General features: G+C 48.5%; 6 protein-coding genes and 2 long non-coding RNA genes across 33 annotated transcripts; 1 reads left to right on the top strand and 7 right to left on the bottom strand.

Annotated features, from left to right (window-relative positions):
• Nucleotides 1–3,334: 3,334 nt before the first annotated feature.
• RPL10A (ribosomal protein L10a) lies at nucleotides 3,335–6,129 on the bottom strand. Its single transcript, XM_077904303.1, has 6 exons — nucleotides 6,049–6,129; nucleotides 5,703–5,777; nucleotides 5,546–5,626; nucleotides 5,057–5,205; nucleotides 4,210–4,382; nucleotides 3,335–3,910 (listed from the first exon to the last, which is right to left on the bottom strand). Exons 1-6 carry the CDS (start codon nucleotides 6,051–6,053, stop codon nucleotides 3,740–3,742), a joined length of 654 nt encoding a protein of 217 aa, XP_077760429.1. The 5' UTR covers nucleotides 6,054–6,129; the 3' UTR covers nucleotides 3,335–3,739.
• Nucleotides 6,130–7,021: 892 nt separating this feature from the next.
• On the bottom strand, nucleotides 7,022–20,346 carry FANCE (FA complementation group E). Of its 7 annotated transcripts, XR_013383640.1 has the most exons (11): nucleotides 19,911–20,342; nucleotides 15,173–15,797; nucleotides 14,559–14,603; nucleotides 14,225–14,284; nucleotides 13,779–13,922; nucleotides 12,864–12,987; nucleotides 12,577–12,655; nucleotides 10,769–10,835; nucleotides 9,238–9,363; nucleotides 7,456–7,685; nucleotides 7,022–7,329 (listed from the first exon to the last, which is right to left on the bottom strand). XR_013383640.1 is itself a non-coding variant. In XM_077904300.1 (10 exons), exons 1-10 carry the CDS (start codon nucleotides 20,156–20,158, stop codon nucleotides 7,584–7,586), a joined length of 1,620 nt encoding a protein of 539 aa, XP_077760426.1. In that variant the 5' UTR covers nucleotides 20,159–20,342; the 3' UTR covers nucleotides 7,022–7,583. The 7 variants fall into 7 exon arrangements, 3 of the variants coding, with proteins under 3 accessions (XP_077760426.1, XP_077760428.1, XP_077760427.1); XM_077904300.1 differs by having other exon boundaries at nucleotides 7,022–7,685; XM_077904302.1 differs by lacking the exon at nucleotides 19,911–20,342 and adding an exon at nucleotides 18,073–18,513 and having other exon boundaries at nucleotides 7,022–7,685.
• LOC144317640 (uncharacterized) lies at nucleotides 16,496–16,919 on the bottom strand. Its single transcript, XR_013383645.1, has 2 exons — nucleotides 16,589–16,919; nucleotides 16,496–16,556 (listed from the first exon to the last, which is right to left on the bottom strand). It is a non-coding gene; the product is annotated as an uncharacterized LOC144317640 (long non-coding RNA).
• Nucleotides 20,347–26,450: 6,104 nt separating the features above from the next.
• PPARD (peroxisome proliferator activated receptor delta) lies at nucleotides 26,451–113,415 on the bottom strand. 7 transcript variants are annotated; one of them, XM_077904308.1, is made up of 9 exons: nucleotides 60,902–61,081; nucleotides 60,365–60,470; nucleotides 59,708–59,861; nucleotides 40,646–40,876; nucleotides 32,384–32,538; nucleotides 31,528–31,666; nucleotides 29,967–30,169; nucleotides 29,342–29,792; nucleotides 26,451–28,586 (listed from the first exon to the last, which is right to left on the bottom strand). In XM_077904308.1, exons 4-9 carry the CDS (start codon nucleotides 40,773–40,775, stop codon nucleotides 28,339–28,341), a joined length of 1,326 nt encoding a protein of 441 aa, XP_077760434.1. In that variant the 5' UTR covers nucleotides 40,776–40,876; nucleotides 59,708–59,861; nucleotides 60,365–60,470; nucleotides 60,902–61,081; the 3' UTR covers nucleotides 26,451–28,338. The 7 variants fall into 7 exon arrangements, with proteins under 7 accessions (XP_077760434.1, XP_077760430.1, XP_077760432.1 ...); XM_077904304.1 differs by lacking the exons at nucleotides 59,708–59,861; nucleotides 60,365–60,470; nucleotides 60,902–61,081 and adding exons at nucleotides 109,273–109,356; nucleotides 113,273–113,415; XM_077904306.1 differs by lacking the exons at nucleotides 60,365–60,470; nucleotides 60,902–61,081 and adding an exon at nucleotides 61,458–61,575.
• A 9,243-nt stretch (nucleotides 113,416–122,658) lies between these two features.
• Nucleotides 122,659–143,516, bottom strand: DEF6 (DEF6 guanine nucleotide exchange factor). 7 transcript variants are annotated; one of them, XM_077904316.1, is made up of 13 exons: nucleotides 142,927–143,516; nucleotides 142,328–142,428; nucleotides 141,804–141,967; nucleotides 132,284–132,424; nucleotides 131,506–131,703; nucleotides 129,637–129,876; nucleotides 129,396–129,542; nucleotides 126,931–127,039; nucleotides 126,484–126,782; nucleotides 125,258–125,424; nucleotides 124,937–125,135; nucleotides 123,445–123,535; nucleotides 122,659–123,241 (listed from the first exon to the last, which is right to left on the bottom strand). In XM_077904316.1, exons 3-13 carry the CDS (start codon nucleotides 141,897–141,899, stop codon nucleotides 123,018–123,020), a joined length of 1,911 nt encoding a protein of 636 aa, XP_077760442.1. In that variant the 5' UTR covers nucleotides 141,900–141,967; nucleotides 142,328–142,428; nucleotides 142,927–143,516; the 3' UTR covers nucleotides 122,659–123,017. The 7 variants fall into 7 exon arrangements, with proteins under 7 accessions (XP_077760442.1, XP_077760444.1, XP_077760445.1 ...); XM_077904318.1 differs by having other exon boundaries at nucleotides 141,804–142,120; XM_077904319.1 differs by having other exon boundaries at nucleotides 131,506–131,691; nucleotides 142,328–143,516.
• Nucleotides 143,517–143,664: 148 nt separating this feature from the next.
• On the bottom strand, nucleotides 143,665–178,611 carry ZNF76 (zinc finger protein 76). 4 transcript variants are annotated; one of them, XM_077904325.1, is made up of 14 exons: nucleotides 178,413–178,611; nucleotides 159,272–159,440; nucleotides 154,117–154,197; nucleotides 153,924–154,001; nucleotides 152,596–152,795; nucleotides 149,467–149,583; nucleotides 149,066–149,141; nucleotides 148,398–148,523; nucleotides 148,116–148,295; nucleotides 147,086–147,319; nucleotides 146,827–146,990; nucleotides 145,873–146,037; nucleotides 145,068–145,181; nucleotides 143,665–144,525 (listed from the first exon to the last, which is right to left on the bottom strand). In XM_077904325.1, the coding sequence occupies exons 2-14, from the start codon at nucleotides 159,342–159,344 to the stop codon at nucleotides 144,421–144,423; spliced, it is 1,713 nt and encodes a 570-aa protein (XP_077760451.1). In that variant the 5' UTR covers nucleotides 159,345–159,440; nucleotides 178,413–178,611; the 3' UTR covers nucleotides 143,665–144,420. The 4 variants fall into 4 exon arrangements, 3 of the variants coding, with proteins under 3 accessions (XP_077760451.1, XP_077760450.1, XP_077760449.1); XM_077904324.1 differs by having other exon boundaries at nucleotides 178,299–178,611; XM_077904323.1 differs by lacking the exon at nucleotides 178,413–178,611 and adding an exon at nucleotides 157,240–157,364 and having other exon boundaries at nucleotides 159,272–159,422.
• A 58-nt stretch (nucleotides 178,612–178,669) lies between these two features.
• Nucleotides 178,670–230,162, top strand: LOC144317646 (uncharacterized). Of its 3 annotated transcripts, XR_013383653.1 has the most exons (6): nucleotides 178,670–179,075; nucleotides 205,008–205,134; nucleotides 206,907–206,994; nucleotides 221,127–221,250; nucleotides 229,049–229,160; nucleotides 229,626–230,162. It is a non-coding gene; the product is annotated as an uncharacterized LOC144317646 (long non-coding RNA). The 3 variants fall into 3 exon arrangements; XR_013383654.1 differs by lacking the exons at nucleotides 205,008–205,134; nucleotides 206,907–206,994 and adding an exon at nucleotides 192,645–192,726 and having other exon boundaries at nucleotides 178,671–179,075; XR_013383652.1 differs by lacking the exons at nucleotides 205,008–205,134; nucleotides 206,907–206,994 and having other exon boundaries at nucleotides 178,674–179,075; nucleotides 229,626–230,161.
• Nucleotides 188,042–221,664, bottom strand: SCUBE3 (signal peptide, CUB domain and EGF like domain containing 3). 3 transcript variants are annotated; one of them, XM_077904312.1, is made up of 23 exons: nucleotides 221,553–221,664; nucleotides 208,817–208,939; nucleotides 207,556–207,681; nucleotides 204,988–205,122; nucleotides 203,704–203,829; nucleotides 203,406–203,522; nucleotides 201,276–201,323; nucleotides 198,840–198,956; nucleotides 197,020–197,142; nucleotides 196,423–196,539; nucleotides 195,802–195,927; nucleotides 195,410–195,526; nucleotides 195,167–195,271; nucleotides 194,760–194,876; nucleotides 194,260–194,418; nucleotides 193,810–194,025; nucleotides 193,302–193,463; nucleotides 192,947–193,114; nucleotides 192,259–192,420; nucleotides 191,636–191,833; nucleotides 190,991–191,143; nucleotides 190,775–190,854; nucleotides 188,042–189,094 (listed from the first exon to the last, which is right to left on the bottom strand). In XM_077904312.1, exons 1-23 carry the CDS (start codon nucleotides 221,635–221,637, stop codon nucleotides 188,945–188,947), a joined length of 3,030 nt encoding a protein of 1,009 aa, XP_077760438.1. In that variant the 5' UTR covers nucleotides 221,638–221,664; the 3' UTR covers nucleotides 188,042–188,944. The 3 variants fall into 3 exon arrangements, with proteins under 3 accessions (XP_077760438.1, XP_077760439.1, XP_077760440.1); XM_077904313.1 differs by lacking the exon at nucleotides 201,276–201,323; XM_077904314.1 differs by lacking the exon at nucleotides 193,302–193,463.
• Nucleotides 230,163–268,311: the final 38,149 nt, after the last annotated feature.

The raw sequence follows: 268,311 nt of genomic DNA on the forward strand, positions 1-268,311 counted from the left end.
AGGCTCCATGCACCGGGAGCCCGACGTGGGATTCGATCCCGAGTCTCCAGGATCGCGCCCCGGGCCAAAGGCAGGCGCCAAACCGCTGCGCCACCCAGGGTTCCCAATGAGTGGGTTTTAAAGCCAGGTGATTCAAGTCAATATCCAGGAAGGCTCAAGTTCCCAAATTGGGCTTTTTTTTTTTTTTTTTTAAGATTTTATTTGAGCGAGAGCGCGCACCTGTGCGCAGTAGTGGGGAGGGCAGGGGCAGACCACGTGGAGCCGCGAGCCCCGGGCAGGCTCAACCTCGGACCAGGACAGGAGCCAAGGCAGATGCTTAACTGACTGAGCCACCCAGGCGCCCCTCAAGTTCCCGAATATTTCTAAGGCATCCACTACCTTCCCCTAGAGTTTCCAAATCTATTTAAAAATGTTTAATCCTTGGCTCATTTCAAACGGGAGGGCGTGACTAGTTCTGAAGCCACCTTTTCTCCCCGTTCATCGTTCATCCGCACCCAAACAGCTCGCTGTGCGCCGGCCGCCCCGGACGTGCGCCGCCCGCGGGATTGCCCGCTTACGGCTGCCGTCTGAGTACGAAGTGCCCGGCACCGTGCAAAGCGTGTCATCCTTTGATTTTGGTACTACGGTCTTTTAAGCATCATCATCTGCGCTTTCAGGTGAGAAAACAGCGATTAGAGAATAGACGGGCTCCACAGGCTCCAGGGCCTCCTGAATGGGAGAACTGGGATTCAAACTCAGGCGCGGGAGGGGCCCCGCCCGCAGGCAACCACGTGGCTGGTCTCCTCGCAGCCAGTCGGCTGTAGGTACCCGTGAGGTCAGGAGACACCGCCCCGGAAACCCTTGGCTCCAGCTATTGGCAGGACAGCACGGTTTCTGGCAGGAACAGAAACGTCTCCCTGGTCTTGGCTCAGGCCCCCTGTCCCCCCCGCCGCCCCCCTGAGGATTGGCAGCTAAGGTGCAGCTAGGACCCATCTTAGCCAACTTGAGGGGGTACTTCAGTTTTAGGCTTCCGCCCCATGGCTCTCAGACCTGCTCTCTTGCTGTACTCAGTGCCTAAGAGCAGGAGGCTGGCAGGTGTATTCACGTTTGTAACCTGCTTACATGCCTCCAGTCATCAAAATACCTGATTTTCTTTAGTAATGTCTTCTGTTTTGTGATTAGGTGCCTTCGCTGTTAAATGTCTTCAGCTCAGGTCATGATCCTGAGGTCCTGGAATCGAGCCCTGTGTCAGGTTATCTGCTTCGCAGGACAGTCAGCCTCTCCCTCTACCCTTTCCCCAGCTTGTGCTCTCAAGCACTCTCAGAATCTTACAGAACTTCAGAAAATCCCAGATAATTTTTTTTCCTCCCAGAATTAAGCATGGCCAACATTCTGATAAACTTCCACTTTTACTGTGCCTAAACTTTTTCCTTTCAATAGCACTGGGTCCTAATTAGTTTTGTTTTTCTTCTTTTTAAGATTTTGAGGGGCACCTCGGTGGTTCAGTGGTTGAGCATCTATCTGCCTTGGGCTCTGGTCGTGATCCCGGGATCCAGGAGTCCGACGTCAGGCTCCCTGCATGGAGCCTGCTTCTCCCTCTGCCTGTGTCTCTGCCTCTCTCTCTGTCTCTCATGAATAAATAAAATCTTAAAAAAAAAAAAAAAAAGATTTTGAGAGAGAACAAAAGCAGGGAGGAGGGGCAGAGGGAGGAGAAGCAGACTCCCACTGAGCACGGAGCCTGAGCCCAAAGCTGGGATTGAGGCCAGAGCCTAAGGCAGACACACTCAACAGAGTAAAGCCACCCAGGCGCAATAGATCCTAGCTAGTTCTTTTTGTTTTTAAGACTTTTTATTTATTCCTGAGAGACACACAGAGAGAGGCAGAGACACAGGCAGAGGGAGAAGCAGGCTCCATGCAGGGAGCCCGATGCAGGACTCGATCCTGAGTCTCCAAGATCTGGCCCTGGGCTGAAGGCAGCGCTAAACCGCTGAGCCACCTGGGCTGCCCTCTATCTAGTTTTTTTTTTTTTTTTTTTTTTTAGGATTTTATTTACTTATTCATAGAAATGCAGAGGCAGAGACACAGGCGGAGGGAGAAGCAGGCTCCACGCAGGGAGCCCCACATGGGACTCGATCCAGGGTCTCCAGGATCACGCCCTGGGCTGCAGGCGGCGCTAAACCGCTGTGCCACCGGGGGCTGCCCCCCCTAGCTAGTTCTTATACGCCAACTTTTCCCTTTCCTTACCCATCTGGAACATTGACAAGCCTAGATATTTTATCACTCCTAATACTGTAGTAACAGACCAGAAGGAGCAACTATGCCCAGTAACCTTGAGAAACCAAATTCAGGGCTCATCCCAAGATTAGGTTATAACTATTTTACCTGTAAGCAAAATTACTAAATTATTAAAAGCTAAAATAGAAAAAAGAAAACCACCCCAAGATCTTTGGCAAAAGCCTTGTGTTCTTTGTTCGAGCTTGTTTTGAGGTACATTTTATTTATGCTTTGGATTAGCCTTTTTAAAATTTATTCATCGGGATCCCCGAGTGGCTCGGCGGTTTAGTGCCGCCTTCTGCCCAGGGCGTGATCCCGGGGTCCTGGGATGGAGTCCCACATTGGGCTCTCCACAGGGAGCCTGCTTCTCCCGATGTTTCTCATGAATAAATAGAACCTTAAAAACAAAATTAAAAATTTTATTCATGAGAGAGGAGGGAGGCAGAGACAGAAGGAGAAGCAGGCTCCATGTAGGGAGCCCGATTTAGGACTGGATCCCAGGACTCCAGGATCACGCCCTGGGCTAAAGGCAACGCTAAACCGCTGAGCCACCCAGGCTGCCCTGGATTAGCCTTTTTTAAAGGAGACTCCACCTCAGCCTGGAGCCTGACAAGGGACTCAATCTTACAACCTAAGGTCATGACCTGAGCCAAAACCAAGTGTGAGGTCTGTAGCCTTTCAACTATATTAAAAGATGGAGGGATGAACTTGTCTCGGCTGGTCTCTCGGGAATAAAATGAAGTCTTAAAAACCAAACAAACCTACCAACAGGGAAGTGCCTCAGGTCAGGAGGATGGAGGGCCTGGAAGTTTCCATAGCCTAATTCTGCCCCATTTGCTAATAAGCTCCTAGAAAACAGCAGTAGTGAATTCAGCAGCATCGTACAGGTCTCCTACTTGTGTTTCCCCAAACATGAGTAAATCACTACCCTCGATATGGTGTATTTGAGGCCAGACAAGCAAATCAAGTTGTGGATCAATCCTATCTGAACAATCTAGGAACCCAATCTCCATTTGGAACTTTGTGATTCCTACAGACGAGCCCAAATGCACAACTTAGCACAAAACAAGAAGCCATGGAGTAAGGAGAAGCAGGCCATATATTAAGCATGCTGTGAAGGACTGAGTCTATGTCCTCCACGTGTGGGTCCAACCCCTCCTTCCAGGAGTCGGCAGCAGGAGCACAAGACTTGGGAGCACTAGCTCAGATCTGCCTCTCAGGATTCAGACCAGCTTCAACCCCGGTTAGCAGGTTATCATCAAGTATCCAAGAGACCCGAACTGGAGTCTTACTAGACTACACAATTCTGAAGGTAGATGGAATGCACTTCCTGGTTTGCAGTATGCAGAACAGGCCCACCCACACTGGGTGCCAGAACCTTCCTTCATCAGTGTACCGCTACGGAAGGTCAGTCAGTTCACAGAGCACCCCCCCCCCCCAGTCACAGGCAGATAGTAACGGTAGCACTAGGATTTATTAAATGGTCTCAGTAAAGGCGCTGGGGTTTGCCCATGGTGCTCTTGATGTACAAAGCCCGGACGTTCTGCCAATTCTTCTTGAGCAAGGACACCAGGAAATTGACAGCTAAGTGGATGTTGTACACAAGCTCATCGTCCGTCATCTTCACGTGGCCAACAGCCACTGCCAGACATAGCACCTGTGAGAGAGTCCAGTCAAATCAGGCCGGCGGCCAAACCGAAGAGTCAGAGTAGGCACATCTAGAAGCCAAATGACCCATCCCTCCCCACTCCGATGACCTAGTGAACAGTACCCGGACCCCAGGGCAGGAAAACCACAGGCACGTGGAAAGCCTCAACCCTGCTCAGTGACTGTCACATGTCCTATGTATCTGTAGAAATGTGACCTGGGACTCCCATTCAGAGAACATGGATGAACTTTGGGACTGGTAGTGCCACCATCACCAAAGCTTAATCTCTGCAACCCAGACCTTCTTACCTTCTTCATCTGGAATTTGATGGTGGACTTCACTTCATCCACTTTGGCCACCATGTTCTCATTGTGGGTCAGCAAGGAAGGGAACTTGCCAGCTTTATTCAGGCCTGGACCCAGGATTCGTGGAATCTGCTTGATCAGAGATTCTGAAGCCAAAAAGGCATCATACTTCTTGGCTGGTAAAAAGAAGCCATCGGATGCTCAGGATCCGGCCCCCAAAAGCAACCTCTGAACGGAGTTTTGTCAACCAACCACCAAAGTAGCCTCTAACCAATTACTGTACTCTCTCCACGTACAACGTCTTTTTAATCCTCTCCTTATTCCAGCTTGTCCCTATCCCCTGGCCTTTTACTGGCCCGACATTCATAGAAAACCTAGCTTTGGAAACCCAGGCTGACCGGCTCTCTTCACGTTCCAATAGTAGATGCACACGCTGGTTAAGACTCCTGGGGTTCAATGCCTGCAACTTTTCTATTACATGAAAAGTGGGGCACCTACTTCCTTTTTGTAAAATGCTTAGACTACTTATGATAAAGATGCGTGGGGAGAAAAAAAAAAAAAGAACTTTAACTAGAAATCCCAATTCAGAACATAGCAGCACCTCACTAGTCGACTTAGGGGAACTTGCCTGTTCAGAAAGACTCCTCAAAGCAAATAATAAAAAGGAACCTTAAAAGATTATATATAAAAGCATCACTCACTCAAGGGACCCCCCCCCCCATAACAGATCCTTTCCATGATTCTGCCCCCGCCCCCCAATCATTTTAAAATCCAAATGGCAATGTCACTTTTCTACCACTCCGGTGACAACTGTCTGCCGGAAAACAAAGCCACCCCAAGCCACACTCACCCAGCTTTTTGACTAGTTTTTTATTCTTGTTGAGTTTCTTCAGCGCTTCAATGTCCATGTGGGGAATGTCCACTGCCTTGGCCTCATCACAGTGTTGCTGGTCCCCCAAAACACACACAGAAAACTTGGGGCGGGGGGTGGACTTAAGCCTGCGTTTGCGGGGAGGGGAACAGCACCGGTCAGGCCCAGCCCGGAGCTCCAGAGGCAGGCGAAGGGGTCCGGGGCCGCTGCAGTTACAGAGCCTTACCCAGCACGTCCACTTTCACCAACAGCTAGTCTGGCTTCTCAAACTAGCCGGCGGGCTTGGCCAAGGCCTCCCCACGCCTCCCCTCTTATTTTAAGACCCAGGGTGGGGGTCCGTCCAGCCACGGCTGCCCGGGGCAGGGGGTCTGAACTGCCCGGGCGCGTCCGTGCCCGCCCGCCTCAAGCTCAACAGGAGGCCCAGGCGGGAGGGCCCGGAGGGCCGGGTGGGGGCAGAACGGTGCCAACCTGACGGTGCCCGAGAAGCGTTTGTCCTTCTGAGGGTCATAGTTCTTCAGGCTGATCTGCAGCTCCACCGTCTCCAGAAACCTTAGGGAACGCAACAGAATCAGGCCGCCGCCCCTCCACCCGAGCCCCACCCCCACCCCGCCGAGGCCCGGCTTACTTCCGGCGCTTGCGCTGGTTCCCGTGCAGGACCTCCCGCACCGCCTCGTACAGGGTGTCGCGGGAGACTTTGCTGCTGCGAGACAGAAGCCAGGCGAGCGCTCAGCACCTGGGCGGCCCGCATCAACACCCTCGGCGTGGCCGGAACGCCCCCCACGGGGAATCCGGGCACCACGTCCGGCGACCTAGGTGCGACCGATGCAGGCTCCGAGCAAGAGACACCTTACCAGAAATGCCTCTCGGCGAAGCAGGGGCACGGACCCCCCGATTCGGCCCGCAAGCCTCCCTCCCTACCAAGGTGCCAGTAACCGCGGATGACGGTGGATGGCTCCCCAAGCGCCACTCACCTCATGGTAGCTCGCGCCGCAGTAACCGGAAAAGAGAGTGCTTCAACTCGCGCATGCGCTCAAATAAGGCTCTTGTTCTCGCGAGATGCCTTTGCCCGTGGTTTCCCTCCGGAGCGCGGCCAGGCCGCTCAATCTCGGGTCGCGCCGCCGTCCATGGCCGCTGGAGGGCGCTGCCGCGCGTAGCACAGCTAGGCTGGCTCCGAGGCCAGGCGGGGCGGGGCGGGGCGGGGCGGGGCGGGGCGGCGGTCCTGTGCGCCCCGTGGCACCCGGAGACTGTCCCCAGTGGCGCCCGCTGCTGCCAGGCACGTAAGAGGCTGGCCCTGGGTACCTCACCGGGATGGCCACTGAGAGCATGTAGCTCCCGCCTATTTGTCCCTTCACGCCTTCGCGCGCCTGCTTCGTCTCAAAAGCAGGCTTTCCCCCTAACCTCTCCCTCATCTTGCTCTGGGGCTCATGCTTTCAGAGCAAATCGTTAAGAAGGGAAATGTCATGAAAGTTCTGTCCCGGGCACACTTCCCCTACTCAAAAAACAGCCCTGATAGGGCAGAAGTGAGTGGTGTCACACAATGCCGCACAGAACATGAATAAATGAACTGGACAACTCTGGCACCTTCCCCTTGCAGAATGGTTCACCAGGAAAGATGCCCCCTGTCACCAAGTAGGGTGAGTGGTGGTGGTGTCTGTTGGTTTTCCACAAATACCCAGAGTTAATAGGAAGGCATACCTGTTTTGTTTTGTTTTTTAAGATTTTATTTGAGAGAAAGTAAGTGCACACAAGCAGAAGGATGGGGAGGGGGAGAAGCGACTCCCCACTGAGCAGGAAGCCCAGACTGGGGGCTCTATCCCAGGACCCTGGGATAATGACCTGAGTCTAAGGCAGACACTTAGCCAACTGAGCCACCCAGGTGCCCCAAACCCCTGCTTTTTAATAAATTATCATCCAAGTCAGAACACAGAGGGTCGTAACATATACTTGAGTGCAAAATATATTTTTTTAATGATTATTTATTTGAGAGAGAGCGAGTGCACAAGCACAGAGGGAAAGGGAGAAGCAGATTCCTTGCTGAGCAAAGAGCCAGATGCAGGGCTCGATCCCAGGACCCTGAGATCATGACTTGAGCCAAAGGCAAACACTTAACCAACTGAGCCATCCAGGCGCCCCTGTGCAAGATATTCATGCTGAGCACACAGGTCATCTCAGGGCTCCAGAAGCATCATTCATCTACTCTTGGTCTGCTCTGACCCTACTGAGGCCTTTCAGAAAGTTTCTGTCCCCATCACCTGATGAAAAAGTGACAAAGAGTGAGCCCAAAGGTCAGCAGCCCTGGGAAATAAAGCTCATCCAGCCCCCTCAGCCCAGGAAGCACCCCCCAAGTGGCCTCTCTGCATCCTGGAGCAGGAAGGCACCTGACACTTGGGATGGCCAGCCTCAGCCTTTTTCCCCAGACAAGGGGTCAGGGGATGGTGCTGAGGGCAAAAGTATTCTTCAGGCAGCTGGTGGGGGAGCTCCAGGAGTGTGGTCTCTTGGTGGATGGTCAGGGGCCCAGATGTCTCAGGGCGGCCTGCAGGGACTTCCTCAGGAAAGTGGTGTTGAGCTCTAGGGCTGTGGCCAGGCCCAGCCTCTGGATCTCAGTGATCTGGGGAGAAGGAAGAATCATATCAGGACTCCAGCAGCTGATCCTTCCCCTTTCCCCTCTGCCCATGTCCCTGTTTAGGAAGGAGAGAGGAATCCAGGACACAAGGACAATGGAGGAGATATCTAAATGCATTACTTCATGATTATGCAAGGTCTTTGTATTCAAGTGGACCTGGGACCAAATATGAACTATACAACTATACTAACTTACTAAGTCAGCTGCATTAATAACATTAATAACACTTGACAATGATTGGGTGCTTACTATGTAGCAACACTTTATAAACATAACTTCATGTAATCTGCACAACCCTCCCATTTTAGAGATGAGAAAACTGAGGGACAGAGATACTCTACTGTGGCTGCCACATTTCTTCAGGGCCACACTATATCTTCCCTGACCTTTTGCTACAGCCTCCTGACAGGTCTCTGCCCTATATCTTCTCTCCGATTCCCACTCCTTAGAGATGCCAGAGGCTTCTTTCTAAAATGCAAATATGACCAAGTCACCCCAGCTTCAGCTGGGCCCTGGGGTAACTATAAATGTCTCATATTGGATGCCCTTCCTCCAGGATCTACAGGGTCTCCAGAGGATCCAGGATTCTCCTGAAATTGTGCATAACATGTGTTCAGATTTTTCATTTTTCTTGGAGGATCTATAGCTTTCATTAAATCATCAAATGAGCCTGTGACTCCCCCAAAAAGGTAGGGACACTTGACCTTCAAGATAAAGTCCACGATCCTCCTCATAACCTAGAGGGTCTTCCATATGATGATGGCACGGCCTGGCCATGTCATCCTAGGCAGGTCACTTTAACCTCTCTGGATCTCAATTTCCTCATCTATAAAATGGAGCTGTTAATAGTATCTTCTCATTGGGCTAACACCTGAAATAAACTAGCAAGGCCACATAAGCAAAGGGCTTTAAACAGTGCCTAAGACATAGCAGAGGCTCTGCAATATTACCTCGCGGTGTTTTAACTCTGACCTAGAACCTCACCCCTACCATCATCCACTCTCATGTTTTCAGGCCGAAGCTACCATCTGTAGATCCCCCTGGATGCTCACAGTTTATACTGTTTCCTTTGCCTGAAATGTCCTTTCCTCAGTCTTGGCCCTTGACCACTACTCACCCTTTCAGAATTGAGAAGCCTGTCCCAACCACAAACAAGGTTTAGTTGCTTCCTCCACCACCACCACCACCACCAAAAGCACCCTCCGCCCCCACCTCTCATCTTTCCAGATGTGATGCCAATCTGGTTATCATCTCTCCTACCTCACTAGCCTGGCACTGGTGGAGAATGTCAAGTCAAGGACAGGAACTGTGCTATGGTCACTGTCGATTCCCCAGTGCTTCACTCACCATCTGGCCCACGGCAGTGTTGCCTGCATTAACGACCTCCTAGCAGTCTCATTCCCCACTCTGAAGCTTGAATTTGTAGTTTCCCTGGCTAACATTCAGGGTGTCTTCCCTGGCCAACATCTAGATGTACACCCTCGTGGGCACACTCAAGAGCAGCAGGACCAGCCCTCATGGCCCTTCTAGTACTCACACTGGCCTGATACTTGGTCATCACTGTCAGCATGAGCTTGGCATAGGCCATGGAAGTGGTGGCTGCTGGCCCCTCTCTACAGAGCTTCTCCATCAACACACTGAACTTCTCGGGAGTTATCTCCACCTGCACACATTGGAAGACGGGACAACAGAATAAGAAAGGGCTCCAGATTCAATTTCAAACTCTACCACTTCCAGCCTAGGTAACCCCAGGCAGGTCACATAACCAAACTGAAGCCTCAGTTTCTGCATCTGTAAAATGGGGCTCATGACATCTAACGCTAAAGATGATGAAAAATATTAAATGAGATAATGCACATAAAGCCTGGCATATACATCTCAGCCCTGTTTGGAGTCCCAGGGGGTACTGCCAGCATAACAATAGTTGTCCTTAATAATTTAATAAATACTTATCATGCACAGGGCACTGTTCTGAGCACTTACACTAATTATCCATTTCAACATCACCCTGGCCTTGTGTGGCAGGTATGATCATCATTCTCCTTTTGCAGATGGGGAGACTGAGGCATAAAAAGGTTAGGTCAACCACCTAAGTTATAAACAAATGAGGCAAAACTTTAGGTAGTGATATGGAAACATTGCCAAAATATACTGCTAGGTTAAAAAAGCAAAGTACAGAGCACTGAGCTTGGTATGTTGCCACCCATGAAAAAAGTAGAGAAAAAGTAGGGGCATGTGGCTGGCACAGTTGGTTGAGCATCCGACTCTTGGTTTCGGCTCAGTTATGATCTTAGGGTCAGGAGATTGAGCCCCAAGTCAGGCTCCCACACTCAGCAGAGTTTGCTTGGAGTTTCTCTTTACCTCTGACTCCCCACCCCCTGCTACTGCCCCATGCTGTCTCTAAAATAAATAAATGTTGGGGCACCTGGGTGGCTCAGTCAGTTAAGTGTCTGCCTTTGGGTCGGGTAATGATCTCAGGGTCCTGGGATCAAGCTCCACATCAGGCTCCCCGCTCAGTGAGGAGTCTGTTTCTCCTTCTCCTTCTGCCATTTCCCCTTCTTCTGCTCTCTCTCTCTCTCTCTCGAATAAATTAATTAAATATTTTTAAAAATAAAGAAAAGAAATAAATCTTAAAAAAAAAAAGCAGGGAAAAAGTAAACTTAAACATGTGTCCTTGTACATAAAAGCACCTCTGGGAGGGTTCCCCTGAAACTAGTAACAGTGATGAGCCCTGGAGAGGGGAACCTAGATGGATGGTTCACTGTATCCTTTGAGCTTGAAAACTTGTGAACATAGGAATCTATGATGTACTCAACAATAAAAGAAAATTCACACACACACATCAAAAGGTCCCTCCCCAAGGCCACGCAGCTAGTAGGTAGCAGAGCCAGGATGTACAGTGTGGTCAGCTTTCTGCTCTCAGCTTTTTAAGCCCCAGGACTCACCCACCGTGTAACATACCTTGCTGTGGGGCAGCTGCTCTGCTCGCCACCCCTGGAGGGATCAGCAACCCGGGAGGCCCATGCCTGTCCATAGCATTGGACTACCCTTCAAGGCAGTCTGCTCACCTGCCGTTCCAGGAGTGACTGCAACACCAAGAAAGTCTCCTCCTTCCAGGGCAGCTCTAAGATCTGTCTGCAAAAAGCACAGGCCCCGCTGAGAACAGTGCACGCCTGGGTACCTACTGTTCCTACCTTAAGGCAGGGCAAGGCCCTGGGGACAGCCTAGATCCCCAGCCAACAGAGGAAATAGTCAGAGCCCCCTGATGCTGGCAGCAGCCAGCCACTACTCGGTGCTAGGAAGGCTACAATACAAGACTCCTGGAGAGGATAACGGAGGATCTGATGTGAAGTGTATAAGGTTCCCTAAAAAATGAGCAGGAGTGAAGAGTGCCTCTTGAGTACAAAAGGTGAGGGTGACCCAGGGAAGAGGATGATGGTGCAGTGAGATATCTACAAGGCTTTCTAGAAAGGGCAGCCTTCCCTGCAGAGCCCAATCCACGGGGAGGCCCACTCCAGCAGTGCTTCCCAAGCTACAGCGCCATCTTCCACTTGTGTGGAGAGGCAGTGTGTCACACAGAAGAAGTGTGGCTTCTTGGGTGCTGGGCCTTGAATCTGATCCCAGGCTTTAATACTTGCTGGCTGTGTGACCTTTGTCCCATGTCCCTTAGCAGCTCTGAGCTTTAGGTTTTCTGTCTCTAATAGCACCCACCTGACAGCACTGCATGAGCACTTCCTGAGAAAATGAATCTAAAGCACAGAGAAGGGAGCAGCCTGGGTGGCTCAGAGGTTTAGCCTGCCTTTGGCCCAGGGTGTGATCCTGGGGACCCAGGATCAAGTCCCACATCAGGCTCCCTGCATGGAGCCTGCTTCTCCCTCTGCCTCTCTCTCTCTCTCTCTCTCTGTGTGTGTCTCTCATGAATAAATACATTCTTTAAAAAATAAATAAAGCACAGAGAAAGGACTCGGTAAGTGGTGGCTGACATTTAAACAACTGTTCCCTTCTCGTGTGAGAGTTAGTGTTTATTTTATTTTTAAAAAAAATATTTTATTTATTTGACAGAGAGGGGGAGCAGTAGGCAGAGGGAGAGGGAGAAGCAGGCTCCCCACTGATCAGGGAGCCTGACATGGGACCTGATCCCAGGACCCTAGGATCATGACCTGAGTAGAAGGCAGATGCTTAACCTATTGAGCCACCCAGGTGCCCCAGAGAGTTAGCATTTATATTTCATGTTAGTGTCAATTGGGTCTTAGCTACTCATTTGTTTCTACATGGCTGGATCTTGACTCCCCAGTTTTAATACCCAAATTTAACACAAATTTAATAACAATTTTTGAGCACTTACTGTGCTGAGGTCTATATGCATTATCACATTTAACATCTAGAAAAATCCTAGAGTGAATATTATGCCCATTTTTCTTTTTTTTTTTTTTTTTTTTATGCCCATTTTTCATATGAGGAAACAGAAGACTCAGAGAGATGGAGAAACCTGTCTGAATTCACACAAGGCAAGGCTGGGATTTAAAATCCTGTCTTCCCGGATCCACAGCCAGTGCCTTAACCACTGTGCCATGTTCCAGCTACGCTGTGAACGGCTCAAGTGGGGACCACCAGCCCCTTCTCTGTGTCCCCCCAGGCATCTGGCCTGGAATGCTGGAAGAACCTGGGGCTTGGGCAGGGTCACAGAGTGGCAACTGTGGCGGGGAGGCACAAAGCCCGGCTCAGGCAACAGCGAGAGGGGCCTCCGCTGTGCCGCCACCTGTCTTTCAGGTACAGGGCCTGGTATCCAGGCAGCTCCAACTCCAGAATGCCAAGAGCAGGCTTGGCCAGTGGGAGGGGGTAGGGGCGGGGACAGCATGGAGGCGTGTACACTCACCCCAGCATGAGAACCTGTGCGTCTGGCTCCAGGGCCTCTTCCTTCATAAGGCAACACAGTAACTCTGTTTGAGCTGGACCTGGGAAGGGGACAACAGGGCGGGAAGTCTGGGGAAAAATGGCAGGAGAGGATAGAACACAATGCCTGGCTCATTACAGGGGAGCATAGTCAGGGAAGCAAGGCAGCCTTATTGACTGAATACACAACTGCCAGGGCCCCCCAGGAGTGAAGGGTGGTGGGAAGAGAAAGGGCAGAGCTACTGGGCCCAGGGCTGGTTCCAGAATTACCTGTTCCCGGGGCCTGGAGCACAGGGCCAAGGAGGGCTCTGCAGACAGGATAGGCATACTTGGCACAGAAGGCGGTCAGCGCAGTCATGAGCAGGCGGGAGGCTGAGGAAGTCAGGGAGAGAATCTACAGCCAATGGGGAAGGAAATATTAATTAATTCATTTCTTCCTTCCTTGAATGAATGTTTGTCAGACACATATTTCAGACGGTGATACATGTTACAAAGAAAACACAAAAGTTCGGGACACCTGGGTGGCTCAGCAGTTGAGCATCTGCCTTCGGCTCGGATCTGATCCCAGAGTTCCAGGATCAAGTCCAACGTTGGGTTTCCTGCGTGGAGCCTGCTTCTCCCTCTGCCTGTGTCTCTGCCTCTCTCTGTGTGTCTCTCATGAATAAATAAATAAAATCTTAAAAAAAAAAAAAAAGAACTTTTGTGTTTTGTTTTTAAAGATTTTATTTATTTATTTATTCATGAGACACACAGAGAGAGAGAGGCAGAGACACAGGTGGAAGGAGAAGCAGTCTCCATGCAGGGAGCCGGGCATGGAAATGGATCCTCGGACTCCGGGATCATGCCCTAAGCCAAAGGCAGATGCTCAACTGCTGAGCCACCCAGGTGTCCCATACAAAAGTTCTTTTATCTAGAACTCACATGGATTCACCCATTGGAAATGACACTGAGCTCCCAAATCCCTTCAGCTCCTGGAAGGATCTGGAGCTCAAGAGAGAGGAATTAGATGGCATGTGGATAGATGGCCTGGAGGTCCATGCCCTCCGCCTGCCCCAGGCTGCCTCTGAGAGTCCAGATGCCTTACAAGGTGGGGAACCCCTCTCCCAAGCACCACCCTTCTGAGGGCTCAGATGCTCTTCTTCCCCATAGTCCCTACCATGCCAGGTGTATCACAATGCCACCTACCCGTCTAAGAAAGAGGCTCTTGGTCAGAACAGTAGCATTGCTGAGGCTGAGATCTGGGGAAAGGGACAGAAGCCAGGTGCAGAGCTGCAGGAGAGCTGGATCGGAGAGCTGTGGGAGCTGCAGCTGGGCACACAGCAGGTCCACCTACCAAGCAGGAGAGGCCACAGACACACTCAGTCTGCCTCTGCTAGGCTGTCTCAAGCCAAATGGGGAGCAGAATGAGTAAGGCAAGGACACTCCCAAGGTAATGTAAGGCAGGGAGAGCTGCCCTATGAGGAGGATCCAAGGTCTAAAGCACAAAGGATGACCTTTACCCAAGAGACCACAGAACCCAACAAAATCCGCTCCCCAAATTCCCACACAAGGCAAGGAAACACAGACCTAAATGGAACAAGGCTGGGGAGAGGGGATGTACCCTCAGGGCCAGGCAGTCTTCCTGGACTCACCTGGCTGGGACTGCATTCATGGAGAAGCTGTAGCTCAACCGGCAGGGCACCCTCCAACCCCTGGAAAAGGCAAATCTCATGTCCTGGCTCTGACAAGTCAGAGACCACCCCTTGGTCTGGCAGAGTGGGGGGTGAGGAGCCTGGACACTACCAGAGGAGAAGGACTTGTCTGGGGTTAGATGACATATCTGTCCTTGGGCCAAGAGAAGCCCTTGCAGTGATTGTCTTCAGACCTTCACTCTGACCCCCATTGTCCAAACAGCCTGTGCTTCCCTGGGCCTGGCTAAGGTCTAGACAGAAAGTGGAAGGGCGATGGTGAGCAGGGGCCAGTTACCTCCCCCAACGTCTTGAGCAGCTGCTGCAGTCTGGGAACCTGGTCCTGCAGAGAAAAGCCCAGTCACTGCCAAGTCCCTGTCAACACAGTGTGGTCCCGGGGCCCAGTCCTAGCCCCCTCCCCCGAGAAGGCTCCGGATCAGTGGGAGCTAATGGGCAAGGATGATTCAAGAGAGTCAAGAAAGCGAAGCCTAAACCTTGAGAGGAGCTTAAGAACTCAAAGTATAGTAGACAAGGCCCGTGGTAACCCAGCTGTCTAGACTTGTCCCCTCTGCACTCATCCTAATGGGGGTAGACCCAGGGCTTAGGTTGGGAAGACACGCTGGATGCTGGCATGATTCCACACCCTCTGCGCAGAGGAGCTTCTCTTCTTGCCTGGCATCCTTTAACCTCATGTTGTAGATTAGGGCCAAAGGTTTCCCCCTCCACTAACTCTTCCCACCTCCTGCTTGGGAGTCCATGGAGCAGAAACTATATTCCCTGAACCCCACACCCCTACCCCTGCTCCATAGACTTGTTACCCCAGTTGGGAAATAGTCTCCCACCGAGCCCTCACCTGGATAAACCCCCCACTCCTGGAGGATCACTCTAAACCCAGCCTCCCCATTCTAGTACCTGGACAGGTTTGGGCAACTCCAAACACTCAGGTAGGTCCTTAGCAGCCTCCAGACTCTGACCAGCCTCACTGGGCTTGGCCCTGACACTCTGGTTCTTAATGGGTAGGGCATCTCCTCCATCTGCCAGGGGTTCCAAAGATTCAGGTTCACATCTCTCCTCCTCCTGACCTTCTTCCTCTTCCCCTTCCAAACACCGGAACTTTTTGGGGGCACACTCGCCCTCAGGACTGGTAGGTCCTTCCTCTCGCCCCTTTCTGCGTTTCCCAGGTTGCTGAGCGTCCCTGTCCTCCTTGTCCTCCTCTTCTTCCTCTTCAGGCTCTGGAACCTGGAGCAACTTCAGCCTCCTGCCTCCCCGGCCCAGCCGCCTACACAGGCCTTGGAGCCGTCCCTGGCAGCTCTTAGACAGCACAGACACGCCCTCAGTCAATACCCCACCGTTCAAATCCCTCCGCAGCAATTCCCCCAGGACCCAGAGCCAGGCATCAGGGTCAGGGCTTTGGTTTTGTTGTGCAATCTGCAGCACAGGGAGTAGTCCATTTTCAGGCAACAATGGCCGAACAGCCATCAGCAGGGACATCAGATTCCTCTGGCATAACGGGGGCAAGCGCAGCAGCAGTGGCTTCCTGGGCAGAAGGACAAGCAGTTAAGAATATCTTGCTGGAAGGAGCACAGGGAAGACTGGGTAAAGCTGGGTGGCAATGGACAGACAGGGTGGCTAGGAGGCAGTACCCTTAGGTCAGGGTGGATGGAAGGGGTCAGCAGGAGAGCCATTCATTTTTATTTTTTTTAAGATTTTATTTATTTATTCATGAGAGACAGAGAGAGAGAGAGAGAGAGACAGAGAGAGAGACAGAGACACAGGCAGAGGGAGAAGCAGGCTCCATGCAGGGAGCCCGACGTGGGACTCAATCCCAGGTCTCCAGGATCAGGCCCTGGGTTGAAGGTGGCACTAAACCGCCGAGCCACCAGGGCTGCCCAGGAGAGTCATTCAAAAGGCATTCATCGAGCATGTATTTTTTGTTGTGGTGGTTAAGCCAGTTTGAGTTCATTTTACTATTCCTAAACAGCCAAAAGTTCTCTGAACAATTCAAATTTTTTTTAACAATTCTTTTTTTAATTGAGCATGTATTCATATATTTTGGGCTAGGTTCTGTTTTGTGACGTGTCCTATTTTGGCTCAAAAAAATCCACATTGAGGGGTACCTGGGTGGCTCAGTGGTTGAGCAGCTGCCTTCAACTCAGGTAGTGATCCTGGGGTCCTGGATAAAGTCCCATATCAGGCTCCTCCCAGGGAACCTGCATCTCCCTCTGCCTAGGTCTCTGCCTCTCTCTCTGTCTCTCATGAATAAATAAAATCTTAAAAAAAAAATCCACATTGAAACCTACTCTAAAAAAAAAAAAAAAAGAAAGAAACCTACTCTATAAAAGATCCATGCTTGTTTTACATAAAAAAAACTCCCTTCCCAAACTTTGCATAAAAATAATCCTTCAGGGATCCCTGGGTGGCTCAGTGGTTTAGCGCCTGACTTTGGCCCAGGGCGTGATCCTGGAGACCCCGGATTGAATCCGGGCATGGAGCCTGCTTCTCCCTCCTCCTGTGTCTCTGCCTCTCTTTCTATGTCTATCATAAATAATAAATAAATCTTTAAAAAAAAAAATCCTTCAGGGGCGCCTGGTTGGTTCAGTATGTGACTCTGTTTTGTGTGTGTGTGTGTGTGTGTGTGTGTGTTTAAGAGTTTAATTATTTTTTTTTTTTAATTTATTTATTCATGACAGTCACAGAGAGAGAGAGAGAGAGGCAGAGACATAGGCAGAGGGAGAAGCAGGCTCCATGCCGGGAGCCCGATGTGGGATTCGATCCCGGGTCTCCAGGATCGCGCCCTGGGCCAAAGGCAGGCGCCAAACCGCTGCGCCACCCAGGGATCCCAAGAGTTTAATTATTTATTTAAAGTAAACTCTACACCCAATACAGGGCTCAAACTCAGGACCCTGAGATTATGAATCACATACTCCACCGGCTGAGCCAGCCAGGCAAACCTGGAGCATGTGACTTGTGATTTCAAGGTCATGAGTTCAAGCTCCACATGGGGGGGGTGGGTGGAAGCTTACTTAAAAATATTAAAAAAGGGGCAGTCGGGATCCCTGGGTGGCGCAGCGGTTTAGCGCCTGTCTTTGGCCCAGGGCGCAATCCTGGAGACCCGAGATCGAATCCCACATCAGGCTCCCGGTGCATGGAGCCTGCTTCTCCCTCTGCCTGTGTCTCTGCCTCTCTCTCTCTCTCTCTCTCTCTGTGACTATCATAAATAAATAAAAATTAAAAAAAAAAAAGGGGCAGTCTAGGTGGCTCAGAGGTTTAGCGTTGCCTTCAGTCCAGGGCCTGATCCTGGAGACTCGGGATCGAGTCCCACGTCGGGCTCCCTGCATGGGGCCTGCTTCTCCCTCTGCCTGTGTCTCTGCCTCTCTCTCTCTCTGTGTCTCTCATGAATAAATAACTAAAATCTTAAAAAAAAAAAAAAAAAAAAGATAGATTAAGGCCCAAAATAAAAATAGTAATATTCCAGGATGTGGTGCAGCGCTTACTCTGCAGCCCTGTACTCCCCTTAGCAATCCCCTGGAACTTACAAGGTCACATCTAGCTCTGACATTCCTGTCACCTGAGTTCCTGAGAGGCAGAGGCAGTCTCCTTCCTCCATGTCCCAGTACCCAGCACAGCGTCAGTCCATAGCAGGCAACGGGTACACATTTACTGAATGAATTAACTCTCTGAGGATAAGTCCAGAGATAAGCAAGGGCTACTTTGGACAGAGCAATGTAGCTGTCTGTCATGCACAAATCCAGATGCTGTGTGACCTGAGGCTTACTGGTGTGGCAAGCAAGTCATGGGTACACCAAGCCCACCTGGCATCACACCTCTGCTCCTCCCTATGTGATTCCTCAGGGCTGCTTGTCATTACATACAAGGGGCATCTGGGATGTGTGAAAGAGAAAAAAATATTTGACTTTGATTTCTTTGTGAAAAACACTAAGTGAGAGAGAAAACTAAGGTAAAAGTTCAAAAGATGGTCAATTTGTGGTAGAGGATATTTAGAAGCACAGAGCTGGGGGAAAACCCTACTTCAAAGGCTCTTAACTTTTTTGTGTGCATGAATCCCCTTATCAGAGTGTTAAATGCAGAAAATAAAATACACGGGATTATGAAAGAAACCAATTATACTGAAATAAAGTTCTAACCAGGGACCCCAAATTAAGTTCCCCTCCTCTTATTCTGTCCAGAAAAAGCCAGACAGCTGAATATGTTTATGGCCTCCAATTTGGGGATGCAGAAAGCTCCCCTGACCCATTTCTTTCTTTCTTTTTTTTTTTTTTTTAAGTAGGCTCCATGCCCAGCCTGGAGTTCACTGTGGGACTTAAACTCAGGACACTGAGATGGAGACCCTGAGATCAAGACCTGAGCAGAGATCAAGAGCCCTAAGCTCAACTGACTAGCCACCCAGGGGCCCCTCTCCTGACCCATTTCTCAAAACAAATTCAAAGTAGGGTGTGTGAAGACAATATTAGAATTTCCACTTCTACTTATCTAAAACATGAGAAATTAAGTATTACAAATATTTAATGTATGGAATGGCCCTTCATAGTCCAGTCTCCAGCCTAATTCTGAGAGGAGCATCTGAGTGCAAAGACGGCTCTTCAGCCCTCTAGAGGCTGAAGGGGACACTTCTGTCACTTTTTCTACTTCCAGTATTTTGGTTACTTAGGATAATTAAATGAATTTATGGATACTGAATTATGTTCTCTAACAAAACCAACCTCACTAAATGGACACACAGCTTATAAAGATGACCGAAAAGGAACTGAATACCAGTAAGGGAAGCCCATCAAATAAGAAAATGGCAGAGCTGACCCTTCTGCTCCTAGCAGAAATTCAGTCACATAGAGGCAAAAAAGAAACAGGAAAGAAACAGGAAAGAAGAAAGAAAGAAAAGAGAGAAAAGAAAGAAAAGAAAGAAAAAGAAAGAAAGAAAGAAAGAAAGAAAGAAAGAAAGAAAGAAAGAAAAGAAAGATAAGAAAAGTTAAGTTCAAAGTCACCTCAAAGACTGTAAATTATCAAGAACACCATCCTTAAGAAAAGTGATTTTGCCCTAAAATGTATACTGCGCTTTGAAAATTTGACATCATAAAGCCACTCCTTCAGATGTCCGTTCTGTCACCACAGCTTAAATTTCTTCTTTTTGGGACACCTGGGTGGCTCAGTGGTTTAGCGCCTGCCTTCGGCTCAGGGCGTGATCCTGGAGACCCGGGATCGAGTCCCGCATCGTGCTCCCTGTATGGAGCCTGCTTCTCCCTCTGCCTGCGTCTCTGCCTGTCTGTGACTCTTATGAATAAATAAATAAAATATTTTTAAAAATCAATTTCTACTTTTGTATACTTTACAACGTACGTATTTTTACTCCCGTGTACACTAGAGGTATGAGTGCGATTGCCTTGGAGCGGGAAGCATACGGTCAGATCCTTAGAGTCCACCGGCTTCCAGCTCCTCATCCACGCGCAGGCTGCAGGCTGGCGGCTCCCGCCGCACCCAGGCGGTCCTCCACCAAGGCCCGTGGGATGCGCTCCTCCTCCCGGGGTGCGCGGCAGGGATGCCGGGCTGCGGGCCTCGATCTCCTCATCTAGAAAGTGGGTGGCGCCACCCCCCGCCTCACGGCCGGAACGCGGCGCTCCGCGAGCAGGCGACTTACAGCTCCAGGCGACAGTCCGGGCCCTCCACGACGGGCTCCTCCCGGCACAGCGCCTCGAGGATGCGGCCCCCACCGAAGGGCTCCCCGCCGCGACTGGCCAGCGCCCGCAGCAGCCCCAGGCCGCGCCGCGCCCCGTCGGGCCCCGCCTGCAGCGCCCGCAGCAGGAGCTGGGCGGGGGCCTCCAGCTGTGCCCAGGGCGCCGAGTCTGCGCCCTCCGCCGGAGCGGGTGCCGCCCCCGAGGCCGCCATGCCCGGAGCCGCCGCCGCTCTGGTTCCTGACCTCGGTCTCGAGGACCCGGGAAAGGGCGCAGGACGCCAGCGCCTGCCCTGACGCGGCGACGAGCCTCTTCCGGCACCTGCCACCTGCGAGCCTGAGGGCTCCGCGGCCGAGAGCCAGCCGGATTCCCGCGCGGCCTCAGAAAGGCACGAAGGAGGCGTGGCTAGGGGCGGGGCCGGACGTGAAGCGAGGGGCGAGAGCAGGCCGGAAGGGGCGGGGCCACAAACGGTCCTGACCATAGAGGCGGAGGAACGGAGTGAAGGGGCGGGACGAAGGCCGAGGGAGATCCGCGGGTGGGGCGGGGCCACTGTGGGGGCGGGGCCACAACGAGGGGGGTTGCTTGTGGGCGGGGCCATGCTGGAGATGGCGGGGCGGGGCGGGGCGGGGCGGGGCGGGGCTCGGTGGAGGGACGTATTAACCCTCACCTTTGTTCCTCTCCTGCTCTCTGAAGTGAGGAGGCCGGGGAAGGAGTGCAGAAAGGATGTCAGGGATCCTGTTGTTCGGGAGCCAAGCATCATTTAATCTTAGCTGATGTCCATGTTATGCGCATCATGGATTTTTTTTTTCCGCATCATGGATTTTAAGATAAGATTTTTTTTAATTTATTTTTTATTGGTGTTCAATTTACTAACATACAGAATAACACCCAGTGCCCGTCACCCATTCACTCCCACCCCCCGCCCTCCTCCCCTTCTACCACCCCTAGTTCGTTTCCCAGAGTTAGCAGTCTTTACGTTCTGTCTCCCTTTCTGATATTTCCCACACATTTCTTCTCCCTTCCCTTATATTCCCTTTCACTATTATTTATATTCCCCACATGAATGAGAACATATAATGTTTGTCCTTCTCCGACTGACTTACTTCACTCAGCATAATACCCTCCAGAAGATAAGATTTTTTTAATGTATTTATTCTTGAGAGACCCAGAGAGAGGCAGAGACATAGGCAGAGGGAGACGTTTATTCTGACGTGGGACTCGATCCCAGAACTCCAGGATCACGACCTGAGCCAAAGACAGATGCTCAACCACTGAGCCATCCACATGCCCCCTTGCAATAAGATTTAGTCACAGTTTACCACCCCACATTGACATCACCTCTTCCACAGGCCATCAACTGTCATCACCAGGTTTCAGTCCTCTCCAGAAATATTTGATACACTATGCCTGAGAATAGGTTGGTAAAACACTCTATGGCCAAAGGCTTTGCTGAGAACTTCCTCCCCAAGTCCAAGAAGCCAACTTGTCTTGTGTTGTTTATAAGGGCCCAGGAGGACTCTATCTCCCAAGGTTTCAGTGTAAAGAAATCTGCTGGAGAAGGCAAGCTTCTAGTGAAGTGGGGGGAGAAGAGGAATCACTGCAGAAGATAAGAATATATAGAGAGGGGAGAAGAGCCCCCCCCCAGGATCCATCAACCCTACTTTGGGTTCCAGTCTGCATTTACCATTCTCCCAACTTCTGCAGCTACACACATTCATTCATTCAATAAATTTTTACTGATCACCTAGGGTTGGGGACTCAGGGAGCAAAACAAAGTGACCCTCCTCATTGTTGCTGACGCTCTAGAGAGGAGAGACAACTAATAAGTTAACGATAGAATGTTTGATTGTTATTAGTGCTTTCAAGAAGAATACAGCAAGGAAGCGAGACACAGTGAGGTAATCTTTAAGTAGGTAGTCAGGCGAGATGAACTGAAGAAGATAAGGAGGCAAAACAGATAGACATCTGTGGGGAGGTCATTTCAGGCAGAGGAAAGAGCACATGCAAAGGCCCTGAGACATAAGTGTGGCTGGAGCAGAATGTACTTCCTGGGGAGTAATCAGAGAAGAGGTCAGAGAGGTAACTGGGCCAGCTCTTGTGAAACCTTGATGCAATACTTTGGTTTTCACTCTAAATAGTATGTAAGCCAAAGGAATATCTTGTTTGTTTTTAAGTAATCTCTACATCCAATGTGGGGCTTGAACTCATGACCCTGAGATCAAGAGTTGCATGCTCTACCAACTGAGCCAGCCAGGCGCCCCTGAACAGTATGATAAGTCATAGGAATGTTTTGAGCTGGATCTGATTTCCATTGCAGCCAAATTTTTTTTTCCCCAAAATAATTTTAAGGTAGCTAGGGTCTGATCCTGGAGACCTGGGGTCGAGTCCCACGTCGGGCTCCCTGCGTGGAGCCTGCTTCTCCCTCTGCCTATGTCTCTGTCTCTCTCTCTCTGTGTCTCTCATGAATAAATAAATAGAATCTTAAAAAAAAAAAAAGAATTACTGGGACCTAGTAAGAGTTCTGAACTCCAGAAGGCCATGGCCAGGGCACAGTCCATGAAGAACACTTCGTCTTCCTGCTGTTCTGTGCCTCCTAGGAACACTGTTGGGCCCTGGGAGTAGAGAAAGAAATCAATGAAAATCCATCAGCTTCATCCCCATTACCCCAGGAACAAGAGAGTCAAGGCTGACACGTAAGGTCGGGCAGGTTGTACATAGCACAAAGATGCCTCATCTTAGCAGGCACCATTATCATTATGGACATCATGTATGGGTTTTACATTTATCACAGACATTTATGATAAACATGACCAGCAGCCTCCCTGTCCCATATGCCTGCTGTTACCACCTCACTCCCAGAGGTCAGCTGCGTACTCTCAGTCCAGCGAGGATCAGAGGTGAGGGCTTTATCTGGTAGCTGGTGCAGATAAATACAATCAGACTTGAAGGGGCAGCAGCCATTCCCTTGCTTGAAGAATCAGCATCGGATCTGGCTATGAGAGGGCAGAAGGAGAGAAGACCATTGCCTTCAAGCCCCGTTGCTCCAGGAACAAGGAAAACTCAAGGCTGGCATGTAAGGTTGGATAGGTTGTACATAACACAAAAGGCACTACTCCTACTCAGCCACCACTGGGATCACTGCATAGATTTTACTACATTTATTACAACTATTTTCCAGAAGATGGCAGTGAAGTGTCTTAAGGGATGCCTTTCTCTAAGTCCCACAAGGTCTATTTGGGCCAGCAGAGTGACCCTGGGAATCTGTTTCCTTCTTTGAACTGAGTTTTTTTTTTTTTTTTTTTGCTTTAGTTTTAGTTTTAAAGATTTTATTCATGAGAGACAGAGAGAGGCAGAGACATAGGTAAAGGGAGAAGCAGGCTCCCTGAGGGGAGCCTGATGCGGGACCCCATCCCAGGAATCCTAGGACCTGAACCAAAGGCAGACGCTCAACCACTGAGCCACCCAGGTGCCTGTGAACTAAGTTTTAATAATACCAGCAAAGGAGATAATCCCAAAATGTGTCTCTATAACCAAGTTAGAACAATGTCCAGTTCTGAAGAGAGGGTTTAGGATTTGCTAATTTCTAGCTAATGAAATTAGGAAGTTCTCCACAACCGAAATTTCAGCTTTTCACTCTGTGAAAGGTCAGGTACAGGAGAGGTTTGTGGGCAACCTGTGATCAGCTTACATAGGACCAGCTTCCTTCTTGCAGAGAAAGATGGATGAGAGGGAGAAAAAAAAGGATACAGTGTTAATAGCCTTTTCTCTGCATTATCACTGCCTGCTCAACATCTTTGAGTCTTGCCCTCTTCCTGGAATCCCAGTGTGAATGCAGGATCCCACCGATCCACCAAGCTGGAAGTCTGGGAATCCCTCTAAATGACCAGCCCTTTCTCTTCCTCCTCCTTCTATTTACCCGAACCTCGCGTCAGTGAGGACCTGCTCCTTAGACAGCCTACAAACCCCACACTCAACCTGTTCACATTCCCCATCAGCCTCTCTGCTCATGTGACAATGCCAGTTCTGTGGCCACCTATGCTGAAAATATTAGTCATCTTATTTTTTTTAAGATTTCATTTATTTGAGAGAGAGCGAGCAGGAGAGAGAGCACAGACAGAGGGAGGGGGCGAGGGAGAGGGCGAGGAAGAGGGAGAAGCAGGCTCCCCCACCGAGCAGGGAGCTGGATGCAGTGCTGGATCCCAGGGCTCCGGGATCATGACTTGAGCCGAAGGCAGACGCTAAACCACTGAGCCACCCCAGGATCCCATGCCCCATCTTTTTAAAATAAACTTATTGCAGAAGTTTTAATTTTATTTTTTAAAAGAGTTTAAAAATTAATTTGACAGAGAGAGAGGAAGAGAGAGTGCCCAAACAAGCAGGGAGAGAGCCAGGTAGAGGGAGAGGTACAAGGAGGCTCACCGCTGATGGAGGAGCCCGATGCAGGGCTCAATCCCTGACCTGAGCTGAAGGCAGTCACTTAACCAACTGAGCCACCCAGGTGCCCTTATTGCATTGGTTTTAAAGAGCTATTACAAAGATAGTAACTTCTCATTCTCTTAAGGTTGCTTTCTTCTCTTTTAAATATTTGATTCATTTGTCCTGAGCAACATTGAAAAGAGATCGACTTGCTCCCCAAGTTTTCCTCATGGGTAAAACAGCAGAGGTCCTAGGGCCCTGAATGAATATGCCTTTTCCAAGCTGAGTGACCAGGCACACTCACTAATGTCTCTCATTGTGCATCCTCACTGGTGAAATGGCAGGTGATAATATTTACCTTTAGGGTAGTGGTGAGAATTAAGAGATGATGCATGCAGGATACCTGACAACAGAATAGGTGCTTAATAAAGAATATCACTTAGTGATACTAATAATAAGGTACTGGAGCAAAGTGATGCTGTTTGCAGCACCAGAAGCCAGGTAACAACAAAAACAGACTTACTTTCTCCTCCCTGAACTAAGCGCCAGCTAGTTATTTGGCATCCCATATTCTTAACTCTTTAGTGCTGGGAAGAGGACTAGCCATTAACAGCTGAGCCAGTCTTCGACTTGATGTGAGCGAAGGATACTTGGTGAGCCAAATACACCAAGCAAACCACAAGTTTCCATCATAAGCAAGGCTATTAGTTTCAGAGATGCCCCTGTTCCAAGCATTCCTCTTCCTCCTCCTCCATCCTCTTATTCACCTGGGACTGTCACTCTCCTGGCTGAGATGAACCCTATGGGACTTGATGGAGTTCACATCGCTCTGGCCAGCAAGAGACAAGAGGGAGGCTAGAGTCAGACTTGACCATGGCCTTAAGCTTGCGTCTCCTGGGGCCGCCCCCTCCAGCTGGCGGCTAGTTAATCACTGGCTCTGGGCTCTCATCTGGGCTCCATTCCCACTCCCCCTCGCGCTCCTCTGTACCTTGGGGGCTGGAAGTCTGCAAACTACATTCCCTAGCCTCCCTTGAGGTGCTTTTTTTCAACGGGAGGTCCAGGCAGCCGACTGGAAGACAGGAGGGAGGAGGTCCCCAGGGCAGAGCGGCGGTGGTGGTCCAGGCCACCCAGCAGCCCTAGGTGTCGTGTGCAAGGACTCCGGTTCTACGGTCACGCCGGACAGTGGCTTTGGGCTCCTGGTTTCTGCAGTGTCCGTGGGTATCCTATGGCTGCTAGATGATCCCATTGCCCACACGGCCCTGGGAGTGACGGTGTCTGCCCAGTTACTAATGTCTGGATGACCTCAGTTTCCCCCTTTTTGATCTTTCAGGCCTTTCAATCCTTTTGTCACTATTTCCCATACTAAATCCCCCATTTTGAAATGTGTTGGGGTGTCTGTTTTCCTGGCTGGACGAGCACTGAAACCCATCTTGAGGTTGCCTCACCAGCTGCCGAGGGCTGGGCTCTCGGGGAGTCTCTACGAGCATGGCCCCCCTGGAAGCAGAGGAGAAAACCGGGGTGATGGGATCCCCGGGTGGCGCAGCGGTTTGGCGCCTGCCTTTGGCCCGGGGCGTGATCCTGGAGACCCGGGATCGAATCCCACGTCGGGCTCCCGGTGCATGGAGCCTGCTTCTCCCTCTGCCTGTGTCTCTGCCTCTCTCTTTCTCTCTCTGTGTGACTATCATAAATAAATAAAAATTAAAAAAAAAAAAAAAAAAAAAAAAAAGAAAACCGGGGTGTTGGCCAAGGAAAGGCTGGGTCTCACGTGCAGGGACTGCTTCCTCCAGGGCCCTCCTCACCCCGGCCTGGTTTGTGCCACGGCACCAAGGGCACGCGTACCTGTTCTCCCCCTCGTGCCACAGATGCTCTGCGCGGGGTAGGGCAGTGTCTTCTCGGTCCTCCACCCTCGCTGACTGAGAAGTGCTGAGCAGCCAGGTGGCGGGGGAGCCCGATCAACCCTCCTGGCCTGTGCCCCAAAGTCTCCTTCGCGCGGCCCCGTTTCCCCCTTCGTGCACTATAGGGGCAGGGGGACAAGTCCCATCAGCCCCCAGGAAGAACATGCAGGAAACCGAGGCAGCCTCAATCGAGTCTTAAATATTTAATTCCCATTTATTTAAAGTTCTGTCAGTCTGTGTACACTATTTATATTAAAAACACAGGAAGCTGGGACTCCTAGCAAAAATATACATTTCAGTTTTGGAGATTGTGTTCAGACACTGAAAAGAGCTAGATCCTCAGCACCAGGCCTGGGTGCGGGAGGGGGTGTGGGGGGGTCAGGCACAGCATCTTTCCCTTCACAGCGCTGGCTCAGAGGGAGCACCCCAACCCCAATCCTTGGTCAGCTGAGGGTGGGGGCAGGTGAGGGAAGAGTCTCGTCCATAGAGAATGATCCCAGGGCACGGAAAGTGGGGGGAGATGGACAGGACCCAGGAAGCCTGGGCTCTAACCTCAGGTCTTCCCCACCTTTCTCAGAGACCCTCCCCAGTCCCTCATCCCTCCAGGCCAGTTTCCTTCCTGGAGAAGCAGGCTGTGGGGGGGCTCTCTGCCTTCCTGCTCAGACACAGCATCCAAGTTGGGCTTTGGTCCCTCCTCTGAGGCCGGGTACTTCACCTGGGAGGAGGGGAAGGGTAGAGGCAAGGGCCAGAGGAGCCGTCCTGGGCCTGGCAAGATCCTCTGGGCCTGGCAAGATCCTCGGTCACCAGAAGCTGTGTGGGGTGAGTTCCAGGTGGTTGGCGGGGCTGAATACAGGGGAGGGGAGCACAGAACTGCGGGGACAAAGGGATGTCACACCGGGTGGGATCAGTTTATTCCTGGCATGCCCTCCATGAGCAGGTTCTGGGCTGGTTCAACAGGGCACCCCTGCCCGCTCGCTCACCTGTAGGCCCGGCTGGCCCATCTACCTCAGGGAAAGGAGGGTGAGGGTGAGGGGAGAGGAACAGGTAAAGTGATTCAGTGCTTGCTTGTGCTGGAGTGGCAGCTCCAGGGAGTGTTGGGTGGGGTGTGTGTGGGGGTGTGTGTGTGTGCATGAGCTTTTGGCTGTGCTCCTGTTTGGAGCCGAGGCCAAGCCCTGGCACTGGGTGAAGAAATAGGAGCTGTGGTTGGTGGCTGCTGCAGGGTGGTGGGAGAGGGGCTGCCGACGACCCCAACACCTGGGGTCAGAATTAAGTATGCTGCTTGCTGTCTTTCCTGCCAGCCTCTGCCTCTCTTGAGGCTTGCTCCTCTTCGGTGGGGGGCCCAGGAGGGAAGCCCACCTCCTTCCAGGCTGGAGGTGTCCCCCAGCGGCCAGCGCAGGGGACCATTAATGACACTGGCCTGGAAGACTGGTAAAAGAACAGAGAGGGTGTTGGTATTGGTGGGGCTGGGGCGTGCTGCTGGAGAGGGGTTGGCTGCAGAGGGGAGGGTGGCAACAGTGTGGGGGAGGTGTTCCGGCCCTCAAGGCAGGGCCCCGGTGACTTGGGGGGCTGTGACTGCAGTCAGCCCCAGGAAGCCGGGCCCAGAGAGCTTAGTGTTTCTTTGGCTGGCCCAAGTCCTTTGCTGTGAAGACAGAAGCAAGGCCCCTACCCTTGCAGGTAAAATGTTCATACAGAGGGAAGGCCCATTCCCCCCCGCTCCTGGGGGACAGGGGATGAGGCGGACGAAAGCAGAGGACCCGTTTCATGCTGCTGGTGAAGTAACACAAACTGTCTCACAGAGAGAAAGAGGGGCACACAAAGGGATGGGGAGACACAGAGGGAAGGTGAGAGAAGGCGAGGGAGGAAGGAAGGCGGAAACCCATAGAAAGGGGGAGAGAGAGCGCGCAAAGAAATGAGAAAAGAAAGAGGGTCTGAGAAAGAGGCGGATGGAAAAGGTGGGGGTAGGGGAAGGCAGGGAACAAGTGGCCGTGTGTCTGCGCACAGGACTGATCCCATGGCTCGGGGGTTATTCCACAGAAAGTCCTGGCTCTGTCCGTTCACCCCTGGAGGCCCCGGGCGCACACCCTTAGTACATGTCCTTGTAGATCTCCTGGAGCAGGGGGTGCAGCGAGGTCTCCGTCTCGGTCTTCTTGATGCGCTGCATCATCTGCGCGTGCTCGGTGACCAACTGCCGCAGGTCGGCCATCTTCTGCAGCAGCTTGGGGAAGAGGTACTGGGCGTAGGGGTGGTTGGCCTGCAGGTGGAACTCGAGGGCACGCAGGATGGTGTCCTGGATGGCCTCCACCTGGGGCACGTTTATGAGGCCTGGTCGGTCTGTGGGGACACAGGGTAGAGGTTGTGGGAGGGAGCAGGGGAGCTCCCCTATCTCTACCTCTACCCCGTGTGGGTGACCTGGCCCAGGGAGCAGCAGCCCTACTGATGTGACAGACCAAGCCCTGTCCCGTCAGTGACTGTTCCACAGAGTATTCTAGTCCCTCCACCCCTGGTCCTGGCCTGTCTCCTTCATTTTGTTTTTCCTGCTGAGAAAGGCAGTATGACCTCATGGTTAAGAGACTCACTGCCTAGATCCAATTCCCATCCCTACGACAGACCAGTGACAAGGCTGTGGGTAGGCCACTCAGCCTCTCTGACCTCAGTTTGTGCATCTGTAAAATGGGGTGATGCATCCACTGTGTTGAGTGGGATCAAATGAGTTATAATCTAGGAAAAGGAACCAGAACAGTGCCTGGTGTGAAGTAAGCTCTATGGCACTGTCAGCATGATGATTATTCTATTTATTGTACCAGAATCTGAAAAACGCGGGTAAAATATGGAGAACTTCTCCACCATCAGAAATCATCCCCATTAACATGCTGGCATATTTCTTTTCAGTCTTTTTTCTGTCTCCTCTCCATCTATAAGAGGGAGCTGGTCCTCCATGTGGTTGGTGCCTCGGAGGTTGCACTGCCATCCTCACATGGGCACCTCCCCATGCTGTTCGGGCTCCAGCCTGGTGCCCCACAGTGAGGGCCCAAGCCCCGGAAGGGCTGGGTGTGGGGGGCAGGCCCGCCTGCCCCCCCCTCACTTACCTCCACAGAGAATGATGGCTGCAATGAAGAGAGCCAAGTCACTGTCATCAAGTTCCAGGGCATTGAACTTGACAGCAAACTCAAACTTGGGCTCGATGATGTCACTGAAGGGTTTTCGGAGGCTTCGCAAGAACTCACGGGTGACAAAACCGGTGCCATTGGCCACCAGTAAGCCGTCCTTGTTGACGATGGAGGCCAGCATGGCGAATATGGCCTCGTGTACACCATACTTGAGAAGGGTCACCTGGTCGTTGAGGAAGAGGTTGCTGAAGCTGGGGATGCTCTTGGCAAACTCCGTAAGCTCACGCACAGTCTCGACTGTGGTGCACTGGCAGCGGTAGAAGACGTGCACGCTGATCTCCTTGTAGGGTGGCAGGCCGTTCACCAGCTGCTTCCACACCAGGCCCTTCTCTGCTTGCCACAACGTCTCGATGTCGTGGATGACAAAGGGCTGCAAACCAGGCCCTGTTAGAGGCCGGGCCTTGGGGAGACCCACCCATACACTCCCCGAACCCCTGCCTGGGCCAAGGCGCAAGGGGAGGGAGAAGGCCCGGTTCCCCCAGAAGTTAGGCAGGCAGCACAGAGCCTGGAGCCTGGGACTGCTGGGGCAAGCAGTGACACTCACCGCCGTGTGGCTGGCCTTGCCCGTAAGGATGCCACGGGCCTTCTTTTTGGTCATGTTGAAGTTTTTCAGGTAGGCGTTGTAGATATGCTTGGAGAAGGCCTTCAGGTCAGCCACCTGTGGGTTGTGCTGAGTCCCCTCGTTTGCTGTCAGCCCTGCCACCAGCTTCCTCTTCTCGGCCTCTGGCATCCGGCCAAAGCGGATGGCTGTATTGAGGGGGATGGGTCATCGAGGAGCCCGGGCAGGAGCTGGCACCCCTGACCTCCTTGTCTCACTACAGGTACGTGGACCAGAAATGGAGACACACTTTTTGAGCCCAGGACCCTCAGAAGCTCTACAGCCAGCACACTGGAATGTTGGGGAACCCCGCTAGAATGTAAGCTCCAGGGGGATAGGGCTTCTGTCTTGTTCACAGTGCCTGGCATACAAGGAACCCTAACTCAGGGAGCTGACTGAGCCACTGTAGCTGGAAGGCAGTGGGGCAGTGTGACAGGCGGGAAGACAGCCTGTGGTGTCAAAGGCTGGTGCTCGAGCTCTAGCTTGGCAGCTTACTGGCCGTGTGACTTAAGGCAGGCTATTTCACCTTTATTGGTAAGAAAAATGGGCTAATACTTAAATCTCACTGGACTGTCTGAACAATTAAATAAGAATATTCACAGAGTAAGCACTAAAAAATTAGTCATTAGAAATGGAGCAGGATCCAAGTCTGGTTTCTCTTAAGAGAAAAAGTGAGAAATGAGCTGGCCCTGAGATCTCCTAGGAAATCCCCTCAGCCTACCCAAGGAATGGAGCCTGGGCAGATACACACTGAAGGGAGGGACCAAACCCCAGACCCGCCAGCCCCCATCACCTAGGAAAATCTTCCGATGGAGGGCTTGGGTCCTGCCACCATCTAAAATGCAAGACAGGGTGGAGACATTTAAATAAGAGGCTCTCCCCAGCCCTCGGTGGGGACAGTGGGGGGGCAGTGTCTGACCCAGACAGGCAAAGAGGGGGCAGGTGAGGTTTCTCAAAATCCTACTGTATGGGGTCTGAAGACTCTGTAGGAGGCCCGAGTTCAGGGCAGGCTGTGTCTCCTGGGAGTGGCTGGCCTCCAGGAAATTCCTGTCTGGCTCCCGGCAGCTGACACGTGCAGTCACTTACTGGCTCCTGCCTGCCTTCAATAACTAAGAAGGGCCAAGGTGATCCCAGGCTTTAGCAGTGGCTCCTGACACCGTGTCAGGTCAGCTGAGACAGGCTTGAGGTTCTGGGAGTGGTGTTTCCAATGCTACTGGAGCTGGGGTCAATTCCCAGTTCCCGTCTGGGCCAGCGAGGGTAAGCCTCAGGTACTGGGAGGAGGTGACTGCCCCAGGCCCCAGACCCACAGCGGATGCTGAGCAGTCTGGGGAAGGCAGATCTGGGGAAGGACGGCTGATGCTGGCTCCAAGGCTCCAGAGTTGACCTTTACTCTGCGCCTGTGTGCCAGGCACTGCTCTGAGGGCTCTCCCTTCCTGGGCTCCCCTGATTCTGGTCTCAGGCTGTGTGGAGCCAGCATCTCCTGTGTCTGGCTCGGGGTGGCTCTCACCATTATGCGACATGCCCAGTGCCACGCATTTCTGGAAGCGGCAGTACTGGCACTTGTTGCGGTTCTTCTTCTGGATCTTGCAGATCCGCTCGCACTTCTCATATTCCAGCTTCATGCGGATCGTCCGACGGAAGAAGCCCTGAGGGACAGTGAAGAGGTGAGAAGAAGCCACAAAATGTGGAGAATCCTGTTCTGCCCAATGGGTTATGTTAAGTCAGGGGCCCCAGTTCTATGTGAAGATGTAGAAATTCCTGAAATTTGGAAGTAATGCAGGGAAATTTCCTTTGGAGAGGAGGAGGAGAGTAAACAATTCTAAAACCTTTGAGAGTTACATACATCCTTTAAATGCTTGTTAGTTTGGTAACATAAAATTGTATCATGGCTAACCTGATATCTTCATAAATGTATCTGGTTCTTGGCATTTTCTAGACAGTGGTTTAGTAAAATAATATATAAAATTTTGATGGGTGTGCAGTTGGGAGGATGAGCCCCAAAGCAGCCCTGGAAATAGGAATGTTAAGTTTCCTTTTTTCCCTCAGAGAGACTCTTTCAGGTGCAGGAAACACTGAGGTCAGGGTGATGGTTCAGCCCAAGACCCTCACTGGGTGCTGCCGGTGTTCGAGAGCTACATCCCCAGGGGGTGCTGGCAGCCAGACAGCCCAGGAGAGTGACTGGGGTGGTGCCCTGCAGGGAGGGACCAGAGGGACCAGGGCTGAGGCCTGGAATGGTCCCCAGGACCTGGCTGCCTCCCAGGTGGGAAGTATAGTAGGTTCTGTCAGGGCCTGGCCTCTCTGGCAGGTCATCTCACCATGTAAATACAGCCCCGACTGCCAGCCACCACTTGCCACGGCCTCACCTTGCACCCCTCACACGCATGGACACCGTAGTGGAAGCCCGATGCCTTGTCCCCGCACACACGGCACTCCATGTTGAGGCTGCCACACGATGCCCCATCACCGCCCATCTGTAACTGGTCCAGCAGTGATGGTGGCGAGGAGCTCCGGGAGAGGTCTGCGAACACACAACATGGGGGTGGCTTCACCTTCTGCCATGATGGGGGCCCAAGGAAGTGACTGGGGCCCACGGGGGCAGAGCAGATGGTAGGAAGAGCCCATGTTTCTGAATCACACAGCTCTCACTCAGCTCATTAAGAGCTATGTGCCTCAAGGAGTCAACCTTTCTGAGGATCAGTTCCTTCATCTAGAACCCAGGGCTTTTCCCTAGACCTGACATACAGCAGGTGTTTGGGAAATGGCAGCTTATCAGTATTGGGGGAAGTCAGAGCCTGCCTGGGCTGTACTCACCATCGGGGAGGAGAGGGGTATGGGTGTGTGTGTGTCCTGCCTCAGCAATGCTGGCCTGCCCATCTGCCCTTCTCTGCTCTGTCCTGATGCTCGAGCAACCTCCTCAGGGGCAGGGGTTAAGTCCCCAGACCAGAGAATCAGTGGCTCAGAGTAGGACGGTACCTTAGGCAGACCCATGCCATGGAGCCGCGCCCGGACTTAACATTTCCCAGGCTGCCGTTCCTCCCTTTCTATAATCCAGATAAAGGTCACTCCACAAATTATCTTGAGTTCCCTCCTAAGGCGTAACCCACCCTCCCCAGAGTGTACCCCACCCTTCTCACACCTTCCTCAGCTCCCCCCCTGTGGTACTCGGAGTGACAGGAAGAAAGCCTTCAGCCAAGCCCTATCTCAGCCACAGAGAGGGGAGCACGAACACCAGACCAGACCACAGTGGAGAGGATCAGGCAGCCTGCCCCCCGCCCTGGGCTGGCAAGGGCAGGGGAGCCACAAGTCCCTGATTCCTAAAATTGGCCTGTCCTGTTCCAGGGCCTTAGCTCCCAACCTTCAGCCATTCCACAGATGAGGGAGAGTGGGCTGCCTGGGAGGGCACAGTGCTCCTGTGGGAGGGCAGAGCCACTATGGTTTCCTCCAAAGCCTCAGCCACAACATGACAGTCTGTATGTGCTGACCCAGTGTTGGATGTCCTCCACCAGGGTGTGAGGGCCCTTGGGCAGGAACTCTGCCCCCAGGGTGCCGCTTCTGCATAGGGAGCAGGCTCTGAGCAGTGACTGTGACATAAGGGGTTCTCAGGCTCCCTGGGCGTCCTGCACTTGGCACCACCTGGCTGTAGGGGCCGGGCAGATCCTGGGGGCACAGTGATGGGGGCCACAGAGCTCATGTTATGAGCTGCTGGAAGAAAATGAGATCACACATAAAACCCCTTCGTAGACACCTGTGCACTTCCTTCTCCAATCTGTGTGGTCTGTGTGCAGGTTCACTTTGTGTCACTTCTTTCAAGCAGTTTTGTTTTTGTGGCTTACATGTCTGCCTCCTCTGCTAGACATGGGACATCTCTAATCACATTGCCTTTGGATCTCAAAGCCCACCTCCACCACCGAATCTCAGCTGCAGTAAACCAACCTCTCGCAGTGCCCGCCTTCTTCTCCCTCCTGGCCCTGGATGCTGGGCAGGTGTCTGGTCATTTGCACCACAGGAGGCAATACCATCCTCTCTTTTCATTCAACAGGCATCTGATGAGCACCTGCTGCATGCAAGGCAGGATCCAGGCCCTGCCCTCGACTAGCTGAAGTAAGAACGAGGTAAGAAAACTGAGACACAACACAGCGAGTGGCAACACCGGCCGAGGGGCAGGCAGATGGTGCAGGACTTCGAAGGAGCCACCACTCAAGAATGAGGCTGTCAGGGAAGGCGACTGCTGCTCTCTCTGGGCTCCAAGGTGAGAGCTTTGGAAGACTTCCAGGTTGGCTTCCAGATGCTCAGAAAGAGCAGGCATGAAGGTTAAGAATGTGACTGAGTTCAAACTGGTGTTTTGGGCTCAACACCCAGTTTTGCCCTCTGGGCCCCAGTTTCCTTCTCTAAAATGAAAGTCATGGTGAAAAGTAACACAGTTACTATAGAGAGAAGTCCTAGAACTTGGAAGTGCATGTGAATATCAGTGTGAATTAGGGCTGTGCCTATCAGAAAGCCATAATTCTGCATACTCCAAGCTGTGTACCCCACGCAGGCAGGGACTGTGACTTGTCCTCTTTCTGGCTGGTTGTATCCCTTCCCCTACAGCTTCACATAAATCTAAGGGGGGTGGCGGTGTCTCTGCTTATGAGGCCCAGAGAACCCCTAGAACCAGACCAAGCCTCCTTTCACTTCCCCTGACCTGCCACTGGCCCCTGGCTCAGGGGCCTCAGGATCACTGGGAACCCTGGGAGAAGCTGAGATGTTCAAGCCTCACCAGCCCCCAAAGCAGTCTGAGCTCAGAATCCTGGGGACAGACCCAGGACGAGTGTCTCAGAGGGAAGTGCTGCAAATGGGACTGTGGAGAAACAGACTCAGGGCAGTGTCAGGGTGCTGGATCACACCATCCTGCCCCTGGGTGGTAAACAGACACAAGCTGCAGAACCCAAAAGCAGTTGGCAATGCTTGGTAGTGGCAGGCTAATAGGACAAGGGCACCCCTCCCCCTGCCCATTTGGAATAAGAGAACAAAAGTAACTGAGACACACGGCAGAGAGGCAGAGGGGATGAGGTGCTAGGGTGGGCAGAAGTGTATGCATCCTCCAGGGGTAGGCTTCGTGGTGGAGTGCATGTGCAGCGGGGATACTGAGGTGGTGGTGGTTTGGGAGTCAGTTTTCTAAAGATAAAGGTTCTGTTTCTTCCTGGCTGACCAAATGGCTCAAGGATTTACCTTTGAACCACCATCCTACCCAAAAGCAATGATAGCAGAATGCTCCCCCATTCTGGGGACCAGGTTCTGAAGGTCCTACCACCTTGTCCATGACCTCCTGGTGGGAGACTAGGGTTTCGAGAGGCCCTCCCCCTTATCAAGAGTCTCTGCCTTGGTGCCCCTCAGATATGCTGGCTGGAGACACAGGCCATGCCAGTTTGAGGGCCAGCTGCCTGCACAGCTGCTCTTCTGAGCCAGCCCAGTGCCGTCCTCCCCCCAGTTCCTCCTCTGCTCTCAGGAAATATACTTGCTCACCTGATGGCCATCATCTGGCACTGAGCTCTGCCTCTGAACTTCTACTCCAGCCACGCCCTGCCTGACTCCCCAGGCATCTCCTAAGGGCCCACCTCTAGCTCTCCCTCAGGAAGGGGGAAAGAACCAGCATTTATCAGCCACCCCCCGCCCCCCCAAGAGCTTGTCAGTATCATTCTATATCACCTTGGAGGATAGTAACTTGCACCATTTAAGATGAGGAACTTGAACCAGGGCATGTTCCTGGAGACCCGGGATCGAGTCCCAGGTCGGGTTCCCAGCATGGAGCCTGCTTCTCCCTCTGCCTGTGTCTCTGCCTCTCTCTCTCTCTCTCTGTGTGTGTGTGTGCGCCTCTCATGAATGAATAAAATCTTTAAAAAAAAAAAAAAAAGGATGAGGAACCTGAAGCTTGGTGAGGTTAAGGAACCTGCCCAAAGTCATCTGTCTCATACTTGGTGGGACTGGGACTTGAACCTAAACCTGATTTCCCTGTAAAGACTGTGTGTCTATACAAATAATATCTTTTTTGTGCATGCCTACTGTGTGCCAGGGGCTCTGCTGGATACTGTATACCATTAATCTCATGTGAACCTTAAAATAACCCTTTGAGCAGGTCTTCTGACCCTTTTATAGGTGAGGTTAAGTAACATGCTGACAGTGGCATTAACCAGATTGTTAATTTTATGTGTCATCTTGGCCAGGCCATCATATCCATACTGACCAGTTTTTGGTCAAATATCAGTCTAGATGTTGCCGTGAAGATAATTTTTTAGATGTGATTAACACTGAAATCGTTACTCTCCATAACATGAGTAGGCCTCAGCTAATCAGTTGAAGGAAGGAGGAATTCCGCCTCCAGACTGCCTTCAGACTCGAGCTACAGCATCAGCTTCCCTGGGTCTCCAGTCTGGTGGCCTGTCCTGAGGAATTTCAACTTGCCAGCCCTCACAGTTGTGTGAGCCAGTCCTTAAAGACAGACACACTCTATGTATGCACACAACCTATTGGTTCTGTTTCTCTAGAGAACCCTGACTAATACAGTGCAGAGTAAGAATTCTAACCTAGAACCACCCAACCCCTGGGGCTGAGCTCTTACTGTACTCTATAACTTTCCATATGTATGTATATATTCATTACCACTAATCAATAATTCATGAATATGATGAATGATGAGACATGTCATTGCTGAGGATGACACCATGCCATTACTCAAATGTTTAGACTCAGAGTAAACACTAACCCCAACACCCAGAGAGCAAACCATCTGTTGCACCATCTTGGATTACAAGTTCAGCAAACAGACACTATTGACCTCATTTACATCATTTATGTATAGATGAGAGTTCTCTTGTATATCTAGGCTCCATTGCTGGCAGTATACTGTTGTCCTGGCTGGGAGGGTGGCCAGGAGGGGTCAACATTATTTACTTTGCTGGCAGAGCCAGCAAATAGCTTCTGAAGTCAGGGTCAGTTCTGTGGGACTCTGGATCTGGGTTACTGAGCACCCTCCTTACTTCTGTTGTCCTATTCACTTGCACAGTGGGCTTCTCAGGGCTGGCATGCAGTCTTGTCCTCAACTGAACAGCCAGCCCCTGCCTGGACACCCACTGAGTGCTTGCTAGGAGAGGAGGTACCAAGGCCAGGAGGAATGGCACTTTATCCTCCTCAGCCCCAGCCCCACAGATCCCTGACCTCTTCCTTGGGTGTGGATGGGATGCCCATCACCAAAGCAGGAGGGGACAGCTGCCCCGATCCCTCCCCAGCTGGGGGACCCCGGGCATGTGAGTTGCCTCGCTGCTGTGTGCTAATAGTGAGGCCTGTCCTGCCTGCCTCTTTTGTCAGATCTTGAGCTCGGTACAGAGATGCAGAACCTTAGAAGGTCAGAGGGAAACAAACTGTGTGATCTTCCTGCCGTTTCAGGGTTTGAGACTGGGTCTCATCCTCCTGAATTCCTGAGGGGACTCCAGAGGCTCATGCGGTAGGGGAGAGAACCTCACCCAGCCAGCCTTTGAGGTGGGCAGACTAAAGGTAGAGACTGAGATTAGAGAAATGAAGGCACCAGCAAAAGCCACAGCTCAGAGTCACAGACTTGAGATTTCTGCCCTGGTTGATGTGATCCCCAATACAGGATGAGCTCTGTCTCCAGGGCTCCTCACCTACTGGCCTTTTTTTTGGGAAACAAAATTGCATTAACTTTCTAAAGCGACGCGTTTGCTTCTTAAATGATGAGAGTACCATAGATTGAGGATAATACATAATGGCATGCACCATCTTATAAGGCATCCTCTCTGCCACGATCCTACTCCTCTGAGTTAATGGCACAGTCCTTTGTGTGTATACTCTTCAGCGCCTTCCATGATACTGAAAGATTTTTAAGCAATGGGACCCCCAACTTGGCAGGAGCTCTTTTTCCCGTCAGTGTGTTCAGACCTACCCTATCCTTACTAATGACTACACAGCATTCCACAGTGTGGCTCTACCACAGTTTACATAACCAATTCCCCACAGATGGGTGCTTGCCAATTCTTTGCTTCTCTGAGCAGTGCTGCAGTAAGTAAGTGTGGAAATCTCTGTGCGCTCTGAGCGAGTATTTACATGGGATACATTCCTAGGAGGGGAGCTGCAGGGTCAAAGGAATGAAAGAAGTGACAGCCTGCATAGCCCAGCTGCCCTTCCACTTTTGTGGCTGGAGGGCCATGTCTTCCCCCTCTGGCCAAAACAGTTCTCTTTGCTAATCTGACAGGCTAAATGACATCTCATCTTGAAGATGGCTTCTTTGATTAGTGAGTAGACTGGAAAACATTTTGTTTTCCAGCCATTTGTATTTGTCCTACCACAAACTCACTGTTTCTATTTTTCTGTTGCTTATCTTGCAGAGTTTGTGGGAACTTTTTATATACTTTGGCTTTAACACATAATGGTTATTCTCGATTCTTTTTTTAAAAGATTTTTATTAAAATCTAAAAAAAAAAAAAGATTTTTATTAAAATCTTAAATATTTTTATTAAAATCTTAAAAAAAAGAGACATGAAGAGAGAGGCAGAGGTAAAGGCAGAGGAAGAAGCAGGCTCCACGCAGGGAGGCCGATGTGGGACCCAGTCCCAGGACTACAGGATCATACCCTGGGTGGAAGGCAGGTGCTAAACCACTGAGCCACGCAGGCATTCCCTAGTCTCAATTGTTCAACAATTGAAGTCTTTCTACCTCTACTTCATCAATTTATTGGTAAATGGAATCCATTAAATATCATATCACACATACCACTGCAAGGGTAGTTGGGCAAATTTCTTCCCAGACATCTCCCTGTGTGCCCTAAATCTCGCTGATAAAGCTCCCCAAGATGCCATCACCATGTCCACCTCACCCCACCTGTACACCCAGCACTGCACCCTGGTCTGCATGTGAACAGGAGTATCATGTAGGGGTGTGTCCCCACAAGGGTGTGTAGAAAACTCCAGAACAGGTCATTACTCTCCAGGTAATTTCTATGTGGCTGACCCAGATGTGGGGATAGGGTGGGCCAGGCCAGGTGGTGAGGCCACAAATTCCATCACCTTCTCTTCCCTTTTCACTCTTCCTCAGTGACAGACCTTGCTCATTCTTAATCCCTGGTGTTTTCCTTCTGCTGCCTAACCGCCCCCGCCCCCGCCCATCTCAATTTTATTTTATTTTATTTTATTTTATTTTATTTTATTTTATTTTATTTTATTTTATTTTATTTTATTTTATTATTTTTTTTTCCATCTCAATTTTAGAACAGTATGTGTTATTAGCTCTGAGTGACCAATCACCTTTGGTCAGCCATTCCTCTTCTGAGAAAGGCTGGGTCTCTGAATTCATCCCAGTCACCAACACATAGGGAATGGTTACGCTGGGGGTTGGGAGATACTTTCTCTTGAGTCCTGAAATCACACCAAGCCCATTTTGGTCATTCCTGGGTATATGAGTGGGATCAGAGGGATGGGATGATGACCTTCCCCTTATCCTATCCACCACATGCCCCGAAGAAAAAACTGCAAAATCCAGAAACTCGTTTTGCAGGTTCAAATTAGTGTGGCTTGAGGATTTGGGCCTTTCTTAAATATAGGCCAGGCAGGAATCTGTTCTACTCAGCAGCCCCTGCCCTACCTTAACTCTGATACCATTTACCTCCTCCCCATGCAGACACAGGGCTTCAGAGATCATCCCGTGGGGTGGGTCTGCTCCCCTGCCCTTAATCACCTGTGGCCAGGATTTCCTCCAGCTGAAACCAGCAGCAAGATCAGGGTGTCCCCTGCCAGAAATACATCCTCTTGTGATCCTAAGTCCCTTCTGTGGGTAAGGGAGCAAGAATCAGGTGAACATTGGCACTTGAGGGGGAAAGAGAGAAGCTGGTGAGGAAAGGGTTGGGAATAGGGAAGCGGCAGCAGCAGCAGGGAAAACCAGGGGCTAAGGAGTGGATTCTGGGTGCCCCTAAGATGGACATAACATGATGCTAAAGAAGATGGAAAGAGAATAGTACAGGGTCCCAGAGAAGAATGTCTACACTGCTACTAACAGTGGATAAACAAATGGGGAACTGACAGTGATATAAGAGAAGCTAGAAACTGCCTGAATGCACAAAATTAGTCTTAATTACAGTCATTCAGACTAACCGCTTAGCATTTATGCCTAATTACAGCACAGCTCGATGATGTGTATAATTAGCACCAGATCAATGGAGCTGGGTGTTGTGACTGATCATTACAATCACAGGTACAGTTGATCTTTCCCGTGTGCTGTTCATGCAGATTGGCTCCAGATTCCTTGGGCGGCAGCAGTGGGAATAATACTGATGACGACATGTATTACAAATGCTAACTCATTTAATTTTCACAAAAGCCCCAGTCCACATCCCCTTCAAGCCCTGTCTGTTTCACAGAAAGAAGAAGTGCAACTTGCCCAAGGTCCCGCAGCACTGATGAGCAACAGAAGAGGGGTGTGACTATCGGCTCCAGTTCTTTTTTTTTTTTTTTTTTTCCGGCTCCAGTTCTTAACCATTCTGCCCCTCTGCACCCCATGCTGCTGGCTGCAGAGGGCAGGTTTTCGGTTAGGCCTGCTCTGCTTCCTCTACCATGTGTCCCCCACCGCCGCCCCCTCTTCACCTGTATAGCTGCTGGAAGGAAGCGAGCGCTCTGGTCCTCCATTGAGCTCTGGGGCTCCTTCTGCCTCTGCCACTTCCTTTTTCTCCTCCTCTTCCCGGACCTCAGGGGCTTCCCCCGGTGGCTGCTCCATGGCTGATTTCCCCTCGGCGCCACGCCTGCAGGCCCGGTCATAGCTCTGGCATCATCTGGGTCTGAATGCAGCTGGACCTCTACAGGGCAGTTCCCATCAGCCTGAACCAAGGGGCAGACAGGAAGAGGATGAGAGGGTGAGAGAGCAGGACATGCCAGGGGGCTATCACCTCGGGGACAGGATGGAGGGAACTCCCCTGTTCCTGCTTCTTCATGGCAGGAATGCCTCCTCCCTGGAGTGCTATCCCACGGTCTCTGCTCCTTGTACCACAAGTCACTTTTCCTCCTGCCCTTTGTCTACTTGGTTCCTAAGGCCAGTCTGTGGGGTTCAGAGCAGTATCCACGATCCAGATAGGGTGACACACCACTGTATCACCTTTCTCTGGCTCCTCGGCCCCTTCCTCCTCTTTGAGCCAGATCAAAATGACTTCAGGGTCTTTTTCCAACTCTGTGTTCCTCCTGGAGATTCTGATAGGCATTGTACCTCCGAATCCCCTCCCCATCCCCTCCAGCACTCAGGCTCTCCTAGGCTGCAATTCTTGAAGGGAGTAGGTCCTATCCTTTCTGTGTCTGGGTGTGGGGAAACAAAAAGATACAAGCCTCTGCTGTGCTAGGCTGACAGTTGACAGCAGATCTGCAACTAGACCCTCAACAGCATAGCCATCAGGCAAGCGGAGATGCATTCTGTCTAGGAATTTTTCCAAAGGGGGTTCCTGGGTGCTGACTCCCATGTGGAAGAGGCAGTTCCAACCCTTGGCAAGTCATATATTGCCCACAAACACCACAGTCAGTGGTGGTAACATCATGAAGTGTTGTGGGGGCGTCATCCTGTCAGGGAACAGTAGGGAGACACCTTGAGAGTGGGGTGGATTTTGATTAGAGATGGCATGGGACTTGTCTTGGGGACACAGCATGAGAAAAGACTCAGAGGCAGCACAGTGGGGAGCAGTGAGGAGTCCTGGTGGCCAATGGAGTGAGTGCTGTAGGATAGAGGATTTGGAAGGATGGCTGGGAAGGTGGGTTGCATCCAGGCATATAGGCACGACTGACTCTATCCTTAGGCAGTACAGGCTGTGGGAGGATCGAGAGCAGAGAAAACCTGCTTTAGGGAAATTCAAGCGTTTGTGGGACTTCTGGATGTGCCACAGGCAGCTCAAACTCAACCTATCCAAACAGAACCCACTGTCTGCCCCCAAACCCGTTCTTCCTCTGGTAATTCCTACTTAGTGACTTGCATGCTCATCTACCCACTTATCAAAGCCACAAGGCAGGAGTCAACTGAGATTTTTCCCTCCCCCATGCTGTTCTACACTTAAAAAGTTGGCTGTATGCTAGAACGGCTGGGGAGTTTTTAAAAATATGGATGTCTGAGCCTGTCCCCAGAGATTCTCATCTGATAGTCTGGGGAGCTGCTTGGGCACTGGGATCTTTATTTTTAATTCTCCTGGTGATTATTATAATGTGCAGCCACGCTTGAGAATCACTGCTCCAGAGCAAAGCCACTTCCAATGGACAGTAAATCTTCCCTCTCATCATTCTTTTCCAGCAGGCTTTCATTTTCCCTTGTTTGGACTGACAACAACCTCTCCAAGTGTCAACGAAAGGCAGTTTGGAAACTCAACTCTAGTGTCTAAGAGCTGGGGAGTTAGGGATATGGAGATGTGGGGGCAATCTGTAGATGTGGGGAACATCCGAACATCCTTGTTGATTTGACAGCCACAGGAAGGGATTCAATTCACCAAAGGAGAAAGCAACACAACAAGGAAGGTCAAAATAGGCATCAGAGGGCAGCCCTGGTGGTGCAGCGGTTTAGCGCCACCTGCAGCCCGGGGTGTGATCCTGGAGACCCAGGATTGAGTCCCATGTCAGGCTCCCTGCATGGAGCCTGCTTCTCCCTCTGCCTGTGTCTCTGCCTCCCTCTCTCTCTTTCTCTCTCTGCCTCCCTCCCTCTCTCTCTCTGTCTCTCTGCCTCCCTCCCTCTCTCTCTCTCTCTGCCTCTCTCTCTCCATATTAATAAATGAATGGAATCTTAAAAAAAAAAAAAAAGAATAGGCATCAGAGCAGACAACAGGGCACTGGCCAGAGGCAAGAGAGACATGGGACAGACACCTCAGAGTCATGGGAAGGGCCGTTTCACGGGAGATGGCTCAACCGTCTCAAATGCTGCAGGTTGAAGGGTGATAAACTGGTACATGACCCCTGGAGTCAGTGATCGCCAGGTCATCAGTGACTTGGGAGACAAGTTTCAGTCAAGTGGTTAGGATGGAAACGTGCTCTGAAGAAGAAATTTGGTAGTAAGGAAGGCAGGACAGTGAATAGAGACTAGTTTTTCGGTAAATGCCAATGTACTACCTAGAGAAAGTAGCAAAGCCAGAAAGGGTTTTCGACTAGAGAGACTCAAGTAAGCCATGGACAGAGGACAGGTCTACAGAGAAAGACGGTCTGAAGACTCAAGGAGAAGCTGGGGCAGAATGAGAGACAGGAGGCGAATAATTCAAGGGCACAGGATGAGGAAAATATGAACTATCGTGGCAGCTGGGGAGGGGGTGGTTAAAGCTCACACAGGCTGGCCTCACTCTTTTCATTAATAAAGCAGGGAGAAAAGTCAACTGAGAGTAAAAGCAAAGAGGCTGGATGGAGGCACTTTGGCAACCACGACAGGGAATCAGCTGGAAAGGAATACAAAGAATTAGAGCAAAGCCACAACAAAAATTAAAAGTGTAATGACACATGAATAGACAATCAATGAAAGAGAATACAAAGAGTCTATATAAATAGATGCAAACACATATGGAACTGTATTACGTTATAAAGACAGTACTTCAAAGAGAAAAAAAAATAGATTCTCCAATAAATGGTAAGTAATGGGGACAACTGAGTAGCCATCTGGAAAAATCTGGATGGACCCCTACCTCAAACCTTATATCATTTTTTTTTAAAAAAGATTTACTTATTTATTCATGAGAGACACACAGAGAGAGAGAGGCAGAGACAAAAGAAGAGGGAGAAGCAGGCTCCTTACAGGAACCCAATGCAGGATTCAATCCTGGATCCTGGGATCACAACCTGAGCCAAAGGCAGCCGCCCAACCGCTGAACCACTCAGGCGTCCCTCAAACCTTATATCAAGACGAGATCCAGATAAATAAAAAACATTTTTTTAAAGTTAAAAATATATACATTATCAGGCACCTGCTGGCTCAGTCTGTGGAGCATGCAACTCTTGATCTCAGGGTCATGGGTTTGAGCCCCGTGTTGGGCATAAGGACTACTGAAAAAAATTTATACACACACACACGCACACACATACCTCCTTCATGGTAGAAAAAATCATAACAAAAAACATAATAAACTGGGAAAAATATTTGCAACTCTTATCCAAGGGCTAATTTCTCTAAAACATTCCCCTAAATAAGGAAAAGGCCGGCAATCTAAAAGAGAAACAGGCTTGGGATATGAAACATGTATACAGAAAAGGCACCCATTTGAAAAGCTGCTAAACACTCAGAAAAAAAATACAAAGTAAAACAATACTGAAATACAGTTTTTACGATATTAACATATTGCTAAACATAATCTCACACATCCCTGGTGGAGAGGTAAACTGGCACAACCTCTGAAGAGAGTAATTTGCCTACATTTACCTAAATTACAGGTACACATTCCCTTTGACCTAGAAATGCCACTTTTTTTTTTTAAGATTTTATTTATTTATTCATGAGAAACACAGAATGAGAGGCAGACATAGGCAGAGGGAGAAGTAGGCTCCTCACAGGGAGCCTGATGCGGAACTTGATACAAGACTGGGATCACACCCTGACCGCAAAGGCAGACGCTCAACCGAAGAGCCACCAAGGTGGCCCTAGAAATGCCACTTTTGAGTTGTATCCACCAGCTATGTTTCAACTTCAGTAAAATGACAAGAAGTATTAGTACAAGGTTATTCATTACAGTATTATTTGACTAGTAAGAGGCAGGGGATAAGCAGAATGTCTATTAACAGGGGCTTTAGTAAATAAATTATGACATGGGAACAGGAATTCTATGTGGCCACAAACAAGAATCATGTTTATAGATAGGACTCTCTAAAATATATTAACAATGGAAGAGAAGAACTTGCAGAATGAAGTGAAAGGCTACACTTCGTGCAAAAAAAGATAAACTGAAGCTGTGTGTGTGTGTGTGTGTGTGTGTGTGTGTGTGTGTGTTTAAGACAGGAAGGCTACAGAAGAACTGGGAATGTTGGTTGCCTCCAGGTCACTAAAGAGGAGAGGTTTTTTTCATGGTACCTTTTGTGTTTTTTATTTTTTTAAAAAGATTTTATTTATTTATTTGACAGAGAGCCAGTGAGCAAGAGAGAGAACACAAGTAGGGGGAGTGGCAGAGACAGAGGGAGAAGCAGGCTCCCTGCTGAGCAGGAAGCCAGATGTGGGGCTTCATCCCCAAAAGGCAGATACTTAACTAACTGAGCCACCCAGGTGCCTCCTTTCGTGCCTTTTAAACTCTGAACTACAGACATTTGTCTGTTCTAAAAATAATTTAAACTGGAATAAAATAAAGAGGCAAAACCTACAAACGATAATGTAGAAGATGAGAGGGAGACAGCTGGAGGTGCTCAGGCAAATACACATGGAAAAATGTCTGGGATAACCACTAAGGTACCATGGATAGCACGTTTGATTTCCAAATTATTTCAGTAGAACAGAAGAACTTAGAAGTCATGTAAAAGTCTAACTTTCTGAGAAAGTCTCACAGATGGGGAGACGATGGAGACATAAAAACTATGATGTGACGTAGGATGGACTGGATCCTGGAACAGAAAGAGGACAGCGGTGGAAGAACTGGTAGAACTGGTAGGATCTGAATAAAATCTGCTTAGTTTGTAGTACTGAACCAGTGTTCATTTCTTAGTATGGCTAAGTGTCTAGCGTTTATGTAAGATATACCCAGTAGGGGAAACTAGATAAAGGGCATTTGGGGACTCCGTACTATCTTGTGAGATTTCTGTAACCTCTCAGTTTTTTTCAAAATAGAGTTCTTGTTTTTGTTTTTTAAAAGATTTTATTTATTCATGAGAGACACAGAGACACAGGCAGAGGGAGAAGCAGGTTCCATGCAGGGAGCCCAATGCGGGATTCGATTCCGGGAGTTCGGGATCATGCTCTGAGCCAAAGGCAGATTTTTAACTGCTGAGCCACCCAGGCGTCCCTGTTTTTTTTTTTTTTTTTTTTTTTTTAAGATTTATTTATTTATTTTTTCATGAGAGAGAGAGAGAGGCAGAGACATAGGCAGAAGGAGAAGCAGGCTCCATGCCGGGAGCCCGATGCAGGACTCGATCCTGGGACTCCAGGATTGCACCCTGGGCTAAAGGCAGGCACCAAACCGCTGAGCCACCCAGGGATCCCCATGTTTTTTGTTCTTTAAAGCTAAAAAAAAAAAAAAATTCTGGATTTCTGGCTTCTCTTGAAAATTTGGGCAGACCTGGCCACTGGGTGCCTGCGTGCCCGACACCACCCTTTACCCGGACAGGTGTTCACCACTGGCACCCATCATCTTGGCTACTCCCTGCTGTCATTCCCTAGGCTGCTTCACTCATGTGGCACGTCATGAGGTGTCCCCTCCTGTGGGAATCTGAGTTGGGTTAGCAGACCTCAGTTCCTCAAGGAACAATCCCTGATCTTCCAACCTGACAAAGACTAGACCCAGAGCAAGGCAGTTCCCGTCATGTGGCTCTGATTACAAGTGGCAGCCTGGGGCAGTCACTTCTCATTGTTTACCTAACTCTACTCTACCCCTTACTGACGGAGGCCCAGTTTCTTTGGATCAGCCACGTGCTTAGCTAAACACTCCATTTCCCAAGCTCTCCTGCAGCTACTGTGTTCATGTGATACAATGCTGACCAATACGTAAATAGACATCTATTGGAAAAGCCTTCTGAAAATAGTTTCTTGATCAAAAGAGATGTTTGCCCTCTCCTCTTCCTCCCTGGGCTAGGAATACTGGGCCCGGAGGTGGAACAGCTTCCTTTGGAGCAGGACAGGTTAAGAGGGTGGGGCGAAAAGCAAGAAGGGGGCCCAAGCAGTTGCTGAACTAGCCCTGGAACACCTGTCTCCAGACTACTGGCTACGGGTGACAACGAAATGCCTGTTTTATGAGGCCTTGTTTGCCACACTTCAGCTGCAGGCTGCTGAATACAATCCTAACTGAAACAACACGGGGCACCTGGGTGGCTCAGTTGGTGAAGCATCTGCCTTTGGCTCAGGTCATGGTCCCGGGGTCCTGGGATCAAGCCCTGTATTGGGCTCCCCGCTTACTGGGGAGTCTGCTTCTCCTTCTCCCTCTGTCCCCGCGTGTGTGGGCGCGCGCGCTCTCTCTCTCTCTCACACACACACACAAATAAATCTTAGAAAAAAGAAGAAACAACACAATATATAGGACACCTACCTAAATAGGAGAACGGGGTTGTGGAGAGGGGGTTGGCGACAACACTGGGGAAAGGACCTTGGTGATTACCAGAAACAGTCTGTGACAGTTGTAGCAAGAAGTACACTCTCTGAAAAAAGTAGTTATTCTCTGAATAACCGAGACCAGATACCCTGATGCTTTGTGCTCCACAGGACTGAAAAGTCTGGGGCAGGTGAGGAGTGAGAAACCCTTAGCCAGGCCTGTGGCTGAAGGGGCTATAGGAGGCTTCTGCGGAGTAGCATCAAGAGTATGGGGAGCATGGTGACAGAAGGCTCAGACAGCATGACTTCCAAGAGCTCCAAGCACAGCGGTGGCCACGACCACATGGTAAGCGATGTGAGGCTGATCAGAACAAACTGTTTCTGGCTCTGTGGAGCTTGGCTGTCAGTGGACACGGGGTAATGCACACCAGACTGTGGTGATGAGAGGGGCATGAAGATCTGGGGTCCCCCTTAGCAGCTGGAATCAGAGGAGAGAAAACCACAGCACTGCCTCGTAGAGATACTAACAAAATATTTTCTCGCCCATTCCCTCGTACCCTCTGATCCTCTGAGTGACTCTGGGGGGATGGGACGGGGTTCATTGTCAGTACTGAGTTCTGGAAGGAGGGGTGGGAGCTGACTGAGCTCCCCCTACACATCATATCTGTTCAATCCTCCAGAGCTCCCACAGGTGAGCCTTGTGAGCTCCCCTGGGGAGACGAGGGAAGTGACAAAAAGCTCTGGCCTCAGGAGCCTGACAGGGTGTCTCTCGGAGAAGACACAAAGGATAAAGCAGAAGACAGAGGGGTTCAGACACGATGGGGTGTGGGGCTGGCCAGGCTTCTGAGGAGCTGCATGGACTGGGCCACCTTATGCATCTCTGACACCTGGAGCCTCAGCTTCTGTTTCTATATACTAACTGGTAGAAGGTTCTTTCACATGAACAGAGGAACAGTCAGCAGTTGCAGAGGGTGCAAGTAGATGCCTTTAGAAACAGATGTGGCTCTGGGCTCTGGCTGGAGTTCTGAATTTGGGGCCAGACCAGGATCCTTGGATTCCAGGCAGATGTTCCTCCCCAGACTGGAGTTGTCTCTTCTGGCTGTGACCAGCGGAGGGGGGAGGGGAGCATCAGTCTGGCTGTTCTAAAACCCACACACATCCCTTGGGCTGTTTCATATTTAGATGTAACTGCTGTGCTGCAGCCCATCCCTGCATTTTGCCAGAAACCATCCATTTTCACACAGCCCTGGCTGTTCCATTTACAGCGGAAGCCTGACCATCTTCCAGAAACCAACGCCGCCCCACCTCCACCACTCTCGGCCTGCTGGGTCAGGAGATACTCTGATCCCCAGGGCCCTGCCCTCACCCCACTGGGCCCAGGCCCGCAGGCTGGACATTTCACAGGGGGCTGCCTCCCCATTACCACTAGCCCTGCAATGGACCTTATTTCCTTTCCTTTCTTCAGCTCTAGCACTAAGAGTAGCACACCCTGGCACAAGGTATAACTTTTATGTGGCTGAGAAGCCCGGTTTTTGCTACTGCCACCCTCAATACTGTGCCAGAGCCAGAAACCTTCTGATTGTGTCCCAGTTTCCCCCCACTTAAGAGGTCGGTACTGTCATCATACAGAACACAGGTCCTGTAGCCAGAACGAGGAGGTGCCGCTCTGCTGTGCTTGGACAAAAAATGGAGTCTCGAGCAAAGGAATTTCTTATAAAACAAATGCCCTGACAGCCCTGATTCTAGCACGCACATGTGTCTATTGTATGGATACATGCTCACACAAGCCTGCTGTGCAAGCAAGCCCCGTGCTCCCACTCCAGTACCCACTCTCTTTTTTGTTAAGACTATTTATTTATTTATTTTAGAGGGAGAGAATGTGAGTGAGCAGGGGGAGGGGCAGAGGAGGGAGAGAGAATCTAAGCAGATCCCCCACAGAGTATGGAGCCTGATGAGGCACTCGATCCCACGACCCTGAGATCATGACCTGAACAGAAATCAAAAGTTGGGTGCTTGACTGAGCCACCCAGGTGCCTCTCCAGCACCCACTCTCTTGTCACAGATGAATGGCAGGCCTTCTGGGAGTGGAGGTGGGGGAGGGCCACACTCCATTTGCCATTGGACAAGTCTGTTTCATGGGAAGAGGTAGCTAGGAGCTTAATCCAAATGATCCTAAGCTCTAGACAGGTCTGGTCTGGGACCCAAGCAATCAACCAAGCCACCTGGGGCCCTCATCCATCCCACAAGGTCTAGACATCCTCAAGAGGTAGAGCACCCCTGCCACCCACCCCAGGCAGTGTGCTGGAGCCCCATGCATCTCTCAAAGGTGTGGTGCAGCCTGAGAGGCTTCTCCCTGAACCAGAGCCCAAGCTGGGTCATAGCTATAAGCCTCCAGCTCACCAGCCCCATTGCAATGGTTCTGGCTTCCATTCTCCCAGGGCTTACATACCAGGCTCCGTGTGGATGGACATATAATCCTCAAAACAACCCTAAGAAAAAAACAAAACAAAACAAAAAAAAACCACAAAAAAACAACCCTAAGAGTCAGGTACTATTAATGATTTCCAACTAACTGATGAGGAACTTGCACACAGAGAGGGGAAGTAACTGACTCAAGGTTGCACAGTAATTGGAACAGCAGGATTGGCGCCCACACAGATTGATTCAAGTGTTAGTCTCTGTACTGCGTGCCTTGCATATGGGGATATGTAAGACTGCTATGTCTAGAAGGTGGTATGTCCCTGACCTGTTGGATTTAGAAGCTGCTCTTAGCCTTGGTCTGGAGCCATTACTGCTGAATTCTTGGTCTAGCTGCCAATCCCCAACTGTTTTTCCATCAAGAATACCCTGGGTCAAGGTCCTTTTGGATACTCCCTGTCAGAAAATGACTGCTATATGCCGAAGACAGCCACAGGCTCTGGTCCCTGTCTCCTTCTCCAGCCCCATCCCACTTACCCTGTGTTCCAGCATCACCCTCTGACCCTAGAGGCTCGTACTGGCCTCAGCCTGAAATGTTGCCCCTTCCACTCCTCTCCTTCAAGAGCGGGCTCTCCTGTACCTCCTCCCTTAGGAAGTTCTGGCTGACCAGCCTCATTCTGTTCCTTCCTAAGGCAAATGTGAGCCAGGCCCTCAGATCTGCGATCACTGCAGCAAACTGCAAAGTCAGGCAACGGGTCTGGCCTCACCAGGCCACTATCAGTTTCCCAGACGATGCCCTCTCGCTTGCCAAGGTAGGTCCCCAGCATCTGGCATAGTGTCTGGTACATAGTGGGCACTCTGCACACACTTGCTGAATGAAGACACAGATATTAGCCTCAGGCACAGTGTTTTCAGTCTCAGCATTGCTGCTGTATCAGTTTTTGTGTATTAACTCCTGAGATGCAATACTCCGTAGAAGTGAATTCCAGGGGCTTCTGTGTCAGGGTGGCTCTGCGCCACCCTCTCTGTGACACTAACTCTTCAGAGTTCCTCAGCCCACATCTTTATGTGAACATAACGTCTTTATGAACAGACGTCATAAAGGTTAAATAACCACATAGCCAGTGCCAAGTAGTGCTGAGTATATAGTCCATGTCCAACAAACAGGGACTGTGGCCACTGCTACGATTGTTGCCATGGGTTCATCTTAAGATATTATACGGAGCAAGTGACATTCCAGGTCTAGAAATGTGCCAGCCTATTAGAATTCCAGAGACCCAAACAGACCCAGAATTTCCCAGTTCCCTGCCTCATCATCAACTGGGTAGAAGAGAACTGACAAGGAGCTCCCTGCTCTGGGCACATGCTTCTCCTTCAGAGAACCGGGCCCAACTCTTCCTCCACTTCTTGGGCTCCTTTGCCTCGATGCAGATGACCCAGCTGCTGCCCTCTCCTCCCTCATGCCACTGCAGGGGGATGAGGGTCAGCAGTCTCCAGAGAAAGGGCAGAGGTTGCCCCATTTCCCTGGCAAGCGCTTTCAGGGTCAGCAGTGAGAGAGGCCATGCGAGAATGAGCCTGCTTGACTCTGTCCTGAGCTTCCAAATCAATCATTTATCTGGGTAATGACCCAGTGCCCTGGTTTTCCAGACCAGCAACTCCACAGGGCTCTTTGCTCCCCATTTGCCAATCCAGGTCACCCCACTCCTCTCAGAGTACAGGAGAGGCCTTTGTGGCCTTCTTGTTGGAAGCCACCAGAAGCCAATCTCCAGAAGTAGCCTGGGGGCTGGTTTTATTCAGAGAGATCTTGAACCAGAGAAAAGGCAGTCAGGTCACTCTTGTCCTGCATATTATGTAATTTTTCTAGTTCCATCAAGGGTCAGTCCCTAAGCCCTGTGGAGCGGAGCTGAACTAAAAAAAAAAAGGAAAAGCTGCCTCAGGAAGCTACCGAGAGCGTAACAGGGAAGAGACGTGAGTGGGAAAAAGAGGGCTCTTTACCCGGGATCAGTGGGGCTCAGATGCCCGCCATCACCACTCCTGCAAGGTTAACACGCTGATCACTGCCCTAGCTGCCTTGGACTGGAGCCACTGAAGACTGAAGAGACAGCAAAACTCTCCAGTCTGGGGGTACCTGGGGGCTCAGTCCGTTAAATGTCTGCCTGTGGCTCTGGTCGTGACCCCAGGATCCTGGGATCGAGCCCCGAGTTGTGTTGGGCTCCCTGCTCAGCAAGGGACCTGCTTCTCCCCCACCCCCCCACCATCATGCTCTCTCTCTCTCAAATAAATAAATAATATCTTTAAAAACAATCTCCAGTTTTCATAAACAATAGAATCTCAGCAATGTTTAACCATGTACATAAGGCACACAAACAAAACTGGAGACATGGCTCAAACTCTGAATGGTACTTTTCTCTGAGGGCTCCAGTTATGGGGAATTCTTGTTTTCTTATCTTTTTCTGTGTTCTCCAATTTCTTCACCATGAGCATAGGTTACCTTAATGATGGGAGGAGGGAGGAAGATTTTACAGAAGTGTCATGAACAAAGAAAACTGAATAATATGCTCAGATACTGCTGAGGTAAAAGAAAGGCCTGCTCAGAAGAGACCCAGATCTTTCCTTTCTACTGCAAGCCTGAGGAAGGAAGGAAGACCCATCATTGCTCAGAGAAGGCTCCTGAGGTAAGGGTGTTTGTGCCAGCGGGCAGAGGGCCACGCTGGGGACCTTTCCAGAACACTTCTCACCTGAGGACCTCAGGTGCTATGGCTGCTGAGGCCGTCAATGCCCCTCCACTCTTCTTCTAGGCCCTGCCAGCTGTTGCCAGCTGCTTGCATTCACTCATTCAACAAATATTTGTTAAGTACCTACTATCATGTACCAGTCTACATCAGGCAACTAACCAACACAAATATGTAACTAGGAACCACAACCAGGGCTCTAAAAGACAAAGGCCAAGCACAGTGGGGGCATACTCAGAGTATGCTAGCCTAGTGGGGTGGCCAGGGGAGGCCTCTGACTGAGAGGTGGGCCAATGGGGTCCTGGGACCACCGGAAACAGGGATGTGAAAAGGCCTCACAGAGAGAGGAAGATGGCATGGCCCCTCTGAGAGCATAGCACAGGAAGCCTGGTCTAGCTGAGGCTAGAGATCACTTGGGGCTTCAAAGGGCAAGCTGAGGATGTGGGTGTTTATCCACAGAGCAGCAGAGAGGGTTATGAAGAGGATGGGCAGGGATCAGAGCCACACTTAAAGCTAAACTTCTCTGGCTGCTGTGGACAGGTTGGAGATGATTTCAGCAGGGCTCGGAGAAGCCAGGGTTCCAGCAAACCCTAGCTGGGGCACTCATGGAAGGGGAAGGCCACCTCCCAGAGCCCTGGAAGGCTGGGCATGGGAAGCACCCACATTCATTCCAGGGAAGACCCGCGCTCAAGAGTGGAGGGGAGAGGCCCTTACAGAGCTGTATGCTTCTCCAGTTGCGCCACTTGTGCTCTCGGAGTAAACATCAGAGCAAGGTTAGATGGCCTCCAAGGCCCCCTTCCTGCTCTGGCCTCCTTGGCTCCAGCCTCCTAGCACTGTCCTCGCTTAGTGATTCCCAGCTGTGACATACACACAGATCTGGGGAACAGATGTGGCACTTAGCAATGCCTGGCAGGAGGCTGATTGACACGTTCCTGGGCCTGTCAACTCCATACAAGCACCCCAAATTCCTGACACAGCTCTCGTAGCCAGGGCACCAAACTGGGGACCAGTGGCCCTGCTCTGAGAGCTATGTGGTTATGGGACACAGACTAGATGCCACTACACATACTCTTTCCTTTTTATTTTTATTTATTAAATATTTTTAATTAATTAATTAATTAATTAATGACAGCGAGAGAGAGAAAGAGAGGCAGAGACACAGAAGGAGCAGGCTCCATGCAGGGAGCCCGACGTGGAACTCGATCCCGGAACCCCAGGACCACGCCCTGGGCCAAAGGCAGGCGCTTAAATCCCTGAGCCACCCAAGCTGCTCTACCCTTTCCTTTTTATTTTTTAAAGATTATTTATTTATTCATGAAAGAAACAGAGAGATAGGCAGAGACACAGGCAGAGGGAGAAGCAGGCTCCACGCAGGAAGCCCGACGCGGGACTCAATCCCAGGACTCTAGGATCACACCCTGGGCCGAAGGCAAGGGCTAAACCACTGAGCCACCCAGGGATCCTATACCCTTTCCTTTTTAAACAACTAAGACCAGGACATTGGTCTGTCCTTTAAAGTTCACAAAGAGGGTGGCCTGGGTGACTCAGCGGTTTAGTGCTGCCTTCAGCCCGGGGCCTGATCCTGGAAACCCGGTATCGAGTCCCATGTCAGGCTTCCTGCATGGAGCCTCCTTCTCCCTCTGCCTGTGTCTCTGTGTCTCTCTGTCTCTCTCTCTCTCGTGTCTCTCCTGAATAAATAAATAAAATCATAAAAAGAAAAAAAAAGTTCACAAAGAGTCTTCATGTCTGCAACTCCACTGGATCAACCCAGAGGGAGGAGGGCAGACAGGACTCATGTGTTAAGCGCTAGAATGGATTATTTCCTTTGAACACCACGATGACCCTCTGAGGGAAGCTCTAGCTCCTGCTGGCCATGTTAACAAATTAGGTGAGCGAACAGAGGCTGGCAGCAAGTGGGGGACAGCGCACTGAGGGGGGTGGCCAGGCCTAGTGAGAGGGAATAAAACTCACCAGGCTGGGAAAAATGGGACTCACACCTGGAAAGGGAGGCAGAATTGGGGGTCAGAGGGGCCCAGTGACTTCTGAACCTCCCCAAGCGGAGGGGAGGCATGGGAGCACCATCTGGCTAAGCCAGGGTTGGTCAGTCCTGCCCAGGACAAACTGTGACTCCCAAGTATAAGCTTTACCTTTAACAGCATTCATGTCCTTTGACCCTGGTAATTACCTCACAGGAAAATGCACTGGGCTGTTCAGTGCAGTGTTATTTACAATAATGAAATCAACTTTTTAGAATGAGAAATATTTATAATAACGGAAGAGAAGAGAAATAATTCCATGCCCAGTGAAGGAATGGTTCAATAAATTAGGCAGCCCCTGGAAAATGGTGTACTATGTTTCTGTATAATATTTCATAGCTTTTTAAAGTGAAAAAATAGTAACATTCAGAACTATATAGCATAATTCCCATAAAAATGGCTACAGAAAGAATGGAAGGAAGTTTCCTTGTATGAATAGGGTGGTAGGCGATTTACTGCTTTTATGTTGCTGCACTTATTGAACTTGATGTTCCAAACAGGTATTATCTTCATCTTACTTGACCCATTAGAGTATGTGATACTATTGCTGGATCCTCCTCCTCCCTCCCACCTTTTCTTACTTGGCTTCCAGGCTTCCTGGCTGTTCCCACGCAATCTGGTCCCAGTCAACTCCCAGTCTGAAGGTCTCTTTCATTCTCCAGCTACACTCGCTCCCTGCATGATCTGAAACTGGCTGTGGCTTTCAATACCTTCAATAAATATGCTTTTGCCTCCCATATTTATTTCTTCAGTTCCAGCTTCTCTGACATCTCCACGTGGATGCCTAATGGTATCCAAATGGAGTCCCTGACCTTCCCCCCGACCCAGGTCTTTTCCATCTCAGTAAATGGCATCTCCAACCTTCTAGTTGGTCAGGCCACAGCACTGGAGTCCGTGAATCCTGTGGGCTCTCCCTTTAACAAATACCCAGAATCTAATCACTTCTCACCACCTCCACTGCTATGATCCTGGCCCAAGTCAACATCCTCTCTTGCCTGGATTATTCCAACAGCCTCCCAACTGCCTTCTCTGCTTTTGGCTTTGCCCCCTACTCTCTACACAGCAGAGTGATACTTTTAAGTCAGATTCTGTCCTTCCTGTGACCAAATCGCTCCAGGAGCTTCCTGCCCATCTCTAGAGTGGCCTGTGGGGCCTTCCGGCACAGGTGCCCTGCCTACCGCTCCCTTCCTGGCATACTGTGCACAGGCACATGGTGTCCTTGCTGGTCTTGAACACAGCAGGCATATCTTGCTGCAGAGCCTTTGCAGCTTTTTCCCTTCAGCCGAAAATGTACTTCCTCAGGGCTTTGGTCCCATATGACCGTCAACTTGATGTTGGGGAGGGTCATCAGAAATGATATGCTATAACCAGCAATTGGCCCATGAACTGGACCCAGGTAACTGAAAGCTCCTCACACTCTCCCCAGTCTATGGAATATGGGTTCTGCTTCCTTTCTCGCTCCCCAGAGGCTGTTCCAAGGACACAGCCTTGAGATAGCAAGGTGGTACTGAAAACACCTGCGTGGTATACATGACTGAGTCCAGGGAAGGCTTCTTTGTAAGCTTTTAAGATTTGTTGGGTGGGTGTGGGGATCCATTTGTCTCGCTGCCACCCAATATAAGCCATATATGTAAGCTCCCTTTATTAAAACTGCCACCTGCTAACCTGGAGTGGCCTCTTTGGTCTCTTGTCTGCTCTCTGCTCCAAGTGACACCTGACCATTCAATTTAAAACCAGCCCAGCTCACCTTCAGGTACTTCCATTTCCCTTCCTGCTTCAATTTTCTCCACAGCTCTTGCCACTGTCTGGAATTGCATGTCTGCATGCGTGCATATATGGATATAAGTAAGTATTTTTTAAAATGCCTTTGTTTACTGATTGTCTCTCCCCAAGAATAAAAACCCCACATGGGCAAAAATTTTCACCTGTTAGATTCACAGTGATCTTCAACTTTTAGAGCAGCGACTGGCAGATAGTCACTGCTCAATAAATATGTACTGAATGAATAACTTTTTATAATTGGAAAAAAAAAAAAAAAAAGACTTCCATTCATGGCCCAGCCTGAAACAGCCCCACACAGATCATTTGTCCTTGGATTCTGTTTTCTAGGAGTGGAGAGACCACTCCAGTCAAAAGAGTAGCTCATCAGGATTACAATAAACTGGCAGAAATGCAGCATAGGGGAGACATCGAGTCCAGAAACAGCTGGCTGAAGGTACTTAGTTGACATCCAGCCCAGCTCTTTTTGCTAATCTGTCAGGTGATTTAGGAGGAGGTGGTTCTTTTTCCTTGGCTTAATTTTCCCCACAGGAAGGGAGTGTTGGGTGCATCTATCCCCACCTTCCTTTTGATTCTAAAATCCTCTCACTGAGCAGACCCCGAGGGTAGTAGTCAACGGAAAAAGGCCTAGGTGTCTCACAGGCCTCAGCTCCTCTCAGAGTAGGGGTGGGGAGGTGGTGACACGTCCTTGGGTGCCCTGTAAGTGTTTATACTCCAATCAAAGAGGAAGATAAGCCGTCACTACAACAACCCCGTCAGGGAAACCAGGAAGCAGAAGCGGTGGGGGGAGAGGGGCTAAGTCTGGAGGAAGAGGAAATGGCTTCAGGCCAGAGGCCTTGGGGAAGGTTCAAGGCTAAGGAGAGCTGGGCTGTCCAGAAATGATCTTAAAAGTAAAATATGTTCATCAGTGAAAACATTTAAGAATTTAGAGAAGAAAATAAAATCAAGGAGTGGGGAGATTGCTTTTTAAATACAGACTGAGGGGTAGGGTATTCTAGGTTGGGGAAATGCAGGGTCTTAGGCCCAGGAGGGGGGCAGGGACCAGAAGAGGCTGGGGAAGGAGATCACAGAGAGAACCTCTTATAACTCTCACAAGGAGCCTACCCAACTTCTCCGTGAATCACATCGTAAGAAGTGTTTCTATGTGCTGGGCATTACTGTAAGCTCCTTACATGTGGTGACTCCTTACATGTGGTGACTCACAAGTGAGAACTGTGAAGCAGGTACTATTATCATTCCCATTTACTAATGAGAAAACGGAGCCAGGGAAGGTTACATAATTTCCACGTCCCACTGAGCCAGGATGCAGAGCCGTGAACCAGGCTGCCTTCAGGGTGGGAGCTCTCAACCTCTCCACTGCTTCTTGCCTCCCCTCTAATGCTAAAAAGTCTCCTGCATCTGGCAAGTGGACCCACTCCGACGAACCTCCATTCTTGATTCTGTCCCTGCCTGATGTCTGGTCACCAGGTCCCGACCTGCACCTCTCCCCCCATCAGGTCATCCTGTCCAGGTGAGACCTTTCAGGTGCCACACCAATTGTCACTGGCCCCATTCCCGACCCTCCTCCTCCTCTGTTTATCATGCCCTCCTAATGCGTGGCTCCTAAAACCCCCAATGGTCAAGATGAAGCTGGAATGTTGAGGTGGGCAATTCTTTAAAATCTATCTTTTCTCCTAAGTCAGTAAGGGGCCAAAGTGTCATGAGATGGTTTCCTTTAGGTGCTGTTTATTAACCTTTGGATAAGGTAATTTCTACAAACAACGGTGACTGCCTGGGTCCTGCTGAAATCCAGATCCCCAGCATGACTCTTCTTTGTCTGGAGGTGAGAGGAGAGCGGATACGATGGAGAGTGTTAATGCTGGGCTATATGTACTCCCAGGTCGGTCTTTAACATGTTGCTGGGTTCCTCTGGACAACCTTCTAACCACCCTGTGGTTCAGTTTTCCCATCTGTGAGATGGGATTAGTATCCATATGCCTCTCCTAACGGAGGAAGCAAGGCTCAGGTGAGATATTAAATGTGAAAAAACATTTGTATTATACAATTTACACACCAAAATATCAATGGTGGTTATCTCTTAAGGTGATATTTATTTCTTCTCTTATTGCTTATCCAATTTTTCTAAATTTTCTATAATGAACATGCGCTGTATTTAGCAAGCAAAAAGAAAAAGAAGTTTAAAAGGCCTGATACAAACATGAGACATCATTATTTTAGATGTCTAAGCAGAAGATGAAGCAGAAGAAGCCGAAGGAGTCATCTCATGATGCAACATTCTGGCACATTCCTGCCATGGAACTCTCTGCAGACTCTCCAGAGCAGCAGGTGGAACACATGTGGTGCCACGGCAGGATGGCCTGGATATGCTGCTGGGAGGGAAGGGCGAGGAGTCACACTGCACATCTGCCTCACAAACATTTTGTTTAAGACAGTGGAACAGAGCCGACACACGTTTGCCCAGTAACACAACAACTGCAGAGAGAAAATAGTCTGGAATGGGAGAGAGAAAGGTGGTGGAGAGATTACTAGTTTTTACCTGTGTGTAGTTGTAATTGTTTTTAAAACAGGCAACAATGTCTTTTGCTATGAAGCTGAGAAGAGCCAGGAGCCTCCTTCAAAAACTTCTTGCTGGGGATCCCTGGGTGGCGCAGCGGTTTGGCGCCTGCCTTTGGCCCAGGGCGCGATCCTGGAGACTCGGGATCGAATCCCACATCGGGCTCCTGGTGCATGGAGCCTGCTTCTCCCTCTGCCTGTGTCTCTGCGCCTCTCTCTCTCTCTCTGTGACTATCATAAATAAATAAATAATTAAAAAAAAAAAAAACTTATTGCTTTCTCCCTTACAAAAGCTCTGAATCTCACTTGAGTGAAACCAGTTTGGGCACTAAGGGTGAAGGTGGACACTGGAGAAAGCCAAGCTTGCCTGGTGTTGGATCTCAAAAGACATTTTCAGAACTTGCATTATGTTCTTCCTTTCCTTTCCTTTCCTTTTTTTTTTTTTTTTCTTTTAAGATCTATTTATCTGAGGGGGGGGTGGGAGGAGAGAGGAGGAGAGTAGAGGAGGGACAGAGAAAGACTCACCCGGAGCGTGGAGCCCAACACAGGGCTGGGTCTCATGACCTGGAGATCCTGACCTGAGCTGAAACCAAGGGTTGGACGCTGAACGGACTGAGCCACCCAGGGGCCCCTCTCCCTGGCTTTCCTTTTCAAGCACACACCTATGTGGCTGCTCTCTCATGTCCCAGATAAGGCCTCATTAACAAATATTCAAAAAGCATGAAGTCCCCCAAAATGGGGAAGGGAGAACCAGAGGTGAAGAAATGAAAGGACAAATCGAACAAGAGTATTTAAATCTCAGGAATACCTGATTTTTAAACATCAAAGCACCATGAGAGTCAGAAAACTGGCCCCTGCCCTCACCTTCGAATTCACATATCATTTTGACACAGATTCTAGCTTTTACGCCTGCATGACAGACAGCCTTCGAGAGCTCTGTGAGAAAGCTAGTCAAAAATCTGTCACTTACTTCTCAGAACGCAGAGCCAGGATGAGGGATGTGCAGAATGAGATGGGGAAATACCAGGCCTGGAGTGACTTAGGGATGACACCTGGGGAATTCATTCAGCGAGCAGAAGGCCTCACATGCAGGTCACGTCAGGCTCCTAGTATGGATTTCTGCCCTATCAGCAGGAGGAAGAAGGGGTTCCCTCTAAAGAATGAAGTAAAGCACTGCCACCGTTCCCCAAGTATCACAACCAGTGACAATGGGGAGTCTTGTCTATAAACACCGCTGTTCCTGAGGTTCTCTCCAGGGGCCCCCTCTGTCCCTGCCGACCTGGATGCCAGGACCCTGGGGATGTCTCTAAGATGCAGGGCCTAGGGAAGCCATCAACCAGGGAAGAAGTGTTCCCCAGAACTAACCTCTGGGCCTACGAGGCACAGCATGCTCCTGGTCAGGCCACTTTGGCCCTGCCCTGAATTTGGCCACTTCCTGGGAGGCCTGTGAAGGTGAGCAATTCAAGGAGAACCACTGGGAACTTAGGAAGGCTGACTCTCCTGGACTCTAAGTTCCACAGCAACAGGACAATGTGGCCCTGACAAACCAAATCCTGACTGAGCCAGAGCTACAGTTTTCCTCAAAACAACACTCCAAAGAATGGCATGAGGAACAGACATTACTCACCAAGTACTTAAAGTGCTGCTACTTGCTTTGGAGAGAGCTGCTAACTGGGAAGATGTCAGTTTGGTGGGCTGGTGAGCCGCCCAAACAGAGGGCCAGCAGAGTAGTCCTGGAATATTCCAGAGTCACTGCTGTAGCCTTTCTTTCTGGTTGCCTCCTTGAGAACCTCCACCCAAATCCTAGGGCATCCAGAGCATGCACACAGTGTCTCCCCACCCACAATGACCTGCTTGGCAAGGTTCTGCACACCTTTCCCCCATTAATACTTCCTGTCTTCCTCCCTCCCCCCCAGGAACTCAGGCAGGCTGAGGCAGTACCCTCTCCATCTATCTAGACTGCCCTTGGAATTCATGGGCCAATCTGGGGATCCTGGGCACTAACCCTAGCCTGAGCCAAGCCCAGGTACGCGAAACCTGAACTTCCCTGTCTGGGGAGGTGGAGGCTGGAACGGGGCCAGTAGCTCAACTTTGTAACATCCACACAAAAGCATTTATTCCAAAGGTGGCTGAGGAGAGTCCAACAGCCCGCCTACAAGCTTACCTGAGGTGCCCAGGCCTTCCTACAATACAGCCTGCCACATGCAGGAGAGGAACCTGGGCAGGAGAGGCACCTCTCTCTTGCTTCTCACTTCAGATCCTACAAGGGCTAATGTTCTGCTTGATTCTGAGCATTAGTCCCCAGAGCTTGGTGCCACCATAAGGATGATGGGTCAGTTCAGAGGAGGCAGACTGACATAAGGGCAAGGGCCCCAAAAGAACAGCTTATGATTCCTAGCTCTGCCACTCACTAGCTGAGTGGCCCTGGGCAAATTGCTTCACCTCTCTGAGTTTCTATTTCCTTTTATGTATAACTACGCAGCCCAGAGAGATGATGTAACTTGTCTACGGTTTTGGGGAGAGACGGTTGTAGAGCCTGGTCCCCTATCCCAGTTCCTTGGCTTCCAGGGCCTTCTTGACTACACCAAGATGCTTCTCAATAGCAAGTACAACTGACAGAGAAACAAATCAGCGAAAGGTTCCTTCCAAAGTTCTCTGCCTTTAAACCAAAGTAGCCTTCCCAGACACCAGTTTAAACAGGTGATTAAAGTTATCATCACCTTTACTGCGGCCAGCTGGGACCATTATGCTTCCCGATGTGGAGCAACAGGGAGCATTTGTTACCTATGCGGATTCCCACCAAAAAAATGATAACCAGAATCTAATGACAAGGAAATGATGGAACAAAGATGGAATGTGGACAATCGATGACACACTGTCAACTGTTAGCAACTGGTGAATCTTAGTGAAGGAAATACAGATGTTCACCACACTATTCTTTCAACTTGCCTATAGCTTGGGCCTTTTATTAAACAAAAAAGAGAGGAAAAGGGCTATTCTCTTTCAGCTCACTCCGTAGCTCTCAACAAAGACTCAGCTGCATCATGTTTGCTTCTCTATCCAGTGTCCAGAATATAAAAAGCTTCTCTGTTTGTCACTCAAGCTTGGCACAAGAGGGATCTCAGTTTTCTAAGTGCATCTTTCCATAAAACTCTACAACCTGAACCACCTTCATCAGCCACAGCTGTTTACACACTGCTTCCAAACAGCCATTAGTTGGAAACTCGTTTGTTGAGGCAACAACTTTCATGGAGTACTCTTCATGGGTCATGCACCCACCTTGGGTAAGGCACCAAGCCGGGCCCCAGAGACATTGTAATGGATGAGACTCAGTGGCTGCCCTGTGGAGCTTACCTGCCAGGGAACCCTATGGTAGTTGGCACAATAGCAGTCTTGCCTTATGATCTTTCTCTGTCTCTCTCTCTCTCTCTCTCTTTTAAAGTAGGCTCTACACCCAGCGTGTAGCCTAGTGCGGGGCTTGAACTCACAACCCTGAGATCAAAAGTTGGATGCTTAACTGACTGAGCCACCTAGGTCCTCCCTGCCTTGTGATATCTCTTGACTGTACAGCAATACAAGACTTCCTTCCCAACATCTCTTGGGAAATTTATCTGTTTTATTTAATCCCCAAACCCGAGAAACACCAATCGAGAAGTTGGGAAAATGGGAAAAAGTATGATAATCCTCTGGTGAGAATTAAAGCTTAACAATCAATCTAGGGATGTTATTGGTTCGAAGGAATCCACTGACTTCAAGTCAAAGCAAGAGCAAGAAGCTAACACACAGAATTGAAGGTTAAGGCTGGCATCTCAGAACCAAGACAGGCGTGTGAAGGAGAGCAGTCAAAATCTAATCAAGTCTTGCTTATAGCCACTGCCATGCCCTAAGTGTGTGTTACATTAACCTGTTTGCCACTAAGGGTGAGTCATTCTTGCAAATATGTATTTATATATTTATATACATACTATGCACAAATCCTACAAGTACTATTCTAAGAAATAAGTTTGGATAGCTAAATAAGTCCCTAACTTGGCAATTTTGACACATGATTTTGTGTAGTGTTCTTAATTTCATCCACCTGTTAGGTTTTTCAAATACTACTCAATAATGTTCACTGGCAGAGTGCTTAGGTGGCTCGGTCGGTTGAGTGTCTGACTCTTGATTTCAATTCAGGTCATGATCTCAGGGTCCTTGGATAGAGCCCCTTGTCAAGCTCACCGCTCAATATGGAGTGCTTGTTGCTTGTCTCCCTTTCCCTCTGCTCACTCCCCTCCCCGCTCAAGTGCATGCTCATGACCTACACTTTACATAACTCTCATAAAACTTAACTAGAAATGAATCCTAAATCTAAATGTAAAATAAAAAGCTATCAACTATAGAAGAAAATACAGGAGAAAAATCTTTGTGACCTTTGGTTAGGCAAAAAGTCCTTAGGTAGGACTTCAAAAGAACAACTCATTAAACAAACTGATAAACTGGACTTCATTAAAATTAAGAACCAGGACGCCTCGGTGGCTCAGAGGTTGAGTGTCTGCCTTCGGCTCAGGTCATGATCCTGGAGACCCGGGATCAAGTCCCACATCATGCTCCCTGCATGAAGCCTGCTTCTCCCTCTGCCTCTCCCTCTCTCTCTATCTCTAATGAGTAAATAAATAAAATCTTAAAATAAAATTAAATAAATAAAATTAAGAACCTATGCTCTTTGAAAGACACCAGTGAGAGAATGACAAGATGGCCACTAACTGAGAGAAAATATTTGCAAATCACATATCTCACAAAGGACTTATACCCAATATATATATATATATATATATATATATATATATATTTTTTTTTTTTTTATGATAGGCACAGAGTGAGAGAGAGAGGCAGAGACACTAGCAGAGGGAGAAGCAGGCTCCTCCATGCACCGGGAGCCCGACGTGGGACTCGATCACGGGTCTCCAGGATCGCGCCCTGGGCCAAAGGCAGGCGCTAAACTGCTGCGCCACCCAGGGATCCCTACCCAAAATATATTAAAGACTCCCCAAACTCAGCAATAAGTAAACAAATATCTCAGGGCACCTGGCTGGCTCAGTCTGTGGAGAGCATGACTCTTGATCTCAGGGTTGTGAGTTCGAGCCCCACATTGGGTGTAGGGATTACTTAAAAATGAAATCTTTTAAAAAATTAAAAAAAAAAAACCTCAATTAAGAAATGGGCAAAATATTGAACAGATACTTCACCAAAGAAGACAGAACAGATGACAAATGAGCACACACAAAAGATGCTCAACATCCTTAGTCATTAGGGAAAAGCAAATTAAAACTAGTGAGATACCATTACATACCTATTAGAATGGCCAAAATGAAACAAAAAGTGACAATAAAGGTTGTAGAGAAACTGAAACTCTCATTATTGGCAAGGGATTCAAAATGGCACAGCCACTTTGGAAAGGAAAATGGCAGTTAAACATATTCTTACCATAGATCCAGCAATCCACTCCTAGGTATTTACCTAAGTGAAATGAAAATCTTTGTTCAAAGCAACATATAAATGCTTAACTCAAAATTGTCAGGAACTGAAAACAACCCAAACATTCCTCAACTGAAGAATGGATAAGCAAACTGTGGTCCATCCCTACAATGGACCACTATTCAGGACGCCTGGGTGGCTCAGTGGTTGAGCATCTGCCTTTGGCTCAGGGCGTGATCCTAGGGTCCAGGATAGAGTCCCATATCAGGCTCCTTACTGGGAGCCTGCCTCTACCTCTGCCGGTGTCTCTGCCTCTCTGTGTTGTGTCTCTCATGAATAAATAAATAAATCTTTAAGAAACCAAAACAATGGACAACTAATCAATAAAAAGGAACAAACCCATGCAATAAAAACAGATAAATTTCAAAACATTATGCTCAATGAGAGATTTAAAAGTTCTACGTACATTATGATTCCATTCATATGACATTCTGCAAGAGGCAGAACTACAGGAAAGGATAGGTACAGCGAGGTTAATTGATATGGGGAGGTCTGACTACAAAGGAGTAGCCCAAGGGAATGGCATTGTTTTGGGGGATGATAGCACAGTTCTTTATCTGGATCGTAGTGGTGGTTTATGACTATAAATTTGCCAAAACTCACAGAACTGCACACCAAAACAGGGGAATTTTAGTGTCTGGAAATATAAATATAAAAATGTATAGTTATTTAAGAATATTAAATAGTTATTAAATATTTAATTTTTAAAACATTAACTGTGGTATTATCCTTAAATCATTCAATGATTTCTATTTGGCATTCATTCTGTGTTACTGTTTTCATCCTTTAACATTTTCTATTATCAAATATCTGCATCAGGTAGAGATCATTTTTACATGTTAATAAAATATATAATTTTGTCACAATACAGTGTTCCTAATAATAATAATAAATCATGCATTTACTATATCTTTTTTCTTCTTTTACAAAAAAAACCTCTGAAACTTTTGCCACAGAAAAATAATTCAGTTTATTATGGTCTCTCATTCTTATTTAAAAACTCATAAATGCAGGGGCAGTCTGGGTGGCTCAGCGGTTTGGCGCTGCCATCAGCCCAGGGCGTGATCCTGGAGACCTGGGATTGAGTCCCAAGTCAGGCTCCCTGCATGGAGCCTGCTTCTCCCTCTGCCTGTGTCTCTGCCTCTCTCTCTCTATCATAAATAAATAAATAAATAAATAAATAAATAAATAAATAAATAAATCTTAAAAAAAAAGAAACCCTCATAAATGCAAGAAACAGTAAGTGTTGGTGAGGATATGGAGAAAAGGGAATCCTCTTGCACTGCTGGAGAGAATGTTAGCTGGTGCAGCCACAGTGGAAACCAGCATGAAATGGAGGTTCCTCAGAGTTAAAAATAGAACTACCCTACAATCCAGTAATTCTACAACCGGGTATTTACCCAAAGAATACAAAAATGGTAATTCAAAAGGATATATACACCATATGTTTATAGCAGCATTATCTACAATAGCCAAGTTATGGAAGCAGCCCGTGTCCACTGACTGATGAATGGATAAAAGAGATGTGGTATATATACACAATGGAATATTATTCAGCCATAAAAAAGAATGTCATCCTACCATTTGCAACATGGATGGAGCTAAAGAATATAATGCTAAGTGAAATAAATCAGAGAAAGACAAGTACCATATGATCTCATTCATGTGTGGAATTTAAGAAACAAAACAAAAGAACAAATGGGGAAAAAAGAGAGAAAGGCAAACCATGAAACAGATTCTTTTTTTTTTTTTTTTTTTTTTATGAAACAGATTCTTAACTCTAGAGAATAATCTGGTGGTTACCAGAGGGGGGGATGGGTGAAATAAGTGAAGGGGATTAAACAGTGCACTTATCATGATGAGCACAAAGTATAGGGTTGCTGAATGATTGTATTGTATACCTGAAACTAATATAACACTGTATGTTAGCTATACTGGAATTAAAATGAAAAACTTAATAAAATTCTAAAAAATAATACAAAGCTTTAAATGAAGTGTTATGAAAGATAAAGAGTAGCCTGTGATTTGAGGAATTCCCCGGAAGTTCAATTTCTTGTTCTCAAGTCCTGAATACGTAGTAGCTGCCTGGGAATTTGGAAGTACCAGAGTCTTAACATCTTCCCAGGCAACCTTCGCTCTGACCCCCATTGTAAACTTCCACTCACCTCTAGCCAAAAGCCCTTCAGTTAAAAAATAATTTATGGGACTGATTTGGGAACTATGTGCACTAGCACTGACCTACACTCCTATAGAGAGAGATGCCAAAAGGAGTAAGTCAGAAACTGCCCGTGAAGACAGTGAGCACACAGAGTTGTGTGATGGGAGGTGGACACTTCGAGGAAGAAATATTTCCGGCTCGGGAAAAGCAGGGATAGTTTGGGAGTAGTTGTTATAGCCCTTCTTCTAACAGAGCCAGAAAGTTGGGAAAGGCACTCCCAGGGAAGGCCAAGGTGTGCCATGCAAGGCAGCTGAAAACAGAGCACGTCTGGGAATGGAGAGCTTCCCTGGCTGGGGAGTCCACCTCTCCCATGGACAGCTAAGGAGCCCCGATACAGCCAGCCTGAACTTCCTACTTACTAAGTGGGATTTAGTTCTGAGGTGAGGAGAAGGGCAGAATCCGAATGGTGCTTTGGTTCCAAAGCCTGTAAGACCAGAGAGAGGCTGAGACTCTCACCAGGGGCCTTCTGGAACAACACAGTGATAGAGGGAGAGGTTCTGAAATCTCATCTCAAATCCCTTCCAAACGCTACACTATGTTCACCTGGAACTTTCCAGCACATCAGGCTCTCTGCCTCTGGCCCTCCACACAGGCTGTTCCTTCCACCTGGGACACTTCACCCCCTTCTTTTTTTTTTTTTTTTTTCCCCTTCTTAATCTAACACCTCCTCATCCTTTAAATCTCAGCAAATAGAACACTTCCTCAGATAAGCCTCCTGCAACATGTTCCTAAAGTCCCTATATTTCCTCAAGCACAGCCCTTTGCCACACTTTGCTACTGCATTTTACTCATTGATTTATTCTGGGGATGTGCTATTTATTTATTTGCCTGTGTCCTTGCTTTATAAGAGGAGTATAACATACCCACGGTTACAGGGTACGGTCTGCATTAACCTTCAGTGTGTAGCTCCATCAAGTCTTATCTATTTACATACTACCACAGCATCATCACCCCACTCAAGATATCAAAGGTTTCCAGCACCCCAGAAGGTTCTTCATGCCCCTTCCCACTCAGTGCTCCACCAATAAGAGGTAACCACCAGTGTCTATCTCTACCAACATCAACTAGTTTTGCCTGTCATGCACACAGTGTCTCCTGTCTGAAAGCCCATGGAGTTGTTCCTGCTACTCTCTGGATCCCAAAAGGCCCGAGCATGGAGCAGGCATGTGAACGTCTGCTAACTGAATGAGGAGACCAGGCTAGAGGGGGAAGCCAGAGTGCCTGGGGCCCTGAGTCCTGGCCCTGTTTGCATCTCTGCCCACCTCTGCTCCTGCACTGTCCTGCCTGAAATGCCCTCCTTTTTATCAGTCTCATCCCACCCCCCCTCTTTTATTAGAGAGGTGTGGCTCAAGTTCCATGCCCTTTGGGGAAGCTGGCCCCACAGCATCCTATCCCGCTGCATTCATTCCACAGACGCTACTTCATACATCCTTTCTAGGTAGATGTGTGTATGCCTTTTAATCTTGTTCCCCAAACAATCGGAGTCTCTCAAAGGAAAGATGCTGTTTTACTCTTCATGAAATGAGAGTCAACCTCTCATCTCCTCACTGTTCACAGAATATCCTGAGCTGCAAAAAATTTCTTCTGGCCTGTCTTCCTCATAGGGCTAGGAGGTTAATACCAGGGAACAATGGTGAGGATGTTTTATAAGCCACAGTTCGTTCACTTGACAAATCAAAGGCACTGTAATGTCTAGTTATATGAGTGTTTGCTGGAAAATTATTGGCTAAACTATACATGCATCATATGCACAAAAAGATTAAAAAAAAGAAGAAGAAGAATGCAGAGGATCTGTGTGTGCTAATGTGGAAAGATTTCAAACATATACTTAAGTGAAGAGCTAGGTGTCCAAACAATTTAGTGTGCTCCCTGCTGCCACAGGGCATAGGAGGAGGAAAAGGAAACGTACATTCACACTTGAGTCTGGGGAAGGGGGGAGTTTTGAAGAACACACAGGAAACTGATCACCCGCACCAGGACCCCTGGGGAGTGGGGCTGCAGGCCTCCAGACAGTCGCCTTTTGGCCATAGAACTGTCTCATCAGTCCAGGGAGTATTTTTATGTTAATAGGCATTTTAACATAAAAATAAGGTAAAATGACTAAAATTCACCCTTAGGATAAACTGAGGGCAGCCTCCAGACACCTGGACTCAGGCCCCAGAAGCCAGGCAGACCCTGCAACAGACCTGGAGACGGAATCTGGCACAAGTCAGAGAGATGACAACAGCCTGTGAGCTCACTTAGAGCAACCCCTGGGGCCTTGTAAAGAGCAACATCTGATGCAATTGTACCTTTTGCTTAGCAGCCAAGAGCTGGGAGCTGAGAGCCTAGGGCCAGAGGTATCAAGGGGTCTGGGGCCACAAGGGGCCAAATGTCACCCACCCTGCCCCTTAGCTCAAATTGATGTGGGGCTGGGCGGGGCCTGGCTTCCCCACCTCCTGACAATCATGGACATCTAATGGTTGGGAGAAGCCACCCAAGGGAGAAGGGCAGAAGGACCCCAGCTCCCAGGGGCCTGCTGAACTTCGCAGCTCTGAGTGCTCCACAAGGCACAGGCAGGGCTTCCCAGTGGGTGTGGGGAGAAACAGTACAGCAACGTTTCTGCAAGGCCACGTCTATCTCTGTTTCTCCTCTCTCATCTGTAGGACTGCCATGTTGAAGCCTCACCCTTGACCTTGAGGAGTTACAGGACCACCTTCAGGGTCAACCAACCAATTCCAGCTGCCAAGTTAGCAGTGAGGTAGATTCTGTTCTCACCATCCTGGTTTATATTTGGATGGGCTCTTTGGTTGACCTTGAAGTTAGACTCCTTGAAGCCATCCCCTTACCCCCTAATGAGACCCCAAGATCCAAACAGTCCCAAGTACCCAATGAACCACGTACTATTCATCCAAGTGCCAAACACCTCCCTGGTTCACCTCAGCTGAATTACTTCAACAATGTCTAAGAGGGTCCCCTGCCTCCATTCTTTGCCCCCCGTCCCTGGGCTGCAGCCAGAATGACCGCTGAAATCACAAATTGAATCATATCTACTTCCGTGCTTAGAACTCCTCAAAAACTTTCTGCTCCTCCAAGAACACACCCAAGCTTCTGGCTGTGCCATATGAGGCCCTTCTTGATTTGGGCTCTGCCCCCCTCTCTCCAGCCTTCCTAGGGACTGTCCACTCTGCTGCTTGTTCTTCCTTCACCAGCCTTTAAAACGATAACTCTCCCTCGCACACACTCCTCCCTGGTTTCATCCCTGGCTGGCTCCTCTACTCGTAGCACAAACCATCACTGCTGTTTTCACACACTGTGACCACATCCCGTATCTCTGTCCCAGGCTTCTCACCTACTGACTGCCTAAACGCCATGCAGAGCTCCATCACGCCTCCCAAACCCAGTGATCCTCATGTCAGGCCCCAGGCAGCGCTGCCCCTCATGCCCAGCAGATGGCAGGTACTCAGTTTCCTCTCCTGCCACCTCTACCTGCAACTCCTCTGATGCTTCTGGTAGCTGTTGGTGGGATGCCATTCCCTGTGCCACACAGGCTGAAATACTATCAGGTCCTCCCTCACTCCTGACTTTTTATTTTTTATTTATTTATTTATTTATTTATTTATTTATTTATTTATTTATTTATTTTTTTTACTCCTGACTTTTTAACCATCTGTTGTCCCCACGCCCCAACTTTGCGAGCTCAGGCCCGGCCCTGTGCACCCCCACTGGAACTGCTTCTAGGCACTCCCCTGCTCCAGTCCAGCCTCCCTTCTCTCGCTGGTGATATTTCTTAAGCCCAGACATGATTTGTCACAACCCTGCCCACAAATCTCCTGCAGCTTGCTGTGCTGCAAGAACAGAATCCATCTACTTCGTGTGGCATCCAAGGCCTCCCACACTCTGGCCCCAATCTATTGCTCCAACCACAGTGGGTAAGAGCAGTCCTAAGAACTGGCATGTACCGGGTGCTTTCCATGTGCCTCCTAATCTCTGTAACAACCAGGATTACAATTTGGCAGATGAGGAAACCAAGGACAGAGGGTTAAGTCACTCACCCAGGGTCACAGCCAAGCTCATAAGATGAGTGTACAGGATCATAAATGACAACCTTTTAACCCATTAGTGTTTCCTGACAGATTACATCCTTGAAGGCCACGATACACCTTTAAAAATAATCTTTGCAACAAGCTTCCTGTTGCCTCCTTGACATCCCACAGGGAATTGGGCAAGGGCTAGAGGAGGAGGGAGGGCAAGTGGTGTTTCTGAGATCAAAAATCAAAGAGACCACAGGTCAAAGGGACTCCTGATTACTTAATACAGATAAAATATTCACACCTAGCCGAAGCCAGGTGCCTGGTAAGGAACACTCCTCCTGATGACGACCCTGTTCCTGGAGCGATGTCTCCTGGCAGTGCCACAGCTTGTACCAGAGTAGGATATGTTCCTGCCACTAACCTCTAATTGCCCCAGGGCCTGAGGATCTCCAGACATGTGGCCTCAGCCCAGAGGTTTCTACTTCCTTGGGTCCTAGGGGCTATTGCTGGGGCCAGAATGAAGGGGCAAAATAAACCTAGCAATGATGATGATGGCAGTACAAGGGAGAGAGAACAGAGAGGACAGAGAAGAACGGAGCAGCAGAGAATAATGTTGGTGTGACAAACTCAGGAGATTGCCTGGGTGGCCCTGATGTGTGTGAGGTTGGAGAGTGCGCTTTCTCGTGCCTTCTTCCACTCCACCCCCCTTTTTCTATCACCCTCACTCGGTGCTGTACTCCTTTATGTATCCATGCCTCCCTTCTGGAATGGGGACTCCCTTGCTGGTCTAATAACCAGCAGACCACAGGTGCTAAATTCATGCTGAATGAATTGTGGCAGACCTTCCATACAAGTTGTTAACCCAGTATCTACTCTTCCCCTTCCACCCTAGTTATAGAGTCCCAATTTTATTTCAGGTGGTAACATGTCCAGTTGAAAGACTTCTCAGCCTCACCTGTAGCTACAGGAGGGGACAGTGGAAGCTACTGGGTGGGAGTTCCAAGAAAGCTCCTGAAGAGGGAGAAAGACAGCTTGGTGTAGGTCTTTTCTGTCTGCCCAGGCCCCCCCATCCCCCTACCCACCCACTCCCCTGCCTGGCGCTTCCTGGAAACCTGTCTTGATGGCTGGAGCTCCCGCAGCCACCATGACACAGCCCTGGGCTTGGAAGCCCCACAGGAAGAATGACAGAACAGAGAAGTTGGCCCTAGGCTGCCTTCCCCAGATTTCTTTTAAAAACCTAACAGAGAATAAACTTGTACTGTTTTAAGCCACTGCTCCTTCTGATCTCTGCTTACCAGCTGCCAGATGCAATTAATTGATTCATGAATGAGCCAATTAAACATGCTAACTTACTCGTTGCTGACTTGCAGTTCAAAGGCCAGTCACCAACTCTGATCTCTCTGGTCCTTGCATACAACAATGATTTGCCATTAATCCAGGACATCAGGAAGACAGAGGGACGGAAACAATACAAGGATGAGGTTGTACAAGGTGGGAGAGTAGGGAGAGAGGGCAGGCACGTGAGGGGCAGAGAAGAGAGGGATGTGGGGGGCAGACAAGGGGAACAGAGGGCAAAGTGTGTCAGAGAATAGTAAAGGATAGTAAAGGCCTTCCCATGGAGGGAAGGGGAAGGTGATGGTGTCAAGACGTGAAGCAGCAGTCACCATTTAGAGAGCACTCTCTGTGGCCCAGGCATTATGCCAGACACTGGATGATTCTCTCTAGTCCTCATCCCCCTGAGGTAAGTGCTATCACACCCATTTTACAAATGAAGTAACTGTGGCTCTGAGATATTAAATAATTTCCCCTCAGTCACAAAAAGTGGTAGAGGCAGAAGACTTTCCTGAAGTAGCCTTAAAAGGTAGGAAGCGAGGGAGGGAGATATCATCCTTCCCTCTTTCTTTCTGTGCCTTACTGCCTGGAATGCAGATGTGATAGCTCAATCCATGGCAGCCATGTTGTACAAATGAGAACAGCCACACCCTAAGAATGACACAGCAAGGAACTGGAGGGAGCTTGGGTCCTTTATAACCTAGTGGAGCTTCCACAACTACCTGAGATTGTCTAACTTACTTGGAATCCCTATCCATAAATCCACTTGTAATGGTTTTAGATCTCAACTTGCTCAATTTTCCTCTAATTCTCAATAACAGATTCCAAGGCCCACTCCCAGAGATCCCGATTCAGCAATCACTTTGGGATGTACTCCCCTAGAAAAATAGAGTCAGTCTATAAAAAACAAAGAAACAATCTGAGAGTCCACAGGAAAAAACCTGATGCCTCAAAAGCAGCAAATGTTGGTTGGTGATCTGCCCCAGGAAACCAACAAGTGCCACTGTTAAACTAATCTGTCATTATTTAAAGAAACAGAAGGAAGGAAAAGTTCATAAAAACACATTTGGGCCATTCCTCAGAAATATAAAAAGTGGCCCTCATGACCTCAGATCACTTTGTAATGGTGCTAGCAGATCATCCAAGAAAAAAGTAAACTGCTGGTCCAAAACTCTTAAAGAGAATAGCTCCTTTTGAACAAAAGAACCAGGCTGTCAGAGACGTCTGGGTGGCTCAGCAGTTGAGTGTCTGCCTTCCGCCCAGGGCATGATCCTGGGGTCCTAGGATTGAGTCCTGCGTCGGGCTTTGTGCATGGAGCCTGCGTCCCCCTCTGCCTGTGTCTCTGCCTCTCTCTCTGTGTCTCTTATGAATAAATAAAATCTAAAAAAAAAAAAAAAAAAAAGAACCAAGCTGTTGTGAGAGACAGATTTGCATAGAGAACATTACTGGGAATTGGTCTTTCACAGCTGGCTGCAGCTTCCTGTGTGTTAGAAATTTTCTCCAACTAGTCTCTCAAGAGAGGGGCTGTGTTTCACTGTTTCAGTGTCTTCAGCAAGAGGGCCTAGCATAGTAGTGAGCACATAAATGCTTGATCCACAGCTACAAAGAGTCATCAGAAAAGAACTAAGGGAATTGTGGGTATTGGCCACACGGTCCACCAACCCCTAGCCCTGTGCCTACCAGAGTTGAGGTTGATTCCTGAAACCCCAGCCAAGGGGACTGAGAGTCAGTGTTGTCACGGTTCACCATTCCCACCAGACTACTGTCTGTCAGACACCCTCCAGGGATCTTCAAAGACCAAGTTCCCTTCTCTTCTGAAGCTATTCCTGTTTTGGAGTCCAGGAGTCCTGAGAATTCAGGCAAAGCTAAAGAGAGCCAGCACAGGCCTGGTTTAGCTCTGCCCCAGGCCTATTTAACACCCTTTCTAAGGGGTAGAAATCTTAACTGGGTGTAAACCATGGGCATAGGTGACACGTAACTCTGAACACCAGAGCTATCACATCTGTGATCTCCTTGGAGTCCCCAGCACAGAAAAATCCATTCCTAAAGCAACTGACCCTTTCAGAGGTGCAGCCTTATTCTAAAGTTAAAGATTCAGGGATCCCTGGGTGGCGCAGCGGTTTGGCGCCTGCCTTTGGCCCAGGGCGCAATCCTGGAGACCCGGGATCGAATGCCACATCGGGCTCCCAGTGCATGGAGCCTGCTTCTCCCTCTGCCTGTGTCTCTGCCTCTCTCTCTCTCTCTGTGTGACTATCATAAATAAATAAAAATTTTAAAAAATTTTTCTAAAGTTAAAGATTCTTAGGGTCCACTAAGGATTATAAGTTTGTGCTACTCTGCCTGGCACCCAGAGGAGCCAAGTTTGGGGATGGAACATGGGCATGTATCCTCAAGGCTGGAAACCACTTTATTTTGCATGATTTTGTGGCTTTTTCTGGCTGCTGTCTTGCTTTAAGTTTCTGGCACCATCAGCTAGACTGACACTACTACTTTGTGTCCCCACCACACTTCTGGCAACCTGGCATAAAACGTGCCAGAAAGACCAACGTCCTGCTCTCCTGCTCATTCTCTCTCTGCATTTGTGTCTCCTGCCACATCCAGATTCTTCTATTCAACCAGAGAAATTTAATGCAGTTCAACTCCACAGGCAATACTGAACAGGAGCTTCAAGCACCAGGAAAAACAAGACCCTGTTCCCAAGGGGCTCAGAGACTGGTACAGAGACACATAAACAAGCAGCCACTTACAGAGTGATAATTACTATAGAAAGAGACCCCAAGCACAGAAAGACCAATGGCCACTCTGTCAAGGGGGATCAAGGAAGGAAGTTGAGGGGAGATATGCACTCCTTGGGAGGAACAAGCATGTGCAAAAGTGCAGAAGTCTGAGAGTGTGGCCTACTGGAGAGCACAACCATGGTGGGAGTTAATAGGGATTAGCTTACTATATGCCAGATACTGCCATTTTAGATGAGAAAACTTGAGGCACAGAGAGGGTAAGTAACTTGACCAAAATCACATTTACAAAAGGATGAAGACAGGTTGCAAAACAAATAGTTGAGCTTTAAAACTTAAGCTTTCAAATGTTACATTATATAGTATGCAAAGAGTTCAACTTGCTGAAATACAAAATTTAAGAGCTAAATTTATGCAGAGACGCCTGGGTGTCTGACTCTTGATTTTGGCTCTGGTCTGATCTAAGGGTTGTGAGATTGAGCCCCACATCGTGAAGACTGCTTAAGATTCTCTGCCCCTCCCTCTACATGTGTGCGCGCACTCTCTCTCCAAAAACAAACAAAAGCAAAAACACAAATTAAAGAGTTGAGTTTACACAGGACAGGTAGAGACTGGATATCATGAAGGGTTTCATACACAATGCTAAGAATGTGGACTTGAACTTTCAGCAGTGCAGCGAATAATGAATTATTATGAGAGCTTCCCCTTTCCACTACAGTTACACAGAAATATTAGATAAAACAATACATATCCTTAAACATACAGCCAAATTTGAAAGAGAGAGAGATACCCCATGTGCCAGAAATGACAAGAAAAACGGAAACATGAATGGTAAGTGGAAATGACACCACAATGACCCATGGACTTCTGAACCCACATCTGAAGTGGTTCTAATGGCTGGCTATGGCTTTGAGCCCCAATACCAAGACAAGAGCTTCAGAGGGCTGCCTGGTTTAGGAAAGCGACAAGAAGCTGGCAACTTCTCTGAGGCCTGATGGAGGGTAGGAGATCACCTCTAATAAGCTAAACTACTAAGTTAGCCCCACCCATGGAAATGACTGATCTGACCACTAACAGAATGGTGAAGAGGTACCAAACTAAGAAATGAACATGAAAACTGATCCAAGACCACCACAACACCAATGGCCCCACCAGAAGCAAATTGCTCTTAGGGATACTTTCCTTTCACCACCTAAGACACAACATTTACCCATAAAATAGTCCTTTCTAAAGATGAGCTCATGAACCAAAGTTATAAACCACACAAGGAAATACTCCACTAACAGGAACAGACCCCCCACCCCCCCAAAAAAGAGTATCATCCCCAAAATCAGAAATAATAATCTAAGACTAAGAAACAAGAACATTTAGATCACTGAAAAGATAAACAGCAAAGAAAAAAACAGATACAGAGGCTTGGATGGTAGAACACCCAACATATATCTAAGAGGAATTCTAGAAGGCCAGCATAGAGAAAATGAGAGAACAAAAGAGCTAAATGACTGAGAATTTCCTAGAATTTATCTTATTTTTATTTATTTTTTTAATTTTAAGTAGGTTCCACACCCAATGTGGGGCTTGAATTCATGACCCTAAGATCTCAAGAGTTATATGCTCTACTGACTGAGCCAGCCGGGTGCTTCTGAGAATTTCCCAGAATTTAAAACAGAATTAAATGAAAGATGTTAAGGGGTGCCTGGGTGACTCAGTTAAGCATCAACCTTCAGCTCAGGTCATGATCTCAGGGTCCTGGGATTGAGTCCTGGGTCCAGTCAGGGTGTCTGAGCAGCAGGAGTACGCTTCTCTTTCTCCCTCTGCCCCCTCTCCTATGCTTACATGTGCTCGCTCTAAAATAATAAATAAAATCTTAAAAATAAATAAATAAATAAACAATAAGATGTTAAGTATCCTGGACTTCAAGAGCCGCATGTTCTTCCAACTAAATCAGTCAGGCACCCCAAGATGTCTAATTTTCAAACCAGTAAAGTGAATAAAGAAAACTCAAGCAATGTAACAGAGGGCAGGAAAGGAGAAAAATTGGCAAAAAAGGAAGGTATATGGAAAGTATGCAAAAACATGATATATATAAGTCAAATACCAAAAATGTAAATAAATTATACTGATTTAAGATAGATTTTCAGATTTGACTTAGAAATTTAAATGCAGGGCAGCCCTGGTGGCGCAGCAGTTTAGCGCCGCCTGCAGCCCAAGGTGTGATCCTGGAGACCCGGGATCAAGTCCCACGTCAGGCTCTCTGTATGATGCCTGCTTCTCCCTATGCCTGTGTCTCTGCCTCTCCCTCTCTCTCTGTCTCTATGAATAAATAAATAAAATCTTTAAAATAAAAAAAAAGAAATTTAAATGCAGCCATATTCTATTTATGAAAGAAAACTCCTGAACATGAAGACACAGAGGTTGAAAATTCAATGCAAATAACAGCCCCACACTGAGGTAGCTCTAGCATCATCTGACTTTAAGGCAAAAAGCAGAAAAGAAATTTAGAAGGAAGAATTAACAAGACTTGGTGACTGAATAAAAGAGGCATTGGAAGGAGGAAAAAAAATGAAGGGCCATCATCAGGTGACCAGAGGAATGGGGACACTCCCAATAAGGCAGGGACTCTGGGAAGAGGAGGTCTGACAAAAAATATAGGGGTCATTTTGGGGCATGTTGAGTTTCAGGAACTTTAGAGGCTCCCCGGTGACAATGTCCCATGAACAGTTACAGATACAGTCACAAACTGAAGTTTTCCAGAGAAGATTCTTAACACTCAGTATGAAGAATGTACATAATTCCTGGGGCACTTGGTTGGCTCAGTTGGTTAGGCATCCAACTCCTGATTTCAGCTCAGGTCATGATCTCAGAGTTGTGAGATCTAGCCTTGCATCAGGCTCTGCACTTGGCATGGAGTCGGCTTCTCTCCCTCTCTCTGCCTCTCCCCACTCCCTCCCTCTCAAAAAACAAAAAAGCAAACAAATAAAAAACCCTCAAAAAACAAACAACAAGAAGAAGAATGTACATAATTCTTGTTTCTTTCTTAAAAAAGAAATCCAGGAGGGATCCCTGGGTGGCTCAGCGGTTTAGCTCCTGCTTTCGGCCCAGGGTGTGATCCTGGGGTCCCATGTCGGGCTCCCTGCTTGGGGCCTGCTTCTCTCTGCCTCTGTCTCTGCCTCTCGCTCTGTGGCTCTCATGAATAAATAAATAAAATCTTAAAAAAAAAAAAAAAGAGAAAGAAATCCAGGGGCATCTGGGTAGCTCAGTTGAGCATCTGCCTTTGGCTCAGGGCATGATCTCGGGGTCCTGGGATGAATCCCACATGGGGCTCCCTGCAGGAAGCCTGCTTCTCCCTCTTCCTATGTCTCTGCCCCTCTCTCTGAGTAAATAAATGGAATCTTAAAAAAAAAAAATCCAAAAAACAACCAAACCCCAAGTACCAGTCCTGAGACTTACAATGACCTTGGCAGTAACCTGCATCTCCTTTTGATACCTGGCCCATCCAAACAATGCCTCTGTTGAATGGAAAGAGAGGCAGTGACAGACTCCAAGAGTGGTGGTACCCAGGGCTTCTGGAGACACAAGTCCCAAGTGCAGAGTAGAAAGATCTTTGGAAGAAGGAACCCTGCATCTCACAGCCATGAGAAAAAGACTTGCTAGAAGTGGGGGTCAGGAGCCAGAGGATCCCTATGGTTTGTTACCAGTAGGTTGACTACTTCCACTGCTGAATTCCAAGGTTCAATTCCAGTATCAAATAACTACCTAGTGCCCAATCCCATTCCCAGGGGGTGTGTGGTGGTATAAAGGATAGCCATAATACAAGAAAGACCATAACAACTCCCGTAAGAGAAATGCCAAGAGCTCTGGCTTTGAAGAATGACAAGCCCCCCTGTGCAGTTCAGGGGAAGAGTCATGAATTCATGGAAGAGGTGACATTGGAAATTTTTTTCTCTATGTCCCCCTGTTATATCATTCCAGGGGCACCAGAATTTCTGCAAGTGTGCCTCCCAACTCAGGCCTTCAATGCACTTACTGCTTTCCACAGTGGAAGCTGGTCATTTCTAACAATGTTTATTAAGTGCTTACAAAGAGGCAGGCACGTGCTGAATGTTTTATGAGCATTCTTTCATTTAATCCTCTCAATTACCTTCTAAGGTGTGCCTCCCAGTTCACAGAAGAGGAAACCGAGGCTTAAAAAGGCAAAGGAAACTTTCCCAAGGTCACTGAGGTACAGTCACAGGGCCAGTTGAACCCAGGTCAATCTCAAGAGCCTACATTCTTTTTTTTTTTAAGATTTTATGTATTTATTTGAGAGAAAGAGCACGCGTGCATGAGTAGGGAGGGGGCAGAGGGGGAGAGAGGAGGAGAGAGAACCTCAAGCAGGCTCTACATGGGGCTCGATCCCATGACCCCGAGATCATGACCTGAGCTGAAACCAAGAGTCGGAAGCTCAACCAACTGAGCCACCCAGGCACCCCTCCAGAGCCCACATTTTAACTGCTTTGTCATACCATGTCACATACTACATGCTCTGCTTACCCTCCTGGACGATCATGTCATCATAGCTCCCTGCCATGACGAGCACCAAACACAGTACACAGCTGTAGCAGGATGATAGAGGGAGGAGCTGGATTTGAGTCAGAGCTCCTGGGCTTGTCCCAGCTTGAGTGCTCCCTGTGGAGGTTGAGTGAATCTCTCCAATTATAAAGCAAACAGTGTCAGGCACAATGATAGACAATACTACATAATCTAATCCACACAACAATCCATCAATCCCATTTTCCAGAAGAGGAAACCAAAGCTCAGAAGGGTTCATAATCTGTCAAAGGCCCTCAGCTAATGAGTGAGAGAACCAGGATTCGAACCCAGACCTACCTCCAAGGGCTGAATTTGTAGCTGCGGTACAAATAGCCTTGAACATCTCTAGACCTAGAAGTGAGGGGGAAGAGGAAGGCAGAGAACCCTGCCTGTGGACTTAAGAAGACCAAATGCAGTAGTGAACATGGGAACACTGACCCTGTTTCAGGCCAAAGGAAGGCCTAGAGAGGAGGTCAATGACCACAGGTTTGTACACAGCCGCAGTGTAGGCAAGAATCCTATAAAGAGCCTTTTTCCAAATAAGATCACATCCACAGGTTCTAGAGATTAGGACGTGGACCTATCGCTTGGGCAGCCACTATCCAACCCATTAGAGGTGGAATCAGAAGAATGGAGACATATATGGAGAGAATGAGGGAGGGAAAACCTCTGGATGGAGAGGAAAGAAGGGTTCAAGCTGTCCCGCGGCTCCCAGGAACTAACTGAATGGCGTATTATGAATAGGAACAGAGGCGTGGGAAAAGGGGAGAAGGGCGAGCTCTGCCTTGAAAACTGAGCATTCCAGGAGCCAGGCGGACATGTGGGTCTGGCACTCAGCAGAAGAGGATCTGTGGCAAGTCGTTCAGTATTTGTGCCTATAAGGGAAGAAGCTGTGAGAGGAGCAGAGAAAGGGCAGAAGTCAAAGCACACTGTGTGGAAGCAGAGGAGAGCAGAAGAGGAAGAAGGGCAGCAAAGGCACAGAGAGGAAGGAAACCCAGGCCAAGCAAGATGAGCCAGTTCACCTTGGAGCGGGCAGGGCCAATCTCTTTCTGCTTCGTGTTTCTGCAGCTGCAGGCTACTATGGCAGTGGGCATAGAGAGGGCTAAAGTAAGAATCAAACAGTGAACAACTGAGTGAGAAACCAAGTAGAAGAGATTTCAGAGACGCAAAGAAAAGAAGTTATGGCATCTGTAGAGCTTGTGATGTCCGTGGTTCCAAGGGGCAGCATCCCAGGAGAGAGATACAGGCGAGTGGAAGAAGGCTTAGTGCACATTGTACATGGACTATGGAGATGAAAGCTGTGGGGGATGACTAAAAGGATGAGCAGCCAGTTGCCCTGGAGAAGGTGAATTTCTAGGGCTCCAAGTGACTCCCACACAAGGTCACATGCACTCTCTGCCACACACAAGCACAACCCTGGCCATTGGGCTCTGCTTTCAAACCCCATGTATGTTCCATATGCTTCTCCACAGAAGATACACAGATGCCACAGCTCATCTGTGAAAAATAGGGGGGCTGTGAACCCCTGAGTCAGAGGCTGCCGCCCTGGCCTGGGAAGACCCGCCTGCACCCCTGGCAGCCCTCGGTGGGGAGGGCAGATAGCAGGCTCTCCCAGACAGGAGCTGTGTGGAAAGCAGGGACTGCTACCAGCGGGTGACTCAGGCCATGTTTGCCAGCCCTCTCAGTGCCCACCAGCCTCAGAGGGGGCAGACTGGGCTGACTATGTCACACTTCCTTTCCTCAGTTCTATTTTTGAAGACACAACTTACAGAGTGACAGTTCTCCTGATGACTTTGAAAGGCCTTTCGATCAGCAGCCAGAACCAACATCCTATACATACTTGTATATGTGTCTGTGTGTGTGTGTGTGTGTGTATACACACACAACTCTGCTCACACCCCAACACGTCTACCCGCGACAAGGGAAGTGGCCAGAAAATGCCTTATGGCCTCTCTAAGGGCAACAGGGAACAGTGCAGTCTCACAGTCCCTGAGTACCCAGGAGGTCAGAGCCACCACCTTACCCAACAGACAGGACTTCTATGGCCCACAGAAGGGGGCATGTGAGCACGGACTCTGCAACTAACTGGTTCACAGGTCAGAGAGTGCTGTATTACAAAAGATCACAGAGCTTCCTTTAAAAATTAACTTTATAAAGTCAAGAACTCTCATAGACTGCAGAGAGAGGGTAAATTAGTATAACTCTCTGGAATGTGGCAGTTTGGTAAAGTTTACCAAGAGTCTTAACATTTTGGTTCATTCAAAACTATATAAACACACATACACTCTTAAAACCGAATACCTACCAAGTAGCCAGGAAGGATGCCGAGTAGTGGGGAAACAATGTTCACAAGACAAAGTAGAGGCCCTCAAAGGACTTCTGTTCTAGTCAGGAATTCAGACAGTTAAGCAATTAAAAAAAAAAAAAAAAATTAAAGATTTATCTATTTATTTATTTTAGAGAAAGAGAGCATGTGTGTGCAAGTGAGGGGAGGAGCAGAGTGGGGAGATAGGGAAGGGAGAAGAGTCTCAAGCAGACTCCCTGCTGTGGCTCAATCCCATGACCCCAAGATCATGACCCAAGCAGAAAACAAGAGTCAGATACTCAACCAACTGAGCCTCTCAGGCGCCCCAACAGTTAAGCAATAAATTAACAAACAAGATGATTTCTGAGTACAGGAAGCATTAGATATAACAGCATAAGATGATAAATAACCATCAGGAGGACCGGTTAAATAATTAAGTTCAGATACCCTCATAAGATGAATACTGCTCTGCTTTGTTAAAAATAAATTCTTGAAAACTGTGTTCAAATTACTAGTGATATAAATGTTTAATGTAGGTTAAAAAACAGTATCACAGGGGATCCCTGGGTGGCTCAGCGGTTTGGCGCCTGCCTTCGGCCTAGGGCATGATCCTGGAGTCCTGGGATCCAGTCCCACATTGGGCTCCCTGCGTAGAGCCTGCTTCTCCCTCTGCTTGTGTCTCTGCCTCTTTCTCTGTGTTTCTCATGAATAATTGGATAAAATCTTAAACAAAACAAAACAAAACAAAAAACAGTATCACAATTATGTTCCGTGAAAGAGAAAAATCACAAAAGACCACATATTATATAACCTCATTTCTATGAAATGTCCAGAGAAGGCAAATCTGTGGAAACAGAAAGTAGATGAATGGTTGCCTCAGGCTGGGGGCAGGGGAGGAGATAATGGGGAATGAATGCTAATGGATAAAAGAATGCCTTCTGGGATGATGAAAAGGTTCTAAAATTAAATTATACCAAAGTTTTCACAACTCTGCAAATATACTCAAAACCATGAAATTATACATTTAAACTAGTGAACTTGGGGACACCTGAGTGGCTCAGTGGTTTGGTGCCTGCCTTCGGCCCAGGGTGTGGTCCTGGAGTCCCAGGATGGAGTCCTGCATTGGGCTCCCTGCAGAGAGCCTGCTTCTCCCTCTGCCTGTGTCCCTGCCTCTCTCTCTGTGTGTCTCTCATGAATAAATAAAAGCTTTAAAAAAAAAAAAAAAACAAAACTAGTGAACTTTATGGTATCTCAATTATATCTCAGCAAAGCTGCTAAATAATAGTATCACAATATGACTTTTTTTTAAAAGATTTATTTTTATTTATTTATGATAGACATAGAGAGAGAGAGAGAGAGAGAGAGAGAGAGAGAGAGAGAGGCAGAGACACAGGCAGAGGGAGAAGCAGGCTCCATGCCGGGAGCCCGATGCGGGATTCCATCCTGGGACTCCAGAATCGCGCCCTGGGCCAAAGGCAGGCACGAAACCGCTGAGCCACCCAGGGATCCCCCACAATATGACTTTAATGTGGCTTTCAAAAATAGGGTATAGGAAGGTGTATGTGAACGTGAGAGCGTGAGAGCATGAGAGAGAGAGAGAGAGAGAGAGTTACAAATGAATGAATATCCATCAAAATATTAACCGGGTAGTTTCCTGGGAGGAAGATTCTAAGGTAGCTTTTATTTTCTTCTTTATATTTCTCTGTATTTTCCAAATATTCTAAAATGATGTTAGTTGTTTAACTGACCAATCAGCTAGGGTTTTAAAGGCTACAAGAGGACCTTACGTAGATCCAAGACACAGAACTAGAAAGGTCTGACTATTGTCTCCACTTGGATGTATCGAGGATGGTCAGTCACAGTCTTTACACCAAAGATAACCAGAGAGCTAAGCAAACAAATTTTGTATTCCAGATAAATCAGACCAAATAGGTACCAGTTAAGAAGGGTTGCCAACTGCTGGCAGAGCTTATTTCCCACTGCAAATGCTTTAAAAGAAAACCAGGGAGGTGCCTAGGTTGCTCAAGTCGGTTAAGCATACAACCTTGTTTTTGGCTCAGGTTATGATCTCAGGGTCCTGGGACAGAGTCCTGCACCTGGCTCCATGCTGGGTGTGGAATCTGTTTATCCCCCTCTCTCTTTCCCTCTGCCCCTCTCCACCCCCCACTCTCGAAAGAAAGAGAGAAAAAATGAGAAAACCAGCTGTCACCATAAAGTTCAGATACTATCAACAAATGCAAATAAATATGAAAGATTTGAGCAGATGCAGTCAGAAATCTCCTGGACATGTTTGGGAGTCATTTCCTGGTTGTGAAGCGTGAGGCCCCCAGGACAATCGCTGTCAGGCCCCACTGACTCCTCTGATCAGAGACCTCAAGGGCACTTTTCTGAGAAGTCAGTGGTTCCCCCAATCAGGCTTGCAGCCTCAAGACAACGGGGAGCTTTAAAATGGAGATTTCTGGACATCATTCCTGGAATTCTAATTCAAGAGGCCTGAAGCAAGGCCCAGGAATCTACATTTCTTTTCCCAAAATTCCCTGGCGAATATGCCAGCTGAGCCATGCCTGGGAATCACTGGACTAGATACTATCTGCGACAACTAGCAACAAGGCCAGCCTGCACATCTGGCGGCAAAGCCACAAGGATCCTACAGGGCTAGCGCTGGGGATCAAAAGGCTACTAAGTGCAGAAAGGTAAACTCCATGGGGAAATTCCATACATGTCTAGCAATGAATGCTGGAGCCTAGGGAGGCAGCTAGCAAATCTCTATGAAAAAGCCTATTTTGGAAGATTCACTCAGGCCTGGTGATCGTGGATGCTCACCTGGGAAAAAGGGGTAAACAGTGCAACATCTTCCCTGGGAAACTAAAAGAATCATTGCCCTCCAACAACACAAACACCAATTAGTAAGCTTTGCAGCCCCCAAGGAATCAGAAGCAGAAAGAGACACGGTGTGGTGTGGCAGAAAGAGCTCTAGGTCCGAGTCACACAGATTTGAGTTCAAATCCCTGTTCTCCAATACTAGCTATCTGTGGATTAAAGATGGCTATGATCCTTTTGCTATTCCTCCCATCAAGATGTGGAGTCTAGTTCCCTTCTTGAATCTGAGCTGGCCAATGACTGCTTTGACCAGCAGACTTTGGCAGAGGCCCCACCACAGAGCGTATAGGCTGCTGAGAGAATGTGTAAACCTAGTGTTCAAATAAACAACATCCCTACAGTAAGTACCCTTTCATCAATAAGCTCCCACTCTTGGAGCTCTTTTTGGCCAAGGGTGCCTCTTCATACACAAAGTACAGGAACTATTTACAATCCCCCTCCAATTGGGAAAGGACCCTGCCAACAAGTGCCCAAGTTCCAAGGATGACTCACCTTCCCCCACCACACTAGCATCCCCTCTCAGATGCCTCTGTCTCTCTTCAGCATCCAGGAACAGCCAAGACATTCCCATGACCCCCAAAAGGCAGTCTTGAAGGCCAGGGAGATCTAAGCACTGCTCAGCAACTTACTAGCTGTGGACCACACACAGCTTATCACTTTGAGGCTTAGTCTCCTCAGCTGCGAACTAAATTTGTGGTTATTTCAAAGATAAGAAAAACTAGAGCCAAAATACATAGTACAGAGAAGGTGCTCAATGTAAAGCAACTGTAACTACAGACCAGCTTTTCACCTAAGTTAATACAGACATCTCCTCATCTAATTCTCTTGCTGTGTATCTCTCTCCATTTTGACCCCTCTAGTATAATGCTAGCATATTCATTGTCCCAGATGACAGCTACCACATTATTCTCTCACTCAAGGGCCTTCCACTGGTTCCCGCTGTTCTTACATCAATCTCAATCTTGGCTTCTCAACCAACTGTGTCAGATTATCTACAATAATGGCTGCCATACTGTCATGCTGGCCTGCTCCAGCCAATCCCATCATCACTACAACCTTCTAAAATGGCTCACAATAATACCTTCCTCCTGACCCACAAAACCTGCAAGATCACAAATATCATTTTAAGCTACTATGTTTCAGGGTAATTTGTTTTTTTTTTTTTGTTTTTTTGTTTTTTAAATTTTTTTATTTATTTATGATAGTCACCGAGAGAGAGAGAGAGAGAGGCAGAGACACAGGCAGAGGGAGAAGCAGGCTCCATGCACCGGGAGCCCGATGTGGGATTCGATCCCGGGTCTCCAGGATCGTGCCCTGGGCCAAAGGCAGGCGCCAAACCGCTGCGCCACCCAGGGATCCCGTGTTTCAGGGTAATTTGTTATGAGACTTGGGACGCCCGGGTGGCTCAGCGGTTTAGTGCCTGCCTTTGGCTCAGGGTGTGATCCTGGAGTCCCAGGATCAAATCTCACATCGGGCTCTCTGGATGGAGCTTGCTTCTCCCTCTGCCTGTGTCTCTGTCTCTCTCTCTCTGTGTCTCTCATGAATAAATAAAATCTTTTTTTTTTTAAAAATTTGTTATGAGACAACAGATAACTAATACTCTTGATTTTCCTGAACATATCTGAGCTGTTGCTCCTTTAGGCACACTTGCCCTTCCCACATCTCAGCCTACTACAATTCTTTCCAGCCTGCAAGGACCACCTCATATGCCAGTGCTCACCTGAAGCTTTCTTAGAGCGCCATCAACCAGCCTCTTCCAGAAGCCTTTCCCTCTCCTACCACACTGTTCTGGGCACATGTCTCCATCTTTGCATCTGTCACACTGTATTATCAATCTGTTTGTTTATGTGTGTGCAAAATGACATATGGCAAGGTTATTCACTGCAGAAGACTGGAAATCACCTGTGCTTCCATGAATAGAGAATGGCACATCCATACAACAAATGAGGGAGCAGTGAACAAGAATGAGGAAGCTCCACAGTATACTGGTTTGCCAGGAGGGACAACATACAATACATGAAGCAAGAGGCAGACTAGTGAACACAACAGCCATTTGCCTGGAAATAATGTAATACTAAAAAATATATAGGTACATGGTCATAAATGAAAGCAACCAAGAGGGCTGCCTCCATGAGGGGGTACTGGGCAGCTGAGAGACAGAAGAGGGACAGGAAATACCTTATGAATTTTGTAGGATGTCAATAATTACCTATTCAAAAATAAACAGCTCCAGAAACTGAAAGCTTTCCTCCTGAGATCAGGAATAAGACAAGGACATCCATCTCCACCATGGCTATTCAATACTATACTGGAGATTCTAGCCAAGGGAATTAGGAAAGGGGAAAAAAAATAAAAGCTATCTGGATTGGAAAGGAAAAAGTAAAACTATCTCTATTAGCAGATGACATGATTTACATAAGAAAATCCTAAGAAATCCACTAAAAAAACTATTAGAACTAATAAATAAGTTCAGAAAGGTTCGATGATAGAAGATTGATATATATAAATCAATCATAAGATCCTCAATAAAATATTAGCAAACTGAATGCAACAATACATTAAAAGGATCAGATACCATGATCAAGTCGGATTTGTTCCAGGGGTGCAAGGATGGTTCAATACCCACAAGTCAATCAACATAGTATATTACATTAACAAAATGAAGAACAAAATCACATAATCAACTCAATAGATGCAGAAAAAGCATTTAACAAAATTTAACATCCATGTATCATAAAAACTCAACAAGGTGGGTATAGAGGAGACATATCTCAACATAATAAAGACCATATATGACAAGCTCACAGTTAACATCATACTCAATGATGAAAAGCTGACAGCTTTTTCTCTAAGATCATAAACAGGACAAGGATGCCACTCTTCCCACTCTTATTCAACATAGTACTGCAAGTCCTAGCCATAGCAATTAGGCAAGAAAAAGAAAAGGCAACCAAATTGGAAAAGAACAAGTAAAACTGTCACTCTTTGCAAATGACATGATACTATACATAGAAAACCCTAAAGCCTACACCTAATAATAAATGATAAATTATGCAACTAATAAATGAATTCAGTAAAGTTTCTGGATACAAAATCAATATGCAGAAATCTGTTGCATTTCTATACACTAATAGTGAACTATCAGAAGGAGAAATTAAGAAAATTTACAATTATATCAAAAAGAAAAAAATACCTAGGAATAAATTTAGCCAAGGAAGTGAAAAACTTGTACTATAACTATAAGACATTGCTGGAAAAAACTGAAGACAACACAAATAAATGGAAAAATATGTCCTGTTCATGGATTGGAAGAATTAATATTGTTAAAATGTCCATACTGCCCCAAACACTTTACAGATTCAATGCAATCCCTATCAAAATATTGATGGCATTTTTCACAGAAAACAAATAATCCTAAAATGTGTATAGTACCACAAAAGACCCTGAATAGCTAAAACAATCTTGAGAAAGAAGAACAAAGCTGGAGGTATCATGCTCCCAGAATTCAAACTACACTACAAAGCTACAGTAATCAAAATGGTATGGTACTTATTGGCACAGAAACAGACACACAAATCAATGGAATAGAACAGAGAGCCCAGAAATAAACCCACACTTATATGGCCAACTATTTTATAGCAAAAAAGGGCAAGAATATATAATGAACAAATCTCTTCAATAACTGGGAATGGGAAAACTAGACAGAAACATGCAAAAGAATGAAACTGGACTACCTTTTTACATATAGAAATAAAGTCAAAACGCATTAAAGATTCAAATGTAAGATGTGAAACCATAAAACTCCTAGAAGAAAACACAGGCTATAAAGCTCTTTGGCACTGGTCTCAGTAATCTTTTTTTTGGATGTCTCCTTAGGCAAGGACAATAAAAGCAAAAATAAATCAATGGGACTACCTCAAACTATAAAGCTTTTGCACAGCAAAGGAAACAATAAAACAAAAGGCAACATACTGAATGGGAAAAGATAGACACAAATGATATATCTGATAAGAGGTTAACAACCAAAGTATTTAAAGAACTCCTACAACTCAATAGCAAAAACTAACAAATACCAATCTGATTAAAAACTGAGCAGAAGGGCAGCCTGGGTGGCCCAGCGGTTTAGCGCCACCTTCAGCCTGGGGTGTGATCCTGGAGACCCGGGATCGAGTCCCATGTCGGGCTTCCTGCATGGAGCCTGCTTCTCCCTCTGCCTGTGTCTCTGCCTCTCTCTCTGTGTCTCTATCATAAATAAATAAAATATTAAAAAAAAAGAACTGAGCAGAAGACCTGAATAGACATTTTTCCAAAGATATACAAACGGCCAACAGGCACATGAAAAGATACTCAACATCATTAACCATTAGGGAAATGCAAATCAAAACTATAATGAGATAGCACCTTACACTTAGAACAGTTAAACTGAAAAAAAAAAAAAAAAAGAACGGTTAAACTGGCTATTATCGAAAAGACAAGAAATAAGTGTTGGCAAGGGTATGGAGAAAAGGGAACTCAAGTGCACTGTCGGTGGAAATGTAAATTGGTGCAATCACCATGAAAACCAGTATGGAGGTTCCTCAAGAAATTAAAACTAAAACTACTATATGATCCAGCAATTCTACCTCTAGGTATTTATCTGAAGAATATTAAAACACTGAGGCACCTGGTAGTTCAGTCAGTTAAGTGTCCAACTCTTGATCTCAGCACAGGTCTTGATCTCAGGGTTGTGGGTTCAAGATCTACACTGGGCTTCACATCCAGTGTGGAGCCTACTTAAAAAAAAAAATGGGGCACCTGGGTGGCTCAGTTGGTTAAGCATCTGCTTTTGGCTCAGGTCATGATCCAAGGTCCTAAGATCAAGCCCTGCTTGGGGCTTGGGCTCCCTGGGAATCTGCTTTTCTCTTTTCTCTGCCCCCCGCCACTTGAGCTCTCTCACTTGCTCTCTCTCTCAAATAAATAAAAATGAAAACATTAATTTGAAAAGGCATATGCACCCCTATGTTTACTGCAGTATTATTTACAATAGCCAAGATTTGGAAACAACATAAATGTTCCACACAAAGGAGTATAATTCAGCCATAAAAAAGAATGGAATCTTGCCATGTGTGATAACATGAATGGACCTACAGGGTATTGTGCTAAGTGAACTATGCCAGACAGAGGAAGACAGATATCATATAATTTCACTTACACGTGGAATCTAAAAAGCAGACAGTCTAACAAACAAAACAGAGGGCAACCCTCCAGGGTCCCCTCCCTCTTTGCGAGATTTGTACTATCACCCAATAGTTTACTTTGCTGCCCACCAAAAAAATACAAATAAAAACAAACAAAAAAACAAAACAGAAAGGGATTCATAGATACAAAAAACAAACTGATGATTGCCAGAGGGGCGGGGGTGGGAGGTAGACGAAGTAGGTGAAGGAGATTAAGAGGCACAAACAGGGATCCCTGGGTGGTGCAGCGGTTTGGCGCCTGCCTTTGGCCCGGGGCGCGATCCTGGAGACCCAGGATCGAATCCCATGTCGGGCTCCCTGCATGGAGCCTGCTTCTCCCTCTGCCTGTGTCTCTGCCTCTCTGTCTCTCTCTGTGTGACTATCATGAATAAATAAATAAAATCTTTAAAAAAAAAAAAAAGAGGCACAAACATCCAGTTATAAAATAAACAAGATGCAAATATGTATCATGTATTGCATAGGGAATATAGTCAATAATATTATAATATTTGCATGGTGCCAGATGGTAACTAGACTTACTATGGTGACTATTTTATTTTATTTTATTTTATTTATTTATTTATTTTTTTTAATAATTTTTATTTATTTATGATAGTCACAGAGAGAGAGAGAGAGAGGCAGAGACACAGGCAGAGGGAGAAGCAGGCTCCATGCACCGGGAGCCCAACGTGGGATTCGATCCCGGGTCTCCAGGATCGCGCCCTGGGCCAAAGGCAGGTGCTAAACCGCTGCGCCACCCAGGGATCCCTATGGTGACTATTTTATAAGGTATGTATTAAATCACTTTGTTGTACACTTGAAACTAATACAATATTGCATGTCAATTATCATTTTTTAAAAAAATCAATCATACTCCTACACACTTGCAATGAACCCAGAAATCCAAAAGTCCATATAAGAGTCCTAGAAATAGGGGCACTCAGTCAGCTGTCTGCTTTCAGCTCAAGTTGTGATCCCAGGGTCCTGGGATGGAGCCCTGAATCCAGCTCTCTGCTCAGTGGACAGCCTGCTTCTCCCCCTGCTTGTGTGCATGTGCTCTGTCAAAAGGGTAAATAAAATCTTAAAAAAAAAAAAGACAGTCCTAAAAGAAGATGATAGAGACATAGAAAGAAACATAGAAAATTTCCTTTTTTTTTTTTTTTTTTTTTTTTTTTTTTTTTTTACATAGAAAATTTCCAAAGGACATTTCAGCAATTAGGGACCTCCAGGAATTAAGGAAAGAAGACAAATACCTAGCTAGATCTTGGTGATATGTCTGAACTCCAAAGAATAAAGAAAATCCTTACGTCTTTCAGAGAGTTAAAAAAAAAAAAAACAGATTAATTACTTACAAAGTACCCTGAATCCAATTAACTTCATTACTCGTAATATTGAAACATGGAGCAGTGACTTCAAAATTCCAAGGATTCTACACTCAATCAAGCTATCAATCAAGAGTGAGGGCATGGGAACTCTTGTACACCACTGTTGGGAACATCAAATAGCATAGCCACTGTGGAAAACAGTATGGTGGTTCCTTAAAAAATTAAAAATAATATTAGCACATGATCCAGCAATTCTACTTCTGGGTATATATAACCTAAAACACTGAAAGCAGGGACATGAACAGATACTTTTACATCCGTATTTATAGCAGCACATTCACATAGCCAAAAGGTGAAAGCTACAGATGAACAGATCATCAACAGATAAATGGATAAACAAAATGTGCTACAGACACACCTTATGGATACTGCAGGTTCAGTTTCAGAACACTGCAATAAAGCACATAACAGTGTTTTTTGGTTTCCAAGAGCAAATAAATTATGCTTCAGCTATACTATAGCCTATTAAGTGTGCAAGAGCATTACGTCTTTAAAAATGTACATACCTTAATTACAAAATTATTTTATTGCTAAAAAATGTTAACCATCAGCTAAGTTTTCAGCAAGTCATAATCACTGATCACATAGATCACCACAACAAATATAATAAAAATGAAAAAGTTTAAAATATCGCAATGGGACACAAAGACATGAAAGGAACAAATGCTGTTGGAAAAATGGTGCCAAGATTTGCTCTATGCAAGGTTGCCACAAACCTTCACTTTGTTAAAAAAAAAAAAAAGCAGCATATCTAAAGCACAATAAAGTGATGTGCAATACAACAAGGTATACCTGTATCTACATACAATGGAATGTTATTCAGTCTTGAAAGGTATGGAAATTAACATAACCAACAACATGGATGAATGAGATAAGCCAGTCACAAGAGAAAAACTATTGGATGATTCCACTCATGACCTACTGAGGGTAGTCAGATGCATAGAGACAGAAAGTAGAACAGTGGTTGCCAGGGGATGGGGGCCAAGGGGAGAGTGGAGCATTATTTACAAAGTTTCATTTTTGCAAGATGAAAAAGGTTATGGAGATAGTGGCGATGGCTGTACAATATGTGTGAATATACTTAATGCCACTGAACTGTCCATTTTAAAAATGGTTAAAATAGTAAATTTTATTATTTTTTATTTAAAAAAATATATTTTATTTATTCATGAGAGACACACCGAGAGAGAGAGAGAGAGAGAGAGAGAGAGAGGGGCAGAGACACAGGCAGAGGGAGAAGCAGGCTCCATGCAGGGAGCTGGACGTGGGACCCGATCCCCGGTCTCCAGGATCAGGCCCTGGGCCGAAGGCGGTGCTAAACCGCTGAGCCACCCGGGCTGCCCAATAGTAAATTTTGTATTATGTATATTTTATGGTGAAAAGTATATAGCTAATAAACATAATAAACAAATAAATAAGTGAGTGAGAGCACTGCGCAGCCACTTCGGTAGTTCCTCAAAATGTCAAAGACAGGGGCAGCCCAGGTGGCTCAGCGGTTTAGCACCATCTTCAGTCCAGGGCCTGATCCTGAAGACGGGGGATCGGGTCCCACGTCCGGCTCCCTGCATGAAGCCTGCATCTCCCTCTGCCTGTGTCTCTGCCTCTCTCTCTCTCTCTCTCTCTGTGTCTCTGATGAATAAATAAATAAAATCTTGAAAAAAAAAAAAGTCAAACAGAGTTATTATCACATGACCCGGCAATCTCACCCCTAGGTATATTCCCGAAAAAACTTAAAGCTTATGTCCAAACAAAAGCCTGTAAATGAATGTTCACAGTAGCCAAAAAATGAAAGCAACCCAAATGCTGAATGCATAAACAAAACATAGTATTTTCCATCAAGTAAAATGTTATTCTGCCACAAAAAGGAATAAAGTACCATTACATGCTACTTAGTAAGTACCCAGATGAACCTTGACAACGTTATGCTGAGTGAAAGCAGACAGACACAAAAGGCCACACGTTGTATGATTCCATTTATATGAAATGTCCGAAATAAATAAATCCATAGAGAAGGACAGATTGGTGGCAGCCAGGTGATGGCTGGGGTAGAGGGTGGTACTGGGACTAACTACTAATAGGTACAGCGTTTGTTTGGGGGGTGATGGGAATGTTTTGGCATTAGCAATGCTGCTACATGGTAAGTATACTAAAAACCACTGAAGTCGTACACTTTAAAGTAGTGAATTTTATGTTTTGTGAAGTCTGTCTCAATTTTAAAATGCTAGAGAAAGACACAGAATGTAACATAAAATAAACCGCTCACATTCTGCCTCGTGGCTCAGTGACTGGAAAGCCTGTCCCTACCCATGCCCTCCTGCCCTGTAAGGCAGCCTGTCTGTCTCCTCCACCTCTGCTTTCCTTGGCCCTCTCTGTCTGCACATCAGCCCTTCATTGTCTCCACAACTTCCCACTTTCTGAGTCTTGGGCAAGGCCTGCCTCTGCCTCACTAGATCCACCCCTTTCCTGGCGCGTTTCCACTTCCTACACAGACCTACCCAGGACCGTCTGGAGGCTGAGACACCAGCCCCAAGAGTCACCCCACACGAACTGCCCAATGACCAGGACTGCAGTTACAGGCGTGTATCAGCTGAGGGATTTGGTTTCACGGAGGAACTTAATTATAGCTCAGGAGTGGAGGAAGGGAGAGTAGTAGTGCAAGCTCAAGGGGACGCACAGGAAGCTACCCTGCTCTGTGGCCCAGACTGTATCTGCCAGATTGCACCAGGACTGGGATCTACAGAAAAACCAGTACGGACCAGTCAGGCCCACAGGGACACACACACAACTTATGGAAATCATTCTGTTCATGATCATGAATTCCTGGCCCGCCACGCAACACCAGCCTGTGTGTAGACCAGAGTGGTCTAGAAAAAAGCTAAGATGCCAAGTCTCACTCACCCTCAAGGCTCACCTACTGCCAGGGATCCCATTTTACTTTGTAAGAAATAAAGGGGAGGCAAAGCTTATTCCTCCCAGAATACTCCATCTCCCTGGCTCTGAGCTATTTTTCTAGAATGGAATCTGAGCTGTTGATGATGCTGGGCACGACATATTCCCTTTGCCTGACTACTATGCTCAGATCCCTGCCTACCGCCCAGGTGCCATGGAGCAGCTGCTAGCACACAGGTGTCCTCAGGGCTAGGCCTACCAGACCTGTCAAACCACTTGGCCTGGGTACTGCCAGCTGGGGAAAGCAGACTAGGTGCAAGTTCATGAAAGGAGCAGGCCTTAGATGGAAGAGCATGTCCCATTGAGACATATTTCCTTCTCCTTATTTCTGACTCATATCTGGACTCCTTATTCTCTAGGCTTTTGCCTGGTCATCCTGTTTGCCCTCTCAGCAAGGAGTCCCCACTGCCATTTGAAGCCTGCCCTGACCCCCCCAACCTATTATCTAATTCCTTCTGCTTGTTTCAGGACTGAGCCAGGGATCCAGGTCCTTCTGTCCATCATGCTTCCCAAGACTCCCCTACCACCCACCACCCCAGCCCAGAAGCATGATCCTTCTCATCTCCTTTGTGTACCTTCTTTTCTGACATCATGAGAGGTTTCTCCCTAAAAGCCATGAAAAGAAACCTTCAGACTGGAGGTGGTATCCTTTCTGGGTTTTGTACAGAAAAAAAAAAAAAAAGAAAAAGGCAGAGAGGTGGGGAGGGAGAGGAGACGGGGGGGGGAGGGAGGGAGGCAGGGAGAAACAGGCACCCCCCCCCTTTTTTTTTGCCCTGTACCCTTTAAACAATGACAGCAATGAACAGTCATACACTCCTTCCCAAATTCCTCTCTTTGGGCAAGATGCCTTTCCTTGCTCACTCACAAAGGGTAGGGGAGATTAGAAAGCAGAGACAGAAGAAACCACCCGAAAAATAGGGTAAGGCAAGTCACAAAACTGAATGTTAAGTAATATCCCACTTTTGAAAGAAAACCAAATAAGTACACACATAGTAAAACCTGAAAGAACACAGACTAAACTAAAACTTATAGCAGTCACTTACGGATGGTGTGACTATGTATGTATGACTTTTAGTTCCTTCTCAGTGCTCAGCTGTATTTTCTTTTTCTTTCTTTTTTTAAAGCTGTCTCCTTGGGGTTTCTTTCTTTTTTAAAAAAAATATTTTTTTTATTTACTTGACAGAGAGAGCAAGCACAAGTTGGGGGCAGAAGGAGGAGAAGCAGGTTCTCTGTTGAGCAGAGAGCCCAACATGGGGCTTGATCCCAGGACCGCAGGATCATGATCTGAGCTGAAGGCAGATGCACAACCGACCAAGCCATCCCTGTATTTTCTTTTTTTATTGAAGTATAACTGACATACAACATTAGTTTCAGGTGTACAACATAATGATTCGACATTTGTATCCACTGCAAAACAATCTCCACAATAAGTCTAGTTGCCATCTGTCACCATACAAAGTTACAAATATTTTTTTCCTCTGGTGATGAGAACTTTTAAGATTCACTTCCTTACCAACTTTCAAATTTGTCATACATTATTGACTATACTGCATGCTATCCATACTATTCCCATGACGTATTTTCTAATTGTCTCTTACGAATAAGCACTGTTTATATGATTAAGACATTTTAAGATAAATTAAAAACCACACACATGGAAACACTTGTGCCCAAGTGCTAGCTCCAACCCTAAGAAAGATGGTCTCCCAAATACCCATAATACCAGTCACTGGTGAGATCTGATTAATTTCTAAGCCCCAAGTACAAGTTTCCAAAGAAGTCTTTCACTGTTACTAGCTGAACAGCACATGCCAGTGGCAAGCCTGTACTTCAAAACCTTGGGCTCAAGCACTCAGAACCACCTGGTAGTGTCTGCACCCATGGAACACAGGCCCCAACCCCTCTAACGCTCACAACCCAAAGCCAGAGCCTCACAAAGGTGCAAAAGCAAAAAGTGGGTCGGGGACTACTGACATCCTCGGGCTAAAAGACTCCTCATTCCACCTGGCTGCCTCTTCCCAAGGCCCAGGTAAGGGCTGGAGGGGGTGGACTATGGGCAGCTGCCATGGGAATTACTCTAAGGGGTCCTGCAGGCAATCGCTGACTGGAGTCAACACCCACTCCAGCCAATATTCAGATGGAAACAGGGCAACCAACAGTCTTGAAGTTTTATTCAGTCCAACCAGTATTTACTGGCATCTACCCTGTGGTTCGAGGTGGCGAGATATGCTAACAATAAAACAACACCTAATAAGTGCCACAGTGCCTTTTCACCTATGAGCCCTTTTAATCCTCAAGTCATCCCTGAGGGGTAGGGTCTATAGTTATCTCCCCCACATTACAGATGAGGAAGCCATCAAGGTATAAAGTGACTTGCCCAAAGCTACTAGCAGAGCCAGAACCTAGTCACATGTATCCTGGCTCTTAACCAGTACTCCATATTCCCTCAAAGTTCTTATCCTCAAAAACAGCCAGTGAGCTAAAAATATAAAGAGTGCCACATGCTACTTCCTGTTCTGCTCTGGGGTAGAACTCATTCCTTTCTGAGAAGCCAAAGAAACAAGGAGTGCAACTGTCCTTCTGTCCATATCCCCTGGGCCTGCTACTGACCCGAGGCAGGAGGGCATCAAGGCAAACAGGTGAGCACAGTCCCCAGAGCCCAGCCAAGGGCACTGCTAAGATGCCACCTAGGCCTGCCTCTGCCTCTTCTGATTCCCAATGCCTTCCCTGCACTCCAACCCCTGCCTCCAGCTAGGAAGTGGGAGCAGAAATAAAAATAGCTCTCTAAAAATAAACCAGGGATGCCAAGGTACAAGAAAGGGGTAAAATATAAGGCCACTGCTGGTCAGAGCCCAGTGTCCTGCTGGACTAGGTAGGGCCCATGTTGCTGAGCAGGACAGGTACCCAGAGCCCTGATTCCCCTCAGCCTCTGCTCATGGCCTGAAGACACACACATGCACACATTGGTAAGTTCCTGCAAAGCCCAGGCTAAGGTGACAGGAGCCAGAGAAGCAGTCCTTGAACAGAGAAGCATGGGGGTGGGGGTGGGGGGGTGCTGTGGTCCAAACGGCCTAACCCTTCACTCTGTCATTTATCAGGTACGTGACCCGAGTAGGCCACTTAACCTCTGTGATCCTACACCCCCTCATCTGTTAAGTGGGTATACCAACCCCTGCCTCTCACAGGCTAGTGTGAAGGACAGTGAGCTCATTAACAGCAGGATGTCTGGCCCAAGGGAGAAGCTGAATAAAGGCAATCTCCCTTCCTTTCTTCTCTCCATCTGTGCACATCTCGGCCACCTTCTCTTCCTTCTCTCCTTTCACCACACTGAAAACACTGATTAACTACTTGGATCAGAGATTAGCTTTTTCCTCTAAGTCCCTTCCACTCTACATGCCTTGCCCACCAGTTGGCTGGTTGTCTCTTCTGGTTCTAGCAGGGCTGCTCACTACCTTGAAGCAGATTCAGAGAGACACTAAGTACAGCCATTCTCAGGACCTCCTCTTCCCACTGACCTGGGACAAGATGCTGCAAGGGGCTCCAAAATCTGCCAACGTTTGGTTCTGCTCAGTGACCAAGACATTCTGCTGTGCTTGAAAGCAGAGAGTGTTCTTGGAAGCCAACACCAGTCTGGCCAGTCAAGCAGGTACTTTCCAAACTGGAAGAATGAGATTCAACCAGCCATCCTCCCTAGAAAGGCCCTGCTGTGTGGTATAATCAAGGACACAGCTTTACACAACTCTGCCACTTACGAATTGTGCAGCTTTTAGGCAGCTTTCCTAGCCAATCTGAGCCTCAGCATCTTCATCTGTAAAAGGAGGATGATGATTCCTACCTCTCAGGGTTGTGTGGATTAAGCAAGGTGATGCATATGAAGTAATCAGCACGGTGCATTCAGCCCACATGAGAGCTACAGCTTACTTGCCTCCTGGGCAGCTATGGACTTCTGCTTGGAACGGGAGGGGGATTAGACACAGCTGAGCTCAGCTCTCAAAAGAACTCACAATCTGAACCTAGAATGGAGGAAATAACTCCACCATCATATACCACAGTAGGGGCTGAGCCAGAAGGAGGAGAAAGGAGCCTTACTAGACTCCCAGTGGAGGAAGTGGAGAGAAGGAGGCATATGGGAAAAACCGCCAAAACTGAAAACCTCAGTTGTCTCCACGAAGCTTCAACCAAAGAGAAGAGTAACAACCAGGAAAGGGTTTTCTTCTACAGATGTCTGACTGCTGCCCCAGACAGGACTCTGGTGTAGGTTAGTGCCAGGGCTACTCTTGGCAGCAAGCCACCTTAGGCTGGCCAGCCAGACACTGTTCTGTCTAACAAGTGCTCGGAGAGTACCTCTGCACCAGGCACTTATCTATCAAGAAGCAAGTTTCGGGAGCTGGGGCAGGGGGATGATCTTTGATCATGGCTAATGAACACCCATAGGGACGGAGAACATGACTGTGCATTGTAAGCTGCCCCTTTGCGACTGAACAAGGTCTCTGACTCATGGAGAACATCAGATGGATGGACCAGTTCTTTCTCATGATGGAAGCAGAAGGCAGAAAGGAGGGCAAGGTTCAGGCTGCAGCAGTCCAGAGAGAGAAAGCAGAGTAAGGGCAGAAGCCCTGGGAGCGCTGGAACCAGCTCATGAGAGGTATTCCTGGTTGTCTGCAATGTGCCCAGGGTGGGGGTACAAAAGTGAATCAAAGACAGATGGTCTGGGACACCTGGGTGGCTTAGTGGTTGAGCATCTGCCTTTGGCTCAGGATGTGATCCCAAGATCTGGGATCGAGTTGCGCATCGGACTCCCTGCAGGGAGCCTGCTTCTCCCTCTGCCCATGTTTCTGCCACTATCTCTGTGTCTCTCATGAATAAATAAATCTTAAAAAAAAAAAAAAAAAAAAACAAAAACAGATGGTCTTGGGGCACCTGGGTGGCTCAGTCAGTTAAGCATCTGCCTTTGGCTCAGGTCATGATCTCAGTGTCCTGGAATCAAGCCTTACATCTGGCTCCCTGCTCATCAGGCAACCTGCTTCTCCTTCTCCCTCTGCCCCCCACCCCCACCCGACTCATGCTCCCTCTCCTCAGATAAATAAATAAAATCTTTTTAAAAACAAAAACAAAACAATACGGATGGTACTGGTAGTATGTGAGAAGACAAGGCTACGGTGCTTGCAGGGGAAAGAGACAGGCCTTAGCTTGCAGGGGAAAGAGACAGGCCTTAGCCTGGGTCAAGAATGCCTTATGTCTTCTGGGTCAAGAATGGGCTAAAAAATGGATAAAATATTTTTCTGCAAGGTGACACGCTGTGAGGATATGAAAGGCAAATTGTAAATAGACGTTATAAATACACGGGGGCGTTAAGATGCCAAAAATAGAAATGTCACAGAAATCGTGCACTGTAATAGAATCTAAACAAAATTGGAATAATACAATTTCGACTGGATGTATTTGGCAGTTTGAGAATTTATTCACCTAGTGATTTTCACTTAGGAGATAGAAATTATTATTGGTCCATTTGTTTATTACTAAATAGTAATCAATTAGATGCCATTATTTAAAGCAGGTTCTGAGAAGAGTCACCTAGGACTATAAAATCAGGGACACAGGCATGGAGGATTTAATCTATGGACACAATTTCTAACTGACCCCTAGATGACAGTGAAGCTTACCATCAACTACTGACAGACTGTCATTCTGGAAAGTTGCCAAAGCACCAGAACTGTCATGGGGTCATTATCCAGGAAGAGTGTGACTTTTCAGGCTGGCTTACTTGACCTTTGGGGATCTGATTCTTAGAAACCCAAGCAACACCATGAGGACCTGGAGGAGGCAGAGTCTTGAGGTTTGAGGCAGCCACTCCCAGGAATGGAAGAGTCAGGGGTTCTGAGACATGGCAGACGCAGGCCTGTGGGTGCTGAGAATCTAAGTGATAACCAGAAATACACAGTGGCAGCACATGCACTTATGTGTTTTGCTCTCTTCTGGCAGTCCTCAGACACCTGGTTGGGCAGCTGGGAAGATGGCAGGCCTCCTAGGAGGAAGGGCAGGGAAGTAAGGGGGCTGTTAAGAAAGAATTTCAGGTGGGCAACTGTAGGAGCCCCTCTAAGTAGCCCAGGAAGAGCAGAATGAAAAGAAGTAGCAGGCATGGGGGCCTGGAGGGTGACTGAAGTGAGGACCCCCAAGAACCACCCCAGAACTGCCTGCGGAGAGCAGAGCAGCCAACCTGCCACTGGCTACATAATTTTGGCTCTCTTCTCATTCCATTTCTAGGAACGTGGCTCCATATCAGCACTAACAGTGGAGCTGCTTTTATTATTCAGAAAGAAGGAGTTGCTTTTTTCCTCCTCTTCTAATATTTTCACTGGACTATATTTACCTACTGATGTGCCCTAGGTATGACATGATGCACATTCTACAGAAAGGAACTGAGGAACACAGGCATGAAGCCTGAGAGGCAGTGTGAAGAGGGGGAAAGGAGGGAAGAGGCTAAAGGTCAGGTGAAGTAAGAGATTTTACAGTACTTCACGGTCCAGAGTGATCAGGCCCAGTCACATCTCCGACCTCCCTTCCCCTCCCTTAACTCTAGCCACAGTGGCTTCCTGACTAGTCCTCAACACACCAGCCATGTTCCTACCTCAGGGCCTTTGCATTTACTTTCCCTCTGCTGATAAGGTTCTTCCCACACATGGCTCATTCTTCTCTTGAGCTTAAAATATTACCTTCTCAGTGAGGCCTTCCTTAAGCCCTCCATTTAAAAGTGCCACTACTGCTTTCTTGCTTTATTTTTTTTTTAAGATTTTATTTATTTACTTGAGAGAGGGAGCATGTGTGCATGTGCACGTGTGAGCAGGGGAAGGCGGGAGAAAGAGGAAAGAATCTGAAGCAGACTCCACATGGAGTGTAGATTCTGACACAATCTCACAACCCTGAGACTATGACCTGAGCTGAAACCAAAAGTCAGCCACTTAACCAATGAGCCATCCTGGTGCCCTCTGCTTTATTTTTTGATATAGCATTTACCACCACCTGACATGCTAGCTACGTAATTCTGGCTCTCTTCTCTTTCTCCACCACAACCACCATAAGAACACGAGACTTTTTTTATCTGCTTTGTTCACTTCCTCACCCCCAATGCCTAGCATATAGGAGGAACCCAGTAACCGCATGAGTGGGAGAAAGACGGAAGTGGAGTCAGATTTAAACTAATCCTGGATCCTCAACAGTCTGAAAGAAACCCCTTCTTACTGATCTGATTCTGAAGGTGTGGGGTAACTTCCAAAAGCAAGAATCAGACACTACCTGAGGCCTTCTCTTTTATCCCCAAAAACTCCTTAAAAGGTTTCTCCAAAGAGTGTATTGCTTCAAATTTTAATCTGGGTAAAGGTAATCTGCTTACAAATTTTACTTGTAAAAGCAAGACATGGCAAACCCAACCATTCCAGGACACTGATTTGTCTTGGACACCGTGCCTCTGTTGCATAGGATCTTAAACTGCCATAAAAGAGGTGCTCCATGACTGCCTTGAAATAAGAATGAGACCTAGCCGAGTCACCGCCTGGGCCTGGAGGCAAATGAGCCCTGGGGCAGTCTTCTACTGTCACTGTTACAAATTACTACAAGCTTAACACTTAAAACATATTTATTCTCCTAAGAGTTCTGGAGGTCAAAGTTCAAAATTGGTTTTACTCCAAAATCAAGGTACTGGCAAGGCTATACTTCCTCCCAGAGGCTCCAGAGGAGTATTTGCTTGCTTGCCTTTTCCAGCTTCTAGAACTGTGTTCCTTGTGCTCCCTGGCCTCTTCCTTCATCTTCAGAGCCAATGGGGTAGCTCTGGCTGCAGCAGTCACATTTGTCTTCTATATCAAATCTCCCTTTGCCTCCCTCTTAACAGGACACTCGTGACTGCACTTAGGGCCCACTCGGATAATCCTGGATAATCTCTGCGTCTCGAGATCCTTAAATTAATCGCATCTACAAAGTCCATTTTGCCTTATAAGGTAGCATCCACAGGTCCCAGGGGTTACGGCCGGGATAGCTTCAGGGGCTATTACCCAGTCTACCACCACAGTAGACAGAGTCCAAGACTGTGGAAGAGTTCATATCTTTGGTCCACGTGAAAGAAGGGTCAGAGCAGGAATCTTGGCAGTGTCCTGGGCCAGGGTCTTTCTTTTGCTATCACTGCTTGCTATTATCTAAAGGGTGGAGAATTCATTTCATTAATTCCCAAAAGCATTCTAGCCTTTGGAGGGCCTCCTTAGAGGAGAAGGGTAGTCTCCAACCTGGAGCTTCCAATGGACCACACAGGAGTTCATCCCAAGAAGCAAGTGCTGAGGGCCAGGGGGAATTTACCAGGATCTCTGGACTGTCCTGAAGGCTTTTGCAGAAGGGGAAGCTGGAAAGAAATGGTCTGCCATCAGACAAACAAGCTCATGACCAGGGATGGCAGGTAAGCCTCCTCTTAGGAGAGCTGCCATGGGTAGAGGGTTCTGAGAACCCATGTGGCTTTGGAGAGGAAGACTGCTGTGATCAGAGCACCAGATCAGCTGGTAACATCTGACACCAGGAACAGACACGTTAATAACAGTCTACCTGCTACGTATTACCAACTCTATTCTACACAGCACCTCTGGGAGTTACAGGAAGGTGGTTTTGGTCTAGACACTGAAATACTTGTAAAAGCAAGACATGGCAAACCCAACCATTCCAGGACACTGATTTGTCTTGGACACCGTGCCTCTGTTGCATAGAAATCATAAGTCTTCTTAGTTGCAACATGCTACCTCATTGTGAATTATTTCACTCCTCCCCAAAGTCCTCAAGAGCCCAGAGAGGTGACTGAGGAGAAAACATTTCCATTGTAAAAACTGCATGCTGGGGCGCCTGGGTGGCTCAGTGGCTGAGCATCTGCCTTCAGCTCAGGTCATGATCCCAGGGTCTGGGGATTGAGTCCCACATCGGGCACCCCACAGGGAGTCTACTTCTCCCTCTGCCTGTGTTACTGAGGCCCACTCAATAACAAATTCACCACCCCAAAACGTCTATAGGACTGGGGACAGTGCTATAGAAACTTGGTGCTAAAGGAAATCGAACTGGAGGTGAAGAAAGTAAAGTTCTCTTAAGACAATGTTGGAAACAAGGAGAATTGAGGAAAACACATCTTGTTTGCTTGTTTGGAAGAGGGGATGAGATAGGTAAAACTCTGGCGTCTGGCAAACTGAAGGACGGCCTGTTTTTGAGGAGAGAGTGGTCCTGCAGACTGTGTGTGTAGGGTGGCTAAAGGCTGCCATTGGGAGAGCAGAGTTGGCCTGTACTTCCACTGGAGTAGTAGCCAAATGACTGTGTGCCTCTGAGGTTATAACTCCTGGATGAGGGAAGTGCCAAAATAGTAAGACAAAGATCAAAGGGGTTATAGAAGATACAAAGTACAGAAATGAACTTAAGCATGAAGTGGTTTCCTCACAACACTGGGGAGCCTCTCCATTCATGATCCTCCTCGTGAGAGAACTCTTTCACAGGTGTGTCACCATGAGCTGTGAAGAATTCAGCAATGGTCTCCAGACAGCTGCTGGGATGACGACAAGGCTGTGGGAGGTAGGCTTTGAAGCCTGGACTTGGAAAAGGAAAAACAAGCGGCGTCAAGGTGCACTGCCCAGAACACCGACTGTGAAACAGAATCCGCAGACTCCCCATACTGAGGTTGGGCTCCCAGGGCCACAGCTGGTAAATTAGGGAAGGAACTGTCTCAGAAAGGCATTTCTTCCTGAGCTCCCCGCCTCAGAAGAGAGGGGATGAACAAGCACTGCCCAAGGTTTATTTTGATCATCAAGTCAGGACTCCACACATGAAAGCTGAGAGTCACCTCCAGGTGACTCTTGGTCTCCCAGGTCCCCACCCCCTCTCAAAAAAATAACAGCAAATCTACCCCAGCTCTTCTCATGGCCTCTTCACCAAGAGAAAAGCCAGAGACAGGATGAGGACAAGAGGTGCTGAATGCCAGAGGCCAGGCCCCCAGGGAAGCCAGCCCTCCCTCCAGCCAGCATCTCCCTGGAATGTCAGCCTTGAGCAGTTCCTCCCATCTCGACCTCCTTCAAACTTCTTTTGCTGTTCTCTCCCCTTGACCCCCTTCTTCCTCCCTCTCCCTACCATTCCCGAATTTGTCCATCTTTCTTCCTCTCACTCTTCTCTTGCCTCCTAGTGGTCTACGAGGGTGAAACTGAAGAGTATCTGAAATACTGTCTGTGCAGTTATGTAAACCTTTAGCTTTCTTCTGCTTTTTCTTTTAACAAATTATGATTAGGAACACTAGAGTGGCTCAGTTGGTTAAGTATCTGACTCTTGGTTTCAACTCGGGGTCGTGATCTCAGGGTCTGGAGATCGAGCCCCGCATCAAGGCTCTGTGCTCAGTGGGGAGTCTGCTTGAGGTTCTCTCTCCCCCTCTGCCTCTGCCCCCTCCCCCCAGCTCACCTACGCTTAGAATAAATGAATAAAAAAATTTTAAATAAATAAAGAAGGATTAACCTCCTATTGGACCCAGACGATAAAGCCTAACTTAGTTGCCTTCTACTTTCTGTGAAGCTTTTTTTTAAGATTTTATTTTTTAAAGATTTTATTTATTTATTTATTCATGAGAGACATAGAGAGCAAGCAGAGATATAGGCAGAGGGATAAGCAGGCTCCTCGCAGGGAGCCTGATGTAGGACTTGATCCCAGGACCCCGGGATCATGCCCTGCGCTGAAGGCAGACGTTCGACCACTAAACCACCCAGGGGTCCCCACACTGTGAAGCTTTTGATCTCTCCTGGGTATCAGCATTCCTAAATAAGGGTGGAGAGGGGTTTCTCTAGTCCCGCTCTGGGTACTTAATCTGTGTGGCTGATAGATCAAAATCAATAATTTTAACAGCAACCAGAGGAACTCAGATTTAATATGATGAAGAATTTCCTTACATTCAGACTATGCAGTAGTCTCCTACCTAAACTCTCTACCTCCATTCTTCCTCTATTTAATCCACTTTTGTGCAATATTAACAATGATTTCTTACTCCAAAACCATCAGTGGTGGGGCGCCTGGGTTGCTCAGTCAGTTAAGTGTCTGCCTTTGGCTAGGATCATGGTCCCAGGGTCCTGGGATTGAGCCCCAAGTCAGGCTCCCTGCTCAGTGGGGGGCCTGCTTCTCCCTCTCCCTCCATCGCAGGCCAGGCTATCTCATATAAGGGATACTCAAAAGCAGTAGTAGCTGGTTTCCAAGGAGCTCTCTCTCCTTCCCAATGAACCATGCCTCTTGGTATTCATACCCTGTATAGTCCTCTGCATCTGAACTGGTTCTGTGACCAAGAAAAGACAAAGAAATTGACAGTGTCACTTCCCAGGCTAGGTTTTAGGAAACCTTGCCCTTCATTGCTTAGAACTCTCATTATACTCACTCTTGGGATGCTTCTGCTCAGAATCCAGCCATCATGCTGTCAGAAGCTCAAGGCACATGAAGAGGCCATATGTAGGTACTCTACTCAACAGCCAGTACCAAGAGCCAGCCATGTGAGTTAGCCAGTGTGGATGTCCAGCCCAGCTGAGCCTCCACATGATTCCTGCTCCAACCTCCATCTGACTAAAGCAATATACCTCAACTGAGAACTGCCCAGATGAGCCCAGTCAACCTAAAGAACCAGGAAAGATAATAAAGTTCCAATTTCACTTAAGAATGTCCTAGATGAGGGGCACCTGGGTGGCTCAGTAGGTTGGGCAGCTGGCCAAGATTTCAGCTCAGGTCATGGCCTCAGGATGGTGGAGTTGGCCCTGCATGCTCAGTGAGGAGTCAGAGCCAGCTTGAGGTATTCTCCCTCTCCTTGTGTGCTAAGATAAATAAATTAATCTTTTTTAAAAAATGTCCTAGATAAGATGATAAAAATTGACGTTATTAAATAATGACCTTGAAGTATATGTCTTTTAAATACTCTTGTAACAAAATAAGAGTCATTGTCTGTCTCAGGAAAAAATTGAGATTGCGTTGCAAGCTAGTCTTTTTTTTTTTTTTCATGAAACAACACTTTTACTTGAAAGAAAAGAGTAACAAATTATAATTATTTAGGTTTTGAGTATTTGACAGACTTTTTCTTAAAAATGGAGATTCAAGGATGCCTGGGTGGCTCAATGGTTGAATGGCTGCCTTTGGCTCAGGGTATGATCCCGGGGTGCTGAGATTGAGTCCTGCATTGGGCTCCCCCACAGGGAACCTGCTGCTTCCTCTGCCTATGTCTCTGCCTATCTCTCTGTGTCTCTCATGAATAAATAAATAAAATCTTAAAAAAAAAAACAAAAAAAAACGGAGACTCCATTAAAAAAAAACCTAACAGTATGGGGGCATCTGGGCAGCTCAGTCAGTTATGCACCCTACTTGTGGTTTTGGCTCAGGTCATATCTTGGGGTCATGGGATTGAGCCCTGTGTCGGGCTCTATGCTCAGTGGGGAGTCTGCTTGAGGTTCTCTTTCCCTCTCCCTTTACCCCTCTCCCCACACATGCACAAGCATATGCTCTCACTCTCTCTCTGAAATAAATAAAATACTTAAACAAAAAAATCAAACAAAAACCCTGACAGTGTGTTACCAGTGATAAAAATCAAGCTTTCAAGAGAAAATCCAAATTATGGAAAACTTGTATCCCCACTCTGAGCTTGACAGCCTCCCAATACTTGAATGCTTTGCTGTTGAGGTCAGTAGTATTCCTATGACTTAATGATATTGTAAAATGAAATATGTTAACATTTAGCGGTTCTGATGACCAACTTAAAGTAAAAGATCTATGCAAAGTACAAGATGGACCAATGGATTTTAATGTCACAAAGTATGAAAACTTGTGGTAAGGTTTCAGACTCTACATTCCAACTAACCTTTAAGAAACTACCACTTGTTGGGGTACCTGGGTGGCTCAATGGTTGAGCATCTGCCTTTGGCTCAGGGCGTGATCCCGAGGTCCTGGGATCAAGTCCCACATTGGGCTCCCCGCGGAGAGCCTGCTCCCTCTGCCTTTGTCTCTGTTTCTCTGTGTGTCTCTTATGAATAAATAAAATCTTCAAAAAAAGAAAAAAAGAAAAAAAGAAAAAAGAAAAGAAAAGAAAGAAACTACCACTTGCTGAGGGTTTGGTATAGTACCAAAGAATATCCACAATTATCTCCCAAAGCTATTAAAAGCTGTTACCCCTCTCTTTCTCAACTACCTATCTGTGTGAGGCCATATTTTCATCATAGCCTTCAAATACAACAACATACCTTAAGAGACTGAACATTGAAGCAGTTATGAGAATCCAACTGTCTTCTATTAAAGCAGACATTAAAAGATCGCCAAAAATGTGAAACAATGCCACTTCTCTCAACCTTATTTTGAAAAATAGCTATTTTTTCTTTAAAAAGGTCACTTGTGGTAAATGTACTGGGTTTATTATTACATTAAATGAATTAATAGGGCAGCCTGGGTGGCTTAGCAGTTTAGCACCACCTTCAGCCCAGGGCGTGATCCTGGAGACCCGGGATCGAGTCCCATGTTGGGCTCCCTGCATGGGGCCTGCTTCTCCCTCTGCCTGTGTCTCTGTCTCTGTCTCTCTCTCTCTGTGTGTGTCTCTCACGAATAAATAAATAAAATATTTTAAAAATAAATGAATGAATGAATAAATTAGTAACTTAAAATTCCTCAGAGCTTATTAGTTTCTACTATGGTAGACAAAAGTTCACGGGTCTCTAATGATTTTTAAAAGTGTCTTTTAAGAGAGGGGTTCTTGAGGTCAAGAAGTTTGAGAATTGCTGTTTAAAGTTGCCTTCAAAATTAACTAACTTTCTAAAAAAAAATAAAATAAACCAACTTTCTTTCAAGGCCCCATCTGAAACCCAATTTCTTCAGGGACAAAGCCGATTCAAAGTGATGACCTGCTCCTCTAAATGAGCATCCCTGACCATATTCTCAGAACCCACTAGCTCTCTTAATATTTTCAAAATCTTTTTGTGCCTATGTCTTCTCTTCCCGGCTAGACTCCACATTTTGCGGGGCCGGGGAGGGGCACAGCCAAGGAACGTATCTGAAACATCTGTCACAGGACCTGACCCACAAAAGCGCCTCAGATGGGAAAGACTAAGATAACGACCAAACTACAGTCTTCTGAGATTAGCACTGAAAAATCTGATAAAGCTCTAGCCTCACCTTTGACAGTGGAAACTAAGAAAGAAGTTTCTTGCTAGGACCGGGAGCTCAAAGCTCAGGGATAAACTGGACAAGTGATGCCTGGACATGTACAGTTGCTGCCATTGTGGCCAGCTGCTGCTGGAGCAAAGGACACAGCAATTAACTCAGTAGTTCTCCTTGCTACGTTTATTCCCTCCCAGGGAACCTAGGGAGCCTCCCACACCCTCCTTCTTCCTCATTCACATTTCCTTCAAAGGAAAGGACTTGGTATGGGTTTGACAACAGGAGGGGCCCCTGCCTAAGGCCTTCCTGCAAGATCCACAAACGACCTGACCCCCCTAGACTGACAGCCATATGGGCTCAGCACCCTGTTAGGCAACAGGAAAACCCACAGGGTGTTAAAGGCAGAGAAAGGGAAGTGAAGCCCATAAACAGCTGCTGGAACCACTGAACTTCAGAGATTAAATCAGACAGGAGCGCATGTTTCCCCTGGCCCCCAGCAGCGACTTCACCATAGCCCAGCCTCCTAAATAGTTGAGACAATGAACATCGAATTCCCTGCAGCTCCCCTTCTGAGAGTTTATAAAATCTGCCAGGCATCCTGAGAACAAACAAACAGGGAAACAGTAATGAGAAGCCCAGAGCATTGTCAGACTCTGGTGAGGGCCTGCTACACCAGCAGAGATGGAAGGAAAAACCCTTGTGTGTTATGCCCAGATCTCATATATGCCAACAAACTATGGACCCATCAGACAGGGACTGAATCTGTTTTTTTCTATCACCATTTCCCATGTGTCTAGTATGTGCTTGGTACATAAAAGACACTCAGAAATGTCTATTACATAAATGAAAGAGAATGACAGACACCATCTTTGTGGCCTGGTACCCATATGAACAGAGAAAAGTTTGTATATTGATTCATTCAACAAATATTTAGCATCTCCTCAGTGCTAGGCAGACCTAGACACAACAGGAAACAAAGCCAGTCAGTCTCTGCCCTTGTAGAATTTGTTTTAGCGGGTCTAAAGGTGAGAAATCTCAATGCTCCCCAAAACACTACATAAGCCACAGACATTTAATAATTATTTAATTAAGAGCCTGCTATGTGTAAGCAATGAGTACCAAATGTTATGACAGGCACTTGGGATCTGGGAACTCAGCCCCAGTGAAATTATTTTATCTTTTAGGCCAGGATCCTAAATCTGGGATGTGTCAGTCAGTCGTCAGGGGTCTTTGTATAAGGAAACTGGGATTACCTCTTTGGTGCATCTGTCCTCATCTGTCAGTGAACAGAAGCCACTGCGTGAGTACCAAGTGCATGCCCAAAACACCACGCAACACTGCAGAAGAGAAAGAAACCCAATATCTTTAGTTGAGGTGCCAGGGGCCAGAAAAGCAGCATTAATGTTGTAATTAAACACCAAAGCTCAGAAACTGCTCCTAAACTGGCTCTTTCTTTGTCCCTCACACATGCACACCCTGAGACAGGTTATTCTGAGCCTGAGTCAGCAAATATTTCCCAATCCTGGAAGTAGTCTGCTCATTTCCAAGTAAGCAGACACCGGCTTTGCTGCTTTTACCAGGGGGAGGCAGAAATTGCTGGCAAAGTGAAGAAGGACCTGGAGCCCAACATCCCCCCACAGGTGGCAGCTCATAAATGGAGATACCCTGAGTCATGCTTGAGTCCTTGGCCAAAGCCTAATGGCCACAGGACTAGAGTCACACCCTAATCACCAGCCTCTGAGTTATGAAGGCCAGGAACCGGAACCATCTGCCAAGAAGACCCACATGTCTGAAACCTGACACAAGGGGCCATCTCCTCCCTGCCAGGCTCAAACAAGTGTCCAGCTCACCTCTGACATAGTGAAACGCAGCTGCTGCAAATGGCTCCTCCCCTGGATCCAAAGGCACAGAAAAATACTAAAGGACATCAAACCATCTACAAGAAGCAGCCACTGTGCAATCTGGGGCAACATGGTACAGGCAAAGGCATCGCACACAGAACTTCTGACATGACACAAGCCAGAGCCTGGCAAGACAGACAAAGTCCATGGAAATGCTGCATAGGGAGGAAAAAAGAGAATGATCCCAGCATGGACAGTGCAGGGCAATCGGGAAACTCCTGGCACTTCCAGGTCCTACTAGGCCCTGGAGGAAAGCCCTGAAATTTAGCTTCCAGCCAGCAGGGAGCACCCTGGGAGGTAGGCCGCAGTGACACAAGACATACAGCTGAAGCCTTTAGAAGTGACAGGTCCAACTCTTCCTGAGACAGAGGAGCTGCACTGTCCCAGGACATGCCAGGATCTGCAGGCCCTCGGGACAGCTTGCACAACAGCCAGAACAGCTGCACTCTCCAAAGCAGAGCTTACATGCTTCCCCGGCCAGCGTACAACACTGGCTGGCCTCTGTCAAGCATTAGGGAAGAGATCTGAGGGACCATAGGTGGGGTAAGGGTCATTCTTTTTGAATGGGTAGAGGCCCATGCCAAAGGGGGACGAGTGGTGGACAAGCAAGAAGAAAGACAGCCAGACAAAAAAGATCAGTCCATTCAACTAAGGAGTTATGGGCTACACTATCTGGAGAATAATGTCAGAGGCCTGCCTCCCCACACCTTTGACCCAAACTCTGCAAAAATCACTGGATGGGAACTTGGTAACTGATAACCCTGACCATCCACCAAGGCCACAGAGTGGACAAATTGCAGGAAGCTATCCAGCAGAGCTGGTGGTGCCCACGCTATTCTGTAAGGTCTGGGCTTGACCTCTGCTTAAGCCCTTCTCACCTGCTGCCTCGGTGGAGTGTAACCACTAATGGGTAAGTGAAGACAGAGGAGTAGCAAACTTCTCAAAAGAGTCAGGTAAAGTCCTTGGGAGTAGGGGTTGGACCAACTCACTGCCAAACACACAGCCTCAACTTCATCAGAACGACCCATTAAAACCCTAGAAGGGTGCTCTTCATAAGAACAAGGGACCCCTTTTGGTCCACTCTGCCCAAATCCTGCCCAAGTACTGTTTAGGAAGGGGCTGAGGAGAGGAGACTGGCTCAGCCATCCACAGTCCTATTCCTTTCACAGAAAAGGGTCAGTGCACAAGAGGATTCCAAAACGTAAAGTCTGGTCTAAGCTGGTTCACTTGGCTCTCCACCACAGCTCCTGAAGGGTGCCAATTCTGTGTCCAATTCTGGCTCAAAGACAGAGAGCAGGATCCTCAAAAGAGGAGACCTAGAAACCCGGAGCCAGGTGAAACAGCAGGCCTTCATTTCTTTCTTTTTTTTTTTCCAAAGATTTTATTTATTTGACAGAGCATACTTTATTTAAATTTATTTATTTATTTGACAGAGCACAAGCGTAAGACAGAGGGAAAAGGAGAAGTAGGATTCCCGCTGGGATCGTGACTGGAACTGAAGGCAGACGCTTAACTGACTGAGCCACCCAGGCTCCCCAAAAGGCCTTCATTTCTAAACGTGAGTGGGTCACACACTCAGAATCCTCCAAGATCAGACTGAGTAGAAACAGAGGATAATGTTATTTCCTAAAGATCTCTCCAGGGTACCAACGCCAAATAAAGGAGCTAAGATTGAAGGCATCTGAAAAGAACTTTCTGTCTGACTAGGTTAAACCCCCAGACATACCAGGAAGGCGGTGGGCTCTCTAGCCGCAGACAGGACATCCCTGTGACTGGAAGCCACTCAAATTCCTGACACCATCTAATGCAGTCCCACAACCTTCCCAGGCAGGTACCCACCTGACAGAGCAAAGGGACCAGAACTTAGGATCAGCCTCTTGGATCGATAGGAAATGAAGCTCTCAGGGAAAATGGAGGGAGAAGAATCTTCAAGAGAACCTGCTAAGTGACTGACATCAAAGGCCCTAACATTCAGTGGCTCAGAGATGCAGAGTGAAAATCAGAAGCTGGTTGTGACCAATAACAGATGGGGCAGATGCCTGCCAGCCCCAGGGCTATCGGGCTGGCAATCTATTTCAAAACTCAAGTAAGAAAAAAATGTCTTGGAGCCAGTACAGAAGAAAAGGGTAAGGCATTCTCTGGGGCACAACTTCTGAAGACTCCTCTTAGCTCTTGGGGACGGGGCTCAGAGTGGGAATGAGGGCAGAGATAATCTGGAGTATGATTGTATAACTGTGCTTGGTACATCCAGAGTGGAAAGACATAGAGCCCTGTTTCCTGGAAGGGGAAAAGAGTTGGACAAGGCCTCCAGTTACCCCTGGCACATACCCAACTCAGCGGCTGCTCTCTCCCCAAGGGTTCCTGGAAGTCAACAGACCCATAAAGGGGAAGTTTTAAAGCTGAGATCAGAAGAATGGTCTACAAATTGGACCTCACCCCTGATGCAACACCCAAGCACCCATACAGACATGCCTGCTGCTTACCTCGGACATTCAGCCCCTTACTTCAATCCCTGGCTGAACAGCCCCCACCCCAACCCAGCGGTGTCTCAACAGCAAGTCAAGGGAAAGCAAAGCAGCGTGTGGAGCTAACTCTTCTCCCAGAGTAGAAGTGAGGGGATGGAAGTTGGTGACAGGAATGCAGGGGGCAAGGCTCAATCACAAGGAAATGAGGGAGAAACAGGGCAAAAACAGGCCCGGGGGGGGGGGGGGGAGACAGGGTAGAAGGGGCTTAGGGAGATAGGGACTGCCGGCAAGGGGCTGAAAGAGCCTAATAACGCCGCGAAGATGACGAGGAGGACCCGTCACCCAGAGCGGGAGCCAGGGATGGGAAAAGAGAGCAATGACAGGGCAAGGCTGGGAGGAGAAGGCAGGAGATAAAGACGTGGACAGGGACAGAGACCCTGGGTAGAGCGGGCACCCATGGATCTGGAGACACCAGGGAAGGGACGGAGGAAGAGGTCAGAGGCAACAGGAGGGAACGGGAGAGGACCCCGAGCCCCAGACCCGGCTCTCAGGACACAGAAGGGGCAGGAGACGGAGCCACTAGGCCCAAGAGAGCGCAGAGTCGCGTGGGGGAGGCCGCGCGCTTCGGGGTCCCTAAGCTCGGGGGCGCAGGGCCGGGGGGGCGCCAGGAGAGCCACACACCGCCGCGGACCGGCCCGGGCCCGGGTGCCGGGAAGCCGCAGCCGCAGCCGCAGCCGCAGCCGCAGCCGCAGCCGCAGCCGCGCGGCCCCCTGCCGCTCCCCCCGGCCCGCTCCCCCCGGCTCGCGCCCCGGCCCCGCGGGCCGCCTCAGCCCCGGCCCGCCGCCCCCTGCCGCCGCCTGCCCACCGTCTCCCCGCCCCGGACTGACCTGCCCCGGCCGCCTCCCGCGCCGCCGCCGCCGCGGTCCCGCAGGCTCCGCAGGCTCCTCCGAAGCCTGCCAAAACTTTTCCCATTAATCCCCAGCTCCGCGGCCGCCGCGGCGTCACACGCTGCGCGGCTCGGCCCCGCCCCCACCCCTGACGTCACCGCGCAGCTCGGGCCTCCCGCGGCTCCTGTCCACGCCCCCTTCCGCCCCGGCTGGCGCCAATCACCGCGCGTCCTGATTCTGGACTCCGCCCACCGCACGCTACCCAGCGCCCGCCTGCAGCGCCCTCTGGTGCGGGAGGCGGGCGCGGCGGCCGAGGCGGGCGCGGGAGTGGGGATGTTCCAGGGCCGGTAAAACAAGCCTGGCAAGTATCACGAAAGGGAGTTTAAAGCTGGAAGAGAATTTAGAGGTCGTCTAATACAGCCTCCACGCCCTTCCAGGGAAGAAACAGTCCCAGAGGGACGCCTGGGTGGCTCAGTGGTTGAGCGTCTGGCTCTGGCTCAGGTCGTGATCCCCGGTGGAGGGATCAAGTCCCACGCTGGGGATCCTGCGAGGAGCCTGCTCCTCCCTCGATGTCTCTGCCCCTTTCTGTGTGTGTCTCATGAATAAGGAAAGGAAAGGAGAGGAGAAGGGAGGGGAGGGGAGGGGAGGGGAGGGGAGGAGAAAGAAAGAAAAAAAGAAAGAAGAAAGAAAGAAAGAGAAGAAAGAAAGAAAGAAAGAAAGAAAGAAAGAAAGAAAGAAAGAAAGAAAGAAAGAAAGAAAAGAAAGAAGAAAGAAAGAAAAGAAAAGAAGAAAAGAAGAAAAAAAAAAAGAAAAGAAGAAAAGAAAAAAAAGAAAAAGAGTCCCAGAGAAGGTGAGCAACTTGCAGTGAGAAGCAAAGCCGGAGCCTCCAGATTCCTCTGGAGGAGTCAATGCTGCCCATAATTTTAATGAATTGCCTTTCCTCCCTGGACAGGCTTCTATAACTAGAAATTTATGGTCATGGAGTTTTTACCTCTCTTCCTATGTCCTTATGTTATATTATTGTCCACCTAAATGGGGAGCATCCTCCTTACTGCTGCAGCAAATTCTGTTCCTGCTTCTTAACCCAGTTTTTCAAGACTTGGAAGGGACTTGTTCTCCCAACCTGTCCCTTCAGATATACCATAAAAAGATATCTAGCAGCTGGTAGGTGGTACGGAAGAAGTTGGGTTTGTCATCTGGCAGAGGAACAAAACTTGACTCTCAGGTATATGAGCAATGGCTGACTCCCTTCTCAATACCGTCTTTAAAACTAGGATTACCTCTTCCCTCTGGAATACATTCCTCAAGCCACACCTCAGATGTCTGGATGATAGAACCATGAGTGATTTTTCTTTTCCTGCTTCTCTCTCTCTCTTTTTTTTTAATTTTTGAAATAAGTGTGCATTATTTTTGTGATTTAGACATCAACCTCCTTGTCCTTTGAGACTGAAGTAAGAATGAATTGTAGAGGTCAAAGCCTTCCCTAAGATTCCTGCAAATTTCTGGGAACTGATATTCTTCTAAATCTCACCGGCTCCAGGCTCTTGTTTTTGCCAGGCTGTTGTGGTGGCACAGTTCAAAAATGTAGAGATGAAACAGCCCTTCCTGAGGACTGCCCACATGTCTTCCCACACAAAGCATTCATGGTCAGAGAAGACATTATGATGCCTTGAGCCCTGGAGCAGGGTCACATGATGATGCATTGCAAACAGTTTAGACTCACACACCAGACATTCTTTAGAGTCTTTTCTGAACAATCCATTTGAGGTTTTCTAACTGGCCCTTCACCTCTGAGGGTCTTGCCTTCTCCTGAATCACTACCTCTCCTGCCTGCCTCATCATTCTCTCCTCTACCCCACCCTCTCTGGAGAAAAACAAATTCTTCCTGATTTCCAGGCAGACAGACAACTTAACCTTATCTCTTCATTGCTAGGGGTCCTGCCAACACTCATGCCCTGAACATCTTACTTTCTACTCCTAAGAGATTTATTTCTCCTAATAAAAGCAGCTCTCTTCCTAAAAGAAATTGGCAAATACTGTCAAGAAATTACATTTTCCATCTCATTTCATTTTTATTTTTTTAAAAAGATTTTATTTATTCATGAGAGACACAGAGAGAGGCAGAGACACAGGCAGAGGGAGAAGCAGGCTCCATGCAGGCAGCCCGATGTGGGACTCGATCCCGGGTCTCCAGGATCACGCCCTGGGCTGAAGGCAGGCGCTAAATCGCTGAGCCACCCAGGGATCCCTCATTTCATTTTTATATTAAAAAGAGATATATATAGAGAGAATATTAACATTTGTTTATTTTAAATTATTTATTTATTTATTCATGAGAGACACACACAGGCAGAGACATGGGCAGAGGGAGAAGCAGGCTCCATGAAGGGAGCCTGATGTGGGACTTGATCCAGAACCCTGGGATCATGACCTAAACTGAAGGCAGATGCTCAACCACTGAGCCACCCAGTTGCCCTGAGAGAATATTATATTTAATAAGTATGTATTTAGCATTTAGACCACATAAATCCATTGCTTATTGCAATATTATTTAAAAAACAAAAACGTGGAGCTAAGCTCATTATCAACAACAAAGAAATGTTTAGGTTAATTACGTTGTATGCTCCCGATAGAATATCATGCTCTGTAAAGTTGGTAAAGAAGGGGATCCCTGGGTGGCACAGCGGTTTAGCGCCTGCCTTTGGCCCAGGGCACGATCCTGGAGACCCGGGATCGAATCCCACATCAGGCTCCCGGTGCATGAAGCCTGCTTCTCCTTCTGCTTCTCCCTCTGCTTCTCCCTCTGCCTGTGTCTCTGCCTCTCTCTCTCTCTCTCTCTCTGACTATCATAAAAAAAAAAAAAGTTGGTAAAGAAATGGGGGGAGGGGAATGTTATGATATAGTATTAAGTGGCAAAAGGCAGAATCGGATGGTATATATAGCTTGGAAAACAAAAAGGGATAGAGAAAACCTGAAAGGACACACTAAAATATTGTCAGCTGTTGTCTTTGGGTTGTGTTTCCTTTTTTTAGGATTTTATTTATTTATTTGAGAGAGAGAGAGCACAAGCAGGGAGAAGGGCAGAGGGAGAGGGGGAAGCAGACTCCCTATTGAATAGGGAGCCCCTCGCGGGCTCAATCTCAGGACCCTCTGGGATCATGACCAGAGATGCTTAACTGACTGAGCCACCCAGGAGCCCTTGGGTTGTGTTTCTATGAGTTATTATCTTTCTACATTTTTTTTTCTGAGCACTTCTTTTTCATAAAGGAAACATGGTTGATTGGTTTTTAAAGACCAAAAAGGTAACATCTTCCTTATATTGAGCAGAAATTTATATCCTCTAGTGTGCCAGTTGGTTAGTCCTCTCCCTTGGAGGTAAACTAAATCAGATTATTTTCCATGTAAGAGACCTTCTGATGTTTGATCCCATCCCCTTGGAGTCTTCAAGCTACAACACCCTAATTCTCCTATAAAATGATTATGGCTCCCTTTACCACCAAATTGCTAGCCTCAGAATGTACCGTTTTATGTATACCCATCCTCTTCAAGGCTTCTTTGCTTTTGGCCACCTAATTTCTGAATCACCTTCCCATATTTGGGGAATCTCCCCCTTTAGACTCTTCCTCCACTGTAGAAGCTTCTAGCCCCCTTTTCAGCCAGGGCATAGCCATACAACTAAGGTTTTACCAGAAGTTGGAAAGATGAAAAGCTGGGAACTGCACATAATCCATTTGGGTAAGTGGCAGAGCAGCAGCTCCACCTAACTTCTAGCTGTAAGAAGCAGCAGTTGTAAGAGCAGTGTCTAGCACCAGTGATATTAGCCATGAAATCAGCAGCATCTACCCCAGGCAAAGCAGCTGGGGTGTCTTCATAAGAACTGTAGTGTGCCATCATTTGAGGTATTTTTCCTGACTATACAGCCTCCAATGTGGCTTTCTTTCATCCTCCCAGTTATTTAAGGAACTCTTCTATACTCTATTAATAAATTCCCTTTTTACTTAAATCGGTCCATTTCTGTTTCTTGAATCTTCATTTTATTTTTTTTTTTTTTTTTTTTTTTTTTTTTTTTAATTTTTATTTATTTATGATAGTCACAGAGAGAGAGAGAGAGAGGCAGAGACACAGGCAGAGGGAGAAGCAGGCTCCATGCACCGGGAGCCCGATGTGGGATTCGATCCTGGGTCTCCAGAATCGCGCCCTGGGCCAAAGGCAGGCGCCAAACCGCTGCGCCACCCAGGGATCCCCCTTGAATCTTCATTTTAACCAGATTTGTCCACAGGCACAGTTCAGAGGGAGGAAAGTTGGTCCCTGCCAAGCCTCTGTAACCTTTTCCAGACCAGCCAGGGATCTCAGGTACCAAAACCTGTTCTGATGCCCAATTACAGTATAACTATGATATATAACTGAACAATATAACTGAACAATAACTTATGGTGTGGAATAAAGCTAGATCTGCTTTGAATTAGATTCCAACCTCCACCACAGCTATTTCAGACACCAGCCAGCAGTTGGGAGACTCCTTAGCCTACTCAAATCAGCCTCCTTCCTCCCCTTCTCACCTACAGCAGGGGCCAGAGAGGCAACTCTCAGCTGGCACCGCTTCTACCTAGATAGACACTGCACTCGAGGAGGCATCTTGCAGATCCTGCCAATGATTCACGAGAAGCCTGTTGCACTCCAGCCCAGCCAATCATCCTACCTCCCTACTCCCCCTCACAAATAAGCCATACTGGGATGACTTGAGCCCACAATGGCACTGCTCTCCACCTGGTCTCCAGAGTTGATGAGGATCTCCGAGGGCATTGGAGATTGGATACACTCTCCCTTGTCCAGATGTTGGAAAGGACAGAGGAGTTGCTTTCTAATCCTGGAATTATAAGACTGGAAAATATTTTCTCCAGCTGCTTAGTTCTGTCCCTCAAAACTGAGAGCCTTTTGTGCCAGTTCCAATGTGGATGGTATTCAGGCATCTGGGGCGATCTGCCTTTCAGTATCTCATCCCTCAACCATCAACGCCTCCCTGTGGCTGGTCATGGAATATGCAAAAGCCCGGAATGGACCCCATTTACAGGTGAGGAAAACCAAAGCTTAGGGGTTGGCTTAACACCTCAAGCTAAACTCTACCTAGTTTCCAAGGATGTCTATAATCAGGCCTCATTCTACCTTCCTAGTCATGGGTCCTTCATGGTAGTAGTCTTCAAATTTTTTTGCCTCTCTATTCCTAAAAGAAAATATAACTATGTAGCTTATAAATGTACAAGGCTACATTTTTAAGGTGACATCTAATATTTTTCTCCATTAGTTTAAAACTTAAAATGTAGAGAATGGATGTCATTTCTACTGCTTTATAAATATTTACTTTTTTTTAAGATTTTATTTATTTATTCAGAGAGATACAGAGAGAGAATGAGAGGCAGAGACCCAGGCAGAGGGAGAAGCAAACGTGGGTTTTGATCCAGGGTCTCCAGGATCACACCCTGGGCTGCAGGCGGCGCTAAACCGCTGCGCCACCGGGGCTGCCCAATATTTACATTTTCACTAAAACTGCCCTACCACCCTTTTAAATGTATTGAATAAGACCCACATCCCATAGTGATGTGATGCTTACCATCATCCATCTTAAAAATACATGCAGAAGCTCTTCTTTATTAATAAAAAATGTTACATTGTCCCTTTTTTCTACTTGTACTTGCATTTCCATTCCACTTTTCCTTCAAAAATATGATCAAGGTAACATATTTTTTGTTTAAGTTTTTTATTGATTACTTGGGCAGCCTGGGTGGCGGTGGCGCAGTGGTTTAGCGCTGCCTGCAGCCCCGGGTGTGATTCTGGGGACCTGGGATCGAGTTCTGCATCGGGCTTCCTGCGTGGGGCCTGCTTCTCTCTCTGCCTGTGTCTCTGCCTCTCTCTCGCTCTCTCTGAATAAATAAATAAATTTTTAAAAAGTCTTTTATTGATTACCATATCCTACATCTCTGCAACCAAAATATGTATATATGTTGAAATTTTTTAAAAATTAGATTTTATGTATTTATTTGAGAGAGCAAGAGTAGGGAAGAGGGGCAGAGGAAGAGTTAGAAGCAGGCTCCTCACTGAGCAGGAAGCCCAACATGGGGCTCGATCCCAGGGTCCTGGGATCCTGACCTGAGTCAAAACCAAGAATCACTTAACTGACTATGCCACTCAGATGCCCCTGGTATATTTCCTTTTTTAAAAAAGATTTTATTTATTTGTTTATTCATGAGAGACACAGAGAGAGGCAGAGACATAGGCCCAGAAGGAGGCTTCCCGCAGGGAGTCCGATTTGGGACTTGATCCCAGAGCTCTGGGATCATGACCTGAGCCGAAGGCAGAACTCAACCACTGAGCCACCCAGGTGCCTCTGGAAATGTATTTCTTTTTTATTTTTTTTTTATTTTTTTAAATATTTTTTTAATTTTTATTTATTTATGATAGTCACACAGAGAGAGAGAGAGAGAGGCAGAGACACAGGCAGAGGGAGAAGCAGGCTCCATGCACCGGGAGCCCGATGTGGGATTCAATCCCGGGTCTCCAGGATCGCGCCCTGAGCCAAAGGCAGGCGCCAAACTGCTGCACCACCCAGGGATCCCTCTTTTTTATTTTTTTATAAAGGTTTTATTTATTTATTCACAAGATAGAGAGAGAGAGAGAGAGAGAGAGAGAGAGGCAGAGACACAGGCAGAAGGAGAGAAGCAGGCTCCATGCAGGGAGCCTGACATGGGATTCGATCCCAGGTCTCCAGGATCACACCCTGGGCCGAAGGCGGTGCCAAACTGCCGGGCCACTAGGGCTGCCCTGGAAATGTATTTCTTAATGAATGGATGGGCCAATGTTTTTTTCCCCAGGTAGTTTATATGTTTATAATTGGATATAACTTATTGCTGTAATGAGACTGCATTCAGCATCAATTCCAGGCCCATGTTTTCATTTATGTTTCATTTTCATTTCACACCACCAAGTAGAAGGTAATTGAGAATTTTGTTTTTTGTTTTGTTTTTGGAATTGAGAATTTTGATATAGCAGGGGCATCTAAATCTCAGTTTTTTACCAAAAAAAAAAAAATCACAAAGATCTGTTATGAAAAGATATTGTTAATGATTTTTTAGCTGACAATGCAATAAAGTCCTTCTAGGTTTTGAAAACAAAGATTTGGAAACCTCCTGACTTGAAAACAAAAAGATTTTGTTGTCCAGCTTTTGAGCCATTCATTTTCTTGGCACCCACAGCCACCACCAGCATTGCAAACTATTGCTTTGTTTACTGTTCCAGGGCATTTCCCCCTATGGACAGTCCGCCGTTGAAAGATAGTGGGTGAGGGAGTGGTGAATCCTGTTACCAAAAGTAGGGAAGGCAACACTGTGAAAGAGGACAGCAGTTTGGGCCGCCTGGGTGGTACAGTCAGTTAAGCACCTAACTCTTGGTTTCGGCTCAGGTGGCGATCTGGGGGTTGTGGGATCGAGTCCTGTGTCCAGCTCCCCGCTCAGTGCCAAGTCTGCTTGAGATTCTCTCACCTTCTCCCTCCGCCCCTCTCACTCACTCTCTCTCTCGAATAAATCTTAAAAGAAGGAGGAGAAGAAGAAGGAGGATGAGGAGGAGAAGGACAGTTTTGGTCAAGAGCACACTTGGAAGTTGAAGATCTACAAGCTGATTTTCTTAAAACTCCTTGTACCCCAGAGGTACCCCACCTCCAATGAGAACACCATTGGACCTCCCACTAGAGGAGAGATTCACATCCAGAATCCAGATTTCTTGTGCTCGAGGATGTGTTATGCTTCTGTCTACCTAATGTTGTTCCCATATTCTCCTACTCTCCTTTCTCCTTTCTTATTAAAAGTTTTAAGGGTCATTGTGAATCCCAGCTCCTACCTAATGCTTCCTTCCCTTTTTTTGAATTCCCCCCACCCTTAGAGTTTGAACCTCACTTCCCATCCCTGAAATATACGAGTTATACTGGTAGTTTTGCTTCATGATACTTTCAATAGGCTGTAATGAAGTTCCTTGCAATAGGTTTGGTGTACTTGCAAAAGAAATGAACTTTGATTATCAGCTAGCACATAAGCTGCAGGAATGCAAGGAGTTTTCTTCTGTGCCATATAACCGGCACCTAGCACAATACCTGGCATATAAGGGCTTAATAAATAATTCATTGAATAAATGAATAGACTTGAGTTTTGATTTTAGCCCCTTCATCACTTTTAAGCTACATGACACCCATTCATTTTAGAATTTAACCATTCAACAAACAATTGTTGCATGCCTGCTAAGAACCAAGCACTGCGCTAGCTACTGGGGACATGAGTTGAAGAAGTTATGTCCGTGCCCTCAAGGAACTCATGCATGTAGTTATGGAGGCTGTTACATGAAGTAGGGTGGGAAGGACAGTGAGTGTATAGACCCAGAGGAAAGAAAAGGAGGGATCTATTAGCAAATCTATAAAGCAGAGGCATAGGAGGCTCCTGGGCTAGGTTGTCACAGACCCCAGGTGCCATACCTGGGACGGTGAACTTGACTGATTAGATATGGGACAAGATGGAGAAGGAGTCAAAGGTGAGCACACAGGAGGAGGTTATGAAGGCCTTAGTCGTGGTGGTAGCTGTAGCCATAAAGAAGGAGGGATAACTATGAGACTGTGGAGGATCTAACAGATTTCATGGTTGTGCATGAGAGGGTTGTGCATGAAGGGGTTGAGAAGGAAGGAGCATCCTAGATTCTCAGATCTCTGTCTTAGGTAACAAGGTCAGTGAGTTGAATAGTATGGGGAAAGAGAGAGTTTGGAAGGTTTTGGGCAAGCTAACCTCCCCGAGCCTCGGTTTTTTTCACATGAGAATAATATCCCCCTCTTGGGTTGCCACGAGAACTAAATAACCAGGGAAACTGTATAGAATAGATGCTCACTAAACACTTTTGGGTGATATAATAATAGTGCTGGCTCCTATGCCACACACTTAATCCTCACAACAACCCTATAAGGTAGGTACTATTATCATCCCTATTTTACCCATATGGGAGCTGAAGCACAATCAGGTGGCAAACTTGACCCAAGTCACCCAGTTAGTAAGTGGCCCAGTGTACTTTCCCAGCCCCTGCCCTCCACTTGACTCCTTCTGGGACCTATAACTGGACTTGAGGCAGGAAAGATAGATGGCAGACTCGATCAAGGATCCATTCCAGGGATGCCAGGATGGCTCAGAGGTTGAGTGTCTGCCTTTGACTCAGGGCGTGATCCTGGGTACTTGGGATTGAGCTCTGCGTCAGGCTCCCTGCTTGGTGGAAAGCTGGCTTCTCCCTCTCCCTCTGCCCCTGCTTGTGTGCTCTCTCTCTCATTCATTATCTCAAATAAACAAATAAAATTTTTTTAAAAAGCATTCTTTCCAAGAGCAGTTTTTATTTGGAAATGTGCCTCCACAACTTGGTGGTAGTGTGAGGACACATGCTATTGGCTTGCTTGTTTACTCTTTTCCAGCCCAGGGCGTAGGGTCCTTGGGGTTAAGGCACAGGATCAAGTTCTCAAGGATCTACACCCTAGACTGCCTCAGTGGTCAGGGGCCTGGAGTTGGTGCCAAAAATGAATGAGGCTCCGTTCTGGACTGTCATGGTTGGGGGACCTGGGCTCCTGGCACCAGGACCTCAGCTCCCTTTTCTGTAGGGGCTGGCATCACCCACAGGCCAGCTGTGGCCAGGATCTGGTGGGTAAGAGGTTGAGGGGGAAAGAAGATGGCAGAGGCTAATTTTCCGGTGCTGGGTCCAGTTTATCTTCCTGAGGGGCGGAAGCCGAGATAGGAGCCTCATCCCCACCATTGAGGGACTTCTGCTGCTCACTGCTGCTGGGTGAGGGCGTCCTGGTGCCCTGGGACCCCCAGCGGGTCAGGCGCTTTAGGGAGGAGTCACGGCGGGCAAGTAGATGTGGCTGGAAGCCTGTGAAGGAGCTGCTGATGGTGGGACGCTTATCTGGCAGAGAAAAGGCAAACATGAGTAAGGAGAAAGGTGCATGCACAGGGAAGAAGTGGAAGGGGCCTCCCTCACCCCACGGGGGAGAGGAGAATCTTGTGGCTTTCAATCCCACGTGGATTCTGTAGATCTAGAGGTATTCCTTTCTCCCTCCCTTCTCCCGTCCCACTCCAGAGAAAGCTCCAGGGTTGACCCCTTCTCACCTCCAGGCTCAATTGGGTGCATGAGCCGGTTCATCTGAACATTCCAGTGTTTCACGTTGGTGCTGGCCTGGCGCAACTTCTGCTGGGCAGCCTGTGGGGAGCAGGGCCAGTGGAGAGGGGTCAGAAACACCATCCTAGACAGGGTGTCTTGACCTTTTCAGGTTTGCAGGCCCCTTGGAATCTGACAAAGGCTATTGATCATCTCCCCAGAAAACTCAAACTCATGTATATTTATATATATACACATATATATATATACACATATACATATACATATATATATATATTTCCAATTTCCTATACACACACACACACGCAGCTTCCAATTTCAGTGGTCTTGTGGATCCCCAAAGGGTCAAAGATAATCATAATTATAGTTTCCATTCATTAAGCAGCTAAGATGTGCTAAGTACATTTATTATTTTTTATTTATTTATTTATTTATTTATTTATTTATTTATTTTTAAGATTTTATTTATTTATTCATGAGAGACACTGAGAGAGGCAGAGACATAGGCAGAGGGAGAAGCAGGCTCCCCACGGGGAGCCCAGTGCGGGACTTGATCCCAGGACCCTGGGATCACAACCTGAGCCAAAGGCAGATACCCAGCCATCAAGCCACCCAGATGCCCCAGTACATTTATTATTTCAGTTAACCTCCAGGGCAGAAGTTAACAACAAACAAGTGCAAAAGAAGTCAAGCAACTTGCCCGGAAACCTATGTTGTGCTATAAACCCCCACACCATAGCACCTCTCTGGGACCAAATGCAAAACCCCAGCCATTAGCAGTGGTTGTCATGTAAGGGAACCACAGTGGGACTTTCCCTTTCTATGTCACATGTTTGTGTCCCAATTTTTTACGTGACCGTGTCAGCCAACAGCGCGAAATAAAATAATCAATATTAACAGAACATTAAAGACTAGGGGCACCTGGGTGGTTGAGTTGGTTGAGCATCTGCCTTTGGCTCGCATCATGATCCTGGGGTCCTGGGATCCAGCCCCACATCGAGCTCCCTGCTCAGCGGGGAGTCTGCTTCTCCCTCTCCCTCTGCTGCTCCCCCTGCTTATGCTCTCTTTCAAATAAATAAAATCTTTTTTTAAAAAAAGAACATCAAAAATTAAACAACAACAAAACCCCCTCTTCTATGGAGATTACAGCCAAAGGGCCCGGAAAGCAAGCTAGGGATCTGGAAGAGCATTGAGGAAAAATTTTTGTCCAGATTCATAATAATGATAAATATAGCTGCTAATGTTTCTTCCGCACCTGTACCAAGTATCCCTATTAGCTCCTTCAGTCTTCAAACAATGCTATTACAGGCCTCTTTCTCAGAGGGGCTTGAAACTCAGAGAAGTCAGGCAATTTGCCTGAGGTCACACAGCCAGGAAGGGACAGAGTCACGGTTTGAGGGAAGGTTCCAGATCCCGCACGAAGGTGCTCACCGCCGGGCCTCCTTGCTACGCCCCCCACCCCCACTGCCCCTGGGGCCTCACCTCCACATCTTCGTCGGCCCTCTGCCGGTTCTGCCTTACTTCCTCCAGCTGCTGCTGCGCCTGCTGCAGGGAGCGGCTCTGCAGTGCCATCTCTTGCTGCAGCTCTTGCTTCTCCTGCTGCGCCCGCTCGATGTAGCGCTCCTGCTCCTCCTTCAGCTGCAGCAGCTGCTTCAGCTTCTCCTCCTCTTCCTCTAGCAGCCTGCCGGGTGCACACTGGGTTGTCTCCAGAGCCAAGATCCCTCACAGGTGCCCCGCAAGTGGGATGCTGGGGAGCCGGGGTGGGGGGTGGGGGGGGACCCGAGAGGGGGCCCTCAGTCCTACCTGGTCTGGGCTAGGCGCACTGCCTCCTCATCCCGCCGAGCTTTCACTTCCAGGTGCAGGGCCTCCTCGAGCCTCTGCTGCATCTCCTCCAGCTCTTGGATCCGCTGCCGCTGCCGGGCAGCCTCCTCCTCCTTGAGTTCCATCTCGGCCTGCATGGAGGCCCGAGCCTGTGCGGGGATGCGAAGACGCAGAGCCACGTCACTGGGGTCACTGGGGGCCCGGCGTGGGGGAGGGGAGTCCGCAGGTGTGCTGCCCTTTCACCACGGCTCTGGCTCCGCTAGGCTGGCCCACATGGCGATTTCCCAGTGAGGGTCTAAGGAATTCCTTCATGTCGGGGTTTCCTGATCCGATCCCTTTCTGGGAGCCTGACTAGGTCAGATAATGGTCAGTGAACAGATGCTACCTCGGGGGCAAGGGGCTCAAGACACGCCCTGCCTAGCACAAGCCTTAATAATTATTATTATGCGTTATAATATTAGGTATTATGACTATAATTAGGGCTGGTGCTAGGCAGAGTGACTATAATTATAATGATTGTTGTAACAACTATAGGTGTTTCCTCATTTGATCCTTACCATACCTCTATGAGCACAGTTATCATTAACATGTCACTGATAAGTAATGGAGGCACAGAGAGGCTAAATAGCTTGCCTGAGATCACAAGGCTCCTAAGAGGCAGAGCTGGGATCAAATCCAGATGTCTCTAACTCCAGTACTAGATCTCTTAAATTCTAAATCTGATTGCCTCTAATGCCTAGTTGGCCTCCACATTCGTCCCTCCTTACTCCCAACCTGAATTCCTCAAACTAATTTCACTATGAAACTTAGATCAAGTCTAGTCCAATCTAGTCTAGCATGGGTCCAAGCTCATTGCCAGCTAGGAGGGGTCTTTAGCAGCCCCACCCCCAGTCAAGGTCTCTGAACCAGGCCCCACTCAATACCTATAGCACTCAGCGCCGCCCCCCATCTTTCAACTCAAGCCATCCCTCGGCCGGGTTCCTGCGCTCCCACCCCTTCCTTAGTCCCGCCCTGGCACAGGCCTCCGCCCACACGCACGTTTCAGGCGCGCGGGTCCCAAGTCCCACACTCCAAGCCCCGCCCCACGCTCCTCCTTCCCCAGCCCAGGGCTCCGCCTCCGGTCCAGGCCCCGCCCCCGGCTCTCGGCTCCGCGGCCGGGTCTCTCGGCTGCCTTCCGAGCTCCGTCCCCGGCAGGTACCCCGCCCCACCTGCTCCGCCTCGCGCAACTGGCCCTCGAGCGCCTGCTGCAGCTCCCGGTGCTGGCTGCGGCGTCGCTCCTCCTCCTCCTGGAGCAGCCGCTCGGCCTGCCGCTGCGCCTCCTGGAGCAGCTCTAGCTCCTGCAGCTTCCGCTCCTTCTCCTCCTGCAGCTGCTGCAGCCGCAGCAGCTCTTCCTCCTTGGCCGCCCGCCGTCGCTCCCGCTGCTCCCGCTGCTCCCGGCGCTTCTGCTTCAGGTCCTTGTGCAACGACGTCTTGCCCTCGGCCTGCAGCCGGATCGCGGTCTGGATGGCTGCGGAGGGGGATCAGGAGGGGGTCAGGAGGGGGTCAGCAGCGGGCCAGCAGAGAGCAGCGCGGTCCTCGAGTCCCCCCTCCAGCCTCAGGCTGGGCAGTGTTATCACCCCCTTTTCACAGCCCCAGGCCACCCAGCGAGCACTCACCAGCCGTCCATTCTTGGCGCTGGCGCGTGTCTGAGGCGCTCATCTCGTATGTGCGGGAGGCAGTCTTCACGCAGAACATGCAGCGCTTCCCCTCTCGGTCGGGCAGCACCTGGGAGAGGGCAGGTGGCCCCAGACAGGCCGTCTTCACTGGGGTCGTGGCCACACCCGCCGCAGGGTGCTCCAGCTCCATCCCCCACCCCTCCGTCTTGGGGACCGTCCTCCCGGTCATCGCTCCCACTCCGCCAGGAGCCTGCATGGCTGGGCACGGACGTTAGTTATGAGCATACTAACAACTCTTGGAGCCTCTGCTCTTTGGAGGGAGGGCCAGGGTGTTTCCATCTTGGTGCCTCTCCAGGGGAATTAGCACCTAGTCCATTACTGAGTGTTTATGTAGATCATTCTTGAGCACTTCCAGTGACAGAGTCCTCATTATCCAAATCATTCTTTTCACATAGCCCTGCCTGTTGAGAAAGTTCTCCATTCATCTATTCCAGTTATTTTGGAGTGTCTACTGAGTGCGGCTCATTGTTCTAGGATGTGTGCCTGACAGACCAAATCTCTGCCTTTCCTAAACTTATATTGTAGTAGAAAATAACAGCTACCATGTATCGAGCTTCTTAAAAAAAAAAAAAAAAAAAGATTTTATTTTAAAGCAATCTCTGCATCCAATATGGAATTTGAACTCACACTCCCCACCCACATCAAGAGTCACATGCTCCACCAACTGAGCCAGTTAGGTGTCTCATGTATTGAGCTTCTTATGCTCTAGAGGCTAAACTACTGTTTTATATGCATCATTTTCTGGGCAATTCCCAAACAATCTTGCTAGACAAGCATTATTAGCTTCACTTTACAGAAAAAAGAAATTGAGGCTTTACTAAGTCTAGGAACATGCCCAATTCACACTAGGAATGCCTATTAGTGGTGGAGCTAGGCTTTCTGCCTAAGATCTATGCTCTGTCCTTAGTGTCCTCTATTTCCTTATGTGACAAAAATGGAGAGAGCCTAGGATGGGTATAATAATAATTTTTAAAATAATAATAATGTTTTAAAATGTAAAAAAACACATGTCCACAAGGATATGGAGAAAGTGGAACTCACACACCGCTGGTGAGAATGTAAAATGGTATGGCTGCTATGGAAAACAATTTGGCTATTCCTTAAAGAGTTAAACATAGAACTACCATATGATCTAGCAATTCTACTCCTTAGTATGTACCCAGAGAAATGAAAACATAGGCCTACCCAGAAACTTCTGCATAGATATCCAAACCAGCATTATTCACAATAGCAAAATGGTGGGAACAACCCATTGTCCACCAGTGAATGAGTGGATAAACAAAATGTAGTCTCTACACATGGAATATGATTCAGTCACAAAAAGGAATGAAGTTCTGACCCACGCCACAACATGGATGAACCTTGGAACATTATGCTAAGGAAAAGAAGCCAGTCACAAAGGGACAAAATACTACATGATTCTGTTACATTCTAGGTACCCAGAATAGGCAAATTTGTGGAGACATTAAGTAGAATACAGGTTACCAGGGGGTGAAGGGAAAGGAGGGGATGAATTCTTTCTTAACAGGTAGAATTTCTGTTTGGGATGATGAAAAAGTTTTGGAAATAGATAGTGGTGAGGGTTACACAACATTGTGAACGAACTTAATGCTATGATTTGTACACTTCAAATGGTTAAAATGGCAAATCTCATGTTACGTGTGTGTGTGTGTGTATTTTAGTACAATTTAAAGTAATTGTTTTAAGTCTCTAAAATAACAACAGAGAGCCAGGGGAGGGGAAGGACGGGAGGAGAGGGATGTGAAGAAAGACTAGGAAGGTATAGAATTGCCAAAGAGAATGGAATTTGGGTGAAGGAGAATAACTTTTCAAGAGGATTTTTATAAGTTTGACTGTGTGGGTGCCTGGTTGGTCCAGTTAGTTTTCTCAGTCCTGATTTTGGCTCAGGTCATGATCTTGGGGTGGTGGGATGGAGCCTGGAGGCAGTGGGCCCCCTGCTCAAGGATTCTCTCTCTCCCTCTGCCCCTCCACCATTCGTGCACTCTCTCAAATACATAAATATGTCTTTTTTTAAAGAAGGATTCTCTTTCCTTCTGCCCCCCACACCCCCCTCCCCCACGTGCTATCTTTCTCTCTAAACCCCAAAGCTTTGCTGTGTAGTGTAAGGCATAAGACATCTCCTCTGAAATCCTTAGCAAAAGCCACATTACTCAGCCATGACTTTAGTATTTGATTTGCAGTTTTTTTTTTTTTTTTTTTTTAAGTGCTGGCATGGATGAGAATGTCCTCGAGGCATCCAGGGTTACAGTCATAGAAGCAGACATTTGCCACTGGGGCTTTTTCCATTCACCCTCCTCCCACCCCTCTTGCCTTTATACCCCACCCCCCACCCCAGAGCCTCTGGGCCTGGAGTTGTGCTCCACCCCTTCGCCTGTCCCCCTCACCTCCACACAACATTGTGCATCCAGTGGGATAGTGCCCCTTTTCTCCTTGCACTCTTCACTCCCAAAATAGCAGAGGGAGCTGGGCTGCAGCTGGAACCAGCGTTCCGTCCAATTCCTTCTCAGGTGCCCTCGCTTCCATAGGTAGCCCTGCCAGCCAGGGCAAAGTCAGGTTTCACTCCCCCCACCCTGCCCCCATTCACCCTGCCTCAGGGTCCTCCCCGAGTTCCCAGCTTGGCCTGACCTGCTTCAGGACATCTTGGATGAGCTCCTGGTAGACTTCGTGGATGGCCATGCTGAGCGTGTCCCGCCCCACACCTCGAAGACAGCGCCCTGAGTTGAAGAGCTCCAGGAACTGCCAGACGCTGAGCCCTCCGGTGGTGGTCTGGGCTGCCTGGGCTTCCTGGGCCAGCAGCTCCTCCAGTTCGCCCAAGCCCACCTCCAAGCTCATGCTGCTAAGCACCTTCTTCAGCAGATATTCCACCTGGAGGAAGGGGAAGGCCTGGTGACTGCAGCAGGCAGCGTTGCCTCTGACAATCCAGGGTTAGGGGTGGGGGCGCTCTGGCTCCCAGGGCCTGTGCAGAGACGTCCAGGGACAGGGGGTAGGGGAGCAAGAAGACTAAATGTCGGGTGGAAACCAGGGTAGATTTGGGGAGGGGGGGTTGTGGAGCCCCAGCCCCAATTCAGGCATTCCTCTCCCCTCCCCAGCTTCCAGGCCCACGTCCTTCTCCTTGAGCTTTAAGTTAAGCATGGGGTGAAGGTTGAGGGCTGGAGGCCAGGCAGAGGCAACCACTCCTAAAAGATGTCAGAGGAGGTGTGAGGACCCTCTCATCCAATACCCTTACTTTGCCGATGACAAAACTGAGGCCCAGAGGGGGAAGTGACTTGTTCTAAATCATACAGCAAGTTCTGGCAGCCAGAACTCGATTTCTATCTCCTGAATCCCATCGGAGTCCTTATTCCAAGCCCAAGCCCCAACCCTGAGGATCCTTCCTTCATGGGAGGGCAAAGGGACTGGGGGTGGGGGTAAGCAGGGTAGGGACAGGAAACCTGCTACAGAGGAACAGGAAGTGGTGGTTGGGGTACATCCTGCTGCAGTTTGTTCATACATGCTGATCACAGCAGCAAGCCGCCTTCTGGCCTCTGAGGGCCCCCCTTACCCTGACAAGCAGGGGTCTGACAAGGGTGCCTAGCCAGGTGCCTGTGTAGATGGACACATGTCCCTTTCCTGCCGCAGCAGCTTCTTGGGAAACTCTCTTTAGGACTTTCATTCTGAAGGTTACCGGGTCTCAGCTGGGAGTGGGGTGGCGTGTACCATTTCAGGGATTAGGTATTTCCCTCTCCCTTCCCAGAAACAGAAGGAGACAAATCTGAGTGCACTTAGATATACCAGGACTTCTTATAACACAGACAAGCCGTCCCCTCCGTACCCTAAGACCTAGATTCACCCTGGCATCTGCACAGCCACCAAAAGGGCTAAAAGGTCAGGAGAAGGCTGAGAGAAGTGGTATGGAGTGGGGGCACCTGCCCTGGCTTCTTCACCCATGAGTTGAGGAGGTAGAGGCACCAATTCCAGGCTTCCACACTCAGGATGCCCTCTCTGGAGCCTGGAGCTGGGTCTCCCCTGCCCTTGGGGAGAGGAGAGGGATGGGAAGAGAGGGAAAGGAAAATCTAGAACCAGGGCCAGATTTGGTTGCCCCCTGGAGTAATGGGCCAGACATCCCAGGCAAGTCTCCCTTCTCCTCATATAGTAACCTTCTCAGATTGCCACAATGCCTAAAATCCTGCCATTCAATCTTAAATGTTTTCATTTGTAAATGCCCAGTAAGGTATCAGGCATTTCTACCTCTGTAAATAAAACTCTGAGGTCATTTTCGTCTTTTGAGGGCTAACAGAGGCCTGAAGGAAGCACAGTTTTGGTCCTTGGTACACAGTGACTCTGACATGGGCAATTCTTGGCATCTGGAGGCAGCTGGGTGCAGAGAGGCACCGGCATGGGGAGACCAAGAAGAAAGGGGATGTGGGAAAGGTACAAGGGTGATTTGGCCTCCTTCACAGTTTAGCTGAAGCCTGGCCCCAGTGATTCTGTCCCCAGTGCTGCCATCACCCTCACCTCGTCAGGAACCATGATCAGAGGGTACTTGTCCTCAGACAGGAAGTTGAAGAGGCACCAGAGGCGGAAGGCATCCTCATTGGAGAGCATGCTGTTCCCATTGCTGTCCACCCGGTAGTTCTTCTTGGCCGTCAGGGTCCAACACAGCTCATCAAAGTGCTCCTTAACGAAGGCCCCTTCCTCCACCTGCCACCAGGCCTGCAAGTCAGCCAAAACGGCCACCCATCCCTGCTCTGCCACCAAACTAGGCTCTTGCTGCTTTCTTGGGGTCACCTATTTCCCTGCACCCCACCTGTTCTAACTTGAGGAAACCCTGAGCTGCTTATCAGATAACTAGATGATTCCAACCACCCCCCCACCACCATACCCACTCAAGACCCCTACCAATACAGAAACTGGTCCCTCAGCCCAGGGGAGAAAGATCGGGAGCCCAATGGGGGATGGATGACATGGAAGAGGCTGAGAAGAGAGTGGACAGCTGGGAGGAGCACGGACATAGCACCAGGGGAAGCTGGGAGCCCTATGTAAAGGTCCCAGCTGGAGATGGGAGGTGAGGCTGGCAGGAATGAGGTGGAAGGGTGGAGGTAGGAGAGAGGTGACGGGGGTGGAAGGGGGAGCGAAGAGGGGCAAGGCGGGGCAAGAGGCTGGAATCTGAAGGATGGAAGTGGGAGGGAGGGGATGGAAGGTGGGGACAGAAGGGGGGGGTTATAGGTGGGAGGAGTTGGGCTGGCAATGTACTGGGGAGTGGGGAGAGGTGCCCCCTCCTGCCAGGCCCCACCTTGTCCAGGATGTATTTGTTGAGGTAGGGCATGTATCCCTGGCTGGACACGGGGCCATCGTCGTCATCTCGGAAGTGCTCCTCCAGGGCCACAGGGTCGTGTGGAATGTGCAGGACCGTGTACAGGTTGTGGGACAGCACCTGAGACAGAGTGGCACTTTGCCTTCCTGTGCCCCAGCCAAAACTGGGCCAGAGGACCGCTGCCACCACTTGGCTCAGCCCCAATCCTATCCTGGCTAAGGCCTTGGCACACAATGCTCACCTCTATCATAACCCAAACTTATGCAATTATATACAAGGGAATATGACTCAACCAAAAAAAAAAAAAAAGAAGGAAATCTTGTATTTGCGACAACATGGGTGGACCTTGAGGGCATTAGGCAAAATGAAGTAAATCAGAAAAAATATATATACAATATGATCTCACATATTTATGTGTGGAATCTAAAAAACAAGTTAACCTCCCCTCCCCCCAAGCTCATAGATACAGAAAACAGACTGGCATTTGCCAGGGGCAGGGAATAGCGGGGACAGTGGAATAGGTGAAGGAGGTCAAAAGGTACAACTTCCAGTGATAAAGTAAGTCATGAGGATGTCAAGTCCAAATGGAGACTATAGTTAATAATACTGTCTGGCAAAGCTGAAAGTTGCTAAGAGCAGATCTTAAAAATTCTCATCACAAGAAAGAAGCTTTGTAACTGTGCATGGTGATGGATGTTAAGTAGACATTGTGATGATCATTTCCCAATATATACAAATATCGCATCATTATGTTGTACACCTGAAACTAATATAACGTTATATGACGATTATACCTCAATAAAAAACCGAATAACCTAAAATGTACTCCCTTACTATGCACCAAGCACGGAGCCAAGCACGTTACATATAGTTCACCTAACCCCCGGAACAATTGTTAGTATCCCCATTTTACAGGTGAGGTAAGAAAGCTAGGATTCAAACCCAAGCAGCCATATTCGGAGCCACTGTATTAGGTAGGGATGTCCTCTTTCTGCAGACAAGGACACTGAGGCTCAGGACATTCAGTAACTTGCCCAAGGATCCAAGGTGAGCAGGAGTCTGGGATTTAAATCCAGTCCCACAGATTCCAAAGCCCAGGTGCTTCCTAGGACGTTGGGCTGACAACAGGGAGGTGGCTGTCACCCTGCGGCAGCCAAGTTTCTTATCATTTCCATCGAAGCCTCAGTGTTTAGGCTGCAGTGTGCCAGCTCCAAGGAAAGCGCTCAGGTGTATCTGCTCTAGAAAAGGCAAGTGCAGTTCTAGTCACTGCCCTTCAGAGATGGAAAGCTGGAGACGGCTCAAAGAAGGGTCATGAAAAATGGTCTGTGACACATGGAGGAAAAGACCTAGAAGGGGTGGTGGCCGTGTGTGTGGCCGGTGCATGTGTGTGTGATGGTGCGGAGGGGAAACCTGAGTTGGCTATCAAACCCACGACATAAGAACAAAGGGGTTGAAATTTGAACAAAATCAGGAAAAAAAATCAAATTGCCTTGGGGTTAATTCTGCCGTAGCACTTAAAACAGAGTGAAGGATGAAAATACAGCTGAGTGGCTCAATCGGTTGGATGGCCACCTCTTGATTTTGGCTCAGGTCCTTCATCGGGTTCTGCAGTGAGTGGGCAGTCTGCTTAGGGTTCTCTCCTTCCTCCTCTGTCCCCCACCCTCCTGCTCATACACTCTATCTAAAAAATAAAAATAAAAATAAATTTTGGAAAAATGGTAAAATAGTCATTATTGCACACCTACTATGTGGCAGCCACCGTATGAGGTTCTATACCCCATGTCTAACCTCCTCTCCAACTGTGATACGCACACACATTATCCCTGTTTTTCAGATGAAGATGCTGAGGCTTGGGGAAGTTAAAGAGTAAATAGCTGAGCTGAGGTTGGAACCGGGTGTGCCTGGCTCTGAAGGTGACCTCACTATTACAGTGCTGACCCCAAGTCCAGGTAGATTGTGAACTCTGGAGACAACGTCTCTGTTCATCTCTATGTCCCACACCCCCTACATCCTCTTCTGCACATGAAGGGCAGTCGATGAATGCTGCTTCCACCACCAGTAGTTATGCTTAGAATCAGTTCCTGATGCAGGAGCTGGCCACATCCCAGAGGTGGCGCGTGCACCAAGTCTTCACTTCTTTATTCTCTTGTGAGATGAGGTGGACCAAAGGATTGAGACTTCCTCCAGTATTCTCCCGGGCCTCAGGCTTGACTGGGCAAAGTGGGAAGTTGGAAGGCCTAGCAAGAGGGTGCTTCTCTTTTCCCTCATTCCTCTCCAGGCAGCCATCCCTGACCCACACACCCACCACCCTCTTTCCCATGCTCTTCATCTCCCATGCATGTTTGGTTTTGCTTCTCCTGTTCTAGAGTACATCTTAAGTTTCTTCCTGAGGAACTCTGTTGTCTCCACCCATATTTGGTAATGGAGCCTTGCTTTTCCTTTGAGAAGCACCTCTCCCTTATTCTCAATATCTGTGGTATCGACTATTTGCAACCCTAGCCCACCTGCCTGCAGGGGTGGGCACATCAGAGTCATGGTGATTGATGATTGGCTCAAGGAAGGGCATATGATCAATCTTGGACCAATGAGAATCAGCCCTACGATTTTTGCTTCCTCTAGTGGAAAGAGGTATACTCTTCCCCTGGAATTGCTAAGCTGGTGCTCGCTTGGCAGCCCTAAAACTGGAACAGCTAAGCTATTAGAAGGGAGTTGAACACCTTCACCTGTCCCATGGAGAGGCTGTGAAGATGGAGTGAGAGGACATGTGAAGAGAGCCAGTTGGATCTGTATGGAGCAAATGTTAGATCCCTTCCTGTACAGAAAGTGCAATTTTTTACTTAACGAATTGACATAGATCACAAGACTGATAACACCAGGTATTGAAGAGGTTGTGAAGTGAGGACACAAATGCCCTACTGTTGAGGTGTGAATTGGTAATCTTTCTGGAGGGCAAGAATGTATCAAACTTAAAATTGGGCAGGATCCCAGCATTTTTATTGTTTTTATTTATTTTTTAAAGATTTATTCATTTACTTCAGAGAGAGAGAGAGAGAGAGAGAGAGAGAGTGTGTGTGTGTGTGTGTGTGTGTGTGTGTGTATGAGCTGGGGGAGGGGCAGAAGGAGAGGGAGAAGGGAAATGAACTCCCTGCTGCCCCAGGAGGGCTTGATCTTCCAACCCAGAGATCATGACCTGAGCCAAACCAAGAGTTGGTCGCCCAACCAACTGCACCAGGCACGCACTGATCATCTAACTTTTAGATGCTCAAGGGAACAGAGCAACATGTACGAGAATGTTCACTGAAGCATTCTTTACAATATGAGGAACAGGGATAGCTTGGGTATCCTTCAATAGGGGACAGGTACACCGTGTCATGGACCTACGTGTTGGTAGGAAAGATTTTACATCTGCCACTGGTGTGCTTACAGGCAAGTGATTTAACTTCTCTAAGACCTTGGTCTCCTCTGTGAGAATGATAAGAAGGTCTACTCCAGGGATCCCTGGGTGGCGCAGCGGTTTGGCGCCTGCCTTTGGCCCAGGGCGCGATCCTGGAGACCCGGGATCGAATCCCACATTAGGCTCCCGGTGCATGGAGCCTGCTTCTCCCTCTGCCTGTGTCTCTGCCTCTCTCTCTCTCTCTGTGACTATCATAAATAAATAAAAATTAAAAAAAAAAAGGAGGTCTACTCCAAAGGGTTTTTTTTTTTGAATAAAGAGCTTAGCATAGCACCTGGTACATAGTTCATTGTTTAATAAAAGCTGTGTGCTATTTTTATTATTATGTTTTTATGAACAGACATGGAAAGATATGCATCCTATACCGGCTGGTGAAAAAAGCAAGCTATAGAATGAAATGTTTGTAAAATAAATGTGTGCAAAGATTAGGTTGAACCATGGCAAATTTTAATAGCTGTTTTAATAGGGCTGAAACAATACAATGTCAGCAATTTCACATGGTTCAACCTAGTAAGTTTATTTGTACATAGGAAAAATCTAGAAGACTCAGCAAACTGTTAATAGCTATCACTCCACCATCCTTCCCCAGGGAGGGGAGGAACTTTCATCATCTTTAGTATTACATTTGTCTTTGAATTTTTTAACCAGTAACATGTTTTACTTATAGAATAAATTTCATCTTCCTTAAAATTATATTCTTCTACACTGTTTTTTTCTTAACTAGGAGCATATATTGTTTTTATGACAAAAATTTAAAACTATAGAGATAAAAAGCAGAGTGCCATTAACCACTGTTATTTATGTACTCTGTTATTAAGTTGCTCTATAATAGCATTCTTTTGCTCTTCCCTTTTTGTGTGAGCATTTCTGGGTGTTCTACATTCTTTGAGCAAGGACTCTAAGCTCAGGCCTGATTCCAGACTCAGTACGATGTCCTGCACACGTTCAATGTTTTTGACTGACTCCTCAAGTCTAACTTAAATGCTCCAGTGGTTTCCCATCGTTCTCTGAGTAAAATCGCAATTTCCCCTAGAGAGGCCTTGGGCTCCATAGGACCCAACCTGCTGCACCTTCTCTGGGTTCATCCCTCTGGCTCACTTCTCTGCGGCTACTCTGGCCCTCTTGACATTCTTCAGACAGGCCAGGCACATACTTGCCTCAGGGCCTTTGCACTTGCTATTCCTTTATCCTAGAACATTCTTCTCCCAGGTCTAGGCATGGCACATACCCTCTTCTCCTTCTACTCTTTATTTAGATGTCACCTTCTCAAGGAGGGCTTCTCTGGACCATTCTATTTAAATCTATAACCCCATTCCCTCAATACCCCCCCACAACTCTCTATCCCTATTTCTGCTTTATTTACTTCTATGTCATGAATCATCTTCCATTACATGATACATTTTTACTTATTTTGTTTTTCATCTGTATTCTCTGACTAGAATGTCAGCACCACAAGGGGGGTGGTGATCTTTGTCCATTTTATTAACTACTGTATTCACTGCTGTATCACCAGGTCTGGCACCTAACAGACGCGCAATAAATATCTGTTGAATGAACCTAAACGCTTTGCGGGAAGAAGTAGGAGAAATACAAAAGCCAGACAGAGGTGGATTGAATCTCTCTGAGCAAATGAACCTCACTGGGCCTCAGTTTTCATAGCTCTAAAAACAGGGTTCGAAGAGATGACATACAAAATCCCTCCCACCCCGGGAATAGAACGGACTACGCAGCTGCATTGTCATTTGAGCTGTTCCTTGCCTCGGTTCCTCCATCTGCACTGTCCTCTAAGACCTGCTGTCCTCACTTGTACCTTTGGCTGGTGGAATCTGAGGGGCCCAGGACAGAGGCTCCAATCCCTGTGAGCCATCAGGTGTCAGGACAAGAAGGAACTGAAGGCTCCAGATGCTCGGGGCTCAGGGCCTCTCCCCAGAGAGCTTAGCAGACCTCAGACTGCCAGGTTTCCTGTGCCTGGGTGCGGGTTGGGGCTAGAGGTGGGGAGAGGGTGTGACCTAAGGAGGGTCAGGCTGGAAAGGAAATGGCAGGGGTGGAGACCAGAGTGCGCAGGAGCTCACAGGCTGATTTCTATCAATCCTCAGACCCAGAGGCAGGGACTCTCATAATCCTCCTTTGACAGATGAGGAAATCAAGGTGCAGAGAGGTGAAGTGTCTTGCTGGAAGTCTGCCTCTAAAGCCCTACTCTTGATCTCTCTGTTAGCTCTGGCTGAGCCTCAGAATCACCTGGGGAGCTGGTGAAACTGAAGTGAGCAGAGGCCCGCCCTGTCTCACTGACTCAGAGTTTCCAGGGGTGGGATCCAGGTGTCTGCAGCTTTCACAAGCCGCCATTCGCGCTCCCTCAGAGAGGACTCTCACAGTCTCACCGCCCAACCAAGCAGCCCCTGACCTCTGAGGTGGCAGCCATTGACCTTTGAGAGGCTTCATTTATGCACTATGTCCTCTGAAGGCATGTGGGGAAGTGGTTCTCCTCTAGGGGCTTGTGAGTTCCCTAAAAACTCAAGTGTGGTCATGGGGGCCAGTACCCATGGTCCTGTGGTTTCTAGCCATCACTGGATAAATACAAGGGATTTGGGAATCCATCAACAGCACCAAGTAATGGCTGCAGAGAAAATGAATAATCTCTTTTTTAGATGGCATATAGTTTTTTTTGGTTTTTGTTTTTGTTTTAATATATCTAGGTGCCAGGTGATTCTTTTAAAATAAACAGATCCAGGGCACCTGGAAGGCTCAGTCTGGTAAGCTTCTGCTTTTGGCTTGGGCCATGATTTCAAGGTCCTGGGACTGAGCCCCACATCCCTGCATCGGGCTCCTTGCTCAGTGGGGAGCCTGGTTCTTCCTCTCCCTCTGTAGATCCTCCTGCTTGTGCTCTCTCTGTCAGATAAATAAATACAATCTTAAAAAAATATATACAGATCCTTGTAAGAGTTACTGAATGTATTTTTCTTTATTTATTTATTTTTATTTATTTATGATAGTCTCACAGAGAGAGAGAGAGGCAGAGACACAGGCAGAGGGAGAAGCAGGCTCCATGCAACGGGAGCCTGATGTGGGATTCGATCCCGGGTCTCCAGGATCACACCCTGGGCCAAAGGCAGGCGCCAAACCGCTGCGCCACCCAGGGATCCCTGAATGTATTTTTCTCAACCAGCAGGTACTAAAGCATAACTACTATCACCAGGGAGGAGCACTGGGAGTTTTAGAAGGTGGGGATTTCTGGATGAGCTCTGTGTGCCTATTGACAGCAAGAAAGGGCTAGAAGGGGTTGAGGGTGAGCACTAAAGAAAAGACAGGCTCAGGAAAGGGAAAGGGGAGGCTGTATCAAGGGTCAGTTTCATCTGCTAGATGTACTTCAGTAAAATTTTTTTTTTGGTAGCCAAGCTGGATAGCCTGGTGATCCCCAGTTCAACCCCCTGTCTTTACAGACAAGAAACCGCAAGTTCAGAGTCGCAAGGCCACATGCCCAAGCTCATCCAGCTGAGGAGCAGGCCTATGTGGCTCTGAGTCAAGTACTCTGCACATCACTAAATCAGCCTGCCACTCCCTGCCATCCTAGCCTGAGACCAGCAGCAGGTAGGGGTCAGAACAAAGCTAAAGATCCCAGCCTGCAGATTCCTGGACTGGAGTTGCTCTTAACTTTCCCTTCACCAAAGGGAAGCTTGTTATTCCCCTCCACAGGTAAAGCCTGAAGCTCAGGAGTCTAGAAGACCTGAAAAAGCCCAGGAGGGAGGGTGCCAGTTTGCCCTCCTGCCCACCCCAGCTCCTGCCAGTCAAGGGGAAGGGGCAGGCCTCCTGTCTCCTAAGAGCCTCCTGAGCCAGAGACATACTGCTCCATCCACATCCCCAATCCCAGACCCCTCACCCCAATTCTCAGCTAATCCCCCCCGCTAGGCCTAGAACCAAGGCTTCTCCTCTAGGGAAATGGACGTGGCCATTAAGAGACCCATCATTCCTAAGGCTCTCCTCCTTGCAGCCTTCTGGTGGAACTGCTACTCACTCCCAAAGTTCTTTAGAGAAGGGGGTTCTGGGGATCCTGGGAAAACTCAGAGTCCTCAACACCTGGGGAATTTTGTGCTCAATCTAAATCCATCCTGGGCAGAAGTGCCATTCCTATTGGTCTAATTGTACTTTTCTCAACTCACCGGGACAAAGGCCATTGTACTTTCTACAAAAATTCAATAGAGGAAAAGCCATCTGCTCTCTCCCTCAAGACTTCTCTTTTCCAGAGAAAACAATCCTGACTCCTTGGGCCACTTCTCAGAGGCCTCACTGTCCTTCCTCCTCCCTCCTTCCTCCTTCTTCATCATGGCTTTGCCCACCACAGCCAGTGGCAGCCTTTCTACCAACACATCAGGGAAGTGGTGACTGTCACAGACAGACATAGCTCGCTGGACTGGTACAGGTCTCCTGCCTGGTCCCAGTCAAGGACCTAAGGCCAGGGACAGTGTTAGTGAAGACAGACTAACCCCAAGGTCAAGGTCTTCCCCCTTTTCCCCCAAGCCTTTGCAGGGGTGGGGTTGGCCCCTGCTGGTATCTCTCTCATCTACTTCTTCCTCTGACTTCTGACCACTTCTCTATTGCTCCTTTGCCTTTCCGGCATCCCTGCCCCCAACACTATCACTACTTCCTCCTATTCCAGTATCCCCCAGTATGGTCTTAGGGAAGAATCACCTTCCCTAGCCTTCTCTTGTATGACATGGGCCTTCCCATGGTAGGGCACGGGTTTCTGCAGGGCTGGATTTTGGATGATCTGCTGTTCTATCCTGAAGCCCCCACTAGATGACATGATCTACAATAAAAGGATTTAAGTAGAATGTTAAGGAATCCTCCCCGATGATCAAAGGTAGGAGTGGACTGTCTTTCCTGGGAGAGTCAAGAATAATTTTTGTTTGGATGCTCATAAGCCTGGTTATGGAACAGATTATGGGATAGGGCCAGTTTGGGATATTCAAGCTTACTCTGTCCAAGTTCAGCAAAGTAGGGGTTGGAGTGGGGGTGGGGCATAACATCTCTCCTGCCTCATTCATCTCTCCCACGTTTGCAGGCACCTCCTACCTCGGTCATTAAAAATGGAGGTTTCCTGGAGGCTGCACTCGTCCTTTGGGGGTGTCCAGTGGAGACACCAGAAATCTAGGGCTTAGCTTCGCACCAGGCACAGAGCCACTCAGTAAACACGTGAACTGAATGAATGATCCCCTAAGGCAGGTCGCAGATTGCTGAGGCTTACCCTGCTCCTGTCCCCCAGTGTTCCCTGGTTCCAAGAGCCAGGGATGGAGGAAGGAAGGAGAGAAACTTGCTGTGCTGGTCTCCCAGGAATTGTCTAGGACCTAGTACTAAACTTCAGGGCAATCACTGATGGGGCTCTTCCTGGGCTCGGATCCTACCTCCTTCCCACCTGAGGTCCCACGGCCAAAGGGAACAACAGTTTCCCAACCTAGTGTGGGAGAGGAGGGAAGGGTGAGCTGAGTAGCAGCAGAACAGGGTCTCTCCATTGCCCCTTCCCAGCATGGCTGCATCTGGGAGATGGGGTTCGGAGTAGCTGATTTCTGCCAAAGGTGACCCAGTCAGCCTGGTCTGGAACTCGGAGAGGCTCTTGAAGCCTCTCTCAGCTCGGGGAGGCAGTGACTGACAAGAACTAGCTGTCTCTCTTCAAAGCCAGGAGGAAGCAGCAGGAAGGACTAGGGTGCGTGCCCAAGCCTCACTCTGCGGAGAAGTGTGCTCATCACACCCAGTAGAGGATGTAGCCTGGCCTGTTGGCCTTCAAAACCGAATAATGCCGCCTCCACCCTCCAGGGAGTTGGGGGGCAGGTCTCTGGGCAAAGGCTCCGCACATGCCTCCCTGGGGTCCCAGAACATGGGCAGCAGCATCCAGCAGGCTGCACTGTCCCGACCACCCGGTCCCATCTCCCGTCCCCAGGCCTGGGCCTTGGGATGGCTGAGTGCCATCAGCACAGCGTTGTTGCCTGGCTCCTGGGCGGCAGGGGCTGGAGGGGCATGTGTGCCGGCCTCTCCTGGGCTCCGGGGGCCCCTCACCTTGAGCTGGGACTTGGAGACCTTGCCGCTCTTCTCCACGTCCAGGGCAGTGAACGCGTACCAGATGGACTTCAGGAGCTCCTTGCGCAGGGCCATGGCTGAGGTACCCGCCCGGCCCGGGGGCGGCTCTGACACCGAGATCCGGTTTCAGGAAATGCAAACGGCTGCAGAGACCGCAGAGGGGCCATGGCGCGGAGCAAGAGCTCCACCTGCCTGCTTGCGCGTGCTTCCCAGCTGCCAGGAACCGGCCTGTTGCTCCTGCTCTTGCAGTGCTCGTGGGTGGCCCCTCTCTCTGTATGGGACCTGGGAACCAAACCCTGGAGAGCCAGGGCCCTGGTTCTGTTCAGTGTGAGGCTTTTAGAAGCCTCCTCAGCCCCAGAATTTTCTGGGGGCTTCCTGGATTCCCAGAAGCAGCTTGCTGGAGAAGAGGGGCGGGGAAGCAAGCCCACCCTGCCTTTTGAACTTGGGTGAGTTGCTAACCTCCTTAAGCAGTGCCCTCATGGTAAAGCAGGAAAAATACCCACCTCTCACAGCTGTGAGGTCTGGGGATGGATGTGAAGCAGCGCAGGCACCGGACAAAGCATTTCTTTTAGGGCCATCTAACATCACTGTGGTGGTGGGGCTCCTCCCAAGTGGAAGAAAACAAAGGCAATGACACAAAGTTGGCAGAGAACCTGGGCCAGGGCAGCTCTCCAGGTCAGGCGGACTTGGCACGTGCTTGGTTGCCTCCCTATCCTCTGGGCTTTGGCTCTGAAAGGGCTCAGCTCACAGTGCTGCCCACTCTGGGGTCACTGGCCCTGAAGATTAGAGCCTGTTTCTGAAGCATGGGTGTGTGTGTGTGTGTGTGTGTGTGTGTGTGTGTATGTGAGAACCTTGTGGTGGGGCCTAGTTCCAGGGCCACTGACAGCAGGAGGCTTGGCACTCAGGGCCCTCCATGTCAGGGCTTCCTTTTCTGTAGCTCCATTGCCACTGAGATCACTCCAGCCCGGAACAGTGGGCAGGGATGAAGCTTAGGTACCTGAGACACTCCTTCCCCTGGGGGCATGCTCTGGCCCCCCTCTGCTTCCAAAGAGCTGCTGGCCCAAGTAAATGGAAGCTTGCTAGGCATCTCAGGAAGGGGTACCTGGGCTGGGGGAAGCTCCATTTCCAGGTGGCAGGAAGGGACTAGGATACATCCATCACTGTGAAGAGAGGAAAAGAGGCCCCTCCAACCCCTGCAGTGCTCCCATGTCAGAGGTAAACCCAGAGTTCTTCCCTTCAGGTCCCTTCCCGTGTCCCTCCCTTCCCACCAGGGCTGGGCTGGTCCTCCCACACACTTTCCACTACGGTCCCATCGTGGCTTTGGGATTCCACAGCATGGTCCCAGACACCTAGGTGGGCATCCCCAGAGCTGGGACTTCGGTCTCGGAGCAGCAGAATCAATCAGAGACCCTTGCTAACCTTGGCAAAGGCACCTACCTCCACTCCACCATGGGGCTTTGCCCACTTGGAGTAGGTGACCGTGTGGCTGGGCATGGAAGGGCTCTATATCACACCAGTAAGGTGGGAAAAAAACAGAATTCCTCCAGTCCAACCATCCTGATGCCTGAGATCCAAGCAGAGCCTGACAGCAGTGGTCACACTGGTCCCGTCTGGCCACCCTGGAGTCCACCTGCTCAGGTGTGGGCAGGAAGCCACTGGCTGCTACTCAGGGCTTTTCTTATACCTGGGCTTCTTCCCTCCGTGTCCCTGGTAGGCTAGTTCCATCAGTCTGGCACTGAGACTCAGAGGAGTTGTGTCAGGGATACAGACAGGGCTAAGAGCCTGATTTGACCATCTTGGCATCAGGGCCCAAAGAAGAAAGGAGGGAGGGACCCAGGTGGAAACTTGGAACTTTTATTAAATACTCATTCACCCATTTGCCACCACCAACCAGAGCAGGAAAAAAAAATTATCAAAATGGAATTAAAAAAACAACAACAAATTAAACCCAATCCCCAGTATGTACAAGGCCATTCCCTGCCTCTCTGCCACAGAGAGGATAGGGGGCAGCTGGGGGTGGGTGGGGCTGGGCACCTTTTCTCCAGCCGCAGGCCCCTGAGTGATTCTGACTACGGTGGCAGGAAGCTCTGTTGCCAAGTGGTCAGGTTATCTTGGCAGGCTTCCAGGGAGGTGGTTATTGCTGGGAGGAGCAGGGCTGGGCCTGCTTGGCTCCTACTGGGCTGAAGAGCGGTGGGCCCCTTCCCCTGGTGGGCAGGGACCAGTTAGAACAGAGGACAAGTCCCCAGAGCAATCTCCATCGCCACCTGAGAAAGGGAGTGGATTGAGAGAAGGGTGTTCTCTGGAGGGAGAAGAGTGGGTACCCCGCTGACTCTGAGGACACTCCAGTGCAGCCTGGTGATCAGCTTGTCCTCTTTTGTTCCTGAGGATGACACACTCCCCTGACTCCAGCCGTGCAGCCCTCCTCTTGAGCAGGGCCCCTGTCCCTTCCAGTTAGACTGTTTTCCTGCTGCCGTCTTGCCTGGAGACCTCTATGGCCACCTTCCAAGTGTCAGCCACAGTCCGGGCCCCTGGAGGCAGGGATGCCTTTGTGGCACGGCATCTCGTCTGAAACGGTGTGGACTCAGCCCCCTGAAACTCAGCAGCCATTCCCTGACTCTGTAGCCTCCAGGGTCACAGCCCCTTGCTGCATGGCAGCAGTGGCCACGCTGATGGCCTCCTCTAAGGTCTGCTGCTCCTCCAGCTGCAGAGAAGAGGGTGAGAAGGAAGGAGAGTGAGACACTCCCCACCAGATTTCAGTGCTAGTAAGTAAGTAGCCTACTTTTCTGAATCCTTCCATTGGCCCAGTGCCACATACTGAGCACTTAGTGTGCCCCCCTCCCCAAGTTAACAGCAAGCTTGGCGATAGAGTCCTGGTAGGCAAGGTGTGCTCAGGGAGCCAAAGAATGGGCCAGGATCAGTGAGAGGGGCTTGTTCACAGAAAGGGATGACTGGCTAGAGGAGGGGCCCACTTATTTTTCTAATGAAGAAATGGAGACACAAAGAGACAAAGGGTTTAGACCACCAGGTATGCTGCCATCGAAATTAGTCTGAAGGCCGGAAGGGGCTTCAGTGCTCTGCTTCAGTCAAGAAAAAGCCTGAGACAGCTGTGTGGATGTAGGCAGAAAGGGATTTGTCTTCTGAAATGAGCTTTTCCAAGCCAAATGCCCTTCTCTTCAAGATCTCTGTCTCATTCCTCTCCTCTGCTTATTCCTTCCTTTTTCAGGCTCTGGGACCTCTACCCACCTGCACCGCAATGTGCGTTCCATTGGCTGTGGCCAACAGTGCCACTTGTTGGTGATGAAGAGATGCTACACTTGAGTCGTCGGCCACCACAGCCCCAGAGGTAATGATTGTAACCTGAAATATAGAAGAAAATGAGATTTTCCGACCCACCTATGTTACCCTCCCTGCCCTCAATCCACATAAAAATCCCTTCAAAGCAGGCCGCCTGGGTGGCTCAGCGGTTGAGCGCCTGCCTTTGGCTCAGGGCATGATCCCAGGATCTGGCATCCAGTCCCACATCGGGGTCCCTGCATGGAGCCTGCTTCTCTGTGTCTCTCATGAATAAATGAATAAAATCTTAAAAAAAAAAATCCCTTCAAAGCAAGGTGGCTGGGATGAATAAAACCATTATAGGTCAGATTAATTAGCATGGGGCTCAGAGCTTTGTGAGGTGGTATTTTTCTCTGAGAGCCAACTTAATTTAGGGATTTTGATTCATAGGAGGTCAAAGCTGTCAAAGGCCCAAAGATAACCTCCTTTGAAAATGGACTGAAGTCCGTGGAAAAATGACTTGCCTATGGAAGCAAAGTAAATTAGAGGTAGATCAAGATTTTAGAAACTGCCTCTTGACCTCCCCAGTGAAATACTTTTCAAGACGAGAATTGCTGATGGCCCAGAGGAGCCATGGGGAAGAAAGACCCTTTTTTTGTGGGGGGAATCTTGGTCCTCGTAAGGTGGCCTGACGAGGTCAGTCTGCTTTAATGCCCACCCCACAAAAAGGAAGGATGAGAGAACAAGAAACCCCAAGCAAACCGCCTGGTCATACGGGCTGCGTCTGGGTGCCATCAGCGCTGACCATGGTGACTGTATGTGTGCCAGATGTGGCAAGGTCATCGTCCTCACTGGGTATGGTGAGGGTGGTGCTGCTGTGCTGGGTCACCATGCTGATAGCACTCCCCAGGGCCTGCAGGTCTTCCGGGGACAGACTGACCTGCAAATAGAAAGGAAGATGAGCAGGGAGTATGGTTGGACGGTTGTCTGAAAGCCCCTGGGTGGATGTATCTGGTCTTCCAGACAACGTTAGCTTCTTGATAATCTAGAAGATTAGCTTCATATCACAGAGGTAGAGGGGGACAGGGACAAGCTAGTAAAACAAGTCCTAAATTGCCAAAAGGAGACACTAGAAGAATTCTGTTGACCGCTTCTCTTTAGCACCACTTTGCATCGGGGCTCTGTTCCACGCAGTTCAGGGTTTCAAGACAATTTCTTCCTCATGTCAACTCCATGAGACAGAGGTGCACTTGACAGTGAGGGTGCTGACAAAGGTCCTACTATACTGCTGACTAGAAAGCCCAGGCCTCCAGAACCCACAAAATGCTCTGGGCCCCACAGCAACATGCCTTTCTTGAGAAGGACACCGAAGTGTGTCTCACTCAGATAACCAGGACCTGTCAGCCTCCACGTAAAAAGGGAAGCTGTTAACTGTGCTCTAGAAGTTCCAGAGGCTGAGGTGGAAGCATGAGGAGGAGGGGCTGGCTTACAAGACTCGGTACCCTCAGCCTCCACTGAGGTCCACTAAAAAGGCTAAAAAGAGAACTTGAGTAGAGGCTAAAAAGAGAACTCGGGTAGAGGTGGGGCCATCAGATCTTCTGGGCTCCCCAGAGAGTGAGAGAAGGTCTCAGCCAGAGAGGCCCTCCCACCCCTCTCCCAGGGCCCATACCTGGTGAGAGCGAGAAGGTCCCAGCTGGAGTAGCCCCCACCCCTTCCCCAGGGCCCGTACCTGCTGGGCACCGTCCTGAGTGATCAGAGCCACCTGGGGGGCCCCATCCTCTTCTGTCACCATGGCCACTTGGGCTGGGACGTCACAGCCCTCCTCTTTCACCTCTGAGAGGTAGGTAATGCGGGGGCGTTTGGGTGGCGGGCTCTCCTCTGTGGCGCAGGCAGCTGGGGGAGGAGAGCCCAAGCTGACACCCGCCACCTGCCAGGCCATGGGGAGGCCAGGCCTGCCCCCGCTCTCGCCTCCTGCCCGTAGCCCTCACCGTCTAGCTGTTGTTGCTCGTACAGGGCCTGCTCACTCTCCTCCGTGGCCTCCAGCTCGCCGTGGGCACTGCGCTTGTGCATGGCCAGGGTGGAAGTCTGCCGGTAGGTCTTGCCGCACGTACTGCAGGTGTAAGGCTTGCAGTGCGTGTGTACCACATGGTGCTTGTATAGGCTTGAGTACTCGGTGAAGCGCTTCCCGCAGCCTGGGACCGTGCAAACGTATGGCTTCTCCCCTGGGGACACTGGGCTGTGAGGGGGGTGGGAACTGGGGCTGGCAAGGGGAAAACTAGGGGGTGGGGGTGTGGGTGTGGGAGACGGGGTTAGTTGGTGGGGACGGAGAGAGACTGGGACTCTGAATAGACAGCTGGGGGCGATGTCCAGCAGAACACAGAGGGGACAGGCGTGTGGGACCACTGAGCCCAGAAGTAATGCTGGGGCTAGTGAAGGGACAGGTGGGGGGAGAGGGGGTGCGGGGGTAGGGGCTTGTAAAGTTGAAGGTCGTAAACAGAAGAGGCAGGAGACAGAGAGGGATGACTGATGTCGCAGGGGTGACGGGGGAGTGAGGGGACACATACGGCTGAGAGAGGACACAGAAGGCTGGACGAGGGACAGACACCGGGGAGGGAGGACACACAGGAGTCATATGGGCAGTGGAGGAGGCGAGGAGCTAAGGGCGACATTTCACTCTTTTTCCCCCATCAGCCCTGACCCTGGCCTTTTCCGGGGAGCTCAGCTAGAAGGGGAGTATCCAGGGTGGCTGTAGGAAGGTGGCAGGGAGCTTGAGAGGGACAGCAGGACCTGTCAGACGGGACCTAACTGGGAGGGAAGGAATCGCTCACTGCAAGTGAGATGGTTCTGGAGATCTGGCCAGAAAAGCACAAAGCCTCCTCTTCCCGCCCACAGGCCAGCCTGGACTGGCTGGAAGAAGGGCTTGGGGCTCAGAGTCAAGAATGCGTCTCAGGTCAGAGGATTACAGTCGAGAGGGTTGGGGCCTCAGAAAGGGTGCTTCTTGCATGCCAGCTGGCCCACCTGTGTGGATGCGCACGTGATTCTTGTAGTTGGTGGCACTGGTGAAGCCGCGGCCGCAGTGGGGCTCAGGGCAGGTGTAGGGCCGCTCGCCTGTGTGGGTGCGCACATGTACCTTGCGGATGTTAGAGGTGGTGAAGGAGCGGCCACAGCCCTCGAAGGGGCACCGGAATGGGCGTTCACCTGTGGAGATGGGGTGTGTGGGGTGGGCTGGCTCAGGAAGCAGGGGTCATGCCAGGGTTAGGACTCCAGGTCCAAGCGTGAACAGGGCAGGGCCCAACCTACCGGTGTGGGTCCGTACGTGCTTCTGTAGGTCTCCTGAGGTCTTGAAGGCCTTGCTGCACAGTTCCTCTGGGCACTTATATGGCTTTTCACCAGTGTGGGTGCGCACATGGCTCTTCAGCCCATATCCTATCAGTGTGTGGGAGGGAGGGCTGAGAAGGGCACTCTGGAGGGCCTCACCACCACTGCTTCATCATCCTAATTCAGAGGCTCGCCATGTTCAGGTGTGCTCTGTGAGACTCCACACCTCCTCAGGCACAAGAAGCCTGTGTCTGCTTCTACCCCTCCCCAGCCTGGGCAGATAAGAGGGGTAGAAAAGCCCACGCTGCTCCCATTCCCCCTCCAGGGGCAGCCGGTGTCCTTCCAGAGCATAAGCCTGGGCTGGGGCTAAATGTTTCAGAGGGGTAAGGAAGCCCAGAGAGATGCAATGGCCTAGATACCCCACAGCCGATGCAGGAGCCCTCTCTACCAAGCCCCCGGCTCCTTTCGCTGGCCTGGATGATGCTCCCCCTCACTTCTGTAACATGGTTTCCTCCCAGAGACAGAGCCCTGCGAGTCAGAGTGCTGGGGCAGCAGTTTCTCTGGGAAGGCAGGAAATTCCCAAGTGAACCTAGAACTTTCTGCCCTCAACTGGAAGCAGTCCACATTTAGTCTTCTTCCAGGTAGATTACCTGTGGCAAAGGCCTTTCCGCAGCTGGGGAAATCACACCTGTATGGACGGTCACCTGTATGAGCTCTTTCATGCACCTGTGAGGACAAGCAACCAGGGGACTCAGGAACCAGGGTATGAAGGGGCTCTTTGGTTCTCTTGAGGGCTCAAAGTATCAGTACTGGCCACCTCCTTTATTCTTCCGCTTCTGCCACTTCTTCCAGAGTGCCCTCCCTGATTATTCTCTTCCTTCCTGTACTCTTCATGTGTGTTACAGGACCCTGGGCTGCCATTTCTGTACACTCATCTCTTCCTTTCAGTAGGCAATGAGTTCAAACTTGAGGGCAGGGACTGGTTCTGGTCAAAGCAGGAAGTTTCCCCCTGGTAGGGAAGACATCTGAGAGGTGTGCGTGATGACCTTACCTTTAAGTGATGAGCAGTGGTGTAGAGACGCCCACACCCTTTGTAGCCACAGCGGAATGCTCTGTCCCCAACTTGCTGTCCTTTGCCGTTATGGGGAGCCTGGCTGTCATGCAGGACCTGAGGGAAAAAAATCTTGAGGTTCCTATCTATATCCTCTTCAATGATGAGCGGGATGAGGTGGGATATAGGGCCTTGCTGGCAGCTTAGGACCCAACACACAGGGCTAAACCTGCTGGGAGGGCGGTGGCAGGGCAACTAGGAGTGACAGACCCATACACACAGGAAACAGGCACTGAAACACTCTACAGAAGAAACGGGGGTGACTTGTGGTGTCTCCACCTGTCTCTCATGGATAGAGGCAGGACTCGATGTCACAGAGCCTGTGACAGTGATGGAAGAAATGGCATCTCCCAGACATCTAGGAAAGGTAGCCATTCAGGCCACCCCTGAGCTAGGTTGACAGCTAGCAACATCCACTTTTTTAAAGACTTTTTAATTAATTAATTAATTTATTTAAAAAATTTTTAAACTTTTTTTTCTCTTTTTAGGTTTTATTTATTTATTCATGAGAGACACACAGAGAGAGGCAGAGATACAGGCAGAGAGAGAAGCAGGCTTCATGCAGGGATCCTGGGACTTCAGGGTCATGCCCTGGGCCAAAGATAGACACTCAACCGCTGAGCCACCCAGGCGTCCCTAAAACATTTTTTAAAAGATTTATTTACTTATTCATGAGAGACACAGATAGAGAGAGGTAGAGACAGAGGCAGAGGGAGAAGCAGGCTCCTTGCAGGGAGCCCAATGCGGGTCTCAATCCCGGATTCCAGGATTATGACCTGAGTCAAAGGCAGCCGCCCAACCACGGCTTTTTCCTTTTTTAAAAAAAAGATTTATTTATTTATGAGAGAGACAGAGTACATATGTGTGTATGAGCCAGTGAGTATGGGGGAGGGGAGCAGAGGGAGAAACAATCTCAAGCAGATTCTGTGCTGAGCGTAGAGCCTAACGTGGGGCTTGATCCCAGGATGCTGAGATCATGACCTGAGCTGAAACCTGAGCTGAGAGTCGAACACTCAATCAACCGTGCCATCCAGGAGCCCCTTAAGATTTTATTTTTAAGTAATCTCTACACCCAATGTGGGGCTCAAACCCACAACCCCCAAGATCATCATATGCTCCACTGAGCCAGCCAGGTGCCCCAGCAACCCCCACTTTTGACCATATGTACCTAGAAGGCCACAGCTCTGGACACGTATCTTCTGAAGGTAGGAGACCCCTCCCTCCCTTTAGGAAACCTGTGCTCAGAAGGGCCACTAACAACGGACATGCCATGGGGAGAAGCTCACCTGGGTTCACTGGATGAGGTGGCCACAAGCAACGAACTGCAGAAGCACCCAGGGCAGGGGCCTACAGGTCTGCATCAGAAGTTTCAGCTCTAACCACAGCACCCAGCTGATTGACAGGCCCCCCCATCATTTCTCTTGGGGACACTGCTGGAGCCACCCGCTTCACACCTGCTGCGGGCTTCAGGGAGCCCTGCTGCTCTTCTGCTTTCCTGAGCAGGGATCTGTTGGGACTGCCCTTAGTCTTTGTTTCTGGGACACTTTGGCCTTCTCATGAGCTCCTGAAATAGAACTCTGGGAGTCCTGGGGAGTAGAAGATGAACCGGTGAGGCCAAATTCACAGCAAGGTCTGTCTTGTCAGCTCCAGGTCAGGGGGTCAAGCAGCTGACAAAATTTCACAGACACTTACACCGCTGGTGAATGGCAGGGGGACTGTCACAGGTGGCCAGGCCTGCTTGGTGGGCTAACCTACCCAGGTGTTCACATTTTATTCCCCTGCCTCACTGGCTCTTGAGGGAATCAAGGAACTTCACAGTTGAAAGTGGCCTCTAAGGTCATCTAGTCCCGTTCTCATCCTTTCAGAGGAGTGAGCTAAGTCTGTGAGCAGAATGACTCACTCGTCAGACTAGGTAGAGGCAGAGCCAGCACGGGTCTCAGGGATCATGATTCAGAGCCCAGTTGTCATCCTAACAGCAGCAAATCTCAAATCTGGCTTCTACAATAAACCGCAGGAAATGGCAGTGGGAGTGGGCATAGCCCCAAGTGGTCTGGTAGCAAGTTTTGGGCTTCATTTTGGAAAGACATGAGAATTTCCTCTTCTCTGATACTGCCACATAGTCTAATTGTTTTTTTTTTTTTTTAAGATTTATTTATTTATTTATTTATTTATTTATTTATTTATTCATTCATTCAGAGAGAGCGAGAGAGAGGCAGAGACACAGGCAGAGGGAGAAGCAGGCTCCATGCAGAAAGCCCGACGTGGGACTCGATCCCGGATCTCCAGGATCACACCCCGGGCTTCAGGTGGTGCTAAACCGCTGTGCCACCGGGGCTGCCCCCACATAGTCTTATTATTAAAAAAACTTTCCCAGCCCCCAATCTTTGGGTAACATTAGTGCCCTCGGGAGCCTTGCCATGTCCACCCTGAAGGTCTGCAGTTCACCCGAGGGGGGTGCACCCTGGTCTGGCACCCTCACAGATTAGTGCCCACTTCCCTGTGGGTGGGACTGCAGCTTTGCCAGAGTGACCGATGCTAGGAGAGCCAAGATCCTTCTCCCTTGCAGCTGAGCTACTGTGAAGGCCCTGTGTTCCAAGAATCTCAGCTGCTCTGCTGCATCTGCCCTGGTCATTGCTTACTGAGGTTATTTTCCTAAATGACTAAATGAGTTGCAGAGAAGAAATAAAGATGAGACCATCTGACCTCTGGCCTGTGAAAACTAATAAAAGTCACTGGCAAGGGCTTTCTCAGATAGCACAGAGGATTATTACAACAGCAAAAGTGAAGCTGCATCTCAATAGCCACGGTACAGATGTCACCATTTCTTGCAGCCGCCTTTCCTCTGCAGAGACGGCCTAAACTAGGGAGAGTGTCAATAACTGTCAGTGGCCCCAGCCACGCTGCCACGTATGCCCTGGACAGTGACACGAGAAATGAGTTGAGGGAGCCAGGGCGGAGCGGCGAGGGGAGTAGCTCAGGCCATGCCCAAGCATGGAACTGCCCTTGTCCCCTAGTGTGGCAGTTTGGGCCAAGGGAGCTAATGGGCAGTGTCAAGCTCTGTGAGCTCACCTTGCTGGCATACTGCTCCAGAGCCACTACCGTGTCTGCAGTGAAGCCCTCATCATCCTCTGCAGCCAGGTCCTCCAAGCCCACCTCTGTCTGCACAGCCAGGATGGCGCTGTCTGACGGCACAGCCACGGGGTGGTGAATGTAGGCAGTGGAGCCATCTTCCAGCTGGACAGCTTCCAGGGCACTGGGGTCATAACCCTCTGCAGGGAACACATGTTAGCCCAGATGCCACACAAGGGCAAGAGATATAAGGTATCTTATACCTTCCTACCCTGCTTTAAGGTAAGAAGAGGTACATATACCAAGGAAGGTTTTAAGGTCTCCTGGTCCCTCGCCTTGGTGATTCACTCTGGCTGGTCCTTCTTCTGGGGCCACCTCTCCTGAGGACAAGGCCTCCTATGAAGCACTGACTGGGAAGTCACAAGGTCCATGAGGAACTGAGGGGACCCATCATGATCATGGCCTAGATGATCATACAAGAACCTCTTAACTGGCCCTCTAATTCCTACCAGGCAGCACAGCATCCAGAGGGATCTTTGCAGGACACATAGGAGATCATGTTACCTGATGGTTCAACTACTTCCCACTAGTCTCAGGATAAAGACCACCAATAAAACCTTTCTCTTAACTCTCAAGCCTCAGTGCTCTGGCCTTGCCTCTCTCATCTTACCTATCCTGCCCCACTCCTTCTGGCTCCTGGTAGTTCCTTCTACCATCTCTGAGCCTCCCATGTCATTCCCTCCTGTTGTACCTCTTCCTCTAGTGAAGTCTACACTTTCGCTCTCAGCCCAAGCGTCACTTTATCAGGGAAGCCCTCCCTGAGCTGGAGGGCTTGTGATGATCAGTTCATCGGTTATAGTTCTTCTCACTTCTGTTTTCCCCACTGGTCTCTAGAAGGGCAGGGACTGTGTCTGCCTTTGTCATCTCTTGCACACTCCACATCTAGCACAATGCCTGGCATACAATAGTTGCTCAAGAAACTCCTTGTAAAAGGAATAAATCGTTATTCCTCACTACTTAGAGACTTCAGTCTTAAATGTTAATAAGTTTTTACTCCTGGTCTTGGATGATGTCCTCAGGTCCTATTTAAAGCCCTAAGATTTTGCAGCTATGTTAGAGAGAAAGCCACCATTGAGGCCCATGCTACTGACTCCCACAGCTCGGTTTCCCAGAGGCAGAAATTGCCACTCCTGTGTTCGGCACCAGGGAAAGGAGGTGAGACTGCTAATCCAGCTGAACTTGGGCACTACAGCTCCCAAAGCTATGCCCCAACCTCTGCCCATTCAGCCTCCCTTCTGTCCCACCAGTTGTGATGACTATGACCCCACCTTTGGGTGTTCGGTGTATGTAGGCCATGCTGCCATCTTCCAGCTGTACAGGCTGTCCATCCTCAAAGGAGAGAGGTTCTGAAAGGAGAGCAATACTTGTCTTCCTCTGGAGCTCGATGCCATCTCACACCTCCCTCAGTGGGGGCTGCCTGGCCTCTCTCCATGAGGTTGGGGTGTCTTGGGGTGCTCTCACCTTTCTGCACCATCACTTGGTGAATGTATGCAGTGGTCCCATCCTCAAGCTGGATCACTTGCCCTTCAAGCAACTTCTCTCCTGTAAAGGTAGAAATGGAGACAAGTAGGTCAGGCCCTGAAGATGGCTGAGGAACACCTGCCTACTTCCCAAAGAGGCCTGTTTGAGGCATAGTTTGCATGTCTAAGCACAGGTGACATGCCCTATGCCTCCTGCTCCTTGCCTCCCTGGGTCTGGGCCACAGAGGTACTGGTGGGTAGAAAGACATCCCACCAGGAGGAGCCCTACAGCTCCTACCAGATTCCCTTCCTCTACTCAAGAAGTAGAAACTTCATTTATTATTCTGTCCATGCCCCATGAAGTGAGGACTTCCAGCTTAATAGCAGGCTGCCAAGACTGATCTAAACAGAGAACAAAGAACGCCCTGAAACCTGGAAAGACCTCGGTGGCTCAAAATTCAGCACTCACACTAACAAATCAAAATACATTCCTTGTCTCCCACTGTGGCAGTATGCCCAGAACGAGACTTTCTAATAAGGTACTATAGCTTAATGGTTAAAAGCAAGTGGCTCTGGAGCTGTCCAGGCATCCTGGGTTTGAATTTCTGCTCTACCTCTTACGAGTTGTGTGTCCTCAGACAGTTTATTTAACCTCCCTGTACTTCAGTTTCCTCCTTTTAAAAAGAAGATTAAAAACTGTGTCTTCTACTGGGTTGCTGTGAGGGTTAAATGAATTAATGAATATAAGACAAAGCCAGGAGTGTTGATGGTCAGCCTTCAATAAGCCTTAGCTGCTGCTGCTTTTTTTTTTTTAAATTTGAGAGTGAGAGCAGCAGAGAAGAACAGAGAGAGAGAGAAACTTTAGCAGCCTTCTATGCTGAGGGCAGAGCCCAAAGTGGGGCTTGATCTCACATTCCTGAGATCACGACCTGATCTGAAATCAAGAGTCAGATGTGCAAACGACTGTGCCACCCAGACACCCCAAGCCTTAGTTTTGTTTTTTTTTTTAAGATTTTATTTATTTGCCAGAGAGAACAAGTAGGGAGAGTGGCAGGCAGAGGGAGAAGCAGGCTCCCCACTAAGCAGGGAGCCCTACGGAGGGCTCCATCCCAGGACCCTGGGATCATGACCTGAGCCAAAGGCAGGAGCTGCTTCACCGACTGAGCCACCCAGGGGTCCCAAGCCTTAGCTTTTATTTATTTATTTATTTATTTATTTATTTATTTATTTATTTATTTATTTAGATTTTATTTATTCATGAGAGACACGGGGGGGGGGGAGATAGAGAGAGAGAGAGAGAGAGAGAGAGAGAGACAGGCAGAGGGAGAAGCAGGTTCCATGCAGGGAGCTGGACTTGGAACTCGATCCCGGGTCTCCAGGATCAGGCCCTGGACTGAAGGTGGCGCTAAACCGCTGAGCCACCTGGACTGCCCCGCCTTAGCTTTTATTATCATAAACCTGATCTGCATTTTAGAATAATCAGAAAATAAAGCTACAGGGAGCAAATGTGAACACAACTGCAGGGCTACTGGGTGTCCTCTAGTTCTTGTTTCACTGCCACCATGGAGAATATCTCCTTCATTCATCTCTGACATTTTTATTTCAATTTTCTAATTAAAAAATGACTCACGTAAGGCAATAAGCAAGCAGTATAAAACGGAACAAGAGTCCAGCGTTCCTGAGATTATTAACCTTCCTTTACCTCAGATCTTTACTGGAAAGTACTTTTTTTAAAGATTGCATTTATTTATTTATTTTTAGAGATGGTGGGGGGGTGGGGAGGTTGGTTTCGGGACACAAGGAGAGAGGCTTACTGTGAGCACTTCTAACAGCAATGGGCTCTTCGGTTTAGAATTAGGATTAGACAGGCCTCGTTTCATATCCAGTGAGTTTCCCAGGGGATGAGGGGAAAAGAGAGAAAAGTAAGAAGGGAGAGAGAAGCGTTCTTGACAAGTGGTTTGCTTACTCGTTTTTTTTTTTAAGATTTTATTTACTTATTCATGAGAGACACACACACACACAGAGGCAGAGACACAGGCAGAGGGAGAAGCAGGCTCCATGCAGGGAGCCCAACGTGGGACTGGATCCCGGGATTTCAGGATCATGCCCTGGGCCAAGGCAGGCGCCAAACTGCTGAGCCACCCAGGGATCCCCTGCTTACTTGTTTCTTTACAAGTTTCAGGATTTAGGGGATCCCTGGGTGGCGCAGCGGTTTGGCGCCTGCCTTTGGCCCAGGGCGCGATCCTGGAGACCCTGGATCGAATCCCACGTCGGGCTCCCGGTGCATGGAGCCTGCTTCTCCCTCTGCCTGTGTCTCTGCCTCTCTCTCTCTCTGTGTGACTATCATAAATAAATAAAAAAAAATTAAAAAAAAAAAACAACAAAAAAAAAAACAAGTTTCAGGATTTAGGAATTTGAGTTCTTATGATGTAGGAAAAAGACCAGGCAGCTGCTTCTGGCCTAACCCTGCTATCTCCCCCTCAGAAGAATCCTCAAACTCGCTTTCACATGGAGTCTTCTTGGGTCAGTAACCCACAGTTCTACAACTCAGCTGAAGACAGGTAAGGTAGAGACAAAGGTAAGAAGTAGGAGAGAGGCATTTAGATGAGGGAGGGGGACCCCTCACCACCCTCCCATCAGCAAGCCATGGGCTTCCCTGCATTTAACCCTTTATCTGTCATGGCAAGGGCACTGCACTTGGGGTTCTAAGAGTGCTAGCAGAGCTTCTGGCAGCACTGTGGCTATTGCTTCAAGGGATGAGACAAAAGATAGAGAAGAGTTATTTGAGAAAAGATTTCAACCTACAATCACCCCTTACACCAAAGACAACAATGAGGAGGGCCAGGCGGGGGAGGACAACTGACGGCCAGGCCCTCATATTCTACTATGGGGAGGTGGCCAATATGTTCCTGTTTGCCCAGAACAGTCCCAGTGCATTTTTATTCATAGCACACTCTTCCACTTCCAGAAGTGTTGGGTTTGAATAACACGTTTTTATGCTTACCCTAATTAGAGACAAATCTCATAAAATTTTAGGGCTTCCTGCTGCCTAAGCTAGACTCAGAAAGAGCTTCCTGCTGACAAGAATGACAGTGCCCTGGTCAAGAGCTTCAGAGGCGCTCACCAGTGAGAAAGATGCCTTTTAGAACAGTGTAGTCCCGCTTCCCGGAGGCCAGCTCTCCCCTCAGGAGTGTGAAATCTGTTGTGTGTGAGTCTGTGCGCGTACACATCCAAGCACACGCTGCAGTGCTGTGGAGGAGCCAGAGAACAGGGACCAGAGAAAGATATAAACGGGGAGGTGGGGGAGGCAAAAAGACCCAGACATAAAAGGGAAAGACCTAAGAAAAAAAGAGTAGCTTTCTCAACCACCAAGTGAGGCCATTTGCTATTTTATTTTATTTTATTTTGTTTTGTTTTGTTTTAATTTAATTTAATTTTATTTTATTTTATTCATGAGAGACACACAGAGAGAGAGACGCAGAGACATAGGCAGAGGGAGAAGCAGGCTCCATGCAGGGAGCCTGATGTGGGACTCGACCCTGGAACTCTAGGATCACGTCCTGAACCCAAGGCAGGTGCTAAACTGAGCCACCCAGGGATCCCACCATTTGCTTTTTATTCATTCACTTGACCACTAATTCATGGCAGAAGCCTGAGGCATGGGAAGTAACTGGGTCTGTGGAGCAGACACAGTCATTTCCATACTCCCTAAGTTCTTCCGTCTCATTCTGCTGAGGGGCAAGATCTGTGACGGGAAGTCTGCAAACTGAGGGTTTCAGGCTTCAAAAGTATCCCAGAGAAGTTCCTCACTCAAGAAAACAAAGCCAACCAGACCCACATATCATAGATAGCTCTTGACAAAAAACCTCTCCAGAAGGCAACCACCCCCTAACACTGTCATACAGAACAAGCTTACTGATGAGATTAAGGGGCCTCTTTGTCGTCATCAGGAAGCAGACAATTTAAAATAAAATCAACAAACAATTTATCTGTACACTTGGGAACTGAAATACACTTCCACAGTGTGTTGAAATGAAGGCGAGCAATGTTGCAATGACCGTGCATTCACGCAGATGGTGGTGCTCACAGAGTCTAGAAAAGGCAACATAAAAGAGCAGGAACGTGGCGATGTTTGCCCAGTGCTGTTCGGGGAGGGCAGGCAGGCTATCTGGCCCTCCTGAGAATGCTGGTAAGGAAAGAGGCTGTCACAACAGTGAGTGTCCCTGGCCTGAAGGCTCTGCCCCTTTAGTGACACTCCACGCTCACCCTGATTTTAAGTTTCTTTTCTCTCTTTTTTTTTTAAGTTTCTTGAGAAATGAATATCAGGTGAATTCAAATTTCAGATCAACAGCAAATTCTTTTTCAGTACTTAGTACTGAAGTATTATTTTACTATTTTTAGTATTTAATCCCATGTTTATACATTATCTATCCCAGGGTGTATTTGGGACATACTTATACTACAAAATTATTCACTCTTTGTTGGCAATTCAATGTTTATTCCTGGCAAACTTAGTGGGGCCTAGGGCATGAGACCTATGCTGGGGTGTCTGTATATGGCTTAACCTGTTTGAGAGTTTCTAGAAAGCACTGAGAAACTGGACAGGGGGATCCCTGGGTGGCGCAGTGGTTTGGTGCCTGCCTTTGGCCCAGGGCGCGATCCTGGAGACCCGGGATCGAATCCCACGTCGGGCTCCCAGTGCATGGAGCCTGCTTCTCCCTCTGTCTGTGTCTCTGCCTCTCTCTCTCTGTGTGTGTGACTATCATAAAAAAAAAAAAAAAAAAAAAATTTTAAAATTAAAAAAAAAAAAAGAAAGAAACTGGACAGGGAGTTATCTGGAGAGCAGGAAGTCATATAGCCAGCACGGTGTTCATTCATTTCCAGAAACATTTATGAACCACTTGCCCCATGTAAGGAATTCTGCCTTTCAGAGGTCTTGGTTCCTATGGCTCGGCTAGTCTGATTTTCTAGGCAGGCTTGCCTTGAATGGCATTTTCTCTTAAAGGGTTTGTCAACGATCTCAAGAAATCCTCATGCAGAGCAAGCTGTGGTATGCAAGTGGGAGGGCATAGTGGTGGTGAGACTCTTAGAAGGGGACACTCCTCTCCAGAGGTTGGGGCACAGGGTGGGATTCTGGGGTGCCTGGGAATACTTACCCTTGACAGCTTGCTGGACGTAGGCTGTTGTCCCATCACTGAGGGTCACCGTTTGCAGCCCCAAGCTCTCCATGGCAAACTGCTACCCATACACTCAGACATGAAGTTGGCTTCTGGCCAGCACCAAGAGCCACAGCTGAGGTCAGAGATTTCCTTCTGGGTCACAAGTCTGAGAAAATGGACAGTGTCACATTATGAGTTGCACAGCTTCCTCTTGCTACAAGGACATATGAGGAAAGAGTGAATGAGGCCAGCTGAGAAGAAAAAGAGATGAATTCTTCAAAGTATAGAAATATGTTAGCTTTTATGAAGAAGGTCAAAACATACCTATTTAAGAATTCTACAAGTTGAGTGTACAACAGAATCATGCGAGCCAAACTGGTTATAAAGTTAGATTCATTGATCAAAATCCATTTTTAAACTCATTTTCTTTAGGAGGAAGCCCTGTTCGAGGCAGGCTGCCAGCCCCACTGCCGCCAGTTCTGGGGTGCACATATCACATCTCTGCACATTCTGACAGCTTTCCTATGCTTGGATCTACCCATCCACTGGCCTTGTTGACTACCATCAGTGAACACCCCACAGGTATCACAAACAGAACGAGTCCCCCAAAAAACTCACAATGTACTCCCCAGAACTGTTTTTCTTCTAGTATCCCCCATCTCTGGGCTGGCATCTCCAGCCACCCAGAATCGATGGAGTCACCCTTGATTCCTCCTTTTCCTTCAAAAGTCGAGATAACACCACTATCTGACACCATAGGCAAAAATTAACTCAAAATGGATTAAAGGCTTGAATGTAAGACCAAAAACCTTAAAACTCCTAGAAGAAAACATAGGTGGTAAGCTCCCTGACATGGTCTTGGTTATACTTCTTTTGGATTTGACACCAAAAGCCAAGGAAACAAAAGTGAAAATAAGCAAGTGGGACTACATCAAACTACAGAGTTCCTGCATGGTAAAGGAAACCACCAACAAAATGAAAAGGCAAGCTACAGAAAGGGAGAAAATATCTACAAATCATATATCTGATAAGGAGTTAATATGCAAAAGATATGAAGAACTCATACAACTTAATAGCAAAAAACCCCAAACAATCCAATTAAAAAACCAGGTAGAGGATTTGAATTGGCAGTCTCCCCGTGATGACATCCAAATGGCCAACAAGTACACAAAAAAATGCTCAGGATCCCTAGTCACCAGAGAAATGCAAATCAAAGCCACAATGAGGTATCACCTGTTAGAATGGCTATTTCAAAAAGATGCAAAATAACAAGGGCTTGGGAAGATGTGGAGAAAAGGGGACCCTTGTGCACTGTTGGTGGGAATGGAAATTGGTGTAAATTGGAAAACAGTATAGAGGTTCCTCAAAAGTTAAATAAAGACTAGCTTATGATCCAGCAGTTCCACTTCCGGGTATTTGTCCGAAGAAAATAAAAATACTTGACTTGAAAAAGTACATGCATTCGGCATTATTTACAATAGCCAAGACATGGAAACAACTTAAGTGTCCATGGATGGATGAATGAATAAAGAAACTGTAGTGCATATATATAATAAGATATTATTTAGGCATAAAGAAGGAAATCTTGCCATCTGTGCCAAAATGGATGGACCTAGACGGTATTATGCTAAGTGAAATAAGTTGAAGACAAATACCCTATGATCTTACTCATGAATGGAATATAAAAACAAAAAACAAAAAACACCCAAGCCCACAAATACAGAGAACAGATTGGTGGCTGCCAGAGGTAGAGATTAGGGGTAGGCAAGATGGATCAAGAGTCAAAAGGTACAAACTTGCTGTTATAAAATAAGTCACGGGGATATAATATGCAGCATGGTGATTAAAGTTAATAATAACGAATTACATTATTTGGTAGTTGCTAAGAGAATAAATCTTAAAGGTTCTCAACATAAGAAAAAATCTATAATTATGTATGGTGATAGTATTAAACTAATTGTGGTGATTGTTTTGCAATGCATACAGATATTGTCATTATGTCATATATCTAAAATTTAAATATAGGGACGCCTGGGTGGCTCAGCGGTTTAGCGCCTGCCTTCAGCCCAGGGCCTGATCCTGGAGTCCTGGGTTCAAGTCCCACGTCAGGCTCCCTGCATGGAGCCTGCTTCTCCCTCTGCCTTTGTCTCTGCCCGCCCCCCATGAATAAATAAATAAAATCTTAAAAAAAATAAAAATAAAAAAATTTAAATATAATGTTGTATGTCAATTTTACCTCAATTAAAAACAATAAAAACTTAAATGGGGGCATCTGAGTGGCTCAGTCAGTTAAGTGCCTGCCTTTGGCTCAGGTCATGATCCTAGGGTCCTGGGATCAAGCCCCATATCGGGCTCTCTGCTCAGTGGGGAAGCAGGAAGCCTGCTTCTCCCTCTCCTCCTGCAGCTTCCCCTGCTTGTGCTCTGTCAAAAAAACAAAATCTTCAAACAAACAAAAAGTCTATGTACCTATTTCAGGTGAGTATCATCTTGTCAAGTCACATCTTGACTACTGTAAGAGCCTCCTAATGTATGTCAAATAAACTCTTGCCTGTTTCCTAGTCATTTTGTAATATTGTGTCAGGGGTGCCTGAGTGGCTTAGCAGGTTAATTGTCTGCCTTCTGCTTAGGTCAGAATCATAGGGTCCTGAGATCAAGCCCTGCCTCAAAGTTCCCTATTCAGCAGGGAGTTTGGTTCTCCCTTTCCCTCTGCCCCTCCTTGTGCTTGGTCTCTCTCTCTCAAATAAAATCTTCGAAAAAAAATTAAAAAGTACAAACCTAAATCCACTACTTCCTTGACCAAAACTCTTCAAAAGCTTCCTATGGCCCTTGGATGCCACCTTGCACACCACTTTGCAGGCATGGCTGGGGGCTATTTGGCACTATCTCTTCCTAACACACAAGCCTAGACTCACCTACTTCCTAGAATACTTATCACTGCCTCTTTAATATCTGTTATCCACACAAGACTTTGGGCTCCAGCCTGGTTTCTGGTTCACTGTGGGCTCTCCACAAATCCCCGTGGAGTGAATCATCGGGTCCTTGCATGCAAGGAGGGAGGTACTGAAGCATCCTGCTGGCAGGACTTCCCTTGCATTGGCGTTCAGCCTGCTTGAGCCACATCCCATACTTGTGAACCCTTGCTCTAGGTTTAGCAGTTAAGATTCTCACTGCCACCCAACCACAGACTTCCCCAGGACTTGGGATCTGGACTGCCTACTTGGTACTCACTAACTGCCAACTGATCTTCTCAATCAGTGCTGCACAAACTGTTTTCATGTCAGGGCACCCAGAGAGAAGGATGTGTGTACACAGTGGATGCTGCTGCTTGAAGCTAGGAGCAACCAGCTGGGGCTGAGCAGGTCAATATCTTTACAGGACTATAGCCCACTTGTGACACACTGGTTGGGATGTTCTACTTTAGACTTGGCATTCCCACCAGAATTATTCATTCATTCTGTCCATAAACATTTACCGAATGGGCTAAGATACTACCAGCATTAATAGTGAACAGTGCTGTAAAGCTAATCATGTGTACGCATTTTATACATAGTAACTCAATCCTCACAATGATCCTATAATTGAATACTGTTATTATCCTCATTTTATACTTGAAGGAATTGAAGCCTGAGACACTAAGTAAATTGGCTCAAGGTTGCACAGCTAAGGGGAAGAGAAGGATTTGAATCCAGGCCATCCGGCTCCAGAATATGCTCTTAAATACTTTATTATGTGGCCTAGTACAGAGGTTTTTAGCTAGGGAGTTTTAGCTGAAGCCACCTGAAAACACTACTTGGTGTGCAAGCTTATGCATTTTTCCGAACAGAAGGGAGTTTAAGATTGTCACGAGTGTCTTACAGCGATTAAAGGTAAAGAACCACTGGTTTAGATGGGAACTGACATCTGACCCATCTTTTTTTTTTTTTTTTAAAGATTTTATTCATTTATTCATGAGAAACACAGAGAGAGGCAGAGACACAGGCAGAGGGAGAAGCAGACTCCATGAAGGGAAGCCGATGCAGGGCTCCGGAATCATGCCCTGAGTCAAAGGCAGACGCTCAACCGCTGAGCCACCCAGGGATCCCATGACCCATCTTATCTATTCTACTAAGATCCTGGCAGTGACCCCAACATTGTCCAGAGCCCTGATAACCACAAGCTCTGGTCCTGGCCTCTTTTGGTCTACTCCCTGACCCTTGACTTTAAGCAGGGAGAGAAATTCTTTTGGTGATCTGTTTTTGTTAACAACATAGTCAGAATAAGGACACACATGAGACCTCAGTCTGAAACCAAAGCCATTACAAAATGGCCTCAAATCTTTATGGCTGGCTCCTGTGGCTGCTGCAGCAATAGCTGGTTTAACTTAGTACATCTGTACTCTGTTGGGACTTTCTAAGGAAAATCTGTGGCTTGGTTGAGAACACAGGTTCTAGAGTCAGAAAGCCTGGACTTTAACTCATGCTTTCCCTCTTTGAAGCTGTGTGCCCTTGGGCAAGTAATTGAACCTCTCTGAGCTTCAGGTGCCACTTGTAAAAAAAAAAAGGGGGGGGATAATAATAGCACCTTTGGGGCACCTGGGTGGCTTGTTGGTTGGCGTCTGATTTCAGCTCCGGCCATGATTCCAGGGTCCTGGGATCAAGCCCCGCATCAGACTCTCTGCTTAGTGGAGAGCCTGCTTCTCCCTCTCTCTCACTTGCCCTCTATTTCAGATGGATGGATGGATGGATGGATGGATGGATGGATGGATGGATGAATGAATGAATGAATGAATGAAAGAAAGAAATCCTTAACCCGCTCCCCCCAAATAGCACCCTCTCCACAGGTTGCTGTAAGGATTAAGTAAGGTCACATATGTCAGCATTTGGTACAGTGCTGGCACACAGAAGTACCCTAGAAAAACTGGCTCTGAGGAGGATGAGATGGAAGAGGAACCCAAGGGAAGTGCTTTTGAAGCAATGGGTATTTCTAAACTGTAGCCAAATAGTGGAAACAGCCCTGGATTAGAAGTCTGCAGAAATGGCTTCCGGGAATCCTGGGTGGCTCAGTGGTTTAGCGCCTGCCTTTGGCCCAGGGCGTGATCCTGGAGTCCTGGGATCAAGTCCTACATCACGCTCCCTGCAAGGAGTCTGCTTCTCCCTCTTCCTGTGTCTCTGTGTCTCTCATAAGTAAATAAAATCTTAAAAGAAATGGCTTCTGATCTCAAGTCTATCTTCTGTGTCTGCCTCCCAATCTGTAAAATGAAGTGCTGCCCCAGATGACCCTAAAATCCTTTGCACTGCTCATGCTAATTATATTTATCATATATACAGCCCTTAAGAGTGCAAGCCATTGTTCAAAGCACTTTACCTATATTAGCTCTTTTAATCTTAAAAATAACCCTATGAAGAAATAGGTACATTATCCCCACTTTATGGATGAGGTGACTGAGGCTTAGAGGCAGAGTAATTATCCCAAGGTCCCACAGCTAGTCAATGTGAAGCAAGGATTCAAAGCCAGGCTAGCTGGTCCAGGTCCATACCTTTCAATATCTGGTGCATTTCTTCCTTATGCTAATCCACTGTGACACAGTGTCAGCACTCAAAACACTTGACTATTGATTGTTTAACTTTTATCTCACCCACGATAACTTAAGCCCAGTCCTCCAGGACTTGAGCACAATGGAAAGAGGAACATTTTCCAAAATAACGCTTCTTAGACTTAAAGAAAACAAATCTCCACTCCTTTACATGTTCTCATGTCCAGGCTAACTATTCAATTTTTGTCCTTAAGCCCCTAATATAAACATTTAAGATAGTCCACTCTGGCTCTCCAACATTTCCCGATCTCTGCTGCTGCCTTCCAGCAGAGCCTGACCTCGGGTGCGGAGGTGTCTTGTGGCTGCCAGGCATGTACAAGTATCTAATTGCCACTTTTCTTCCTTTCCTCTGTGAAAGGATGCTTTACTCTGAGTCGTTCTGTGCTGGTACTAAACTAATAATGGTGATACTGGCAGAGCCAAAGAGAGGCTTGTCACTGCCTCAGGATGGCTGTGACTTCACATTTCCTGCCTGCACTTGACATTTCAGATTCATAACTCCCGTGGCCTTCTGAGAAAGGATGGAGGGGGTGCAGGGGCAGCTACTCTATTTTCTCCTTGTAGGGTATAAGGTTTGTCAGCTCCCCAGTGACCTAAGCCGGGTACAAGAGAGAGACAGACTGGGGGTTGTGGGAGGGGAGGGGAGGGGAGGGGAGGGGAGGAATAAGAGCCATGACCATGGGTAGGGAAGAATAGGGCATACTCCAGACTCTTCCAGAGCTTGCAGCCAGCTTGTTTGTTGCTTTTTAAAATGAACTTAAGCTATTGTTGGCTCTGATGCAGAAAAGAGCCCTATGGCTTCGTAATATATAAATGTTTCCTAATGTAAAAACCTAAATTATAATTTATCAGGGAGACAGAACATTTAGAAAAGCTTTTTGGGTACTTCGGGTCTTAGGTCTTTCTATGAAACAAGAAGTGCTTCAATTGTCTCCTCAAAGCAGAAAGACAGACAATGAAAGACAAGAAACTAAATGGCAGCCATAAATTTGTGTCTCTCTACTTTGGCAAGGTTCATGTCTAATCTGACCCATACCCAAGCTAGGCTTCGCCTTGACTACAGGCACCTGTTCACTCTTCCATCATTTTCTGGCAAACCCAGACTCCGTGGACATTTGGAACAAGGCTTTCTGTGCTCTGTTTCAGCCAGACCAGAGGATAACTGTATTCAGCAGCCAAAAGACAAACAACCCCCCACCCCCAAACAAAACAAAACATCTGCTTGGAAAGAGAAGAATGTTTAACTTTGCGGGGGAGGGGGGTACACAAGACTTTCACTCAGAAAATTCCTCATTTGGAAATAAAACTCAGAGGGGACAGAATTGTATTAAGTTGGGAGAGACAGAGGCTGAGCGAGTCACGGGCAAACAAATGAGAACCAGATTTGCAAGAGCTGTATTAAAATGATTCAGTATTTGTTATTATAGAAAATGACTTCAATGCACACACAAAAACCCTAGTGGAACAGGCTTGGTTCTGTGGGTTTCCAAACACTAAAGAGAAAACAGGAAATTAATAACAGAAACTTGCACACACACATTTAAAACATCAGCTAAACATCTCTTTGCAAAATGCACACTGATTTTAAAAGCTCAAATCACTTTTTAGTATGGTTCCTATTTGGCTACTACAATTTTATAGATTTGAATTAGTCACAGAAGAGAGAGTAATTAGGCAAACTGGATTATTTTTAATTCCAAAAGGGCAATGAAAATGCAGACTCCTTTACTGCAGAACAGAATTCATTTAAACTAAAACAGGCAACTTAAAAACCTAATTTTCAGTTGAAATTTAAGGTGAACTTTAACACCTTAACGCCCAACATGGAATCATGGCTGTTTCAAATCCACATTTAGTCCATGGAAAGAAAAGTCCAGAATAAAGTCATTTTGGAAAGGTGTGTTTTATAACAATATGCACATTTATACAGATTTTATCAAGTTATATCTGACTTTGTTTCTGGAATTCAGCTTGGGGTCACTGCTGGCTTGGGAAGGGTTATTTGAAAATGAAACATGCCATCAGCCATCAGGAGGGACTGGATCATCATAGTTATTTAGGATCATCATGTTATTTAAAAACATCACCCTGGGACTAAAAGGTTAAATTTATTCTATCAGTTTGGAACAATAGTCAAATCTCAACTAGGAAGAGAAGATAGTTTTCACTTTTGACGCAAAAGAAAATCAAGTCAGAAGAAGAGTCAGGTTTAAAAAAATCAGTATTAAGGCAAATACTAAAGAAAATATAAGACATGATATTAAAAACACATGCAATTTAAATATACACTTAAAAATGGTGAAGACAGTTATGTGTATTTTACCACAATAAAAAAAATGATGTGGAAAAAAAAACCACACGTAGACACATACATATTTAAATTTCCAAGAACAATATCAAATTCCCACTGGACACATAACAATATGAATTCATGCAAGGAAAATGCTAGTAGTAAATAAATAATGCAAAAAAGGCTCACTCTCATTAGTAACTGAAGTACAAGAACGAACAATCACAGTGGTATAATTCTTATTCCATTACCATAAATCAAAGTAAAAGTATTAACATCCTACAGCCAATGAGATACCACTACACACCAATCACAATAGCCCAAATCCAAACAGCAATAACACTCAATGCTGACAAGGATGTGGAGGAACAGGAACTTTCATTCATTGTTGGTGGGGATGCAACATGGTACTCTGGAAGACAGTTTGGCAGTTTCTTACAAAATTAAAGTCTTACTAAATGATTCAGCGTTCCTACTCCTAAATGGGTTGAAAACTCATGTCAACAGAAAAACTGCACGTGGATATTTACAGCAGCTTTATTCATAATTGCCAAAAGCTCGAAGCAACTAAGGTGTCCTCCAATAAACAAACTGTGGTACACCCAGACAATGGAATATTATTCAGTGATAAAAAGAAATGAACTATTAAGACACAGAAAAGACATGGAGGAAATTTACATGCATTTTACTAAGTGAAAGAAGCCAATCTGAAAAGGCTACATACAGTATGGTTTCAACTATACAGCTTCTGAAAAGGGAAAACTTTAGAGACACTAATAAAATCAGCGGTTGCCAAGGGTGTGGTGGGGGAGGGGGTGGGAAGAGAGGAGGGATGCATAGATGGAGCCTAGAGCATTTTTAGGGCAGTGAAATGGTTCTGTAATGGTCAATGGACACCTGACATTATGTATTTGTCAAAACCTGTAGAATATACAGCACAAAGAGTGAACCATAATGTAAACTATGAACTTTGGTTAATAATAATGCATCAATATTAATTCACCAATTATAGCAAATATACACCAATGCAAGATGCTACTAATAGGGAAAACAGAACTGGAGTGGGGAAGGGGGTGAATGGGAACTCTGCATTTTATTTTAATTTGGACTTTATTTTTTTTAAGATTTTATTTATTCATGAGAGAGAGAGAGAGAGAGAGAGAGAGAGGGGCAGAGACACAGGCAGAGGGAAAAGCAGGCTCCATGCAGGGAGCCCGATGTGGGGTTTGATCCCAGGACTCCAGGATCACGCCCTGAGCCCAAGGCAGACGCTTAACTGCTGAGCCACCCAGGGATCCCAACTCTCTGCATTTTTAAATTTTTTAAAATTTTATTTATTTATTCATCAGAGAGACACACACAGAGAAGCAGAGACATAGGCAGAGGGAGAAGCAGACTGCCCACAAGAAGCCTGATGTGGGACTCGATCCCGGACACCGGGATCACACCTTGATCCAAAGGCAGATGCTCAACTGCTGAGCCACCCAGGCGTCCCTCTGCATTCTTTAAAAGATTTCATTTATTTACGAGAGAGAGAGAGAGAGAGAGAGAGAGAGAGAGAGAGAGAGAAAGAGAACGCACAGGTGCGTGCAAGAGCAAAGTGTGGGGAGGGGCAGCAGTTGAAGGAGAAGCTGACTCCCCACTGAGCAGGAAGCCCAATGCAGAGCTCAATCCCAGGACCCTGGGATCATGACCTGAGCCACCCAGGCACCCCCAGAACTCTCTGCATTTATATTCAATTTCTCTATAAACCTAAAATGCTCTAAGAAATAAACTGTCCATCCATGTCGGCAAGGTCAGGAGGCAGGCACAAATGGGCTTGCAGATGGCACTAGAGACTGCTCCAGGCTCTTCAGAGGACAAACCATCAATGCTTAACCCCACCGGGGAAGGTTCAGGATCTCAGATCTAAGAACCTCATCTTCATAATTCATTCCGCAAAAAAGAATGCACAGAAAAAAACGCTACTGCACAGGATGCTTGTTTAAGCTTTTTGGACAAGAACCATGAGGACCATCTGAATTAATGGAGGAAAGTTAACAAATGAACACTAAGTGAAACAGGACATAAGGTTGAACACTCATCCAGTTTCAACTTGCAGACACCTTAACTTCAAGTCAGTTTCAACTTGCAGACACCTTAACTTCAAGTGAGGTGAGAACCAAAGAGGCCAAAAAGAAATGAACAGTTGCACTAAAAGGGGTATAACCTTTAAAAAAGATAAAGTTGCTGAAATGATAAGAAACCAGCATGGAGCTGAGAGGTACTTCTCCAGTGAACACTAAACACATTTGCTTGGTTGCAAGCTCCTCCCTCACAGGATCTCCCTTTATTTCCCCCACAGCCCTCCCAAGTCCTGCAGAAAAAGATGTCTAGGGACACCTGGGTGGCTCAGCAGTTGAGCTCCTGCCTTCAGTCCAGGGTGTGATCCTGGAGTGCCAGGATCAAGTCCCACGTTGGGCTCCCTATGTGGGGCCTGCTTCTTCCTCTGCCTGTGTCTCTGCCTCTCTCTGTGTGTTTCTCATGAATAAATAAAATCTTAAAAAAAAAAAAAAAAGACATCTATTTCTCCTTTAATTCATGCCAGTCTAAGAACTGAGGTAGGAAGTTTCTTCCTCTAAGATTTTCCTTTCTTCTAACCACCAGAGTCTGGTGGCTACGTTTTTAAGTGTGGTATTCCTCAAAGTGGGGCTGTGCTGTGTTTTGTGTGTCCTGCAGAATAGTGTGTCAAGGTGGGGCCCCGTTGCTCAATATCCTATGTTGATCTGTATAGTTTTAACTCAGAGCAATGTCTATGAGGCTGTGGGGGAAACACACAGACTCTTCTACTGCCGGTGGGGAGTATACATTGGTATGAGCTCTACGTAGGACAATTTGGCAGTATTGATCAAAAGTACAAATGTATGTACCATCTGACCCAGCAATTTCATGTCTGGTCTGCAGGAAGACACGCATGTCTGGACAATGACACAGGTTAGTTATGGCACCCCTATATGTAGTAATAGCGAAAACATTAGAAGCAGTATAAATGTCTCTCAATATGGAACTTTAAATTTATTTTTAATTTTTAAAAACAATTTTTTTCAATATGGAACTTTTATACTATGCAGACATAGGTAAATGAGGAAGGTGTTTACATATTGACATGCAAAGATCACCAAAACATATTCAATTTAAAAAAATGGGAAGGTATAAAACAGTGCCTTCTGTATGACATCACTGGTATCCAAAAATCTGAGGAAAGACAGTCAAGAAATTACTAACTAGGGTCACCTGTAGAAGGGTAACTGAGTGGGGGAAGAGCAATACAAGGTTGACTTTTCACTGAGCTTAGGTCTCATGAATGGATTATCTATGTAAAATAAACAAGTACAAATGAAGGAATAAAAAACAGTCTGAAAGCATGTCTTGCACTTTTGGTTGGCTACAGGAATATTTATGATTCTCCATTCATGAGGCATAGCTCAGTTCAGTACTGACAGCATAGATTCCAGGTTATAGATTTGCAGGAAAACCAAGCCTGAAAACATAGCTTCACAATTCATGGATCATATGGAAAAGTGATCAAGCTGAACATGAGGCAACTGCAAATTTGCACAGGACCTGAGGACATGCTGGCTCTAGCATACATGGCCCTCGCCAGGTCATAAGGGCGGGTTCCGCTGAAGTGGTGGCTAGGTACGGGTTTTCTCCCTCATTGTTTCTGTGGCCTCAGACAGTACTTCCTTCCTAGGTTGAGAGGATGATATCCTCAAAGAGAACTCTGATTTCAGATATATCCTCCACATCTAAGACTCAGGCCAGTTCTACAATTTCACAGAGCCCTCATTTCCTTGGTTCTTACCATAAGTGCATGGGAGTCATGCTTTATCAACTATCCCACAGCAGCAGGGGCTTCCAACAAATACAGTGAGAAAAAGTACCAAGCTAGCAAGTTCTATCTGGGCTTCTCAGAGATGAACCATATCCTGAGGGCAAGTTCAGGGCGAATGTTAATCCAGAGGTACCAGAAGAAGTGCTCTGACTTCCAGCTGGTGACATTCTAATGTGCTGTGAGGCTTTGTACATCACATCCAACAGCCCACATCTTTCTGATTCTGAGCTATAAGTGAGGAGCTTAAATAAGCCCTGCAGCAGCAAAACAGAGACAACCATTTAGGATCTGTGAGACCCTCAGGTTGACACACGTTTCTTTACCTTGACAGAGAGCTGCCAGAGCCAAGAGGTGTCTGAGGTTTTGTCCGTAGCTTAAGGCCATAGGATAAAGACAATGGCTTCAGCTGCACTTGGATTTTATCTCAGTGGTTTTGTTTCATTCACCAGGACAAAACTTCCCCATTCCATTAAAGAAAGATGATTACATATCCACTCTAAACAAATTTTGTGGGTGACCTGTCAATGGAGATGGACTATATCTTGTACTCTTATTTAGTTGGTCAGAGACTCTCCTTATAATATAAACATTGACATCTGAATGACACAAGGATAAACAAGGCACAGCCACTGCTTCTAGATGCAGCAAAGGAATTACTCTGCCACAGTATGTGTCTTCCTTAAATCTGACTCTTCTGGGGGGAAAATAACACACTCCTACTTTCTGTTACACTGCTTATAACTTAGTTTCTGGAGAGCATGCACTTTGGCGTAATTAGCACCTAACGAAGAATGCGGCCACAGATTCCAAATGAATAATATTATTAGATCACATAGCTAATCAAGCTCTTTAGCTCAAATTTGAATCCTAAGTCAACTCCACTTACTGTGAATTAGATCTAATTGAAACTCCTGAGGCAGGATTTGAAACTACTATAGAACAATGAGCTCTGGGGCGTCTGGGTGGCTCAGTTGGTTAAGTGTTTGCCTTCCGCCCAGGTCCAGATCCTAGGATCGAGCTCCGTGTTGGGCTCTCCACTCAGCGGTGAGTCTATTTCTTCCTCTTCCCCCAGCTTGTGCTCTCCCTGTGCGCCACTCTCTCCCAAATAAATAAAATAGTTAACAAAACAAAAACCCATGAGCTCCTAAAGAGAAGATCCTAGCAGAGGAGTATATGTTGAGTGTAAGAATGAAGGAACAAAGAAACAGAGTCCTACCACCCCAGGAACAATGACCACTTTCCCTCACTTGGAATATCATCTTGCCTCATCTCTGACATCCATGTTCACTTTTTTCCCAGACCCAGGTTAGGATCTGTGAGACCCTCACTTGACACACGTTTCTCTACCTTGACAGAGAGCTGCCAGATCAAGAGGTGTCTGCGGTTTTGTCCGTAGCTTAAGGCCATAGGCTTAAAGCCTGCAAAAGCACAGGCTTTCCCCGGCTAATGTCACACCAGACCACCAGCCTCTGGCCTGTTTCCTCCACATTTAGCAGCGAAGTTGCACCAGACAAACTAGTCTGTAGTGTTACCCGGGGGCATGGATGCATCTTCTCCACCACTGTATCCTGTGTCGAGCACTCACTGGATATTACTTTAAGGAATGAAGGAAGGAATCTTATGACCAACACTGCTACCTGGTGTAGGGCTCAGCAGTTTTCAAAATGCTCTCAAATACACAGATGTTATCTTGTTTACTCTGAGCCCTAATTCACTGACTCTCACAATGAGTGTGGGCTGAGAAGAGCGCTCATTTCTAGTCTAATGCAGTCATTTTGCAGATGAAGTTCTGGAGGCCAGAGCTGTGGGAAGAGTTCCAAAGGATCACCAACTAGCTGGTGGCAGAGCCAGGCCTCACACCTGAAATGCCAGTGTTCTTCCACTGTACTGCCTTGTCTCTTGCTCAGGAAATAGTGTTCTTTCAGTTCTCAGGAGAGCAGAAATTTACACGTCTAACAGACTTGTCTATCCAGCTGCTTATGCAACATCTCGAGTCCCCAAACACCTGAAACTTGACACATTCACAAGTGAATTCCTTATCTACCCCTTCTCACATCTTGCCCCCTCCTCTTGGCTCCCCTATTTCAGTAAATTAGAACTCCATCCTTTGGGTGCTCAGGCCAAAAATTAGGGAGCTATCGTCAATTTCTCTTTTCTAATCCATTGGCAAATCTTGTTGGCTCCTCTTTCAAAATATCCAACCACTTTTCACTCTTCCACTGCTTTAACTTTAGGTCCAAGGCATCAAGTTCCCTTGCCTGGACTCTTTTTTTTTTTTTTTTAATTTATTTATGATAGTCACACACACAGAGAGAGAGAAAGGCAGAGACATAGGCAGAGGGAGAAGCAGGCTCCATGCACAGGGAGCCCGACGTGAGATTCAATCCCGGGTCTCCAGGATCATGCCCTGGGCCAAAGGCAGGCACTAAACCTCTGCGCCACCCAGGGATCCCCTGCCTGGACTCTTATATTAGCCTCCTAACCAGTTTCCCTCCTTCCACTCTCGCCTTCTACAGGTTATTCTGAACAAAGCAGCCAGATGGTCCTGAATGTCAGATCATGTCACTTAACTGGTTAGAACCCTCTAATGGCTCCTCTCTCTTAATGCACAACAAAATGCTAACATGACCTGCCACCAATTCTCTCCCACCTGCCCCATCTTCTGCTCTGTTTTTCCTGTTTTATTCTACTGAAGCCATACTGGCTAGTGTCTTTGTGTTCCTCAAATATAGAATATAGAAGGCATACTCCTGCTCTGAGGCCTTTGCACTTGCTATTCCTTTTGACTGGAATACATTTCCCCCAGATGTATGCTTGACTCACTCCTTAACTTCCTACAAGTTTTTGCTCAAATGTTGCCTTTTCAGTGAGAACTTCCTTACCCACCCTATTTAAAATTTAAAACTCTGACTCCTGGTACTCTCTTCTCTGCTTAATTTCCTCAACATAGACTTTACTTATTATTATATGTCTAGCAAATTACCTGGCCTCTAGCAGATAGTCAGCAAACATTTGGCAATGAGAAAGAATGAATGGAATGAATGAACGAGCATCCATATCGTTAAGATATCCCAGTACCCGAAGGCCTTATGCCAGAAGGAGAAGATCCTAGTTGAGCTCTGGTCTCTCCTTCACCTACCCCCACTCCTTACCTTCTCAGGTTCAGGGCAATAGGTGCTTATTGCCAGCATGTTACAATATCCGGGCCACTGGTACACAATTCTGCAGGGTGCTAATTTTTGTTATTTAGCATCCTGCTACTCACAAACAGAAGAGGTCAGGGATAGGTTAGACTAAATATACTACCTAACTACCTAAATATACTACCTAACCTAGATAATAGTACTGACTCAGTAACATTTGTGTTGAGGTGTTTTCCAAGGAACAGTGCTAAGTTTGCACTTGTTCATCTAGCTGTCTTTTTTTTTTTTTTAACTTCTATTATGGATTTCAAACATACACAAAACTAGAAAGAAGAGTGTAACATGTCTCATGAACCTATTATCCAACTTCAACAATTGCCAACATTTTGCCAATTTGGTTTCTCCTATTCCCTGGTTGTCTTTGCAAACCCCAGTAAGTATTTCACCTGGCTGTTTTCTTGAGAACTGGTCTGTATATAACAGACCCTGGCCTTGTTACCACTGTATTGCAAGAATGGCAACCAATCTCTCTAGTCTTACCAGATATATAGTCAAAACAAATACTATGCCCATTCCCCCACTTGACAGACTGAAAAAGGAAGTGTCTAAATTCCAGTCTGTTTAAATCAAGGGACTTGCCCATTATTCGTCTGCAGGGATTTGGGGGGAGGGATTCTGGGTCTACAAAATGAACACTGACATGACCTGTTTTTACTTGTTTGCACCTGATACAGAATTTCTGAGGGAGTCCATTCAATTCAGTCAGTATTTACAGACCACCTCATAATACAAGGTATCAGAGCAAGATGATAGAAGACAGAGAAAACCCAGCCTCTGTGGGGCTGGGGAGTGGGTGAATACCCAAATCATTAAGATATGCGGCAGAAGTTCTGTGACCTAAGAAAGATTAAGCAAGCCTAAGGCAAAAGCTTCTTTTACAAGTCAATTTGTAGACTCCAGGGTTTACTCTTTCCCTAAGTCTAGGTTTACTGTTATTTATTGCTATACAGCCAACAAGAACATCACAGGAGACCTGGGAATTTAGTGATCCACAGAACAGACTTTGCGATGTGGATCTTTAATGTCACATTTTGCTATTCACTGTCCAGTGTTCTGGTGGGAGGGAACTGGAAAGTCCTCCCAGAACTTGGAAAACAATGGGGCTAATTCAATGCCGGCAGAAGCTAACACCCAAAACATTCCACCCTGAGGGCATATACACCAAGCAGCTTCAAAAATCAAATGGGATTGTGGGAGTGTGTCAAGGAGACAATGCTAGATCAATTCTGGATTTCTAAGATCTCTCTCCTTGTTACCTAAAGGACTGTGATCTGGTGATCTATGATGAGAAGTTCCCAGAGAAGAGTGTAGTTCTTTGGACAAACCAAAGAAGCCAATGAGGTTTGGATGGACAGTGCGGTGTATGAATGTAGGAGAGCTGAGAGTGGCAGGGTCATTCATGTGGCCCTGGAGTTAGATGCACAGAAGAGTGGGAAAAGGGAGAATTGGGATGAGAGGGACGTTTGCATGATAATCAATGTTATCAAAATTGATGCGGTGAGGATGGCTGGGAAAAAAAAATAAGAGGAAGGATGCTGAGTACTGTGAGAAGTGGCAGGGATACAGGGAGGGGAAACAGGGTGAAGACAATTCTGGTTTGAAACGGAGCTCACTGATGACAAGGAGGAGGATGCCCAGATGAGATCTGGGGATATGGGAGGCAGGATCTTATAGGATACTGTGCAGAAGGTGAAGAGGGGTCTTAGAATAGGAGGGTGTAGAGGTTATGAAAGATAGGTTCATGTCAGGACGGAAGGGGCTCATTTCACTGAAGCTGGGGAAGTCACTAGGTAAAAGGGCTAAAGGCTCTGGGTAACAGGACATGGCTGAGGATGGTTGAAAGGAGGCAGCTAGAATACTGAAAAGTGACTGAAAATAGGAAATCCTATGAGGAAAGATTACTGGGCCTCAGGGTTTTAGAGTATTTGAACTCCTGGTGGGGAAGAGACTTAGCAGGATGAGTCAGTTTGGGGAAAAGTGCCAGGAAGATGGTAGCCCCTTTAGGGCGAGTGAGATTGTGGAGTAAGGACTGTGACAGGCTATGTGGAGAAAAGACGAAGAAAAGTATTAAGGTGCAGGGGTCTCAGGCAATGTGGGGCAGAAAGTCATGAACCATGGGTTGAGGAAGTCACTAAGCCATGGGGTGAAGGGTAACAGAAAGTTTGGGGGTCATGACATAGGTTGATGTTGGGCTTAAGAATCATTAGAAACTAAGGAACAAGGGGCTCTGGGTGATCTGGAAAACTCTGCCGGTCCTGGGGGCAAGAGAGGCAGCGGAGCAAGTGGGTTTGGAAGATGTGGGCTCAAATACTCGCTCTGCTACTCATCTGTTTTGGGTTATTTATTTAAAACCAAACCAAACCAACAGAAATGTGAAATGGTGGTGGATACAGTAATAATCAACTCTTGGTGATTTACCCTTGTTGAAGAGTAAATTTAATTTAATACATACAGGCATGGCACACAGCAGGTGCTCGGCCAATCATAATTAAAGAGATATGAAGTAAAGAATCAGAGGAGGCCACAGCAGAAGTATGAGATGGGGATTCCACGAGTTCAGTGGTGGTGGTGAAGTAATGTAACGTATGGGCCCTGTCTTCAATGTTGAATCCCTAGTTACCCAGGACAGAGTAAGAGCCATAAGAGTTTCTCAGCTTATATCTAAGGGTTTCCATGGGCCAGGCATGGTGCCGAGTGCTTTGCATGCACCATCTCAGGCAAGATTATCATTTTCCCTTAGCAGAGGTGGAGGCTGAGGATTCAGACAGGCTAAATGCCATGCCTGAGGTGCCACAGCTGAAGAACCAGAGTCAGACTACAACCAAGGTCTCTCATCACATCAATGCTCCTAGCTGAAGCGCTCTGCTACCCTGCTTTGCAAACATGTTAACTGATGGGCCTGATCAAAGGAAATGGGAATGGACTATTCAAAGTGTAGGGTACGGGGTCATGAGAGTGAGGGAATAAGGTTCATGAAGCGAGTGGGCCCTAAGTGAGGTTACAAGAGTAACTTTCTAGGGAGGGTACAAAAATGATTGCAAACAAATATTATCTTGACTGAGAACTGCAGAATTTTACAGCTGGAAGGAAACTCTGAGATCACTTTACTCAACCTTATCAACAATACAGATGAGAAGCTGAGCCTCAGCGAAAAGGAAGCTGTCCTAGGTCTCCAAAGCACAACAGGGTCAGAGCTGGAACTTGAGTGTGGGATCACACACTCAATCCAGAGTTCTTTGATGCCTCCAACTACTACTACCACTACTTCATATTCATCGCTACATCTTCCTGAGTATCAGCACGGTGCTCGGGCACTTGTAAGTCATGTGCTGATTGATATTGAGGGGCTGAGGGTGCAGAGAGGGATGTCGGTGGGGGTAATTTTAGGGTGAAGGGGGAGCATGGAATGAAGATCATGAGGCTACAGGGGAAAAGAAGGGGTTAGATATTGAGGGTTCTGTAGAAGACGACTGGGTGGGAAATTATTGGAGTACGGCTTAAGTTACCAAGAAAGGTCTGAGGGGCGTCACCAAGTTTGTGGGTCAACACGGGGTAGGACCGTGGGAGTTACCGGACCAATGGGGTCACTGAAAAGGCTGGGGGGGGGGTCACTTCGGAGGGGTGTGGGGGTCTCGGGTCTTGAGTCATTGGTTTAGAACTGAGGGAGTTTCTGGGTTAGTGGATCCCTGGGCAGTGCTGGGGAAATTCCTGGATGGACAGAGTCAATGAATAAGAACTGAAGATTGCCTGGGCAGGTTTTAGGGTCAGTGGATGGTGTGTAGGGTCACAGAGGTGGAGGCGGGCGTGGGGTTTGGGAGCCTGGGTGGGGTTTAGAAGTCATGGGGGAGGCGTCCCAGGGCGGAAAGAAGGGGCAGGGATGGGGGCTGGGGGCTGGGGGCCGGGGGCCGGGGGCCGGGGGCCGGGGCCCGGGGTGGGGGAGGGGTCGGGTCGCCGTCTAGCCGCCCGGACGCTGGGCTAGGGCCGGAGGAGGGTGGGCACGCCGGGCTCGGGACCTTCCCGGGGCCCTGCGCCCGCCCGGCCTCCCACCTGGGCACGGTGGACCCACTCTTCCCGCAGCCACCAACCTGACAGCCCCCGAGGGCGACTCCGCCGACAGACCGCCATGCACCGGGCCCCGCCACCAGCGCCGGCCCCGCAACCCGCCTGCGCCATAGCCCGCCCGCCCGCGCGCAGCTTGCCTCGCGCGATATCCAGGTTCCAGGGCCGCCGCACTTTCCTCTCCTCGCGGCGCGCCTCTACCGGGCCCCGGAACCCGTATAGGAAATACAGGGCACGCTCCACCCCGCACCCCCCGTCGCCGCGGCAGCCGTCCTGCTTATCCAGGTTCCCGGGCCCCTGGAGCCGGTGCGGCCGGGCTCTGAACCGTGCCCCTCGGAGCCCCGCCCCGCCCCCCGGCCGGGTGACGCACTGCCCGCGAGGCCGAGCGCCCGGGGAGGGCGTGATGACGTCACGACGCCCCGGTCGGGGCCTGGGCGCGGCTGGCGAGCCGGGTCGTCGCCATAGCAATGGGGAGCCGCCCCCTGTCCCGCCGAGGGACTCGGTCCACCTGAGGCCCGAGGCGGGAACGGTGAGGAGCGGAGGCCGCGAGGGCTCCTCGCCGTCTCGTCGGCTGCCTGCGGGCGAGAAGGGCGCTTCAGGAGCCGGGGAGGACCGGAGGATTAGGTGGTGAGGGAAGCCATTCCCGGGGGTCTCACAGCCCGCCCTGGGGCTGCGGACCTTCTCGGGGTTCGGAGCCCCCGGGCTTCTGCTGAACCTAACCGCCCCGAAGCGCTTTACTGTGCGCGGCCCGCAGGCACTGCCTCCGATCTTCGAGCCAGCCCCCTTGAAGAAAGCAATTGCAGGTATTACTAGGCCCTTCTGGAAAGGGACGGCACCGAGGAGCCGCGAGGGACGTGCCTCTCCAGGGAGGGCGCCCTGACGGTCCTCGTGGGTTCTCTCACTCTCATTCCCCCTCAGCCCCACGCGCAGCCTTAAAACCAGCTGCTCCCCACGGGGCTTGCTTCGGGGTGAACCAAACCAAGCCCTTTTGCTACTAACCCCCCTCCAGGAGGGAAGGGCTGTGATGGGGGAATTTGCAGAAATCCAAGGGAACATTAAAAGGGAGCGAGAGGTTTTTGGTAAAACGTTAAAAATAACTGAGAGGAGTTAGATAAGGAACTGGTCAAGGTTGCTTCTTAGGAGAGGAACTGGGTGCCTGGAGGAATGAGGTGAGAAACTTTTCCCTCTCTGTCCTTTAGACTTGAACTTTTTTTCCCCCTTGTATCCTCCCTCCCCTCACCCCAAAAAATTTAACTTAAGAAAAAAAAAAAAAGAATTTTCAAAGGAAGTATTCTGATGAAATCGAAACATTCACAGGGCATCTGGGTGGCTCAGTGCTTGAGCATCTGCCTTTGGCCCAGGGTCGAGTCCCACGTCTGGCTCCCTGCATGGAGCCTGCTTCTCCCTCAGCCTGTGTCTCTGCCTCTCTCTGTGTCCCTCATGAAAAAAATAAATACATTTTTTTTTAAAGAGAAACATTTATAAAATACTGGATTTGGGGGCTATGGTAACTAAAGATGCCATTGAGGGCACTGACAGCATCTTTTTCTCCTCCCCTGTCAGCAGAGCTTAACCAGAAAGCTTGCTTTCCAATTTTAGGCATCGCCCCTTGCCTATCTTACTTGTTTTGACACAACCTTTCCAGAGGTGGGACTGGGGCCCAAGTTCTCATCGGATTCTTGGTTTCAGTGGGCAGTGAGTGACAATTGAGGGCCCCTGCTTACAGTTAATAACAGAGCCTTTATATACCCCTCAGTATAGAAATAAACAGCCTGACTAGTGTGGTGCCCCCTTCTGTTCCTTTTTGGTCAAAGTTTGACAAGTCATTTTACATACCTACCGAGAGAATACATAGCATGTCCTACAGCATAAACTCTTGGTGAGAAATAGAGTAGGGAATGGAACTCAGGTTGTCCTAGTTGTGTCCCTCCCCCCCCCCCGCACCTTTTTCCATAATAAAAAATACATTTGCCCTTTCTCACATTCCGTGCAGATGCCAATCTGATTGGCTCATGACCTCTCCTATTTACACAGTGAATAAAAACTGGGAAATCAGTGTGTGACTTTGTAGTAATAAAATTCTGATAGTGGGTAATTTCAGGTTCTTAGGAGAACTGGTGAGGAATATATTTTGGAGGGAAGGACTGGAGGTCATTCCAGACAGCTTATCTTCTGCCTTTGAGCCCCCATAGAGGCTAGTGGTCTTAAGATGTTTTTTTTTGTTTTTGTTTTTCATGGACTCCATTGAATAATTTGAGATGATTGTGTACCCTCTTGTTCATTTAAAAGTTGGTATCGGGGATCCCTGGGTGGCTCAGCGGTTTAGCGCCTGCCTTCGGCCCAGGGAGTGATCCTGGAGACCCAGGATCGAGTCCCACATCGGGCTCCCTGCATGGAGCCTGCTTCTCCCTCTGCCTGTGTCTCTGCCTTTCTCTCTCTGTATCTCTCATGAGTAAATAAATAAAATATTAAAAAAAAAAAAGTTGGTATCTAAATTTTCCATCACATATTTAAGAACTTGTAGAAGATATGACTTCTGAGTTACTGTAGATTTTAACATTTTAAACTAAAACCATACTGTAACTCTTAATTGTATCCAGCAGACTCCAAATACCCTAAATACTTGATGCCCACCATTATCTATTTAAAAATACATGAACAAGCTCTACTTTAGTAGAGACTTTATATGATTCCCTTTCTTCTTGAACTCCTAAGTCCATTCACTTCCTCTACATAACTGTGTCCAAATTAGTGTATTTGTATGTTTTAAAGACTTTTATTGATCACATCACAGTTCTTTGCAACAAGAATGAGTGTAAATTTAAGTTTATTGTCTGTGACCATAGGCTTTAATTGTTAAAAAGTTTCTTCTGTATTGAATTGTCATTACAGTTATTACTGGTACACAATTTATTAAACAACATAAATAAATTACATATTGGTATAACATGTGAAACCTAGAAAGAACAGTTTTTATTGAAAATGCATCCCTTGGGGTCCCTGGCTGGCTTAGTCAGAAGAGCATGCACTCTTGATCTTGGGGTCTTGAGTTTGAGTCCCACATTGGGTATAGAGATTCCTTAAATGAATAATAGAAAGAAAGAAAGAAAGAAAGAAAGAAAGAAAGAAAGAAAGAAAGAAAGAAAGAGAAAGGAGGGAGGGAGGAAGGAAGGAAGAGAAAGAAAGAAAGAAAGAAGAAAGAAAGAAAGAAAGAAAGAAAGAAAGAAAGAAAGAAAGAAAGAAAATGCATCCCTTAATGAGAAATACTGTGTTCCTCAATTGGTTCAGGTATTCATGGTATTAGGTATTCCTAATGGTAAAAGGAGATAAGGTACAGTATCCATTCTTTGGTTTTTATTTTTATAGACCTGAATATTGAGAAAGCTTGTTCATGTAGTAATTGAGAAAGGAAGAGATTTGTTACAGCAAAATTCCTGAAGTTTTGATCTACTCCTAAAATACATGCCAACAATTACAAAGCATCCTGTTACCAAATACTATTCTCAAGTACTATCAGATAGAGTCGTTTAATCTTATTAAAAGGAAAGAATTGGAAACTACTAAACTTGCAAAAGGATTTGTTATCTAGTCATTAGAGTTTCAGTTTTATAAAAATTATTCTTAGTTACCTGTTACCTTGTTTCACTCAGAGGCAGCTTGTTAATCAGACTGATTTTCTTTTTTTAAGATTTTGTTTATTTATTTGAGAGGGAGAAAGAGCACAAGCAGGGGAGCAGCAGACGGAGAGATAGAAGCAGGCAGTCTGCTGAGCAGAGAGCCCGATGTGGGCCTTGATCCCAGGACCCTAGGATTATGACCAGAGCCGAAGGCAGATGTTTAACCAACTGAGCCTCCCAGGTATCCCTGAAGACTAATTTTCATACTCTTTTACCAATACAGTTTTTTTTTTATAAAATTATTTTATCATTACATGTTTTTATGATCTTTTTGTGAAAATACCGAAGTGCAGATTGACTTCAGTATGGAAAGCACCTGCCATTTTTGGAATTAACAAAGCCATTTTTCTTTCAAACCAATCAGCCAAATTAGACTTACTTTCTGTTAGGAAAAAGTCTGACTTCATTCTTCAATCCAAATAAATATGTTAATATCTGTTTTAAAGAATATTGTAAAAATCACTGGGAAAGAAATTATTAGCTATAGCTAATAAAATAGATTATTAAAAATTGGTCATGATTAAAGTTATATAGAGTTGGGATGCCTGGGTGGCTCAGCGGTTGAGTGTCTGCCTTTAGCCCAGGGCGTGATCCTGGGGTCCTGGGATCAAGTCCCATATCGGGCTCCCTGCATGGAGCCTGTTTCTCCTTCTGCCTGTGTCTCTGCCTCTCTCTGTGTGTCTCTCATGAATAAATAAAATCTAAAAAAATTATAGAGTTAATATTAACATTACAAAAACCTGTAAAAACAAGATAGTACTGTTTCTCATTATATAGTTTGGAACAATGCCATATAATATGTAGTTAAATCCACTAGCTAATAAGTGAGTAGTAGATTAGAAGGCATGTTATCCCTTGGCAAATATGGGTATGTGCTTGTGTTGAATTCTGATGTTTGGCTTTGGGGGACAAATAAGACTCATGTTTAAAAATCAGAAATAACTCCAAATAATTTTTTAGATTTCATGACAAACTTTTTCTTACTGTAAAAAAGTAAAAAAAATGTTAAAAAGTTCTTACTTTTTTTTTAAAGAAAGGATATTTGCTAGGAGATAATGGATTGAACAGCTAATAAACAATTTAGTTCTCTAGTAGGAGGTAGAGAACAGTAAACATCTTCTAAGATGGACCAATTGTAATAGGAATATTTTTCTATGAGTGGAAAAAAACAACCCCTCCCTCCTATTCCCCAGGTTTTTATATCCTAGGCACGAAGATTCAGTGTAGGTGAGGGATATGCCTTTCTTTTGTAAAGTAAGATAAGGACTATGCTGAAAGAGGAGGTAGAATGGAGAGTGTGTTTAAGTATCCTGGCTGGTTCTCAAACAGATTCATTTGGGGAAAGATTTCTAATAGAAGCTGAGTATCTGGAAACTTATTTCCTTAAAATGCCCCTCAGATTGATTCCTTGCCCAGTACCTCTTGGGAGGTCTTCACATACCCTTGTTAAGAATTCCCTAGAAAGTTTTCATGTGCCCTGTTTTAAAAGACTTTGATATAGATAGAACTATACTCTACTGGCCTTGATTATACATTAACCTGGGACATCCTCACAAATGTCCTAGGAAGAAGGTAGAAGACTTGGTGTTTGGAATAAAAAAGAGAGTGAAAGGATAAGTCAGAGGATGGCCCCAAGTTGATATAGTCATAATAGTCCTGTATCGGTCCTTGTTTGCAGTTCTAGAAATGTGATTTTGTGGTCAAGTGTTCATGTTTTGTCACACTAAATCAAACTTACAGGAAGTTAATGTATAAAATCAAATGCAGTGAATTAATTTATACTCATAGTGACCAGGTAGACTGGATTTTCTCTCCTGTTGGAAAATATATATGGAAAGGTCAGTTGTAATCAGATTCTTCCCTTGAGGAGTATGGATCTTGAGCATGGCTATGGATCTTGAGCATGGCTATTGTTATCTTGAGTATGGCTATGACAGATAGCCTGATGCACGATGCGGGGCACGTTACAGTTCAGTAATTGTGAGGTGAATGTGCCTGCCTATCCTTTATAGATGCTAAACAGGGAAATTCAGGGTTCTAGTAGGCCAACCCAACGTATTTTTTGATTAGGTAGATTTTGCCTTGTTTCTCTTAAATTGCTACATCATATAGATATTAAATCCAATAAAATATCATGTCAGGGAATTATAGAATTATAACAATTAAGTTTTATCTATCATCTCTGAGCCTAGAAATTGGGACTATTCATTTGTAAGATATTGGAAATTGCATTCCTGCCCTGTAGTAGTAATGGTCTCAGTGGCTGAATGATACTTCAAAATTCTGTTGGGTGACCAAGAGTATACTGCATAAAAGGAACAAATTTGGGTGACTCTCAGTGCTGGCATTTGGTAGAGTGGAACATCTTAATTAGGGAACCTGTGGCCTGACTAGATTTGGGGAACTGTACTAAATACCCTAAATTTCCCCTACTCCCTAGACCCTCCTTAAGGGATAATTCTTGATACTGCCTTTAAAAATAGTCAAAGATGGGACACCTGGGTGGCTCAGTGGTTTAGTGCCTGCCTTCGGCCCAGGGTGTGATCCTGGAGTCCCTGCGTGGAGCCTGCTTCTCCCTCTGCCTGTGTCTCTGCCTCTCTCTGTGTGTCTCTAGTGAATAAATAAATAGAATCTTTAAAAAAAAAAAAAGACAAAGAGACAGGCCTTTTCAAATTCCAAAATCATTAGGAATAAGATGGATAAATGAAAAATATAAGTCCTGTATGGAAGCCAGAAGATACTTTGTTTCCTCAAAGCTATTTCAGCTCCAGGATAAACTATTGAGACAAAGGAAAAGATGTCAGGCCAAGGAGTTTCATTTAGTATTTTAATAATAATAATAAAAAAAGACAATACAAAATCCAAACATTCCTTTTTACAAGTTCAGATACATTTTTTCCCCAAGTGCAAAATACTCTATGAACTGCATCATTTACTGCTTATTGTTGATTGTGTAGGAGATGCTTACTATATTGGCAGCAGTGGAAGGCAGATATAAATACAACATTTTGAGATTTTTTTTTCTGCATTAAAAAAAAGTCTCCCATGTAGAAATGATTATTCTCTGAAACTTCAGTTTAACTCACATAGAAGAATAAAGTTTTCAGTTTGTCCAAACTGCTAAAATGTGTTGTGTAGATAAGCTAATAACAGAACTAGGGGTTCTATTCTCCCTAATCATATATTTTCTTAAAGGGTTCCTAGTCCAAATAACGGCCCAAGGACAGGGTGTGCTATCTTTGAGACAGGTCAGATTTAAAGATGTCCTTGTGTTGTTTGCTTCCACTTTTTTCTCTTACTGTGCTTTAGAAAGAAGCCAAGCAGGTTAACATTATTTTCTGCTTATGATCTGTTATGCTTTGTCTCCTTTCCCCTAGTTTGAGCCTGTTACATTGAGGTTAAGCAGCAAATACAAAAGTTTGAATACTCTGTTTTCTGACATTTTGAGATATGACCTACCAATCCACTACAAAGTCCCCTCAAACATACATAGGGAGAACACTTCTCAGATACAAAAAACTTCTTTAGAGCCAGAGACCAGGGCTGTATAACTGAACTTGCAGCAACAAGTCTGAGCCTCCATTACCTCAAACTAAACCAATCCTGGCTGGAGTTACTCAGAGCAGTCACAACTCAATGTCTGCCTCTGGGAGTTTATAGGTCTGGGGCAGGACAGCTCAAGTCTGGGCTCTGGTCAGTTTTCTCCTGACTGAGAGTTTCCTTCCCATTCCTTCAGATTTAGGGAATGGACCTGGCCTAGTAATATAGAAAGAGGGAGTCAGAAAAGTAAAAAGGAATTGCCATGTTGCTGAATATTTAAGTGCCTTTCTGATGTGTACCACTTGGCGCTCAGAGTCTTTGCAGAAATGGCTTCCCATCCCCAGATTCAGATCAGGGCAGGTTTTATACTAAGATAAATGAGGCCTCACGGTCTTATGGCCCTGTAAACACACCTTTGGGCAGAGGCCTTGGGACTGGTTCATGAAGGGTTCCCATTCACACCATCTTCCTTCCCTATACTGGTAAAACCCTTTTTTCTGTCTGACCTGTAAAGGCCTAGAGAGTCCCTGAGTGTTGACTCATTCAGTCCACTCACCCCCTGGTTTGATGCCCTAGGACTGGCCTCCTCCATAGGTTGAGCAGCAGCTTTGCCTGGATTGCTAACCCCAACTTGCAGGACGACCTAAACTAAGCGTGATGGACATTAGCAAATCTTTACCTGCTCACCAAGATCTGTTTTGACATTAGTTAAGAAGCCTAGTGGTCTATACATACTTTCCATACTGTGGAAATCATTTGCAGTTTCCAGAAACCATGAAATAAATTATTGGAGGAAGTATGTTTATGTGTATATGTATGGGGTGACAAGAAAGGAGGAGAGCAAGAAGCCAGACCCTGAGGCATAAAATTGAGAAGTACTCTCTAGCTAAGAGAGATGCAATGGCAGGGAGAGAATCAGAAAGTTACCCTAGCTTCTGGTGGAGAATTAGGATGGTCAGAGTTGCTTAAAGCAGTTTTCATGGCATTTCCTGGGAAGTGTTGATACTTCTATTAAATGGCCATTTTCTTGCATGCAAGCAGCCATTTTTTTGTCTTTATAGCAGAGCCCTCAGAGACTCAGAGAGACAAAAGAAACCAGATACTCTGCTTCCAAGGGTCATGGTGTTGGCTAATGGAGCTCAGGGGAACTAGCTTTGACCTTGGCTACCTACTGCCTAAGGCCTACTGATTAGGGAGTGAGGGGATGGTGCAAACCCCTTTGTTTAGTGTCGAGTCTCCTGGGGGAGCAAAAGCCTAGGACAGTCACTTAGAAATGAACCCTAGAAGTTAATCGGCAGCTTTTGATTGAATAGAACTATAGCTTTCTACAGTTTTGGGTAAACTAAAAGGAGCAAGTGGAAAATAAGTTTATAGGCAGCAGTGGAATGAGGTGTAGGATGTGAGCTTGGGCATGGACTTGGATTCTTCCTTTTGAAAAACAGTAGTGGAGGAACTAGTCTTGAGTCTGCTCCCAGAGGGAATGGCAGACCGCCAAGGTCAGGCAAACAACTTCATGCCTAGTTAACTTGTCCTATTCTTGGTACCCATAGCCTTGTCTCTGGCCTCAGGGCCCTGAGTCAGCCCATCCCCTGGGGGTTGGTCCTGATCCTCTTCCATGTGCACACCTGGGGGAAAACAGGATGAAGGCAGGGAAAAGATGGAGGCTTTCCCTCCTTGAGGGTGGAGAATCACTGACCAGTTCATTGGCCTCTACAACCATGAGGTCCATGCTGAGTCCATGGGGGGACACAGGGATGGCAGGATTGGTTTAGCAAACACAGGTCCCTCTTCTTGCTCCATCACGTCCCCAGAATTACTTCTACACATCAGGTGCCTCTGAGCTACAGTTCTGGGTTCCCCCAGCTGAGCGCTCCAGCAGTCTGGATGGCCACTGGTGGGAGAGCAGAGACAGATCAGATGCTCCAGCACTCAAGGTTCATGAGATTCAAAACCTTTTTTCTTCCACTTCAAACATACACTCTTCTCTCTTGGGCAGCTATAAATAGGGTTGTTCTAATAGAGGAAAAAGAAACAAAAACAAAAAACAAAACCAGAAAACAAAACTCCTCCCTCTAGACAACATAGGAAGACTCAAAATGATTGCACTTATTAGATGTGGACAGGGTGGGCAGAAGGCTCGCCAAGTGTGCACACATTCCTCTTGCTGCCCACAGCTTGGGGCCAGAGGTAGGTGGCTCTTGGCTGGCTGCTGAGCAGGATCCTCTTTGGTGGAGCCCGCAAGCCATCTGGGGCTACAAGGGAAAGACAACTTTGGGGCAAGGCCCAGGCTGGCTTCTGGTCAGCAGCCATGTTTCTCTAAGGACAACACTTAGCAAGGAGAGTAGGGCTCCCCCAGGGAGCACTCAGGTAGGGGTGAGGAGATGGCTGGGCCAGGAAGACAAGAAAGAAAAGGGGTTAGTATTTGAGGCTGGCTTCCAATTTTGTAGTCTAGTCCTTCAGATGATACATTTTCTCTTTCTTTCTTTCTTTCTTTCTCTTTTCTTTCTTTCTTTCTTTCTTTCTTTCTTTCTTTCTTTCTTTCTTTCTCTTTCTTTTCTTTCTCTTTCTTTCTTCTTTCTTTTCTCTTTTCTTTTCTTTCTTCTTTCTCTTTCTTTTTTTCTTCTTTTTTTTTTTTTTGGTGATGCTTTAAAACCTGGTTTCTGTCCTGCAGAGCTAAGTCTTTCCTCTTGGGGAGTGACAGCGGCACATTCAACATGGTAATGCCTGCTGTTTTTCCTCATTCAGCTAGTATCCACTAGCCCAGTGGTATGGGCCTTTTGTGAGCCCTCGTGGATTGGACCCCAAGCAGGCATGTGGGGGAAGAAAGAGGAGCTGTGTAGACAAGAAAGCCAGCTGTGTGGGCAGTCCAGGGCTCAAACCACGCGCCCCAGAGGACCAGTGCTGGCATTAAGCCTGAAGGTCAAGGATTCTTTGGCAGAACCCTGGGTTGTTTGAATCACCCTGGGGGGCACAGCCAGGGGACATTTTGGCTCATGACTAGCAAGGCACGACCCTATAATGGCAGAAGCCCTTCTTCCCCCTCCCCATCCCCCACTAGACCCACTTCCTTCATGGGCCTCTAGCACCCTTCCAAACTGATGGGGCCAGGGAAGTGAGCTGGTAAAATGGGCAGTGTGGCTGGGAAGGGGAAGGGGAAGGAGATGCTGTTCTTTCACCCCTCAGGGGGAATAGAGCCAGCACTTAATGGCTTTTCCAGGGAGTATGTAAGGAAAAGGGACCATAGTAAAGAGAGAGAGAGGGAGAAAGAAAGAGGCAGAGAAAGGCAGGAAAGGAAGCTAGAGAGACAGAAAGGGAGAGTGCTTGGTCTATAATGATATTTTTTTTCCTCCAAAAGAAAGAGAGGAGAGAGTTCCTCATCTCGGGATGGGGGCTGCCGGCTCTGAGGGCTAAGGAGTCTGGGGGCTTTAAAACCTGGGTCTTGGGCCCCAGGAGCACTATTTGTAGGGCCTCAGGAAGCTGGAAACTTTGGAGCGGAGGAGCTTAATGAAGGATTTTGGCAACATCTCCTTGTGCTTCTCTGTATACTTGAAGTAGTTCTGGGGGTGGGCCAGCACCTCGAAGAAGGCCTTGATAAGCTTCTTGTCCTGCAGAGGATAGCAGGTAGCCATGTCAGCCTCAGCATTGGGAGTGGGAAAGAGGAACACCAAGCCTCAACTTAGAAGCAGCCCCTCTTGATGGTGAATAGGCATACCCAGAGGTGAACTCTGGATTTCCAACCCCACCACCTGTTCGTCCTTGAGAATCTTACAGCTCAGTCATTTGCAGCTCCATCCATTCTTCTGATGCTCAGGCCCCAGGCCTTGGAGTCATCCTTGACTCCTCTCTCTTGCCCACAACCACAACCAATCCTGTTGATTCTACCTTCAAAACATATCTGGGGTCTGACCACTTCTCACAGCCTCCACAGCTACCACCCTGTCCAGGCCACCATCATCTCTCACTTGGACTACTTGCAGTAGCCTCCTAACTGGTCTCCCTGCTTCTACCTACCCTTGTGCCTCTAATAGACTGTTCTCCCCTAAAGCAGCCCAAGTGACTTTTTTTGGTTTTTAATTAGATCATGTCCTTTTTCTATTCAAAACACTTCTCTGGTTCCTTTTTTTTCACCCAGTAAAATCCAGTCCCTTGCATGGCCCATAGACTGAACGTGATCCATATTCTGCTCTCTGTTCTCCAGCCCCCCTGGACTTTCTTATTCTGCTGAGCTCCCCTGGCCTCCTGCGGGTTCTCAGACATGCCACACTGCTCCCATGCTCCTTGGCTTGAAATGCTCCTTTCCTGATCTTCTAACACGTAGCTCTTTACCTGATCCAGGTCTCTTCTCAGAGGCCTTTTCTGACCATTCTGTCTGAAACAGCAATGTGGTGTGTGGAGAGCCTATGAGGTGCCAGGCACTGTGCACTGAGACTCAGATCTTCTGGCTTCTAGGCTAGTATTCTCCCTTTGGCATCAGCAGGTTTTTAAAAGAAGAGGCAGGGCTTCCGGCCTCTCATCTCCACTTTAATCAAAACAGCTCCACTACTATATGCATCAGAGTTCCACAGCACATCTGAATTAAGGGTTCAGATGCTCTAAAACATGTTCAAAAAGCAGTGCTGAAATTATTTCCTTTGTAGTCTGCAAGTTCTGGATTTTTGTCATCGTGTCTCTCATTCTGATGGCCTTATAAAAATGATTTTAGTAACCACAAAGATAAAACTTTTTCTTGCATGGATAATTTGTGAAGGATAATACTGTGGCTAGGACTGTAGTTTGCTAAGTAAAGTTTTCTCAAACTGGGATCCACAAACCCAGGGGTCTAGTTTATTCTTCAATGCTGGTAACATTTATTTTTCTTTAAAACAGGTCATGCTGCACTCGATCTGCTCTTTTTCTGTGGGAACTGAAGAGGGAGGCAGGGAGGGGAGGGACTTATACAGAAGGATCTTCCTGTACCTCCCTTGCCCCATATTATGTGTGCTCCATATTTCTCCTACTGTGCAAGCAGTAGGAGGCATTTCATCTCCTCATCTGCCTCCCCCCACAGTGTAAGGTAGCGTGAGTGACTCTGCAGTCAGATGGACTCAGACACACCCGGCAAGTTCTGCAACCCTCTGTGCCTCAGTTGTCTTAGGTGCAAAGTGGGAATGATGAAAGTACCTAGTTCATAGAGCTACCATGCATACCAAATGAGACTATTCATGTAAGCTTTCAGCCTACTGCCTGCATACTGTTACACGCTCATTAAATGCTGGCTGTTCTTACTGTTGTGCATGTTCACTTGCCTTTAAAATCTCCTGGTGGTTTTCAGACGCATAGAGCCGGCCATCTCGAACGATGTCTTCTACTAGCTGCTCATAGTCCTCTGCAAAATCAACCAAGTGGAGCGGTTTAGGGCTGGAAACTCTTCCTGCGCTCCCTGCTCCCCCCCCCCCCCCCCCCGAAGACTCCTGAGCCTCCCCTTTCTCACCCACCTCCCTGGCATTCCTGCCCCTGCTCACCATCATAGGTAACATAGGGGATCTGGAAGCCACGAGCACTGTTGGCCTCACTCGTCTTAAAGTTGATCCAGAGCTTCCTGGAGCGGGCCGTGAAGGCAATGGGCCGCTCGTAGGTCTGGCAGGTCTCGTAGGTGGTAATGGAGGATGGGGAGGCTGGGAAGGCAAGAAGCAGGTCAGGAGAGCAGCAGGGCAGGCTGCCCAAGCCCTCCTGGAGGAGGGCTGTGGGGGAAGAAGTCATGCTGACAGAACCCACCCCCTCCCAGTGCACACACCTCCCCCACCCTCCAGCATATACATGTCTTCTCCCCCTGCCCTCCACTTGTTCCACAACTCCTCTTTGACATCCAGGCACCCACAGAGTTTAAGAAATTTGACATTTAAATGAATGGAAGAGCAAAAATGCTAGAACAGGAAAGTGACACATGTTTAACCCTATTAGATTTCTAGTCCCAGTGCTGGCTTTAACTCTGCTCTCCATCAAACGTAAAACATTCATTGCTGTTTTCCTTTGTTAGCTCTCCTCCCACGGCCTCCCTTCTCACTTCCCCACTTCTTCCTGTACTAATCTCTCTCCCTCTCTTTCTCTTTCTCCTTCCCAATCTTATTTGAACTGCCCTCCCCTGGCCCAGCTCTGTAGCCACCCACAGTTCTTTCTCATGACGAGGACGTCCCCACACTCATCCTCAGATGGCAGGAAGATCTCGGGTACCACAATAAGGATCTTGCGCTTGGGTGGGGGGTTGATGTTCCAGACACACTCCACACCAGCTGGGTAGTTGCCTGGGTAGTTGGGGGACTCGATATAGCCAGTGAACTCACCCAGCTCCCCACCACACTGGCGATCTGTACAGAATGGTGCAAGAAAGAGAGCAAGAAAGAGAAGTAAAGTCAGTAGGGAAATGGGTTAGGGATGTTGAAGCATTTCAAAGTGGAAACCAGACATGTGTAGGCAAGCCACCTTCCTGGTTCATCATCTGTCTCCAAGTTCTGGGTCCATCTTCCTTTCTGCCCTTTTAGTACCTTCTTGTCTCACTTCACCTCTTTGGTTTCCCCATTACCTGTGTCCAGGGAGAGGGTGCCACAGGACCCATCCCAGCTACTGGTCTTGAGATTGAGTGAATTGAGAGAGATGGAAAGTGGGACATTACTGCCAGTCCACTTCCTAGCCTTGCTCCCTGTTGGTTTCCTTATCCCACCCCAACATCTTCCCATGCCCACCATTCCCAGGCCTCTCTACCCCGTTTTCCACAGTCTGGCCTGCCACGTACTCTTGCATTGGGCCACACTGGTGGAGCCATCAAAGTCGGTGCTTGTGTTTCCTGGACAGCGGGTACAGAAGTTCTGACGGAAGTCGGGCTGATAGGAGCCCATGGCACAGCGGATGCAGCGATGGATGCTGATGTTGTAGTAGTGACCAGGGGAGCACTGGACTACAGGCAAGGGGGAAAGGCAGGAGTTAATTGAGATGGTGGGAAAGTGGGAGTTCTGGGGAATGGGATGAGCAGGACATGTTCATCATGGAGAAGCAGGGGACTGAAGACACCAAAGTTCCTTCCAGAGTCCCAGCCTTTCTTAGTCATGCCAGACTGTAAGCCCAAGGGATGAACAAACTTGAACAGAGTAATTGGCTACCATGCCGATCCTTTTCTTTCAGGCACTTGAGCCTAGTGCCAGACCTATAGAAACTCATCTGTAATACTAAGGGAATGTGTTACCAGTTCTCCAGAGCTGATGGGGTAAGTGGGACTGTTATTTATTTCCTAATTCCTAGACCTGAGGCTGGTGGTGGGTCAGGATGTGCCCTCTGAGCAGGACAGTATGGTTGGTCAGGCAGGTGGGCCTTGCTCAGTCTGGGGAAGATGGTAGGGCAGCATAGTTAGGTTTGCTCTGAGGACTTGGAGAGTTTTCTTGGAAGTAGTACAAGCTAGGGAGTCCCCCAGCGAGTAGCCCATTCACCTTTGGTGTCACAGTCCTGGAAGGAGACAGCCCCCTCATGCTTGGTGGTAAGGCCCCCACCACATGGGAAGCACAAGGTCCGTCCTGCTTCAGGTTGGTAGGTGCCGCGTGGACATGGGTGGCAGGGCTTGAACCCATCTACAGAGTATTGGCCAGGCGAGCACTGACCTGCAATGAATCAAGGTCCCAGCTCTGATGGGGATGGTCCTGGTCATCCCCACGGGATCACCCAGTCACAGGGGACAGAGGCACACAAAACAGGATGTTGGCTAAGAGAGTGATCTGGAGCCTGGGCCTGCCCTTGGGAAATCCCATGCCCGTGGGCGTCCCAGTGCCCACCCGACCCCACTGGCACCTGCACATGTGGTGACGTTGGTGGCTCCAAGAGGCCCGTGGGCATCACTCCCAGGGCAAAGGTCGCAGGAGAGCTGCCCTTCTCTCTCCTGGAAGGTGCCCGCCGGGCATGGCACACACTGCTCCGTCTGGCCGTGGTAATACGTTCCCTGCGGGCAGCTGACTGAGGGAGAGTCGGCCGTGCTAGCCACCCACCCCCCCTATTTCCCGCCACCCAGGCCTGGGATTCCCCTTCCCACTCCCCCAGATTCAAGGAGAATCTCTTGGGAATAGAGAGAATCCTGCTTGGGAAGATCAGGGGCCAAAGCCACACACAGGGGGGTTGATGGTCCCTCTAGACATAACATCCTCTAGATTTCAGCCCAGGACGAGGGATAGGAGGGTGATAGGCCACAGGGTCTTGGCTGCCTCACGGTTTGAAGTACAACCAAGGCTGTAAAGTGTCCTGCTCTGGGTCAGGCTCAAGTCGGGCCCTTCCCACTCCCTCATTCCCCAGCAAGCTCCCTTACCACACTTGGCCCCGGCACGGTGCTGTCCAGGCCTACAGACTTCCACCAGCTCGGCTCGGTCCCCAGCCCCTGGGCCTGGCTTGTGGGCCAGTTCATAATCGAGGCCTGCCAGACGCAGCAGGAAGCGGTCCTGGTTGATGGACTTTCTAAGCATCTTCAGGGACCCTTTCAGCCGTCGTTCCATTCGCTGTCGGAGGCAGTGCAGTCCACAGGCAGCTGGTGGTAGATGATGGTAGGAGTCGGGGAAGGCAGAGAAAGTGGCCGTGAGCTGGAGGGCAGGGGGCAAAGCTAGGAGGGGCATGGTAAGAAAGACTGGCCCCTGGGCTTGGCGGTGGGCCGGGTCTGCCCTTAGTAGAGGCGCTGCCCCCTCCTTTGCTGCTGAGACCTGTGGCTTCCCCACCTCTGACCCCCGGCTCTCCACCCTCCTCCCAGCAGTGCCCCCAGTCCCACCTGTGGTTTCTTCGGCTCTGACCTCTGCCTCCAGTTCCAGGGTGAGCCGAGTGACTTCCTTGCCTGGAGGGGTCCGGGCCCGCCGGCCCTTGCCCTTCCGAGAGGAGTCACACTTGAGGTGGATGAAGGTGACCTGGCAGTCAGAGCAGGGGGCACCCCCTGGGGGAGAGGCCTTGTCAACCCCCAGGGGCAGCCCCTGGGGAGAGAAAGTTCTCACTCCCAGCTCTCACTTTTCCACCCCGACCCAGACAGACCTCACCAGATCTCCACAACTAGCTCAGTTCGCTTTTAATGTAGGATACCAGTTATTTGGTGGTGGGGCGTGGGGGGGTATCCCAGGACTTCCTTGGGTCCTGTGCCTACAGGGATCTCTTCCCCTGCTCTGTCTAGGATGTTCAGGATCCAGTAGTTTTTTGGAGATCTCGCTAAACAGAGGAGCTGAGGGGTGGGAAGGGTGTGGTGGCCAGACAACCCATTGGAGTGGGGTCCCCAGTCCAGACCTTGCCCCAGGATTCTGCTGGCCTCCTCCATTTTGCCTTTGTTTCGCAGATGCAAACGGCATTTGGCGTCCTTGATCTTGAAGGAGGCCCGCTGTTTAACTGATAGCACTGCAGCCTCTAGAGGGATGGCAAAAGCTCAGCATGGCCTGGGAGCCCTGTGGGGGTGGGAACCCCTGTGGAGGGTATCAAGGAGCTGGGCAACAAGCCAGGGGCTTGGCTGGAGAAAGGTTATGAAAGCCAGGGGAATCGGATGTTAGGGGCAGAGGGAGCAAGGCAGAAGGTTTGAAGAATGACAGGGCAAAGAAGGGGATCCAGGAACAAGTAAGGCCAGGACGATTAATGGAGAGAAATAGGGGTGACTAAGCAAAAGGATAAGGTGGGAACAAGGCCTCCGGGCTGGTGCTCACCATGGCAGTGGTTGGAGTTTGTGCTGTTCCCGATGTGGCCAGCTCGGGCTGGAGTGGCCCTGGGGCTGGGAGTGCCACAGCTCACCGTGAAGCCATTCTCAGACTCTGAGAAAAGGGGGCTGTCACAGCTCTGGCCTGGCCCCCCAACACCCGCTGGTTGGAGTAATGCAAGGGAAGTGGAAGGGCTCCCTGCACAGCCAACCTTTCCTCCCTGCCAGTCCTGCAGCAACTGCCTCTATATACCTGGCAAAAACCGGGCCCGGGAGGGGCAGGTCAGGGCACAGGTGTCCTTCTTGCCAGACCGGTTGCAGCTGAGCATGGCTTTTGAGGCACCAGGACTGCTTTGACATTTTACCGGCTCTAGGAAGGGGAGAGAGACCTGAGGAAGAGAGGGTCTTCCTCTTCTGCCCTCCTTCACCTTTTGCTAATTTGGAGGAAGAGAATTAGCTACACGCAGAACGGTTAATTGTAAAGAGACTGATGAAGGGATTCTTTACCAGAAGCTTCATGTCTCTATCTCAAATAGCTACATTCTCCTCCCCTACTACCTCACAGCTTTCTCTGCGCAGGACACCAATTCCCACCCACCCGCAAAAGTGCAGTGCCAGCTCTGGCCAGCAGAGGGTGCTGCCCACCTGTGCAATCTTTGCCATTCCAGTGCAGCCGGCCCTGGCCAGCTGGGCAGGTACACTGGTAGCTGCCAGGAGTGTTGATGCAGCCGAAGCGGCAACCTCCCCGGTTGATGCTGCACTCATCCACATCTGGGGGAAGGAGTAGAGAGACACCAACAATGGTGGGGGCGCAGTAGGAGCCAGGGAGTGGGGCAGTGAGTGAGGAGGACCCTTGGCTAGAGTTCCAGGCACTCCAAGATGACTATTGTCTTGGGAAAAGCTCAAGCCTAGGACCTTCTTCCCTTATATCTGTCCCATGTCAAAGAACAATGGACTAAGAAGGGACCCCGCTGACAAGCTTTTTAAAGCCTTCCACTCCTTCCTACCACTGGGGCTATAAAAAGGAGGTTGAGGATGGGAGTCAAAGAGGCAGAGATGGGATGGGGGATAGATACCGGGGAGGCAGGATGCTGTTCTCTGTTCTCCTAGTGTCTCAGTTTCTCCCAAGTCATCATGAGGGACACAAACATGGCATGTGCACCCGGGGATTGCCCATAGCCATAAGCCAACTCAGGAACTTATTCAACTGAAGGGTTTGGAGGTGAGAGGGGCCAGGTGGCAGATCGTCTAAATTTGCTAGCTTACCCCCACAGTGGGTGACACCATACAGCAGGTAGCCATGATGGCAGAGGCACTGGAAACTTCCTGGTGTGTTGACACATATGTGGTCACAGGTTCGATCAAAAGAACACTCGTCGATATCTGGAAGAACAGGGATGCAAGCCACTGAATCTGTCTTGGGACACTTGACACTGGGACCCCTTGCCCAGGTGAAGGACCCACGTGAGGGGCTTTGGCCCTCCCTCATGGACCAGCCTAGGAACAGCGATTTAACATTGCCTGCCCATTCCCTGTGCCCCTTCACTTACAGTCTTTGGAGTGGGGAATGGTGCAATCTGGTACCTGTGGATCAGGGCCACCATATGTGGTCAGGCAAGTCAGATCCCACCAAGGGTTTGAATTGGGGAGAAATCCATCCCTCCTCCTCCTTGCCAAGAGCAAGGTAGAGCTGGTCCATCAAGAGGAAGGGGTATGTCTGTTAATTTGCGGCATGACACTGGCTATGGAGACTCCCCATGGTGTCCATTGACCTTCTCAAGACTCTGACCTTCTGGGCTGCTTGAAGCTCTCCTACCCCTAGAACCTCTCCCAAGGCTTTCCCCTTGGCCCAAGTCTGCTCACCCTGGCAGTTCCTCTCATTGATGAGCAGCTTATAGCCCTTCTTGCAGCTGCATTCAAAGCTGCCCACTGTGTTGCGGCAAATGTGGTCACAGCCCCCATTGTTCAAGCGGCACTCGTCTATGTCTGGGGAAGCAAGATGAAGTAGAGAGAATCAAAGGTGATACCCAAGGCCAGGGACAAATAAGATGACCTCCTTTCCTGCCTCCCTCACTCCCTCCAGCCCTTGCAAAGACAGAGAAAATCAAGCAGAGCCCTGGGCCCGCCCTTCTGACCCCTCTCTCACTCTCTGGTGTCTTTCTTCCCTCTTCCTGGGATCTGTGGCCATTAGGAACACCATTCCTGGGACTGAGCCCTCTCAGAAAGGGACAGATGGGAAGCAGAGTCAGGCCCTCCCTACCTGGAGTAGGAAGTAGGTAGGCATTTTAAGCATATGTGAATTTCTGCCCCTCATTCTGTGCTGATGGTCCTTCCCCCAAAAGGCTGGTGGATCAGGTTTATACCTTGCTGCCCCCCACCCCTACCTAGCCTAAGAGCCCTGGGCCATGGTGTGTGGGGTGGCACAGAGAAGGGGGATTCAAAGGGGCAGCCCCTCAGAGTGGAGGAGCTAGGAGACAGCCAGGCACCAGGACCTCCAGGAGAGCCAGTGAGGCTGGGTAGTTGCGGGGAGGGGTGGGGGGGGGCAAGGAGGCAAGCAGGGGGCTGGACTGCAAGAGGTCTGGAGAGGCTCAGGCCTGAGGCGGCTTTCAGCACTAGGGAAGGGAAGGTGGGGGGGGGGGGGGCCCATGAGCAGCTTCCTTCCTGAGGTCAAGTTCCCCAAGCTGGTGGCAGACAGGACCCAGGCTACTCACCCCTACTTGGGGGAGGGGGCAGAGAGGGCAAGTCTTCCACTTCACTCTTAGCATATCTGTCAACAGTCCTTCTCAGCAGAAAACCTCTCAACTCTGGCTGTCTGACCTGCTGCCCCAGCCCTCCCTGTCTCCCCATCCTCTCCACCAGTTGTTGGGCCAAAAGACACAAAGAAGGAACCCAGTCCTCCTTGTGACCAGGAGACCCGGACCTGATGACTCATTATTATCAGTATGGCTGCCCTCCCTTTTGCTCCCCCACTCCACCTTTCTCCCAGACCTGGCTTATTAAAAGGAAGGGAAATAGGATGGACAATATTGGAAATTATACCATAATAATCACTAACATAAGACGCTTACCATATGTCAGGTACCATTCTAAGTACTTTATATATAATTTATATATAACTGATCTAATCCTTACAACAAGCACTATCATTGTAGGGGAACTGAGGCACAGAGATGCTAAGTAATTTGCCTTGGATTGCAGAGCTGGGATCTGAACCCAGGTAGCCAGGCTCCAGCATCAGCACTCCCAGCTACTACCTATTCTCCCTCCGACCAGTATAGCCTTTCCACTTGGAAAGGTCTGGGGAATGTGGGTTAAGGAGGTTACAGAACACATCTGTGACCTTGTACACACACAGTCAGGGCTCAAATATCCTTCTAGACCAGGGACAAATGAGAGTGGCATGCTCATTAAGCAAGAGGGTTAGGAACCCATAGAGGGATAGAAATGAGAGTAAGGAAAACAAAGTAGGCTGTGGGCAGGAGGCACTAAGGAACTGGCTGGACTTTTGTGCCCCTTGAACTGGGATGGGAAAGGTGGAAAAGAGACAAGCCTTAGCCATGCCCTCAGTTCTTTCTAATCAGTATAGCCTCGGGGGGGTTGAGGAGGTCTCATAAAAGGTACTGTATCTCTGGTCCCAACCTCAGCCCCTTCCCCCTGTGCTCCTGTCTCCTGAGAGCCCTTACCTTTGCAGGTCTTCCTGTCTGGCTGCAGCATGAAGCCCACGGGGCAGCTGCAGTGGACACCCGTGGCCGCATCATGACACTTACTGTCGCAGCCCCCGTTGTTGACAGCACAGGTCTCTGTATAGGAGGGAGGTAGGGGATGGTAATTGGGTTACTGGCTTGGAAGAGTCCCAGACTTGAGGGGAGTAGAGAGCACAGAGGCCCAAGGGAAGGCCTCAGCTGCCTCCCTGGGCTTTCGAAGGAGCATTCCGTGGAGGCTCCCAGCCCCCATCCCCTCACAAGTGCAGCCAAGCAGTCCACTTCCCTGCCCCCTTCTTGATTGAAACAAGGTGGACAGCAGTGAGGCAGGTACAAGCCAGAGCTGTCAGGCAGGAATGTGCTGAGGGGGTGGAGGAGGTGGAGTGGGGAGGGTGCAGGGAGGGATGGGAGCTCAGAAAGGGTGGTTCTCAGCCGCCAGGGAACAAGAAGGGACAGATAGGAGTCTCTTCCTCTTTCCCTCCAACTATTTCTTTGGTGGTTGGGGGGGCCAGGGTAGGACAGTCTGGGGAAGAGTGAGCCTAGTGATCCCTAAGACAGCTGAGGGATGGCCACCAATTCATCTTCCCCTTCCGCCTGGCTCCACACTCTTAAAAAAAGATCCCCAGTTCCAGGCCTAACTGCTCATTCTCAGAAGAGAGGCACAAACTTGGTCATTTCCCAGCCCCTGCCCAGCTACATCCAACTCATCCCAAGACCTCCCTTTTGTTCCAGATGGAGATGAGCTGGCTGTTCTGTTGTTGTTTTCCTTTCCTAATGGAGAGAGACTGTCTAGGTAGGGGAGGAGGGCAATGGGAAAAGAAGAATCCAAAGGATGAGGCAGGATGTAAGAAGGTAGATAAAAGAGTTACAGAACTAGAAAACCTCAGAGCTAAGTCTCTTCTGTTGTCCCCTCTTGACTGGTAAGTTCTCTCTTCACTGAAGAGTCACCATAGGGGGAGTATGGATGGATCACTCTCCCTATTTTCTGAATTCAGAAGAGGACGTAAACAAGTTTAAACTGCAGCTCAGGTGAGCCCAGGCAGGGGAAAACCGTCAGTTCAAATAGTGCAAGGCCCTGACCCAGTGATCTGGAGGAGGTGCAGGCCATCCTCTGGGGGGCCTAGAGGTCTCCTTTTGGAGAGACAAAATCCCAAGCCCTCTCCTAGGGAAGAAAGGAGAGTGGTTCCCCAAATCAGGGGAACCGAATGAGAAAAGCAGCAGAGAATCCTATCATTTTGAATCTTTGACTCCCAAAACCAGGCGCAACCCTTGTCACCAAGGAGGCCACCAAAGCAAGGGTTCTAGAAGAAGCCCAACTCTGCCTGTGGGTCCCTAGTCAGGCCCTCGTTGCTCAAATACAACCAGGACCAGGTCTGGGAGCAGCCACAGTGGGATCTCTTATGTGCCACTCCCACCTTAGTCTCCTGAGGTTCCTCAAGACCATGGGAGGAACCTAGAGAGAACCTTGAGTTCAAGCTCCAAGCCTAGCCATTCCCCCCAAGAGTGCTCTTAGTATAAGAGGTCCCCCAAGCTCTGGAGCAGGGAGAGGGGAACAGAGATCCTGCACCAAGACTAGGTACGTTTGGAGGAATCCAGGGTGGGGGGCAGCCAAGCTGGCACAGTGTCCATGCAGGTCAGACCAGGAACCTGGGTATAGCTGCCCTCTCCTGTAGGGCAGCGTTTGGGTGGGGGATTAAACCACAGTTTAATCTATGCTTGCTCTGTGCCAGGCACTTAGATCCTCTGCACACATTGTCCCAAGTCTTCTCTGCAACCCTAAGGGAGAACTCTCAGTCTCCCTGTTAATAGAAGAGTAAACTGAGGATCAGAGAAGCAAGTAGCTTGCTTGAGGTTAGAAAGTGGCATAGGCAGCATTCAAACTCAGGTCAGTCTGAATTCAGATGTCATGCTGGTACCCATTATGGTGGGACAGAATGGCTAGTGATGCTGGGGCTGTGAGCTGGCCCGGGTAAGGACACAACCCCAAGGATGGGATGGCCTGTAACTATCCCACCCCTATCTCAGCCATCTCATGAGCACAGCGGGTGAGATGGAACTGCTGGATCTTCTGCTGTGTAGAAGGCAGAGAGAGGGAGGGGGCAGATGGCTGAAAAGGGGTGAGGTGTTAAAAAGTGAGTGTGGGAGAAGGTGGCAGGAGAGAGCAGGAGAGGAAGGAGAGGAGGAGAGTGACAGAAACAAAGAAGGACAAAACCAACATGAAGGCCCCCCTGGCCCACTCTTGGGGACTCGGGTTTCCTGTCACCCAATGGGCCCGGTACCCAGGCTTCAGGGGAGCCCTGCTGGTTGGCTGGAGTCCAGTCAGGCTGGGCCCAATGGGCATGCAGTTAGTGGGAGCCCCAGCAGGTTAGCCCTTCCCCTAGCAAGCCAGTGAGAGCAACAGACAGCAGACATATTTACCATTAGAAACGGCCTGAGGGGGGACGTGCTGCTCTAGCCGCCTTTCCCCTGTTTGACATTGTAAAAAAGCTGTTTAGATGCTGGGCAGCAGCCACTGTGGCCCACTGTATCCCAGCCCCCTCCCCACCCTCCTCCGCCCTGTAGGCCCAAACCACTGGCCCCAAGTGATGAGCCCAGAGACTCCTACACTTAGCTCTCCAGCCTTGTCCTGCCTGGTGTCCTCAAAGAAGCTAGGCTCCCACCAGGTGACTGATGGAAAACAGAGTCTCAGAAAGGGGTCGTCATGGGCCTAGTACCACACAGCATGCCAATGGCAGAGCTGGGATGTGATTTCAAATCTTACAAGTTGCCAAATCCCAAAGGGGGCCCACCCTTTGGGCTCAATTATACTGGCCTCTCCATCTCCCCACTAAACCTGAATGTCCTGGTGGCCCCAAACAATGACATTTCCTCCTACCAGGGCTGGGGAGAAAAATGAGATTAGCACAAGGCAAAATAAGTTCTATGGGAAAAGAGGGAGAAGAACTTGGGAAGAATATAGCCGTCAACCCTAGAACAGCCTCATTTGCTCTCTTCTGCCTCATTTGGCCATGGTCCAGAAGACAGATTGGGTCTTGCATTAGAGAAGAGCTCAAGCTTACATGGGGTGTTTTCAAAAGCAGCCATGCCCAGGACTATCTGAACAAAAGGAAGCCAGAGAGGGAGCTGGCCCCACATTCACTAGTCCGAGCTCTGTCCTGATACATGCAGCTTTCTTTGGGGATGGCATGCAGTTTCTTTTGGGAGACTCTGAGAATGTGGGAGTATGTCCTGGGGGTGGGGGGTGGGAGGTTTAAGAAGCAGAAGAACTCAACTTATGAGGGGAAAGATGAAAGGAGCTGGAAGGAACCAGCTAGGAGAAGGTGACACGGAGACATAAAAGTGTCCCTTTGAAGGGTTAGTTCAGAGGGAAACATGTAGCAGGAGAGAGTTTAATTAAAGAAGTTTAGAGCCATGTGTATGAAGTTTCTGGAGCAGGTACTTGGAGGACACCTCTAACAGCATCATTTGTTTCCCTGTTCTTCTATCCAGGGAGTAGGGCAGTGCTGTCTGCAGAGACGGGTGGGGTCACTGGAGGGAGATGGGGAGAGTCTGGCTCTTAAGCTGAATGTCATGTCTCTGACAAATATACAGTGACTGTGTTCATGCTTCCTTGTCCTCCACATTCTGTAGCCCCTGAGATGACCGGCCTCCATAAATACCCGTTGCCCACACAGCAAGCTCACCCCTGCCTGGCTCCCTGACCAGACCCTTCCCTTTTGTTTCCCACTTCTCCAAGGGGCACCTTGTCCCACCGTCTCTCTCAGCACTCTGTGAGCACACAGTAATTGGCCTTCACAAAATACCTAAAGACAGAAGGCGTTAGGAATTCAGCTCCAGGAATTAAGGAATTAAATCCATCTATAGTACCTGAAGATATGTGCGGTAAGGCCTAGGAATTCAGGAAGAGGGATCCAGGTGTTAAGAAGGCCCCAGCCAGAGCGAGAGGGATGGAAGGCTGGAGCTGGTGAGGCAGTGAAGGGCTGCAGGTAGAGGTGTGGAGGAGAGAGGAGGCAATGAGGGGGGCTGGGGAGGGGAGCAGGCCAGGATACACAGGATGGAGAGGAAGACACCTGGAGTCAGGAAACCCCATTTGTTGGTTCAGGGCTGGCTGTTCCAGGAAAGAATACTGTGTCCCAACCCCAGTTCCAGAGTGCAGACCAAGGGATGTGATGGCTCCCATCTTCCCATGCTAGTCACCAGGGCCTCAGGTCAGGCTTTGTCAGTTGCATTGGCCCAGCTCTCCTCCCCCTCCTAAGCACAGCCTTGGTCAACACGCACCTCTGCTGATTATTCCCACTTTGGCAAAACTGTGCCCTGGATAAAGAGGATGGCAAGGCCCCCAGGGGTGGGGCAGAGAAGAGAGTGAGCCCTGCAAGCTCTCAGAGTTGTCCCTCCCTAGACCTGGCCTTGTCATCTGGGTCTTCAGTCCACTCGCCAATCATTCTGTGCCTAGCACCTGGCCCCGTGTGCTCCCGCCTCCCTGGGCTCCCCAGGGCCCCTCCCCTCACCCCCATCACAGGTGCACTCGTGTTCACTGGCCTCACCCACCGATGCACGTCTTCCCGTCCGTATGGAGCACAAACTTGACGTGGCAGCCGCACCGGGGACCCTGCTCTGTATCATCACACGTGTGTTGGCAGCCACCATTACCATAGTTGCACGTCACTGTGCAGAGAGGGTGGGAGGCTTGTCAGCTTGCTTTTCCTTGGGTACCACCATTCTCCACAGCATGGAGACTGGTCTAGTCGCCTCTCCCATGCTCCCTTTGCCTCCCACGTCTTGCTGCCAAGGCCCCATGCATTTCCTCTTTGTCTCTCCTCCTCCACTGCCATCCCAGTTATCTCACGTTTACAGTCCCGTTGGTTCTTGGTGAGCTCGAAGCCAGGGCGGCATTCACAGGCAATACCCCCTTTGGGTGTCTCCCGGCAAATGTGAGCACAGCCATGGTTCTTGTTCATGCAATTCATTCCTTCTAAAAAGGAAGAGGAGGGAGGTGAGTGCTCTGTGTATCTCTGGATGCTGGAGGAAGAGGAACGGGTAGGATAGTTGGGGCCTAGGAAATTGAGAGAATCCACTGAGGCTGCAACACAGATGAGAGGAACTCCCCTCGCCAACCCCCCATCCTGCTTTGGTGCTAATGAGTGGAGCTCAGAGTCATTCTGAATGATATATAGGTATTGATACCCAGCGCCCCCAAAGCCCTGCACAAGCACCTTCTCCTTCAGACAACCAAAAGTAGTATCTAATAGTTACTGTGCTAGGTACCAGTGGATTTAGGAAGGACCCAGAAAAATAAACATCTCTTGGGAGTGCCTGACTGGCTCAGTTGGTGGAGCATGGTGACTCTTGATCTCAGGATTGTGAGTCTGAGCCCCATGTTGGATATGGAGATTACTTAAAAATAAAATCTTTAAAACAAACAAACACGATGTCTTTCCTCAAAGAGCTTACCATCAAATCAGGAAGAAGATAATAATGTGAGTAGGAAATAATTGGTGCAGATAATTACTTTAAGTTTTAAAGTAAACTCTATGCCCTACATGGGGCTCCAGCTTACAACCCGAGATCAAGGGTCACCTGCTCTACCAACTGAGCCAGGTGAGTACCCCTCATTACTATAAGATTTTATTCCACAAATATTTATTAAGCTCCCACTACATACAGAGCAGTATATAAGGTTCCGAGGACACAAAATGAATTAGGCGTAGCCCTGTCCTGGATGTCGCAGGCTTGGGGTGCAGGTGGATGGCAGAGTCACAGAAACAGACAATACCCCACTATTCCTGCCTCACCTTCCCTATCCAGTCCAAGAATAAGACATTGGTGAGGTCCTCAGATAACAGCAGCTGAGAGCTCAGCCATCCATGGTTTGGCACAACATCCATCTTGGGTCTGGACAGAGGGTACCCCATAGGGTACCTCAATCCCACACTGATCCCAACCCCAAATGAACTCCAGATTTTGCTCCAGCACAGTGTTGGTCCATAGAGCCCTTAGGATATGACTAAGTGGAGGGACTAGAGGGTTCTGAACAGAAGGTGAGACATAGCGGGTATTGAGGGAAAAGTTCCCAGCAGGTGGAGAGAAGCCTGGGGGTGCAGAGCTGGGCCCTCCCAGGTCATGGGCTGACCTTCTGGCCTCTGAATACAGGTGTGCTGGTTGTCGCTGAGGAAGAAGCCCTCTCGGCAGTGGCACTCATAGCTGCCCATCATGTTGACACAGCTCTGCTGACAGCCACCGTTGCCCTCGGCACACTCGTCCACATCTGTGTAGATAGGTGGGTGGTGAGGCCATGGGGTGCAGCCCAGGATCCTGAGACTTTAGCATCAAGGGCTGAGAACGGTCTTAAAATCTAGCACAACCTCCCTGCCCCAATTCAGCACCAAGCCTTAGGCCAGAAAGTTCCTACCCACTCATCAGTGAATGCCCCACTGCTCTTGAAGGTGTCATCCTAAGAGGGCAGAGCTGGGGAGCTACACTGGTGGAGAGGGGACATTTGAACCTGCCTCTTCTAGGTGAAGACTGGCCTCCCCTTCCCTCACTTGTGGGAACAGGGTGTGAGGGCAGAGGAGATCAGGAAAGGGGCCAGGGCAAGAGGAACAGAGATGATGGTAAGGATGGGGATTGGTCAGAGAGAGGCACTGGGGCAGTGGTCACAGCCAGGGAATGAGAGAATGTGGAACTGGCTCTAAGTGCAGGGAGGGCTGTGGCCATGGTGCTAGGTCTGAGGGACAATGTGGGTAAAGGCAGCAAGCCTCAACTCCTTGCAGGGCAGGGACCATTTCTGTGGACAGGCCACAGTCCCGTCCTTCCTCCCTTCCCCCCATGCCTGGGCTTGCTGCCACAGTCCCTAGCCTTTCTCCTATTTTGGTTTAACAAAACAGTCTGGTAGCTTGGCGGGGAGGGGTGGGAGGAAAGCTGCCAGGCCACACCCTAATTACTACCCCAAATCACCACCCCCAGGTCCCAGAGCCAAGCTCATTCTGGGGCTCCCACTTCAATGCCTTGACTCCATCTCTGTGCTACCTTGAGTCTATAGCCCTTCTCGGTTTTCCTTGGCCCAGCAGGCTTCAGGGAGATTGGTCTCCAAACAGAGCAGCTGGAGTTTGAGCTCCTGAGGCCCTCATCTGCCCCTCTCTTCCCATCCTCTCTGCTGAGCCCTGAAATCCCATCCTTTTCCCCCTTTCTGGCCAAGGGCAGAGGGGCATGGATCCAGCAGGTTCCTGCCTGAGAGGTATCTGTGGTAAAGTCAAGGAGGTATACTATCCTTTGCCTTATTCCTGTCCCTTCCCCCTCTCTCACTTCTCCCCATCCTTGTCTTCCCACTGTTGACCCATCCTACCGTCCGTCCTTCTATTTGCTCCCTTCTAGTGCAACCTTGTGACTTTGCTGCTCTAGCCAAGTTCTTTCTTCCAGTTCTCAGTGGGGAAACTGAGGCCCAGGGCATGGATGACTTAGGGTTCCCCTAAAAGCCAAAGATAGAGTTGAGACATTGAACCACAACCCTAAGGCTAGGGTTTGGTAGACCTTTGCTCCCTCTGACCCTTCCTATGCCTATTCATTCTCTCATCCCTCTGGTTAGTTCTCCCCAGATCACAGGAAAACAAGACTTGGTGAGAATCAGGAGCCTAGAAAGGTCAAAAGCAACCAAATAACTCAGAAACTGATGTTTCCTGTCCTGCAGGAAACTCACTGTCCTGGTCAAAGTGTCATAGATTCTCTTTCCAAAGGAGTCTCCAAAGAGGCCCTCATAGGTGACTGAGTGGAAGAGAAGTGAGGTCCTTTCCTGGTAGAAGAGGTGGCCAGGTGGTCAGGGCTGGGGGGAAGGCCCCATAGGGGTCAGGCTATAGAGGCCTGTGTTGGCAGTGGAAACCTATAAGTCTGGCCCAAAGATGGGATGTGACTGGGTTTAGGTCTAGAGGCAGCACTGTAGGAAGGAGGCTCTCCTCAACTAATAGAACCTCAGATAATTTATCGGTTTGGTGGGGAAGCAGCCTAGCCCAATTTTCTGAGCATCATTCCTCTTCTCTTCCTTTCCTGGTCTTCTAGTCTTCCAGTCTCCTGGCCTCACACCTCAAATCCTTCTCTGCTTCGGGCTTCAGTGTTTCCACTTGGGGAAGAATCTGCCATGGTCCCGGTAATTTTCCAAAATGATTAAGAGACCAAAGTTGAATTTTGTCCCCTAGAGAGTCTCCTATCTCTGACCCAGTTCCTGGGACAAAGATCAGGCCAGAAGAAGTGAGGAAAGGGTGAACCTGGAGATTGCAGGACAAGCTGGGAGAGAACCAGCCTTTAAGGGTTAGAGGCTCCCCGGGGCCCAGGGATGCATCATCATCATCATCACCATCAGTATCATCATCATCATTTAACATTCCTCCCATTTATTGAAGCATGGAGCCAAATTGCCTTCCCACCATGCTCCGTTCCCTGTGGCTACACCCATTATTGTCATCCTCTGGCCCTTGCCCTGGGAGCATTTTCAAGCAGCATCCCCTCTGATGTTTTTCATCCAGCAGTAGAATTATTTCATCCTTAGCACCCCATCTCAAAGGAGAGGCTCACCTTGTTCTTTACTTTGTGAGAATGCAGCTTTTTGATCACCTTCCTCTCCTGGCCTGGGAAATGGGAAATGCTGGAAACAACTCCTTCCCCACAAGACACCACTTGCCCACACCTCCTCTCCCTCTCCTTTGCTCACCCAGACAGTTGTGTCCGTCATGTGCCAGGTGGAATCCATCATAGCAGGTGCATCGGTAATTGCCAGGGATGTTGACACAATCGTGCACACAACCCGCATTATCTTCTCGTTCACACTCATCCACATCTGTGGGCAAAGAGTATCTGAGGCAGCCGGACCCACTAGCATGCTCCCTCACTGTCCTCCCCTGGGCTCAGCCCTGCGGTGGTTTAAATATGTGTTTGTATGTATATATATTTTCTCTCTGTGTGTGTGTATGTGTTTACATAGTTACTTTCATAGCCCATAAACCATTTTGCTATTTTCATCTAAACTTAAGTCATAGGGGTGCCTGGATGGCTCAGTCAGTTAAGCATCTAACTCTTGATTTCATCTCAGGGTCGTGGGATCAAGCCCCATGTCAGCCCCATGTGCAGCCTGCTTAGGATTCTCTTTCTCCCTCTCACTCTGCCTCCTACCACACCACTCTCTCCCTCTCTAAATACATACATACATACATACATATAAATAAACTTAAGTCATAAACATTTTCATAGGTCTCCACCCAGTCTTTCTAATTACCACCTGTACGTGGTTGTAAAATATTCCATTGCATTGCTATATCATAATGTATTCACTCTTTCTTCCTTCCATTTATTTTCTTATCATAAATAATGCATTAAAGAATACCTTTCCCTGTACATTATTTTGTTTCTTTGAATTTCTCTTGAATAAGTCCCTAGGAATTAAATTTCTGGGTCAAAGGGTATAAATACCTTTTCAGATTCTGGCTAGGTCTGACAAAAAAATCACTCTTCAATTTATAATGTCACCAAGAATTAATGAGTGTACCTTGTCCACTAAAGTCTTACCAACATGGAAGGTCATAAATCTAAAATAACATCTCAAGAGTGCTTTAATTTGCATTGCTTTAATTATGAGAGGGGAAGACTGTGTTTGTTTACGGTACGAATTTCCCCTGCGGTGAACTGTCTGTTCTCATCCTATGTGGGAATGGTAGGAGGGTCTAAAGATGGAGGTCCCAATGGCAGGGCACCTCCGGCCTTCATCTCAGGATTTGGATCCCCCTCCCACCCTAGCTGGGAGGCTGTGACTCTTCCCACCAGAGCCTCAGTTGGCCTCTGTGGTGCCCTCTCTGAGAAAAAACAGCCTCCCCTCCCAAGCCTCTTCCTCCTGCCGGTGGCAGGGATTGCAGGCCTTGGTGTGGCACTGATTTCCCCTCTCAGGCAGGTCCCCCTCCCCAGCACCCTCCCAGCCTCACCTTTGCAGTGTTTCCCATCCCCCGTGTAGCCAGACTTGCAGATGCACTTGTAGGACCGCGGGGTGTTCTGGCAGAGAGCATCAATGTGGCAGCTATCGGTCCCCTCCACACATTCATCCACATCTGGCAGGGGCAGAGGGGGCACATGAGACCGTCAGCACACTCCACAGGTGCCTTGAAGGTGGTTCCCCAAGGGCAAAATCCTCTCTCCTCTAAAATAGACACAGTGACCCTTCCAGAGACAGATGATCGTCCACACCCTCCTGATTTCACAGTGGGTCGACTCTGTAATTTCAGGAATTCAGAAAGAACCCCCACTCCCCTCAGAAATACTTAATCCACAGTGACAGCTAAAATTCCATCATTTGAAACACTCTGATTTAAAAACAAAAACCCTTAGGTAGCACACTTACCTTTATTAGAAATATTCAATTCAGTGTGAATTAGTTCACCTCTCTTATGAGTAGGCTTAGAAGGGGGCTGGGTGGGAGGAAGAGAAGAAGCACAGGGACAGTGGCCTCTGAGAAAGCGGCAGGGTCCAGTGGCCCTTAGTAATTGAAGGAGGAAGAAACAGAGGAGACAGGGCACCTGAGAAATCCTCATCTGCCTCACAGTTCTGCTTGAGACCAGGCCTGCTCCCACTTGCCCACTAAGGCGCCAAGAATCTTTAAAGGAAAGAAGTTCCATCCTAGAAGATTTCCCTCGGCCTCTGTGCTGTCAATAGCAGAGGGACCAGGACCTGGCAGGGGCTGGTACCAGCAACCTGAAGCCTGATCAGTGGAGCCCTTTGGCTCTCCAGCTGACTCAGGCTCATGCAGCCCGCCACCTTGAACTCTTCTATCTAACCCAGGGTACTCATCTCACTCCTGGCTTTCGCTCTGACACAAGGTGCTCTTCCCAGAGCTATGCTAAACGAAGAGGCCAGCCAAGATCTAGCAAAAAAGAGAATGGTTCTCCAAGGACATAACAGAGAGAATCATTTATCATCTTTGGGCAAAAGATTCCAACTTCTGTGGCAGTGTTATGGTATGCATAGAGCAGAACTAAAATATGGCAACATGTTACATTCGGTTGAAAATTGTTCTACAGGGTGTATTTGTGGAAGGTACTATGATGAAGGCTGTGGAGGCTCCGAGGTGACTCAGCCCAGCCTAAAGGAGAGAGCAGTAACATGAGGTAGGGTGTGGTTGAGAGTCACAGAGACATTAGAGATAAGGTGACAGGGTCCTCAACCCTGGCTACACATCATCAGAGTTAACTCCCCTTGGAGATGCCCAGACCCATCCCCAGAGGTCTTAGTCAACAAGCCCACAGTATTTTTCAAAAGCTCCCCAGTGAGTCTAACGTGCAGCCAGGACTGAGAATCTCTGTGAAAAGGAACATCAGAGGAGGAAGAAGCTACTTCTAGCTGTGAACTGGGGAACCCAAGTGTATAAGTAGCAACCTGCCAATAAAGGAATGGTATTTGTGATCAAGAGAAGAGGATTGCAGAGTTGCCTGGCTTTTGTGAAAATGCAGATTCTCAGGCCTTATCACCAAGCTATGGAATCCAAATCCTAAAGGTGCTTGATTTTTACTGAATATGAATGAACGAGTGGACCAGGAATCACTCCAACTTAGACACCCGTGAATCATTGCTTGAAATAGTTCATTGTCCTCTGCTTCCCTATTTCAAGAAGTACTTCGGGGGCAGGACCAAAGCTTCGTGGGGTGAAGAGAACGGAAATTTGGAAGAGTGCCCCCCAAATCCTGCCTCCAATCTTCTGGGCTTCTATTCAGCTCTGCACTCTACTTTCTCTCTTTGACTCCTCTGTGGCAGTCCGCCATGCCCAACTGCTGTAACTCACACTTACTCTCCACCTCAGGCTCTACAATCATGGTGTCTACCTGCTGGCCCACTCTGGGAATTCATCCGCAGATGAAAGAACAGAGAAGGCGGGCATGAAGACTAGTTCATGAGAGAAGGCAAGAAGGATAATAGATAGTAGATAGAGGCTGTGTGGAGTATCAGTAGGCCCAACTGATGGAGTATCCCTTATGAACTCTGAGAGCAGTGCTCCAATAGAACTCCCTATGATGTCGGAAATGCTCTCCATTAGTGGTAGCCATTAGCCAAGTTTGGCCACTGAGCACTTGGCCTAGTGCATTAAGTGGCCATTTAAATTTAAATTAATTTAAAATTCAGTTGCTCAGTTGCACTAGGCCAAACGCTCAGTGGCCATACGTGGCTAATGGCTACCACTAATGGAGAGCACTTCAGACATCACAGGAAGTTCTTTAAAAAAAAAAAAAGATTTTATTTATTTATTCATGAGAGACACACAGAGAGAGGCAGAGACACAGGCAAAGGAAGAAGCAGGCTCCCTGCGGGGAGCCCGATATGGGACTCGATCCTAGGACCCCAGGATCATGACCTGAGCCAAAGGCAGACAGATGCTCAACCACTGAGCCACCCAGGCATCCCAATCACAGGAAGTTCTATTGGAGCACTGCTCTTGGAGTTCATAAGGGATGCTCCTAGGCCTGGATGGACCAAAAAACTTCCTAAGGCGTGGGATTCAAGTTGAGTTTTAGAGACTGGCTAAGCATTTGACTGTCAGAAGAGAAAAGAGGTAATTTCAAGTGTGGCTAAACGCATTAAGACAAGGTATCCAGAGGTCCCAGTCCTTATTCTCTGTCCCCACATTTATATCCACGCCCTGTGAGTCTTTGAGGCTGGCATGGGGCATTGGACAATCCCAGTGACTAATAACCATCCTGTCCATCCTGCTTTGAGCCCTCTCTGTCTCTCGCCATCCCTTACCCAGCAGCCAGTAGGGCAATTTGGAAACCCATCAGCAAGCCTTTCCTCTAGGCCATCTCCGAGGAACAGGCCTGTCTCCCAATTACTGGGTGCTTCGCTTGAGTCTACACCAGACTATCTGGGCTCTCAATTCTTTGCTTTGCCTCCACTTCAATGCTTGCTAGTACCTGAGTGCCACTGATGCTGATGGCAGCAAACCCAGGCTTCCTGGCAGAACCTTTAGACCCTTCCAACAGCTGGGCTCTTCCCACCATCCTACCCACTCCCTCACCTCCCACTCATGGTTCTTATCCCTCTCCAGCCAAGAGTCTCAGCTCTGAAAGTCTTTATCTCTTACCTCCTCCCTCTACAACATCTAAGCATTCTTCCCCCTGTGCAAGCATTCACACACATCTCATTCTTCACATGTGAGACACAGTCTTCTCTTTTCTAGCCACACTGTTCCTGGCTTCCCAAATCTGGCTCAGAATTGTCTCCCCCAAAGCTCTTCCTGCTAAGCCCTATTCCTTAAGAGTTCCTGGTCCCAGGGGACTCAGCCTACCTCTGCTCACTTGCTGCCATTGCTGAGTCGCTCTGCTAATGCTCCTGTGTGGCATGGTCAGCTTTCCTCACTTGGCTGGTCACCACCAAGGATGGGACCCTTCAACCATTTGAATGGAATCTTTTGAATCAGTTCAGGCCTAAAGCAGAGCTCTGAGGGGCTACTGGTGACTCAGTCAGTTTGCTTCCAACTCTTAATTGAGGTTCAGGTCGTGATCTCAGGGTTGTGAGATCAAGCCCTGCATCAGGTTCCACACTGGGCATGGAGCTCTGCTTGAGATTCTCTCCCTCTGTCCCTCCCCTTCTCTAAAAATAAACAAAACAGAGCTCTGAAAAAGGACCCTAAATTATAACCAGTGTCTCTTCCTTTTGCCAGTTCATTCTTTCAGAGCACCCTTCCACCACATCTGCCCACCCAGAATTGTCCATTCGGTGATCCCTTCAATACCCATAGGCATAGTCTCATCATAGCTCTCAGGGAGCAAGTATTTACTACTGGCCTGACAAACAAGTTGATGCTAGTTGGACATGGATTGGTCTAGACTGGTGGTTCTCAACTCTGGCTGCACACTGGGATTCCCTGGGGGCCTTTAAAAAAAATGTGGATGTCTAGGCACTCTCCTAGACCGGCTGCATCAGGACCTCGAGGGTGAGGTTGGGCTGGGCTGTGGTCTGTCTTCCTTTCCCATCTCAAATAATGTGAACAGACCATTTGCCTGAGCTGGGAAGCAAGCTGACAGAGTGTCTGAGAAAACAGATTCTGGAGTGGTACCGTGTCAGTGCAAATGCCAGCTCCACCCGTGTCCATGTGGTCCTGGGCCAGCCTCTGAACTTACCTGCTCCCTCCTCTGTAAACACATTTAGTAATAATAGCACCTCCTCATGGGGCTGCTGTGAGTATCAGATGAGTTAATACTTATCAAGTACTTAGCACTGCAGTGCAGGCATACAGTATGTGATCAAAAAGGTCTGCTATTTTTATTCCTTCTCCAACTTTCTCCCCAGTATCATTTCTTAACCCCCAACTCTGCTCCTCCTTTGTTTCATCAAAGGCCCCACTACAGGCCTGGTGTGAGGACGTGCAGCCGCAGGAGAGCATGTGATGGTACAGGGCATGTTGGGGAGATACATACCTGAAGGTACCTTCTCCACTGCCTGCCTACTCCACCACGCTGGGAACTGCCCAAGGAAGAGGGTGAAGTGGGCGAGGGGCCAGCTGGGAACCAAAAAGCTACCCTCCACGATCCTTTGTGAGAGTTATCCTTTTGTGCCTTTATTCCCACCTCAAGTACGTGGCTGGATCAAAAGCTGAATTAGGGGAGAGTGGTGGCTGCCGAGATACCCCAGATGAGTAAGAACCTCCCTGCCTCACCCTCTCTGTCTTGAATGCACTGGTTTGTAACTGCAGTAGCTTTCCCCAGTGCCACCTGACATTTCTTCTGGATTTGCTTCAGTGCCTTGCAGAGCGCTCCTTAAATTCTGCTCAATGCAGGGAGGAAGGCTGGGATGTGGGGGGTGGTGTATAGAGGGTGAGAGGGCAGCCCTGAAAGGGTGGATTATTTGAACATGGGCAGCCCTAAGATTCCCTCCAAGGATGGGGAAGTATACCTCAAAATGGAAGCAGGAGACCCCCCCCCCCCCAAGGAAATACTCTGTCTGCTCCAGAATTTTGCTCTGGTCCAACTCAGGAATAACAACAAATGGAAATGCAGAATGCAGGCTGCAGATAAGCAGGCACCCCTAGGGAGAGTCCACCTCACTTTTACATTACCACCGTAGTGTCCCTATCATTCAGTGTCTGGGTGGCGGGGGAGTTGTGGGCAGATTTGCTGGGTCCAGTGAGAAGGTCCAAAGCAGCCTGCCTGGTGTCCTAATGGCCCCTATGACATCCTTCCTGCCCAAGCCAGGTTACCCCAGGGTGTTTGGGCTGAGTGCAGGCTCTCTGATTGCCTGGCCAATCACAGTCTTGTAATGCCTATTACATGCTGCTTGTGCATTATTTAACTTTTAGGTCACATGTATTATCTCCCTCTTGAAACCTCCCTGAGGCCAGGGCTTCTGATAATCTTTGAAACCCACATAGCAGCTAGGGGCTGAGAACATGCATTCAGGCATTCAACACAAAGTTACTGAGCATTTGCAACATGCCAAACACTGTGCTAGGAGCTGGGCATCCAGCAATGAACAAGATGTAAATGACAGACAGGAGGATGGGTTGATGGGTGAGTAGATGAGGTCCACATTTGTGTCATCTTCTCCGTTCTCTGTTACCACAAGGAAAAAGCTTTTTATTTTCCTGTGACCCCACGGTTGTTCTAGGTGGAGCACAGTCCTAGGAAATTTAGTCTTAAATTAAGGGTAGGGGGATAGGAAACTCAGGGAAAATAAGAGACCCACTTAAACACATCCATTTGGTGATGCTGAGGCCAGAAGAGACTGGGACCAATGAATCGAGGGTAGGATTCCTAGGGAATTCTGTAGGATCCATAGGCTCCCAGGGGCTTCAGATATTATCTGGAGCTGCTCAGGCATCTCTTTGGAGCATCTTTGTCCAATAGATGTTCCCCAGCCTCAGTGCTAACTAGCACGGGATGACAGGGCCCCAGAGTCCACTTGACACCAGCATACCATTGCTGCTTCTGGTCCGTTTACTTATCCTTTCCTCCATGTTGCCTCCCACACATAAGTAACATCCAAAGTAGGACCAGCCCGGGCTTTGGCCATGACACCTTAACCTGCATATGTGTGCATGTGCTCTACCTCTAGATCAAAAGGGCAACCAGGGAAACTGGTAGAGCCTGGCTTCCCAGCTCTGGCTCCTCAGGCTGTCTTCCCAATCTGGAACTGGGATGCGACTCTGTGACCTCAGCTGGAGCCAGGGCCCATCCTCGGCCTGGACAAAGCATAGGCAGGACTAAGGAATGCCTGGAGAGAATCCAGGAAACCACACAAATGACCCCAAGGAGAGGACACAGAGCACTTGCTTCTTTTGTAAAAAAAAAGGACCCTTCCTATTATATATAAGCTGAGCCAGCCTGACTGTAGAGTGACCAGAGGTGACCGGAGGGGAGCAGGGCTGAACCTGAGAGTCTTGTCACCCATTCAGAGGCCTTTAGAGGATGGGTAGGAAGGAAAGAACAGAGCACTAGAAAGACAGGGGCAGGGAGGCAGGCAGTGGGCCAAGGCAAGCTCCAGCTTCATGATTATCAGCCTTCTCTCTTTATATTGATGGAGAAAATGACAGCATGAATGACGATATCAGATGGTGCATAATTATGTGCATAGAGCCTTGACGCAGGCTATTTCGCATGGTCCTCACATGGTCCTGTCTCTCACGACACAGACGGGGAACAAGCCCAGAGAGGATAAGAGTGAACAGCTTGTGCAGAGCCAGACCCTGGGTCTCCTGACTCCCAGTCCAGTGCTTAGTCACTACGCATTATGGTCCATAAACACCCGAGGGAGGAATCCCCGCCTTAGTCGTTGTTGTGCACCCCACCACCCCAACTCAGTGCAAAGCACAGGCATGAAGCAAGCATTCGATACGTAACCAGGGAATGTCTTGGAGCTGCCATTTGGATGTTCCTGTTGGGAGACCAGCTTTGGGCATGGGGGTAGCTGGAAGGAGGGCAGCGCAGAGTGGCAGGCAGGAAAAGGAGGGCAGTGCACCAGGGTGGGCACAGACAGAGCTGCAGCGAAGAAGGGGTGGGCAGCAGCCGTGGGCAGGTGTCTCCAACTTGGATTCACTCTGCTGGGCCAAGCAGCTGGTTAGAAACAAAAACAAACACCAGGGATACAGGTTCCTGCTGTTAACAGCTTCAAACCGCCAGAGGAAAAACTCCAAATAAATATAATTAGAAACTTGTAAAAACGTCCTCTCTGTCAACTTGCTCCCCAGGATCTGTCCTTTGAGTTCCCCATTTCTCCCAGGGCCCCCTCCCCCATGCCCACACATCCATCCTGACACTCCACCCTCACCCAGGGATTCCTTCCATCTCTGGCCTTATTCTCGATCTTCCCTCCAGCTCCGGCACCTCCTGCCCAGGTCTCTCCTCAGCTTGTCGCCATCAGGGACCAGATGTGGACAGCCCCTGGCCTGAGGCTCTGAAATCCAAACCCCACAGCTGTCTAGGGCTGCGGTTATAGCCGCAGGGAGACCGTAGTTGAGAGTGAGGGCCACAGCGCCCTATTTAGGAGTCATCTCTTCACCTCTGGGGCCAAACCCAATGGCAACGACAGAACAGTACCTTGGTCTATAAAGGGGAGATGTTTCGGCTGGAGCAAAACACAGAGGGCTAGTCTTGGATCTGAGAATATACGGTATAGGACCAGGGGCTGGGGCCTACGGGCCCTGCCTAGACAGTATTCAGTTCCTAGAACACAACCACTGCAGCTCAACTTCCCAAAGTTGTTGGGTACACACACATCCACACACAGGCACAGAAACACACACTTGTTTTCCCGGGCGGGGAGGGGGCACTCTAGTTGGGGACACGAAACTATTGAGTACTTTGGGCCCCAGGAAACTGGGGTGGGGGAAGAAAGGATGAGTAGCCAAGTGGCAGGGACACGCTCAGTCCAGGGATGGTGTTACTGGCAAACTCTAAATGCATAACATTATCAATATTTTATCCCTAATGAGAAGAGAAAACAATCAGGGAAACTAAGCAGATGGGGAGAAGAGGGCCTGAGTGTCAGGCGAGAAGGCCTGAGAAGGTCTGGGGACAGGACTGAGCCTTGCTGTGGTGTCTTCTGTCTTCTAGCAGGAAGGATTTTGATAAGATGTGCAGAACCTCAGAGCTGAATACTCTAGCCCATTTACAAGGGAGGAAGGGAATTTCAGTTTTTCCCTCAAAGGCCCCAGTCCTCAGGCTCTGCATCTACCTAACCCCACTGGCACTAACTGCCCTACCACATGCTACGTCGGGCTGGCAGTATAGGGCACAGGAGGAGAGTGGCCAGTCTGGTGACAGAGGGGCCACTGGGGAAGAGGAGAGGGTCTATGTCCCCTCTTCACCCAGGTGCCTATGTCCTCAACCCTGCAGACGTCACTGGGTTGGCAGCCGTATCACTTCTCCCCCCAGGGCCCAGCAGACTCCTGTCTTATAACTAACTGAGCCTGAAGAAGCTGTCCCCAGGTCTGGGCCTCTTGCGGGCACTGCCAGCCTCAGAGCAGCTCTGCAGTTTCCAGCCCTGACAGGGACTCTTTCTTGCAAGTGGTCATGTGCTAGGGGTACAGGGACGTCAAAGGAGGCCCACACCCTGACAAGCGGGGACAGGAGCCCGGGGCAGGGACTGGGGTGAGCTCAGGCAGCAAGCTCCTCCAGCTCCATCTTCACAAGAGTGTCTGAAATCATCCATTCCCTTCCCCCACTCTCAATCGAAGGCACCAGACCAAGCCATTCCACTTCTTTACTTCTCCAACGAAAACAAAATGCACATTTCCCTGCTTCCTTTTTCCTCTCACCAGAGCACTGTGCACGCACACACGCACGGATGGACGGACACACACACACACACACACACACACACACACCCTGAGTCATGCACACGCACGCTTGCATGCCCCAGTGAATGCACACCTCGCATTCCCAAACTCACACCCAGGGCCGGCTCCTTTTACAACAGGTCTCAGCCGCTCACATCTCAAACCGGTTCTCATGCTCTCGGATTCCTGAAGGTTTCAGAAAACAATCTCATTTAGGGGTGGCTAATAACTTTCTTTTCTGTCCGCCTGTAGTAATTCTGGCCTTGGTCGGTGTCTTCTGCTCCCCTCTCTCTCATTCCACCCTGCAGAGACTCAAGGAGATGAGGGGTGAGAAGTGAAGAAGTCCTCCCCTGGCCCCAGGCTTCCCCCCCACCTCCCCGGGGGACATGTCACTGAGAGAAGAGAGGTCAAAGGGATTCCTGAGGAATTTCTAAGCAGTCCACCCCCCTTCTCCACCCTTCTGGAAAAATGGAGGGGGGTGGTGGTGGTGGTGGAGAGACAGGCTTAGAAGCAACTGATTGAAGATCAGGCTCCAAGAGTGGGGACTGACTTGCTTTCTCTCTCTCCCAGTGTGGCCTGGATGGGGCACAGGCAATAGCCGGCTGCCCACGGGGCCACCCTCACCCGCTGACACGGTTATGGTTTTCATTTCATATTTTGGAGGGAGGGGCTAGGAGGAACAGTCCCCTCACTGTAAGAGCTGGCCACAGGAGCCCAGGGAAGCGGGGAGGAAAGGAAACAGCCACATTAAAGAGGAAGAGAGGGGTGGGGGAAAGAAAGAGAGAGACACACATACACCCAGACAGAGACCCAGAGAGACGCACGGAGACAGAGAGACACTGTTTGCCACCAGATGAACGGGCTCAGTCCTGGGGATGGTGTTACTGGGAAACTCTAAATACGCGACTTTATCAACATTTTATCCCTAATGAGAAGAGAAAACAACCAGGTAAACTAAGCGGCCAGGCTGGCTCTCCCTGAGCCCGCCCTGGGGACAAGTTTTCCCCGGGAGGCCAGGAGACCTTTTCATTCAGCTGTAACCTGAGCCCTAAGCAAGGATTAGGTCTTTTTTAACCACTGCTGCACACACACACCCCCTCCCCAAAAAAAGCAAAGCAAATTAATGCTTTTAAGTTAACAATTATCTTGGTTATCCAGTCTGTCTACTTTAAAATACACAGACGGGCACTTGAAAAACACTCAAAACCATGTACCCTCATGCTCACTCATTCCCAGTCACACGCGCTTACCCACCCATTCGTCCACCACAGTTTTCAGACACTAAAATGTACATCTCTAGGCTTAATGACCAAGTCACAATAGACATAGACACCCAGCTATATCACCTGTGGGTGATCGTGGTGAACCTCACCCCACACACACACTTGCACACTCAGGGCTCCCCTCCTTGTCCCTCTCCTCCTCCCTATCCCTTTCCACTTTAGTTCTTTGGTGGGATGGAGTCTTTGGGGAAAAGGCACTGAAATATAGTAACCATACTATATATACACACACACTATACCCAGAGGTATAATAACCACACAAGACATTTACCAAGGGTATTTGTAATATAAAGAGACCCACCAGAGCTTTATTTAAAAGCATGTGGCATTAAAGGCACACCTCCTGGCACTGGGGATACCTAGGAGGTATGTCTGGGAGCAAGGAGTGTCTGCAGTACTCCGCTGTGTGCCCCGTCAGTACTTGGCTTTCCCGCGGCACTGGTCTGTAGGTTTGGGTGCGGAAACATCCCTCTAACCCAAAAGACCTGTCATTAGCCAATCTCTGGCAGCCCCGGTTGGTGTATTTCCTGAACAGCAGCATCACAGGGAGCTGAAATGACAGGCTATTATTCTATGCCAGGTTAGACTCAAGGGTCAGAAGGAAAGAAGACACACAGCTAACTGTGGCCCAGTCAGCGCAGGTGTGGCCTGAATATAAGTAGTGGATGCAACTATTAGGATGTTAAGTTCCCTGAGGGCAGGGGCCTCCACTCCGGCTGCATCTCCCTAGCCCTCCACAGCGTTTAGCAGGGTGTCTGATGAAAGAGGGAGCCCTGGAGCACCGTGGAGGGATTTTTTTTTTTTCCCTGTGGAGGGATCTTGAGTCTTCTGTCCCTAAAGGATGAGCTGACCTCCCCTTGGCACCTGTCCCTTGTAGGAGTCTCCATCAGCCCTGGGAACCTCCCTGGATATACTGTTTGCTCCCCCTCTTGCCCCCAGCCCCCCGGTCTCACTAGGGCCACTACAGACACTGGCTCCAACTTGAAAGAGGCCCTTATCTTGTCTCTAGATTACTGAATGAAATCTGTTCCTTCCTTCAGACTAAACTCCCCAGCTAATTCTATGTTATGAGTAAGTCAGCACACACTACAAAAGCCAGCTTTGTTTATGAAAACACAAGCAAATCCACAGTGCAAGAGGGGCTGCTCCCAGGCTGGGGGTGGCAGTGGTAGTGGGCTGTCTGGAGCCAGGACCGGAGAAGAGGCAGTTTGGGATTGCCAGGGGGTGGGGGTGAGCTCTGGTATGTGACAGCTGCGGATCTCCACCACTTGGGCTCCGTTAAAGGGCAGGTTGGAGGAAGGAGGTAGCTGAAGAGGCAGTGTTGGTACAGCACCTTCCTTTCACCCGGAGTGGGAGCCCATCCAGTACGCAAGAGCAGCCCAAGAGCCAGGCGGGCGCTCAGGCTCCAGGATACAGCAACCTGACTGCTGGGGGCTCAGGCTTCCCCAGTGCCCAAGTTCAACTTTCCCTTCTGGCTCAGCCACTTCCACACCCTAGCTTGGCTTCAGGAGCCCCTGGGACAATAGGCAGAATCAGATCCTCCTCAGCGAAGGCTTGTCGGGAAGAATTTTCTTTTTGTCCATATAAATCTCTTCCTGGGTGAGGACATGATGGGGGAAGGGTGCAACAAGAGGTCAACGGGGAGGGGAGGCTGTCCCCAAGAGAACTGTAGCCCACCAGCCTGGTTTCTGCCAGCAGAGCCTCGGACCCGCCCGCCCGGCAGCGAGCCTGGGGTCAGGGATGGGGGCCGCAGGGCCTCCCTGGCTCGCTCTCTAATTCCTAGAGGGGCCTGTCAGAGCTCCCTGGCCTGGAATTTTACTTTGTTATTTTAATGCAATTCTGACCTGGATTTAAATGGAATTGGAAACCCGAGGCCTTAATAAATAAATATTATGATAAGAAATGAAAGCCATGCAAGAGGAAAGAGATTTCCCCCCAAAGAGGCAGAAAAGCGACATTCTTGCTGGGAGCCAGTCAGAAATCTTTCTTCTCTTCTTCAGCCCCCTACCTTCCAGTGAGAGACGAGCTGGTCTTTCGAGGAAAGATCCTATTTTTCTTTAACATTTTTCTACTGATAAGACAACAACTGGGAAATTTTGTCTGACTCCGCGTGAGGGTTGGGGCGGGGTGGGGGGTGGGGTGAAGGGAAGAGATACACGGCGTGGCTCGAAAGTCTCATTCTCTCCGTCTCTCCAGGCCACAGCTCAAAAGTTTCTGGCAATGTCTGAGAGAAGAGAAGATTCTCTCTCGTACTTTTGGAAGACAAGAAGTCTTTCGAAGATGCTGGGGGTGGCCCAGAAGGCGGGCGGAGAATGCTGAGGTGCGTGGCGACTTCTGCCCCGGGGGTGGGGGGTGGGGGGTGGGGGCAGACGTCTCACTGCTCGGGGTCGCTCCCGGCTCCTCCAGCCTCGCGGCCAGGACGCGGCGCCCCGAGGCCCGGGCCCCCCGAGGTCCGGGCCCCCCGACCGGGGCCCCGCACGGCGCCGGGCTCTGACAGCCGCACGCCCCCGGCACCTGCCCGGCCCCGCGGACACCGCGCGCCCGCCCTGGGGCCCCGCCGCCCCGCCGCCCGGCCGCCCCGCCGCCCCGCCGCCCCGCCGCCGCGCGCCCCTCCTGCCTTACCTTGCGCGGCTCTGCTGTGCTGCGCGGCGCGGGCGTGGACCAGCAGGACCAGCAGGCAGAGCCCGGGCACGCGCCCCGAGCCCATGGCTGGAGCCGCGGGCGGCCGGGCGGCCCGGGCTGGGGTCGCAGCCCCGCGAGGGCGGAAGCCGGCCGGGCCCCGCGCGCGGGAGGGGAGGGGAGAGGAGGGCAGGGCAGGGGGCGCCCCGCCGGGCCCGGGCCGGGGGCTGCGGGCGCGGGGCTGCGAGGGCGCGGCGCCCTCGGCGGGAGGCTCCCGGTGCCGCCGGCTTCTCCCGGCCCGACGCGGGGAGAGCGGCGCGGAGGGCGCGACGAGGCTGGGGGCGCCGGGCGCCGCGGACGGAGGGGAGCCCCCGCCGTGTCCGAGCCGGGCTCAGCGGGCGGCGGCGGCGGGGCTGCTCCGTCCAATCCTCCCCAACTCCCGGCTTCGCCCGAGAGAGCTGCGGCGGCAGAGCGCGCAGAGCCCGAGCGAGGGACCTGAGAAAGGGGAGGGGAAACGCCGCGCCAGAAACACGCCCTTTCTGCCTCTCTTTCTTCCTCTCTCGCTCCTTCTCCGCGTCTCGGGCTCCGTCTCTTTTTCTTCGCCTTTCTCCTCCTCCTCCTCCTCTTTCTCCTCCTCTCCTCTGCTCCTTTTCGTTTTCTTCCTCCTCCCCCCCCTCCTCCTCCACCACCTCCTTTTTCGTGCCCCTTTTTTCTTTCAAATGGGGCCTCGGCGCGGCGGCCGCTCCCCCTGCGCGCCCGGGCGCGGCGGCCCCCTCCCCAGGCTGCCGGGCCGCTGCCTGCAGGAATTTACAATCCGGCGCTGGGGGAGCGGGCCCGGTCTCCATGGAGACGGCTTCCCCGGGAGCAGGGAGGTCAGGCGCAGACCGCGCACAATCAATGGATCAATGCAAGCCCCGCTCGGCTCCAGACCAAACAGCACCCGGCTCCGGCTCGTCCTCTCTCCCCGCCGAAAGAGCGGGGAAGCTAGGGTGCGCCCCCCGCGCTCGCACGAGCTGGGGGCCGCGCGACGCAGGTTTGCACGCACACCTCTGCCCCGAGACAAAGAGAGCTCGGGGTGTCGGGGAGGCTGGGGCGGACGGAATCGCGCTGGCACCCCGGCCCGCCGGCCGACGCGGCCGGGCACGGGAGATGCGGCCGCACAGGACCAAGAAAGACCGAGAACGGCGCGGACTTCGGGCCGAGCGACTCCCTGCCAACTCTTACCTCCACCCCCCACCCCCCACACACACCCTCTGGTCTCAGTGTTCGATCCTAGTGCCGAGTCCACTTTAATTGAGGACCAAGAAGAAAGTAGTCTTCCGTCAGCTCGAACTGCCAGCCCCAGGGCACACTCCCTTGCAGTTAAGGCCTTGGAGGTAGCCCACTGAGTCACCCTACCCCTACAGAGGTGGTTTTACGGATAAAACTCTCATGCGCTCGGCACAGGGGCAAAAGCTAATCCACGGGAATATGCCTATGCGTGTAAATGCAGACACAAAGATCGGCACAACACGCTTCTCCAAACCTGCCCTCACAGCTTCAGGATGTGGCCCCGACAGTCCATTCTGAACGCTTCATATCTCCAACTGCTCAGCAGCAGAGGAGTGATGAATGATATTTGAAAAAAAAAATATATATATATGCAAAGGGTATAAAAGGAAGTGTCTCTGAGCCCTGGACACTGCCTCCTGGATGGATTTACAGCCTGGCATCTTCTCTCCTCTCATCACTAGAGAAAAACCCCTTGAAAAGATAGTGAGGGCTTTCTTGGAGCATGGGGCTTCGTCAGCCTGAGACCATGCCAGGTTCCAGACAGTTATTTCAAAGCCAACTTTCTGCAGCGAAAAGGCAATTGGGACCCAGACTAGCCTCACAAAGCCCTCAGGGTACCCAGGGAGGAAGGGAAATGACCAGAATCATCCTGAAAATAACTCAGTTCTCAGAACCTTGACAGTAGCAGCTCACACCAGGTAGGTGACAGGTGTGATGTGTCAGAGGTCTCCTGAGCCCCCAGGGAGAAGACTTGAGCCCTTCCTTCCCTAGGGATTGAGTAGAAGAGTAGGAGGATGAAAACAGACTCAAGCACTTGGGGTATTTGTCCTGGCTGTGTCATGGGATGAAGATTGCCTTTGGGCAAATCACATCTCAATGGGCCTCTCAGTGCTATCTAGAAAAGAAGAGGATGGATTAGCCCCTTGGCTGAAAGGAGACAATGCCCTTAGGAAGCCTCCGAGAGGAGGTCTTGAGAGCCCCTGCCTGGCATGGTATGGATGATGGTAGGGATGGAAGCACACAGATCACAGGAATGGTGTGGAGGCCACAAAAGTTTGGGTCAAGTGATCTCCCAGGTCCCTTCCTGCTCTGTCACTCTAGGACTCCCTCCCTCCTTCATTCCATTGGCAAACCCCTCCCCTTGAAGCTGCTTTGCCTGCTGCCACCAATTATGTATAGGGCTGGGGGACAAGTGCAAACTTGCCATCCTCTCTGCCCCAAACAAGAGAGTGTTTTTTTTTTTTTTTTTAAAAAAAAAAAAAAAAAGGAGAAGAAGAAGAGTTGGAGGTTGCCAGATGGTGCTGGATCTACATGGGGTCATAGGGAGAGAGCTGAGGAGTCCCTCCAACGCAGGGAAGGGAGACTGCACCGTGCCTTGCTTTGTCTCTGCCTTGTCTTGGACACTCGTGAGAGCTTCTCTGGGTCCCTAGGGTGGAGGGCACCGGCTCACCCTCTAGACCACAGGGGAGGTGGGAATGAAGGAGTCTGTAGGGGCAGATCTATAGGTCACCTCAGACCCTCTCTCTAGTTCGGTGGTTTCCTGGCCCCCTGAGTGTGGACCTTGCCCTATCATAGCTGCTGAGTCTCTGGGAGGTTCAGTGTCCTTTACTCTGGTTTCCTCTGCCTGCCCCCCTCCATTTTGCCAGCTTTTGCTCTGCTCCTCTAGGACCAGATGAGCTTCCTCCACAACTGGCAGAAGCACAGGTCCCTGCTCTGCTCCCCACCATCCGGTCTGGTTCCAGCCCACCCCCAGCCCTTCTGAGGATTCTGTGGGAACAGAAGCAAGGCTTCTATCACTGGGCACTGTGAATCGAGGGGCCGGTCCCACGACCCTCTGCCCTGTCCACTTCTGCAGGGACTCACAACGGGGTAATGACACAGGAAGATGACAAGGAAGAAATAATGAAATGACTCTTACGAGTGGTATTACAAAAGCAGCAGCATATGCCATACCCTCACTGGCAGGAGCAAAAACGTCCCTGGGTTCTCTGGGCCTCCCACACCCTCTCAGGCCAGGTTTCTTTCAGGTTTCCCTTTCCTTTGGGATTGCTTCTGATGTTCATTTCATTCTAATTTCCCCTGCAAATGTCTAGGGAGAGGACTGGGCTGGGGACCCAGCCTGATCCTGCTTTAGGGATACCTCTGCCAGGGCTTCATCATACTCTGGGACTTCCCCTCCCCTGTCAAGTCTCCTTCCATGAGCCTTTGCTTTTTCTCTCGGCATCTCAGCTTCCCCATCTGTAAAATGGGTCCAGTGACCCTCCTCGATAGGCAGTATATTCTGATGGAGAACACTTATGTGTCAGAATTAGACTACCCCAACGACAATGTTGGGCCCTCCCATTTTCCAGCCATCTATCTATTTCTGCTAGTTATTTCACTTCTCTGAGCCTCAGCTGCCTCATCTACAGAATGGGTATGGTCACATAACCTCAAAGGTGGGGATGCATCCCTGCCTAACTACATGGGTTTGAGAGTAAAAGAAACCCTGCGGTTCCAATCTCAGCTCTGTTGGGGCACCTGGGTGGCTCAGTTAGTTAAGCATCCGACTCTGATTTCAGCTCAGGTCATGATCTTAGGGTTGTGAGACTGAGTCCAGAGTAGGGCTCTGTGCTGGGTGTGGAGCCCGCTTAAGATTCTCTCTCTCCCTCTCCCTCTGCCCCCACTCCCACTCATGTTCTCTCTCTCTCTCAAAAAAAAGCAAATCTCAGCTCTGTTAATTTTCTAGCTGTGTGACTTCAGGTAGGTCATTTAATCACAGTGAGCTTCAGTTTTGTCTTCTGACAAAGGGAATAGAAATGCCCACCTCGAAATTATATGGCATTAATTACATGAAGCAACGAACAGAAAGCCTCTGGCACATAGTAGGCATTCAGTAGGCGGTAGCTACTGCTGTTATTTTGACTGCTTCTCAGAAAGAACAAAGGCCACAGTGCTTGATAGTAAAGGTATCATAGTGCCTGGGAAGAAGCAGTCTTGTCCTGGGCCAGACTTTGATGCCGCTGAGCATGAGTACAACAAACTGGGCTCAGTTCTCACCACCTTCCAATAGGTTCTGTGCATTATCCTTTCTTACTGGGAGGTTTCCAGAAGTGCAGTGCATTCAAACTCACCGCACTTGTCAGCAGCATTTTCAAGTTGGAGAGTAGAAGGAAGTGCACCTGCCAGGGAGGGTAGTTCATTCCAGAATCCCGCTTTCCCTATGCCCTTGCACCTCCTACCTTGCGTGAAGAAAACCCAGACACTCAGACCAATTAGAGCTCATAGCTACTGTTTACTGAGTGCTTTTCTATGTGTGCCAGGCACTGTAGCAGGCATTCCAGCAAGCCTATCAGGCAAGAATCATTATATTCATTCTGTTGATGAGAAAAACTGAGGCTCAAGTAGGTCAACCTGCCCAGATGACCAACTAAGAAGAGAAAAAGCCAGGACTTGGGCCTGGACTTGACTCTGAAGCTTGTGTACCCCCTCCATTCTCTATGCTGCCTCCTCTGAATCCACAGAGTCCTAACACATTCTGGCCACTGTTACAGTTTAATCATTTGGGACAGGCTGAGTGAGAGTCACAGACCAGTCCCTTCACACATAAGAGGGAATAGGGCAGTCATCTTGTTCTGGAGGATCATGTAGGAGTACAACTTCAAAAGGCTTGAGCCATCGGGGCTCCTGAGTGGCACAGTCGGTTAAGCAGCTGACTCTTGGTTTGATCTCGGGGTCATGGTCTTAGGATTGTGAGATCAAGCCCTTCATCCAGCTTCATGCTCAGCGTGGAGTCTGCTTAAGACTCTCTCTCCTCTCCCACATCAAGTAAATCAATAAATCTTAAAAAAAAAAAAAAGGCTTTAGCTATCACATTTGTCTGATGAGAGCTCAGATGTCACACAAATTTAAGAGACAAAGCTAGAAGCAGAATCCATGTCTTCCCTGACTTCTGACTCATGGATCAGTGCTCCTTAGCCTAGTACCCTCAGAGTTGCCAGTCCCACCTCTTCTAATTCTCACTCTTCCTTTTCCTGATAATTTGATCAGTCATGCATCCTTCTATCAAGTGGAATATGGTACTTATAGCATACCCTCTCCCCAATATACATTGTCCTGGGCCCTTTAAGGTGTGCAAAAGAAGTAGAAAATGTGATTCCCTACTCAAGAAGATATATCAACATCAGTGCATATCGTTCCAAACCCCTCTGCATCACATGGCAAATCCCCCAAATGCTGGAATCTCACCAGGAAGGCAAGATTTGTATACACAAAACAAAGTTATCTGAATGCAACATCAAGCAATCCAGATGGAAGTGCCATGAAAAGTCAGGAAATAGAAGTCTATCATCCAAGTAGAGACTTCATGGATGAAGAGGGATTTGAGGTGAATCTTGATGACACTTAGAGAGAAATCAATGGATAAGATAGAAATATAAACAAAAATCGGTGGTTGACAGAGAAAAAAAAAGAGAACTCTCAGAATAACAACAACCAAAGAAATGGAAGAAAGGAGGGAGGGATCATATCAGGTCACTGGACATGTTGACCCTGGTCGGTCCTTGTTTCCCACCTATCTGGGATGACTCAGGAGCCATTTGGTCATATAGGCAGAGGACAGGAAGTAATGCTCTCCAAGGTCTGTTCTGGCCCTGGGATTCTAGGACTAACTTGCTCCAAGACCCTCAGTCTTGCCTTTATAAGAGAGGTCTATTTGGGTGGGGAGGCAGTACAGCCTCGTCCAAGCTGCCCAGACCTGTTCCAGTCTCTCTCCTTGGCCCCTTGGCCCCATGTCCACCCAGTCTGTCCTCCCTGCCCACCCCCACACCTGAGTCACTTTGCCACCTGCTTCCTTCCCACCTGCTCCCTGGCTGCTTCCATGAAGGAAACAAAAATACCCAGCCTGCCAAATGGCATTGACACCAATGCCTGGTTCCAGACCCCTCCACATCACGAGGCAAGTCTCCAAACTGCCCTGCGTTTGTGCTCTGTCCCTTTCCACACAGCTGCTCTTCTAAACTTTGGTTTCCCCTCTGCCAGCCTCAGCCCCCTCACTTCTCCCATCAGTACCCTCAACTTCTGTTTCACGGAGAGGGCATTGAACATCCTGTCCCCCAGCCCCCTCTTCCTTCCATTGCTGGGAGAGGGGTCCCTCCTCTTGGCCAAGGCCAACCCCACATACACGTGCAAGGATCCCATCTTGTCTTGGCCCTACGGTGAGCTAGAGCTATCTCCTCCCTCTCCTGAATCCCTGACCTCAGCTCCTTCTCCTACAAACCCAGAACAACCCGCAGCATCCTACGGTAGCAGTAGACAACAAACTTCCCCAGACCCTGCTGCGAGCACACCTGCTCTTCATCTCCACTTCGTTGCTTCCCTTAACCCCTCACCCTAGGGCAGTCTGTCCCAGGGCTCCCAACACACACCTGCTGGGGGCCCAGTGACTTCCACGTTTCCCTATCTGGGGCTGCCTGCCAGTCGTTATCTAGCCTGACCTCCTTGCGTCATCAGAAGCCTCTGAACATTTTTCTTTTCCTTCTTGGAGCCCTTTCTCTTCCCAGATCCCCCACTGGCATCTTAAGTGTTTCCAGCTTGGATTTTTCTCAGTTCTCATACTACATGACCTCCCTGGGGACTCTCACCCAGTGACAGCGAGGGTGGCGGAAAGAATACTGGCTTTGTGGTCAGAGGGTTCTAAGTTTAAATCCCAGCCCATCAGTGGGTGAGTTTGATCAAGTTTCTTCACATCTCTGAGCTTCAACTTCTTCATCCAGCAAATGAGGAGAGGAAGATAAAATTCTGACGTTGCAGGTTGTTGGACAGTTACTGCTGATAAATCTCATGGAAGTCCCAGCACACAGTAGGTGGACAGTTTGCTCTACATTGCGGGGCCCTATGGCTCCAGCTACCACCAATGTGCCAAAAGCTCCCAGATCTACATCCCTAACCCCCACTTTTCTTCTAGCTTTTATGCTAGGTGTCTGATTTTCAGATCTCTATCTCTAGCTCCTTCCTCTCTTTTCTATCTAGTCCTGTATTTCTTCCTATTTATAGTGCTTTCCAATGGCATTTTTTCAAGACCTCAAGCTGAATAGACACCCAACCAAACTCACAGTTCCTCTCAAAGCATTCCTGTGAGCTGTCCTCCTCCTGTGACCTCCACCTTGAGGTTAATGGGTCCATAACCCACTGAGCAGCCCCAGGTGGGTTTCTCCGGGACCGAAGGACTCTTTCTCTCCATCTAACAGGGCACCAGATCCTGTGAAATCTCTCTCAAATCCATCCTTTCTGCCAACCCCCATTGCCACTACCTTCGTTTGGACACTCGCTACATCTCCCGTGGACCATTGCCTGACAGGGGTAAGTTCCACACCCCTAGTATGGCATACATGGCCCTCTGTGCCAGTCCTGGACCCTTCTCCCCAATGACATCTTATGTTTGTCTTCTGATCTCACCGTCACTGTACTTAGACAACACTGTGCCTGGCATATACCATGTTCTTGCCAGCTGGAAAACCACCACTACCCTTTAAGATCCAGCTTAAATGTGTCTTGTTGCTGGCCTTGAGCTCAGTGGTCCTTGTGGTGGCCCTGGCCATACTGTACTGTGATGAGCTGTTTTCCTTTGCTCATCTTCAAAACTGTTGAGGGCAAGACCCATATTGGTCACCACCGTATCCCCAGCCCTGAGCATATAGTTGTGTGCTCAGTGAATGTTTGTTGAATGAATAAAAGAATGAAGGAATGTGAGTTCATGGGAATCCCAAGGAGATTCAAGGGAATGCCAAGGAATATCTCTTGACCTGTCTCTCTGCCTCCCACCAGAGATTGCTTTGGGTTGCTGAAAGGACTGATGGCAGCAGAGGATTAAATGGAGAGGCAGTGCAGAGACTCCAAGATGAAGAAAAACCCCAGAGATGCTGGGGCCTATGAAGCCACTCTGGCCAGAGACTCTCAGATTCTGGAAGACATAGAAGCAGAACTGGAACCTTGCAAGCCAGAGCTCAGGATCTCTCCAAAGGCCAGGGGCCAAGGTGGATGGCCTTGGTCCACAGGCAGCTTCTGTTTGGAGGAAGCAGGCTCAGGAGGCAGAACTCTCATTATCTTTCAACCACTCCATCCAAGATCTTTCCCACCGATGCTTAAAATTCCATCATAAGAGGGTCACTCCTTGGGATCCCTGGGTAGCGCAGCGGTTTGGTGCCTGCCTTTGGCCCGGGGCGCGATCCTGGAGACCCGGGATCGAATCCCACATCAGGCTCCCGGTGCATGGAGCCTGCTTCTCCCTCTGCCTGTGTCTGTGCCTCTCTGTCTCTCTCTGTGTGACTATCATGAATAAATAAATAAAATCTTTAAAAAAAAAAAAAAAGAGGGTCACTCCTTTGAGCTAAACCTTGTGTTCCTTGGGTCCCAAATACAAATATCTCTGTGAGACAAAGTAGCTAGATTAAGCCTTTGCCGGTTAAATCTTTAGTTACCAGTTGAAACCTTAACCGAGGTGTGGCAAAGGAGGGGCAATATAGGGGTGTTCCTATATGAACCTGGAACTTTGCTGAGAGCCAGCTCAGCTTTGTTCTGTTTCCCACTGGCTGCCCTCCCCCAAATCCCCACTGGGTTTCCTCACCAGAGGAAAAGTTGGAGAGACAGAGGGGGACCTCTCCACTTAACAGTGTAATTCCTCTGGGTACCCTGGAACAAAGAAAAGGTGGATGGAGGGACTGGGGCCAAGTTCAAGGTGTTCATGTACCAATTCATAAAGCGAATGGCTCTTTAAAAAAAACCTCAGTTCTCCAATAGCTTCTATTGTATTTTCTGAGAAGGGCTCCCATAGAACTGAAAATCCTGTTAGGAGAAGCTGAAAACTTTCAGTAAGGAAGGGGTCAGAATGTTTGCTGGCTGTGTACTTATGCTGAGCATCAATATCCATACAGAAGTTTGCCTCCCTTGTCTGGCAAGAGGCTCTCCCTTCATGCCACCTCTCTTCCTCTGTCTCAGGTGGAGAGCTGTCTGGGGCATCATGCCAGGCTGGGTTGGCAAAGCTCAAGGGCATCTCAGCCAGGTTGTTATTCCTTGGTTGTCTTACTCTGGTCCTGCAAAATTATGGGTCTGCAGGAGGCTGCAGTGCGCTGGTAGAGAACGAGCCCTGGCCCTAAGTCAGGGATGCTCCTCCCCTTGACCAGTCTAAAGCTACTGAAGAGGGAGAGGAAGTCATTGTAGTCCTCTCCTGCCGCATGGCACCCGCCGCCCCACGCCCCGGTCCAGTCCTGTTGGGATTGAGGGAAAGATTGGGTGGCTCCTCTTCGGCGGACCCAGCGCTAATGCCATCCTTCGCCAGTAGGTGCCGCCATCTAACATACCATCCTCCAGCCCTGGGCAAACGCCGGAAAGCAGACCCTCGGGAGCCAACACAAGGAGCCCAGTGCCTCACACAAATTTGCAAATGGTGAAGTTAAGATGTGGAATTAATTGTATGCGTGCCTCTGTATAACCGTAATTCAATTGTTAATGAGTTTGACATTCTTTGTGCACTCACTATGTGCCAGGAACTTAAAGGATATGGGAACTCAAAGATGACATAATTTTTGCTTTCAAGTTCGTGTAATTAAGTAGGAGAGAGAAATTTGCATCTAAATAATTAGAATATAAGGTAGAACATGGTAAATGCCCAAATACAAAAGTGCCAACATAAAATTCTAATGAGGGCACAAAGGAGACAGATTAATGCCAGCTGGAATCTTGGGGACGCCCCAGAGGGGAGGGTTTAAAGACAACCTCGAAGAATACGTAGAATTCCCAGATGTGGAGTTACATGAAGAGGGCAAGGGCCTTTCTGGGTGGGGGACATGAGGTGAGCAAGGACCCAGAGGGGGGATGGTCTTCAGGGAACTAATCATGTGGTATTCAAGGGGACGAGTGTTAGTGTGAAGATCTGAAAGGTGAGCCAGACAATGAAGAGCTGGGTTCCCTATGATGCTGCTGGGTTGTGCGTGGGTCTGGAACCCCTCCCTGATGTATGACTCAAAAGCGAGGTGGCAGCGTGGGCAGCTCCCATCAGGAATTGGTTTTATATACTCTGGGCCTAGGTATTCTGCAGGATTTCTTCAATGTTTAGTGGACTTATTGCATTGAAAGAGAGCAGAAGAAGGGGGAAAGACACACACACACACACACACAAAGTAAAAGGAAGGGAAAGAATGAACAGAAGGGAAAGAAAGATGGAGAAGGGAGCAGCGGAGGAGGAGGCGCAGCTGACCCTGCAGGGGGAGGGAGGCTCCGCTCAGGGGCTGCACTTAGGGAGCTGTTCTGGCTTTTCCAGGCCCGTGGCCTCTGGCTCCAGTCCCTGGCTGACCACAGAGGACAATGTGAGACGGGTTTGTTTGGTGATGTGTTTTCTGCTGGCCCTGTCTGTTTGTTTTCCATTTTTCTGGCAGTGTACACGTCTGGGATGGAGAAGAAGGAGGAGGTCAGGGACGTGGCCAGCATTGACAATGGCCCTGGGGCCGGGCTCTGGGCTGGCAGGATCCTGTGGCGCGGGCTTGGTGAGCATTGGAGCCAGACTTTTGACATCCCGGGAAGGGCCTCGATGTGGGTGCCCAGAGCCAGGGGGCCTGCCCAGCTTGGAGATGGGTTTGCCCCAAGCTCTTTGTCCCTGTCTTTTTTTACCCTGGCAGGAAAGAATTAGTCCTGGAGGCCTGGGCTTCTTGCCTGTGTAGCCAGGATGTCATGCTGGGCTGGGGAGCCCGTGGGGGCAGCAAGAACAGCTACTTCCAGCTCGGTGCTGGGCGCCTCAGGAGTGCTCAGGAGAGCCAGCCCCGTCCCAAGCCCCGATGATGAGTCTGGCTTTCTCTCTCCTATCCCACAGCCCTTGGAAGCCAACCTAACGAGCACCATTAAAGTTAATGAAACGCAATGAGTCCTCCGTTTGCTTAGTTACAGCTCTTTACAAGATTGTTCCCTCTTGCTGAGGAGATTCATTTGAGCTGCCAGGACTCGGCCTTTGTACCCCTAATTTTTACTGGCCCATTAATGAGATCAGATGCTCTGGGCTGACCAGGAATATCTGGTACTGTGGTCCCAACAAGCCACATTGGGTCAAGTCTCAGGTGGCCTGTTGATTCCAAATTAGCCTAAAAACAGCCCCTGTTGCCTTTCCTCTCTTTTTGCTTCCCTACCTCCAAACCCAGTTTTATAGTAGGTACAGTGGGCATATGGGAAGGCTTCAGAAGTTAGGGAGATGCTTTCCCAGCCCCGTTAGAGTGTGTCTCAACCCACTGATGGAGTAGTTTCCCTAGTAAGAACTCCAGTTCCTTTGGGTTAAGGGCTTTATTCCCCATTAAGATGGAAATACAGATCCTTGTTAGTCATTCACACGTTGGTGCGAATTAGTTCCTTCAGGATCTCCTAAATTGTCAATAAACTTTTGCCTTCAGTATTCATTTTCCCAGAGAGAGGTTTTCTACAGCTTTCTTCAAAGTTGCCATGACACAAACCACACCCCCCCCTCAAAAAAAAGTAAAAAAAAAACACCCTCCATAGAAATGGAAGAAGAATGGTCCATAACTGGAACACAAGACAAACTCTCTTGTCATCTGCTTGGCCAACCCCACCCCTGAGGAGGTACCGGTCTCTTCCTCCTTTGAAGACATATTCTCTAGACCTCCCATTATCAGTATAGCTCAATCATGCCTGTCCTAAACCTTTTTTTTTTTTTTTTAAGATTTTATTTATTCATTCATGAGAGACACAGAGAAACAGGAAGAGACACAGGCAGAGGGAGAAGCAGGCTCCATGCAGGGAGCCCGGTGTGGGACTCGATCCCAGGACCACGGGATCACGACTCCAGCTGAAGGCAGATGCTCAACTGCTGAGCCAGCCAGGCTTCCCTGTCCTAAATCTTAAAACCAACCTCAAGTTGGGGGACTGGGACAAGAGGAGAGCCCTTAACACTATGTTGATTTTCATGGTGAGGCTGTGATGACAGGCTTGCATGCCTGTGTAAATACCCATGAGCTCTCTGTAAAGTGCCAGGCATTGAGTGCTGTCAGTGCCCAGATTCTCTGCAGCCCTGTGCAGGCCTGGCATTCGCGAGGTCAGAGAGGAGGGGAATACTGAGCTGGCAGCAGCTGTCATGATGAGATCTCGGCTGTGACCATGGAGGGAGAGGGTACAGTGTGAGCAAGTCTCTGTAATCCCTTGTCCTCTCTGACAGAGGAGGTGGCCCGTGTGCAGTGATACCTCCAAAGGGTGCCTCCTCTGCTCAGCTAGTCTGATCATGCTGATGGCTCATGGAAGGCATCGTCACCGGAAGGCCCCTGTTAAAATGCAAAGGGACCGAAAAGTTGCCCCTGAGAGTCTCTTCACCCAGCAGCCAGAGTCATCCAAAAGCAGGTTTCACAACCTCAGCACTCTGGATATTTGTGGTGGGAGGCCTGCGCACTGTAGGATGTTCCTCGGCATCCCCTGCCATTACCCAATGCCAGTAGTATACCCTCCCAAGTTGTGACAACCAAAAAAATGTCTCTAGACATTGTCAAGTGTCCCTTCGGAGCCAGGGGCAAAATTCCACCTCCCCCACTCCAGCCCTGTTGAGAATATCTGTGATAAAGTACAAATCAAATCATGTCACCCTTTGATGAAAATCTTGCAAGTTCTTCCTATTAATCTAAGCATGAAATCTAGGTGCTTGGCATGGTCTTTGAGGCCCTTGTAGGCTAGCCTTGCCTCCCTCTCCAGCCTCACCCAAGCCCCTCTGATGCCATCACCCATTGGCCATATAAACCTTTTCGACATACCTAGACAAGCTAAGCTCTTTCTTCGACAGAGTGGAAGATGGGGAGACCTTACAGATTTGAGATATGTTCATACACAGTTATGACAATGCATAAATCTTTGACTTACTGAGTTGCTTACTTTTGTTTTTCCTGTCTCCCTTATAAGAACATAAACTCCATGAGAGCAGGAATCTTGTCTGGTTTGTTCCCTGTTGTATCCCCATCATCATCCATAGTGCCTGCCTCACAGAGTCAGTCCTTAGTAATTATCTGTGGAATGAATTTATGAGGGTGGCAGGAATTTAGAGAGAGAGGATTCTTCTAGAAGGTCAAGGGAAGATTTCTGGGACACACTGAGGCTTAAAGCTTGGATAGGGCGGGTAGAAAGCAGGAAGGACAAAATGTGTTCTGGGTCAGGGCTTAGGGGATAATAATAATAATAATAATTTATGCATTCTTAGCAAAAGCCCAGAGCAAGCACAGTGGCCCAAATGTACTGCAACCGACCCAAGGCACATGCCAGCAACAGAAACTCCTCATGGGGCAGAAGGACAAAAATGTTGTGTGAATATGGTTTTTGGTCTGAGGGGATTCAGGGGTGAAATACTCGACTCCTTTGATGAGGAAGTAGGGAGAGAACTCAGCCAGGTTGGAGTCTTGTGAAATGGGGGCCAAATAAGAGAGAAAGGTTTTGATGGCTGAAAATGGAGTCTGGACTTGGCTGAGCCCCTGAAAAGTAAAGATTATTTCTCTCATGGTATCTAATGTTGATGACTGACTCTGACTGCTCTGATTCCCTTGGGCCCGTGGAACTGATTTTGTGGCCATAAGAGAAGTCAAAGCCCAGGCCAGACAAGTGAGCCTAGACCAGTGTAGAGGGCCCTAGGACCCACACGGAAGAGTCCCGGGGCCTGGTTTCACCTTCCCTCCCTCTCTTGATGTGTGTGGCCTTGCTGCAATGGACCTCCATGTCCTTCTTTTGGAAAACAGAGTTAACAATACCTGCCCCGTTCAGAGGAGAAATGAGGTCATGTTTGTGCAGCATTGTGAGCTCAATGGAAACAATGAATGTATTCTTCTTAACAGTAACAATAATAATCATTACTGCAAATCTAACCAGTAAGTACATCTCCTCAAAGCTGGAGTTGGGCCCCTCAGTAGGATAGCAATTAAAGTTTAAAAAAAAAAAATCTCTAGATGGGGGAATTCTCTGGCCCCATTTTGATCTTTGGGGCTTGCAGAGTTGATATCGCTGTGGGAGGGAGAGAGGCCTGCAGCGATCATTCATTTCACTTCCATTCAGTTGTACTCATTGTATCTCTCTTGTCCTGGAGTTATCCCCAGTGGGTTTTGCAACTTCTCACCCCTCCTGCAGTCCAAGGAGAAAGAGGTCCCCTAGACTCTTCATCTCCACACCACCCAGTGTCCCAATCACTTATGGAAGTGGTGATCTGGCTGTTAAGAGTTCCGCATTTAGGCATCTGGCCACAAACTAGCCTGCAAAGTAGGTGGCCTGTCTGGAGTACTAGAGTCTCTTTTCTACCCATCCCACTAAGTAGGCTGATAATTCCCAAACCAGGCTGTGCATTCAAAGCCCCCAGGAGGGCCGTGGATTCCCAGATGATTCTAATGCAACCTTTTGAATTTGGGAATCACCAGGTTTAGTGAAATGTTAGTTATGAAACGTGTCTACAAGGAGCAGGATGATGCTTACACAAAGGTATTGTTGAAGGTTGGGTCAAACTGGCAGAAAAGCCTCTCTTCTGCCCCAATCCACTAAATGGCAGAAAACCTCCAGAAAAAAAAAAAAGTAACTATCACAGTGTGAAGAAACAAGAGTGAACCGTCAGCATATCAGAAATGTTGGATCCCAAGGGTGCCTGGGTGGCACAGTCGGTTAAGTGCCCGACTCTTGGTTTCAGCTCAGGTCGTGATATCGGGGTCATGGGATTGAGCCCCACATCTGGCTTTGCACTCAACATGGAACCTGCTTGGGATTCTTTCTCTCTCTCTCTCTTTCAAATAAATAAATAAATCTTTAAAAAAGAGAAGAAAAAGAAATGTTAGATCCCAGAAAGATAAAGAACAAATAGCATCAAAGCCCTAAAGCAATCAAACTAGAGGGAACCACATCCAAACCATGTGAAGGAGAAGACCACTGTGGAAGGAAGAATGGTTTGAGGGCTCCAAGCCTGAGACAGACTCAAAATGACCAGAGGAGGTCCCAGGAATGTTCCTTGCTGCCTTATGACCAGTTGGTAGTCATGGATTTGCCCCGAGATGCTAGGGCTAGAGAGGCAGAGTAATGCTCCCCGTAGCTTCTGACCCCTCTAAGAGAGAAATAGGGAGAAGAGCTGTCAGAGGCTGCTCATCTCACACCCACTCTCAATAACCAGTGACAGGCTACAGTGAACACAAAGCTGGCAAGTAGACGTCCTCAAACACAATGATGAGCAGAACATCAAGAATCACTAAAGAGTTAAGGAAAAATAGAATTATGGTACAGAGAAACTCTAAGCCAGTACTGTCCAATAGAACTTTCTGGAATGATGGGAGTGCTCTGTAGCCAAGCTGTCCAATATGTAGTCACACACCATATGTGGCTATTGAGCTCTTGAAATGAGGCTGTTGCAACTGAGGAACTGAATTTTTAATTATATTGTGTTTTAATAATTTAAAATCTGTTTGAAAAGATTTTAGTTTTAAGTAATCTTGATGCCCAATGTGGGGCTCAAACTCACAACTGCGAGATCAAGAGTCAAATCTTCTACTGACTGAGCCAGCCAGGTGCACCCAATAATTTAAACTTAAATAGCAAGCTGTATTGGGTAGCATAGCTCTAAGCTTAACATCTAGAAGAATAAATAAGGATAAGAATAAATAACAACAAAAACCAGTTTAGTTGAAGAATAATTATTATCCACAAGAGATTCCAAGTAATAACCCATTTTAAAAATCAACCGGCAGGGGTATGGGCCTGGCTCAGTTGGAGGAGCCTGTGACTCTTGATCTCAGGTTGTGAGTTTGAGCCCCCTGCTGAGTGTAGAGACTACTTAAAAATGAAATCTTTTTTTTAAAAAAAGATTTGTATATTTGGGAGGGAGATAGCAGGGGAGAGGGGCAGCGAGAGTCCCAAGCAGAGCTTGATCTCATAACCGTGAGGTCAGGACCTGAGCGAAATCGAGATTCAGTTGCTTAACTGGGTGACCCACTCAGGCATCTTTGAAAATAAAAACTTAAAAAACAGGGCAGCCGGGGTAGCTCAGCGGTTTAGTGCCGCCTTCGGCCCAGGGCATGATCCTGGAGACCTGGGATTGAGTCCCACGTCGGGCTCCCTGCATGGAGCCTGCTTCTCCCTCTACCTGTGTCTCTACCTCTCTGTCTCTCTGTTTCTCATGAATAAATAAATAAAATCTTTAAAAAGAAAACCTTAATAAACAAAGAAACAACCAGTGGTCTTAGAAACTTAAAAATCGATAATCAGATTTTGAAACTCAGTAGATAGTCTGAGTTGAATTTAATGATCTAGTTATTAGGGGAAGCTGAGCTGAAGAAGTCTCCTTAAACACAGTGAAAAGGAGAAAAAGATGGAAAGTCTGAGGGAAAAAGGTAAGACACCTCTGTCTAATACACTTTATAGAAGGCTAGAACTTGGGCAGTCCTGGTGGCTCAGCGGTTTAGTGCCACCTTCGGCCCAGGGCGTGATCCTGGAGACCCGGGATCGAGTCCTGCATGGGGCTTCCTGTGTGGAGCCTGCTTCTCCCTCTGCCTGTGTCTCTGCCTCTCTGTCTCTGTGTCTTTTGTGAATAAATAAATAAAATATTTGAAAAAAAAATGACTCCAGAGAATAGAAGAGAGAAAATAATTAAGGAACTAATCAAAGAAAATTTCCCAGTTGTTGAAGAAATTGTTAGATGGAATGTTCCCAGGGGAAAAAAAAAAAACCCACACTGAGACTTATTGTTGTGAAATTTCAGAACAACAATGATAAAGAAAAAAGGCCTAGCAACTTCCAGAGAAAAAGCAGGTCACTAATAAAATAGTATTAAATTGGCATCAGACTGCACGTTAAAAGACAATGGAACACTATCTACAAAGTTCCAAAGGGAAATGAAGTATTCAAGTAGGAAGGGGATGATTAAGACATTTTTTGGTTTGTAAGAAGAAAGTTTACCACCCTCAGATAACTTGAAAGAATTCTTAGAGGAGGTGCTTCAATTAAAAAAAAAAAATAGTGAATTCAAGAAGAGGAAGACGTGGGATGCTGAAACTATGATGAACAAAGAAACTAATAAAACTTCTAGTGAACTCTGACTAACTATTGAGGCATAATGCAAACATTTCAAAAGCAACAATATGGGGGCGGCTGGCTGGCTCAGTTGGCGGAGCACTCAACTCTCCATCCTGGAGCCATGAGTTCAAGCCCCACGTTGGGCATAGAGCTTACTTTAAAAAATAAATAAATAAAAATAATAACAGTAATATGAAACCACAATCTACTCAGATGATCTCAAGTTGGGAGGTGACAAATGGAGAAAGAGGAACACTTAAGTGTGCTAAAGGAAACAGAGTTCCTGATTAGCTATAGACATTGATAGAAAAGCATAAATCAAAGAATATATGGATTCATGTTTAAGTGTAACAAACAGAAGATGGAGAATTGGAAAATCAGCTTCCAAATATTTAGAGTGAATTAAAAGTGGGTGCGGGGGAGAAAAACTAACAAAAAGTCAAAAAAAAAAAAAAACATAAGAAGAAAGCAAATGAAAGAGGAAGCATAAAATAAAATGACAGGTTAAGTCTAAAAAAATCATTGAGATAACATATGAAAAAAGAGAAAAATTCCTCTACTAAAGGCAAAAGACTGCTCTATGCCGTTCACACAGATGTATTTAATATCAAATGACAAGAACATTTTGAATATGAACAGATGAGAGAAATGTACCAAGCATACAATGACAAAAATTAAGCAGGTATATTAGCATCAGACAGTATGGGATCCAAAGCAAAAGCACTAACAGAAACAAAGGAGATATACAGATATAAATTATAATCTTTCAAAAAAATACATAATTTTGGGACGCCTGGGTGGCTCAGCAGGTTAGTGCCTGCCTTCAGCCCAGGGCCTGATCCTGGAGTCCTGGGATCAAGTCCCACATCAGGCTCCTTGTGTGGAGCCTGCTTCTCCCTCTACCTATGTCTTTGCCTCTCTCTCTCTCTCTCTCTCTCTCTCTGTCTGTCTCTCATGAATAAATAAATAAAATTAAAAAAATATATATATATATAATTTCTATAGTTTTTAATCCAGTTGCAAAATATAGAAAGCAGGAATGCCTGGGTGGCTCAGTGGTTGAGCGTCTGCCTTTGGCTCGGTTCATGATCCTGGGATCCTGGGATGGAGTTCCACATCAGCTCCTTGCAGGGAGCCTGATAAATAAATAAATTTAAAAACAAAACAAAACCCAAAAAACAAAACAAAAACCAAAATATATAAAGCAAATGCTGATAGAAACCCAGAAAAAATGAACAAATCTCTGGCCAAAGATAAGGCTCAGAAATCTCTAGGTCAAGCAGACAAAAGTCATAATGAGAATAATGAAGAATTTGAGTGACATGATTCAGAAGAGTTTTTTAAAATTTTTTTATTCATTCATTCATGAGACACATAGAGAGAGGCAGAGACAGGCAGAGAGAGAAGAGGCTCCCTGTGGGGAGCCTGATATGGGACTCCATCCCAGGACCCCGGGGATCACAACCACAGCCCAAGGCAGATGCTCAACTACTGAACCACCCAGGCGCCCATGATTCAGAAGTTTAACTGATGTATGTTATACCCTACAAACTGAGAACACATTTTTAGCATTCATACACAAAAAACCTTAACAAATTCTCCAAACCCCCATACACAGCATACTATACCAACCGTTTTCTCTGTCCACGTGAGAATAAGCAATTGTCATTCAAATAGAGGGCTGGGGTGGGGCTCTGTATCTGCGGTACCTGGAAAAATAAATTCATTCACAGGGAGTTCTTTGGAACTCATGATGCCTGGCTCATCTCTGTTGCAGTCTATTCTAGTGTATACTTATGGATGTGAGTCTCACACATGAATGCCACCTGTCATGGTATCCCAACGTGGGGAGAATATTATTGTGAACTATTGCTCCTGAGTGTAAAGGCTAAATTTGAAGCCCTCCAGAACTGAACCCCAGCCTACCTGTCCTCTCTCACCTTGCGCTCTTCTCCAACATGCAAGTGCCACAGATTCTTGGCATGCTCACCATCTAATGGGTGCTCCTTGGTCCATGACACTCATCCTGTTACTTAACTGTTCCACCTGTGTACATCTCACCTCCTCTATCTGATGATGCATACCAGCAAACAAACGATGGCTCATGGACCATATCTGGCCTGGCCTCTGTTTTGTAAATAAACTTTTTTTTTTTTCTCTTTCATCTGGGATCAGGAAGTCATTTGGACTCACTCTACCTGAGTGAAAGAAGTAGTGAGTTTATGTTGTTATATATATTGTCCTTAAAATGTTGAAATAGGAGCAAAGGAAGATGAAAGTGTTTGTCCAACATAGTGCTCTGGTGAAGTTGGAATTAGTAGGCACCACCTCGTGATCTAATTCCAAATGTTTTTTTAAAAGATTTTATTTATTTTTAGAGAGAGAGAAAGAGAGAGAGAGAGAGAATGCATTGGGGAATGGGGCAGAGGGAGAAAAAGAGAGAGAAATCTCCAGCAGACTCCATGCTGCGCACAGAGCTGATGTAGGGCTCAACCCCCAACCCCAAGACCATGACCCAAGCCAAAATCAGGAGTCAGACACCTAACTGACTGAGCCAGCCAGGTGCCCCTCTAATTCTTTTTTTTCTTTCTTTTGAACATCTCCTTTACTCAACAGAAGCTTATATTGTGTTTCCCATGAGTCTAGCACTCATGTATGTATGTGTTTTATAAATTTTAACTCAGTTGACTCTCAAGACAGTCCTCAGAGTCAGATGCCACTATTGTCATCTACCTTGTAGAGGTGAGGAAACTGAGGCAGAGGGGAAATACAACTTATGTGAGGACATATTCCCAGTATGTGGCAGAAGTGATTTGCTTCTGCAATCTATACTTACCTACTGTTCTGTGGGGCCTTTCACCCTCAAATGTGAACTGCTTTTTCCTCTAGTTTAAAAACACATCAGAGAATCCCTAATCTCCCCATTCTGTGATCAGTAGAACTTATACTCAAATTAAACATATTCCATCAGTCACCAAGGAGGGTATAAATAAAGAATGTGAGCTCCAAGAAGGTGGGCGGGGGGTCGGGGGTTATCTTGTTGACTGCATTCCCATCATCTAGAACAGTGTCTGATTCATGGAAGGTGCTCAGCAAAAAATATTTTGAATGGATAAACAATGAAATGATGAATGAATGGATAAACGTATGAATTAGATACGTATGTAAATAAAGTTTTACTGGAACCTAGCCATACCCATTCATTTCTATAATGTTTATGGCTGCTTTCCCCAGAGTTAAGTAGTTAACAACGGAGGCCATATGGCCCACAAAGCCTAAAATATTTACAGAATATTTCTCTGAACCCTAGAGTATAGACACTTTCTTCCTCTTGCTGTTATCACAAAGCCAGGGCTGGCGAGGAAGCCCCTATCACTACTGCACAGCTCAAGAATGGCCTGTATAGGGGGCACCTGGGTGGCTCAGCCAGTTAAGCATCCAACTCTTGATTTTGGCTTGGGTACTGATCTCAGGGTCATGAGATTGAGCCCCATGTTGGGCTCTATGCTGAGCGGGGCGTCTGCTCAAAATTCTCTCTCTCCCTTTCCCTCTGCAACCCCTCTCAAAAATAATAAAATAAAATAATAAAAAATAAAAATAAATTAAAATTAAAATTAAAAAAATAAAAAGAACAGCCTGAGCAGGAAATAGCAAGGATATTCTCTGTGCCTCAAGAATGCCCTTACAGAGGAAGAGGAGGCAGTGTTACAGATGGATGTCACTCTTGCAGAAATGGTTAGAAGGCAGGTTTTGGAGCTTAGACTGACTTGGGTTTGACTCCCAGCTCTGCCATTCACCAGCTGTTATGACTTCAGGCAGCTTCCAGGCTCTCTTTGTTTTTGTTTTTGTTTAATTTTTTTTATTTATTTATTTATTTATTTATTTATTTATTTATTTATTTATTTATTTATTTATGAGAGACAGACAGACAGAGAGAGAGAGAGAGAGAGGCAGAGACACAGGCAGAGGGAGAAGCAGGCTCCATGCAGGGAGCCTGATGTGGGACCCGATCCCAGGACTGGAGGATCATTCCCTGGGCAGATGCTTAACCACTGAGCCACTCAGGGATCCCTCCAAGCTCTCTTTGGACTTCAGCTTGCTTCTCTGTAAAAATGTGGATGATAAAACCTAGACTAGTTCAAGGCTCAAGCAAGATAATGTGCAGAAACTATCTAGGATCTAGGGACCCCAACAAATGATCATTCCTTTTCATTGCAGACACTGAATCTGTTTCAGGGTTGGTTTCTAATCACTACTGGCCAGCTGTCAACAAGCTTTTGTGCCCAGGTAGCCCTTCATAGAGAAGACCACCACTGCCCCCACCCCCTTCTTCCTACGGTTGCCTTCTGTAGCCTTCCAGGCTCTGCTCTAGCTCTCGTCCTGTCCCAGCCCTCCCCAATTTCTGTTCCTTTGTACCCACCTCTGCACTTAACACACTCCCTGACTCTGTTTTGCAAGTCATTATCATTCTCTGTTTTTTTTTCTGTGAATCTATACACCTGTCCAAGCAGACCTGCCCTCACAGGGGGTCCAGCGAATCCTTGAGGGCTGGTCACTTGATTCAACAACAGTGGGCAGGGATACTGCTGAGCAGAAGCAGGCCCAGCCCAGCTCTAGGCAGAGTGAGCTCACACCCAACAGTCCCTGGGGGGTGGCATCCTCATTCCCAGGCAGGCTAGTCAGCTTCTCCTGCCTGAAATTCCTGGGCTTGAAATTTCTACCACCAGACAGGCATTCCTTTGTCATTATTCTTACCCTCAGGACATTCCTCTGTTAAAATGCAGATAATTCCTAGAGGAGATCACCTGTGTCCAGGTTCTTAAGTCACAACTTCCAAGGTCTTAACCTACCAATGGTCAACTGATTACTGAGCTGTTGCAGTCCCAAATGGATGGTCTCTCTGAAAATGATTTCAACACTGTGAAGAGAAATGTATAAGCAAAGGATTATTCTTAGTGTTAAAAGGTGTTACATCCTCTCATTTTATCACAAATGGCTTTTGAAGCTGACTCCACAGGAGTGAATCTCTAATGGTGGAATTTCAGGCTATAATTTTTTTTTTTAAATACTGAAGGTGGCAAGGGTAGGTACTTCCTCTTGCAAAGCCCACTGCCCAGATGGCTATGAACTCAGCTGGCCAAATTCTAGGTCAGCTGTGACCTCTGGAGTCTTGGAGTGAAGGCAAGGCCTTGTCGTTGCCAAGGCTTAGAACCCGGAAGAGTCTTGGAACCCTCATACATTACAGATGAGGAAATGAGGTCCAGAGAGAAAGTTTCTCACTCATTCAGAATTAGGGAGCCTAAGTAGGAAGGAAGCAAGAGCTGAAGGAGCTGGGATGGGGCTGGGGGCTGGGAGGGGTCAGAAGACAGGATGAAACCAAAACTGTGGTAAGGGTGAAGCCCTCTTGCCAGCGGTGATCCCTCTCAGGGCTTTCCCTGTAGACGCCCAGGACAGACAGATAGACAGATGGACAGAAGAGTCCACTCATCCCCTCCCACATTAAGTGCGACTCCTCCTTGCCTGGGGCCACCCTAGGCAGGGGAGGCCTCCTATCCCAGGCCCTCGACCCATGGAGAGAAAGTCCGAAACAATGCCTCTAAACTGAAAACATTTTTGTCTTTCTCCATGGAACAATGGCTGTTAACAGCCATGGAACTGGAGCAGAAATGGAACGCGAATCCCAGGGGCCAGGGAGCCTGGAGGGCTGTGGGAGTGGGGAGGGAATCAGGGGACAAAGGTGTGGGGGAAGCCTCTCCCTACCACCTCCCATCACCCCCCTGCACCCCCGCCCCCCTGAGGCACTTTCGGTGGCCGCTGCCTTTTCTATGTGGAACCCCACCTGACCCCCACCCTTCGGGGTCTCACAGGCTCCAGGGGGCGGCCAGGCCACCCTCCCACACACCCCAGCAGTGCTCTGGGCACTCACCACATGGCGGGAAGGCCAGCAGGGCTAGCATGAGACAGCTCAGGGCGGCCCCCGCCCCCTGGAGCCCCTGCTGGGGACCAGAGGGCCATGGGAGTGACCTTGAGGCCAGTGACTGACCTCCTAGTCCCTCATGTGGAGCCTACAGCGTGGGCTCTTTTGGGGGGTAGCTGAGACAATGCGCCCCACGGAGAGTGGGAGATGACGCATTTTTCTGTGGCCACAGGCTACTTTTGACGGGTCCGCCCCATTGAGGAGCAACCGAAACCTCATCCCACCCAGCATGGCTTTTGTCTGCACCACATATTTGTCTTATTTGGAAGATTTTTGTGGGTTTTCCCGTCTTTCTCGGGAGCTTACTGCCCTGAGGGGGCCAGAGGCCACGGTGGGGCTGCGGGAAGGGGTAAGAGGCATTCCTGGGGCACAATGCCTGGTGGTCTGCAGCATTACTGGATGGGGAGAGGGAGAAATCTGCCCCCCACAACACTGTGGGCACCCCCAGTGGGCACCCGGGACCCAGGCCACACACCTCCCCTCTGTGGACCGCCCACGGCTCCTGGGCCTTCCTGGGCCTGTTTCCCGCATCTTCTCTCAGCCCCTTCTGCTCTGGCTCCCCAGTCTCTCATTCCTTCCTTCCCGTTCCCGTGCTCCAGCCTGCTCGGCTCCTTCGGTTCCTACTTCTTGGCTGGTGCCCACACCTTTCCTCCCCTTTCCTACTGCCAGTGTGGATTCTGAAGTATCTCTCAGGGCCTGGTGCCATCTCACCAACTCCTCAGTGCCCCCCCCCACCAACCCCCCCACCAACTCTAACCCTTGCCAGGGTCTCCTCCTTCAGAACTTCACAAGTGTGTGTTCTCTATTCCTTTGCTGATTCCAAGCACACCCTGCCTCTGTCACAGCTGCCCAGTGACATGTAGGACAGAGGCTATAGCTTTTGCTCTTTGGTTCCTCCCCCATCATGCCTTCTACAAAGCAGTTGCTCCATTAATATTTGTTTGACTGGGGCTTCTCAAGGGCTGGCCATAGACCAATTTGGAGAAGCTCAGTCAGTGAGAGAAGAGATCTAACCCAATGACCCACTCAGAACTTGAATTCCTGTCCAAAGGTGTCTGTCTTCAGCTTACATGCCTCCGGAGGGTGATGGAGATCTTACTACTTCCGGTGGTAAACCATTCCCTCTTCTAATAGCTCTGACCTTAAGAAAGTTCTTTCTCATATTGAGCTAATACCTGCCACCTTTGGCTTTCCCCACTCTACTTACAGCTAGACCACATAAATCTGTTCCAATCTTCTTGCCTCACAACTACCCTTCAGATATTTAAAGGTGGCAATCTCCTACCTCTGCAGTCTTTTCTTTTCCAGAGGGACACACCTATTATTCTCTTAACTTCCAGTGTCCCTGTGACCCAATGACCATGGACTTCAAGTGTTCTCCCCCAGCCTCCATATGGAACATCTCCCCAGAGCCCTGTTGAACTCATTCTCCTGACATCATTTTCCCTCTTTCTGGATCAAAATGAATGCCATAGCTTTCAGATGGGGCTTGCCACCATGTGGTTATTTTAGGTGTCTCAAAGGAAGGACCCACTTTCTCTCCAGGTTAAAAAGGAGAAAAGAAAAGAAAGAGATTAGAAGACATTGAGCAGCTGCTTTGTCTATTTCCCTGTTTGTTCCAGAGCAGCCCTATCCTCTCCTGAAGGGTAGCTGACAAATCTGACAAACTGATTCTACGTGTTAGTGGAGGTCTGGCTTTCCATACATCCCAAAGGCTGTCAGGTCATTTCTGTGCACTTAAAAAAAATGTATTTGTTTATTTGAGAGAGAGCGAGTGAGCATATTTGGGGAGACGGGCAGAGGAAGAGGAAGAGAGAGAATCTCAAACAGACTCTGCTGAGTGCGGAGCCTAATGCAAGGCTCAATCTCAGGACCCCTCCCACCGCGAGATCATGACCTGAGCTGAAACGAGTCAGATGCTTAACCGAATAAGCCACCCAGGTGCCCCATTTCTGTGCATTTTAAGACAGATATTAAAGAGGGAATACCAAACATTTTAAGCCAAAGGGGTGACTCATGGTGGTATTTCAGTCTGGTGAGATATTTTGGGAAAAGCAAGGCTTGTGTTACCTGGCTTGCCTCTCCCCTGACCCTCTGTGGGTGATGGAGAGCCCCTAGCCCCAAGGATATTTGCATTAGGACCAGAGACTTCCCTCCAGTGCCCAGCCCCCATAATTTTTACCTGAATGCTTTACTGCCTTGTATAGTTCACTATGTTTCTTAAGTGTCTGTATCTTGTAGCAAGTGAATGACTCCCTGAGGAAAATGACAGGTATCTTAAAGGATTCGTATCAATGTGCTGTATCTTGCTGTGGTAGTGCTTACACAAATGTATGCATTTATAAAAACTCATCAAATAGGGGATCCCTGGGTGGCTCAGCAGTTCAGTGCCTGCCTTTGGCCCAGGGCGTGATCTTGGGGTCCCGGGATCGAGTTCCGGGTCGGGCTCCCAGCATGGGGCCTGCTTCTCCCTCTGCCTGTGTCTCTGCCTCTCTTTCTCTCTCTCTCTCTGTCTCTCATGAATAAATAAAAGAAATCTTAAAAAGAAACTCATCAAATAGGGGTGCCTGGGTGGTTCAATCGGTTGAGTGTCTGCCTTTGGTTCAGGTCATGATTCCAGGGTCCTGGGATTGAGCCTTGTGTCGGGTTCTCTGCTCACCTGGTGCCTGCTTCTCCCTCTCCCTCTGCTTGCTTCTGCTCTCTCTCTCCATAAAATAAACAAACAAATAAAATATTTTTTAAAACTCATCAGGCTGTATACCTCAAATGGTTGCACTTTATTTAATATGAATTGTACTCTGATGAAGATAGTTTTTAAAAAATGTTTTTACATCCCATACAGAGTCTAGAGTCATGCCCTGCTCATACCCGGATTCATATACATTTGTGGATTGATTTACTGAGTTAAGCTGTACCTAGAGCTATAGCCAAGAGCCATCTTTACTTCTAAACCCAACCATTAACTTGAGAAGCCTCTTCAAACATAGCTGGGACATCTGGGTGGCTCAGTGCTTAAGCACCTGCCTTTGGCCCAGGGCATGATCCTGGAGTCCCCGAGTCGAGTCCCGCATTGGGCTCCCTGCATGGAACCTGCTTCTCCCTCTGCCTATGTCTCTGCCTCTCTGTGTGTGTCTCTTATGAATAAATAAATAAAACCTTAAAAAAAAAACAAAACAAAACCCATAGCTGAAATGACTCTGCATTGTCTGGCCTTGACTCCAACCTGCTCTTCCTACCCAGTGATTCAGGCCCAAACCAAGCAGACACACTTGATTCCTCACCCAGCCTATCTTGTAGGATTGTAGGACCGCTTTATTTATTTGTTTGTTTGTTTGCTTATTTAAATATTTTATTTATTTATTCATGAGAGACACACAGAGAGAGGCAGAGACACAGGAAGAGGGAGAAGCAGGCTCCCCAAGAGGAGCCCGATGTGGGACTTGATCCCAGGACCCTGGAATCACACCCTGAGCCAAAGGCAGATGCTCCACTTCTGAGCCACCCAGATGCCTCTTGTAAAGCTGCTTTAATATGGCCATTGCCATCTCTAGTACTGCTGTGATTATAGTTCCCTCATAACCCAGCTCCTTGCCCCATATTGCCAATCACCGATCTGGAGGGTTGAAGGCTCCTCCCTGAAACCCTGAATGCAGGAAGACTATGACTCAAGGTTGATTTATCAGACCATGGCTACTGCTCTGAGCTTCTTAGCCAACCTGTTCCCGAAGCCACGTGGCAGTGGTCTTCTTGCCTAATGGGCTACCACCCCTGGGACAAAGTTCTAGCCCTCTTGCCTGAGATTTGGCTTACAGTGTCTGGGCCCCTTGGATGCTGAGCCCTGTCCTTCCGCCCAAGTGCCTAGCTTCCTTGACTTGCCCTGAACTGAGGGGAGTGTCATTAAAAAAAGAAGATAGAGGTTGGCTATAGGTAGCAAGGCGGGATAATTTTAATTCACCTATTTATGGTTTCTAGTCTATTCTAATGATTCCTGAATAAGTGACTTTGTCTTCCCTACCAGACTGTAAGCTCACTGAGGGCAGGGGCTGAGTCCCCCCATCCCCCTTCATTATTTCCAACTGCTGGCAGTACGCCTAGCACACAGTTGGTATTTGATAAACATTTATAGAGTGATTCATGAGTTCAGTTTCATGAAAGCTACGGGGGAGATGCTCTGCTTCATCAGACAGTACCAGGTGCTGATGGAGAAAGACCAGAGGCTTATATACAGCTGACAGACCATGGCTTGGTCCAGCCATGGGGAGGGCTGTTTGGCAATCTCTCACCAAGTGGAAGATGCCCTCCCTAGTCTTCACTCTGCACGTGTGCAGGAATGTTCATAGCTCTGCTATATGTAATGAAGCGAAGCTGCAAGTGACCAAGATGTCCATCCACAATGGACATCGTGATAGTCACACAATCAATCACAGCTTTGCTCATCAATGTGGATGATTCCCCAAAACATGGAGCAGATCAAAAAAAAGAATGTTGCCCATGGGTATATATAGTATGATACCATCTACGTGATCTTTAAGTGCAAAACATATGGTATAGTAGACCTAATATATTATGGCCCCAGAACAGGCTGAGTGGTGACTCAGGACCCAGTTCAAACCTCTGCAAAGGGTATATGTAATATGCATACACGTTTATGTGTATATTTTACTGTGTACCCATACTGGTACTATATAAACAATATATGGTAAAATATAGAGTATGATAAACGTCAGATTCAGGTCATCTCCGTAGAGCAGGGAACAGAGAGAGATATACTTGAGTCAGGTACATAGAGGATCTTTCTCTTTTTTTTTTTTTTTTAAGATTTTATTTATTTATTCATGAGAGACACAGAGAGAGGCAGAGACACCGGCAGAGGGAGAAGCAGGCTCCATGCAGGGAGCCCGATGTGGTACTCAATCCCAGGACTCCAGGATCACGCCCCAGGCTGGAGGCGGCGCTAAACTACTGAGCCACCCAGGGATCCCCATACATAGAGGGTCTTACCAGTATTGGCAAAATGCTATTTCCTAGGTGGGGTGGCATGGGTGTGTGGTATTTGTGATGTCATTCTCTATTCCATGGTCATTATGATTGTTGTTCCCCAGACAAATGCGGCCCCTTCTAAGTGTCAGAAAAATTGTTCTTCCTAGATCGCTGTGGTTGGGGGAAGGCTGTGACTGGTTCTGGCCAACGACTTGTGAGCTAGAGCATGAAATTGCCTTTTGAGACCCTCTGGATTTCTCTTTTGCTTCTGACAATGTTTGAGATGGTGGTTGTTTTATCAGCTTGGGTCCCTGAGTGATTTCCTGAGCAGAGTCCCCTGCTCATCCTTCAAGGATATGTAACAGAAGTAGAAGTGTGGTAAACCACTAAGATATCAGGGTTGTTTGATACTGCAGCATCATTGAGAACATTCTGACCGACATATCTTTTAGTGTGTCTAGAATATTTCGATTAAAAAATGAAATGGGGGAAAACATCATGCCCTTCAGGGCCTCAGACACCTGCAGGTCACACTTGACTTGGAATAGTCTCCAGGCTTCTGAGTCCTCCCTCCTACCCCCCTAAGCTGCAGGAACATCAGCCAGAGCAGATACTCAAGACCAGAGCAGACAGAAGGCAAAATTCTCACCTTCCTTGCCCGGCAAGAATGTGAACCTGGGCTCTTAGGAGCTTGGGGCTGGATGACTGTCATGCAATCTGGAGCCCACTGACACTCCAAACACTAGCTTCCTGCCTTCTCACCTCCAGAGGAAGTGTTCCCAGATTACCTTGACTAGAAGGAAGAAGAGAAGGACCTGCAGGTTAATACCTGGATTTCTAAGCTGCTTTTCTTAAAGCTTCAAAAGACTTTCCCTACTCTGATCTCCTGGGGCCTTCCCCAGAACCAGGGCAAGGAGAAGAAGATTCTTTCATTTGCCAGTCTAGGTGAGGAAATGGGGACCCAGAGAGGGTAAGCAAATGGCCTGTGGTCACAGAGCAAGGCAAGGAGATGATTCTGATGGGCAGAATTCTCTGTCTATAGACCCTCTCACCCCCTCTCTGGGCCTAGACCCACCCTGCTGGGCTGGCTGGCCTCTCTGTGTGAGCAGCAGCCGCTGTGCTCTTGGCTAGCCCTGCAGGGGGTGGACCAGGCTCTGAGTCTCCACTCAGCTGTCCTGGGGCCTGAGCAGAGAGGAGGAGGAGGATCCGGGAGAGACTAAGGTCAGCCCTCCCTCCCACAGAGCAGTGACGACAGGTTGGCTGTAAGCCCCACGCAGTCCCACCAACTGGGAGGTCAGGCCATGGAGGCTGCCAGAAGACCGGGGCTGAAGAGGGTCCAGATAATGCAACTGGGGTAGCCTCTGTGGGTGGAAATGACATTTCTTGGCTTTAAATAGCTCCATCTCCGGAGCCCCAGAGCCCCAGTGGGACTATTAATTCCTAGACTCCCGGGGCTGCCCAGCACTGTTTGCACAAGCTGCGTAAGATCTCAGGCATTTTTCCTGCCACCCGTGTCCCCACCTCCCTTCAATTTCTCTGTGTATTTCAACAAGGGGTTAGTTTATTTCTAGTAGCAAGCCTGGGTTTCAAGCTGCCCGCATACATATTTTGTCCCTCTTACAAGTGACACGGATCAAGTCCACGGCAAACTCCTGAGGGTTTTCTTTGTAACGTGGTGTCTCCAAAAAGAAAGGTAATGTGTGTGAGCATGAATGACAAAAATAGAGACTATACCTATGCACGTATGTGTGTGTGCATGAAGTTAACTAGTCAATTAATCCCCTAGATTTTTTTTTTTATTTTTATTGCTTACTAAGTACCAGGCACTGTGCTGGCCCTGAGCATACAGGGTAAACCATGGTCCTAACTGATCAAACAGTTGTAATCACCCCCAGACCTGCCTCTAGTGGCATCTCCTGGCCCAGCTGGGTGTCCCAGCTCTGAGTCCCACACATCTCTGAATCCTGCCTACCCTCATCAAACAGAGTATGATGAAGAGGAAAAGACAGATGGGTACGGTAGGTGTTTAGTGCAGAAAACTGACAGGTCATGGTGGCTGACCTGCTGGAGAAAGAGGATGAATCTATGACAACGCCAAGGTATTTGGCCCGCTGGCAGAGAAAGTTGGAGAACAGCTAAGACAGATACATGGACTTGGGAAGGGCAATAGGCCATGTTTCAGTTTGCTGATAACAAGGTTCAATCACAGTGGCTTAAACACCCAGGGCTTTCTTCTCTCACATAAAAGTCCACAGCTCGAGGATAGGTGAAGTTGCTTCACGGTGACTAGGATCCTCCTATCTTCCTGCAGTGTCCTCCTCAAATACTCCTCATGGCCCAAAACAGCTACTGGAGTTCCACTCCTTTCCTCAGAATTCCAGGAAGAGAGAGAGAGAGGAAAGACAAAAGGACAAAAAGGGCATGTGCACTCCTGTTCTTTTAAGGCACACACCTGGAAATCCTCTGTCACCCTCTGTTTGTGCCTTTTTGACCAAAACTTAGTCACATAGCTACACCAAGCTGCCAAGGAGGCCTGGAGATGTAGTTTTTCAGCTAGGGGAGTCACCCAGGTCTCTGTTACTACTGAAGAAGGGAAGGACTGACATTGAGAAGCAACTAGCACTTTTTGCTATGGCACTCAGTAAGCATGTGCTGATTGGCATTTATTTATTTATTTATTTATTTTTTAAGATTTTATTTTCTTATTCATGAAAGACACACAGAGAGAGGCAGAGACAGAAGCAGAGGGAGAAGCAAGCTCCCTGTGAGGAGCCTGACGCGGGACTTGATCTCAGGACCCCAGGATCACGCCTGAGCTAAAGGTAGATGCTCAATCACTGAGCCACCCAGGTGCCCCCGTTGATTGACAGACATTGAATCAGCAGGAAGGATAAGGAATTATGTTTGGGAGCATGAAGAGTTTGCAGTGATGATGAAATATCCTATTTGAGGGACGCCTGGGTGGCTCAGTCTATTAAGTGTCTGCCTTCCACTGAGGTCATGATCTCGGGGGTCCTGGGACAGAGCTGCATCAGGCTCCCTGCTCAGCAGGAAGTCTGCTTCTCCCTCTCCAACTGCTCCTCCCCCTGCTTGTGCGTGCGGCTCTCTCTCTCTCTCTGTCAAATAGATAAATAATCTTTTTCTTTTTAAAGATTTCATTTATTTATTCATGAGAGAGAGAGAGAGAGAGAGGCAGAGACACAGGCAGAGAGAGAAGCAGGCTCTATGCAGGGAGCGGGACATGGGACTTGTCCCATGATCACACCCTGGGCTGAAGCCGCCCAATAAATAAAATCTTAAAAAAAAAAAAAAAAAAAAAAAAAAAAGAAAAAAGAAAGAAAGAAAAAAGAAAAAAGAAAAAAAGAAAGAAACGTCCTATTTGAAACAGGAGTGGAACATACATGAAGCTGGGGGCTGAATATCTAGATTCTCAGGTCAGCAGCAAAGAGATAAGAATTAAAACTGGCTCAGGTGAAAGCCCAAGGCTAAGCCTGGGTCAAGTCTACAGCATGGGGGTGGAGGGATGGGAGGAAGAGAGGCAAGAACATCTTGCAAAAGAAAAAACTTACAGACCATTGTTCATCTGTCATCACTCTGTGACTTCATGGGGGCTCACTCAGCCTCCCAGTCTGGACACTGTAGCTCCTACCTGGGCAGCTTTGGAGGGCACCTGTTAAGTACAGTATGCCCGGTTCTCTCCTGTGCCCAGGCTGAGAATTATAAGGATATCCATAGAAAAAATACCCCCTGTGCTCCTCCCTACCCAGATGTGCCTTGCTCAGACCTGGCTGACATTTAGAACATTTAGACACTCTGGGAGCTGAAGAGTGGGGGACTGCCCCATGGAGAGGGAGCAGAGGCAAGGGAGGGGTTTCTCTTCTTGCTATGTAAAGCCTCAAGAAATTTCTCCCGGGGAGGGGGGAGAATTTAGATCAGTGGTTCTCAACCACAGGCAATTTTGCCCAGCTGGGGACTTTTGGCCAGGTCTGGGAACACTTTTGATTGTTATGACTAGGGAAGTAGGGTGTGCAATTGACTTTCAGTGGGTAGAGGCCAGAGATGTTGCTAAACATCCTACAAAGCACAGGGCAGCCTCCCACAACAAAGAGGTATCCTGCCCAAAATGTGAATAGTGCCAAGGTTGCAAAATCTTGGTTTATTTGAGTATGATCACTGGACCCACAGGAAACTTGAATAATTCATTTTACCCAGAGCCATGCAATGTCGATTGAGTTCAGGCTAACCCTAGGCTTCTGATAGGCCTATTTGAAGACCAGAGGAAGGCGCCTGGGTGGCTCAGTCCCGTAGGCCTCTGATTATTGATCTCAGCTCAGGTCTTGATCTCAGGGTTGTGAGTTCAAGCCCAGCATTGGGCTCCACGCTGGGCTTGGAACCTTCTCAAAAACAACAACAACAACAAAACCACTAGAGGAAAGTCTAAACCATGCTTGTCATAATTGACCAGCACTTATTGACCATCCACTATTCCCAGGTTCTTAACATAAATTACTGCCATGCTTCCAACAACCATAAAGATGTAAGCACCACTATCATCATTATCCCCTTTTCACAGATGAGAAAACTGAGACTCAAAGAAGTTAGACAACTACCCCCTAGCACACAGCTAATATGTGGCCCCAAAGTCCACTCACTTTTCATTTCCCACATGCCTCTCCTATTTGTTAAAGCCCTATTACTACAAATATCTGCTTATGGTCTCATCTTTTGAAAGCTCATAATTGGGTGTGACAAACTAGGGAACACTCTACTAACTAGATCATTCCATTCACCCTGGCGCCTCCTCCTCCAGCTGTTTCAGGTGAAGGGGAATTTCTATGCTTAACAATATGCTTTAAGATGTATCAGGAGGATGCAGCTCCCCTGCAAAGCCAAGCCAAGTAGCCACAAAGCAGATGAAAATATGCCGAAGTTCATTAAGGGTCAAGGAAGTACAAAATTAAAGTAACAGGAGATGCCTCAGGGGGTCCCACCTGTTAAGTCACCAAGCACTTGTGCCACCTCTTGCTGCTGGGTGCAGGGGAACGGGGCATCCTCACTCCTTGTTGGTGGGGAGGGGAGGTGTTCCACCTTTTGCAAAAGCAATCTGCAGTATCTTCTAAAATTAAACTCAGGGACACCTTACCCCAGCCTTCCTACTTCTAGGCACACAAAGATACCTAAGAAGAGTTTTATCACACTCTTGCTCGAGGTAGCAGAAAGTAGGGGTGCCTGTCTCAAGGAGGTATTTTAATAAATTAATAAAGGCTCATTTTATTGTATGTAAGAAAATAATAAATAATACCGCTATTCAACCACAACAGTTCCTGTGATACAGAAAAAATATGTCTAGCAAGATGCCATGTGTATGAATTTGTGTATATGTAAATGCAGAGGAAAATATTTGTATATGCTTATAAGAACACGCAGCAAGGGACACCTGGGCCGCTCAGTGGTTGAACTTCTGCCTTCGGCTCAGGGCGTGATCCTGGGGTCCAGGGATCGAGTCTGACCGAGTCCCGAGTCCCGAGTCCCCCCCCCCCCCCCCCCCCCATCGGGCCGCTTCTCCCTCTGCCTGTGTCTCTGTCTCTCTCTGTGTCTCTCACGAATAAATAAATAAAATCTTAAAAATAAATAACATGGAGAAAAATACAAGAGTTTGTTCTAGGCTCTTGATAATGGGTTTCCTGAGAGTGGATGATACCAAGGTAGACTCAAGAGGAAAGGAAAAGGGGATCCCTGGGTGGCTCAGCAGCTGAGCGCCTGCCTTCCGTCCAGGGCGCGATCCTGGGGACCCTGGATCGAGTCCCACGTCACGCTCCCTGCGTGGAGCCCGCTTCTCCTCTGCCCATGTCTCTGCCTCTCTCTCCCTCTCCGTGTCGCTCATGAATAAATAAATAAAATCTTTAAAAAAAAAAAAAAGAGGAAAGGAAAAAACAAAAGAAAGCACGCAGGAATGTACGCGCTTATGCAGCACCCGGAGACGCACAGGTGTCCTATCAAATCCTATCAAATTGAATTCTACACGCCGTGGCTCACAAGCGGACGGAGCCTGGGGGAGGCACCGCGGGGCGCGGGGTCCCCTGCGGCGGGCGGACGGCGGCTGCGCGCTCCCGGGCTCGGGGCTCCGGCCTCCGGGCTCGGGGGGCGCGGGCGAGTGGCCGCTGCACGCCGTGGGGGCGCGGAATCCCTCCCCTCGAGGGGACCGCGCGGGGATTTTCCAGGGGGGCCGAGGCTCCTGAAAGGCGCGTTGTCGGCGGGGGCAGGCTGGCGCGGCGGCGCGGGGACGGCGGGGACCTGGGGGCGGGGGGGACCCCGGGCGGGGGAGGGGAGGACCCCGGGGCGGGCCCCCCGCCCGCCGCCTCGCCCATTCTCCAGGAGCTGGGCCAGAGCCCCGGGCCCCTGTTGGGCGCCGAGGCGAGCGCGACGTGCACGCGCGGGGGCTGGAAGCTCGCGCCCAGGGGGTCTCGGGTCAGCCCCGGAGCGGCTGCGGCAGGGCCTCGGGGTGTCGCTGTTGGTGGCTCCCTCTCCCGGAGGCCTAGCTCCGTCAAAGAGCGTCTGCGTGGTGAATGACGAGGGCCTTTGGCAGGGGATGTCTGGGGACGTCCCCTCCGGTGGCCCCATCCTCTCTCCCGAGCCCTGGGCGGTGTTCTTGTACCATCAGAATCCCCCTTGATGGGCTCCTACATTGTTTCTCCCGACCTGTATCCTGCCCCCCTTCCCCTCCCCTCCAGCCAGACGGGGCTGCCTTGAGGACAGAGACTGTACCCGACTCGTTTGATCACTTCCCAGAACAAAACCACAGGCAGCCCAACATAGGGTAGATATCTTTTACCAAAATTTACTCTAGCAGGGCAGAAAAAGAGGACACTTTGAGTCAAGTAGTTCTCTCCATGTCCCTTGAATAAAAATCTAATTAGGTCTTAGATAGTCTGTTGTTTGTACCAAGAGAAGAACTTAGAAATGTAGCCTGAGCCTCAGGGCCACTCAGGAGGCCTGGTGGCAGGAGGGCAGAGGTGTGACAAAAGTTGTAGCATTAAAAAAAAAAGTAAAAAAAAAAAGTCAACAACAATAACAAAACAGTACAAAGTTTAAGGGTTGAGTGAAGGTGGCTGAGAAACTTCTCTTGTTCTCTTGCCCTGGGCTGTTTGCCAGAAAAGAGGGAGGAAAAAAAAGAAAAGGGAAAAAAAAGAAAGCCCAAGTAGGCATTTTTAGTGGCTCCAGGGGAAAGATTTTCTACCTGGAATTAAAGGAAGAACAGGTCTGCAAACCAAATCTAACTTCTTCTATGACCAGAAGAGTTTCAAGAGAGAAAATGTATGTGCAGGTGTATGTGTTGTGTGTAAAAACCCTGGGTTTGGGGTCAAAAGTCTGATTTCAGGATTAAAAAAAAAAATTTAATTTATTTATTCATTAGAGACAGAGAGAGAAGCAGAGACACGGGCAGAGAAAGAAGCAGCCTTCTTGCAGGGAGTCTGATGTGGGACTCCATCCCAGGACCCTGGGATCACGCTCCGAGCCAAAGGCAGACACTCAACCTCCTGAGCCACCCAGGCATCCCATGATTTCAGGATTTGAGTGGTGGTCTCAGCCAATTAGATCAGCCCCTTGACTCTGGGAAAGATCCTTGGCTTCCCTGAACCTCTGTTTTCTCACCTGTAGTCTGAGGATACTAATCTCACTTTATTCACCTGATTGTCTGCTAATGGCGGTGTGAATACCTATCTCAGGTCCCTACACACTGGTCCTCAGTAAAAGGCATGCCAATGTTCACTGCAGCATTATTCGAAACAGCCAAAAGGTGGAAGCCACCCAAGTGTCCATGGATAGATGGATGAATAAACAAAATGCGCTATATCCTTACAATGGAATCTGATTTGGCCATTCAGAAGGAGTGAAGTTCCATGCTACAACGTGGATGAATCTGGAAAACATTACACTAAGTGACAGGAGCCAGTCAGAAAGGGACAAATATGTGATTCTACATATGTGAGTTACCTAGAAAAGACAAATTCATAGACTCAGAAAGTAGAATAGAGGTTACCAGGGCCCAGAGGAAATGAAGGATATACTGCTTAATGGATACAGATTTTCTGTCTGGGATGATGAAAAACATTTTGGAAATAGATAGTGGTGATGCTTGCACAGCAGTGTGACTGGAGCTAATGCCACTGAATTATACACTTAAAAATGGTTAAGATGGCAAATTTTATATTATACATATATTTCTACAATAAAACATTAAAAAGGGGGGGGGGGCAGTGAGCCTGATTGTGAAAAGAAAGCCTTGTTTTTAGTAGCAGCTCTTTGGGGATTGCTCCCAACTGGAAATGGCCCAAAAGTCCATCTACAGTAGAATGGTCAAGCTGTTGTCTGTTCACACAATGAAATGCTATACAATTGTGAGAATAAATGACAACCACACACAGCAGTCCAGGTGAATCTCAGAGCTGTGATGTGGAGTGAAACAGGCCAGGCACAAACGTATACTTCATTTAGACAAAGTTCAAAAACAGTCAAAACAATCTGTGGTGTGAGAGGTCAGGATAGGGTTACCCTTGGGGAGTCATTGTTAGAAGGGGGCATGAGGGGGCTTTTGGGGGCTGGCAATTTGCAGCTTCCTGCCTGCCGCTGTTATCTGGGTGTGTTCACTTTGGGAAAATTCTCCAAGCCGCTTTACACTTGCCGTGTGTGTTCTCTTCTGTATTTATGTTTACTTCGACAAACCTTCTTTTTAAGTTCTGGTTTACGTCTTGAGTGAAGGGTATGGTGAGCTAGAGAGCAGAACTACAGAAGCTTGATTTATACGCTTAATCTGTGCCAAACCAGAGGGACTATGAAACTAGATTTATAATTCTCTACGCTGCTTGCCATTTATCCCGCGCCCCCCTGCCTTGTCCCCTGGCCTCCAGGAGCTGTTCCCAATTAGTTTTTGAACTCTGAACAGCCGACTTCCCATAGCTAGCCCAGCCGGGGGCCTGGAGGGGAATGGGGTGCACCCCTGCACCAAGGAGAGGCCCCGATCTGTGAGCTCACAGCCCCTGGAGCAGAATCCACCATTGCCCTGGGCTTGTGGGTGCACAACAGGCATCAAGCAAACTATTGTGTGTGTGGACCGTGTCCTCAACATTCTTCAAGTGCACCCCTACTTTCCCACTACCCCCATTTAGGGAAGGGTTGTTTGCAGCCTTTTGGGGATCTGTTTGCAAGGACATAGGGCTTGAGGACCTAGAGAAGAGGTGGAGGTGGCCCCTTGTCCCAGCATCAGGAGACCACCTCCCAGCTCTCCTACTGGGCACCATGGGGAGAGCTGATCTAAAACATTTGACTTGGCTCGGACTGACCCAAGGTGACTCCTGACACGAAACAACTCCGCAGTTGGGGTTAGAGGGAGGGGGCGACATATATTTTTGCTTGATGACAAACTGCTAAATAATAGATCTGGCTGGGGTTTCGGTTTCTCCCCCACTGGCTTGACCGGTGTGTTGGTCTTATTGAGTCAATCAGTGAGCTATTTTGGCCCTGTGGGGACTCAGGACTTGGTTTCTAACCCCTGGAGGCCTTCCCCCCTGTCCTGGGAGTTTGGGCTTCCCCCGTGTCCTGTTTGTTTGTCTGCCTGTCTGAGGCCCTGAGGACTGAAAAAGGCAGCATGGGCCTTTGCCAGACTCCACAACCCTGGGCCACACAGCCCTGGGGAGAAAGACTCCTGCTTGCAGGGTGTCCCCCCAGTAGCACCCGAGTCTCTGCAGCATCTATTTCCAGTAGTGCTCCCTTCCCTTTCCCTCCAGGCCTCTCCATACTTTCTCCCTCCAGCCAATAGCCGGCCACTCTCGGTTCTAATGACAGCAGTAGCAGAAACCTCATTCCTTCCCTGAGACTCGTATTTTATGGTCTATGAAGCCCCTTCACAGCATCACATCACCCGATCCCTTACTGCCCCCCAGTCTGTTTGGGGCGGAGGCTCTAGGAGGTGCTAGGACTTACCTGGTGTCAGGGACTCAGTAAAGATCAGAACTTATCTTTTGATTTTCTAGTCCTGTCTTCTGTTCTCTGACCCAAGATGCTCTCTTGCCTTTGGAGCCTGGGGCAGAGGCCACTAGCTGCAGCCCCCAGCCCATTCTTCTTCCTAGCTCAGTGACAGAACCTCCATTTTAGCATTGTGCCCAGGTAAAAGGAAGATTCCTAGCCTCACTTTGCGGCCAGTGGTTTATAAGCAAAAACTTCAGGGAAACTCCTTAAAAGGGGATGGAGGGAAGGGGGGCATGGATTTTTTTTTAACCTTCCCTCACTGCCTGGAGTTCAACAGTGAGGTGACCTTGAGTGAAAAGCCATGTTCTAGGATAGTAGAGTGGAAATACAGAAGGAGCCTGAGTCTCTGAGGACCAGAGACCCACCATACAAGCTCAGATTTCCTACCTCCAGTGAATTCTTGATTTCAGCTCAGGTCATTGTCTTGAGGTCAAGAGATCAAGCCCAGCTTTGGGCTCTGTGCTGGCAGGGAGTCTGTTTGGGGTTCTCTCTCTCTGTCTCCTTCTTTCCCCCCCGCCCCCCCCCCCGGGTGCAAATACACACTCTCTCTCAAATAAATCAATAGGGCAATTCTATTTTTAATTTTTTGAGGAACCTCCACACTGGTTTCCACAGTGGTTGCACCAGTTTGCATTCCAAGTCTTGAAAGTATTGAAAACAACGTTAGGTCCCCAAAGAACCTTTTAATGATGCCCATCATTTTAGTATCCAGGTCTTTTTCATTTTTCAGCTATGTTCTGAGGATTCCTACGGGGCCTGGAGCATGGGACCAGGAGTCCTGCCCGTGCTTTCTGAGCTTTGCACTACCTGCTGTAAGCCTCTGATCCCATGATTCCCCTCTCTTGGCCCATTTCCTCAGTTGGAACATGGGAGGGTTCAGCCAGCAGCTGTCCCCTCCCCATTGTCAGCCCCAACTCATGTGACCTCTCTCTGCCGGGGGTTTTCCCCACTCCAACCCTTCCCCATGCCATCTGGACTTAATTTCTGAGGTCCTGTCCCTTGTGGCTTTCACCCCTCAGTTCCTGCCTTCTGGTGACTCTGCCGTTTTGAAAATGCTCTCCATCCCAGCATTGTCTGAGATTTCACCATCTCTCTAGAGAAGGGGCAGCATAAAGGTGTCTGGTCTCTACAACAGACTAGACTTGGTTTCGGATCCCACCCCCCCCCCCACCCCGGTTCAGAGCACTTTCAGTGTGCTAGGCCTTGTCCGTCACATGCTTTAACTCACATCACATCAGGAGGTAGATGCTAGCGTTGTTATCCTTGTCTCATTATTCCTGCTTTTAAAAATAAGGAGAATGAGGTGCAGAGAGGTCAAGCAACTTGCCCAAGGTCACAAAGCTGGTAAGGGGCAGGAATGAATGTTTGCCTAGGCAGTTTGGCCCAAGAGCCCATGCTCTTAACCACTGTGCTAGATGATACCTGATTTCTTAACTTGGTCTCTTCTTGGTCATGCAACCTCGGGCAAGTTATTGAACCTTGTCATTTTTGTAAATGCTGAACCATTTGAGAATTTGTTGTGGACGTCATGATACTTCACTCTAAACATTTGTGCATGTGTCTACTGAGAACAGGAAGAGATATAGGACCCAAGCACCATCATCAACTCAGGACAGTGTCAACTCAATTTTTTAAAAAGGTTTTACTTATTTATTCATGAGAGACACAGAGAGGCAGAAACATAGGCAGAGGGAGAAGCAGGCTCCCCGCAGGAGCCCAATGTGGGATTCGATCCCAGGACCCTGGGATCACGCCTTGAGCCAAAGGCAGATACTCAACCACTGAGCCACCCAGGTACCCCCAGTGTAAACTCAATTTGACATTGATACAATACTAGCATCCAATACAATGCTTATTTTCACCTGTCCCTGTCTCAATGTCTTTTGTAACTGTTTTACCCCCAATATTGAGTCCAATCAAGGACCACACTGTTGCATTTAGTTACAATGTTAAAAATATTTTTTATTGAGGTAAAATTCACAGACCATAAAATTCACCCTTTTAAGTGTACACTTCAGTGATTTTTTTTACTATATGCACAAAATTGTGCCACTATCACCACTATATAATTCCAGAACTTTCAATCACCCCAAAAGGAGCCCTGTACCTATTAGCAGTTGCTCCTCATTACCCCATCTCCCCAGTCCATTACAGTGGTTACTAATCTATTTTCTGTCTCCATAGACTTTGCCTATTCTGGACATTTTACAGGCACTGAACCCTACAATATGTGGCTTTCTGTGGCTGGCTTCTTTCACTTAGCATAAGGTTTTTAAGGTTCATCTAGGTTGTAGCATGTGTCGGTTCTTCGTTCCTTTTCATAGCTTAATAACTCATGACATGGATGTGCCACATTTTGTTTCTCTCTTCATCTGCTGATAGGCACTGGTGTTGTTTCCACTTCTTGGCTATTAGGAATAATGCCACTATGACATCAACGATTTTGGGTATGGGCTGTTATTTTGCAGACTGTTCCTCCTTTTGGCTTGTCTGATTGTTTTCCTGGTGAGAACTTTCAGGTTCGCTGCATCAACTTTCATAGCCTAACGAATGGGTTTCTCTCTGCTAAGCCCAGCCACGAGCCAACATCTCTGCCCAGCTATGTTGCTGGCAGGTGGCACAGCCTGGTGGAGACAGAGCTCTTTGCGGCCCCAACAAAGCAGTGCTGTGCTCCTTCCCACTGCCCACAGTCCCTGCCACTGCCCTCCCTGCCCTGCGGACACAGAACCTCAGAGCTATTTCAGGCCCTTCGTGGTAGACCTGGCCTGGGAAAATCTGAGGTCCTGGCTGCTGGACACAACTGCCTTCCTTAGAGGCTTGAAGGTCATCCCTGGGCTTGGCTCCCTCGTTCTGGTGGCCCAGCCCCTTGTTCCTGGTTCCCACTGACCCCCAAGCAGTACCCCCCGCCCTGGGCAACCAGAGTGAGGGAGCAGAGTACGCATCACTGGGATGGGCTTCCTGTTGACAAATGCTGGCTGGCTTGTGGCATCGGGTGTGGTTAAGGCTCAAAAGAGCATCTATCTAAAAATGGGGCCTCTCTGCTCAATGGATCTGGAGCACGTGTGTCCTTGAGTCATGCTGCTTCCTTCGTGCCGGCAAAACAACCTTTCTTCCCCTGCTGGTTTCCTCTGCACAGCCCCCAGGAGTCCCACAGCTATGAAAACCCGGAGTCTCTTCCCTCCTGGACCTCTTCCCCAGATCAACAGCTCAGCTGGCAAAGCCGCAGGGTGGCTGGGGCTGCGGCACCATAGCTGTTTGTTTATTCAATAAAGCCGCACAAGGCAGAGCTTTTGAGTCACTTTCTGACTTGCTGTGTGGCTTTGAAGAAGCCGCTTGACCACTCTGTGCTCCTGTCCTGTCCTCCCCCGCCCCCCCCAACGCTGGAATGACAGAACGGATGATGCCATGCTTTGCAGCATTTATCCACAGACTGAGGTTTGTTTATGGGTGAGATAGTGGAGCAAATGACCAGGATGGGGTGGACCTCCTCCTTGGAAGTGCAGTCATTTGACAATAGGTCAGAGCCCCATTTGGTCATCCTGTGGCTGGAGGTGGTGTGGAAAAAGCGTGAGCTGTAGGGCCAGACATTCCCAAGGTCAAAACTTGGCTCCCTGCATCTTACCAGCTTGTGGCCTCGGGCAAATTCATCTCTCCACCCCTCTGTCCTGGGGATAACAGTAGTTCTTTTGGGAGCCGATAGAGAGATTAAAGGAGGTAGCATCTGTGAAGGGTGAAGGACAGTCTCTGGAATATTGTAGATGCCTAATAAACTAAAACCCATGAATCAGAGAAAGTACACTCAATTAGGGTAAGTGAGATCATTCCTTGGGATATACCCACATCTGTACTCCTCTCTCTTGCCGCGATTGAAGGCAGGTGATTCGGCGCTGCCAGGTAAATGCCCCGGAAGGTTCTACAGTGCTGTCTTTCCTGGAAATGAAGGCCCCTTATCTCTCATCCTCCTTAGGGCTCAGCTCAATTTTCATCTCCCTGGAAGACAGAGCCAATCCGAAATAGGCTTTACAAGGTCTCAAGTTCTGTCAAGGAAAACCGTCAGGAGGGGGGACATGCTTCAGGGCAAGGCAGCGAACCCCACCTGTGGGGCCCTGTCTTCCTGGGCGGCTTGTGGGTTCCAGCCTCCCTGGTGGCACGGCTCTGGGTGGGCCACCCAGGGGCTGAGATTTTGGGGCTGCCCAGCCACAAATCCTCCCTGTCTTGTGGGCTAATTCTTGATAGTTCTCAGAGCCCGTTGACTTAAAGCTTTGATCCCTGCTGAAGAGAGATACGCTGGGAAAAGATATCACCTAATCCTCCACAAACACGTGACTCTCTGTGTCTGTAACTGTAGCGACATTGCTGCTGGCCCCCTGTGTCTATTGCCCTATGTATTCGTTTAGTAACAGAACCCCCAAGCTCTGGCTGCCCAATTAGAGCAGGGTTTCTTGACCTTGGCGCTCTTATGCACATTGTGCTGGAGAATTCTTCCCTGTTCGGGGCGGTTCTGTGCAGTGTCAGACATTCAGCAGCGTCCCTGGGCTCTACTCTCCATGACCCACCCAGATGTGACCAAAAATGTCTCTGGACATTGCCAGGTGTCACCTGGGGGGAGAGGGTGGGTGTAGAATCTCATCAGGTTGGTAACTGTCAGGTTAGAGACCATATCTCCCAGCCTCCCTTGCAGCTAGGTGAGGCCCCAGAAGGAAGGCTGGCCAGGGGCACGTGACTTGAATACTCAGAAGTGTCAACATGAGCACCCGCCACTTACCCTTAAAGGGAGGAGTGGGCCTTCTGCTTCCTTTCTCCCCTTCCCACCGGAGGGAATGTGAACGCAGTGTCAGGAGCTGGTGGCTGAAAGCCGTGGGTCAAGGGGGCAGAATAACTACAGAGGAGCCTGGGTGCCCAATGCTGTGGAGGCACCACATCTACCCTATCCCTTATGCTTCAACTGCTCTGTGAGAGACAAATAACCTCCTACTTGTCTCTGTCACAGTGGCCAGACTATATCCTCATTTCCATAATGAGTTTATCACTACTGCTTTCCTTTTTTTAAAAAAAGATTTTATTTATGCCTGAGAGACACAGAGAAAGAGGGGCAGAGACACAGGCAGAGGGAGAAGCAGATGCGGAACTCGATCCCGGGACTCCAGGATCACACCCTGGGCCAAAGGCAGGCGCTCAACCGCTGAGCCACCCAGGTGTCCCTATCACCACCAAGCCACCCAGGCGTCCCTATCACTACTGCTTTCCTGACAGCAGAGTCTGAAACAAGTGAGGAGACGTGAATGTAAATAAAGGAGAGAAATGACTAAACCTGCCCCGAGGAGCCCCTTTACATTCCAGGCATTGTGCTAGGGGTTTGCGTAGATACTGCTTTTATTTCGTTAATTATTTGAGTAGCTCTACTGGAGAGAGACTATGATCCTTGTGTTTCCAGAAGAGAGGATCAGAGCTCCAAGAGGTCCAGGTCATCCATGTCTCACAGCCAGCCAAGGAGGGATAGAGCCAGGTGTGAGTCGGAGGCCTGAAAGACTCCACTACACCATGCTGCTCCTATGATTGAGAAACCATGCCTCATGAGGATGCCACTGCCCTTGGGATCACCTGTCACATGGAGCCCTGCTCCTGTCTCCACCCCAACACTGTCTTTGCTCCCCTCATGGCCCACATCCAACCCTGCTCATCTCCCAGTGGTCCCCAGGCTTACCTGTGCCTTCCTGCCTCTGCAACCTTTATTCAAGCAGCCCCCTTGGGCTGGGCTGCCTTTAATAGCCTTGCAAATCCTTACCCCCCTGCACTTTCTGGCTCAAAGCCCTTCTGAGGACTGCTCAGACATCTCCTCCTACGGGAAGCCTTCCCTGACTATACCCTTTTCAGTGTGAGCAGGTCCCTATCCTCTGTGCTCTCTACACATCTGTGCCACTCTGTGGGGGCACCTTCCACGCTGTGTGAGAGGTGTTGTCTACAGGAGGGAGCTCTTCTTTGTCCCTGTCTCTCCACTGATCAATGTGATGTTAAAACACAGTACTTACTCTAGGACGGGGGAGGGAGAGAGGGATGCTGGGACGCTGCCAAGGGGGAGAACCAGCTCATGATTCATTCACCCCTTTGTGTGACCTCAGTAAAAGTCCGTTGCTGGTTGCTGTGAGCAGTTTTATGGGGAGGAAATGTCCTGGGTTTGGTTTTCAAAGAGAGAAGACTCTCAGAGGAAGCTAAGAAGTCAGATCTAGAACATACAGAACAGTAAACTCTGGACACTGTGCCTGCAGGTCGTCTATAGAAGGCTTCCCCGGAGGCCCTTGGTGGGCTCTGGCCCTCTCCATCCCATCAGCCCCAGGGAACGCCACCTCATACTCACAGCAGCCTGAGCGAGACCTCGCTGGAGCAATAGTCCTCTGCCGGAAGGCCATACGCCAAGGTTCCAAGGCTGAAAAGAAGGACCAGGTGGCCAGTGCCTCCCTGCCCCAACTCACTCAGAGGGTAGGAATTACCCTTATAGCTAGTTCTGGGGGGAACCTGCTGGCATTTGGGGTACGGGGCACCCTTTCCCAGCCCCCTACTCCTGAGAAGCCTCCCCAGGGAGCCAGGAAGGGGGTTACGTCTAGGACAGAGGATTCCCTCCCTCAGGTGCTCTGGGAGCTCAGAGGGGCATGTGGAGAGCCAGGGGACAGCCTGACATCTCTGGGCACTGCAGCCAGACCTCCCCCACCCAATGTGGGGGGCTGCCTATCAGCCCAGAGTTTCCGAGGGGTGTTCCTATGGCCCTCTGACAGTGGGTTTGGACATCTGGGCAAGGAGCCCAACTACAAGTCCACCCTTGGCAAGAATGGCCTCCCTTTCTCCCCAGACAAGGGAAGGTGGGGATGTGGCCTGGCTGGCTGAATCGGCCCTGAGGGTGGTGGAGGATGACACATGTCCTGGGAATGGTGATGGCATCAGTGAGGACAGCGACCAGCCCTGGAGTACCTGTCAGGTGCTATCCTAAGCACATATTTCATCCTCACAACCACCGGGAGATTGATTCTGGCCTTGCCCTATTCATTATCCAAGTCACCTCAAAGCCCCCCTTTCCTGGGCAAAACGCTCCCACAGAAGCACCTGCCTGCTCTGCAAGGCCTTGGGGTGGGAGTTGGGAACACAGCAGCCCTGCTAGCCTCCTGGCCAACATGCACATGGGCTCGAGAACCCTGTGCTGCTATTCCTCTCCCCTCCTTTTTTTTTTTTTTTTTTTTTTTTAAGGATTTTATTTATTTATCTATGAGAGACACACAGAGAGAGGCAGAGGCAGAGGCAGAGGGAGAAGCAGGCTCCATGCAGGGAGCCCGATGTGGGACTCGATCCCTGGACTCCAGACTCATGCCCTGAGCCAAAGGCAGACGCTCAATCGCTGAGCCACCCTGGTACCCCGTTCCTCCCTTCCTTAGCAGGCCTGGCCCTGCACACAGGCCGGGCACCAGGGCCTGCCAGCGCTTTCCAGGGAAAGATGCCGATCCTTCCATACTTGTGGTGTCCTCTGTGTCCTCCCTCTTTTTCTCGCTGACCACGCACCATTCTGTACAGCCTGAGGATAGCCTGGCCTGTGCGGCCGAGAGCTCCCAGCACTGGTTTTGCCCCTCATTGGCTGTGTGACCTCAGGCAGATCGCTTCCCCTCTCTGGGTCTCAATTTTCTCATCTGTGAAACCAGGGGGTGGGATGGAGCTAACCCTTTGAGCCCTATCGTCCTACTGTCTGGTGATCAAAGGCCAGCAGAAAGGCTAGCAGATCCAGCTTGGAAGGCCCAGCCCCAGCTCAGGTAGCCACATTAATGGCTTTGCTGAAGGGAGGCTCCGGGTCTTGGAAGCTGCTATATCAAAACATGTCCCAGCTCACTTAGATTACACTTCACTCCACTGAACTTCCAAAGAGGGGCACAAGGGCTCCTCTGCAGACAATTGTGGGTGGAACGTCGACACAGCCAGTCGGGCTTAAAGGGGTCACCTCATTGGGCAGCCAGGTGGGCTTTTATGGGCCTGCAGCCTTTGTGGTTTCCACGTGGTTCTTGTCTCCCCCACTCTGCACATCACAGGTCCTGAAGGATGGTCCTGATGAGCCACAAAGACAGATAGACGGCCTCTCATAGGATAGAGTACAATCTGAGAAGCTGCCAGCCTGCGTGGGGAGGGAGACAACAAAGCAAGACTGTGAGTGTCATAGGTCGTGGGTGAACTGTATTAGCAGCTCTGTGTGAGGACGAGGGACATGGGTTGTAGCTGATGATGAAAGTTGTCCATGTGGTGGTGGCTTTCTGAGAAACTGAAGCTTTGGTGTTGCATTCAGAGAAATCAAGTCTGAGGTTGAAAAGTGAGACTATTAATGTCACAGTTTATGAATGCTTCCTGTACCAGACCTGAGTTGGTTATTACATGGGTTACTTCATCGTATCCTGATAATATCCAACAAAGGAAACACTCTCATGCTCTCCCCATATT

The sequence above is a fragment of the Canis aureus genome, chromosome 7, assembly GCF_053574225.1.
Source record: "Canis aureus isolate CA01 chromosome 7, VMU_Caureus_v.1.0, whole genome shotgun sequence".
In the NCBI taxonomy this organism is placed as follows: domain Eukaryota; kingdom Metazoa; phylum Chordata; class Mammalia; order Carnivora; family Canidae; genus Canis; species Canis aureus.

Bases quoted from the DNA above. Each gene is read 5' to 3' on its own strand.
- RPL10A (XM_077904303.1), bottom strand. The intron at 5,206-5,545 runs GTTGGCACCGTT...CCGCAAACGCAG, and splicing joins CGCTTCTCGGGCACCGTCAG to GCTTAAGTCCACCCCCCGCC. The intron at 4,383-5,056 runs GTGAGTGTGGCT...TCTTTTTACCAG, and splicing joins AAAACTAGTCAAAAAGCTGG to CCAAGAAGTATGATGCCTTT.
- FANCE (XM_077904300.1), bottom strand. From the start codon at position 20,158: ATGGCGGCCTCGGGGGCGGCACCCGCTCCGGCGGAGGGCGCAGACTCG. The intron at 13,923-14,224 runs GTGAGTCCAGGA...CCTGCTTGGTAG, and splicing joins ATGAATGCAGTCCCAGCCAG to GTGGACCTGCTGTGTGCCCA. The intron at 9,364-10,768 runs GTGAGCAGACTG...CAATGTGTGCAG, and splicing joins AGTCACTCCTGGAACGGCAG to GTGGAGATAACTCCCGAGAA.
- PPARD (XM_077904311.1), bottom strand. From the start codon at position 40,775: ATGGAGCAGCCACCGGGGGAAGCCCCTGAGGTCCGGGAAGAGGAGGAG. The intron at 32,539-40,645 runs GTGAAGAGGGGG...GTGTGTTCGCAG, and splicing joins TCCTTCCAGCAGCTATACAG to ACCTCTCCCGGAGCTCCTCG. The intron at 31,667-32,383 runs GTGAGGCCGTGG...ACTGTCCCTCAG, and splicing joins ATGCGTGTGAGGGGTGCAAG to GGCTTCTTCCGTCGGACGAT.
- DEF6 (XM_077904316.1), bottom strand. From the start codon at position 141,899: ATGGCCCTGCGCAAGGAGCTCCTGAAGTCCATCTGGTACGCGTTCACT. The intron at 129,543-129,636 runs GTCAGGCCAAGC...CCTGGCTGGCAG, and splicing joins TCCAAGATGTCCTGAAGCAG to GGCTACCTATGGAAGCGAGG. The intron at 126,783-126,930 runs GTGAGTGCTCGC...CCCCCTCCGCAG, and splicing joins GCGCCAAGAATGGACGGCTG to CCATCCAGACCGCGATCCGG.
- ZNF76 (XM_077904323.1), bottom strand. From the start codon at position 157,345: ATGTGTACGCGCACAGACTCACACACAACAGATTTCACACTCCTGAGG. The intron at 154,002-154,116 runs GTGAGAGCACCC...CTCTCCTTTCAG, and splicing joins CCAAGTGATGGTGCAGAAAG to AACCTCTCTCCTTTGAGGAT. The intron at 149,584-152,595 runs GTGAGCTCACAG...TTTTTCCCTCAG, and splicing joins TGGAGCAGTATGCCAGCAAG to GTCCTGCATGACAGCCAGGC.
- SCUBE3 (XM_077904312.1), bottom strand. From the start codon at position 221,637: ATGGGCTCGGGGCGCGTGCCCGGGCTCTGCCTGCTGGTCCTGCTGGTC. The intron at 194,419-194,759 runs GTCTGGACTGGG...CCTCTCCCCCAG, and splicing joins CAGCAGAATCCTGGGGCAAG to GGGGTGCCCCCTGCTCTGAC. The intron at 191,834-192,258 runs GTACGTGGCAGG...CATTCTGTACAG, and splicing joins CAGTGTGGCCCAATGCAAGA to ATCGCCAGTGTGGTGGGGAG.